At 45.2% G+C, this 288,358-nt stretch overlaps 1 protein-coding gene across 1 annotated transcript; it reads right to left on the minus strand.

Annotated features, from left to right (window-relative positions):
* Window positions 1-30,418: 30,418 nt before the first annotated feature.
* LOC143935912 (integrin alpha-IIb-like) lies at window positions 30,419-186,612 on the minus strand. The gene is made up of 30 exons (XM_077460102.1): window positions 186,395-186,612; window positions 155,193-155,326; window positions 154,310-154,404; window positions 147,500-147,674; window positions 146,463-146,512; window positions 138,427-138,472; window positions 137,057-137,170; window positions 127,948-127,992; window positions 115,530-115,570; window positions 114,468-114,518; window positions 105,161-105,213; window positions 99,812-100,020; window positions 89,899-90,081; window positions 89,708-89,753; window positions 86,671-86,772; window positions 73,372-73,427; window positions 66,491-66,642; window positions 64,683-64,808; window positions 64,485-64,552; window positions 61,932-62,079; window positions 61,567-61,653; window positions 60,487-60,566; window positions 55,424-55,504; window positions 49,644-49,749; window positions 48,820-48,966; window positions 46,882-47,049; window positions 46,504-46,617; window positions 44,077-44,178; window positions 30,715-30,837; window positions 30,419-30,623 (listed from the first exon to the last, which is right to left on the minus strand). The coding sequence occupies exons 1-30, from the start codon at window positions 186,610-186,612 to the stop codon at window positions 30,558-30,560; spliced, it is 3,186 nt and encodes a 1,061-aa protein (XP_077316228.1). The 3' UTR covers window positions 30,419-30,557.
* Between the last annotated feature and the right edge of the window lie 101,746 nt (window positions 186,613-288,358).

A 288,358-nucleotide genomic window follows, 5' to 3' on the forward strand; every position in this document is an offset into this window, starting at 1 on the left:
CAGACACCCCAAAGCAAAGTACATATTCATTTTTTTTTTATATTTCTAAACATGTCCCTTCTATTCTATTAACCAACATTTACTCAGAAATGGGCATCTAGAATGCAAGAAGCTTACAAAATCGCATCCAAGAATAGCAGAAAATCATCCGCACCTTAGAGGAAGAGAAAAAGTCAGATTGGAAAGAACATCTTCGACATATGGTTCATGCATACAATTGCACCAGGCATGAAGCCACAGGATACTCGCCATTCTTTCTATTGTATGGAAGATCTCCTCGTTTGCCAATTGACTTAATGCTCAACCTAAATTTGGAAAAGGAATCAGAAAGTCAACCAACATTTACTCAGAAATGGGCATCTAGAATGCAAGAAGCTTACAAAATCGCATCCGAGAATAGCAAAAAATCATCTGCTAAAGGGAAGAAGTACTATGGCAAAAAGATAAAAGGAGCACCTCTTCAACCGGGTGATCGGGTCTTAGTACGAAATCTCTCTGAAAGAGGAGGACCTGGTAAACTTCGTTCATACTGGGAAGAATCAGTACACAAATAGTAGAAAGAATCAAAGATGGGCCTGTGTACAAAATTCAGCCTGAAAGTGGTAAAAAGACTATTCGAGTACTGCACAGAAATCTTTTACTACCAGTAAATGACCTACCAATTGAAGGACACATTCCAAGAGTACCGATGAAACAAAGACAATCAAGTAACAGAAAGGATACCAGAATGGATCTGGACCAGGAGGAGGAATGTTCAGATGAAGAAAGATGGTATTATCCTTATATACCAGAGACTACAGAAAGTCATGATTGTGTTGTGTCTCAACCAAACTCTCAAAACGTACAGAAAATCCCATTAAGAGTTTCTGCTGAAGAGTTCTATCCTACAACTACCACACCCAATCTTGAACAAGAACAAAATGATGGAACAGTAGTTGGCGACCAAATCTGGGCTACAGATATGGTGGGACTAGACACTGCAGAATTACCCTCATTAAGTCAAGACTTACCTGTGAACCAAGATATGCAAATGGAGAATGATGTTGATGGAGAAGACTCAACTCCTGTCAGAAGATCTACCAGACAAGTTAAGCCTAAAGAGATCTTTACATATGACACACTAGGTCAGCCAAGATACATACCAAGTCAGATTCACACCATACAAACTCCTACAATGCTAGCTACTCCCATGACATGCCAGGTAGTTAACGTAGCTCCTTGGTGGCAACAAGTACCTATTTGGGTTACTTAAATCACTAAATAGTGTTCAGATACCAATTGAGTTTAATGTCGGGAGCCACAACTGAAGGAGGGGAGAGTGTGACGGACTGGGGTTTATATGGTCACAAAACAGACACCCCAAAGCAAAGTACATATTCATTTTTTTTTTATATTTCTAAACATGTCCCTTCTATTCTATTAATAACCAGTAGATGGCAGAGAAGGTACACAAACAGAGTCTATATAAGGCCACACACCATGTGACTGGAAATTAAACTACTTCCAGCCATAAAGTCAGTGGTCATATCTCATGCTGTTTGTGTGATTCTTTGCAGGTATGTACTCTAAATTGTTCCTAATCTGTATTAACCTGTGATAGAAAGATTCCTAAACATCTTGAGCAGATGCAGAAAAAGTCTCAGCAGATTTTATGCTATAGTTTTGCTGTAATTAGAAGTTTAGAACAGCATGTGTCAGAAACAAGTGAAAAGTGCATAAGAACATGAAAATACTGCATTAGTCAGAACAAATGTCTATGATAAACACTAAACCTTTCTAAATAGGTATATTTAAACCTGATTTATTGAAAATGGCATAGATTTATAGAAGCACATGTTTTCTGTTATTTAATATAGAAAAAACCTATTGTATGTAAAGCTTATGTATTGCATCATACAGACATGCAATGTGCACCATCTAGTGGTTAAAAAAGAGTACTACCATGAAAATATTTGTATTAAAGCAATGCATTGCTAGTATGATTATTGCACACTTAAAGTGTACCAGAGAGATAAAGATAATTATCTATAACACTGAATAACATGGATATATATGTTATTAAAATATAGTAATGTTCATTGTTATAACTACGTTTTAAAATACTTTAGTTAAAATCGGTATTATATATATTGTTAATGGTTATAAACATGTGACTATAAAAATGTAAAAGATGTATTGTTATGTAAAAATTAAACTACTTCCAGCCATAAAGTCAGTGGTCATATCTCATGCTGTTTGTGTGATTCTTTGCAGTCCACGCCAAGCTGATCACCTTATCTCATCGCGTCTACAATCATCGGCTCTCTTAATTCACATTTTGAGGCCGGTAACAACCGCGCAATTGTCTTTCAAAGTTCGACATCGTTGACAGGTAAAATTGGCCTGGGCAGGAAGGGGGTGACAGTGCCAAGGGGGTAAAATCGTTGTGTATGGATGTACACGGTGGCTAAGCTAGGCATTGTTCACCTGGGGCAAAGAATCAGTTTGCCCCCCCCCGTGCTCCTCTGGTCCCCCACATGCTCTTCTGGACCTCCCTCATGCCCCCTAGTTTTGGCTCTGGGTATAGATTGAATTCCAACAATATGTCAGCTCCTAATGCCTCAATGGTCAGTTACAATGTTCATGGCAACCAATCAGCTTTTATCTTTCACTGATAAAGTTTATCTATACAAGCTGAAGGTAGAATCTGATTGGATACCAGGCAGGAATTAAGGGAAAATCCTTTGGTAGGGGACACCTGTTCCGGAGATGACTGTCAATGGACCGATCAGACCACATTGTGGTGATCTGTATTAGGCAGTCTATAAATAATAAAGGCCCTCATCACATGGAGATACAGTGCAGACTGTCTGGTCAGACGGACTCTGATTTCAACCTTTATTAGTTCCCTGGTAGTTCTGATTATTATACAATCCTGTATGTCAGAGTTCTCCTCACACATAGTACTAGCATGACCACACCCCCCAGCTCTTCCCGCCAATTCCTGTCAGACGTGCATTTAGGGTTGCCACTTTTTCTTCAAGCCAAACCCGAACACTTTAGCGACGCACAGCAAAAATATATTTTTTTTAGCATACACTATACCAGGGATATGCAATTAGCGGACCTCCAGCTGTTGCAAAACTACAAGTCCCATCATGCCTCTGCCTCTGGGTGTCATGCTTGTGGCTGTCAGAGTCTTGCTATGCCTCATGGGACTTGTAGTTCTGCAACAACTGGAGGTCCGCTAATTGCATATCCCTGCACTATAGGATTGTAACAGATCCGGGACACCTTTGGGTGCTCCAAAGAGAATAGTAATGTGGCGTGCATAGTGCCCCCTCACCCTCCTATGGGGCCCTGTTCTGAGCCACATTCCTGTCTGAATATTGTGTCCGCGTTTCAGGTGGACTGAAACCCGAACACATGATTCAAAACCCGGCGCACGGTGTCCTGTTGAGAAATGTGCTCCATTGGATAGCGTCAGTCCTATACTACTCTTGCGCAGTACATAGGACAAAGGAGGCGCCGAAAGTCTCCGAAGATGAATGCCGCCTGCGCACTTAATAGTACATTTTGCTCTGAGTCCAGGTTCAAGCCCACCATCCAAGTGGACATAGAATCAGAATAAAAGTATGCCGAGCGAAGCGAGGCCACGCCTGAAGTGTGGCGCATGAAGCGAGACAGCGAGGGGCCCTGTTACAAAGTGCTATTTTACAACATCTGCAGCGTGTCACAGAATGTACTATTAAGTGCGCAGGTGCCATTCATCTTCAGAGGCTTTCGGAGTCTCCTTGTCCTCTGTGCAACGCAAGTGCTGCGCCTGCGCAGTATAGGGCATAAACTATCCAATGGGGGGACACTTCTTGTCAGAAAACCGGCCCCTCCTCCTGACTCCAACCACCACAGAGCAAGACCCTGCCCCTCCTCCTGGTCCCGCCCACCATGGAGCGGTTGCCTCCAGGTGACAAGAGGGGTCCGGTAAAGTCGTTGGTCCATGGCAATCTGAGGAGAGTGGAGGACCCCGAGGACGAGGAGTAGTGTGGCGGAGCCGGGTCCTCACCCTTCAGTCTATGAACACTGAGGACATGAGCGGGCAGTGGAGTAATCTGTGAGGGGCCATTATCACCAAAGCCAGGGAGAGGGTGAGTGACTACAACCCCCAGCATGACCATACTGATAGGGAGACTACAACCCCCAGCATGACCATACTGATAGGGGGACTACAACCCCCAGCATGAACATACTGATAGGAGGACTACAACCCCCAGCATGACCATACTGATAGGGGGACTACAACCCCCAGCATGACCATACTGATAGGAGGACTACAAACCCCAGCATGACCATACTGATAGGGGGACTACAACCCCCAGCATGACCATACTGATAGGGGGACTACAAACCCCAGCATGACCATACTGATAGGGGGACTCCAACCCCCAGCATGACCATACTGATAGGGGGACTACAACCCCCAGCATGACCATACTGATAGGGAGACTACAAACCCCAGCATGACCATACTGATAGGGGGACTACAACCCCCAGCATGACCATACTGATAGGAGGACTACAACCCCCAGCATGACCATACTGATAGGAGGACTACAACCCCCAGCATGACCATACTGATAGGAGGACTACAACCCCCAGCATGACCATACTGATAGGAGGACTACAACCCCCAGCATGACCATACTGATAGGGGGACTACAACCCCCAGCGTGACCATACTGATAGGAGGACTACAACCCCCAGCATGACCATACTGATAGGAGGACTACAGCTCCTTCCTCTTCCTGAACTGTCACATTGGATAAAAAGTTAGCCTAGGAGAAGAGCCAGGGGACCCAGTTGCCCAGCACAGCTCCATATCCATATCATGTAGGAGGAGGAGAGCCTGACACCAGCAAAGGAATGCGTCTATGACTAGTGCACAGGGAGTTTGTCTTTGACCAGTTGGATGAGCAGTTGGATCAGCGGTCCCCACCCCAGAAGTCATGGCATTAGAGGTTATGTGTGGGCTCAACTTTCCATTCCTACCCCAGTCATAGTTTGTCTTCTTCTGGGGGCCTCCTCTCCCCTCCCCTCAATCTCTTCAGTTCTCTCCCCCCTCTGTTTATCACTTTCCACTCTTCCTCTCTGCTCTCTCTCCAATGATGGGACTTGTTTTATTCCCAATGACACAACAATGGGACTTATCCCACTGACACCAATGGTGGGCCTCACTTTATTTCAACTGACCCTAATGGTGGTATTTATTATTGTGCAAGGATGGGATGTACTTTATCCCACTGGCATCAATTATTGAATATATTTTAATATTACTAACACCAATGGCACCGATTTTATTCTCAGTGACACCAATGATAGGACTTATTTTCTTATACTAATACCAGTGATAGGACTTGGTTTATCCCACTGACACGAATGATGGGGTTTGTTTTATTCTCACTGACACCAATGATGTACCCCCATGCCCTCTTGACAGCACACTTCACACACCTCATTTTTTATCTCAAACCTTTTGAGGTGTCCCTCTTAACCACTTCCCGCCCGCCATATAGCAATATGAGGGCTGCAAAGTTGTTTCATTATCCTGACTTGATGTCATATGACGTCCAGCAGGATAAGCCGCTAGCGCGTGCCCAGGAGGGTGGAGAAGGACCTGGGGGTTCTAGTAGATGATAGGCTCACCAATGCCAAGCTGCCGCTACCAAAGCAAATAGAATATTGGCATGCATTAAGAAGGGGATAAACTCCAGGGATAAAGCAATAATTCTCCCAATTCTCCCACTTCTGGGCACCAGTCCTCGGGAAGGATGTACTGGAACTGGAGAGAGTCCAGAGAAGGGCAACAAAATGAATAAAGGGACTGGAGGATATTAGTTATGAGGAAGATTACAAGCACTGAACTAATTCTCTCTTGAGAAGAGACACTTGAGGGGATATGATTTCAATGTACAAATACCGTACTGGTGACCCCACAATAGGGATATAACTTTTCAGTGCAACGGAACTTAAAAAGGTGAGCGCCCATTTACTAAAATTAGAAGAAAAGAGGTTTAACCTTAAACTGCGTAGAGGGTTCTTTACTGTAAGAGTGGCAAGGATGTGGAATTCTCTTCCACAGGCAGTGGTTTCAGTGCAGGGCATCGATAGTTTAAAATAAATACAGGGATATACAATGTAATACTGACATATAATCACACACATAGGGTGGACTTGATGGACTTGTGTCTTTTTTCAACCTCATCTACTATGTAACTATGTAATAAAGAAGTAACACTTTTTTTCTGTATTTTTAATTTGTTTAGCAAAAAATAAAAACCCCAGTGGTGATCAAATACTACCAAAAGAAAGCTCTATGTGTGGGGGAAAAAATTATAAAATAGATTTTGGGTACAGTGTTGCATGACCACGCAATTGTCATTTAAAATGCGGCAGCACTGAAAGCTGAAAATTGGCCTGGGCAGGAAGGGGGGAAGTGCCATGTATTGAAGTGGTTAATTATCTTCAATTGCTTGAGACTGTACTAAGTGTCTGTTCACACTGGGCTGATCTGATATATCAAATCGCATGCCAAATCGGAGCCTATTGCAGGCTTATGGCACTGTCCAAATCAGTGCGATTCTGACTTTGCAGCGCAGCACCGATTCCTAAAAGTAGTTCTTTGCAACTTCAGGGGCAATTTCAATAGACATCCATGCATGAACCCCCACAGATGTCTTTCAAATCACCCCCGAACTCACACTGAAATGTGGGTCTGAAACTCGCACAATATCAAACATGTCCTCAGTGTGAACGGGGGTTAAAGCAGGGGTCAAGTCCTGGGGAAAAAAGTGTGGGAACTCCCACCCAAGATCCACTCCCCCACCAAAAAATAAATAAAAAAATAGGACATCAGGGCACATCAAGGCACGGGGCATATCAGGGCATGGGGCACATGAGGCCACATGGCACATCAGGGCATGGGGCACATGGCACATAGGGGCACATTATGGCACATCAGGGCACATTATGGGGCACATAGCACATCAGGGTCACGAGGCACATCAGGGCATGGGGCACATCAGGGAACAGGGCACATAGCACATCAGGGCATGGGGCACATCAGGGCACATCGGGGGAACATTATGGTACATTATGTGGCACATCAGGGTACATTATGTGGCACATTGGGGCATATAGCATATCAGGGCACATTATGGGGCACATAGCACATCAGGGCACATAAGGGCACAGGGGAAAACATCAGGGCATGGGACACATCAGCCACATGGCACTTTAGGGCATGGGAGAAACGTTGGCACATTATGGCACATCAGGGCACATTATGGGGCACATAGCACACCAGGGCACATAGCACATAAGGGTGCGGGGCACATCAGGCCACATGGCACATCAGGGCACAGGGCACATAGCACATCAGAGCACATGGCACATCAGGGCATGGGGCACATCAGAGCACATTATGGCACATTATGGGGCACATAGCACATCAGGACACATTATGGGGCACATAGCACATCAGGGCATGGGGCACATCAGGCCACATGGCACATCAGGGCATGGGGCACATCAGGGCATGGGGCACATAGCACATCAGGGCATGGGGCACATCAGGGCACATTATGGCACATTATGTGGCACATTGGGGCACATAGCACATCAGGGCACATTATGGGGCACATAGCACATCAGGGCACATAGCACATAAGGGCACGGGCACATCAGGGCATGGGACACGTTGGCACATTATGGCACATCAGGGCACATTATAGGGCACATAGCACATCAGGGCACATAGCACATAAGGGTGCAGGACACATCAGGGCACATGGCATATCAGGGCATGGGGCACATCAGGGCTCGGGGCACATTATGGCACATTATGGGGCACATAGCACATCAGGACACATAGCACATAAGCGCACGGGGCACATCGGGGCATGGGGCACATCAGGCCACATGGCACATCAGGGCATGATGAAACACTGGCACATGGGGGCACATTATGGCACATCAGGGCACATTATGGGTCACATAGCACATCAGGACACATTATGGCACATCAGGGCATGGGGTACATCAGGGCTCGGGGCACATCAGGGCACATTATGGGGCACATAGAACATAAGGAGACGGGGCACATCAGGCCACATGGCACATCAGGTCACATGGCACATCAGGGCACATTATGGGGCACAGTGGGGCACATAGGACATCAGGGCATGGGGCACATAGCACATCAGGGGGCACATTATAGGGCACATCTTACTAGCCAGTATGCAGAGTAGCACAGGAAGCGTTTGGCTGTAGTAAGTTCTCCCTCACTTCACGCAGTGCTGTTCGCTCCCCGGCGGCCCCTCCTCTCTTCTCGTCTATCCCTATTGGCTTGTGACATCATCTGGGATAGACGAGAAGAGAGGAGGGGTTGCCGGGGAGCGAACAGCACTGCGTGAAGTGAGGAAGAACTTACTACAGCCAAACGCTTCCTGCGCTACTCTGCATACATCTCATTCGGGCGGCTCGAGTCCTGCAAAGGCAACGGCGTTCCTGCTGTGAAAATAGTGCAGGGACGCCGTTCCTACGCGTTCCCGCAGGACTCGAGCCCTGGGTTAAAGAATATATCTTTAATGAGAGGCTCACATTAAATCTGAATAAAATGGCATTGCTCCTAGTAAACAATCTTCTGCTTGATCCATCTTGTTCCAGAATTCTTTCCAAATCTGCACAACAGAATGTGCAGTGCACCGCAACAAGCGACTTTGCGTTGTGGTGCGCTGTGTTGGGGGAAAAGAACCTATAAATCAATGCTCTGCACATTGCTATACACCCTTTCCATTTCAAACAAACTTTGCATAAAAAGGGATTTTTGGTTCACATGTATCGCAATACATGTTTAAGCTGGCCAACTGCGTCAAAGTAATCCCTCTCTGGCCAGTTTTTTTTTTTTTTCCTATACATACAGAGCAAAGCGTAGCGGTTCCAGTATAAAAACACTGCAGCTACAGGGAAAAAGTTCTTGGTGGTGTCATCTTGTCTTTTGACACAGGGCACAAAGCTTGATGGTTTCTATCAAGAGAGACGCTGTAGGTGCAGGACACAAGTCCTTGGTGGTCTCTTCTGTATGTATAGGAATTGATGATGGCATGTTTTGCAGGTGAATTCCATAACTCCCAGTTGATCGCATTATTATGTGGATCAACCATCTGTGGTGCGCTGTCAGTGGGCACATTGCCTGTGTAGTAGCTTTGAAATCCGGACGGAGAAGGGCAAGGATTTCAAATCCCCGGACCACTACACAGGCTCTGTGGGCACTAACAGTTCATCACCCTGGGAGGTAAGTACAGCTGATGGTACAGTATGGAACTCACCTATTGATCCAGAGGAAGGCAAAAAACCCTTATGAAGCCCTTATGGTATAATTTGCTCCAATAGGGAAAAAATTCCTTCCTGACCCCCGAAGGCGATCGGATTACTCCCTGGATCAGCCATCTGTGGTGAAAAGAATGGTGGTAAAAATTCTCTGATGTTACGAAGTTGTCAAACACGCGTAGAATTGTTATTTCCGAATCTTCTCAGGACGATGTCATTGTCTAATGCAGATTCACATGCGTGCCCACATGCTGTTGATGTATGTGAACTGGGGTAAGTATATCTCCTCTCCTGGATTCTTTGATGTTTCTGGCATTATAGCCGATGGAGAAAGTCGGTCGTCCATTTCCATGTCCAGGGGCTGTAAAAAAAAAAACACAATGCGTCATATTCAATGCTTATAGATCTCTGGACTAATTGTTTAATAATTATCAGCTCTCCCAATACAGACTAGAGCCGATCTCTTCTTCCTCATTTCCCTGTAGTGAGAGAACAGATAGGACATAAATCTAGAAGCAGACTATGGGGTTGATTTACTATAATTGAGAGTGCAAAATCTGGTGCAGCTGTGCATGGTAGCCAATCAGCTACTAACTTTATCTTGTCCAATTAATCTTTGACAATAAAACCTGGAAGCTGATTAGTTTCTATGTAGAGCTGCACCAGATTTTGCACTCTCCAGTTTTAGTAAATCAACCCCTATGTGTCTATGACCATCACTTCCACCACATGGTGATGGGTGACGTCACATCTCATAGACCTCATAGAGATTGTATCATGTACCATTGTACCATCTCTCTTCCACTCACAACTGTGCACCATTGTGTCTGGTGCCTAGAAAGTTATGTTCTTATCTTCTCCTCTCATGGAAAAGGGAACTATTGACTGGTTAGTCTGTAGGGTTTTCCTGCAGGGTGGATTATGTTTGTGTTCCCTACATTATCTGTAAGGACACAGCATTGCTCCAATCTATCAGATATATAGTAATATCACCGATTAGGATTTGGGTACTTACCTTGTCCACTTGGAACGGGGGCAATGCTTTCCCTTCCTCTAGTTCTTCCCAGTTGATGGAGTCCATGAAGATGTGGGATCGGATGTCTTCACTGATCCCCAGTCTCTCCTCCGGATATTTGCAAAGCAGCTATAAAATAATGAACAGTTATCAATGAGGACTTGTATACATGAGTAATAAAAGTTACATCACTTGGCTCTGTATAGATTAGGAAAGAACTCTGAGCTCTGACTACTGTGCGTCTCCTCCTGGGCAGTTCTTTTCAACCCAATAGAGCATCTTAGCGTGTGAAGACACACATATAGACTAGTATAGGTGCTGGATGCAAAAATAAATGTGTTTCTGATTTGATAGAATTATGAAATGTGCATATCAGTGATTTACCCCATGTGGCATCTTCTGCCCCCTCAATCCCATGATAAAGTCTTTCCATGAATGTATAACTGAACCTTTACCGGGGGACAAAGAAGCCAAACTACCCAACAGTCAAGCCAATGACCAGTCTTGTCAGCAAATCTACATTAAACCCCTAGAGCAGCACCAGTAGTAGCCAGAAGTCGTTCCTGTTGCTATTTAGAGTTAAAAAAGGTTCTTCTCCTACTTACTCCTTTTATGAAATCCGCCAGGTCCGGGTCCATGTCAGGGGGGTAATAGGGGTGGCTGAAGTTCACCGCACTTCTGTACTCATCGAAGTTCATGCTCCTAAATGGCATACGCTTTGTAGCCAAGATGTAGGTGATGACTCCCAGTGAAAACCAGTCAGGTTCAAACTGGTAAAAGTCATTGTTAACAACCTGCCAATCCAAAGAAAAGACATCAATAAGTACATTGGTCAGAACAGAAAACCAGAATACATCAAAGAAGCCCAAAAAGCTGAGTTCATTTTTAAAAGGGCCGCATAGGCTGACCCCATTATCTTATAGGAAGGACAAGCCCCCCCAACTTAGTCTTTTATATATAATCCCTTTTATAATGTATATTCATCAAACACATATTCACATAAGGGAAGTATTTATAAAGCTGTTGTGTGTCCTTTAAATGGCCATACTGCTGCTTTACAGAAATAAATCTTTATAAAGCAGAGTGGAGTGTGTTACAAAGGTATATGGCACTCCGCTGACTTCTCAGGAGTTTGAACATTAATAAAAGGAATGGGTGTAAAGAAAAATCCGAGTGGTATTTGATGAATTGGGATATACTGAATAGGTAAGTTATGAGTATGGAGAAATATACAAACCTCTGGAGCCATGAATCCTCTGGTTCCAGCCACACCGGTGGTCCTTTCATCGTCCCATAGACCTCCTACTGCCAGTCCATAATCAGCAACGCGGACATGTCCTTCTCCATCCATTAAGATATTATCAGGCTTGAGGTCCCTGCAAAGAGTAAGACTGTAAGTGTCATTTTCTGGCACGGGTCATCTAAAACAGATTTGGAAGATCACTTTACCGCCAACTGATATTTCAATTATAGGTGGCAGCTAGTGACAGAAGTTTTCCATTAGCTTCTTATATCAGTTGGTTGGGAAAGTGGGAAGACATTAGGTACCCATGTATATATGTGTGCCTCTCCTCAATCTCACCTCTGCACACATTATATTACATTATAGGTATATGGTATACAATGGAATAGAAATAGTTACCTATGGAGGATGCCATTACTGTGAAGGAACTCCAGTCCACACGCTATTTCTGCTGCAATGAATCTGTAAAAGAGAAAAAATGTTTAGATTGAAACAAAATTACATATAAAAGAATTAAATTCAGATAGAAGCAGAACCCATGGGCAGAGGGAGGAAGGAAGGGGCTGGTCCAGTGTGATTAACAGTGCCACCTGAGACAGGTGCAATTCCTGGTGCAGTTTTTACCAAAATCCCAAAAACATCTACTGGGCGATCCCACCTATAGGATCCAATCTGCCCCATTTTAAAGAATAGGCACCTCCAACACTGCCCTATGCCTGTGTCTCAATGCACATGTACACTGCAACTCATTACTAGGCAACTATGTACTGTCTCCATCTCCTTTCACATGTGCAATCATTGCCCGCTATGGGAAAAGCTGTGTGTGAGAGCAGTGGTCAGGCTTTCCAAAGTGCTGCCAGCATGGGGTATTTATGGGAAATTGTGTGAAGTGTTCTTGCCTCCACCTACTGGAGTGGGTGGAATAACTGGGTGGAGTGGCTTCAGTAACTGTTGTGTGGTTGGAGTGGCTGGAGTAACTGTGAAAAGTGTTAAAAAGCTTAATATTTTAAAAAGTATAAATAGTAAAAAGGTCGAAGTCCCATCATTAGCTGAAAGAGCAGAACATTTTTTTCAAAACTGATTTTATTTTCAAAAAAGATGTTTTTTTTTTTTAGACGATTTTTTTTTCAAAATGATTTTTTTCCCCCCAAAAAATTTTTCCTAAAAAAATTTTTCAAATTTTTTTTTCACTCAAAAATTATTATTGTTTTTTAATTATTATTCTTTTTAACCACTTTAGCCCCGGACCAATTTTCAGCCTAAGGACCAGAGGTCTTTTTGCAATTTCGCACTGCACTGCTATAACTGGTAATTGCGCGGTCATGCAATGTTGTACCCAAACGAAATTTGCGTCCTTTTCTTCCCACAAATAGAGCTTTCTTTTGATGGTATTTGATTGCCTCTGCGATTTTTATTTTTTGCGATATAAATGGAAAAAGACTGAAAATTTTGAGAAAAAAATATATTTTCGAGTTTTTGTTATAAGAAAAATCGAATAAACTCAATTTTAGTCATACATTTAGGGCAAAATGTATTCAGCCACATGTCTTTAGTAAAAAAAATGTCAATAAGCGTATATTTATTGGTTTGTGCAAAAGTTATGGCGTCTACAAACTAGAGTACATTTTCTGGAATTTACACAGCTTTTAATTTTTTGACTGCCTATCTCATTTCTTGAGGTGCTAAAATGGCAGGGCAGTACAACCCCCCCACCCCAAATGACCCCATTTTGGAAAGTAGACACCCCAAGGAAATTGCTGAGGGGTATGTTGAGCCCACTGAATATTTTTTTTTTTTGTCCCAAGTGATTGAATAATGACACAAAAAAAAAAAGTTTACAAAAAGTTGTCACTAAATGATATATTGCTCACACATGCCATAGTTATATGTGGAATTGCAGCCCAAAATATATTCTGCTGCTTCTCCTGAGTATGGGGATACCATATATGTGGGACTTTTTGGGAGCCTAGCTGCGTACGGTACCCCGAAAACCAATCACTGCCTTCAGGGTTTCTAAGGGTGCAAATTTTTGATTTCACTCCTCACTACCTATCACAGTTTCGAAGGCCATAAAATGCCAAAATAGCACAAACCCCCCCCAAATGACCCCATTTTGGAAAGTAGACACCCAAAGCTATTTACTGAGAGGCATGTTGAGTCCATGAAATATTTTATATTTTGCCACAAGTTGCAGGAATATTACAATTTTTTTTTTTTTGCACAGTTGTCATTAAATGATATATTGCTCACACATGCTATGGACATAAGTCAAATTACACCCCAAAATAAATTCTGCTGCTTCTCCCGAGTACGGGGATACCACATGTGGCGGACTTCTTGGGAGCCTAGCCACGTACGGGACCCCGAAAACCAAGCATTGCCTTCCGGATTTAAATATAAAACGCTACCAAAAAAAACTGTTAGCAATCGCAGGGATCAGGCCTGACTCTGCGATCGCTGCAGTTATGTGTTTAGTGTTTTGTAAGTGACAGTGATCAATCGATACTGCACTTGGGTGGGCTGGGCAGAGGGGCAAAACGCAGGTGCTAGCAGGTATCTGGGCTGATCCTGCTAACAATACGTTTTTTTGGAACCTTAAATTGCTGGGGACGCTAGTATAGATCTGATCAGATGAGATATTGATCTGTTCAGATTCTATACCACTACGGGAGGTGTATGATTTGTGCGTGGGTGTTAGCGGTACTGGCACTAACCTAGCGCTGCCTGGGGCGACGCAGACCCTGACCCTAAAACCTAATTGATATCACCCGCCGGGTGATCAGGGGGTTAAACCTTTATTGGATAATAAATGGTGGGTGCCCTGATGCTATAAAAAGCAAACTAACCAGAGTCACCCGTGACACTTATACTGTGATCGCTGGTGAAAGGGTTAACTAGGGGCAATCAGGGGGTTAAAACCATTATTGGGTAGTATATGGGGGTACCTAGCGCTATAAAATCTGGAGGTGAACCTAAAAAAAAACTAGCTACCTATCGGCACCAGTGACACTAATGCAGCGATCAGAAAAATGATCGCTTAGTGACACTGGCAAAAGGGGGTGAAAGGGTTAACTAGGGGCAATCAGGGGGTTAAAATCATTATTGGGTAGTATATCGGGGTACCAAGCGCTATAAAAACCTGGCGGTGAACCTAAAAAAATAACTAGCTACCTAGCGGCATCAGTGACACTAATGCAGCGATCAGAAAAACGATCGCTTAGTGATACTGGCAAAAGGGGGTGAAAGGGTTGACTAGGGGCAATCAGGGGGTTAAAACCATTATTGGGTAGTATATCGGGGTACCTAGCGCTATAAAAACCTGGCGGTGAACCTAAAAAAATAACTAGCTACCTAGCGGCATCAGTGACACTAATGCAGCGATCAGAAAAACGATCGCTTAGTGACACTGGCAAAAGGGGGTGAAAGGGTTAACTAGGGGCAATCAGGGGATTAAAACCATTATTGGGTAGTATATCGGGGTACCTAGCGCTATAAAAACCTGGCGGTGAACCTAAAAAAATAACTAGCTACCTAGCGACACTAGCGACACTAATGCAGCGATCAGAAAAATGATCGCTTAGTGATACTGGCAAAAGGGGGTGAAAGGGTTAACTAGGGGCAATCAGGGGGTTAAAACCATTATTGGGTAGTATATCGGGGTACCTAGCGCTATAAAAACCTGGTGGTGAACCTAAAAAAATAACTAGCTACTTAGCGGCACTAGTGACACTAATGCAGCAAACAGAAAAATGATCGCTTAGTGATACTGGCAAAAGGGGGTGAAAGGGTTAACTAGGGGCAATCAGGGGGTTAAAACCATTATTGGGTAGTATATCGGGTACCTAGCGCTATAAAAACCTGGTGGTGAACCTAAAAAAATAACTAGCTACTTAGCGGCACTAGTGACACTAATGCAGCGATCAGAAAAATGATCGCTTAGTGATACTGGCAAAAGGGAGTGAAAGGGTTAACTAGGGGCAATCAGGGGATTAAAACCATTATTGGGTAGTATATCGGGGTACCTAGCGCTATAAAAACCTGGCAGGGAACCTAAAAAAATAACTAGCTACCTAGCGACACTAGCGACACTAATGCAGCGATCAGAAAAACGATCGCTTAGTGACACTGGCAAAAGGGGGTGAAAGGGTTAACTCTAGGGGCAATCAGGGGGTTAAACCTTTATTGGGGGGTGATAGGGGGCTACCCTGGACCTAACACTAACTGCCCTGACACTTTTTACTGTCACAACTGACAGTAAATAAATGATCACTGCAATCAGTGACACTGTGACTGGGAGGGGGGGGCGAAGGGGGGTGATCGGGGGGGGGGGGGTTTGTGTGCCTATGTGTGCCTACATGTTAGTGTAGTGTTTGGTGCACTTACTTTCAGTGTTCTCCTCGTAGTCCGGTCAAAAAGACCGCCCGAGGAGAATGACATCACTTCCTCCCTGCCTGTGTTTACTATACACAGCGGGAGGAAGCTTCTCATTCGCCAGGAGCGATCAAGAGCGGGTGGCCATCCCCTCATCCTGGATCGCTCCTGAAGCGAAACGGACCGCCGCATCCAGCGGGAGGGGGTGCTTGTGCCTGTACATGCCATTCTGATGACGTACATTGGCATGCGGCGGTCCTTAAGTGGTTAACTTCTTTTTTTTTCCCCAAAAATATTTTTTTAATTTTTTAAACATTATTATTATTATTTTTTTTAAAAATGTTTCAAAATTTTTTTTTTCCACATTTTTTTTTCTAAATTATTATCTTTTATGGGGGGTCATAATGTTTTGGCTGGTCATGGGGCGGTCATAATGATTTGGCTGATCATGGGGTTGTCAGCTTTTGTCACCTTCCACTCTAGTTTTGAACATTTCGTCATTCATTCCTATGGGACTAATTTCGCCACAAAAACGACGATATTTCGTGAACCATTTGGCGAAAAGTTCCACAAAGTAATAGCACACCAATCGGGAACAATCCGCACCTTTCGGTATATTACTGTCTATGTGGTGTAAAAGCTGTGTGAGGATTTAGGGTGGTACATTTGGCAATAGTAAGAATAATAATATATGTGAGATAACAGTAAGTGGTCTTGCTATGCAAGAACACTTAAATAGAAGAGCACGCTGGCCAGGTGGAGCTGGGAACTGCCTGGGGAGACATCGAGGCGGATGGATGGCCGAACGTCCCCCCCTCCCCCTCCCCCGGCCTGAGTGCCGGGAAGAGCGGGCGGGCCGCACGGAGCTATTGCAATAACATGTAAGGCGGATGGATGGCCGGACGAAACCCCCCGCTCCCCCGGCATGAGCGCCGGGAACAACGGGCAGGCTGCGCGCCAGCCCCACGGAGCTGTGGGGAGATTTGGAAAGGAGGACGGGTGGCCAGATGAACGCCCCCCCCCCCGCATGAGAGCCGGGAAAGCAGGCGGGGAGCACGCTGGCCACACGGCGCTGAGGGGGGACTGAGAAAGCAATCAGGCAGGCGGACGCCCCCCCCCCTCCCCAGCATGAGTGCCACGGGAACCGGGTGGGCTGCACTTGATGTAGCAGAGGGGAGAAAGGGAGGACTACTAAGTAGGCCCTGACGCACCCCCCACCCCCCAGAAATGGCACCTAGAAATCCCCAACCCAGGCCCCGACAGAGGAGGAGGGTTAAATAGTCCATCAGACTCCTCCCACAAATGCGGCCAGCCTTCCCACATATATATATATATATGCCATATATATATATATATATATATATATATCCTGACTGCATTCAAGTAATAAATACAACGGCTTTAATTGACTTAAATATCCTATAAGGCTTGCTTTCTTTTCTATTTGAAACTTACTTGATGGTCTCACTGTCGAGTGGTGAATGGTTCCAGATAAATTCACTTAAACTCCCTCCGCTGACATACTCCATCACAAAACAGGCGGTGAAGGGCGTTTGGAAGGCGGCATATAGCTGAATAAGAAAGGGGCATCCTTCTGACTTCTCCATGGTGTAGCGTTCTATATCGAGGTCGTATGTATTTCTAGTCTTAATGACTGACTTGATGGCCACCTTCTGCTGGCTCTTTTGGTGGGTAGCCAGAACAACCTGAATAAGAGAGAAGATAACAATTAGGGGGGTCTGAAAGGGTGTTTTGTGGGTGGGGCTTGTCATTTAAGTAACGGGGAGGAAATGAGTACTTACCTTTCCAAAACTTCCTTCTCCAAGCTCATAGTGCAATATGAAGCTTGACAGAGTTATTGCCATGTCCTTGATTGGTGCGGTGGAGTCGTATCCGGTGGTTTCAGTCTCTGAGTTGAAACATCCTGAAGGTCCTGGAAAGACACTCACCATGCTTGGGGCAGTGTCAGGGGTTCCAGCCTCAGCCGAGGCAGGATGGGAAGGGTTGCAAGGTCCTAAAATGACACACTCTTTGCCTAAGTTGTTGTTGGGGGTTCCATCTTCATCTGGACATGCAGGGCTGCAATGTGATGAAGGTTGCAAATGGACCTCCATGATGCTGGAGGTGCTGATGTGGGTCCCAACCTTAGCCAAGGTGGGACTGGCAGGGCTATGACACCCTGAGGGTTCTGGAGATGACTGGTAGTGGTCCTCATCTCCAGACATGGAATTGGTGGTTGCAGTCACCTCAGCCGAGGTGAGGCAGAAAGGGCTACCAGACCCTGAAATTACACCGATGGTCAGGTTGGTGTCATTGGTTCCAGTCTCAGCTGGATGTGCAGGGCTTGAATGCCCTGAAGGTGTTGAAGAAACCTCCATCAGGTTGGAGGTACTGATGTTAATGGTCCAAGCCTTAGCCAAGGAAGGACAGGCAGGGCTGTGACACCCTGAGGGTTCTGGAGATGACTGGTAGTGGTCCTCATCTCCAGACATGGAATTGGTGGCTGCAGTCACCTCAGCCGAGGTGAGGCAGAAAGGGCTACCAGACCCTGAAATTACACCGATGGTCAGGTTGGTGTCATTGGTTCCAGTCTCAGCTGGATATGCAGGGCTTGAATGCCCTGAAGGTGTTGAAGAAACCTCCATCAGGTTGGAGGTGCTGATGTTACTGGTCTCAGCCTTAGCCAAGGCAGGACAGGCAGGGCTGTGACACCCTGAGGGTTCTGGAGATGACTGGTAGTGGTCCTCATCTCCAGACATGGAATTGGTGGCTGCAGTCACCTCAGCCGAGGTGAGGCAGAAAGGGCTACCAGACCCTGAAACGACACCGATGGTCAGGTTGGTGTCATTGGTTCCAGTCTCAGCTGGATGTGCAGGGCTTGAATGCCCTGAAGGTGTTGAAGAAACCTCCATCAGGTTGGAGGTGCTGATGTTACTGGTCTCAGCCTTAGCCAAGGCAGGACAGGCAGGGCTATGACACCCTGAGGATTTTGGAGATGACTGATGGTAAAAGTCATCATCCTTATTTTTGCACAAGCAAAGTCTGAAGCAATTCCCCATAGTGGAAAATTTCAGAAATTCAAGCAAAACAAGGAGCAGAAAAAAACGATGCTTCCTCTACACCTCTCACTGCTTGAGTGATCTGAGCAAACTGCTCTCAGCTATTTATACCCCTGAGCTCTGATGTCATAGAGGTGCAGTGTCCAATGAGATTTGAGGATTGAAGTCACATGATCAAAGCGGCCGTTTTTTTTTTCAAAAACATTTGAAGTCACATGATCAAACTGACCGGTTTTTTTTTTCAAAAACATTTGAAGTCACATGATCAAACTGACCGTTTTTTTTTTCAAAAACATTTGAAGTCACATGGCTAAACATGTGACTAGTTTCAAAAACATTTGAAGTCATAGGACTTTTTTAGGGTTGACTTTTTTTGATGACTTTTTTCACCGGGCAATTTTTTTTCATATATTCAGCACTGTGCTACTAAAAAATGTTTGAAGTCACATGACTAAAATAATTTTTTATTTATTTACTTATTTAATAAAAAACAAAACAAAAAATAAACCTTTGTGATTTGAACCTTCTAACATTATGTAATCTTTCTGTAATCACTGCACAGGCTGGAAGAGTTGGCTCTGTTGACTTGCACAGAACTTTCCTCTTAACACTGAATATTCTTACAGGCGGGGAAAACACAGGAATGACCAATCAGCAGGCTGGAGGTGTGCCCTCCCCTGGCTGTGTCCTGTAACTGCCATGGACATCCGGGAGCTGATGGTGCCATCTATGGTGGTGTCTGGATCAGAGAACTGGCTGAACCGAATTCCCCATCTTTTGGCAGGCAAGATAGTTCTGACAAATATATTTCAATGGGCTCTTTATTTCTACGGAGTTCTGCTTTATATAATTGGTGCTGGTGGGGGAGGGGCAGTACGGTGTCTGGGGAACTGCTTGTCTTGCTGGTTACATGGAATTACTTCAACCTCTTCCCTCAATAAAGCTCTGTTCTGCTCTATAATTAATCTGATGTCAGTTCAATCTCTTCTACTTAATGGGCTTGTCACTTAATTTCTGTTAATGGCACAATTGTGTGTTGCCCATAGCAACCACTGAGCCTCCAGCTGTCTGTTTTATAGCCAGGATTGAAATGACATAAGGAAGCTGATTGGTTTCCATAGTCATCAGGGCTGTTGTATCATTATCAGACATTTCATATTATCAGGCCCTATGTTCCCTTCCAAGTGTAAAGGACAATTGTACAAACATGTCGCCAATAGCAACCAATCAGAGGGTCATTTTACTAAAATACAGCGTGAAAAAAATGGCGGTGTTTGGAGAGGTTTGAATTATTTGACTTTATAGGCTTGTTACATGAAGTGTGTTATTGGTAAAGGAAAAAGATTGGTAAATGCTTGTTGCCCATAGTGACCACAGCTAAAGAGGTAAACAACCTGGTTGTCATAGCAACCAGTTTGTTTCCTTGTTTAAAAACCTGAGCTGTAATATAATATATATAAAGTCATATAGACAGCGGGGGGCTCTTTTTTTTTTTTTTTTTTTACAGTTCAGGTTTTTAAACAGGGAAACAAAATGGTTGCTATGGCAACAAGGTTGTTTACCTTTTTAACTGACACCTCATGTATATCACCCTATGTTCTCTAGAACAAGTATACATACATGTTGCCAATAGCAACCAATCAGAGGTTCAGGTTTTTTTTTTACATATGGAGTGTGAAGAAAGGACGGAGTTTGTTTTCTATGAGGGTAGTGGGGACATCTTGTAAAGTAGGGTTGCCACCTTTTCATCAAGCCAAACCCGAACACTTTAGCGGTGCATGGTAAATTCTTTTGTAATATACATTGTAAATGTATATTGTAAAGACCTGGAACACCTTTGGGTGCACTAAGACCCCTTTCACACCAGGGCGTTTTGCAGGCGCTACAGCGTTAGAAATAGCGCATGCAATCCGCCCTAAAGAAGCTGCACCATTGTGTGTAGTGTGAAAGCCCCGAGGGTATTCACACTACAGTGGTGCGCTGGCAGAAAAAAGTCCTGCCAGCAGCTTCTTTGGAGCGGTGAAGGAGCGGTGTGTTTACCGCTCCCCAACCGCTGCTCCCCATTGAAATCAATGGGGCAGCGCTGTAATGCCGCCGGCAAAACGCCGCTATTGCGGCGTATTACCGGCGGTTTTAACCCTTTCGCGCCCGCTAGCGGGGAGTAAAAGCGCCCCGCTAGCGGCCGAAATGCGCCGCAAATCGCAGCTAAAAATAGCGGCGTTTTACCACCAACGCAAAGGGCGGTGTGGTGTGAAAGGGGTCTAAGGAGAGCAATAATGTGTCACGCTTTATTGGACAGTGTTACCTCCTATAACACAGGGGTCATTGTCACCCCCCTTCATAAAATATGGGTCAACGTTACCCCCTCCAAAATTTAGGGGTCCCCCATAGAGGACACCCCATTAGGTCCCCTTATATCAGCCCCCCTAGACCCCTATTAGCACCCCAATTAGAGACCTCTATTAGATCAGGGAACCCCCCCATCAGTGTCCCTTGCCCCTAAATACCCACATTAGACTGCCTTACCGAGAGCTGTTTTGAGCCAGGAAGTGTGAGAGCGGAGCAAAGCTGCTCTACTGTAGTGCTATTGTCCTTCTTTGGTTCCATTGTGTGGGGGGGCTTGGAGAAAAGGCAAAGTAGATGCAGGTGCTGCATCGCTGTGCCCAGTGCGTCGGCAGGACACAGGAATCAAAATACATCCAAACTTGTGCACTCACTCACAGGGCCGCTGTTAGGAATAATGGGGACCTCGCCCCCTGATGGGGAGAAGAGGTGGGAGAGGGAAGTGAGAAAGGGTGAGAGGAGGAGGTAAGGGGGAGAGGAGGCAGAAGAGAGTGTTGGGGGTGTGGGGTGAGAGAGAGAGAGAAGAGGGTGGGAGAGAAAAGGGGGCTGAGAGGGAGGAGGGGTGAGAGAGAAAGGTGGTAAAAAGATGTGGGTAGCTGACAAAGAGGGGGAGTAGATGACAGAGAGGGGAGTAGCTGACAGAGGGGGGTATCTGACAGGGCAGGGGAGCAGCTGACAGAGGAGGGGTAGTTGACTGGGGAGGGTAGCTGACAGAGGGGAGGTAACAGAGAGGGGGTAACTGACAGGGGGTAACTGACAGGGGGGTAACTGACAGAGGGGGGTAACTGACAGGGGGGTTGCTGACAGGGGAGGGGAGCTATTAGAGGGGGGTAACTGACAGAGGGGGGTAAGTGACAGGGGGAGGGGAGCTGACGGGGGAGGGGAGCTGACAGATGGGGAGTGGCTTACAGAGGGGGGTGAGAGGGCAGATTAGAAAGATACCTCACTCAGTGAGGTCTTGAGGAGACACAGCACAGCACACGCTAGGTAAGGTGTCGGGACTTCGGGCAGCCGCAATCACCCACAATGCAGCCCCGCCTCCATAAGTGACCAGGTCTACCGGTCCAATCAGAGATCCTCATTTCCGCCGCCCGCACGTGACCTATTCAGCCAATCACAGGCTGAATAGGTACGCCTGCTGCCCAACGCTGAGCTCAGCTCGGAGGCAGAGCGCACAGGCAGTAATAAATGTGTAACACTGATGGCGGGCTCGGGAATCGGGATGCGCCAATCAAGTTCGAACTGATGCTATATGTGCCCGGGTTTCAGGCGGCTTGAAAACCGGGCACATGTGTCCAAACCCGGACTGTCCGGGTCAAAACCGGACAGGTGGCAACCCTATTGTAAAGTCCCTGGATTGTTTATTATGGGAAACCTGTCCTGGGAGAATACAGAGACTGGGACTGCCGACGTCTCCTTCTGAATATACTAGTTGCCTGGCTGTTATCCTGATCCATTGGTTTCTGTTCATTCTCCATCACTGATTGGGATCACGTGAGAACAGAAGTTCTGAATGAACATGCGGTGATGAAGAAAGCTTGGAAGCCAGAGCTAGCATTTTCAGCGGATGGTCAGAAATGGACACCTTCATATTTCTCTCAGGATGGGTTCCCTTCTAACCATTTGGGGGATCCTAGTAGTTCCCTAAAGCATTCACCCCTGGAAAGAGACTCTGCAATTCACATCGGGCGCCCTGTGTACAGTATATGCTCCTTATCCCCTTATTTATTGCTGTCTGGGTAGCTATGTGAGAAATTCTGCTCACTTCCTGTCCTTTTGACCCCGGAGGAAGTGAGGGGTAAATCTCCACAATGGGGACCCAGACAGTGATAAAGACTTGTCAGAGGGATCTAAACCCCTCCCACTCTATTGTGACCAATCAGATTATGGGATTACATGATGGCTGTCATACACAATATATTCCACTAGATGGCACCCTTGTATAAATACTAAACCTCTTAGAAGTCTTTTTAATGAAAAGTATGGGAACCAAGAGTACTGGCATCCTTATGAAAAATACTAATTGCCTGGCTGTGTCTGGCTATAACACCTTTTTTGGTTTACAGAACACTCATGCTATGAATGTGCATAAAAAAATGTTATAATTTGTTATCACAGCTCTGAAACTTTAGCATCAACTTGACAGCCAGAGAAGTGAGATTCCCAGAAGGAGAGGTCAGCAATGGCAGTCTCCATTCATCTCTAATGGTGTACAGTAAAGTAAAGCATTATATATCCCCCATCTATCAATAGCGGTATCAAAGCAGAACTCTAGCTCAGTGTTTCTTAACCGGGGGGGGGGGGGGGGGGTTCTGGCTTCCCATGGGGTGCCGCGAGCATGGGACTCAGTTTGCCTTGAATCTGCATTATGAGTTGGCGCAGTGCAGGCGGGCCGGCTTCCAGCACCATAACAACCAGTAACAATCTAATTCTAGGACACATGAGCGGTACAGTGGTGTAGTGGGTAGCACTCTCACCTAGCAGTAAGGGCCGCTGGTTCAAAAACCCAACCATGACACTACCTGTCTGGAGTTTGCATGTTTTGGCTGTGTGGGTTTCCTCTGGGTACTCCGGTTTCCTTCTACACGCCAAAGACATGCTGGTTGGTTAACTGGCTTCTGTCCAAAATTGGCTCTAGTATATGAATGTGAGTTGGGGACCTTGGAATGTGGGCTCCTTGAGGGTAGGGACCAATGTGAGTGTGTGATGTATGTGTGGAGAGCTGTGTAAATTGACCTTAAATAAATGATAATATAATAGGTGAGCATCTTAATTAAACACAATGTACAGGGATAGGGACAATTGTAGACACGCACCAACGCTCACTCAGGTTGAACTAGATGGACTGGTGTCTTAATTCAACCTTACCATGTAACATGGCATCATTCATTTCTATGGTGATGGCGAGCAGCTCACCTGCACCATGACAATGCATGATTCTGATTTAGGGCAGGCGACATACCCAGCTGCCCCTAACATTCAGGGGATGATGGAAGTCTGCCTCATGCAGACCTCCTCCTCTCTCTCCCCCAAACACTACTGGAGGCAAAAGGTAGGGCTCTGATGTAAAGAGGGGACCATGTGAATGGGGGGAGGCTGTGGGATGGGGGCTCTTTGATTGGGGAGCTCTGTGATGGGAGGACACTTACAGTGGTGTGAAAAAGTGTTTGCCCCCTTCCTCATTTCCTGTTCCTTTGCATGTTTGTCACACTTAAGTGTTTCGGAACATCAAACCAATTTAAACAATAGTCAAGGACAACACAAGTAAACACAAAATGCAATTTGTAAATGAAGGTGTTTATTATTAAAGGTGAAAAAAATCCAAACCATCATGGCCCTGTGTGAAAAAGTGATTGCCCCCCTTGTTAAAACATACTATAACTGTGGTTGTCCACACCTGAGTTCAATTTATCTAGCCACACCCAGGCCTGATTATTGCCACACCTGTTCACAATCAAGGCATCACTTAAATAGGAGCTGCTTGACACAGTAAGGTCCACCAGAAGATCCTTAAAAGCTACACATCATGCCGAGACCCAAAGAAATTCAGGAACAATTGAGAAAGAAAGTAATTGAGATCTATCAGTCTGGAAAGGGTTATAAAGCCATTTCCAAAGCTTTGGGAATCCAGCGAACCACAGTGAGAGCCATTATCCACAAATGGCGAAGACATGGAACAGTGGTGAACCTTCCCAGGAGTGGCCGGCCGCCCAAAATTACCCCAAGAGCGCAGCGACGACTCATCCAAGAGGTCACAAAAGACCCCACAACAACGCCCAAGGAACTGCAGGCCTCACTTGCCTCAGTTAAGGTCAGCGTTCATGCCTCCACCATCAGGAAAAGACTGGGCAAAAATGGCCTGCATGGCAGAGTTCCAAGGAGAAAACCACTGCTGAGCAAAAAGAACATCAAAGCTCGTCTCAATTTCTCCACAACACATCTTGATGATCCCCAAGACTTTTGGGACAACATTCTGTGGACCGATGAGACAAAAGTGGAACTCTTTGGAAGGTGTGTGTCCAAGTATATCTGGCGTAGAAGGAACACTGCATTTCAGAAAAAGAACATTATACCAACAGTAAAATATGGTGGTGGTAGTGTGATGGTCTGGGGCTGTTTTGCTGCTTCAGGACCTGGAAGACTTGCCGTGATAAAAGGAACTATGAATTCTGCTGTCTACCAAGAGATCCTGAAGGAGAATGTCCGACCATCTGTTCGTGTACTCAAGCTGAAACGAACTTGGGTTCTGCAGCAGGAAAATGATCCTAAACACACCAGCAAGTCCACCACCGAATGGCTGAAGAAAAACAAAATGAAGACTTTGGAGTGGCCTAGCCAAAGTCCTGACCTGAATCCTATTGACATGTTGTGGTATGACCTTAAAAAGGCCGTTCATGCTCGAAAACCCTCTAATGTAACTGAATTAGGACAATTCTGCAAAGCTGAGTGGGCCAAAATTCCTCCAGGACGCTGTAAAAGCCTCATTGCACGTTATCGCAAACGCTTGGTTGCAGTTGTTGCTGCTAAGGGTGGCCCAACCAGTTATTAGGTTTAGGGGGCAATCACTTTTTCACACAGGGCCATGATGGTTTGGATTTTTTTCACCTTTAATAATAAACACCTTCATTTACAAATTGCATTTTGTGTTTACTTGTGTTGTCCTTGACTACTGTTTAAATTGGTTTGATGTTCCGAAACACTTAAGTGTGACAAACATGCAAAGGAACAGGAAATGAGGAAGGGCGCAAACACTTTTTCACACCACTGTATATGATTGAAGGAATCATATATAGCCAGCCCATGTAAAGGGTGACTGTGATGTAATGGTGGACCTCTGATGTGATGGGGGAACTTCTGATGTGATGGGGGAAACTCTGATGTGAATGGAGGACTCGTGTTTAGCCATGTATAAGGTTGACTGTGATGGGTGAACTTTTGATGCGATGGCGAGACCTCTGTAGTAATGGGGGGACCTCTGATGTGATGGTAGGGCCTATAATGTGAAGTGCAGCTTCTGATGTAATGGGAGGACCGCTGATGTGGTGGTGGAACCTGTCATGTGATGGGGAACTTCTAATGTAATAAGGGAACCTCTGATTGTAAAGGTAGGGACCACTGATGTGAAGGGAGGGACCACTGATGTGAAGGGAGGGACCTCTGATGGGATGGAGGACCTCTAATGTGAGGTTCATTTCACAAAGGAGGTTGTGTACATCATCCCAGAGACTTTTTATTAAGCGGGCGGCAACAGAGTATGGACTTGATTTCTTCGGAGTTGGGTGAAGTCATGGACATTACAAAGGGGACATAAGGAAAATGTCGGGACCGGTTGAAGGTCTCATAGTCCCCGTAAGAGATGTTGCCATATGAGAAATGCTAAATGGATTAGGGGACTGTTTGTTACACTGGAGCTACGGTCGGCACATCTACAGTGACAAAATTATAAAATGCCGCCCGGAAAAAGAAAGCGCTATCTACTTCATCACTACAGTTGATGCCAATGGGAAAGATCTGACTCAACCTGACCCAAGGTTCTATTGGTGACCTGTTTCTGGAGCAAAGTTTTGAGAAAGTTTGCAGCAAGAAAAGGAGGAGTTTCCTTGTGTCTTTAAATTTTTCAGTGTTTCTGCAATTCACAAAGACTCTGGGGTAGTTAGACAGGTGGTTCCACAACAGAATGCATGTCAAGTTCTTCAGGCTTTTGGGCCCAACGTGTTCACTTGTTAAAGGACTTGTAGTTACAGCGGCTCTGACCACTAGGTGGCGTGAGTCGGCAGGAAAAATAGTGATAGTGCGCAGAGACTTTTTCTTTCACTAATGATTAGAAGGTGTTAGAGTGGACATTTCATATGCTGTTGAAGGAGGAAATTCCGATGTATACACGCCGGAATTTTGCCCTTCAAACTTTAGGGTGTATAGTGTACAGTGTTGCCTTTTGCATTATGTTTTCTTTTTCAGGATACATGGAGATCAGCTATCAAGATCATCGGAGGAGTGGGTGGGCTGGATAGCTAGTTGGGTGGTGAGCATACAGCATTGATGTGACATTGTGATAAATGTTAAATGTTTGAACATGTTTCTTTTTCTTTCCCTTCCCCAACACTAAAAGCAAGAACTCAGACGCTGTTAGTTTTTGTTACTGAATAAGATTTTTAACCCGGTTGTTACCCAGGCGATGGGGACATTGTCTAAATGGCTGGGGGGATGTGTAGCGGATGACATTTGGGATCAAATGTCACACGCATTGTAAATTTAGTTTTTGACCTCAGGACAATAAAGGTTCTGAGGGTTAATTATTGTAGGTAGGCCTAACGCCAGTCTGGCCAGGCTGTGTTTAGAAGTTCTGCCTGGTCATGCGAACGGTGAGGAGCACATGACAGACCAGAACCAAGTCTGGTTGGATGTTTTGGTATCGGCCTTCTCTGAGCCAATCAGTGGGAGTGCCGAGGCCTACTGAGGAGTCTGGGAGGGGGTACTTAAACAGGTGTGGGTCACGTTTTCAGGGTTCTGGAGTTGTTCGTGAGACCCGTGTGGTCTATTCTGGTTCCAGGACCGGGGTAGCCCTGTGAGGGGTCCCGGTCACGGGGTGTTCGACATCCTGCAACATGTTCCTGTCAGTGGCCCCTGATAGACCAGTCTGGTCTGGGGTAGGGATCCATCCGTTCCCGAGTCTCGGAACTGGCTGGTCCGAGGCGCTGTAACTGAGGGAGGATTCAAAGTGTCCGGGTGTACTCTCGGCTTGGAGGGACACCACAGCTTGTGGAAGTGACCGGGGGAGGACTCTTCAGAGGAGGACGGGCAAGTGGCATCCTGAGAAGTGCCTGGGTACTGAGTTGGGAAGGACATTTACGAATTCACACTTTTCCAGTCCCACAAAGGAAGTGGGAAACGTTCCAGGTATGGTTGGAAAAAGGTTCCTGTATGCTTTCAGTTTATTGTTCAAGTTTTGAGTCAACGTGCTGACTGCCATGATCTCTGGCTAGAGATCTGTTCAGCCTTGAAGTGCCCAGCTGCAAGTGGCTACTCTCTGGGTGGAAATAGAGACTATGTTAAACCTGCAGTTCAAGGTGCCTGAGTTCTTCAACCATGCCTTCTGTTCCCTAAGAGACTGTGTTGCGAAAGTTCTACTGCAAAATAAACCTTTTTGAAAGGACTTTGTCTGTATCAGTGTACAAGTCGTTGGGTATCAACCCTGGGAACCCCTAGAAGCGGAGGAGCAGGCCAGGAGAAGGTAAATGGCAAGCCCAACAAATCATGGCCGCACAGCAAAGGTTGTGGCCGCTACACATAATACATATGTAGCGCCCGCTCCTGAAGAGCACGCGCTATGTTTTATGAAAGTTAATGTTACACCTAAACTGCAGTTTGGTTTGGGTACAATTGTTCCAAATTTGGACCTCAGCATCAGTCTGACTGGACTATAGGATGTTCAGCCTGGCCACAGGGAGCACTGTCTCTTCTGGCAGGCACGGAAACCACAATCTGGTTGGGTGCTTTAAGGTTACCTTTCTCTCGGGGGCCCGCCCAGTGGGAGTGGCACTCTTGCTGTGCTTCCTGGGAGAGGGTGCTTAAGATGCGGATGTCACGTGGGTCGGGGTTCTGGTCCAGAAGGATGTTCTAACTCCATGGTCCTGGTCCTCCTGACCAGCCCCCAGGAAGGCTATGGCCTGGGGTGCGGATCCACCCAATTTATTATCTCAGAGCTGGCTAGCCCGAGGCAAGGAAACTAAAGAAGGATTCCGAGGTGGTCCGGGGCCATCTCCGGTAGTTGGAGAGGCCCAGTAACTTCATAGCTATCCAGGGGAGGACTCTTCAGAAGAAGGCCATGCACGGTTTCTTAGCAAGATCCTGGTGGGGATGAAGTACCTAAGTGAATCCAGTCTCGTGGGTATCGCCAAGCTGGCTGAAAGATCCAGGTATCACACGAGTGTTTCACAAGTTCTAGTTTCCTGTATGTTCTACAGCAACGTCTGTGGCAGAGACTTGTTCCCTAGTAAAGCACCTTGTTGGCTGCTAGGCCTTGTGAGAGAGGGACTATCCAACTTGAGTGAACATCTAGTTGTGAATGGCTATTCTCTGGATTTAGTCAAAGTAAGCAAGTCCTTCATTATTGACTTTGACCCTAATGCCGCCTGATTTTTAACCCCTTCACACATGATCGGAATTCTCATCGGAAAAAGCTCTGATGGTTTTCCCGACGGAATTCCGACGGAATTCTGCTCAAGCTGTCTTGCCTACACACAGTCACATCAAATTCCGATAACGCGGTGATGTACAACACATACGACGTGACTAGAACACGTGACGACGTGACTAGAAAAAGGAAGTTCAATAGCCAGTAGCCAATAGCTTCTGTCTTGTAGTTGAATCTGAGCATGCGTGATTTTTGGCGTGTCGGAATTGCATACACACAATCAGAATTACCAATAGAAAGTTTTTCCGTCTGGAAAATTGAGAACATGCTATCAATTTTTGGCTGGCGGAAATTCTGACAGCTAAATTCCAATGGAGCATACACACGGTCGCATTTTCCGACGAAAAGCTTTCATCTGTCTTTTTCTGGCCGGAATTCCGATCGTGTGTACGCAGCATTCGAGTACATGAACTTCCTTCCTAACCCTCTGATCCTATTTTAAGAGACTGTTCGTTGTCTACGTTTTGCAAATAAAAATCCCTTTATGCAGATCTGTCGTCAGTCTCTCAAGTTACTGGGCCATCTACCACGGGAAACCCCTAGACACAAATCGAGGAGAAGAAGGTAACGGTAAGCCCAATCAAACCAGCAGTTCCTTTGGGGGTCAGTGCTACACATAAAAATATCTTAGCCTATGTTTGATCTGCAGTTGCCATTTTGCTGCACATTTAAACTGGTATCCATGCACAAGCAACTGTGATGGTTATCATTTCTGGCATGCCTTGAATGCAATGTTTTGGGAAACCGTTAGTTAAATCAATGGGTTTAGTTCCATTTTAACTATAGAGAATCTACAAGTATAACACATACAACATGAAGGCTACAAAGGCTAACACTTCAGTACTTTAATATCAAGTTGGCAATGGTAAACAGTTACCGAGTGTTCACAATACTGTACAAAACTGTAATGCATTTGTGTTTAATTTCTTTTTTTTTTAAAAGCACAGGCAATAAAATGTAAATTGTCCATTATTTGTCTGCCGTTAAATCTTCCTGATCTTCTGATGGAGGTCGTGTCCTTCTGAAGAATCCCAGCTACAAAATAAAATGATAAAACATCAAAAATGTCTTAGATTGACTTTCATGGGAAAGCAGTTGACATGACAGCGGCCATTTTGCAGCTCACCTTCCACATGACAAATACAAACAATGCCAAGATAAGCAGCCCCCCAAGAACTCCTAGGATTATCCACCACGTAGGAATCTCTTTCTGTCCATCTGGAGTCACCCACTGAACCACCGTGACTGCCTGAGGTAACAGGAAGGGATATCAAAGAGGAAAAATACTGTAAGAAATCATAGCTTAAGTTTTTTATATGTCTAAAATTTTAAATCATTACATTGATTTCCACGTTGTTTTTCAATGACCCATAACCTCTCCCTGTTAATTTGAACAATCTTGAAGTTTGTAAACTTTGTATTTACTTCCTTGTATTCCGGTAGTAGGCATTGCTGTGTCATACATTTCACAGAGCCTGTCTTATAAACTAATAAACTACAGATGTGCAATCCCTGGGAAGCTTTGACACATAAGCCAATCTCTGACCTTTGCAGTTGCGGAAAGAAATGAGCGTCTTTCATATTTCTTGTTGCAAGGTGGCCAAATCTTGGAAGCAACTGACCCTTAACTTTGTGGAGGTGAAACAGTCACTATGGTACACAATACATTTACTGCCATTCTTAATTAGTGATGGCCGAACGGTTCGCCCGGCGGTCGTTTCGCGGCGAATTTCCGACTTTCGCCGTCCGCGGGTTCGAACGCCTTTTTCCGTCGTTCGCCCCGGCGGACTTACGTGTTTAATGTATACAAGAACTTTAACCTTTCGTGACACGTTTATCATGTGTTACAGGACAACCAATTGAGACATGACAGCTCATGGACACTTGGACATTCCCCCTAACCTATAAATACACCCGATCCGGTGGCCATTTTACATTCTTTCTTCTGTCACTGTAGGGAAAGGATCCTGTGTGGAGTAGGGACAGAGAAAACGCTAGCTATTTGGTACACAAAAGTTCTTTTCAGGACTGGTATAGGTGTTAGGTCAGCAGCCTGAGTTTCTTTTGTCAGTTTAGATAAAGGGACAGAGCGCTGTATGCTGCTATTTTAGGGACAGCTCAGCCAGATTAGTCTTTCTTCATCATCATCATCATCATCATCATTAGCTGTTACTATCAGGTCCACAAAAGAGCTGTTCCAGCTAATCGTTCCAGCCTACTCTTTTTTGCCAATTTGTATAGGGACAGGCAGGAAGCAGTGTGTCAGGCAGTGAGGATAATTTTAAAGACTTGCTGTTACTATTAGTTCCACAAAGGTTCTTTTCAGGACTGGTATCAGTGGTACGGTAATAGGCTTGTACACGTATAATATTCTTTCTTCCAAATATAGAAAGAATATTATACTTGACTGCTGCCCTTCTGCTGCAGTCTGCTAATCATTCACAACTCACTTGTTCCACAAAGCTCTTTATCAGGACTGGTAACTTGGTCTGTCTAGGGTGCTACGGTACATAGGCTTGGGTGCGGTACAGTCTGCTGTTCTGTAAGGACCGCTATCGGTCCACAATACATAGGGTTGCCGTGCACTACTGCTGACCGCTGCCCTATACTGCAGCAGTCCTTCATTGGTATAGGGACTGACGTACAGTCTGCTAATCACTAACACACAACCTGCTTGGTCCACAAAAGTTCTTATAAGGACTGGTAACTTGGTATAGGGTGCTACGGTACATAGGCCTGAGTGCGTTACAGTCTGCTGTTCTGTAAGGACCGCTATCGGTCCACAATACATAGGGTTGCCGTGCACTACTGCTGACCGCTGCCCTATACTGCAGCAGTCCTTCAGCGGTATAGGGACTGACGCACAGTCTGCTAAACACTAACACACAACCTGCTTGGTCCACAAAAGTTTTTATAAGGACTGGTAACTTGGTATAGGGTGCTACGGTACATAGGCCTGAGTGCAGTACAGTCTGCTGTTCTGTAAGGACCGCTATCGGTCCACAATACATAGGGTTGCCGTGCACTACTGCTGACCGCTGCCCTATACTGCAGCAGTCCTTCATTGGTATAGGGACTGACGTACAGTCTGCTAATCACTAACACACAACCTGCTTGGTCCACAAAAGTTCTTATAAGGACTGGTAACTTGGTATAGGGTGCTACGGTACATAGGCCTGAGTGCGTTACAGTCTGCTGTTCTGTAAGGACCGCTATCGGTCCACAATACATAGGGTTGACGTGCACCACTGCTGACCGCTGCCCTATACTGCAGCAGTCCTTCAGCGGTATAGGGACTGACGTACAGTCTGCTAAACACTAATACACAACCTGCTTGGTCCACAAAAGTTCTTATAAGGACTGGTAACTTGGTATAGGGTGCTACGGTACATAGGCTTGAGTGCGGTACAGTCTGCTGTTCTGTAAGGACCGCTATCGGTCCACAATAGATAGGGTTGACGTGCACCACTGCTGACCGCTGCCCTATACTGCAGCAGTCCTTCAGCGGTATAGGGACTGACGCACAGTCTGCTAAACACTAACACACAACCTGCTTGGTCCACAAAAGTTTTTATAAGGACTGGTAACTTGGTATAGGGTGCTACGGTACATAGGCCTGAGTGCGTTACAGTCTGCTGTTCTGTAAGGACCGCTATCGGTCCACAATACATAGGGTTGCCGTGCACTACTGCTGACCGCTGCCCTATACTGCAGCAGTCCTTCATTGGTATAGGGACTGACGTACAGTCTGCTAATCACTAACACACAACCTGCTTGGTCCACAAAAGTTCTTATAAGGACTGGTAACTTGGTATAGGGTGCTACGGTACATAGGCCTGAGTGCGTTACAGTCTGCTGTTCTGTAAGGACCGCTATCGGTCCACAATACATAGGGTTGCCGTGCACTACTGCTGACCGCTGCCCTATACTGCAGCAGTCCTTCAGCGGTATAGGGACTGACGCACAGTCTGCTAAACACTAACACACAACCTGCTTGGTCCACAAAAGTTCTTATAAGGACTGGTAACTTGGTATAGGGTGCTACGGTACATAGGCCTGAGTGCAGTACAGTCTGCTGTTCTGTAAGGACCGCTATCGGTCCACAATACATAGGGTTGCCGTGCACTACTGCTGACCGCTGCCCTATACTGCAGCAGTCCTTCATTGGTATAGGGACTGACGTACAGTCTGCTAATCACTAACACACAACCTGCTTGTTCCACAAAAGTTCTTATAAGGACTGGTAACTTGGTATAGGGTGCTACGGTACATAGGCTTGAGTGCGGTACAGTCTGCTGTTCTGTAAGGACCGCTATCGGTCCACAATAGATAGGGTTGACGTGCACCACTGCTGACCGCTGCCCTATACTGCAGCAGTCCTTCAGCGGTATAGGGACTGACGTACAGTCTGCTAAACACTAATACACAACCTGCTTGGTCCACAAAAGTTCTTATAAGGACTGGTAACTTGGTATAGGGTGCTACGGTACATAGGCTTGAGTGCGGTACAGTCTGCTGTTCTGTAAGGACCGCTATCGGTCCACAATAGATAGGGTTGACGTGCACCACTGCTGACCGCTGCCCTATACTGCAGCAGTCCTTCAGCGGTATAGGGACTGACGTACAGTCTGCTAAACACTAATACACAACCTGCTTGGTCCACAAAAGTTCTTATAAGGACTGGTAACTTGGTATAGGGTGCTACGGTACATAGGCTTGAGTGCGGTACAGTCTGCTGTTCTGTAAGGACCGCTATAGGTCCACAATAGATAGGGTTGACGTGCACCACTGCTGACCGCTCACCTATACTGCAGCAGTCCTTCAGCGGTATAGGGACTAAGAGTTTTGTCACAGGGTCATTTAAAAAATGACATGCAGAGGAAGAGGCAGGCCCTTCCGCAGGGGTGGTAGGGGTAGGGCAGGAGCAACAGGCTTGAGCCAAAGTGGGAAGTTGCAGAAGGTGCGTTCAATTACTTTAAAGGATGCACCAGACTTGGTTGAGTGGCTCGCTCAGCCTTACTCTTCTGCACCCTCCTCATCCTCTCGATCTGCACCCTCTTCTTCACTCTCTGCTATGTGCACCCCCAAAGACACTACCACCAACAACACGACCACCACCACCACCACCACATACCTTCCGCTTGAGTCACTGGAATTATTTTCCGATCCATATCAAGAGGACATTTCTGATGCGCAGCCACTCTTGGTATTGGATCAGGAAGAGGAGGTAGCAACAAGCGCTACTCAGCAGTCTGACGCCAGTACCCAGATCAGCCCAAGGAGGAGGTTGGTCCCCGGTGTTGCTGCCTACTCTACTTATAGCGGTGGGGAAGGTGACGTTGATGATGACGTGTCTAGTGATGTCACGTGGGTGCCCACAAGAGAGGAAGAGGAGGGGAGTTCAGAGGGAGATATGGACCAGCAGATAGGGAGGAGAAGCAGCAATGACTTACATTGCACAGCAGGGACAAAGCAGACTGCAAATGTATCAGGAGCGAGTCATCGACCATGTACGGTCACATCTGGCGCTCCCAGGACACCGGCACATGGCTCCGCAGTGTGGGCTTTTTTTAACGTGTCCGCTGCTGACAATAGCGTTGCCATCTGCAATCTTTGCAGTCAACGCGTTAGTCGCGGTAAGCCCAATACTCACCTAGGGACGACCGCCTTAAGAAGGCACATGAGCAGCCATCACCGAGCCCAGTGGGAGCAACGGAACACACAAAGCCACACTGCAGGCTCTCACCGTCCAGCCTCGTCTTCTACTTCTCCTTCTCCTCTCTCCTCACAATTGTCCTCCACTCCACCTTCCATCACGCCAAGCTCACATTTTTCTGCAAAAAGGCAGGCTTCCGTGGGCCTAATGTTTGAGCGTAAAAAAATGATGACGCCGGATAACCCTCTTGCCCAACGGTTGGCGGCTGGCTTGTCAGAACTCATAGCCCGCCAACTACTGCCATATAAACTGGTGGACTCGGAGGCCTTTCGCAAATTTGTGGCCATTGGAACACCACAATGGAAGGTCCCAGGAAGGAAGTATTTCTCAGAGAAGGGCATCCCAGAGCTATATGGCCATGTTCAGCGGCAAGTGAATGTATCTCTGGCACACAGTGTCGGTGCCAAGATACATCTGACCACAGACACGTGGTCTAGCAAACACGGGCAGGGAAGGTATATCAGTTTTACTGCCCACTGGGTGAACCTTCTGACGGCCGTCAAGCATGTAACCCGTGGCACCCGTGTAGATTTGGTTTTACCGCCACGGATTGCATGCAGGCCTGACTCTTCTTCTCCTCCTCCTACTCCATCCTCCTCCCTCTCCTCCTCAGCTGCCTCCTCCTTTTCCGCTGCTAGCGTCTCTTCCACTGCACCGCCCAAGCTCCCCAGAACCTATTCCACATGCCAGGTGAGACGTTGCCATGCCGTGCTGCGTCTGTTGTGCCTGGAAGCAAAGAGCCACACTGGCCCGGCACTCCTTTCAGCTTTGCGTTCACAGGCAGATGAGTGGCTAACACCGCTCAATTTGACAGTTGGTAAAGTGGTGTGTGACAACGGTGCCAATCTGCTTAGCGCATTGAAACAGGGCAAAATCACGCACGTGCCGTGCATGGCACACGTCTTAAACTTGGTCGTGCAGCGATTCCTTGTCAAATACCCTGGGGTCCAGGACATCTTGCGGCAGGCAAGGAAAATCTCGGCCCATTTCAGAAGATCTTACACGGCCATGGCTCGCCTTGCTGACATTCAGCGGCGACACCATCTGCCGGTCAGACGTCTTATTTGCGATTGCCCGACGCGATGGAACTCAACCTTCTATATGCTTGATAGGCTGCTCCAGCAGAAACGTGCAGTTAACGTCTACCTGTATGAACTCTGCGAAAGAAACGGTTCTGGGGAGCTGGGTTTTTTTTCACCGCGCCAGTGGCTGCTCATGCGCGACACATGCAGACTTCTGCGGCCATTTGAGGAGATCACCAAACTGGTCAGTCGCAGCCATGGCGCCATCAGTGACATGGTACCTTATGCCTTCTTTCTGGAGCGTGCATTGCGTCGTGTCATTGATCAGGCTGTGGAGGAGCAGGAGCGGGAAGATGAGGAAGTCGCAATGCTGGATGAATTCCCAGGGGGGGCTACTCTATCTGAGACAAGTCAACAACAGGAGTCTGATGAGGAGTCAGAGGAGGATGGTGCCGGGGCGGATGAGCAGGAGCAAGAAGAGCATGCTTTAAACCTTTCTGGGATCCCTGTTGTGCGAGGATGGGGAGAGGAGAATGAAGAGGACGACATTATCCTGGATGATGAGCAGGAGCCAGGCCACCACACCGCTTCCACTTTAGTGCAAATGGGGGCCTTCATGCTCCAGTGTTTTAATAGGGACCCCCGTATAAAAAGCATGAGGGTCAAGGACCAGTACTGGGTGGCAACGTACTTAGACCCCCGGTACAAACACAAAATGGCGGAAATGTTACCGCCGTCGCAGAGGGCTGTCAGAATGCAGCACTTCCAGGCCTTGCTTCGAGAAATGCTGCATTCTGCTTTTGCGTGCGCTGGCAGAGGAGCAATTCCCACTCCCAGAGAAGGATTTGCGGGTACCAATCCAACAGCGCCTGCAAGAAGAGGCCGGTTTGAAGATGTGTTGGTGACTTCGGATATGAGGTCATTCTTTCAGCCGACCCATCGACAGGTGTCATCCGGATCCAGCATCAGGGAACGCCTAGACCGTCAGGTGTCCGACTACATTGGGTTAACGGCCGATGTGGACGCTCTGAGGAGTGATGAACCCCTAGACTACTGGGTGGGCAGGCTTGACCTCTGGCCAGAGCTTGCCCAATTTGCAATCGAACTGTTGGCTTGCCCCTCATCCAGTGTCCTGTCCGAAAGGACGTTCAGCGCAGCAGGGGGGATTGTGACCGATAAGCGTACTCGCCTAGCTCACCACAGTGTTAACTACCTCACATTTCTAAAAATGAATGAGGCATGGATCTCGGAGGAATTCAACACATGTGATCAGTAGACCATGTATATGTCTATAAACAATTTTTGGAATCAAGCACACAGACCTTCTTAATTCATTTGGCTCACTTCCCTGACCCAAAAAAGCACACCGTACTATATGCCCCTACCCTCCTCTTTGAAGAGGTTGAGCGGTGTCATATTTCTACTGGGGCTGCTTATTATGAGGGGTTCCCACCATCCCTGTGCTGTGCTGACTTCCTCCTGGGTGTTCTTATTATGAGGGGCTCCCACCATCCCTGTGCTGTGCTGACTTCCTCCTGGGGGTTCTTATTATGAGGGGATCACACCATCCCTGTGCTGTGCTGACTTCCTCCTGGGGCTGCTTACGGTGCTGCTGTCAGCGCTGTATGTCACGGAGCTGCTGTCAGCGCTGTATGTCACGGAGCTGCTGTCAGCGCTGTATGTCACGGAGCTGCTGTCAGCGCTGTATGTCACGGAGCTGCTGTCAGCGCTGTATGTCACGGAGCTGCTGTCAGCGCTGTATGTCACGGAGCTGCTGTCAGCGCTGTATGTCACGGAGCTGCTGTCAGCGCTGTATGTCACGGAGCTGCTGTCAGCGCTGTATGTCACGGAGCTGCTGTCAGCGCTGTATGTCACGGAGCTGCTGTCAGCGCTGTATGTCACGGTGCTGCTGTCAGCGCTGTATGTCACGGAGCTGCTGTCAGCGCTGTATGTCACGGAGCTGCTGTCAGTGCTGTATGTCACGGAGCTGCTGTCAGCGCTGTATGTCACGGAGCTGCTGTCAGCGCTGTATGTCACGGAGCTGCTGTCAGCGCTGTATGTCACGGTGCTGCTGTCAGCGCTGTATGTCACGGAGCTGCTGTCAGCGCTGTATGTCACGGAGCTGCTGTCAGCGCTGTATGTCACGGAGCTGCTGTCAGCGCTGTATGTCACGGAGCTGCTGTCAGCGCTGTATGTCACGGAGCTGCTGTCAGCGCTGTATGTCACGGAGCTGCTGTCAGCGCTGTATGTCACGGAGCTGCTGTCAGCGCTGTATGTCACGGAGCTGCTGTCAGCGCTGTATGTCACGGAGCTGCTGTCAGCGCTGTATGTCACGGAGCTGCTGTCAGCGCTGTATGTCACGGAGCTGCTGTCAGCGCTGTATGTCACGGAGCTGCTGTCAGCGCTGTATGTCACGGTGCTGCTGTCAGCGCTGTATGTCACGGAGCTGCTGTCAGCGCTGTATGTCACGGAGCTGCTGTCAGTGCTGTATGTCACGGAGCTGCTGTCAGCGCTGTATGTCACGGAGCTGCTGTCAGCGCTGTATGTCACGGAGCTGCTGTCAGCGCTGTATGTCACGGTGCTGCTGTCAGCGCTGTATGTCACGGAGCTGCTGTCAGCGCTGTATGTCACGGAGCTGCTGTCAGCGCTGTATGTCACGGAGCTGCTGTCAGCGCTGTATGTCACGGAGCTGCTGTCAGCGCTGTATGTCACGGAGCTGCTGTCAGCGCTGTATGTCACGGTGCTGATGTCAGTGCTCTGTATTACGGTGCTGCTGTCAGTGCTCTGTATCTCCTGCACCCTCTTGTTTGCCTACCCTGGTCCCTGACCTTCCCTCTCCTCCATTGCCTTCATTAGCTCCATAGTCCTGAATTGTCAGAACAATTTCCCAAATAAAAAAAAAATGCTTGTAGTTATCGATCCCAAATTCACCTCATACATGTATTATGCTATTGTCCAGGTGGTGGGACTACGTGCTACCCCCTAATAATTACCCCGTGGCCGCAAATTCGACCTAAAGGTTTGCGAAATTCGCCTCCCATTGAAGTCAATGGAGCCCGCGGCGAACGGTCGTTTTCGCGAACGTTTGTGTCCGTTCGCGTTTCGCGTTCGCGAAACGTCCCGTCGGAAGTTCGTCCATCACTATTCTTAATGACACCTATCCTGAATACAATCACTGTATAAACCTAGATCATTCCTTTCTCTCGCTCTGAGACCACCTCACCCTCCACAAAACCAAGGCTGCCATATGCCTGGCTAGACCCGGCTGGTTTACAACTCCTGTCCCTTAATTTCTCATTCTTAATTCTTTCCCTCCCGCTAAACCCCATCCCTCCTCTTATTCTTCCACTCTTCTTTTCTTTTCCACTACTCTTTCTTTTCTCCATCCTTCAGCTGGATTCTTTTTGACCTATGCTTTTATCCTATTCTTCCTGCTCTTTCTACTAGCAATAGCGATAAATGCCATATGATGTACAATCCTGCAACATAACAATCACCACCATCACTACGACCTTCAACACACATAAACCTAGCATACTGTACCACTTTAATCTAAACCACACTTGCCAGTTGTCCTCTTAACCAACCAGGCCAATACATACTGTAATATGTTCTGCTTATCTTGATGCTCTGTAACCCCATTATTGTCTATCTGTACCCTTGTGGTGTTTTTTTTTATAAGATCTTTTTTATTGAGTTTTTCATAAACATACAGATTGCCCCATGCGGGCCAAACATTACCCACACAGGGGCACATTCCTGCTGCGGCAACAGGCCACAGCAAGGCACATCTTATAACAAACAACAATCTACCTCTGAGGCAGCAACATGCCTCAACATATCAGAGCAACACAACTTAACCATACCTATCTAAACCCCAATATGGGGAGAGGTTAGCTCAGGAGATTCTGTGCACAAAGGTAAAATTACAGGATAATATGACATAGGAGTATTTGGGTCAGTCTATCCGCATACTAACATCACATTGTTAACCTAGGAATTGTCTACTGCAGCAGTTGCCGTAGTGTCATCGTCTAACCAGCAGGACCACACCTTCTCAAATTTTTGTGGGCAACCTCTGCCTGAGTAGGTGGCTTTATAAAGGGGCAAACTGGCGTTCACCAGGTTTTTCCAGAACTTGAGGGAGGGGGGGGGGGGGGGTCGATTGTTTCCAGTGCATAGCGATGGCCTTACGCGCATAATACAATAACAGGGACAGGAGTATCTTCCTAGCTCTAAGGATCGGCAGTTGGTCCACAAGCCCCAGCAGACAATATTTAGGATCATAAGGGATACTAGTCTTAGTAGTCTGAACTATCACCCGGAGCACCTCCTTCCAATAATGTACAATCGCCGGGCAGGCCCAGAAAATGTTAAAGAAGTCTCCTGGCTGATAGGAGCAGCGTTAGCACGCCGGGGAATGCGCCGACGACATCTGGTGCAGTCTGTGGGGTGTGTAGTGAGCTCTGTGTATAATTTTGTATTGGACCAGTTTGTCTCTGGCTGAGATCAGAGGGGAGAATGGAAAATCCCAAATCTCCCTCCAGTTGTCCTCATCCAGCCCCGGTATGTCCTCCACCCATTTCCTGCGGAGGGAGGACAGCTCAGGAAGAGCACCCTTGTGGTGTTTTAAGAATAATTCAAGTTATTGTTATAATATACAGTTACTTTGGTTCAGATTGGATCAATGTATCTCACAAAAGTGAGTACACCCCTCACATTTTTGTAAATATTTCATTTTATCTTTTCATGTGACAACACTGAAGAAATGAAACTTTGCTACAATGTAAAGTAGTGAGTGTACAGCTTGTACAACAGTGTAAATTTTCTGCCCCCCTAACTGAAAATGTCCAAATTGGGCCCAATTAGCCATTTTCCCTCCCCGGTGTCATGTGACCCATTAGTGTTACAAGGTCTCAGGTGTGAATGGGGAGCAGGGGTGTTAAATTTGGTGTTACCGCTCTCACTCTCTCATACTGGTCACTGGAAGTTCAACATGGCACCTCATGGCAAAGAACTCTCTGAGAATCTGAAAAAAAGAAGTGTTGCTCTACATAAAGATGGCTTAAGCTATAAGAAAATTGCCAAGACCCTGAAACTGAGCCGCAGCACGTTGGCCAAGACCATACAGCGGTTTAACAGGATGGGTTCCCCTCAGAACAGGCCTCACCATGGTCAACCAAAGAAGATGTGTGCATGTGCTCAGCGTCATATCCAGAGGTTGTCTTTGGGAAATAGACATATGAGTGCTGCCAGCATTGCTGCAGAGGTTAAAGGGGTGGGGCGTCAGCCTGTCAGTGCTCAGACCATACTCCGCACACTGCATCAAATTGGTCTGCATGGCTGTCATCCCAGAAGGAAGCTGCTTCTAAAGATGATGCACAAGAAAGCCAACAAACGGTTTGCTGAAGACAAACAGACTAAAGATATGGATTACTGGAACCGTGTCCTGTGGTCTGATGAGACCAAGATAAACTTATTTGGTTCAGATGGTGTCAAGCGTGTGTGGCGGCAACTAGGTGAGAAGTACAAAGACAAGTGTGTCTTGCCTACAGTCAAGCATGGTGGTGGGAGTGTCATGGTCTGGCTCTACATGAGTGCTGCCGCCACTGGGGAGCTAGTTCATTAAGGGGAACCATGAATGGCAACATGTACTGTGACATACTGAAGCAATGCATGATCCCCTCCCTTTGGAGACTGGGCCGCAGGGCAGTATTCCAACATGATAACAACCCCAAACACACCTCCAAGAAGACCACTGCCTTGCTAAAGCTGAGGGTAAAGGTGATGGACTGGCCAAGCATATCTCCTGACCTAAACCCTATTGAACATCTGTGGGACATCCTCAAAGGGAAGGTGGAGGAGCGCAAGGTCTCTAACTTCCACCATCTCATTGATGTCGTCATGGAGTAGTGGAACAGGACTCCAGTGGCAACCTGTGAAGTTCTGGTGAACTCCATGCCCAAGAGGGTTAAGGCAGTGCTGGAAAATAATGGTGGCCACACAAAATATTGATACTTTGGGCCCAATTTGGACATTTTCACTTTTGTTGCCAGCAGTTTAGACATTAATGGCTGTCTGTTGAGTTATTTTAAGGGGACAGCAAATTTACACTGTTATACAAGCTGCACACTCACTACTTTACATTGTAGTAACGTATCATTTGTTCAGTGTTGTCACATGAAAAGATGTAATAAAATATTATGTGTATAAAATAAATGTGAGGGGTGTACTCACTTTTGTGAGATACTGCACCTATGTACAGTATATGACATACCTGGCTGATGCTGCCGGAAAGTGGAAATCACTGAAGTAGACACCACTACTCCAGTCATCTCCACTGGGCCCAGTGTTGAGCAATGGTGAATTTTGAAGACGGTAGGTCAGCCATTCAGCATAGGCACTATTTAGAGAATGCTTTGCATTTTCTGAATGAATGCAAAACGTTCCCTGACTGAACGAGGTGGAAAGTGTAACATCACCACCCCAGCTCTTCACCTTGTCCAATCAGAGAATGCTTTGCATTCATTCAGTAAAATACAAAGCATTCTCTGAATGGCGCCTGTGCTGAGCAGCCAGCCTACTGTGCTCACAATGCATCAGACCAGATGCTCGGAATGGGTCCCAGAAGCAAGTGAAGATCACTGGAGTACCGAAGTCTACTTCAGTGATTTCCAACTTGAAGCAGCATTGGCCAGATATGTATTATTATGTATTCCAAGCTGGACCAATGTAACTATGTATAACATACCAATACCTGGAAATATTCTTTAACCCTTCTCGTCCATGCTATAACCAAAAGATGGCTACAATGCAGGCTTACTTTGCCAGTGGGGTGTCCTTCCAACTCAGCTGATCACAGATCGGGGTAAAGGGCCAAACACGGCAGCCATAACCGGCTTGTGTTTACATCCATGATCAGCTGTCATTGCACACAGCAGATCACGGATGTAAACACAAGCTGGTTATCAGCTATTCTTTCCTCATGCTGACAGTGTGAGGAAGAGAGAAGTGAGCCGATAAACGAATTGTGTTAAAGGCACATCTGCACTGATAATCAGGGCACTGATTATCAGTGTTCTGATTATTAGTGCAGTCCTAATAGTGCCCACCAGTGCTGTCAATCAATGCCCATCATTGCTGCCAATCAGTGCCCACCAGTGCTGCCAATCAGTGCCTCCTCATCAGTGTCACCTATCAGTGCCTATCAGTGTCACTTATCAGTGCAGCCTCATCAGTCCCGCTTCATCAGTGTACATCACTGCCACCTAATCAGTGCCACATATCAGTGACCATTAGTGCCATCAGTGCCACTTTATCATGAAAATTTTGGCCTGAGCAGGAAGGGGGTGAAAGTAAATTGAAAGTGGTTAATTATTTTACTTTCTATATGCCATTTAAAAGCTTAAAAAAAAACGAATTAAACACTGTGAAAGTCAATTTGTCTAAATTACTCCCTCTTGTTCGCCATCACAAATATTTACTGTATATTGAAGTGGAACTAAAGGCTTAATACTCACCTGTTCAACGGTCCTGCACCAGCTCCGACATCTTCTTCAGAGTGCTGGTCTTTGTGCCTCTTCATTGGCGAGCGGGGATGATGTCAATCCTGCGCATGTGCAGAATGCCATCATCCCAGCACTCAGAGACTGTCCCAACACTGTAAGCTGAGCTGCATAAGCAATTTATTGACAATTGTGTTTAATGGACCTCCAAAAGTGCTCACAAATAGGGACCCCACGGAACGTACTTGCTTTTCTGTGTCCTTAACAGTGGTAGGTTTTATCCTGTAGGGGACACCGGTCACCTGGAAGTAACCTCGGGAAGTCAGGTTGAACGGCTGCTGAGGTCTCTGTTGAAGAAAAATAATATTTAGGAGGAAATATAAATTATATGAAAAACCCAATCATCAAAATTCACATATTAGCTTTGATATGTTAGTGTCATTTCAAAAGTAATATTATATTTTTTTTAAATCTGAGGCCGAATCCAATTCATGAATTCGTCTATAGGCCCCCCAATGTGGCAAAGTCGGCCTGTACCTTTAGCAAAGTCCCAGAGAATAATGTTTCCACCTCCGTGCTTGACTGTAGGGATGGTGTTCTTAGAGTCAAAGTCAGCATTTTTCTTCCTCCAAACACAGCAAGTCAAGTTAATGCCAAAGCGCTCAATTTTGGTCTCATCTGACCACTTTCTCCCATTCCTTCTTTGAATCATTTGGATGCTCATTGGCAGACTTCAGACGGACCTGTACATGTGCCTTTCTTGTGGAGGGGAACCTTGCAGGTGCTGCAGGATTTCAATACATGGCAGCATATTGTGTTACCAATGGTTTGTTTGGTGACTGTGGTCCCAACTTTGTCATGATCACCACAAAGGTTGACTGACTGATGGTTATTCTGTGTTTCTTTCTTTTGCGAATAATCGAATAATCGCTCTTATGCCCCATACACATGGTCGGAAATTCAGACGGAAAAAGACGGAAAAAGTCTGATCGGATTAGTTTTTCGAAATATCTGATCGTGTGTGGGCTCCGACAGAAAAAGTTTGAGAACTGGATCTAAAATTTTCGACAACAAAATCCAATCTGACTTTTTCCGATTGTGTGTAGAGAATTCTGACTCACAAAGTGCCACACATGCTCAGAAAAAAATTGGAGAAAAAATTGGAGATGACAGCTATTGGCTACTGACCTCTATGTAGTCCCATCGTACGTGTATAATGTCACCTCGTTCCGAACAATCGGATTTTCCGACAACTTTGTGTGACTGTGTGTATGCAAGACAAGTTTCGGCCAAAATCCATCAGAAAAAATCAGACAGATTTTGTGGTTGGAATGTCCGACCGTGTGTATGGGGCAAAAGAGTTGTCTTCTTCTCACCAAGCTTCTTGCTGATGGTCTTGTAGCCCATTCCAGCCTTGTGCAGGTCTACAATCTTGTCCCTGTTGTTCTTTCACAGCTCTTTGGTCTTGCCCATGATGGTGAGGTTTGAATGGAAGAAAGAGATTCTGTGGACAGGTGTCTTTTATACACATAAGGGGTTGTCATTAGGAGCACCTTCTTAAATTGACCGGACTAATCTGTGTACCACGTGAGTACATACTGTAGCTAGTCTGTGGGAGCCAAAATCATTGCTGGTTGGTAGGGGATCAAATACTTATTTTAATCACTGAACTGCAACTCAATTTATAACATTTGTATCATGTGTTTTTTTCAGGATCTTTGGTTGGTATTCTGTCTCTATATCATTTAAAATACACCTATGATAAAAATTATAGACCCTTCATTTCTTTTTGAGTGGACAAACTTACGAAAATCTGCAGGGGGTCAAATATTTATTTTCCCCACTGTATATAGACCTCTACTTTACAAATGGAACCTCTTAGCCCTTGTACACACGGTCAGACATTCCGATGGACAATGTCCGATAGGACCGCGTTGTCGGATAATCCGACAGTGTGTGGGCTCCATCGGACTGTTTTCCAGCTGGGCTATAAAATCTTCCGACAACATGATCCGATCGGACTTTGTCCGATCATGTGTAGAGAATTCCGATCGGACAAAGTACCACGCATGCTCAGATCAAATTCCTAGACCAAAGCTATTGGCTACTAGCCTGAACGTAGTCCCGTCCTAATGAAATAACGTCATCACGTTAAGTACGATCGGATTTTCTGACAACTTTGTCCTACTGTGTGTATGCAACTGTTTCGGACAAAATCCGTCGGACAAAATCCAACGAATTTGGTTGTCAGAATGTCCGACCGTGTGTACAAGGGCTAACGCACGAAAGGCTGAGCCCACACGGAGGGCCCAGTATGATTTACTACCTTGCATGGTCAAAGCACAGGTTCATTTTAAGGCTTTCCATATGGCTTCTAGCTCCTCCAGTAGATCACAATTTATTAAATATAAATCGGAAACCTAGTGTGATAACTTTGCCACTGATCGTGATCTCCTGACCTGCATACTTTGTTCCTGAGCAGTGCCTCAGCAGTTATTGAAGAGAGAGGATTAAAATGACAAACAGGTGACTGGTATAGATCAGCAGATGTTGTATTTTTCTTAGTACAAGTTTCCTTTAACAAATATATTTTACTTACAAGCCCCTGAGAAACATGGGGACTATTTTAAGCAGACCCTGGTTGGTAATCACCAATAAATGTTTACACTTACCTTCATGAAGCTGGAAATCCATAGTACGGACTCAAGTGCTACCGTCACCCTCTTTCCCTTATCCAGATTCTCAATGACACACTCAGCCTTCCAGCAAGCTGAGCCACTGCAGCCCTGTAAAATATATAAATATATATATAATCACGGCTAATTTTTTATGCATAGACCCCTAAGTCCACATATGTGCAGATCCAGATGTCTGAAATGACATGGAGGATGTGTAGGGATCAGCTACATCTGCTGTAGACTGATGCATACAATTAGCAGGTTACAATTACATTGGTACAGATTTTTCCTTGCTGGTTCTATGTGGTTTGCTGTCCTACCGAACCAAACAGTGTAGATATGGGTCATGGAAGATACAGTAATGATTGTTACCAGCGTAATAGGCTGTTTGTGCTTGGGTCCATCTTTGGTGCTTGTACTGTTTTCGGTCCCTGTAGTCCCACCATCTTGATCCATGCCTGACACCTCTCTCTTCCTCACGTTATGATCACCTCCCTTAGTGAAGTTTGAAGGTGTTTTAGTTGGTTCTGCAACGTCCAGCTGAGAAGCACAAATAATAAGTAAAATTTTAGCCAATGCCAGTTGGCTACATTCAAATTCAAATTTATAACATTATCAAAACTATCACTATGGGGGTTATTTACTAAAGGAAAATCCACTTTGCATTGCAAGTGCACTTGGAAGTGCAGTCGCTGTAGATCAGAGGGGGACATGCAAGGAAAATAAAAAACAGCATTTTAGCTTGCACATGATTGGATGATAAAATCAGCAGAGCTTCCACTATGAACGAATCGGCTGTGCTTTCTCAATAAGCTGGCTTCGGGGGGGGGGGGGATTGGGGGTGGGGGTGAATGTCCATCTCACTTTGCCACGGTGAACTGAGCCCAAACTCGCTTATCCATGTCTTTATGGACCTAGGTTTTGCACTGGTGCGCAGTCATGTTGGAACAGGAAGGGGCCATCACCAAACTGTTCCCACAAAGTTGGGAGCATGAAATTGTCCAAAATGTCTTGGTATGCTGATGCCTTAAGAGTTCCCTTGACTGGAAATAAGGGGCCAACCCCAACCCCTGAAAAACAACCCCACACCATAATCCCCTCTCCACCAAATGATTTGGACCAGTGCATAAAGGAAGGTCCATAAAGACATGGTTAAGCGAATTTGGGGTGGAGGAACTTGACTGGCCTGCACAGAGTCCTGACCTCAACCCAATAGAACAAGGGATGTATTAGAGCAGAGACTGCAAGGCAGGCCTTCTAATCCAACATCAGTGCCTGACCTCACAAATGCACTTCTGGAAGAATGGTCATACATTCGCATAGACATACTCCTAAACCTTGTGGACGGCCTTCCCAGAAGAGTTGAAGCTGTTATAGCTGCAAAGGGTGAGCCAACTCAATATTGAACTCTACAGACTAGGACTGGGATGCCATTAAAGATCATGTGCGTGTAAAGGCAGGCATCTCAATACTTTTGGCAATATAGTGTATGTATGTATATATATATATATATATATATTTAAAGGATATGCAAATCCAATCATTAAAATTCCATAAAATCTTTAGCATGTTGAGGTAACTTCAAAAGTAATTTTCTAATCTGTACCTCTCATTAAAATAATTGGTGGTGATCCAGCCATGAAGGTTCTTGTTTAAGCACTTCATGTTAAAGAGTGGCAACGTTCTGTCCCTGTCATGCAAGACTTTTGGACTTTGTTTTTATTTTTGTATCTCTTCCTTCAGTTTTTTTCTTTACAGCTTCCTCTCATTTCCCACTTTCTTCCTTAAGTAAACAACTAAAGCCTTTTTTTACTGTGTCCTAATTTCCCTCTAGCATAATTATGGTAAGTCTGCGTTTTACCCACGACTATAAAGTCGATAACACCACCCTTTAGGCTACTTTCACACTGAAGAGTTGCGGGCGCTGGCAGTAAAGCGGCAGTAAAGCGGTCGCTAGCGGGGCGGCTTTAACCCCCCACTGGCATCCTAAAAAGGGTTAAAACTGCCTGCAAAGTGCCGCTGCAGCGGAGGTTTGCAGCGCTGCCCCGTTGTTTTCAATGGAAAGGGGCGCTTTAGGAGCGGTAAATACACCGCTCCTACAGCGCTCCAAAGATGTGGCTTGCAGGACTTTTAGGACCATCCTGTAAGCACACCATTCCAGTGTGAAAGCCCTCGGGCTTTCATATTGGAGACACAGCAGCGGCTGTTTCAGGGCACTTTGCAGGCGCTATTTTTAGCGTTGTATCGCCTGCAAAGCGTCCCAGTGTGAAAGGGGCCTAAGTCTTATGATTTGAGCATTACGCTCCTGACCTGCAAAAGGTTGAGATTGGCAGAGGTGCAATTCAGTTGTTCATCAGGCTTCAGACGCAGTGGATATAGGAAAACGTCCTCTTCATAGCGTTCAGGACTCTCAATAACCAACTTGACGTGGACAGTGCCTGGACCAGCATTGTGCAACTAATGGTAAGGATAAAAATAGAGTTATTGTTGGGGTGCTACACTTTTATTTGACACCATCATACCAATTCCCTTGCAAATTCAAAATCCTAACTAATCCCAAACCCCCAGCCAATCTTTAACAATCTCAGTTTTGCCAAGAACACAAATGTCATATATTGCCACTTACTCTGGTGGTTATATTAGTTCTCATTCAGGTTTATTTTCCTTTATTTTCACCTGGTGATCCTGCCAGTATCACACTTCCTATCCTAGGGTAGCGACACTCACTCATTGTATTGTATTTATGGAGGAGCAGCATTGCCACCTTAGGACAGGATTACAGAAAACATCCCCCTTCATCATCTTTTATAACATAAAGGGAGGTGTTCTGTAGTCCTGACCTAGGGTGTCAACAAACGCTCCTTGCAGAGTGCACAGAAATACATAAGATCGCTCGCTTTTAGTGGTATAATTAACAGACCAAAAGAAAGCACACAAGATGTTTATTGTTGGGATTTACATACACTTTAAATTATATATTTTTATTAAGGTCTATGCATCAGATCAAATAAAAGGACAACTGAGGAAAGAAGAGAACAAATGGATTTGGTTCCAGTAGGGAAACAGTCTTTCTAAATGAGCGACGATTGGGAGGTATGGGTTATAAAATATGGAAAAACCCTTTAACTGATTACCTCGTAGACATGGGTCACTATCTCCCCTTTATCCAGTGGTTTATCAGATTCTTCTTTAGGGTTCCAGTTGGGTAAGGGGAGTACAACATCAGAAGGGTGCGAATTCCTGGGGAATGATATTATTATTATTGATTTATATAGCGCCAACAGTTTACGCAGCGCTTTACAATGTATAGGGGGGAACAACACAATTACAGTACAATACAAAAGGTACAGGAGGGCCCGGCTCGTAGAGCTTACATTCTAAAGGGAGGGGGTGGTGGTACAAAGGGTAATAGCATAATAATAGCGATGATATGGAGTATTACTTTTTTCAGCGTTATTCCTCTAAATGCATGCAATAAATGCATAGCTTTAACAGCTAAGTGATTGCTTTGTGTTTTTTTGAATTAGCTTAAAATGTTATCAAACAATTTTATAGTACATTCAATGTTAAAGTGGTCAGCTTGACGTAAATAATCTGATTAGTGTGTGTTAATATGTTACAAAACTTGTTTCTTTTTATCATTTGTAATTATATATGTACACGGGGGGGGGGCAGCCATGATTGCTCGTTGCATACCCAGGTTTTGCTTCGTGCTTTACAGTGCTACACAATGGCTGTGCCTAAGGCTCGGTTCACACAGGGGCGACTCCGATCCGACTTCAGGTCGGCCCTAGTCGCCTCAGGTCGGACAACATTTAAAAATCAATGTAAGTGAATGAGAGCCGTCTTAATGCACGCTACTGAAGTCGCTCCGACTTCAAAAGAAGTTCCTGTACTACTTGAATCCGACTTGTAGGCGACTTGTACCCATTGATTTCAATGGAGGTCGCCTCCAAGTCGGATCTCTGTATATACGGAGGTGACTTTGACAGAATTATTAGCTCTGAAGGGGGAACTCCACGCCAAATTTATAAAAAAAAATTGGCGTGGGTTCCCCCTCCGAGAGCATACCAGGCCCTTAGGTCTGGTATGGATTCCAAGGAGAACCCCCTATGCCGAAAAAACAGCGTGGGGGTCCTCCCCAGATCCATACCAGACCCTTATACGAGCACGCTACCCGGCCAGCCAGGAAAGGGGGTGGGGACGAGCGGGCGCCCCCCCCTCCTGAGCCGAGTGCCCTCAACATGGGGGGGTGCCACCCCAAAGCACCTTGTCCCCATGTTGATGAGGACAAGGGCCTCTTCCCGACAACCCTGGCCGTTGGTTGTCGGGGTCTGCGGGCGGGGGGCTTATCGGAATCCGGGAGCCCCCTTTAATAAGGGGGCCCCCGGATACCGGCCCCCCACCCTATGTGAATGAGTATGGGGTACAATGTACCCCTACCCATTCACCTGTAAAATAAAGTACAAAAAAAAAACAACACACAAGATAAAATAGTTTATTGCACAGCTCCGGGGGTCTTCCGTCTTCGGGGGTCTTCTCCCCGGACTCCTCCGCTATTATTATCTTCTATTAGCTCTTTTACTAGCGGAGGAGCCCGGCTTTCTTCCTCGCCGCTGCCCTCTTCTTCCGACTTCGGGGGTCTTGTCCCCCACTTCGGTTCTTCTGTCGCCGCCGCCTTCCGTTCTTCTTCTTCTTCTTCTTCTTCTTCTTCTCCTGGAGATGTTGACTCGACGTTCTCTCCGGCCACAATGCCAGGGACGCGCTGCGTGGCGACTTATATAAGGACAAGGGGCGGGGTCATCGGTTGATGTCACATGGGTTGATGTCACATGGCGACAGTCCCAGCATCCTCCAGGACTGTGACATCGTAAGGGGGCGGAGTCACCATGTGACATCAACCCATGTGACATCAACCGATGACCCCGCCCCTTGTCCTTATATAAGTCGCCGCGCATCACGTCCCTGGCATTGCGGCCGCAGAGAACGTCGAGTCAACATCTCCAGGAGAAGAAGAAGAAGAAGAAGAAGAAGAACGGAAGGCGGCGGCGACAGAAGACCGGGCTACCGCCTGTAAAAGAGCTATAAGAAGGCGCGGTGGCCCGGCAGAAGAACCGAAGAGGGGGACAAGACCCCCGAAGTTGGAAGAAGAGGGCGGCAGCGAGGAAGAAAGCCGGGCTCCTCCGCTAGTAAAAGAGCTAGAAGAAGATAGCGGAGGAGTCTGACGAGAAGACCCCCGAAGACGGAAGACCCCCGGAGCTGTGCAATAAACTATTTTATCTTGTGTGTTGTGTTTTTTTTGTACTTTATTTTACAGGTGAATGGGTAGGGGTATATTGTACCCCATACTCATTCACATAGGGTGGGGGGCCGGTATCCGGGAGCCCCCTTATTAAAGGGGCTCCTGGATTCCAATAAGCCCCCCGCCCGCAGACCCCGACAACCAACGGCCAGGGTTGTCGGGAAGAGGCTCTTGTCCTCATCAACATGGGGACAAGGTGCTTTGGGGTGGGGGGGCCGCGCGCCCCCTCCCCAAGGCACCCCCCATGTTGAGGGCACGCGGCCTGGTATGGCTCAGGAGAGGGGGGCCGCCCGCTTGTCCCCACCCCCTTTCCTGGCCGGCCGGGTAGCGTGCTCGGATAAGGGTCTGGTATGGATCTGGGGGGGACCCCCACGCCGTTTTTTCAGCATAGGGGGTCCCCCTTGGAATCCATACCAGACCTAAGGACCTGGTATGCTCTTGGAGGGGGAACCCATGCCAAATTTTTTAAATAAATTTGGCGTGGAGTTCCCCCTTCAGAGCTCATTCTCTGATTGGCCACGGCAAAAGTCGCCTGGCCTGGGGTGACTTCTAAGTCACCCCAGGTCATGTCTAAAAGTCGTGTTCAAGTCGTCTCCAAGTTGCCTCACAAAGTCGTCCTGAAGTCGTGTCGCCCCTGTGTGAACCGAGCCTCACTGCTCCCTCTTACATTTTACTGTATGTCCGACATTTGACAATCCCCTCCTGTGTGGCTGGTATCTTATCAGAACAACTGTTAAAGCGACTCTTTATATATATTAAAAAACAATCAAATGTCATAGAGTGGGAGACTGACTTGGGCATCAGTCTTTCAGGACACCATAAGAAAAGTATAGTGCCTTACCCATGCCTCATCTCTTTCTGTTACATTCAAGAAACGTACTTTACATTTTTTGAGATGCTGGCACAGGAACCCATTAACCCTTGAAAAAAAATGTTACCGCAGGTGCTCTCTCAGTGTTGGCGTTGTCTCCAACAAGAGGACACCTACAGCCGTGGCCAAAAGTTTTGAGAATGACACAAATATTAATTTTTACAAAGTCTGCTGCCTCAGGTTTTGTGATAGCAATTTGCATATCCTCCAGAACGTTATGAAGAGTGATCAGATGAATTGCAATTAATTGCAAATTCCCTCTTTGCCATGAAAATTAATTTAATCCCCAAAAAACATTTCCACTGCAATTGTGAAGAAGGCTTCAGGGAGCCCAAGAAAGTCCAGCAAGTGTCAGGACCGTCTCCAACAGTTGATCCAGCTGTGGGATCTGGGGAACCACCAGTGCAGAGCTTACTCAAGAATGGTGGCTGGCAGGTGTGAGTGCTTCTGAGGCCTGGTGTCAAGAAGGGCAAAGAAGCCACTTCTCTCCAGGAAAAACATCAGGGACAGACTGATATTCTGCAAAAAGTACAGTGATTGGACTGCTGAGGACTGGGGTAAAGTAATTTTCTTAGCTGAATCCCCTACGATTGTTTGGGGCATCCGGAAAAATCATTGTCCGGAGAAGAAAAGTTGAAGTGCTACCATTAGTCCTGTGTCGTACCAACAATAAAGCATCCTGAGACCATTCATGTGTGGTGTTGCTTCTCAGCCAAGGGAGTGGGCTCACTCACCATGTTGCCTAAGAACACAGCCATGAATAAAGTTTAGTACAAAAATATCATCCAAGAGCAACTTCTCCCAACCATCTAAGAACAGTTTGGTGACAAACAATGCCTTTTCCAGCATGATGGAGCATCTTGCCATAAGGCAAAAGTGATAACTAAGTGGCTCCCCAGACCTTAATGCCATTCAGAACTTGTGGTCAATCCTCAAGAGGCAGGTGAACAAAAAAAAACGAAAAACACAAATTCTGTCGAACTCCAACCATTGATTATGCAAGAATGGGTTGCCATCAGTCAGGATGTAGTCCAAAAGTTGATTGACAGCATGCCAGGGCAAATTACAGAGGTCTTAAAAAAGAGTCAACACTGCAAATATTGACTCAGCATAAACTTAATGTAATTATCAATAAAAGCCTTTGACACTTATGAAATGCTTGTAATTATACTTCAGTATACCATAGTAGCATCTGACAAAAAGATCTAAAAACACTGAAGCAGCAGAGTTTGTGAAAATTAATATTTGTTTAATTCTCAAAAACTTTGGCCCGGCTGTACTTGCATATATTTTGGAGTTGTCCAATTCTGAGACCTTTCTGGTCTGGAGTACCTGATCTGGAGTTCAAACTTATTGATGACCAGTTGGGGGATGACCCAGAGGCATACTTACTTCATCTGACTCCTATGTCATCAAAACGCTATAAAAGATTGCTTATGTCACAACTGTTAAAATGCGACAAAGGCTTGCATCCCCCTCTATTGAAAACAGTCAATATCTCTACCAATGAATGTTTAATAACATATAATCAGAGAACTATATCAGATGGAGGACATTTTTGTCTCTGCAAACCACACGGAAGAGCAAATTTGAAAAACATGGTTTTATTAGATTGACCCTTTCCTTCACCTATTTAACAGACCTCACCTCCTAAACAATGTACCAGTTTTTTTGTTTCATCTGGACACAGTCTTTGTTTTAAGCAGCCAAGGTAGACCTGTGGGTCCAAGTACGTGCCTACCCTTAAAATACTGACATTTCCTTAATCAACCACCTCCTGATGGCAAGAGTGGCAAAGTTTAGACTGTGGGAAGTCTTCTTCCCCTCTTCCCCAATTCCCTACCCCTATACACCCAGCCCCTTTTTTTTCACGCTGTGGTTCCTTTTGCTTGACCCTGCTCCCATACTGTGTCCTGTGAACTACTTAACTCCCCCATCCCAATCTCCACAACATAGACACTATTCTATAGTCCAAAGCAGTGGTCTCCGAACTGCATCCCCTTGCTTGCTTTGCCTTGGGGCTCTATTCCTCCCACTGATACTATTCTGCCATTCGAGACCAACAATGGGGCACCATTTCTCCCTCTGACACAATTAATGGGAAATTCCTCCTTATGACACCAAAATGGGGCACTATTCCTCCCTATGACACCAATAATGGGGAACTATTCATTCCCTATGATACCAATGCTGGGGCACTATTGTTCCCCCTAATACCAAATGTTTACTCCCACTAATGTCAGGAAAATTTCCACTCTTGCTGGCCATAGCCGGGCCCCCCTAAAGTCTGAAGGACAATAAACCGGCCATTGGTTTAGAAAGTTTGCAGACCCCTGGTCCAAAGAAAATAACTGAGAGAGCTAACTATACTCCAGGAAGAGTGCACAGGACACAATGGACCTAACATGGTGAACCATGTATTTTTATTTGCACTTAGGAAACCGATATAACAAAACACTTTCAGTGGCAAATTTAACAGACCCAAAAGGTAGAAACTACGAGAAGATCATTGTTTTGCTCTGCACATAGTTTGATCAACCAATCAGCTCCTCACTTTTCTGTTGCCAGGGTGTGTTAGATCAAGAAACAATGAAGAAGAATGCAAAGAATGCCAAAGTGGTCCTTTTCCACTTGTAACCTAAAGCAACTGCATTACCTGTACTTCAGCCATGTATTGTTGCAATGTAGCCTCAGCAGTTCAACAGTAAAGTAGTTCAGCAGTAAAGTCTTAATACACTTACCCCCGAAGATCTAGAAATATTTTAACTGTCACAATTAAATGCACCCATACAACCGAACTGCTTGAATTCTGACTGTTGCGGCTGAAACAAACAAGAAAAAACATTTAACCACCACATGAAAATTGGGCAACCACTAACTCATTTACAGTACCAAGTTAAAACAAATGTACAGTGGGTATAGAAAAGAATCACCCCTTTAAAATAATCACATTTTGTTGCTTTGTAGACGGAAATGGTGACATACACCGTTTCTGTTTTATCCAGCTGTATTTGCAACATATAACATCCAAGTGAAGGATAGAACACAAACATGTCAGAAAAAAATAATCAAAATCAGTTGGAAAAAGGATCACCCCCTTGTGTCAGTATTTTGTTGAACCGCATTTTGCTTTAATTATCTTTTAGCTTGTTGGGATATGTCTTGCACATCTAGACTTTTCTTTGTAGAACTGCAAAGTTCAGTTAATGTTGGTGGACAGTAGTCTTCAAGTCATGCCACAGATTTTCAATGTGGTTTAAGGCTGGGCTCTGACTAGGCAATGAAGTACATTCACCTTTTTCTCCTTCAGCCACTGTGTGGTCATTTTTGCTGTGTGCTTTGGGTAAACCTTCTTCCCAATGACAACTTTCTGGCAGAAGACAAGAGATTTCCTTAAGAATTTGACAATATTTTGCCCCATCCATTTTTCTTCTATTGTGACAATTAGGGATGAGCCGAACACCCCCCTGTTCAGTTCGCACCAGAACCTGCGAACAGACCTAAACTTTGTGTGAACTTTAGAACCCTATTAAAGTCTATGGGACTCGAACGTTCACAATCTAAAGTGCTAATTTTAAAGGGGTAATATGCAGGTTACTGTCCTAAAAAGTGTTTGGGGACCCGGGTCCTGCCCCAGGGGACATGGATCAATGCAAAAAAAAAGTTTTAAAAACTGCAGTTTTTTCAGGAGCAGTGATTTTAATAATGATTAAAGTGAAACAATAAAAGTGTAATATTCCTTTAAATGTTGTACCTGGGGGGTGTCTATAGTATGCCTGTGAAGGGGCGCATGTTTCCTGTGCTTAGAACTGTCCCTGCATAAAGTGTCATTTGTGCAGGAAAAAAAGTATTTTAAAATCACTTGTGGCTATATTGTCGGCTCCCATAATACAGAGAACACTCAATGAGTGTTCTCTGTATTAGCCGACAATTCATTCATTCGTTGATTAAAAAATTATATAAATAAAAAGCGTGGGGGTTCCCCTAAGATTCAATTACCAGGCCCTTCAGGTCTGGTATGGATATTAAGGGGAACCCCCGTGTCAAATTATAAAAAAATTGACGTGGGGGTCCCCCTAAATATCCATACCAGACCCTTCAGGTCTGGTATGGATATTAAGGGGAACCCCGCATCAAATTTAAAAAAAATTTGACGTGGGGTCCCCCTAAAAATCCATACCAGACCCTTTATCCGAGCACGCAACCTGGCAGGCCGCAGGAAAAGAGGGGGGGACGAGAGAGCACCCCCCTCCTGAACCGTACCAGGCCACATGCCCTCAACATTGGGAGGATGCTTTGGGGGTCTGTGACCCCTCAAAGCACCTTGTCCCCATGTTGATGTAGACAAGGGCCTCATCCCCACAACCCTGAGCGGTGGTTGTGGGGGTCTGCGGGCGGGGGGCTTATCAGAATCTGGAAGCCCCCTTTAACAAGGGGACCCCCAGATCCCTGCCCCCCCTGTTTGAAATGGTAAGGGGGTACAAAAGTACTCCTACCATTTCACAAAGAAAGTATAAAAATGGTTAAATAAGACACACACATAAAATACCTGTATTAAAAATAAAATAAACTGCGGAGACACTGCGGAGATTTTTTTTTTTTTTTAATAAAGTTTTTCAAAAGTGTGTTTGTCTTATTTAACCATTTTTACACTTTCTTTGTGAAATGGTAGGGGTACTTTTGTACCCCCTTACCATTTCAAACAGGGGGGGCCGGGATCTGGGGGTCCCCTTGTTAAAGGGGGCTTCCAGATTCTGATAAGCCCTCTGCCCGCAGACCGCCACAAACACCGCTCAATGTTGTGGGGATGAGGCCCTTGTCCACATCAACATGGGGACAAGGTGCTTTGAGGAGTCACAGACCCCCAAAGCATCCTCCCAATGTTGAGGGCATGTGGCCTGGTACGGTTCAGGAGGGGGGGGCGCTCTTTTGTCCCCCCTCTTTTCCTGCGGCCTGCCAGGTTGCGTGCTCGGATAAAGGGTCTAGTATGGATTTTTAGGGGGACCCCACGTCAATTTTTTTTTTTAATTTGATGCGGGGTTCCCCTTAATATCCATACCAGACCTGAAGGGTCTGGTAAGGATATTTAGAGGGACCCCCACGTCAATTTTTTTTTAATTTGACACGGGGTTCCCCTTAATATTCATACTAGACCTGAAGGGCCTGGTAATTGAATTTAAGGGGAACCCCCACGCTTTTTTTTTTTTTTTTAATCAATGAATGAATGAATTGTCGGCTAATACAGAGAACACTCATTGAGTGTTCTCTGTATTACGGGAGCCGACAATATAGCCTCAAGTGATTTTAAAATACTTTTTTTCCTGCACAAATGACACTTTGTGCAGGGACAGTTCTAAGCACGGGAAACATGCGCCCCTTCACAGGCATACTATAGACACCCCCCAGGTACCACATTTTAAGGAATATTACACTTTTATTGTTTCACTTTAATCATTATTAAAATCACTGCTCCTGAAAAAACTGCTGTTTTTAAAACTTTTTTTTGCATTGATCCATGTCCCCTGGGGCAGGACCCAGGTCCCCAAACACTTTTTAGGACAGTAACTTGCATATTAGCCTTTAAAATTAGCACTTTAGATTTCTCCCATAGACTTGTATAGGGTGTTCCGGCTTTTCGAATTTGCTGGGAACAGCCCAACAGCCCAACAGAGAACAGCCCAAATTGTTCACTGTTCACTGAACAGGCGAACAGGCAAACTCGAAGCTCATCCTTAGTGACAACTGGTCCAGTCCCTGCTTCAGAGAAACATCCCCATAACAGTATATTACCACCTACATGCTTTACGGTAGGAATGTTGTTATTTGTATGGTGAGCTGTATTGGATTTCCGCCAGACATTTCATTTTATGTGGAGGCCAAATAATAAAATTTTACTCTCATGCCACCATAACACATTTTCCCATGTGGCCTCAGAGTTTTAAAGGGTCCTTCTGGCAAAGCTCACTTTTTAGCTGCAGCCTTTTTTGAGGAGTGGCTTTTTTTGTACCTTCCACTTCCTAATAATAGACTTCACTGTGCTTCCAGGCATTGATAAAGCCTTTGACATTTTTTTGTTTGTATTAATCTCCTGACTTGTGCCTGTCTACAACTTTATCCCGTAGATCCCGGTGACAGTGCCCTGCCACTCGTAGTCGATTGCTTCAGTTGCACTACCAGGGACTGAAATGCTCCAGAAAAGCTCTTTTCATGCTGAGTTAATCAAAATGACCACAGCTGATCATAGCTGAAAGTCAAATGGTTTTGTGTGCCATTAAGAAGGTGACTAGCTATACCTAATTGAGTTTACAAGTCATTTTTTGGAGGGGAGTGATATTTTTTACAACTCAGTGATTCTGTTTTTGAAGGTTTTTAATTTTTTTCTGACATGTTGGTGTTATATCTTTCATTTGGTTGTTATAAGTTGCACTAGTAAATACAGCTAGATAAAACAAAAACTGTGTCTTTCTTAATTTCGGGCTGAAAAGCAACAAAATGTGATTTTAAGGGGGGAGGGGGCGTGATTCTTATCTATACCCACTGCATGCTTGTGAATATACCTTGTAATGTTTTACTGCACACTCATTAATGTGCGTTATTTCACGAGTTGATGTGCATTATGTTAAGGCAAACCATTAATTTTGATAATTTAGGATCATTTAGGATAAATTGTTAAGATCACAAATCTGATGTTTAGAACTTGTAGTTCTATTGAGTGAGAGTGTTTGGCACAACACAGGGGACTCTATTTATTGATTTAATTAATTAATTTTTTTCTTTGTTGTTGCTGGTCTGCGTGAGAGGCAGATTCACCATATATTTCACATATTGATTTATATTTTTTCGTATATTTTATGAGTGGTATAAGTATTTTTTATCACTGATTAACTGATTATTGATCTTTTTGGAGTAGTTTGGGCTTGGAAATTTGTGAGCACTTGTTTGATTAATTTATTCAGGTTGCGCGATTGAAGTTTTTTCATTTTTTTTTTTCATTAAAAGCCATATGACAGATTGTAGGTCTCAAATTTAAAACAACACAAAAGGAAACAAAACCAGGAAAAAGGGGAGAAAACCTACACACAGAAAAAAACCTCAAAAAAAAGTGTTGGTTGTATTGGACTTTTTAGACATAATATTGTGTTTGAATATACAATAGGGAAAAACAAGAAAATAAAAAAAATAATTATTTATTTATAAAAAATAAATAAAATATAAATTATAAAAAAAAAACATATCAAGTGCTGCTTTATATCCTGTCTATGTTAATACATATCCATATCTATTGGTTGTATATATCCAAAGGATGAAAAGGTATACATTAGTATTCAATATAAGCAAAGGTTACACTAGACAGGGTATTAATTACAGAACTGATCTTAAATATATTCTGGCGCTCTACATGTTTCGCGTTTTTGGTCAACGCTTCCTCAGGAGCTTTATCACATTTCTTCATGGGGGTACCCCAAAAGAAATTTTGCAAGAAGGAAAAGGAGAGCAACAAGTAAATATTTCTCGGGCTGGATAAAACGATTTTCACATCAACATCAGCCTTTTAACTGTATGGGAGCCTGCGGTTAGCATACAGGCTTCAGATATTTGTGGTGCAAGGCAGCAATATGAGGTGATTTTGCACCATACTCTCTTTAGATTCAAATCACCCGTTCTTGTGTCTTCTCCAATGAAGTAAAATGTAGGCAAGCCTATCTCAGCAGTTTCAAGGTTCAAGAGAGGGGACCTTAGAGCCCCTAAAGTGTCTTCCTTTGGCAAAAGATAGGCCCGCTGTGTGCTAGATTGTAGGTCTCACCTTTTGATTTGCATTGGGAAGGAGAAGTTGCCTTCACTGTCTTCCAGGGCACTGATGCTAAGTAGAAGCTCTGCATTGATCTATACATGGAAAAGAAGAGGACAAGCAGCACATGGTTAAGGTGGCTTGCAAACCGCAGCCAAAATGTAATTCCATGTCCACACAGGTTTAAATTATTTTTTTTTTTTATATTGAATGTAAGGAACTGGTTTATTATTCTGATGCTTTAATGAGGAAATCTGCAGTGTCTGCATCCATTTAGATGTAATTCTTATTTAAACTGTGGGGAGTATCTCACCAAAACTTACATTTCTATTGCAGGGAATACTTAAAATTTGACATTGTAGTGCAGATTTCTGAGAAAACCAGTCAGCCAATCATACAAGCAGGATGTTTAAATAATTTTAATGCTTTAACTTATCTGTAAACCATGGGGCAGAGGAAGAATATCTTAACACAAAACTAAAGCTAATCTGGTCTCTGGAAAGCCAATTTGTCAAAAAAACTCAATGTTCAGTTCTATACTGTCAAGAGTTTGACTGTATGACTACTTTATTTGGGTACTTGTTTGGTTGGAAATCAAAATGAATGGTCTCATAAGTTAAGCTCAATATAAGCACACGTATTTAAGTTCCTAATGGAGTCTCAAAAATGGTTCCTTGAAGTATTAATCTTCTGATTCTTTAAAGCCTCTACTCCGCTAGGGCCCCATCTGCAGACCCTTGGCCACATGCGGCCCCTTTGTACTTGTTGTGCGGCTCCTAGACCCTACCAGTCCTTAGTGGGAGTGGGGACATTCGATTGTAAAGGGCTTGTAATGGAAGTGATCTCTAACAGTCTTGTGTGACCGTGTTTCCAATCTCCCCTGTAACATGTCCACAGATATTGACCATCTCCTGTTGTATGTGCTCAGTCCCTATCAGTCTTCTGTAGAATTACATATACTGAATAGTATATGTGGCCACTTAAGTTGGTGTTAAGGGCTGCAGTTGAGGCCCCTATAACATGTAAATTAACCACCACTGCTCTACCCTGTAGTGGTACATCTCCTTGTTCCATCCACACTCTTGTATGTCTCACCTGTGCTCCATTCTTCATGGGGTTACCCAGCTCACACACCACAAGTTCTGTGTCATTCGCTTTTCTTGGAGTGCACAAAATCTTCTCCTAGAAATCCATAGTAACATAAAATGTTAAAAGAGACAGAAGTTCATTGTCATCATATATGGAACTATGATTACAGATGTAGGCATAACACCATTCAAATAGCCAACAGGTTATTGAGTAATGGAAGATGTTGGCAAAAGGAATGTTGAGTTAGAGGGTTAGGCCCACTCTGCCATTTTCACTACTCTACTCGAGGCCAGTGTTTTGTGAGATATCACCATCAAGGGTATGTCCCAGGTTCTCCAAGTGATCAGGCCTATTTTTATAAATATACACACCTCAGCATTTCCCAAAATCTGCATATAATGAGCCCCAGGGGGAAGTGTAGCATGCAATTCTGCTTCGTAAGCCCCTTCTCCAAGGTTTCCTGCATCAAAGTGGATTCGTACAAGATTGTCCGCTCCAATAACAAGGGGATCTTTACTCCTATAAAAGAAGACAAACAAATAGAAAAGTACTTTGGATGCAATATGACAAAATATCTAGAAAATGTCCACATGTAGCTCTTATCCCCGAAGGGAGCACATGATGTAAGAAACTGGGCAATAATGAATCGGTCAGTGGGAAAAGTTATTACCCTAAGTTGAGTAACAGTTAAAAAGCATCAGGTTATAGCAATTCACAATTGGCAGTTATACATACGAATACATCAACAACAACAAAAAAATACAGCAGCAATAAATAGTGTCAAATAATGATAAGACAGTGGCTAAACAGTTGACCTGTCTGTCAGCAATCAGTAATTGTTCCAGTGGTGCACTTTCTGTATATAACCTGCAAAGGGTGTCCTTAGCTAGGGAAAGACCTATGGGCAAACACTGTGATAGCAGTCAGTAGTTAGTAGACTCTCCCCTCTCAACCTTCTGTTGGCTATTTGGTGGGGCCCAAATTTTGTGTTGGTGCACTTAAAATACTATCCCTTTAAGAATTCAGCATGCAGTGTTACAATGTCCTTGCTTGTTAGCAGCGGTAATGTAGAGCCAACCAGCAGCTGCTCACCAGTCCTGGTACATGTTAAAAGCTTGTATGCTAAGTAATTTGAAATTGTAACACCTTGAGGTGCTGCATATCTCAAATTGAGATCACAGTACTTTCCCTGACAGCTGTGTTTCTTTCCAGAAGAACTGATCCATCTGTGTTCAAGCCTCATCCAGGGTCAACATTTACTTCCTGGGCTGAGCTGCTTGTGCAGTTGTTGGCTGTGTGTCTGACACAGATCAGCCCCTACTGCAACCCCTCACTTTGTGACTTGCTACAAAAGATATAATGAACAGTCTGATCAGTAGGAGAGTAGAGACTGAAGAAGTGCACCCAAGCTCCTGGAACTTGGTTTCAGTTCCGATATGATGGCAGCCCTGTTTGCCCCCCCCCCCCCCCCCCCATCACCCTGCACATGGACTTAAATAGACTGCGTATTTAATACAGATTTATTGGTTTTAGGTAACTTATGGTTAGGGTTGCCACCTTTTCTTCAAGTCAAACCCGAACACTTTATCGGCGCACAGCAATTTTTTTTATAGTATAAACGATATAGATATATCTTGCTATTAAATAACATTTCTAATCATATGACATTAACAACAATAGTTCCCCTTTACATCAGAGTCCACAGAGTTCCCCTTTTACATCTGAACTTGCAGAGTTCCCTTTCACTGTAAGGGAAGACTCTGCAGACTCTGATGTAAGGGAGAACTCTGGGGACTCTAACATAAGGGATGCTCTGGGAACCCCGAGTTAAGGGGGAACATTAAGAACTCTGATGTACGGAGAGGACTTTGATGTAAGAAGGAACAGTGTGCCCTTTGGTAGAAAGGGGAACTCTGATGTAAAGGGTGCTCTGAGAACCCTGATTTACCTAAGTGTACTCTCTCAGAGGCAGTAGAGAGAAGGGGGGAGACTTCAGTCACAGACAGGGATGGATGGTGAGCTCACTCACCCCTTGGCAGTCAGCACCTCTCACCCAGATGTATCTGAGGCTGCTGGACTTCTAATTAAGAGAGTAAGAGATACAGATCAAGCCCTCTCTCCTTTCCTGTCTGTGTGTTTGGGGGGGGGGGGGGGGGGAGTGCTGGCTTTAGGCAGTGTGAAAGAAGGTGTAACAGACACTCTCAGCTTAGATAACTGCAGCCAGTAACCCTGCTGGGAAGCCATGGTCCAGTCTGAATAATGTGTCCGGGTTTCAGGCAGTCTGAAACCTGGACGCATGGTTCCAAACCTGAACTGTCCGGGTGAATCCTGGACAGTTGGCAACCCTACTTATGGTTCCAAGTTTTTGCGCCTCCACTTGTATTTGAAGAAGTGCACCCTCCTGCCTTCAGCAGACTGATGGCATCTTTGCATCCTAGATAAAGTCAATAGACCGGAACTCTTTTTAATGATGAAGGTGGCATATTCTTATTTCTGTATATTATGACATACCAAGAATGTATTTATGGAGAACCAGGGCTTTTTTTTCTCAAACAATAGGTGCTGGAACTTAACCACGGCCCCACAAAACCCCTCCCCCTGCACACACCCTCCAAATCACATCAAATGGTAGGTGTGTTCAGTCAGATTTCACAAAAACAGTAGGAGAGTCTTAAAGAGGCATTCAATATTAGGATTGCATTACATACAGAGTGCAGAGCTGTCACTTGTAAACAGAGAAACCAGACTTCTGTGTTTACAAGTGATTGTGGTGAGCAGGCACCAAAGGGTCTGAGCCAGAGGTGGTGGAACTGAGTTCCCCCAAGTTCCCCCAGAAAAAAAGCCCTGTGCAGAACTGTAAAGCTACTGGAAGGTCTAATTTAAGGCAAGGGAACTCAAGGATGATATGTTGGAGGAGAACTCACCAGCTGGCCTTTAGCTGTAGGTCAGGAATGCACATATTGTCTTCTCCACAATCCAGTAATATATGTATCTAAAACACAAGGCCAGGGAAATACATTTTTCACAAAATGGATTTGATTAATTACACCATGAGACTTCTCGCAAGTACTTATATTAGTATCAGTGTACCTGGCTCTGGGTCTACATTATCCATAGCTCACCTGCTCTTGTAGGAAGGTGTTCCCGTGTATTATAGGTGGTAAGACGCTAGAAGATGGCGCAGTGTTCAAACTGAAGTTCACACTGACAACTATTGGGCTCAGCTTATCCTTAAACTCACTTTCACCCTGAAATAAACACAGGATAGAATTTATATAGGCTCAGGTTAGTTTTAGGCTCTGTACATTGGATTGAGACATATGGTGGGGCAGAAATCCCTCTTGAAATTCCATATGCAAATAGAGCACCCCTAGATCTTCTTGTTGTCGGGTTAATTAACTTGTGTTCACATACATATATACAGTATATTGCTATGAAATGATCACAGTGCTAAGATTCAGTGGGACCCAGGCTGTCTGCTTTAGGTTAAGCTGACCATGGACAGATTGAAATTTGTTCAGCAGGTACTGGCCAAATTTTGATTAATCTATGGTCAGGCTGGTTGTACTGAAGTTGTTGTTTTTGGGGGGCTATAGCAGGCAGAAGTGATCATTGTATTCTGACAGCAGAGAAACCTCCTGCTGTCAGAATACAATTGTGCAGCAGGAGAGATTCCCCTATGAAGACTGACTGTGTTGATGAAGGAATCAAGCGTGTAGGTAGTGGTTATTGCTGCCAGAGTGGGAAGTTAGGGGTTAACTTTACTCTCGGATTGACTTGGGTCCGATCTTCTTGTCCTGTGTGCTATAAAAGGAGGGGGGACGGGCCTTACACACACTCAGAGAGCAATGCTCTGCCTGGTGACGTTGCTGGAGTCTGAATGACCCATGTCCTGCGGAAGCTGGAGCTAAATTCCAGACATAGACTTTGCCAACATTGGACTTTACTTGCACAGGTATGCTGGGGCAGCCATAAACCTGTAGTTACTGGGACTAGGGATGTTAGGGAATGTTTGCACTTTATCTTGTCAGTCACTTGTCATTGCCATCATGTTAATTTATACTTTAGGGAAAGCTTTTGAAACTTTGCTTTTGCCTGGTCCGAAGATACTAAAGGGGTGGAATGTATGTAACCGCAACATAAAGCCTACAGCTCGGGTCACTAAAACATTGGGATATGAAGTCATCAGTACAATTGGGAAGACACAAATGGTTACCAAGGCTAACAAAGGTTTCTCTAGCAGTCTGTCATTAAGTGAATACGTGTGGCAGGTGAGATAGCCTCTTTCAACGAGGGAGATATTGTGCGCACTTCTTTGGCCGTGATCCATCTCCCATAGCAAAAGGAGCAGATCTGCATGACCAGGGCTCTCATCCTGTACACAGGTACGAAAGAGGAAGAGTTTAGTGCATTGAGTCTGCACTAGGTGCACGGCAGGACCCGTTACTGGGAGTGAGGTAGTGATGATACAGGTGGACAGGTGAAGAGGGCATTGGCTCTGTGTGTCTCTCCTAAATGCACAAGTAACCAAGGTGATAATTAGTACATCAAGTGAGAGCTTATTATAGTTCGTTCATGTCTGTCATCTACCTTGTCATGAGCGTGGCTCAAGTAAAGGTACCCTATCTGCACGTCAGTGACCCTGTACAAAGTGCTTAGCTTAGCCCAGAAGAATCCACCCCGGGGTAGGCCTCTCATGTGACCTTCACTTGGTGCCCAACAAGGAGGGGAACATAGAGGACCTGACAACCACCACACAACACCTACCTCCCCTACAAGCTATTACATAATATATGGCCAGAATTATTAAAGGAAGCAACTGTTCACAACAAGAAAAGGGTACTTCTTTACTCAAAATAACATCATGATTTGGTAATGCTAACAAGTGCTAAGCTGATTAAGGTTGTGAAATTTGATGACAGACACACACCCGCAGATAGGCCTGGATATTGGTGCAGGTCCGCTGTGAATTGCTCTGGCTCTCCATAGTGATTTTTTTGCTGGGCTGCAATGAATCGGTGAAGAGGGTTCTGCGGAAAAATCGGCTCTTCTGACTGTCAAGCTGGATGTCAGCAGACAGGCCTTGATAAAGAGACAAGGTGACATAACGGGTGTTCAGTTAGGCAAGAATGATACCCAACATCTCTGCATTAAACAAACAAAATGTATTAAACCTTACTAACAAACTTTTACCCATGTTTACCATTGCCTCCAATCACCCCAGCCACCAATTAGATTCAAACCATTACCAACTCCTATCTCTAGCTGGAAGCTGATTTATTGCAATGCGGCATTGCCCCAGGTCAGCAAATGAATGAATGTGAAAATATATCTCAGGATAATGAAGATTGTACAATCACATCGTAATGTGTATAGCCAGCTACAGAAAGATCTTTCCTACAACTGATCTTTCCAGAATATATATACCATATATATATATATATATATATATATATATATATATATATATATATATATATATATATATATATATATATATATATATATTTTTTTTTTTTTAGAATATTCTAAAGATGAACATTATCATTGGAATTATTTTGTATAATCTCTCATTTAGATTTATCAGCCACTATATACTGCAGGTGCCTTTCAACACTGCAGTCCTTGGTTAGAATTTCAGCCAGGACATTACCTGCATCAAGTTTGCATGTAATCCCAGTACTTGCATGAGTTTCTTTCCCACACTACAAATACGTGCTGGTAGCTTAAAGCGGTTGTATATCCCCAGGACAAAAGAAAAAAATGACAAAAAAAAAAAACACGTAAGGAAAAGGCATAATGAGCTAGTATTCAGCGCATACTAACTCACTATGAAATACTTACCTTAGAACGAGGCATCGGTATCTCACCCGGTCCACAAAAAGGGAGCTGAAATTTAGCCCATGGAGTGTCTTCCACTCACAGCACCGGAGCCGCGATGACGTCACTCCCACGCATGCGCATGGGAGTTTTCTTCCCGGCAAGGTCTGGCAGCGTTTGCCAGACCTTCAGCCGGGCATTCACAGCGCATGCGCCGCTGAGGCCAGCGGGTGCATGCAAAGTGAATATCTCCTAAACTGTACAGGTTTTAGAGATATTCATTTTACCTACAGGTAAGCCTATAATAAGTAAGTAGGTAAAAGTTCATAATTTGGGTATACAACCACTTTACGGTGATATTAAAGTCTTGTTTTTTCTGTTTGAAAATAATAAACATGTTATAATTAACTGCTTTGTACAGTGGTTTTGCACAGAGCAGTTCAGATCCTCCTCTTCTCTGGTCCCTCGCCGATGCTCCTGGCCCCTCCCTCCTGCCGAGTGCCCCATACAGCAAGCAACTTGTTATGGGGGCATCTGAGCCAAGTCACTGCTCTGTGTGTCCATTTAGATACTGAGCCGTGGTTAAGCTCTGCCCCCTCTGTTTCCTGGTTGGCTCACTGACTTTGTGTCAGTGTATTTCTCATTTGGTTCCTGTCTAAATTGACCCTAATATATACAATGCGAGGCCCTAGTGGTACAATTTGGCTTTTCACATGTGTTATCACAGTCTACATGCCGTTCCCAAGCCTGAGCAATTGGGATGGGTTGAGGAAAGACCTGGTGATCTACCTCATAAAAAAATTGTCAAGAAAAGGCATTCAAGTGTACCAGTCCAGGTCCCTAGAGCTTACACAAGGAGTCAACGAACAAGCTTACCCAAGGAATCGACAAACAGTCAGGTACAACTGTACAAATATATATATATATATATATACACACACACACACACACACACACACACTATATTGTGAAAAGTATTGGGACGCCTGCCTTTGCACGCACATGAAGTTTAATGGCATCCCAGTCTTAGTCAGGGCCGTCTTTAATATTGATTGGACCCTGGGCAAACATTTTCTTAGGGCCCCCCTCCCCCCATGCAATTTCGCTCTCCACCTTCTCTGAGACATACAATAAATAGCAGCTAGACTTAAAATCAGTTTACTGTATCAGATCAGGCAGCGATTGCGACTGGTTGCCAGAGGTTACAGCATATCATTACTGCTTACTGACTGGTTGCTAGAGGTTACAGCACTCCTTAAGGCTGACTGATTAGTTGCTAGAGGTTACAGCACATTTCTGCTTGTTGATTGACTGCTAGAGATTGCTGTACAGTAATGCTGCTTACTGGTTGCTATAGGTTACAGCACATCTTCTCCTCACTGCAAGGGGGCATGATAAACCTATGAATGCTGCCTTTATTTACATATCAATGCAGTTGGCCTCATCTATTTACATATGCATGTCACTGCTATTTACATATGAATGCCAGTATTTACTTGTAAACACAGGTCTGCAGGTGAGTCATCTGTACACAACAATAGGGCAGAACTGGGCAGCATTAGTAGCATCACAGGACTAAAACTTCAAAGGACAAGGGAATGTAAACTGGGATAGCTGGCAAGTATGAGGCAGCTGCTTTGGGCCCCACAACAATGACAGGTCCCAGGGCAGCTGCCCCTTTTGCCCTGCCTTAAAGACGGCCCTGGTCTTAGTCTGTAATGTTCAATATTGAGTTGGCCCACCCTTTGCAGCTATAACAGCTTCAACTCTTCTGGGAAGGCCGTCCACAAGGCATAAGAGTGTGTCTATGGGAATGTTTGCCCATTCTTCCAGAAGCGCATTTGTGAGGTCAAGCACTGATGTTGGGATTATTCATCCCAAAGGTGTTCTATTGGGTTGAGGTCAGGACTTTGTACAGGACAGTCAAGTGCCTCCATCCCACCCCAACATCAGTGCCTGACCTTACAAATGCTCTTCTTGAAGAACGGTCAAACATTCCTATAGACACACTCCTAGGCCTTGTGGACGGCCTTCACAGAAGAGTTGAAGCTGTTACAGCTGCGAAGGGTGATCCAACTCAATATTGAACCCTACAGACGAAGACTGGGATGCCACTAAAGTTCATGTGGGTGTAAAGGCAGGTGTCCAGGGGAGGGCTGGGCCAGGGGGCAGGGATGCAATTGCCCCCTGGGCTGCTCTGATATGCGGTGACAAAGGCTGCTGTGTCCTCAGCTCAAAACCGCAACATGCACAGTTCTTGAGCTGGCCGAGTCCAGTACTGTGAGCCAGCGATGTCTTCATGTCAGGGCTGACAGTCTGTGTTACACAGCACAGCCCCGCCCAGCCCCTCCCTACTCCACACCATTGGCTGGCAGAGGCTGGACCTGCTCTCTGCTCAATCTGGCAGGAATCCAGTGAGGCTCCTGGGAGGCTGGGACCATCCAAATAAGTGAGCTCCTCCTCTCTCCTCCTCTCTGCAGCCAAAGAGTTTTTTTCTAGCAGCCTGTGCCAGTACCTTGCCCTCCTAGGGCTAGGTGGTATGATGTGGGCTCTCACTGACATGCTGCAGTTTGGCTGCAGTGCTGGTGTACTGGCAGTCATCATGCATGTTGCCCCTGGGACATGGATGCACATTTTTACTGCATGTTCTGAAAGTGCACAAAACGTCCTGCATGCTGCATGTTTGGTGCACTTTCAGAACATGCAGCAACAATGAGTAACCTAAAAGAAGTCTGAGGGGGTGTGACACCCGCCAGTACACCCGCACTGCAGCCAAACCGCAGCACACCAGTGTGAGCCTGAATGCTTGTATTCACTTGCAGCAGCCACTGCCACTCCTCTGAAAAGTGATCCATGCTCAGGTCACTTTTCATAGGCATTTGACAGGCAGTGAATAGTTGATATCACATTTCATCCCTGCCTGCTTTAACCTTTCTAAATGCCAATCCCTGCAGGTAATGACACAGTTCACTTTGAACTCCACCTTATTTCCATTACTCTCTGTAGGTATTAGATGTGGTCTCACCTTTTTGTTTGCACATCTAATACCAAAGGGTACTTTCACACTGGGGAGATGTGGGCGGTAGTGGTACAGCGCTGCTTGTTTTAGTAGCGCTTTATCATTGTTTTAGTGGCGCTAGCGGGGCACTTTTAACCCCCACTAGTGGCCAAAGAAAGTGTTAAAAATGGCTGTGTTGCATTCATTTTAATGGGCTGGGCACCTCTCCCAAACCGCCCCAATAATGCTGCTTGCTGGACTTTTCAGAATGTCCTTCAAGCGCACCGCCCCAGTGGGAAAACTGGGGTGGCATAAGAAGTGCTTTACAGGTGCTATTTTTTAGCACTAAAACACCTGAACAGCGCCTTCAGTGTTAAAGGACCCCAACGAGAGTTCTGGAAATAAGGTGGAGTTCAAAGTGAATTTCTACACCTAAGTGGAGCCCCCCTTTCAGAAGATTTGAGGATATTATTAAACCCAGAGACTGGTGGACTTAGGCCACAATAGACAAATTCTGCCGGTTCAGCAGACATTTCAATCTATCTCTGTGCAGACTGGTTGTACAGAATTTGACTCCATCAATTGACAGTACAACCAGCGTGTCTTTATGTTTTTTAGCGATCAGTGCTGGCTGCTATAGCTGCCAGCAGTGATCACTGTATTCTGATGGCTTGGAAACTTTCACCTCAGAGCACACACCGACACAAGGCTCTTACGGAAGCTTGGTAATTCAAGTTCTGGGCTTCCCTAACATTACAGCCCTGTGGGGCTGTGACCAAGTCTGGGCAGGAGCTGGGATATGACATTACTTACCTCATATCCCTGCCACTCCTAAACCTGCTCCACTGCAGCACCAGGCCCACAATGCCTTTAATCTGTCCGGTGCTCCAGCATGCGTCTGCATGTGCATTTCTTACTATCCGCAATTGAGACAGGAGGAACCTGCACCCTGGCGAATCTGGTGTTCATGCCGGGGAGACAGCAGGACTTGCGTGTTTAGCCTGCTGCGCTCACTGTGACTCTCAGCTACTCTGCTTGCTTGGCTTGCCCAGTGGTGTGGTGCCCACTCACCAGAGAAGCTCCGGACTCCACAGGTAGTGCTTAGTGTGGTGGCAGTGACAGCACAGTCTTTAGTCTTCATCTTCCTGCAGTCTCATTGGTCTGTGTACTGGGTGTGGGGAAGGGGCAAGCTCTTTTTCTCAGTCTCTCTGGGGGCAATCATGCAGTCTCTTTCTGAGAGACTGCTCCATTCTCTGAGAGACTGCTCCACTTCACACTGCCTGTACAGAGACTGACTGCTTCACAGTGCCTGCACAGAAAGTGACTGCTCTCTCTGTGCAGGCAGTGTGAAGCAGGGTCTTTGCAGGCAGTGTGAAGTGGGGTCTCTCTCTGTGCAGGCAGTGTGAAGCGGTCTCTCTCTGTGGAGGCAGTGTGAAGCGGTCTCTCTCTGTGGAGGCAGTGTGAAGCGGTCTCTCTCTGTGGAGGCAGTGTGAAGCGGTCTCTCTCTGTGGAGGCAGTGTGAAGCGGTCTCTCTCTGTGGAGGCAGTGTGAAGCGGGGGTCTCTCTGTGCAGGCAGTGTGAAGCGGGGGTCTCTCTGTGCAGGCAGTGTGAAGCGGGGGTCTCTCTGTGCAGGCAGTGTGAAGCGGTCTCTCTCTGTGGAGGCAGTGTGAAGCGGTCTCTCTCTGTGGAGGCAGTGTGAAGCGGTCTCTCTCTGTGGAGGCAGTGTGAAGCGGTCTCTCTATCTGTGCAGGCAGTGCCAAGCAGTCTCTCTCTCTTTGGGGCAATGTGGAGCAGTCTCCCTCTCTCTCTGTACGGGGAATGTGGTGTAGATGGGTGGTGAGCTGATTCAGTGGTTCAATGGGCCACTTGACTGGACTTGCCCCGAAGGCCTAAGGCTGCCAGCCCTCCCCTGCAGGTGTCGCAATACTTTTGACAATATAGTGTACATACAGATAGTGCAGGGGCCTACCATCACCAGACAAGGCCTAAACCATCTATTCAATTTGTACCCAGTCAGGTAAGATACTGCACAGCCGTTGTATCTAAAGAAGATTTCCAAATATTGTACAATTTGATTGTAATGTTTGTAATTTTGTGTGTAGCCAGCTTTAGATAAATGAGCAATCAACTGGATTTCTGATATTTTATTACACTGCTATTATTTATGAGCCTCAAGCTGAGCATATACAACACAACTGGATTGTACAATCTTCATTAGATCTACAAATAACTGTGTAGAGTGAGAGCGAGTCTGACTGAATATAAATTAAATTGAATGTGTGAAGTGGTTCAAACTTATATTTTACTTTAACACATTCCCTGCATTAAGGTAAAAAATGCTCCACTATCTGTCCTAGCCTCCCCTGCCCCTAAACACTTACCTGGCTCCTCTCATTGATCCAGCACTGTCCCCGCTTCAGCACCGTTCTCCTCACTTCCTGGTCTCACAGGAGACACTGAGGGCAGAGCAGAGGGAGCCATAGGCTTCTGCTGCAGGCAAACTCTTGTTAGGAAGGTGCAGGGGTGTGGCCTACCGTCGTGTGTGGACGTACACAGCTTGGATCGGGAGCGTGTCTGCACAGGTGCCCCCATAGTACACGGCGTGCTAAGGGGGCATCCGGAGGAATGAGGAGTGGACAGTCCCAGTGTGGGACTAAAAAAGACGAGCTGAGGGACTGAATTGTACAGAGCAGGTAACATCTTTTTTTATTTTAATTTAAAAAAAATATCCTTTATTATAAATTTAAAGGCAAATCCTCATGCTACATAGCTTTGATACTTTTTGATACTTCTAAAAATGTTATACAATCAGGTTCTAAAGTGTATGGGTAGCGTTAAATTCTAGCAAGGGGTGACTTACATGCTACACCAGTCTAATTTGGTGCACAGTAAGTTAAGTACAGTGGAACATGGGTAAGGAAAATTGGCAGTATATAAAAGCCCTATAAGAGTAGGTACATGCTATGTAAAAAAGGTATATGAATTATTCTTACTCAAGGTGCTGGGTAGACTTTTCCCAGAGGTCTGGACACAAACGCTCACTGTAAAACTAAAGAAATCACAGACATATCAATCACTTTAATGAACACACAGGAATGTTATATATCTACAAATTTTACTAATGTAGTAATCTGGGAGGCCACTGGCACTTCCCAATAGGGGTTTTCACTTTACTTGTAGATTCAACCGATGCCCCTTGAACCTCATAATAAGAAAAGCTGAAGGTGCTAATTCCTGCAGAATTCAGGTTTTCCTGTTATTACTTTTTCCCTTCTCTTGTGTCCCAAAGCACAGTGGGGGTCAAGAAACCTGAGCCCATCATAGATCAGTGGTCTCCAAACTGCGGCCCGGGGACCAGATTCGGCCCTTTTCTTGCTTTTACCTGGCCCTTGGGGAATTATTCCCCCCACTGTCAGCAACCAATGATGGGACTATTCCTCCAATCAATACCAATGATGGGGCATTATTCCTCCCACTGACACCAACGATGGGGCAAAATTAATATCACTGACATCAATGATGGAGCACTATTCCTCCCACTGATTCCAATAATTGTGCACTATACCGCCCATTGATACCAACAATGGGGCACTATTAATCCTATTGATACCAATGATGGGGCATTATTATTAGCACTGACACCAATGACAGGGCACTATTCTTCCCATTGATATTTTTTTCAATTATTACCTCTTGTCATTTTTTAATATACAGCGTGTTTTTGCTTGCCTCTCTTGAACGGAACGGGAGGTTCGCTGTTTCAAAGTCCTGTGTGTGGACCGCACAGGTTATACATATTCCACTAGTACGGGAGGAATGTCCCCTCTTCTTTCTGTTAGTGGAACGCAATTACTTCCACCCCTGGTGTCTTATATATAAAGCACGATATTGTGTGCTGACCACGCCCCTGACGACGTCATTGATGACTAAACGTGCAGGGAGGAGTTGTGACATGTGATGTCATCGTGTTTACCGGTATGTGGCGGTCATTTTGATGGTTAGAAGCTTTTGTTTCTTTTGCACTGATGCCTGATTTGATCTTTTACCAAGTAAGTGTAATACTTTTTAAACAATACATTTTAATGAACATACTATAGTCTGATATGCTCCTTTTATCCCTTGTAATGTTGGGGTGATTAAGCACAATTGGTAGATGCACGTTTTAGTCTACATCAGGCAGGCGTTTTATGGTTAAGGGCCTGGTAGCCCACGTTTATTATAAGAAAACAAAAATATTTAGTTCATCCAGTAATCCCACGCAGGGGTTTAAATTCATTCAGCACACAAATGAACATACCAAGCCACCTGGCTCTCAATTGTCAACAGTTCCTCTGCTTGCTCCCAACAGATTTGTCAACTCTTTCCAGCCCCCTGGACTCACCGACTTCCTTAGTCTTCCTGACTCTCAAGGTTGTCAGCCTTTCCCAGTCCCTTACACGGACTACAGTCTCCCACAGGGCAAACCACTCTTCAGCCAGCAGCAAGCTGTTCACACTCCTCCACCTTCCACACCAACAGCCCTTCATTTATATGGCTTATATGCAGCTGGGCACACACCCTGCTCGTTAACATCAAGACCCAGACACAGGGCTGGAGATACGCAGACACAGAGTTTGCATCTCGTTTTCCTCCAATTTCATAGGGACAGAGCCTCGCTCTGTCACATATCCCCCCCCTTTGTTTCGATCCGGAGGGAGGAACACCAGCACCCATCATGATGGTTGGGACACCTCTGTGCTGGCTGTCAGCCACGTAGGCTCAACCTTTTTTCCGGGTGCGCTTCCAGGAACATTCCCCCTGGATCTTAACAGGTTCCTATACTCAGCCTTCCTCTTCTTTTGGGGTCCCTGGGCTTATTCACTTTTCTTGGGGGAACTCTGCCTTCCTTGAGCCCTCCTTTCACCTTACAAATACCCATTTTACCCTTCACCATCGGTATTTCAGGTTTAAAACAGTTTCTCTTGGTACCCACTGCAACCAAATCATTGTTTACAGAACGAACTCTTAACAGATCACAGCTTTCCAATTCAGTGTTTGTTAGAAGAAGACCTGAGGAGGGACTACATCCGACGGGACCATAGCACAGCTCCATCTCACCCGTTGTCCAACACTCCATGGGTACCTGTTCTAATAAACTACCCTGACCTAAGCATAAACCATTTTTTTCAGGTATACACATTACATTGTTATGGCAACCAATATTAACACTTTCTTCCACAGTGTCTCCAGGCACCTTAACTTGTACCTCTGGGCCAGTGACAGAAAGCATCTCTGCTACTGCCGAGTCCATTCTGGGCCGTTCTTTCTCATGAGGCCTAGCGGGTAAGGCAGTGTCTGCGCCCTCTACTGACAACTGCTCCGCCACACCTCGGACCACACCAGCAGAGATGTTTCTAGTCACCGCATCAGACGGAGAGACCTCTGATATCTCAAGCAGTTCTCTCGCGTGCCTTCCATACCAATCAATAACTAGAAGTACGCTCACAGAGAATCTGGAGATCCTGTGCCAAATGGGTAACCATTGGTCCCACCAATTCCACTGTTGGTCAAGGTTTCCCAGCACTGCCTGTACCACTTGGCTCCACCCATTGGTGCTACGCAGCACCACCTGGTCCAACTGCGGTGGAGATACCCAAGTATACAGCAAGTTCATTTTTACCAACTCTAGCATTTCCAGTAAGGTTTCTGTCATCTCTAAACATCCCATGTCTAAACACCAGAACTTTCTAGGGTCTTCTACCCTGTCCAAGACATGGAGGGGCTCAGCGACTGCAGGTTGAGAGGGTGAGACATTTGAAGAGACCTCATCCTCCTTGGAGGTACTCATCATCACAGCTTGTTTCTCCCCTGGAGAGCTGTCAGACACATGTCTCACACTTATCCCTTCTGCACCAGTGTTGGTGAGCCTCTGCAGGTCATTACAAGTCACACTATCACTTTGATACTCCATATCATTTAGCTGTGGGGCTGTGGACAACACATCTGCGATGCCAGTGCCCTGAACTGTTTCCTCAGAGTGGAGGGCAGCAACCTTTGCAGGGACCAAGACGCCCTCAACCACCTGCGGGTCGGCGATCCCCCTGTCTGGCATAGCAGTTGTGTCCACACCCTTGTTACTTAAGCTAGCCTTATCCAGCATGGCTAGCAATTGTTTGGCCCAGCTGTCCCAGTCCATTGTGGTTCCACCATGGGCGTTCCACAGTGTTGCATCACCTGCTGTAGAAAGCCGCACAGAAACCTGGGATTCATTAGCTTTAACTGCACATTCCTCACTTCTATATACATAATTTTGTAACACCATACTTTTATCAACGTTGCATTGGGGTGATGCTTCATCACCTAAAGCTTGGTGCAGCACACCATTTTGAACACCTTTTTCTGGTGGCATTACAGACACATTCAGCTTTGTACACTCAACTTTTGCAGGCTGAATTAACCCCTTGCCCACTGGGCTACATGTAGGGTTGTGGGGCTGCGCCCACACGCTCTCACTGTGTGAATTAGTCCCCCCTTGTTCCACCAGCATAGCACCAGAGCCATCCTGGGCAGCCTCTGACTCCAACACATGGAAACCCCATGAGACTTCCATGGACAATCCTGTGCCTCTGCCTGTCATGGGAGATCTCCTACTCTCATCACTGGTAGTGGACACATTACCAACCTCACTCTCAGATATGACATTACAAGAAATACATGCTTCAATGTCATTACACTCATCACGTTTAGCAATAGTATCACTTTTGTTAGTACGATCATTAGCATTCTCATTACATGTAGACACAACTGCTGTTTTTGTGGTTTGTTTATGAGCCACCATAACCTCTGAGCGACTCTTCACAGCACCTGCTCTCTGTAAAGGGGCACTTTTGCCTATTTGGGCAGCTCCATAGCTGACCTGGGAAACTCTCTGCTCTAACACTGCAAGCTCCTTGGAAGTTTCCCTGGGCAACCCTGCAGCAGCTGTCACTAGGGAACATGGTACCAGCACTGTTTTGGTCACCCCTAGCTCAATTTTCCCAGCCATCTGCTGGATCATAGCAGGCATATGCAGAGTCCCCATGTCCTTTTCAGTCTTTAGCCCTGCGTCTAGTTGGGCTTTACGCTGCGCCTCCCCACTGCTCTGGGTAGCACAATGCAGAAAGTCTATGTCCATTTGTACTGCGGATCTCCCCACTGGACATACTCCCACTTCACTGGATTCAGCATCATAAACTGAAACAGTCTTACCAGTTCCTGCAGCTGATGTCATAGCCTTCACTTGAGTGCGTTGTCTCACTGGTGTGGTGTCTCCACAGGCTGACTCCCCCATGTGGCCAGGGAGCAAAACTGCAGCCTTTCTGGACCCACTGACGCCCCCTGTAGGTAACACAAGATCCTTGTTGCTAGGGGTAACTGCAGACTTGCGCTCCAAAGCTGGTTGGCTATACCTTGTAAGGATTAAGGGGTGTCTAAACAAAATGGTTGACCTTATGTCTTACTAAATACTTGTATTTTTCTATCCTTCTCTGTAAAATAAGGATTCGTCATCTATTGTCACGTACGCATAAGGAGAGGCCGCATCAGCCCTAAAAAGCAGTCTACGCCCAGAAGATTGTCTTATCAGCTGATAACACCCGGAGAATTGTCTTTCCTTTGCAAAAATGTTGTTTTTTTTACATTTGCTGATGTTTGCTCTTTTCTGTCTATAAAAGATGTAATAAAGAAGCCTCAGAGCCACAGTCAGTCAGAGACAGTCAGAGTTAACGACGGACTTCTGAGCAGAAATACTGAATAATATCTCTGTGTCTCTTTGCTTGGATAAGAACTCTAACTAACAATTGGGAAACGGTAACATAACCTGACAAATAGGTGACTTGTTGAGGTCACACCTAACATTTCTGGCGCCGCGAACACGGACTCGCTGAAGAAACTACAAGAGGCGAACGAACATAAGGACGGAACGAAATGGTCGGGCACATCAAAGAACCACAGACAAATCCTGCGCAGGTAAGAAAAGCTTTATTTTCTTATAAACTCTGTGCTTCTTAGATTTGTGCCCACCTGATCTGTCTGAATTGTTCTTCAGGTAAAAACCAACCTCTGTAGTAAGTGGGTCTTGAACTTAATATTTTGGCTTATGTTACCGTTGTTTCTTGTCTGTCTACTTGTCATCTGTCTGTTGTGAATGAGATAAGCCCTGTTTGTATGGTGTGAATTGAAACATATATCATCCCAATGGGTAACGGAATGCGCCCTTAACTCGTAAGAGTACTTTGGGGGTCCGACACTTAAGTTTGATATACGCTTTTTGATTCATGAGCCTAAAAACGGGTTGAAAGTATAAGTCCTGACTGCCTCGATAAAGCAGGAATAAGAAACGAATGCTGAGAGATTCCATGGTAATGGGAAGGGAAATAAGGTCTCCACAAAGTCCCGGAGACCTAGTCATATGTGTTTGGCCACCAAAAGGGAATGCTTGTATATGTTGTAGCTGTCAGTCTGGTCATAATATTTGTCAGTTGGCTAGCATATAAGGTAATTCGATTTCAGAAATCTCATCTAGGAGAGGTTTTTAGTATTTTGGCACCCTAGGAGGAGAAGGCAACGAGACACTTAGTAAGTGATCCAAACGCCACCTAGGCAGGACTGTCAAAATGGGCCAGACACATGGTAAACCCCAGGAGGAATCTCAGAAATGTTATGCTGTTAAAGACATAATTACAATGTTGTATGGGAAGGATAAGGCACAGGGCACAAATAGGATTCTCAAGAAATTGGGGATGGATGGAGAAAATGGATTAAGTGTAGAAGGTTGGGAAGAAATAAAGAAAGACAGACAGGGAGAGATATTGCAGAACAGATGGGTATCACAAATACAATGTTTAATTAAGGTTTCCAACAGGGCTGAAGAGGAGGGATGGAAGTATTGTCAGGAAAAGGGTGGATGGGATATGAAGGTCCGACACAAAAGTCTTCCTTCTGCTCCCGGCGATAGGGTTAATACGGGAGGTACTCCACCTCCTTATAACACTACCACACCAGGTAATGAAAGACCAAAACTTTATCCTTCCTTAAGAGGAAGAGGGTGGGTATGCCGAGTATGCGGTATCCAGAACCCAGACTGGGCACAGGAATGTGTGCATTGCGGCGCTCAAAGACCAGAGCCCGTAGCTCCAGTCCATAGTCGGACTAGGGTAATACAAGTAAATAATCCAAATGCGGGTCAAGCAGGACAGCCACCTACAGTGACCCGACAAGTCGTTCTGAGGACATGGACACCTTGGTCGGCTGACACTCTTATGGCATTAATACAGAATGCTCCTGATCCCGTAGCAAAACCTGCCGCATTCTGTAGATTCGTGACACAATTACTAGACACACATGAAGCAACTTGGCAAGATGGGGAAGATATATGTAGACATAAAATGACACTAACGATGTTTAATCAATTCATGACTAAACTTACCCCACATAGACCACAAGGGGATCCTACCACGGACCCACCAGGAGTACACCCTCGTCATATAGACTCTAGACCCCTGTTTATTGCTCAGTTACGAGAATTTTGCCAAGGGAAACAGCAGGAAAGGGGTTCGACAGCGCCCATAAAACAGGCCCCAGGTCAGACTGTTACAGAATTTTACCTCAACATGGAAAGCATGATGGCTGACGAAGGTCTAGATTTAGCCTTACCCGTCACCATTAGGGCTTTCAATCGACAGTTTATGGAAGGACTAGTACCCCAAATAGGTGACAAACTGAAGGTATGTACTCCCGAATGGAGAGCCATACGGGACAGAGGAACATTGTTGCAGAAAGCACAAGGCATAGAGGCTGATTTAGCAGAAACTAAACCCAGAAGGACACCGGGAGTTAACACTGTTGCCCGGGTCAATGAAGGAGGGAATTCCTCCCGTAAACCTCTTACCTGTTATTACTGCAACAAGGTGGGACATATAAAAAGAGACTGTAGGAAAAGGATAAAAGACGAACAGGAAGGAAACACGGACAGAGACACGAGGGACTACAGACAGAGGCGTACCAATGATAGGGACGATCCGACCGCATGACTTGCCCCAGTCCTAGCTGAATCAGAGAACAAAATGCTCCACATGTTGATGAAGGTGGAAGGTAAACATATTCCTTGTTTGGTTGACACAGGAGCGTCACGCAGTCTGTTGTCTGATTCAGTAGTCCCTCCACACATGACGTCCCGTGACACCATACCCATAAGTGGTTATGACGGTCTTTTGTCCGATGCCCCACTGACTAAACCTTAAAAGGTAAAAATAGGAGAATGGCTACCGCCTGACACTTGTGTATTGTTGCAATATGTAGATGACCTATTGTTATGTTGTCCAGATAACGATACTTGTTTAAAAGCCACTCTCTCATTGTTACAATTCCTGGCTGAAAAAGGGTGCAAGGTGAATAGAACTAAGTTACAGGTATGTCAGAAAAAGGTTGTCTTTTTGGGCCACTGTATATCCCAGGGTACTCGACATCTCACTGAAGACCGAGTCCAGGCCATAAGACAAATGAATATCCCACGCAACTTTAAGCAACTTCGTATGTTTCTGGGAATGGTATCATATTGTAGACAATGGATACCACATGCCAGTTCTCTGATGCAGCCATTATATGATTGCTTGAAAATAGTACCCTATGTACTCACAGAAGCAGGTCATGAATCTTTTAGCACCTTAAAAAGGTTACTAATTTCAGCACCTGCGATCGGGATCCCTGATTATACCAAAACATTTCATTTGTACATTGCTGAAATCACGGGACACGCAACAGGGGTGTTGACACAACAACACATCAAACAAAGGCCGGTAGCATACTTCTCGGCGGCTCTCGATCCTGTCTCTAGAGGATCACCGTCCTGTGTACGAGCAGTTGCAGCAGTGTCAATTATCATTGACAAATCCTCAGAAATTGTCTTAGACAATCCTGTAGTGGTACATACCACACATGACATACACGCCATCTTGTCACAGGTCCAACCAAAACACATATCAATGGCAAGGCAGCTGCGTCTACAATGCACTTTGCTCCTACCCCCCAATGTTACCTTTCAGCGATGCACTTCTTTTAACTTAGCACAGCTTTTACCATTACAGACAGATTTGACAGGGGGGAGTAATGATGATAATGGTGTAGACACAGCACAAGATACTCAGGATTCTGACACACTTTTGTTTCAGGACATAACATCTGATGAACACGATTGTTTCCAACTTATGGAACAAGAAACCACGGGGTTCCCACATGTCACAGACATACCCATTGCAAATGCAGAACACACACTGTACATAGATGGTAGTAGATTTGCCGATGACAAAGGTAAATATCACACAGGTTATGCTGTGGTAACGGACACACAGGTAATTGAGGCAAAGTCACTACCAGCACACATGTCGGCACAAGAAGCGGAACTAACCGCTCTAGAGAAAGCCCTAGAACACTTGGAGGGACAAGAAGGGAACATTTACACTGATTCCGCATACGCCTACGGTGTTGCACATGATTATGGCCACATATGGAAAGCTAGAGGTTACCTTACAGCAGCAGGCACACCTGTTAAACATGGTGAAGGAATCAAAAGAGTCCTGAACAATCTTCAAAAGGTTATAAGAGTAGCCATCATGAAGATAGCGGCACACACGAGCGCAAAAACAACTGAGGCAAAAGGAAACGCATTTGCAGATTTAACTGCAAAGAAGGCAGCTCTAGGGGAAGTAAGCCCTGAGACCTTAGCCACGGTACAGGTGAGTATGCCCGAAACCACATGGCAGCAGCTAATGGAACTACAGGAACAAGCAGGGGCTATTGAGAAGGACCGTTGGGTTAAGGAGGGAGCTGCACCAGGCCTTGACAATGTATGGAGAGAAGGAGACAAAATATGTCTACCCGCTTCTCTATACCCCGCAATGGCAGCGGCTGTTCACTTACCCACTCATGTCAGCTCCAATTCTATGTATAGGATTGTAAGCCAAGGATGGCTAGCCCCTGGATTCAGTAGTACTGCAAGGAACTACTGTGCTGCATGCCAAATCTGTCTGATTAATAACCCAGGACAGAGAGTGAAAACCCCACGTAAACATCAGGTCCGGGCCCAATATCCTTTTCAGAGACTGCAGATTGACTACATACAAATGCCTAAGAGCGGCCCCTTTGAATTTGTTCTCGTGTGCATCTGCCTATTTTCAGGCTGGCCCGAAAGTTATCCTGTGAAATCAGCTACGGCAAAAGCCACCGCCAAGAAACTGATTACTGAGCTGATACCTAGGTTTGGTCTCCCAGAAACAATAGAATCAGATAGGGGGACACATTTCACGGGAGAAATAATGCAAAATGTGATGGCAATGTTAGGGGTTCAACAAAGTTTTCATACTCCTTACCACCCACAGAGTTCAGGATCAGTAGAAAGAGTAAATGGTACAATCAAGCTGAAAATACAAAAAGCTATGCAAGAGTTAAATAAACCATGGCCTGAGTGCCTACCCTTAGCTTTGTTCTCTATTAGGTACACCCCAACAGGAAAAACAGGGTTATCCCCATATGAAATACTGTTTGGAAGTGCACCTAGATTAGGTTTATATTTTCCTCAAAGTATGCAATTACAATGTGATAGTTTAACTACGTATGTAATACAGTTGCAACAGCGTCTGACTAAAATCCACAAGAGTGTGTATTCTTCTCTTCCAGACCCTAATTCTGTCACAGGTACACACGATCTACAACCAGGAGACTATGTGTATGTAAAGAAACATACCAGAAAGACACTGGAACCAAGGTTTGAAGGTCCTTTCCAGGTGCTATTGATTACAGCAACCTCAGTGAAATTGGAAGGGAAACCTACCTGGATCCACGCTTCTCATTGTAAAAAGGAGCCAGTTGGCAAATGACAACATGTATCTTTTTATTGTTTCAGTAATTCTGGCTAATAGTTTGGTTACCTCACAGAATAAAATACACAAGGATGAAGGATTTTCTAAAAAAATGTTATTACTGAAGTTTAAATATGCTTATGCCCAGAAGTCAGGATATGAGAAATGTTGGATTTGTAGCAAATTACACCCCAGCACAGCAAGTATACCACTGATGGCAGTTCCTATAAACTATACTGATCTTGCTAACAGTAGCATTAACATAATTAGAACAAATACCAATGAGACAGTAATGTTTAAGTCAAATGGTCTCGCCTTTTCCCCTGATTGGTGTTTCAACTTAGGGAACACAACGGGAGGAAATGGAGAATGCCAAGACAGCAAGTTTAATTTGTCCATTGTCGTATTAAATGGAAGATTCTATCCCAGTAATTCCAGCACACACCAGACATTATCTGACTTCCTCACTAACATTGTGGATAATAATGTTAGGTGGTTAGTATCCAACTTATCCCTCTATGGATACACCTCTCGTTATAGAAATGATATCAGTTCAAGATCAGTAGCTCTAGGAAACAATATATACATCTGTTGTGAGGATAAATGTTGTACTTGGATACATAACACCAGCATTGAGGTACCTGATTATTATGACATCATTGCACAACACCGTACGGAAGTAAAGAATTTACAAGAGAAGGCCCGAAATATTGGTCGCGACTGGGATCCGTTTGGTGGAACTTTTAGTTTCTCAGGGTTATTCTCTTGGGTTAAGAAGGCAGCAATGACGATTATAGTGGTGCTCTTATTCGTATTTTTCTTTTATGCATGCTTTAAACTGCTCATGTGCTTTTGCAAGAAAGCCAAGGTAAATGATGCGGAAAAGATGGAACTTTTGTGAAGATAGGTAGATTTAGTTTCTTGACATCACCCATCTGTCAGAAAAGCCACTCTTCCTGAATTTTAGATGTTGGTACTGTCCAGGGGGATGGGTGTATACCCCTCTGACAACTCGCGGTCAGGGAGAGTACTCTGGATATAGGCTGACTAGAACTTGTTCAGGTGGACCCAGGGCAAGAGGGAGGGGTGATGTCAAAGGGGGAAATGTAAGGATTAAGGGGTGTCTAAACAAAATGGTTGACCTTATGTCTTACTAAATACTTGTATTTTTCTATCCTTCTCTGTAAAATAAGGATTCGTCATCTATTGTCACGTACGCATAAGGAGAGGCCGCATCAGCCCTAAAAAGCAGTCTACGCCCAGAAGATTGTCTTATCAGCTGATAACACCCGGAGAATTGTCTTTCCTTTGCAAAAATGTTGTTTTTTTTACATTTGCTGATGTTTGCTCTTTTCTGTCTATAAAAGATGTAATAAAGAAGCCTCAGAGCCACAGTCAGTCAGAGACAGTCAGAGTTAACGACGGACTTCTGAGCAGAAATACTGAATAATATCTCTGTGTCTCTTTGCTTGGATAAGAACTCTAACTAACAATTGGGAAACGGTAACATAACCTGACAAATAGGTGACTTGTTGAGGTCACACCTAACAACCTCATGCAGGATTCAGGCTGATATACTCTCCTTTCTGGACTGACCCCTTTGCCTAAGTGGCCATGACAGAAAACCTTACGTTTCTCTGGATTTCCAATTCCTAGGACTTCCGGCGACACTTCTCCCATCCTGGAGCATTGCTGGCGGCCCATGATACGATGGAACTCTCCTCTAAGAAGGATTTCCTCTTTAAACTTGCGATAGTCATCCTGGCCCCCATCCATCAAATGGTAAACCGACCGGAACTCTATCCGCAATAAGGTTTGCAGCAGTTTTGGCCACCGGTCCCTATGCCATTTTCTCTTTACAGCAACTTTTTCAAATCTTACAAGGAAGTCTCCCACCTCCTCTGTAGGCAGCATGGGTTGCATATAGTCAGAGGCCAAGATCTCAGCCCCTTGCAGTGCACCCGACTCTTTGCGATTCCGCTTGAACCATTCATTCGCTGTCTCACATGTCACTGGCCCCTTTTTACTGGTCCTACAAGGTGGAGACATCTTCTCAGACCATGCTGAGCTCACTTCTTGGCATCTCCTCCATGACTGGCTCTCACTCGTTGCCATTGGATACCACTTCTGAGGACACAGCTGATCACAATCATTAGTAGATGAGCTCCAGAATTCATCAACCTCCCATCCAGCTTGGTTATTCCACAAACATTCCTGTGACAAGGGGCAATGGGCAACAGCATGTCCCCACTCACTACAACGGATGCAGCGCAGAGGCCTCCTTGCGTCATGCTGTGGCACCTTTGGGCTCAGGCTGCCAGGAACAACATCCTCTTTAACTTGATTAAACATGAACTTCTTGCTTTTTGACTGCCTCATCCTTGCAATCACATGCACACAGCAGCTTGTAACAGTTCTCAGCAGAGAAAGGAAAAAAAAAAATCTGATGTTTAATTCTTCCTTCACAGGTACACAACCTGCATGCAACACAGTCCATCAAATAAACGTATACGCAATGCTGTTCGCCTGGCTGCCACACACAGCTAGCAGTAGTTCCTGATGCGACTCACCATGGAGCAAGGACCCGGATTCCACCGTCTACATGCCCGCATTCGAACACCACTTGTAATGTTGGGGTGATTAAGCACAATTGGTAGATGCACGTTTTAGTCTACATCAGGCAGGCGTTTTATGGTTAAGGGCCTGGTAGCCCACGTTTATTATAAGAAAACAAAAATATTTAGTTCATCCAGTAATCCCACGCAGGGGTTTAAATTCATTCAGCACACAAATGAACATACCAAGCCACCTGGCTCTCAATTGTCAACAGTTCCTCTGCTTGCTCCCAACAGATTTGTCAACTCTTTCCAGCCCCCTGGACTCACCGACTTCCTTAGTCTTCCTGACTCTCAAGGTTGTCAGCCTTTCCCAGTCCCTTACACGGACTACAGTCTCCCACAGGGCAAACCACTCTTCAGCCAGCAGCAAGCTGTTCACACTCCTCCACCTTCCACACCAACAGCCCTTCATTTATATGGCTTATATGCAGCTGGGCACACACCCTGCTCGTTAACATCAAGACCCAGACACAGGGCTGGAGATATGCAAACTCTGTGTCTGCGTCTCGTTTTCCTCCAATTTCATAGGGACAGAGCCTCGCTCTGTCACACCCTCCATACCTTTATGTGAGTATTAAGCATATCGTGGGCAGTGGAGGAACATCTTAAGAGGATCTGGGTGATTCAACTCTAGTGACACCATCCCAAGATCCCTTTGAGCTGGCTTTCTAAATACACAATCCCGCCCCATTATTTGACCTGGTGGAACACCATTTTATTTTATTTATATATTTTCCTAATCCATATGATAAAGATCACAGAAAATGTCAGAAAAATTAAGCTGCTCTAACAGCTGCCTCACCAGCTGACATCACTACCGGAATGTTTACAGTTCTTCAGGTCTGGGTTCAAGGAATCTGGAGTGAACATCAAGGAAGTATGGAGCAGAACTACAGGTTGGGCTCTGGAACAAAGAATACAAAAAAATTTGGATCAAAGAAGGAGACTATAGCATCAAAATCATTTTTCCTTTGTACAACGTATAAAGTTCTCTTTAAAATAACATATATACTGTATATAATGTATGGTATATATACAGTGCTGTGCAAAAGTTTTAGGCAGGTGCAAAGAAATGCTTTAAAGTAAGAATACTTTCCAATATATATATATATATATATATATATATATATATATATATATATATATATATATATTATTTATTTTTTATTTTTATTAATTTACAAAATTCAAAGTAAGAAGCACAGAAGAAAAATCTAAACCAAATAAATATTTGGTGTGACTTCCCTTTGGTTTAAACCAGCATCAATTCTTCTAGTCGGTAGGTCATCTTGGAGAACTACAGTGCCTTAAAAAATGTATGCATACCCCTTGACATTTTCCTCATTTTGTCATGTTATAACCAAAAACGTAAATGTAGTTTATTGGGACTTTATGTGATAGACCAACACAAAGCGGCACATAATTGTGAAGTGGAAGGAAAATGATAAATGGTTTTCAATTTTTTTTACAAATAAATATCTGAAAAATGCAGCATTCATTTGTATTCAGCCCTTTTTACTTTGATACCCCTAACTAAAATCTAGTGGAACCAATTGCCTTCAGAAGTCACCCAATTAGTAAATAGAGTCCACCTGTGTGTAATTTAATCTCAGTATCATTACAGCTGTTCCGTTAAGCCCTCAGAGAACCTTAGTAAACAAACAACATCATGAAGGCCAAGGAACACACCAGACAGGTCAGGTATAACGATTTGGAGAAGTTTAAAGCAGGGTTAGGTTATAAAAAAAATATCCCAAGCTTTGGACATCTCATGGAGCACTGTTCAATCCATCATCTGAAAATGGAAAGAGTATGGCACAACTGCAAACTTACCATCCACCTAAACTGACAGGTTGGGCAAGGAGAGCATTAATCAGAGAAGCAGCCAAGCATCCCATGGTAACTCTGGAGGAGCTGCAGAGATCCACATCTCAGGTGGGAGAATCTGTCCACATGACAAATATTAGTTGTGCACTCCACAAATTTGGCATTTATGGAAGAGTGCCAAGAAGAAAGCCATTGTTGAAAGAAAGCCATAAGAAGTCCCATTTGCAGTTTGCAAGAAGTCATGTGGGGGACACAGCAAACATGTGGAAGAAGGTGCTCTGGTCAGAAGAGACCAAAATTAAACTTTTTGGCCTAAAAGTAAAACGCTATGTATGGCGGAAAACGTATGCCGCTTACACACGGTCGGATTTTCCAACGGGAAATGTTTGATGGGAGCTTGTTGTTGGAAATTCTGACCATGTGTAGGCTCCATCGGACATTTTCCATCGGATTTTCCGACAAACAAAATTTGAGAGCTGGATCTCAAATTTTCTGACAACAAAATCTGTTGTCGTAAAGTCTGGTCGTGTGTACACAATTCCAACGCACAAAGTTCCATGCATGCTCGGAAACAAACAGAAGAGCCGCACTGGCTATTCTAACTTAATTTTTTTTGGCTCGATGTACGTGTACGTCACCACGTTCTTGCCAATCGGAATTTCTGACAAGATTTGTGTTGCCGTGTGTATGCAAGACAAGTTTGAGCCAACATCAGTTGGAAAAAAACATTAATTTTGTTGTCAGAAAATCTGATCGTGTGTATGGGGCATAACACTGCACATTACCCTGAACACATCATCCCCACCGTGAAACATGGTGGTGGCAGCAGCATGTTGTTGGGATGTTTTTCTTCAGCAGGGAAAGGGAAGATGGTCAGAGTTGATGGAAAGAAAGCCAAATACAGGGCAATCTTAGAAGAAAACATGTTAGAGTCTGCCAAAGACTTGAGACTGGGGTGGAGAATCACCTTCCAGCAGGACAATGACCTTAAACATACAGCCAGAGCTACAATGGAATGGCTGAGATTAAAGCATATTCATGTGTTAGAATAGCCCACTAAAAAGCCCAGACCTAAATCCAATTGAGAATCTGTGGCAAGACTTGCTGTTCTCCATCTAACCTGATGGAGCTTGAGATTTTTAGCGAAGAAGAATGGGCAAAAATTGAACTTTCTAGATGTGCGAAGCTGGTAGAGACATCCCCAAAAAGACTTGCAGCTGTAATTGCAGCGAAAGGTGGCTCTACAAAGTATTGACTCAGGGGGGCTGAATACAAATACACACCACACTTTTCACATATATATTTGTAAAGTTTGAAAACCATTTATCATTTTCCTTCTACTTCACAATTGCCACTTTGTGTTGGTCTATCACATAAAATCCCAATAAAATACATTTACGTTTTTGGTTGTAACATGACAAAATATTTAAAAATAAATAGATAAATACTTTTTCTAGGCACTGTAAACACAGACATACTCGATGATGGTGAGATCACGGCTCTGTGGGGGCCAAACCATCACTTCCAGGACTCTGTGTTCTTCCTTACTTTGAAGATAGTTTTTAATGACATTGGCTGCATGTTTGGGGTCATTGTCCTGCTGAAGAATAAATTTGGGGCCAATTAGATGCCCCCCTAATGGTATGGCATGGTGGATAATTATCTGCCTGTATTTCTCAGCTTTGAGGACACCATTGATCCTGACCAAATCTCCAACTCCATTGGCAGAAACAAAGCCCCATGCTTGCAAGGAACCTCCAACATGCAGACACTCCATCTCTGTTCATAAATTGAAAAAAAAATATGGCGACCTCAGTGTACCATCATCACAAATTATACATAAAAAACATTTCTCTAGAACATCTATAACAACAAGATATATTTTTTTTGAAGAATGCACAGGGAGTGGGGGTCACTTCCAGGTATGCAAAAAATCCCTAAATTGCTCACAATATAGCCTATGAAAATCCCATGTAATGTTTTTACAAGGAAATCAATGTAAAATATCTTACCTGAAGACATAGACTGTGTCGGCTTCAAAAGCTCCAACTACCAAATCTACAAGACAAAGAGTTCAGTTTTTAGTGGTGCTGAAGAAAGAAGGGTGAGCACAGTACTTGGATGCATGATACTGAATAGTAAAAAGGCTGGTAGGTTCTCTGAAATTCCATTGGGGGTTATATGGTTGCATTTTGTTCATTACCTGGATATCCATTGTGATCAATGTCTTTCCCTCCTCTCAATGAAAAGCCAAAACTGGATGGTGCCACTTGGGGGCTCTCCAAGATCTGCGATGGATGTGTCGACAACCCTGACTTTTCACCCTTGTAAATGTAAACACAGCCAGCTCCAGATTGACCTCCAAAAGGAGAGCCTACAGCCACATCTAGAGAAGAAAAATAATTGCAAAGGACAGAACCAAATGTAATATTTCAGGATTGAGGAAATGACAGTGACATACTGAACCACCTGAGTATTCTTATGCCGTGTACACACGGCCAGACTTTTTGACAGCAAAGGTCTGACGGAACAAATCTGTCAGACAATTTGACCGTGTGGGGGCTTCATCGGACCTTTGCTGTCGAAAAATCAGACAGACTTTAGATTTAGAACATGTTGAGTCCGGTCAAAAAATCAGTTCGTCTGTATGCTAGTCTGACAGACCAAAAGCTGCTAGGGCAGCTATTGGATACTGGCTGTGAACTTCCTTATTCTAGTTTGGTGATACGTCATCACGGTCAAATCTGTCAGACTTTAGTGTGATTGTGTGTAGAGGATCGCGGCGGGGGGCACTGGCAATACATTTCTGGGACAGCATAGCTGTCCACACTAGCCCTCCTCATTTTTTACTCGCCAAATGTGAGCAGGCGAGCACAAATTTCGAAGGCTAAGATGGGGTCAGCGCCACCCCCAGGCAGCGTCAGATTAGTGCCAGTAGCGCTAACACCCATAGACACACCATACACCTCTCTTAGTAGTATAGTGTCTGAACAGATCAATATCTTTGATTTGATCCGATCTATACTAGCATCCACAGTAGTTTAGGGTTCCCAAAAATGCAGTGTTAGTGGGATCAGCCCAGATACATGCTAGCACCTGCATATAGCCCCTCTGCCCAGCCAAGCCCACCCAAATGCAGTATCAATTGATCACTGTCACTTACAAAGCACAACACACATAACTGCAGCGTTCGCAAAGTCAGGACTGATCCCTGCGAACGCTAACAGTTTTTTTGGTAGAGATTGAAGCAGTAGCTGACAACCAGTTGCTCTTTTTGCCTGTAAGTCTCACTAGTTGTACCTGTAAATTTAGAGGTCAACGGGTACAGCTGTTCCAACTTTAAGGGGCCCCGGGCCAGAAGAAGGCAGGCTGGGTGAAGGGGAGCTGTGCTGTGCATTACAGAAATTACCTCACAGCGTGTGCTCTCTGTGTCATTGAGCTCTGACATTGAGCTCTTTACTGCTACCTCTGGATACTATGTGCATGTGCACCCCTCGTGTACTGGGCTTTTCTGTGCAAGCAAAATGTCAGCTTTGTGAAAACGAGCTCGGACCAGGTAGGAAGAAATTCTTTACAAGTATGGGCTGTGAGGGAAATGGAGGGGGGGGGCTGTTTGTGTACAGGGAGGGGCCAGAGCCTTGTGTGTTTACAGATTTGTATATTTGGAGGGCTGCCATATATACATGTGTGTGTGGGGGGGGCTGTCATATATACACAGTGGTGGTGTGGGCACACAGCAGCTTTCCCCTCTCTCCACCCACCTCTATGTATCATGGATAGATTCATGCATTGCATTGAATTGCATGAATCTATTCATGGCCACCCCCTATTCAGGCGTCTGGCCCCTTTTTGGATGCCAGGTGCCTGAATTACAAGGCTGCAAACTGTTGGTTAAAGTGGTTTACGAGGGGCTTAATTTTTTGGAGCAGATCGTATTCAGGGTCACCCCAAGGACGACAGAGTTCATTGTCATTAAAATGCATGAACTGCAAGATCTGCTCGTATCTAGCCCTGGTCATGGATGCAGAGAACACAGGCATATGGTGAATTGGGTCAGTGGACCTTTCTGGGCCTATCCCTCCTCATGGGCATAACTAAAAAAAGTGAGTTATGCCAATGAGGAGGGATAGGCCCAGAAAGGTCCTAAATTCAGAAACCGTAGTAGGTTTCCAATCTCTGGCATGGGTCAACTGGGAATTAGCGGTGATGAATTGACATACAAATTGCTTTGGTCCACAATAGATCTATAGAAATCTTCCGTGAAAAACAGCGAATAAAAATCAAGTGATGTAAAATCAACAGTTTCTACCTGAATTCTGTGTTGGCCAGTGAATGGGGGGAGTACGGGTGCTGCAGAAGTGGTGGGCTCCCATGGACGTCCACAGGCAGGGGCAAGGGGGGTCAAGTGCCCCCCCCCCCCCGGAATCAGGAATTGGATCTTAAATTCAGCAGAGTTGCGTTGCTATCGGGGTGCGGGCAGCCACCGTTAAAGGGGTTGTAAAGGTAAATGTTTTTTCACCTTAATGCATTCTATGTATATATGCCAACCCCCCTACACACCTGTATATATGTCAGCCCCCCACACACCTGTATATATGCTAGCCCCCCTACACTCACCTATTTATATGTCAGCCCCCTCACACCTGTATATATGTCAGTCCCCCCACACACCTGTATATATGTCAGCCCCCTCATCCCTGTATATATGTCAGCCCTCCACACACCTGTATAAATAAATACATTTTTTTATAAATAAAATCAGCCACTGTGCCATCAAAAGCAGCCACTGTGCCATTTAAAAGTTAACACTGTAACACTTCCCCCCTCCTCTCCTCCTCCTGATAGGCATCCAGTCATAGCACTTGTCATTTTAGCCAATCAGGTGATGGGTAACACACCCGTGCTTCCTGATTGGTGGAGAGGCAGTTCAGTGTTAGAAAGCAAATATTCATTCGCTTGTTACAAAATTCAGCCCCTTGTAAACTACTTCAACCAACAGTTTGCAGCCTTGTTTACTCCTGATCAATTTATCTGCATGGATGAGTCCCTGATTCAATTTTCTGGCCGCTTGTCTTTCAAACAGTATATCCCCAGCAAGCCTGCCAGATATGGGGTCAAGATGTATAAGCTCTGTGAAAAGGTAACAGGCTATACATATAGTACTATGTTTTATGAGGGGAAAATATAGTCACGTGGAGCCCAAGAACTGCCCAGACTACATAGGGAGCGACTCCAGTGCTGTAGGAGGTGATTTCACCAAAAAGGAGCGTATATGCCGAAGCATGGGGGCAGGGGTGGAGGGGCAATTTGCTCCTAACATTAGGGGTGGATTGCCTCCAAACTTCAGCATATATTTTTTACTCTTTTTTTGGCACAGATTGTTGTTTTATTGAGTTAATGTTTTATTGTTACTATTGTTTGCTTTTCAGGTACACCATTCAGCTGCAGCACCAATTTATTTATCTTGACAGCAACAGCGTTTGCTCTCACGATACCTAAACCAGCGACTCCAGTGCTGTAGGAGCTGATTTCACTGCCATAGTTAAAAAACTGCAAGTGCATGTATGCCCATCTCTAGAAGTAGGTGGATGCAGGGCGGTATTCTAATGGTGGGCATACCCACTGAATAATCTATTTTTTCATTCAGCCCACACATGTGGCTGAATACATTTTGGTCTAAATGTATGACTAAAATTGAATTTATTGTATTTTTTTATAACAAAAAGTAGAAAATATCTTTTCTTTTTTCAAAATTTTCAGTTTTTTTTTTCGTTTATATCACAAAAAATTAAAACCGCAGAGTTGATCAAATGCCACCAAAGGAAAGCTCTATTTGTGGGAAAATGTTTCTTTGGGTACAGCATTGCATTCATGTGCAATTACCAGTTAAAGTGATGCAGTGCCAAATTGTCAAATGTGCTCTGGTCAGGAAGAGGGTGAAATCTTCCGGGGCTGAAGTAGTTCAATATCTAGACATTTAACATCAAGGGTGGTGCTTCAGTCTTAGATTGACTCAAGTTACATACCAAAGAAACAATGGAAGCCCCTCTGGTGTGGAGAAGCTGCCAGCCCAGAATCTAGATACTTTGTCCAACTACTACTATAACTCCTTTAGCAAAAGGATAACCCACAATCCATTTCTTCCAAACTGAACTAACTGTAGCTTCTTATATCACTATGCAACTATGAAGTGGCGATTTCAAGCTCCAGCCACCATCATGGCCTTCACAAGGTGTCCTGCTCTTCTTCTGCGTATTTATTTGACCTTTAAATAATTATGGAGAATGAAGTAGAGATTATCATTGATTTAGATATAAGACGACTGAGGTTAGTCAACTAAACACTAGATTTCTAAATATTCCAAAAATTTTTGGTATGGACCAACCTTTAAAAGGATGTCAAGCTCCTTTAAAGGAATATAAAGGTTTTTTTATTTTTACTTCTTCTGGATTAACTAATGGTTAGGGATTAGGATGCAAGCTTTTATTTTTTATCTAAAGATTTATATTTTGTTATGGTTGGATTTAATGGACATTTGTCTCTTTCCAATCTAGATTTATTGTTATCTTTAGAATAAAGTGTTTTTTTTTTTGAGAATACACACTGTGGCAGCAGGCAGGTGAAGTCACCTGGTTGTATCCAGGATGGTAAATATGTGTGTCCTAGATTCAGGCTTTATGCAGACTTTTACAATTAGAGGGGAAGAGTTAATGAGCCCAGCTGAAGCAAGTGGGCTCATTAAGGCCTCTACAAAAAACCCCAGCATGCATAGGGAGATGCTCCATCCTGGAACCAGTTTTGTGTTGTATAGACTGGGGAGTGTGTCACCTGTACTGTGCGGTGAGTTAACGCCTGTGTGGCAAAACCTTTACAACAAAGGCAGGGACTGGTACAGCACAAGGCTGTACCCAGTTGTTAGACAGGGAGTCTATGTGTGTAGTTAGAGGTCAAGCTGACCAGGATTTATTTTCTTGTTTTATTTTGTTTGGCTGTTATATGTATCACTGCATGGAGCATAAATAAACCGGATCTTTTGTTTTTTGAACCTACACCGCTGTCTGCTGTGCCTGACTTTGTGTTGTGAACCCATCCAGGGGGTCACACACACCCGCTGCCGAGCTAACCCCTCACAGTTGGTGGAGAATTTTGGCACTTTTTTTTTTTTTTGTTAAGGCCAGCATGGAGGAGATACTGAGACAGCTGGCTCTAGCAAATGCAAACCAGCAATAAGCAAATGCAAATCAGCAGCAAACAAATGCAGGTTTACAAAAGAGCCTTGCAGCTCAACAACAGAGCCTTGCAGCCCAGCAGCAGATAAATGCAACTTTGCAGCAGAGTTTGGAAAATCAGCAGAAGGCTCACCAGCAGAGTTTGGAAGCTCAGCAACAAGCCCAGCAGCGATCTGAAGCCCGCTTCATAGACCTGTTGCAGAAGCAAGAGCAGAATTTTCAACAGAAAATAGAGACATTAATACAGCAACGTCCGCAGACCAATGAAGCAAGTGGTTACAATAATACCGCATCCTTTGGTGTGAGCCGTTTACTGACAAAAATGACTGGAGAGGATGATCCGGAGGTGTTTTTGACCACATTTGAAAGGACTGCTGAAAGGGAAAAGTGGCCTAAGGAGCAATGGGCTGGACTGGTGGCCCCTCTGTTAACTGGGGAATCGCAGAAAGCTTATTATGACCTAGAGCCTGACCAAGCAAAAGACTATGTGGTGCTAAAAGCAGAAATATTGGCACGGCTGGGTGTCACCCTGGCCGTCCGGGCTCAGCGTGTGCATAACTGGACTTTTCAGGTTGGAAAACCTCCCAGGTCTCAAATGTATGATCTCATTCACCTGAGCAGGAAGTGGCTGCAGCCAGAGACTTTGACTGCACCAAACATTGTGGAACGTGTGGTTATGGATCGTTTCCTGAGAGCTCTTCCTACTGCCATCCAAAAATGGGTAAGCCATGGAGACCCAGAAAATGCAGATAAACTTGTGGATCTGGTTGAGAGGTACTTGGCTACAGAGAACCTGACCACCTCTTCCAGGGACTCACGGACTTTCCCCCCTAAGACCAGATCATCCCCAGTGGCGGGTAAGATGACTCCAAGGGGTGAGGGTGGAGAGAGTGAGAGGGTGGGAGTTCTACCTAAGGTCTGGCGGGAGCAGCCCAGGAAGCCCATGCTGCAAGAGGCAGCGAAAAAGATTATTTGCTACCGCTGCCGGCAAGAGGGACATATTGCAGCCAATTGCCCAGTTGTGGATGAGCCTATGCAATGTGACTTTATAAGGGAGAGACGTCAGTCGCTGTTTGCGACAGTTGCATGCACTGCCATTCGGGGACCTGAGAAACATTTATGTAAAATGTGTATTAATGGTAGACATGTTGATGTGTTGCTAGATTCAGGTAGCCTGGTAACATTGATAAAAGCTGAATTAGTTACTACAGAGGTCTCTGGGAAGAACAGAGTGACTGTTATTTGTGTGCATGGGGACACCCGAGAGTATCCTGTAACTTCAGTGTTTTTTGAGACCCCCAAAGGTAACCTCTCTCATCAGGTGGGGTTAGTGGCTCACTTACCACATGATGCTATTGTGGGAAGGGATTTTCCAAAATTCTGGGAACTCTGGGATTGTCCTGAGGCCCCCATTGGTGCCCCTATAAACCAGGAAGATGACCAGAATTCCTCTGGGAGTGGTGAGGACTCTCCTGAATTTCCCTTGTCGGTATTGGCGGGGGAAACTCGAGAAACTGGGGAGGAGCCAACATCCTCAGATGAAAACATGCCGTCTGTGGAGTTTTCGGATCTTGAGGTTCACAGGGAAAATTTTGCCACAGAACAGTTAAAAGACCCCACCCTAATAAAGGCACGGGAAAATGTGGTGAAAATAGATGGCGAGTTAGTGAACCCAGATAAGACTTGCCCTTATCCTTACTTCACTATGGAAAGGGACCTGCTATATCGAGTGGCTCAAAGGGCAGAAGAAACCATTGAGCAACTTGTAGTGCCCAAACCTTACAGGAAGTTGGTGTTAGAATTGGCTCATGGACACATTCTGGGAGGTCATCTGGGGACAGAGAAAACCAGAGAGAGGGTACTGCAGAGATTCTATTGGCCTGGGGTCATGAAGGAAATAGAAAATTATTGTTCCTCCTGCCCTGTGTGTCAGAAGTCGGCACCTATGCCACATTTCCGTAACCCGCTGGTACCTCTTCCTATCATTGAGGTCCCCTTTGAGAGGATCGCAATGAATTTGGTAGGTCCGATAATGAAGTCTGCTAGGGGGCATCAGTACATTTTGGTTATTTTGGACTATGCCACCCGTTATCCGGAAGCAATTCCTCTCCGAAATACCTCGGCCAAAACCATAGCCAAAGAGCTATCTCTTGTTTTTAGCCGCGTGGGTATTTGTAAGGAACTGCTTACGGACCAAGGTACACCCTTTATGTCCCGGGTTATGAAAGAATTATGCAAGTTGTACAAAGTGAAGCAATTGCGTACATCTGTGTATCACCCCCAAACAGATGGGTTGGTTGAAAGATTCAACAAAACCCTAAAACAAATGTTAAAGAAGGTGGTGGATAGAGATGGAAAGAATTGGGATTGTCTAATACCCTATCTGATGTTTGCCATTAGGGAGGTACCCCAATCCTCTACGGGTTTCTCACCCTTCGAGTTGCTCTATGGGAGACACCCAAGAGGGCTGCTGGATATCGCCAAGGAAACTTGGGAAAATGAGAGTTCTCCTCACAGGAGTGTGATTGAGCATGTCGCCCTGATGCAAGATAGAATTGCACAGGTAATGCCAATTGTAAAGGAACATTTAACCCAAGCGCAGTTAGCACAGCAGAGAGTGTACAACCGTGGGGCCAAGACCCGTACTTTTTCCCCGGGGGATAGGGTCTTGGTGCTAGTCCCTACGGTTGAAAGCAAATTTCTGGCCAAATGGCAAGGTCCATATGAAGTAATTGAAAAAATGAGTGAGGTGAACTACAGGGTTAGACAGCCAGGAAGGCGAAAGCCGGAGCAGATCTATCACGTCAATCTGCTGAAAGCCTGGAGGGATAGGGAATCCCTAGTCGCAGAGACTTTGTCACAAGTACAGCCTGATTGCTTAGTTCCTGAGGTTGGAATAGCAGACACCTTATCGAAACCCCAACAACAGGAGGTTAAAGAGTTTGTACTTCGTAACAAAGAGATTTTCTCTGAGCTTCCGGGACAAACATCTGGCGTAGAGCATGACATTATCACCCCGCCAGGAGAAAGGGTAAAACTAAAACCTTATAGAATACCAGAGGCCCGACGGGAGGCAATACGTGGGGAGGTTCAAAGGATGCTGGAATTGGGTGTGATAGAGGAGTCCCAGAGTGACTGGTCCAGTCCTATCGTACTAGTGCCCAAACCTGATGGGAGCTGGCGGTTTTGTAACGATTTTAGACAATTAAATAAAGTTACAAAATTTGACACCTACCCCATGCCACGTATAGATGAGTTGATTGACCGGCTGGGAACAGCCCGATATATGACAACTCTTGATCTCACCAAAGGGTATTGGCAAATTCCCCTGGCCGAGTCGGCCAAGGAGAAAACTGCGTTTGTAACCCCAGATGGGGCATTCCAATATAAGAGAATGCCGTTTGGGTTACAGAATGCACCGGCAACATTCCAGCGGAAAATGGATAAGATTCTGAGGCCCCATCAGAAATATGCTGCAGCTTACCTGGATGATGTGATTATCCATAGCACAGACTGGGTCTCACATTTGCCAAAAGTACAAGCAGTCCTAGACTCTATCCGGGAAGCTGGGTTTACGGCCAATCCAAAGAAGTGTACCATTGGACAGGAGGAGGCCAAATATCTTGGGTACACTATTGGGAGGGGGGTGATAAAACCCCAAGTCAATAAAGTCGAGGCCATACAGAGTTGGCCACGTCCCAACAGCAAGAAACAGGTACGAGCCTTTCTGGGAATCGCTGGCTATTATCGACGATTCATTCCCCATTTTGCTTCTCAGGCTGTGCCCCTCACCAACCTGACAAAAGGGAAAGAGTCGGTTATGGTTAAATGGTCCCCAGAGGCTGAGGAAGCATTTCAGTCCTTAAAAACAGCCTTATGTAGCCAGCCAGTGTTGTACTCACCAGACTTCTCTAAGGACTTCGTGGTACAAACTGATGCATCAGACGTTGGGTTAGGAGCAGTGTTATCCCAGGTCTGGAACGGGGAAGAGCACCCAGTCATTTACCTCAGCAGGAAGTTAAAGTCCCATGAGGTAAATTACTCCACGATTGAGAAGGAATGTTTAGCAGTGAAGTGGGCTCTAGATTCCCTTCGGTACTATCTGCTAGGTAGGCACTTTGACCTGGTGACTGATCACGCTCCTTTAAAGTGGATGGCTCAGAACAAGGAGACCAATAGAAGAGTAAATAGGTGGTTCCTAGCCCTACAGGAATTTAACTTTACAGTTAAGCATCGCCCTGGTGTTAAAATGGGGAATGTGGATGCTTTGTCTCGGATACATGCGTGTCTGACTGCTGGTGTTACAACCCCAAGGTTGAAACAAGAGGGGGGGTATGTGGCAGCAGGCAGGTGAAGTCACCTGGTTGTATCCAGGATGGTAAATATGTGTGTCCTAGATTCAAGCTTTATGCAGACTTTTACAATTAGAGGGGAAGAGTTAATGAGCCCAGCTGAAGCAAGTGGGCTCATTAAGGCCTCTACAAAAAACCCCAGCATGCATAGGGAGATGCTCCATCCTGGAACCAGTTTTGTGTTGTATAGACTGGGGAGTGTGTCACCTGTACTGTGCGGTGAGTTAACGCCTGTGTGGCAAAACCTTTACAACAAAGGCAGGGACTGGTACAGCACAAGGCTGTACCCAGTTGTTAGACAGGGAGTCTATGTGTGTAGTTAGAGGTCAAGCTGACCAGGATTTATTTTCTTGTTTTATTTTGTTTGGCTGTTATATGTATCACTGCATGGAGCATAAATAAACCGGATCTTTTGTTTTTTGAACCTACACCGCTGTCTGCTGTGCCTGACTTTGTGTTGTGAACCCATCCAGGGGGTCACACACACCCGCTGCCGAGCTAACCCCTCACAACACAAATAAGTGTCGCCTGATACCATTGTATCCATCTTGATCCAGGTCTCCTAGAGGAGCAATGGATGCACCAAAACGTCCATACACACGATTCCCCATGAGGATCTGAGAGCTCCTGTCCAGAATCCTGGCCCTCTTCTGCAGATATATGTAGACTTGCCCAACTTCCAGGAACTTTCCACCTGACTTGCGCTCCATAAAAAGGGGAGCTCCCACCAGTAGATCATCAAGCCTGCAAATAAACATATAGAATCAATGTCAACAAGTGAGAGATTTTGTACAGTAGCTGTCATTCTGATTGGACAGCAAAGATCAGCTATACACTATATTACCAAAAGTATTGGGTCACCTGCTTTTACACACACATGAACTTTAATGGCATCCCAGTCTTAGTCCATAGGGTTCAATATTGGGTTGGCCCACCCTTTGCTGTTATAACAGCTTCAACTCTTCTGAGAAGGCTGTCTATAAGGTTTAGGAGTGTGTCCATGGGAATGTTTGACCATTCTTGCAGAAGTGCATTTGTGAGGTCAGGCACTGATGTTGGAGAGAAGGCCTGGCTCGCAGTCTGCACTCAAATACATCCCAAAGGTTGAGGTCAGGACTCTGTGCAGGCCAGTCAAGTTCCTCCACCCCAAACTTGCTCATCCTGTCTTTATGCACCTTGCTTTATGCACTGGTCCAAAACATTTGGTGGAGGGGGGATTATGGTGTGGGGTTGTCTTTCAGGGGTTGGGCTTGGCCCCTTATTTCCAGTCAAGGAGACTCTTAAGGCATCAGCATACCAAGACACTTTGGACAATTACATGCTCCCAACTTTCTGGGAACAGTTTGGGGTTGGCCTTTCCTGTTTCAACATGACTGCGCACCAGTGCACAAAGCAAGGACCATAAAGACACGGATGAGCGAGTTTGGGGTGGAGAAACTTGACCTGACCTCAACCTGATAGAACACCTTTGGGATGAGCTTAAATGGAGACTACAAGCCAGGCCTTCTCGTCCACACCAGTATCTGACCTCACAAATGTGCTTCTGGAAGAATGGTCAAACATTCTCATAGACACACACATAAACCTTATGGACAATCTTCCCAGAAGAGTTGAAGCTGTTATAGCTGCAAACGATGGGCCAACTCAATATTGAACCCATTCAAGTTCATGTGCGTGTAAAGGCAGGCATCCCAATACTTTTGGTAATATAGTGTATAAACATATTCTTACTCCGCTATCATTCAAGTTCAAACTCTTACTCAGCTACCTTTAACCACTTGCCGACCGCCGCACGACGATATACGTCGGCAGAATGGCACGGGCAGGCATATTGGCGTATATATAAGTCCATGCCTGCCCGCGGGTGGGGGGCCCGATCGGGCCCCCCCCCGGTGCCTGCGGCGGTCGGCATTCGTTCGGGAGAGATCAGGGATGAGGGGACGGCCATTCATTCATGGCCACCCCCTCGCGATCTCTCTCGACGAATGGAAATCCCCCGTGACATCACTTCCTCTCCTGTAATGTAAACACAGGAGAGGAAGTGATGTATTCTCTCCTCCGTGTCGGTATTTTCCGTTCCGACACGGAGGAGAGCGGATCGGTGAGTTGCACCAACACTCTACACACACAGTAGAACATGCCAGGCACACTCACACCCCCCCTTTACCCCCCGATCACCCCCCCAATTACCCCTGCCCCCCAGTCACAGTGACACCAATGTCATTTTTTTTTTTTTTTTTTTTTTTTTTTTGCATTGGTGTCATTTGTGACTGTAATAACTGTTAGGGCAGTTAGAGTTAGCCCCCTTTAGTTCTAATGTACCCCCCTAACCCCCCCAATAAAGGTTTAACCCCGTGATCACCCCCCGTCGCCAGTGTCACTAAGGCTGGGTTCACATTGCAGCGGTTTATGAGAACGAATGTGATTCGCACCGCACTGCAGTGCAAATCACATCCGATCTCTGTGCGATTCGAGTTCAGCCATTCGCCGCACCCGCCGCACCCGCCACACCCGCCGCACCCGCCGCAAATTCGCACGGGACCCTTTTTTTGGCCCGCAGCAGAATCGGATCGCATGGGTGTTCACACCATGCGATCCGAGTTTGCAGATCGCACTGCGATATGCGAACTGATCTGGGGGTGTCAGTAACATTTCACTGACACTCCCAGCAGTTCGCATAGGGCAGTGTGAACTGCCGCCGGGAGGCATGCGATGCGGGAACCCGCCGCGGATTCGCGGCGTTTCCGCATCGCTCCAGTGTGAACCCAGCCTAATAAGCGATCATTTTTCTGATCGCCGTATTAGTGTCACAGGTGACGCTAGTTAGGCAGGTAGGTATTTAGGTTCGCCGCAGCTTTTTATAGCGCCAGGGACCCCCATATACTACCGCATAAAGCCCCCTGATTGCCCCCTAGTTAACCCTTTCACCAGTGATCACCATATAACTGTTACAGGTGACGCTGGTTGGTTAGTTATTTTTTTATAGTTTCAGGGCACCCGCCATTTATTACCTAATAAAGGTTTAACCCCCTGATCACCCGGCGGGTGTCATTTGTGACTAATAACTGTTAGGGCAGTTAGGGTTAGCCCCCTTTAGTTCTAAGGTACCCCCCTAACCCCCCCAATAAAGGTTTAACCCCGTGATCACCCCCCGTCGCCAGTGTCACTAAGGCTGGGTTCAGATTGCAGCGGTTTGAGAACGGATGTGATTCGCACCGCACTGCAGTGCAAATCACATCCGATCTCTGTGCGATTCGAGTTCAGCCATTCGCCGCACCCGCCACACCCGCCGCACCCGCCGCAAATTCGCACGGGACCCTTTTTTTGGCCCGCAGCAGAATCGGATCGCATGGGTGTTCACACCATGCGATCCGAGTTTTCAGATCGCACTGCGATATGCGAACTGATCTGGGGGTGTCAGTAACATTTCACTGACACTCCCAGCAGTTCGCATAGGGCAGTGTGAACTGCCGCCGGGAGGCATGCGATGCGGGAACCCGCCGCGCATTCGTGGCGTTCCCGCATCGCTCCAGTGTGAACCCAGCCTAATAAGCGATCGTTTTTCTGATCGCTGTATTAGTGTCACAGGTGACGCTAGTTAGGCAAGTAGGTATTTAGGTTCGCCGCAGCTTTTTATAGCGCCAGGGACCCCCATATACTACCGCATAAAGCCCCCTGATTGCCCCCTAGTTAACCCTTTCACCAGTGATCACCATATAACTGTTACAGGTGACGCTGGTTGGTTAGTTATTTTTTTATAGTTTCAGGGCACCCGCCATTTATTACCTAGTCTCACTAGTGTACCCCTAAATTTAGGGGTGTCTACTTTCCAAAATGGGGTCATTTGGGGGGGGTTTGTGCCATCTTGGCATTTTATGGCCTTCAAAACTGTAACGCCCTTAGAAAGCCTGAAGGCGGTGCTTGGTTTTCGGGGCCCCGTACGCGGCTAGGCTCCCAAAAAGTCCCACATATGTGGTATCCCCGTACTCAGGAGAAGCAGCAGAATTTATTTTGGGGTGTCATTTCACATATGCCCATGGCATGCGTGAGCAATATATCATTTAGTGACAACTTTGTGAAAAAAAAAAAAAAAAAAAAAAAAGTTTGTAATTTTCCCGCAACTTGTGGCAAAATATAAAATATTCCATGGACTCAACATGCCTCTCAGCAAATAGCTTGGGGTGTCTACTTTCTAAAATGGGGTCATTTGTGGGGGTTTTGTGCCATCTTGGCATTTTATGGCCTTCAAAACTGTAATAGGTAGTGAGGAGTGAAGTCAAATATTTACGCCCTTAGAAAGCCTGAAGGCGGTGCTTGGTTTTCGGGGCCCCGTACGCGGCTAGGCTCCCAAAAAGTCCCACATATGTGGTATCCCCGTACTCAGGAGAAGCAGCAGAATTTATTTTGGGGTGTCATTTCACATATGCCCATGGCATGTGTGAGCAATATATCATTTAGTGACAACTTTGTGAAAAAAAAAAAAAAAAAAAAAAAGTTTGTAATTTTCCCGCAACTTGTGGCAAAATATAAAATATTCCATGAACTCAACATGCCTCTCAGCAAATAGCTTGGGGTGTCTACTTTCTAAAATGGGGTCATTTGTGGGGGTTTTGTGCCATCTTGGCATTTTATGGCCTTCAAAACTGTAATAGGTAGTGAGAAGTGAACTCAAAAATTTACGCCCTTAGAAAGCCTGAAGGCGGTGCTTGGTTTTCGGGGCCCCGTACGCGGCTAGGCTCCCAAAAAGTCCCACATATGTGGTATCCCCGTACTCAGGAGAAGCAGCAGAATTTATTTTGGGGTGTCATTTCACATACGCCCATAGCATGTGTGAGCAATATATCATTTAGTGACAACTTTGTGTAAAAAAAAAAAAAAAATTTTTTTTTTGTCATTATTCAATCGCTTGAGGCAAAAAAATAAAATATTCAATGGGCTCAACATGCCTCTTATCAATTTCCTTAGGGTGTCTACTTTCCAAAATGGGGTCATTTGGGGGGGTTTTGTACTGCCCTGCCATTTTAGCACCTCAAGAAATGAGATAGGCAGTCGTAAACTAAAAGCTGCGTAAATTCCAGAAAACGTACCTTAGTTTGTAGATGTGACAACTTTTGCGCAAACCAATAAATATACAATTATTGACTTTTTTTTTACCAAAGACATGTGGCTGAATACATTTTGGCCTAAATGTATGACTAAAATTGAGTTTATTGGATTTTTCTAATAACAAAAAGTAGAAAATATCATTTTTTTTCAAAATTTGCGGTCTTTTTACGTTTATATCGCAAAAAATAAAAATCGCAGAGGCAATCAAATACCATCAAAAGAAAGCTCTATTTGTGGGAAGAAAAGGACGCAAATTTTGTTTGGGTACAACATTGCATGACCGCGCAATTACCAGTTAAAGCAGCGCAGTGCCAAAGTGTAAAAAGACCTCTGGTCATTTACCAGCAAAATGGTCCGGTCTTAAAGTGGTTAAATTAACATTAAACCTGTTTGTTGTCTGAATTCCAAACACAGAAAATACTGATATATCAGGATCAAAAGCTTGATTCGGCATCCATATGAATAAAGTTTATTCTCTAATAAAGTAATCCTCACCCAACGGCTCAGGGCCCAAATGTACCCAGCGATTACTTTGAGTTTGGATCCCTGTTCTCACAAATGTCAAATAAAATAGGGCTTGTCTAACAAATCCTTTCATACAATTACCATAATAAAATTCAAAACACATTATTTTCTCAAAGCTACTGAAAGCCTATTTCTTAAACTATGTAATATAACAGAGAGGTTTTCTTTATACTGAATCTGTAGACAATCAGATTGTAACACTAGATGGCTCTACATTCAAGTGAAATTATATTTTGCAACAAATGAGACTCACCCATCTCCATTGATATCTGTAACAGCTACTGAATGGCCAAAATAGGAGGCAATCTACAGAAAACAAAATGTAAATACGGTACTGAACAACACGTTATATGTTGGATGTGCCATTAAAAGAGGGAGTTTCCAAAAATGTTAAAGAACCCCCTGATTTCCCTGTTTTTTTTATTGTAGCACTGACCCCCGAAGGAGCTGCTGGTTTTATTGGGGTTACCGTTACCTTCTTGACCTCGTGCGTGTCTAGGGGTTTCCCAAGGTAGATGGCCCAAAGAATTGTAGAAACTGACACTGGATCCTCTTTTGGAATATTTATTAGAAAAAATAGGTAAAACTACTTCTCGATGAAGGGTAGAGGGTTAGGAAGGAAGTTCAGGTACTTTTGGAACTGCAAAAGATAGAAAGTCTCTCACTATAGAAATCCAGAGAATTACCGTTCACAACTGGATTCTCACAGCTACCGGATAGACCTCCTCTCACTAGGCCTAGTAGCCGATAGAATGTTTAAGTAAAGCAAAGTCTCTGCCACAGACTTGGATGAAGAACACTTGAATAAAGTCTCTGCCACAGACTTGAATGTAACTGAGGGATATAGACAAACTTAGAGAACTATCATACAGCACCAGTATCTTGCAGCCGATCCGGCGATACAGAATGAGTGTAGATCCATTTAGTGCCCTTCAATTGAGCCTCCAGGCTCTTTCTGAGAAGCCAGCCTTATGCATGGCCTTCTCCCGAAGAGTCCACCCCCAGTTGCTGGGCCTCTCCACAGATGAGACGGCACCAGACCACCTTTGAATCCTCCTCTCAGTTACTTCGCCTCAGGCTATCCAGCCCCGAGACTCGGAATTGGATGGATCCGCACCCCAGGCCATGAGGGCCATGGAGGCCAGGAGGACCAGGACCAAACAGACATAAAGATCTTCTGGACCGGAACCCAGAAGCACGTGATCTCAGTACCTTAAATACCCTTTCCCAGAATGCACAGCAGGATGACACACCCACTGGGCTGGTTCCGAGAAAGAATGGCACACAATACACCTAGCTAAACTGCATTCTCACACTTTCCAGGAGTGACAGCGACACCTGTGGCCAAGGAGAACCCAGTGCAATCCAGCTAGACTGGTACTGAAACCATAATTTGACATAATTAACCCTAAAACCCAACTGTAGTTTTAGGAACATTAAATTGAAAAAAACACAGAGCACATGATCGTCAGGAGCCGGCACTACCTTATAATCCACCACCAGCATTTTTTTTTTATTGTTTCAGTTTTTAGTGGATGAGAATCTCTAAGGTGATATTTAACATTCTGTGAGCCCATTGATAAGATTCTCTTCACTTGGTTTTTGTTTTTTTGGTGGGTTTGCCACTAAAGAGGCAAGGAGAGCAGAATAGGTGGACTACACAGCAACCACGTAGGGACCGACAAAAAAACAAAAAAGTCCCCTTTTAAACAGCTGCGACAACCAAATAAGAACAAGTAAGAACACGCAGAACAGAAATCTGGTTGGTTATATATTCCTGGTCTCACTTATTGTTTATAACAGAGTTTAGGGAGAAAAGCCAGACTGTCTGTGACTAAAATCAGCACACAAACACTTGTTAGGCACACAGTTAACTCCTTGATTGCCCCCCTGATCACCCCTGTCACCCAGTGTCATTAGTACAGTGACAGTGTACAGTGCCTTGAAAAAGTTTTCATACTTCTTGAACGTTCCACACTGTCATGTTACAACCAAGAACGTAAATGTATTTCTACTGGGATTTTATGTGATATACCAACACAAAGTGTTAGGCCGCGTACACACGGGCGGACTGTTCGCCCAACTTTGTCCGCTGAACAGTGTTTGGGCGGACAGTCCGCTCGTGTGTGGGCTTTCAGCGGACAGTTTCAGCGGACAGTTTGACGAACAAGGTTTTACGGAATTTCCGAAAAACTGTCCGCTGAAACCTTGTTTCAGCGAACAGTCCGCTCGTGTGTAGGCTTGTTCGTCAAACTAAGTTCCACGCATGCTCAGAAAGGATTTACACGCCGAAAGTTATAATGCAGTGTATAGGACGTCGTATTTTTCGTCCCGTCGTACGTGCCGTTCACGTCATCGCGCACGGTTTCAGCAAACTGTTCGTCCGTCGTGTGTGGCCATGTCCGTCCATGCTAATTTTGAGCGGACTGTTTGCCGAAACTGTTTGACGGACAAAGTTGGGCGAACAGTCCGCGCGTGTGTACGCGGCCTTACAGAATTGTGAAGGAGAAGGAAAACGATAAATGTTTTTACATTTTTTTTACAAATAAATATCTGAAAAGCGTGTATTTGCATTCCTAATTGGATTTAGGTCTGGACTTTGACTGGGCCATTATAACACATGAATATGTTTTGATATAAACCATTCCATTGTAGCTCTGTCTGTATATTTAGGGTCGTTGTCCTGCTGGAAGGTGAACCTCCACCCCAGTCTCAAGTCTTTTGCAGACTCTAACAGGTTTTCTTCTAATGCCTCATACACGCGATCAGACTTTCCGACAACAAAACCATGGATTTTTGTTTGAAGGGTGTTGGCTCCAACTTGTCTTGCATACACTTGGTCACACAAATGTTGGCCAACAATTACGAACGTAGTGACATACAAGACGTATGTGATATCTCCATTACGAATGCTAGTTTCACAAGACCGAGTGCTTCTGGCTCGTACTTGATTCTGAGCATGCATGGACTTTTGTGCGACAGACTTGAGATTAAATTACACACAGGTGGACTATATTTACTAATTAGGTGACTTCTGAAGGTAATTGGTTCCACTAAATTTTAGTTAGGGGTATCAGGGTAAAGGGGGCTGAATACAAATGCACGGCACACTTTTCAGATATTGATTTATAAACAAGATTTGAAAACCATTTATCATTTTCCTTCCACTTCACAATTATGTGCCATTTTGTGTTGTTACATTTTTGGTTGTAACATGACAAAATGTGGAAAATTTAAAAGGGTATGAATACTTTTTCAAGGCACTGTACAGTATTATCAATGATCACTGTATTGGTGTCACTAGTGATGTCAGAGTCAGTTAATGTTCTTGCCAGCTAGGGTCAGTTAGTGCTAGTCCCTGATTGCCCGTCACATTATCATAGTCACACTAGAAATGTGATAGGCATTAAGAAAGAGAGGACTGCTTACATTTCCATATATATATATATATATATATATATATATATATATATATATATATATATATTATAGTTTGTAGATGCTTCACCTTTCACACAAATCAATTATTATACATTAGGGATGGGCCGAACTCCCCCCGGTTTGGTTCGCATCCAGAATATGCGAACGGACCGAAAGTCAGTTCGCATTCGAACACCGTTAAAGTCTATGGGACTCGAACGTGAGAAATCAAAAGTGCACATTTTAAAGGCTAATATGCAAGTTATTGTCCTAAAAAGGGTTTGGAAACCCGGGTGTTGCCCTAGGGGACATGTATCAATGGAAAAAATACGTTTTAAAAAAAGAAGTTTTTTCGTGAGCAGTGATTTTAATGATGCTTAAAGTGAAATAATAAAAGTTAAATATTCCTTTAAATATCGTACCTGGGGGGTGTCAATGCTATGCCTTTAAAGTGGCGTGTGCTTCCCGTGCAGTCCCTGCACAAAATTACATTTTTAAAGGAATAAAAGTCATTTAAAATGTCTTGAGGCTTTAATGTAATGTCTGGTCCTGGCAATATGGATGTAAATCAGTGAGACAACCGAAAACGGAAACAAGGATTAATGATAAATCAGTGGAGGAGACATCTTTTTCCCATATTAACCCTTACAGGAGAGAATTTCCCTTCCTAAGGGTAGATTTCCTCTCACTTCCTGTTGTCTCCCTCCGTTTGTAAGTAGGAGTAGTTTGTAAGTCGGAATTTTGAAAATAGGGGACCGTCTGTATATACTATACGGCCTGCTCTATACACTCTGTGGAAAATTGGGCCTTAGGTATTAGTGGTACCAGTACACTGTAAGCCCTCACAGTTCCTCTTGGTGGGTGCTGGAACGGACCCTGCTGTGAAATATTATATCAAGAATTGTAATTACATGCCCCTGTTAAACAGGGGCAGACAAATTGGGCGTTAGGCGGTGGTAGTGGTGGAGGCACAACACTGTAAAGCCTCACAGATACTTTTGTTGAGCGCAGGAACAGGCCCTGCTGTGAAACATTAGATCAAAAATTGTAATTGCACACCCTTATAAAACATGGGCAGAAAAATTGGGCCTTAGGCAGTGGTGGTGCCACAACACTGCAACCCCTCACAGATACTCTTGTTGAGCGCAGGAACGAGCACTGCTGCAAAATATTACAGTAAAAATCTTAATTACACTCCCCTGTTAAACAGGGGCAGAAAAATTGGGCCTTAGCCACTGGTGGTGGTGCCCAGAACCAAAAATGGTCTTAGAAGCTATCAACATGAACATTGAGGAGGAATAGGATCACTCAGTCACTCAGCATAAAAGGATAGTCACTCAGCATCAGCATAGGCAGTCTTGAAGGGATCTCACATTCATAAAAAAATTAATTGATTACATCAGCATCAGGTGCTTGGTAGCAGGCGTACCCTGTGATCGGTTACAAAGCCTCCAGCAGCACTGAAAGTGCGTTCCGAAAGAACACTGGATGCAGGACAGGCCAGTAGCTCAATCGCATACTGTGCAAGCTCTGGCCAGTGATCCATCCTCAAGACCCAGTAACCCAGTAAATTTTCAGTTGAAAAGGTCTCCAAGTCTGATCTTGCCCCTGAGTATTCCTGCACCATGTACAACAGATGCTGGTGATGGTTGCTGGAACCGATCAGACCTTGGGGCTGCAGACTTAAAAATTGTCTGAACGCATCGGTCAGATGGCCACCTTCTCCACCGCTCCTTCTGTGACTGACTGAAGCCTCAGCAACACGTTGTCCAGGAGGAACAGGAAATTGTAACCTCCCAGGCTCTGAAAACGCATTGCACAAACCTTTCTGTAGGGCCTCCCGAAGATGTTTCATCTTCTGCTCCCTCTGCTATGACTGGATAAGTTCCGCCACCATAGCCCTTGTAACGTGGATCAAGAAGGTTTGCCAGCCAGTACTGATTCCTCTCCTTGATCCCACAAATCCAAGGGTCCTTTCACAGGCTTTGCAGGATCAGGGAGGCCATGCAGCGTAGGTTTGCTGAGGCATTTGGTCCGGAGTCCTCCAGGTCACTAAGGACCACCTGATCCGTAGCCTCCTCCTACCAGCCACGTGCAAGTCTATGGGTTTCTGGGGACTGAAAACGATCCCTTGAATACTGTTGGTGATGCTGAGTGCTAGGCTCCACCTCCTTGATAATAAAATCCTCATCCTCCTCCTCCTCTTCTTCCTGTGAGATCGGCTGGGCCGTAGGAATACTGTCTGGATAAAGGGGGGCCTTGAGAGGTAAGAAAGTCCTCCTCTTCCTCCCTCTGTTTTGCCTCAAGTGCCCTGTCCATTATTCCACGCAGCGTGTGCTCCAACAGGTAGACAAGAGGAACAGTATCACTGATGCATGCACTGTCACTGCTCACCATCCTCGTGGCCTTCTCAAATGGTGACAGGACAGTGCATGCATCCTTGAATATAAACCATGGCCCTCTGCTGCATATGCAGCTGCTGCAGCATTGCCAACATTGAGTTCCACCTGGTGGGCATATCACAGAGGAGGCGTTTCTTGGGCAGGTTGCATTCCTTTTGGAGGTCAGCCAGCCGAGCACTGGCATTATATGACCGGAAATACTTATAGACTTTCCTGGCCTGCCTCAGGAGATCCTGTAAGCCCGGGTATCTGCACAAGAAGCACTGCACCACCAAATTAAGGATGTGAGCCAAACAGGGAACATGGGTGAAGTGTCTCTGTCAGAGGGCGGAGAGGAGGTTGGTGCCATTGCCGCAAACCACCATTCCTGGCTGAAGCTGGCATGGCGTCAACCACATCTGAGCCTGCCCCTGCATAGCTGCCAGAATCTCTGCCCCAGTGTGGCTCCTGTCCCCTAAGCAGACCAACGCAAGCACCGCAATGGCATCTTTTTTCCTGAGTGCATACATAGCCCCTAGAATGCCTACGGAGCACCGCTGATTCCGAGGACAAATCTGGCCATAGAGGAAGAAGAAGAGGAGGGGTGGAGGAGAGACGTGTGGCAGAATCACCACTACCAGCATTTTGGAGGCGTGGTGGCGGAACAAGCTCCAACAATTCTGCACCCTGTCCTGCATCCTTCCCAGCTGCCAGCAGGGTTACCCAGTGCGCCGTGAAAGAAAGTTAACGTTCCTGTCTATGCCTGCTGGACCATGAGTCAGCGGTAATATGCACCTTACCGCTGACCGCCCTGTCCGAGGCCAAGATATTGCCTTCCACATGTCGGTAGGGAGCCGGAATGGCCTTCCGAGAAAAAAATTGGCGTTTGGGAACCTGCCACTGAGGTACCGCACATTCCACAAATTCTCGAAATGGGGCAGAGTCTACTAGCTGAAAAGGCAGCAGTTGGAGTGCTAGCAATTTAGCCAAACTAGCATTTAGCCAAATTAGCATTCAGCCGCTGAGTATGTGGATGGCTGGGAACGAATTTCTTTCGCCAGTTTAGCAACTGGGGTAGGGAAATTTGCCTGCTACAATCGGATGTTGGTGTACCGCTAGCAGATTGCCCGAAAGTGCTTGGAACACCTAATTCTACACCTTCATTCCTCTCAGTGCACATCTCTGAGAGGACTGAAGTTATAGTGGGGTTGGACATCCTGCCGCAAGCTCCGTGACCGTGCTTGTGGGTCCCGTGCACTCGATCACCGTGGGGATACCCGTGATCGTGTCATGGAGCTCAAGAACAGGGAGATGCCGATGTAAACAGCATCTCCCCGTTATGCCTAATGACAGCACACTGATCGTCTGCTCCCTGTCATCGGGAGCAGCGATCAGTATGGTGTCACACACAGCCACGCCCCCAGACAGTTAGAAACATGCCCCTACAATACACTTAACCCCTCCCCGCCCCCTAGTGGTTAACCCCTTCACTACCAGTGACATTTTTACAGTAATCAATGCAATTTTATAGCATTGATCGCTGTATTAATGCCAATGTCCAACAAATGTGTCAAAATTGTCCGATGTGTCCGCCATAATGTCGCAGTCCATGATAAAAAAACACTGATCACCAGCATTACTAGTAAAAAAAATTATTAATAAAAATGCTATAAAACTATCCCATATTTTGTAGACGCTATAACTTTTGCGCAAACCAATCAATAAACGTTTATTGCGATTTTTTTAACCAAATATATGTAGAAGAATATGTATCAGCCTAAACGGTGGAAAAAAATTTTTTTAAAATATTTTTGGGGGATATATATTATATCAAAAAGTAAAAAATAATGTGTTTTTTTCAAAATTGGCACTCTTTTTTTGTTTATAGCACAAAAAATAAAAACCGCAGAGGTCAGCAAATACCACTAAAAGAAAGCTCTATTTGTGGGAAAAAAAGGACGTCAATTTTGTTTGGGAGCCACGTCGCACGACTGCGCAATTGTCAGTTAAAGCGACGTGTGCCGAATCACAAAAAACGCTCTGGTCAGGAAGGGGGTAAATCATTCCGGGGATGAAGTGGTTAAGACCCCTTTAACACTGGGGCAGTTTTCAGGCACTTTAGCGCTATAAATAGCCTCTGCAAAGCGCCTGAAACCGCCTCCCATTCATTGCAGTGTGTCTGTTCACACGGGCAGTGCGCTTGCGGGAAGTTATGAAAAGTCCTGCAAGCAGCATCTTGCAGAACATTGCATATTGAAATTAATGGGCAGCGCTTCCAAAGCGCCTGAAAAGCGATTTGAAAATGATGCAAAACTGTAGTTTTAACTTTTTTTTGTGGGATAAAAAACGCTCTGCGAACAGCCTAAAAGCGGCATAAAAGTGCCACTTAAACAGTACTAATGAGCCACAACGGCCGGGCGGCTCAGTGTGAAAGTAATCTAAAGGTCCACTGTTTTATGTCAGTCAATAAATCTCACCATAATCTAAGTAACCTTTCTGCTTGAGGCTATGTTCACACTATTCATACATGGAAGTTGCACGACTTCTGATCCGACTTTGCCCTGTAACTTCCTGTTTCGACTTTCATGCAACTTCAGCGAATGGGTTTCGACATCTGGAGACCCTGCCCCCTTATGACATCACTGCCCCATCATACTTTGGGTGGTAACTTCATAAGGGGCGGGTCACCCGGATGACATCACTGAATGGCCACACTCCACGTCTATAAAAGAACCATCGGAGAGTGGAGTTGGCACAACTGTGGGAGCTTGTGTCGGGAGAAGAACAAGCAGAAGAGCCGAAGAAGACATCAGCAGCAGAGGGAGAAGAACCAGAGGAAGCAGACATTGGAAGCGGAGGGAGAAGAACCGGAGGAAGAAGACATTGGAAGCGGAGAGAGAAAACCTGGAGGAAGGAGACATTGGCAGTGGAGGGAGAAGAACCAGAGGAGGGAGAAGACATGGGCAACGGAGGGAGAAGAATCGAAGGAGGGAGAAGACATCACTAGAGAAAGAAGGCATGTTGGAGCTAGTTTTAATAAAGGATTGTGTACTGTTTTTATTAATTTTTTTAATTTTTTTGGTGAATGGGTAGGGGTACGATGTACCCCATACTTATTCACATGGGGGGATCTGGGGGCCCCCTTGTTAAAGGGGGCTTCCAGATTACCATAAGCCCCCCGCCCGCAGAACCCCACAACCACCACCCAGGTATGTTGGGAAGAGGCCCTTGTCCCCATCAACATGGGGACAAGGTGCTTTGTGGTGGGGGGGTGCATTTTGCTTGGTATAGTCCGGGGCGGGAGCTCACTCGTCGTCCTTTCTTGACCTGCCAGGCTGCATGCTCGGATAAGGGTCTGGAATAGATTCTGGGGAAAACCCCACTCCATTTTTTTTTATTTTGGCATGGGGTTCCCCTTCAAGATCCTCAGAGCACAAGTCGCATGCCACAAGTCGGATCAGTTAAGACGATGATCGGACTTGCATGCAACTTACTTTCAAATCAGTGGTCTGAAATCGTACCCAAGCCAGACCAAAGTAGTGCAGGAAGCATTTTCAAAGTCGGACTGATACAAGTCGGGCAAGTTAAAATGGTGCTCACAGGGAACCATTAATTTTGACATGTAATGCGACTTGTGCTATGGAAGTCAGTCATGGCGGACCAGTGTGAACCAGCCCTGAACCAATTTTGTCTAAAGCAGCTGATGGTTTACAAATAAGATCCTCCTAGGACCACAAACTTACTTGTCATTATGCTCACCTGTTCTCCTCTGAAGCTAATCATTTTGTTCCTGTTTGAATAGATTTCAACCTGTGACCGATAAGACATTGATATTAGTCTACAAACAAACTATTCAATATTTCATACTGGATGTAAAAGGCAAGAGGCTTGGCATTTATTGTAAAAAATGTGCATCTCTCAGCATTAATGAAAGTGATTTTCAAAAGCTTAGGCACCAACAAATCATTTGGAAATGACTCCCTGGCAGTGCAGTCACAAATTCGGAACTACAGTATATATTGGATAAAATAATGTTCTTATGATCAAAGATTGTAAAATACTGTAGATCAGGGGTCTCAACTTTCTAAACAAAGGGTCAGTTTACTGTCCTTCAGACTTTAGGGGGGAGCTGGACTGTGGCCAGTGGGAGTAGAAAGTGTCCTGCATCAGTGATATTAACAATGCCCCATCTTTTGTATTAGGGTGAGGAATAGTGCCTCATTGGTTATGTCAATAGGAGGAATAGTATGCCATCGATGGTGTCAGTGGCCAGAATTATGCCCTATTGTTGGGATCAGTGGGAGGAATATTGCCTCAAATCAGTAGGAGAAATAGTAGGGCTGGATGAGGGAAATCAAAGGGCCACATCCAGAATCCAAGGCCGCAGTTTGGAGACCATTGCAGTAGACCACAGCAACCCCTCAAATGTCCAGAAAACTAAAATCTAATTGGTTACTTTGAGTCATTTTGTTGATTTTCAATACTCCTTGTTTTACTAATTTCTGTAGCACTGGCTATTGTTTGATGAATCAATTGTTTCAATATTTTGACAGAAAATTTATTATTATGTGAAGCAACCAAATTATTCTAAAACGTCTAGTTTGGAAAGTGACTGGTCTGGTTGCAAGTGACCTAACAGATATCCAAAGGACTAAATAAAACCAACTGAATGATCAATCATATGAAAAATAGATGCATGTCTGGTCAACATAAATGTACACAAACTGCCCAGCTCCACACATTGAATTGTAGGTCAGTGGATTGTACTGGACATCATATTATAAGACTTCTCAACAGATACATTCCACATTCAGCACTTACCAGGCCCCTGCTTGAGTTGGTTGGGCTTCCAAGAACAATTTCTACAAAAAAGGAAATAGTCACCTGTGTTAAAGTGAAACTGTTGTTCTTTTGAAAATAATTTGTAAGGGTAAGGAAGGAAGGTTCTGTTTCTCAGAAAATTCGCACAGGAACTCAACCACACCCCAATTGCACCACCCATCATTAACATCCCCCCCCTCATGCTTCATCAAATGATAGGTGTGGCCAAATTGCACTAACAGTGGGTGGGACTTAATGGGGCAATGTTAAATACCAGAGTGTAGGGTTCAGGAGTGCGCTACATACAGACATACAGAGTGCAGAGTTTGGCAGTGCATTACATACAGTAGAGAGTGCACTCTTGGCAAACTCCGGGCAAACTGCTAAATATCCATATGAAATACATAAAAGGGTTGTTGCTTATCCTACCCTCTCTAAACTCTGCCCAGCTGTACAGTAATCTTCAAAAGACTGACACATCAAATACATGTACAATTCATGCATGAATAAAAAATAAATTCAATTGTGTATTAATAATTACAGAACTACATTAATGTGTACCTTTTATAGCTGCTTGGAATTCAAATGAAAGTTTTGAATGGAAGGGTGATGTAATCCATTATCCCATTATCCCCTTATGAAGCCTCCAACTCAGACCAGTGAAGCCACATAAACATACTACTTGGACATTACCAAGGCAGCCCCAGAACTAGGCTGTGGGAAAGTCATACACAGGTGTTGGAAGGCAACATGTTTTATTTCTTAAATAAAAAAAAAAGAGGTGTTTGAAATATGAACTATGGCTATACCAAACTTTCGCATTCCTGGGGGCTTTCTGAAATGTAACAAGTTGCACATCAAAGCTTTGTAGCATATCACAATATTGATCTTAAAGAAGCACGGCTGAACAAAAGCTTGGCTCCTCACTGGCTGGTGTAATAACGCTGTGCAAGCAAGCTTCAAAAAGGACCATGGCTGACAAAATGATTGATGAATGCCCTGCTACAGAAGATCAAGGGGCATGCTAAGAACTGCCCCTGGAGGCCAATACAGCAGGACGGACAGAAAGATATATATTAAAAGGACTACCTCTTGGCAATATCTCATTGGACAGGAGGGTAGTGGGGTGTGGTTACGAGTGGGTCTAAATGAATGTGTAAAAAGTGCGCACAGAAGAAAAATGGTCCCTTTTCACTCTTGGTTCGTGCCTGGTGGCTCTCTCAGCCTCATGGCTCTCTCTGTTACCATCATCTTGAGCCCAGCTGATGAGACCATGTCTAGGGGGACAGCCTTGCGATAAGTATCTTTGATGTTCTTGTGTTATATGCTTTTTAGTATTTTCATGTTAGTATCTTCCTATTTTCTTGGGAAATAAATAAGACATTGTTTTATTAAGCAGTGCGTTTGTTTTCACATCTAACCTTATATTATTGTGCTATCAACAGTAACTTTTGACTAGCTAACTACAGGAATAGACAAATTAATGCATATATGGAATAAATAGAGGGAATCTGTAACCACCCTTGAATAATATTTATTTTAGCATTTATTTCAACAGGTAACAAGCACTGCTTAAATCGGCCTTCAATCGCCAATGCAGAAAGGGAAGGAAGTAGTGAGCAACTTGGTTCCTCTATGACTTCTTGTGGTCAGCCGGGCTATAGCTGTCTGATTGGATGCTGGTGCCCCACGTGACCTCAGTGGCCATCTTGGGTCAGGTTAGTGTATATTTAAGATTCTGGCTCCTGGGTGTGTCTAGTGTAGAGATAGGTATCCCCTCTGTCAGGGACAGCACATAGTGGCAGGTTCCAGAGGAGTAGGGAAAGTGCAGGGGCTAGGCTATCTCCACTTAGGAAGCCTCCCATTTGGGTGTGGCAACATCTCAGGATACGTTCATCTGATTCAGTTTCACAAGTGGCTCTGGTCGGCTGTGCCTGCCCACCAGGCCTAGTTGTGTTGTGCATTGTTGGGATATTCTTAATACTCTGTTGTCATTCATCTCAGCCTCTGTGTGATCTCTGCTCACCGACACACCATGCTGCACCGAGCTCACACATGGTTACACTACTCTAGTATAGAGAGTAAACTTGTATCACACAACTGCCACTCAATAAAAATTCTTTCAATCTTCCTTTCAGGACAAAAAAAGGCGTTCCCTATCAGCCAGTTCATGACCAGATATTAATAGGACTGGGATGAATAAAACAAAGTAAAGTTAGATGCCACTTGCTGTGTAATTTCCCAAGATAGTAAAAAGTGAAAAACATAGGACTACTGGGTGAAACCAGACCTGACATCATATAAGAAGATAAATCATTCTCTCCAGTCTCATTTTGCAGGCCCTGTCCCTCTCACTTCCAAGATACTGCATGTGCAACTGAGAATTAAAGCTGGACATAAGCTAGTAGAATTTCCTTCAAATTTTTATTTTTAAATTATTTTCATTCTCTAATGTTAGGTGGGCTCAAATCTACTATTGTGTATGACCTTTGATTATTATTAAGTAACATCAACTCAAGTCAGAGTCCTAGTAACTTGATGAATGAGAGCTCTAAAAAATAAGTTGGCTTTGTGCTAGTCTGACTAGATCCTCCAGTATCATCCCCACAGCTGTAGTCAATGTGTCCAACCACCAAGTAGTCAGTTTCCCTCTTCGTCTTGTTCCTTCGATCTTCTCAAACATTATCTTTCTCTAGTGATCTCTCTTCTTCTGACAGTGTGATCAAAATATGTTAGTCGTAACGTCATAATTTGGGCTTCTTGTGACATAGTCGGTTTGATCTCTTCCAAAATCAATGTATTAGTTCTAAATGCTGTCCACGGCACACATAAAATCCTTCCTAAGCACCAAAGCTCAAATGATTTGATCTTCCTTCTATCCTATTTCAGTCATGTCCAGCTTTCACAACCGTAACTGCCAGGTAAGAAAATTAGTGCATAGACAAGTCTGATCTTCGTTTAGAGTCTAATTTCTTTGCATTTTAATACTTTGTCGAGAGTCTTCATTGTGTAGCTACAAAGTGTAAGACCTTAGCGACAAGAAAAGTCAAAGGAGCAGAATGGAAAATTTTCCTGAATAAACAAAATTCTTACTGTGAATGTAATCTTTGTTCAAGAAAAATTGTACATATTGTAATGCTCACGTTCAATAAGTCTAGGATTCCATACAAGTACTAGATGTGGACAAAAATTTAAGGGATTTTCAACAAAATTAGTTGGCTCTGACAAGTGATTTTTCAGAATTTCTGTGTGAATGTTCGAACAAATTCCTGCTGGTGTATGGCCAGCTTAAATCTCCAATAGCCTGACTTCCTAATGATGCCATGATATTGAGGCACACATGCTCACGATAGGCTTTAAACATGACATTTATAAGACATTGAAACCAGCATCAAATGAATAACCACAATATGAAGGGGGTTCTAATGATATAAAATTCCCAGTGTGCCACATCCCATAGAGACAGGAAAAAGAAGAAACCCCATAGGAGTGGGACTTTAAGGGCATTACCAAAGAAATCAATTAAATAAAATAAAAAACAATTTATTGAAAAAGTATGTCATAGACAAAAATACTGAGCATGGTCATGAATACCAGAAGAGGATCATATACAACAACTGTAGATACAATATCCTGTATCTGACGTGTTTCAGAGCTGATTGTTGTCTCTTTCATCATAGGTTAACAGGATGTATATAATCTATAAAATTCAAATACAGTCAACAGTAAGTTAATTTCTCTAGTCACATACAAATATGAGAGAAACATATGTTCAGAAACTCACATTTGGTTCAGTTGTATATGTATGAAAAATTCATATTCACATTTAAAACACTGTCACATGAAGTCTCCAGCGACTCTGCCCGCTTTGTGCCTGTTTTAAAGTGGTTGTATACTAATTTTTTTTACTTTTACCTACAGGAAAGCCTAAAATAAGGCTTACCTGTAGGTAAAAAAAATATCTCCTAAACCCAAAAACTCTTGAAGTGATGGAGGCCCTTCCGTTTTCTTTTATCATTGTGACGGCTGTCACCCTCCGAAACTTTTTGTCGCCCCGTAGGCGGGATCAAGAGCTGGAACTTTTCAGTGGTTTTCGTTATAATGCCTGAGATTTTATAGTTAGAATTTTTTTTTTTTTAGTTTAGTTTGATGGGAGGCTAACTTACCGGGAAGACCCCAAGAAAGTACTTTTATCCTACTTATGCAAGCAATAAGTTGACCTTTTTTATGCAGCACTGATAGCTTACTACTTTGATGTTGGGGTCTCCCTTCCTTTACCATTACCACATGTTATGTTCATTTGTGTGATAGTTTTGTAGGGATTGGCGGAGGCCAGTAGTGGCGGTCATTCGCCCAGTTTGCTTTCGGCCCTCTCACAGTGTGACGGGACCGAAATCAGACGGAGTGCAGTGTACCATTTCCGAAAGGAATTGGGGTAATTATCCCCTTTGATTTATGATGTTTTTTCTGGTAGAACTGGTACAGTTTTACACAAACCTTTTGTTTTTGTTAGGTGGCTCTCCCTTGGGCCACTTAATCTTCACTATCTGCTTTTTTAACCTCTTTACTGACCCTTTTGTGTTTGTTCCCCACTATGCTATGGCTCCACGGCTCTGGGCTCTGGCCCCCCCATGGACTCCTCCTCGCGGGAAATGCTGCCCCTTACTCCTTGGGGATCAAGTAAGTGACAGGTTTTTTTTCCCTTGTGCACCATGGTGACCGCTAATAGAAGTCAACCTTATGGATTCGTCTCCCACAATGTCCAGGGTATAAATGCCCCGGTTAAACGCAGAATGGCCTTCCAATATTACAAATCGTTAAAGGCTGATGTGCTGTTTCTTCAAGAGACGCACTTTTCACCAACATATAATCCCACCTTTTTGCACCACTATTACCCTCAATTTTATTTAGCAAATGGCCCGGGAAAGACGGGAGGGGTGGCCATTTGTTTTTCTAAACGGGTGACCTTTTCGTTGGAAAAGCTTGTGACCGATCCGGAAGGTCGCTACCTGATGGTGGTGGGTAGATTAGATGGTAGCTTGGTTTCATTACTATCATACTATGCCCCGAACAAGGGACAACTGCCCTTTTTCCGGAAACTCTTACACAAGGTGACCCCAGACCTACAGGGTGCTGTTCTGTTTGGAGGGGATTCTAACGTAGCCCTAGACTCTATGCTGGATAGAACGGGACGACCCTCGGCCCCCCGGAGACACTTTCCAAAAATCGGTTGTAAATTGGCTAAAATGTTGCACTATCATAACCTGATTGACCTGTGGCGAGAGCTTAACCCATCCAGGAAAGACTATACATTTTATTCCCACGTCCATAAGACCTATTCTAGAATAGACCACTTTTTCACGGTCCCAGCGTCAACTTCTCTGTTTCAAGCAAGTAAGATTATAGATGTGACTTGGTCCGACCATTCAGCCGTTTGGGCAGTTGGTGACTCTTTACAACGCTATTCAGGCCCGGCCCCTTGGAGATTAAATGACTCACTACTTAGCAACCCCTCGATTTGCAGTGAAATTGAACAAAAGCTCACGGAGTATTTTGCTCAGAATGATCCTACGGATACTTCTGTGGCGAATACTTGGGCGGCACATAAAGCGACTATCCGGGGCTATTTCATTCAGATCGCATCGTGGTTGAAAAAGACCTCTGAGTCTCTGATCAACCAAAAGGGTCGCGAGCTGTCCAACCTGCTAGCCCAACATAAAGACAATCCTGATCTAGACCTGCGGGCTCAGATTGATTCGGTGAGACTGGAACTAAACCTTTGTCTTACAACCAAGGCGGAGAAAAATGTCAGATGGACACAAGCAAAAATGTACACACAAGTAGACAGACCGGGAACACTGTTGGCACGTAAGCTGACCCCCAGACCCCGCTGTAGGATGGTCCCGAAGATTAGACAGCCTGACGGGTCTCTTACGCAGAACCCACAAAAGATATTAAAACTCTTCCACTCCTATTTTACCTCCTTGTACAGAGAGCCGGAGACTCTATCACCTGGTGTCATAAATGACTTTATTAGAGACTTGCCTCTACCGTCCCTTGCGGATCACCATAAGGAAATACTAGATGGGGCTATCACCATGGAAGAGGTTTTGTCTGCAATAAAGCAAGCCCACGCCGCTAAAACACCGGGTCCTGACGGTTTCTCCGCCTCTTATTATAAGAAGTTCGCCCAAATCCTAGCGCCTCACCTATTGGAATTTTTCATGGCCTTAAGAGAAGGGGATCATCTGGGGGAAGATCTAAATAGAGCTAATATATGTTTAATACCAAAGCCTGCCAAAGACCATAGTGACATAACAAATTATCGCCCTATATCACTTATTAATGTGGATTTGAAATTGTTAACCAAAATTTATGCTAATAGACTCAACACCTTCCTAGCACAATACATCCATGTGGACCAAGTGGGATTTGTCCCGGGTCGTCAGGCAGCGGATCAAATCCGTAGGGCAGTGGACATAATATCTTTGCTCCACTCTAATTGGGATGGCCTGGGCACAAGAAGAGGCATGCTGTTGTCATTGGACCTCCACAAGGCCTTCGATTCCCTTTCTTGGCCCTTTCTATTCCACATTCTGAGACAATGTAATTTTGGGCCTAACTTTCTCTCATTATTATCTAAATTATATTCTACCCCATCGGCTAATATTGTCGCCTTTGGACACAAATCAGATTTAATACAAATAAGAACGGGAACCAGACAAGGCTGTCCCTTGTCGCCTCTTCTGTTTATAATTGCTATAGAGACGTTGGCAATTGCTATCAGAGCCAATCCCAACATACATGGGGTGACTAGCGGAGGCAGAGATCATAAATGCGCATTATTTGCAGACGATCTTCTGCTGTTCGTTACGGACCCCATCACCACATTACCTAATTTGGCATCGCTTCTCTCAGAGTTTGGAGCAGTATCGGGCCTGAAGGTTAATCAGTCCAAATCGGAGGCCATGAACATTAATCTAGCAGCTTCAACCCAGACCACTGTACAGGCCTCTTTCCCATTTCGATGGAGCAAACAGGCTCTCCCCTATCTTGGCATTAAGCTCACTTCAAATGTGTCCACCTTGTACGAGGCCAATTACGCCCCCCTTCTCTCCTCTACATCAGAGGATTTACAGAATTGGCAGAACCATGGTCTTTCCTGGATAGGCACTGTTAAAATGATGACCCTTCCCAGGATTCTTTACTATTTTAGATCCCTCCCGGTCCTAGTCCCTGCAACATTTTTTAAACAACTTCAATCATTAATCTTTCAATTTATCTGAAGCAAAGGGGGCTGCAGGGTGTCCCGATCTTCCTTGTATGCCGCAAAGGGGCAGGGAGGATTGGGGGTTCCACACTTTTTACACTACTATAGAGCGGCTCAACTGACACAGCTTCATCACATCTACTCTACCACCTACCGACCGGACTGGGTTAATTTAGAGGCTCAGGCGTGTTCTCCCCTCCCCATGGATCTTTTAATGTGGTTACCCCCTAGAGAGCGTAGGGCCATCCTGAGCCCTTCCCTCTCCCACTCTTTGGACTTATGGGATAGGGTGTGCAAAATATACCCTTTACGGTCACCACATATCCCAGTGGCTCCGATTTTTGGTAACCCGCACTTTCCCCCAGGGCAGCACCCGCAACAGTTTTCTTGGTGGACCAATAAAGGCCTGTTCAGGATAGCACATTTTATAGACCATAGAGGCATCAAAAAACTTTCTTATTTTCGGGACACCCTTGAAATGCCTTTGACGGAGACATTTCGATTCTCTCAAATTATTCACTATATTCAATCACTTGGCCAAAGTCAGGGAGATATCACCGCTAGAACACTTTATGAAAATAAATGCCTCAAAGCGCCTGGGGCACGGGGAAGCATCTCAGAGTTGTACGCCTTGCTAACAGTCCGAAACTCTAAGCTCCCTTATCAAACAGCTTGGGAAGTGGACTTGGGGGAGACGATTGACGGGGATGTTTGGTCCAAGTGGTCGGCCGGGGTGCACAGGGGAATCTTGAACACCTCCCTTGTGGAGGCTGGTTATAAAGTACTGTCGCGTTGGTATCTGGTGCCAGCGCGGATAGCCAAAATATACCCAGAGGCTTCGCCCCTCTGCTTCAGAGGGTGCGGTCAAGAGGGAACAATGTTCCACATATGGTGGTCCTGTCCAAAAGTCAATAGATTCTGGATAAGAATTTTTAATTTGGTGTACTCGGTGACTGGAGTGAATATACCTAAAAATGTTAAAACAGCGCTATTTTCTGACCTCTCAAGTAACCTATCTAAACACCTCAGATCCCTTATTTCTTACATTTTTTTGGCAGCTAGGATTGCCATAGCGCGAGCATGGAAAACCCCTCAAGTAAACCTGGCGCTTGTCAAAAATAAAATTTCCTGGATCATGATTAATGAAAAATTGACTAGTATTCTCCGAGACCAACAAAACCGATTTGAAAAGACATGGAGTCCCTGGGTTAGATATCTTCAGTCACCGTGAGGGGGGGGGTTAGTGGGCTGGAGCGTGGGGATCGTCTATATACTCTCTCTCTTTTTTACTCCTTTTTCTTTTCCCTTCTTCTTCTGCTCTACTTTTTTTTTTTTCTTTTCTTTTCTCCTTTGTTTCTTTTCTTCTTATACTCTACCTTTTGTGAACAGGGCCACTTTGTTCCCATAGTTTGGATTTAGAATGGGTGAAAGTGGACTTTAGGGAGCGTCTAAAACAGCAAGCGCTCACTATTACATGACTCTTACCACTCAGATCTAGCTTACAGATCTCCAACTCACGACAATTTTTTATGGTAAACCACAAAGGCTTTTGTTAATATTGTTTGATATTTATTGAATAGTCCTGGCAGGTAAAGGTTGGTTGATATATAATTTACCTGTTTGTTGATGTGTGTTATAATATGAATACCTATGGCATTGTGCGCATGGATCTGAGATTCACGACTGTACTATGAAAGTGATCTAAATATGTATAGAAGTGAACCCTTGTTATTGATGGAAAAAAGATAACTTTAATAAAAATTATTGGAACATAAAAAAATATCTCCTAAACCTGTACGGTTTAGGAGATATTCCCCTCGGTATGCGCCGCTGACTGCAGCGGCGCATGCGCACAAGGGGATTCTCGGCTGAAAGCCCCGGCAGTCGCCGGACCTGGCCGGGATGAAATCTCCCGCGTGCATGCGCGGGAGTGACGATATCGCGGCTCCGGCCACTCACATCGCCGGAGCCGCGATACCCGGAAGAAACGCAGAGGGAGCATGTCAGCTCCCTCGGCGTGGATCGGGCCAGATGTCGGGGCCTCGTTCTAAGGTAAGTATTTCATAATGAGCTAGTATACGGTGCATACTAGCTCATTATGCCTTTTCCTTTGCAGGTGGTTACCGCTTTAAGATAAATTTTTCCAATGAAAATGCTCCATTGTAAAAAACAGTTGTTTCTGAAAAAATATGATTGTGAAAAAATGAGGGGTTTCTGCCCAACCCAAACAAAGAATTGGAAAAAGGGTCTAGAGGAGTCCTTATAGAAAAACCCCAAAAACACTGGGGCCTGAGAGCGGGAAGACCTGGGAAAGAAGCAGATGGACAAATAGATGTATATACAGATGTGTATATGTATATAAGTACAACAAAGTACAAAAAAATGCTAAGTGAACAATAGAAAAATGCTGGTGATACCATACCTAGCATATAGGGTCACTATCGGACCTGGGAAGGTTGAAAATCAGCAACTGCTGAAAAGGAACCCAAAATTCTGAAGTAAGTATTGCTGCTGTGGAAAGACAGACAGTACACATCCCTGAGTTTATATATATCTAATGCTCAAAAAAGGACATTAACCTTTTGAAACAGGGAATAAAACAGGGAATAACACTAGATAAATAACACTCAGGAGAGGAACGTCATGTTCCATCAGTCAACAAAATGGTAACAGAGGATGAAAAAAAAAGTTTACTTACTGATGTTAAACTCCAGACCTGAAAAGACATGACCGGCCTGTCAGTGGCCATATTGCCATTGAGCATGGCCAGGCTATATAAAGGCCAGCTGATTTTCTTTTATATATCCTGGCCTTGGCAGCACTCATGCAGCCCCAGACCATGACACTCCCACCACCATGCCTGACTGTAGGTAAGACACACACGTGACATCATCTGAACCAAATAAGTTTATCTTGGTCTCATCAGACCACAGGACACGGTTCCAGTAGTCCATGTCCTTAGTCTGCTTGTCTTCAGCAAACTGTTTGCGTGCTTTTTTGAGCATAATCTTTAGAAGAGGCTTCCTTCTGGGACAACAGCCACACAGACCAATTTGATGCAGTGTGCGGTGTATTGTCTGCGCACTTACAGGCTGACCCCCCACCCCTTCAACCTCTGCAGCAATGCTGGCAGCACTTATACGTCTATTTCCCAAAGACATTCTCTGCATATGACGCTGAGCACGTGCACTCAACTTCTTTGGTTAACCATGGCGAGGCCTGTTATGAGCGGAACCCGCTCTGTTAAACCGCTGTATGGTCTTGGCCACCGTGCTGCAACTCAGTTTCAGGGTTTTGGCAATTTTCTTATAGCCTATGTCAACTCTACGTAGAGCAACAATTCTTTTTTTCAGATCCTCAGAGAGTTCTTTACCATGAGGTGCCATGTTGAACGTATGAGAGAGTGAGAGCGATTACACCAAATTTAACACACCGGCTCCTCATTCACACCTGAGACCTTGTTACACTAATGAGGCACATGACACTAGGGAGGGAAATGGCTAATTGGGCCCAATTTGGACATTTTCACTTAGGGGTGTACTCACTTTTGTTGCCAGCAGTTTAGACATTAATGGCTGTGTGTTGAGTTATTTTGAGGGGACAGCAAATTTACACTGTTATACAAGCTGTACACTCACTACTTTACATTGTAGCAAATTTCTTCAGTGTTGTCACATGAAAAGATATAATAAAATATTTACAAAAATGTGAGGGGTGTACTCACTTTTGTGAGATACTGTATATACATCTATTTGTCTATCTGCTTCTTTCCCAGGTCTCCCCTCTCTCAGGCCCCCGTGTTCGGGGGGTGTTTTCTATAAGGACTTGTCCAGACCCTTTTTCCAATTCTTTCTTTCGGTTGGGCATAGTCCCATCCTTTTATCATTTTCTATTGCAAATATTTATCTTAAAGCAGGCACAAAGTGGGCAGAGTCGCTGGAGATTTCACGTGACAGTGTTTTTAATGTGAACATGGATTTTTCATGCCTATACAACTGAACCAGATGTGAGTTGTTGAACATAGGTTTCTCTCATATTTGTATGTGACTAGAGAAATATTTAAACTAAGGCTCTGTTCACACAGGGGCAACCCGACTTACAGCGCGACTTTGCAAGGCGATTTAGAGGCGACTTCAGCGCGACTTAATGTTGCCTCCAGGACAGGCGACTTTGGCTGTAATCATCTCTCTGGGGTTTGCCTGTAAAGTCGCTTCAATATAGCTGGAGATCCGACTTGGAGGCAACTTCCATTGAATTCTATGGGTACAAGTCGCCTAGAAGTTGCCTTGAAGTAGTACAGGAACCTTTTCTGAAGTCGGAGCGACTTCAGTAGTGTACATTAAGACAGTTCTCATTCACTTCAATGGATTTTCTTATGTCCAGTGACTTGAGGTGTGACAAGTCAGATGCCAAGTCGCTGTAGTATGAACCGACACATACTGTTGACTGTATTTGAATTTCATTGATTATATACACCCTGTTAATCCCTGATGAAAGAGACGACAATCAGCTCTGAAAAGCATCGGATACAGGATATTGCATCTCCAGTTGTTGTATATTATCCTTTTCTAGTATTCATGACCATGTTCAGTATTTTTGTCTATGACATACTTTTTCAATAAATGTTTTATTTTATATCATTGATTTCTTTGGTAGTGCCCTTAAAGTCCCACCCTAGGGGGTTTCTTCTTTTTCCAACCACATACAATATTTACCTCTTCACAGACTTATGTTAATTTAAAGCAAACCTGTCCCACAGTAAAACCCATGAAGCCAACATAGCCAGAATAAACACAGTCACTCAGAGGTGCCTACACATGCCTTTTTTTTTGTATAGTGTCTTCCTCTCTATGGATTTGGCAACCTCCGGTTCAAAAATCAGAGCCAACGTCTTTCCATTCAATTAATGACTTCTAGAAAGAAATAATTTTAGGGGGGCAGTGTTATAGTTACTGAGTTGTAGGTCAATAGTGTCATATTATGTGCACCAGGTTTAGGGACTCCTGATTTGCATAGAAGGTCATGTATCACTAGGTCTACTGCCTTGATAGGCTTTATTGTGGGACAGATATGGCGTGGACTGTGGAAGATTCTAGTTTTCAAAATATTCTGTTAACATCAATACAGCATCTCTATCCTTTACCCTACCTGGAGAGTCATCCCCTGTAAATTCACCATAAGCAACTGCAAAACCTGAAAGAAATAAATTAATCCAAATTATAAAAAAAAAAATATCACATTTTCAGCATTTAAATTGTTCTTAAAAAGGTTCTCTCCCCATTCCGTCTATCTAAAATCTGTATAAAAGGAGAAGATGTGTGAATGTACTGATTTTTGATCTGCTCCAGTCCAGTCATGTGAACCCGCAGCTCTGGCTCCTCTGTGTCAGCGAATAGCTGCTGAAGGTAGAGTGTAGGGAGCACCAACAACAGCTGGGCCATGGGAGCCTGCTGGTAATGTGATGGCTCCTGAAATTCTATACCGTTGTCAAGAAACCCCAGAGCTGGACCTGCAGGATCACAGGACTGGACCAGAGCATTTTAAAAATAGTTAAGGACGCACCTTTTTATATACAAGTTAGGTAGGATAGGTATCAGGAAGGGGACAAAATATTTTTATAGTTAGACTAATGCCGCGTACACGCGATCAGACTCACCGGCAGACTAGGTCCGGCAGACCGGAATCCGGCAGACTTTTCGATTGTGTGTCTTTTTTTCCCCAAAAGTCAGACGGATCTAGAAATAAAATATGTTTCAAATCTTTCTGACGGACTCGAGTCCGGTCGAAAAATCTGTTTGTCTGTATGCTAGTCCAACGGACGAAAATCGGTGCTAAGGCAGCTATTGGCTACTGGCTATGAACTTGCTTATTCTAGTCCGGTCGTACGTCATCACGGTCGAATCTGTTGGACTTTGGTGTGCTTGCGTGTGGCCAAGTCCGCTCGTTTGGAAAGTCCAGTCCTCAGGCGAATGTCCATCGGGAAGACCGTCGGACCTAGTCCGTCGAAAAGTCCGGTCGTGTGTACATGGCATTAGGCTTTTCTTCCACTAAATGTAAGTACAGTCTTTTTTCAGTTTTTGAATAGGTAAGTGCTGAAATCCCCGTCAGTTTACTTTCTGCTGTCTATATCAGTTGTGGAGATTTCCCTTCACCTTCTATTCAAGGGATACAACAGGAAGTAAGATGAAATCTCTGCAAAGTGGGGGCAATTTGCTTTAAGGCAGCAATCAACGTAACTGGGCCCCATTGGAGGATTTGTCTTCACCTCTTGTCTGGTGAAAAATATTGTGTTCTCCATTACTTTCTGTCTTGGTGATAATGGTCACCAGGACAAACCGAGAGGGTGAATCTCACCAGCAGGGACACAGATGACAATACAAACTTGTCCACATATAAGAAAGAAATCCTGTGTAAAAAGGGGGGGAATGCAGTCCTCCTCGTTAGCTCGTATGTCTTGAATCCCAGTCACCTGTGGCTATCCCCAAGATGGATTCCCCAGGTGGAATCCATCTTAAAAAGAAGCAGAAACATGTGGTCCTCTAATAGTACCTGCAGAATGGTATACAGTAAATTAGATTTACATAGAATAAAGGTTAACATTCTATAATGGTTTTATTCTGTAAATTGGTTTGGTCCTATTTCTGATTGGAGTCCCAATATGCATTCATCGCATGGGCAGACCAGTAACTATCATAACAATGAGGATGTCAGTGACGGGATTAATTACCATGTGTGTTAATTAATTTAGTGTGAATGTACTGATTGCATGTGAATTTATCTGTATACTAGTCTATGACCTAGTATACTAGTATACTAGTCTCAACCCCCTCTAAAGAGGGGGTTGAGGTTTACTAACATGACCTGTTCCAATATTCTATTGAGCAGTGTGGGCAATAAACACACTTAGCTCTACTGTCATTGATTGTCAAATTGGCAACAACTTCAGTTGAGTCTCTTCATGCTGGTGTACACTCCCTAACGGATACACTTAGAGGAGATCTCTTAAGCCCCATACACACTATCAGATTATCTGCTGAGTTTTTCCTTCAGATTTACCAAAACCATATAATATGAGGACAAACCTTAGGAGTTTCAATGTGTATGCAATCAGGCAGGCCCTTCTACTACATGGTTTTGGTAAATCTGAAGGAAAAACTCAGCAGATAATCTGATAGTGTGTATGGGGCTTTAGCTTTTGAAAACAGGAATTATCATCTCCTATATGTTGGACAAATCCAATACAGAGCAAGTAGCTGGACAAGATACTATAAAAGCAATCTATACACTGATGGCAACTGCATAACCTGTTTCCCATGGTGTGCTTTTAATGTTATTCTGGCTATTAGCTAGTCCGTTGAACTTAAAGTGTTACTAAATCCATAACACCAATATCAATCTGTATATGCAGTAAAGCATGCTTGTTATGCTCACTGTGGAACCTAGGGGGTTAATCCGTGAATTGTGTAAAAAGGCTGTTTGATCTTGTCTTCTCTGATCCTCCCCTTATTCCACAGTCCCCAATCCCTCTCCTGATGGTACAGAGCCTTGGGGGGACTCTGTACATGCTCAGCTTGGTGTGTATTGCTAGAGAGTTATTTTTGAGGGGGAGGGTGCATGTGATCGGCACAGGACCAATCAGCACTGTCCAGACCGAGCAGGTCTGCTGTTAGAAATCACAAGGCCACATACAGCCTACCTGATAGAGTCCCTTCTGAAAATATAAAATTATATTTTTACTAAAATGGCCCAGCTGCGATGCTATGCTTTACAGCCATGGCAGAACCTGTTGTTCAGAGTATTGAAATAAGTAGCTGGAAGCTTCTTGGATACAGCAATATTCTTTACTTTCATGGAGGAATGTCAGAACATGTCTTTTCAATGGAACAGGAACAAGGAGCATACAAGTACACATTATTTCAATACTCTGCACAGCAGGTTATGAGCCCAGCAAACCCAGCTGCATCCAGGCACTGGAAAGAGAACTCTGCAACAGTGAGTACTGTATATAAGCTACTGAAAGATAGCAAGCGGTTCAGATGTGAAGTTTGCAATTGCAAAGCTGAACAATGGCAATTACCAGTTTAAGATTAAGCTAGAGATACTTCTGAACAAGGATGACTTATGACAAGTGCTGAATAAAGACAGACCCACAAATGTAGAGATGGAGGAATGGGACAGGAAGGATAGACAGTGGCTATAAGCTTATTAGTGCAAGATGACCAGCTTATCCACATAAGAACAGAGAAAATGGCCAAAGGTATATGGACTTCATTACAGAAACTGCATGAGTGTTTAAGCCTAAACAGCCAGCTATTTATACTAAAAAAGTTGTACAAGATGAGACTAGAAGAAGGCCAGCATATGTGTGACCACGTGAAAGCTATGCTAGAAATTATAAAGCAGATACGCGCCATCAGAGAGGACATCAACGTCAACATATTAACTCTTTAGAAACCAGACCTGAACAGGAGCTGACCCTGTAATATGTCAAAGGCAAATTAATCAATGAATATGACAGAAGGGAAGAAAATACCTAACACTCTGTTACCCATCACCTGGCTGAAACAACAGGCGCTGTGATTGGACGCCTATCTAGCATCCAATCATAGGAGAGGACGGGAGAAGACATCGAGGACATGGAGGAAATCACTCACTGCAGTCACCCGCTGCCCCACTGAGACAGGGTAAGTGCCGGGCAGATGGTGGGCAGAGGGGCACAGTGGCGGCATTCAATGGGCACAGTGGGAGCATTTGGTGCCACAGTGGCAGCGTTTGATAGCACAGTGGGAGCATCTGATGGGCACAGTGGCTGAGTTTAATGTGCACAGTGGCGGAACTTGATGGGCACAGTGGCTGTGTCTGATGGTACAGTGGCTGCATTTGATGGGTACAGTGGGGATAATTGATGGGCACAGTGGCGGCATTTGATGGCACAGTGGCTGCGTTTGATGGTACAGTGACTGCATTTGATGGACACAGTGAGGCTACAATTGTTTTTTTTTCAGCTTGTTTGCGCCCCCCCAAAAAAAATTTTGACCACCAGCCGCCACTGGTGTTGATCACTATCACCTGCCACTGGGTTTATTTCTTCATACTGTTTAGTGCTACTATTTACTTTCGTTTTTACTGTAAATGCTTATTTATATTTATTTTATTTAAAGTAGCAGCTGTTGTACATTTAGGTTACTTTTGGCGGCGTGGTGGTACTTTTGAACAAGTTTTTGTTTTAAAGTAAAAGAATTGTCAAAGGATCTGCGGGAAAAGGTAGTTGAACTGTATAAAACAGGAAAGGGATATAAAAAAGATATCCAAGGAATTGAGAATGCCAATTAGCAGTGTTCAAATTATTTAAGAAGTGGAAAATTAGGGTTCTGTTGAAACCAAACAACAGTCAGGTAGACCAACTAAAATTTCAGCCACAACTGCCAGAAAATTGTTCTGGATGCAAAGAAAAACCCAAATAACTTCAGGTGAAATACAGGACAGAAAACATGTGGTGTTTCAAGATGCACAATAAGGAGGCACTTGAAGAAAGATGGGCTGCATGGTCGAGTTGCCAGAAGAAAGCCATTACTATGCAAATGCCACAAAGTATCCCGATTACTAGGTTTGCACTGATACCGATACTAGTATCGGTATTGGTGCCGATACTGAGTATTTGCCCAGGTATGTGCTCCCAATGCCTGAGCCGATACCTTTGCATGCATGAAGAGGCGGCTCCCGGAAGTCAGTGGGCAGAGCGCATAGCGAGTCCTGGCAGGCTGGCAGTAGCAGAAGGTAAGCTGGCCAGGGGAGGGGGTGTGGATCGCTGCATTGGTGATCCGAGCCATCATATTCGTTAACGGAATTGACATCCCCCGGTCTCCATCACAGATTGAACAGCGCAACGCCCATCTTAGTACACCCTGCAGTCAGCCTCAGTAAGCAGCAGTCACAAGGCGGCAGTGGACATCTTGTTACACCCAGCCCATATAGTTCACTAGCTATATAGGCTGGGTGTAACAAGATGTCCGCTGCTGCCTTCTGACTAATTCTTACTGAGGCCGAATGCAGGGTGTACCAAGATGGGCATCGCAGCACTTGTATACTGCAGAAAGTTTAAACTGGTATTGATTGTCTCTCATCATTCATTTATCATGCCAGGCTGCCAGCAATTGCCAATGCAATCAGTGCTGCATTTCATTGCCACTGCCTGCCCATCAGTTCCACCTATCATTGCCCATAAGTTCCACCTATCAGTGCCCATAAATGCCATCTATCAGAGCCAGCATATTAGTGGCAGTGCCCATCAGTCAGTGCCACCTATCAGTGCTAGCCATCAGTGCTGTATATCAGTGCCCATCAGTCAGTGCCAGCTATCATTGCTGCAAAGATATCATCAGTCTGTATTTTGCTTTGAAAACTATCACATGACATAAAAATAAAAAGCATTGGTAATCGGTATCGGCGAGTACTTGAAATAAAGTATTGGTACTTGTACTCGGCCTTAAAAAAGTGGTATCGGTGCAACCCTACCGCTTACAATACACCAAACAGCACAGAGACAAGCCTCAAACCTTCTGGCACAAAGTAATTTGGAGTGATAAGACCAAAATTTTGCTTTTTTGGCCACAACCATAAACGCTACATTTGGAACGGAGTCAACAAGGCCTATGATGAAAGGTGCACCGTTCCTACTGTGAGACATGGCGGTGGATCGCGGATGTTTTGGGAATGTGTGTGCTACAAAGGTACAGGAAATTTGGTCAAAATTGATGGCAAGATGAATGCAGTATGTTATCAAAAAATACTGGAGGAACATTTGCATTCATTAGCCAGGAAGCTGCACATAGGAAGTACTTGGACATTCCAACATGACAATAAACAAAAAAACAAGGCCAAGTCGATCTGTCATTGAATACAGCAGAATAAAGTGAAGGTTCTGGAGTGGCCATCTCAGTCTCCTGACCTCAATATCATTGAGCCACTCTGGGGAGATCTCAAACGTGCAATTCATGCAAGACAACCCAAGAATTTACAGGAAAGATAAAAAGGGAGAACGCCGGAAGCACCACCTAAGTGCAGTATTAAAATCAGGGCTTTGATGGCAAGGTACACATACACGCTTACAAGAAGCAAGAAGGACATAAGCTCATCTGTTTTGGTGGTCCGGAGGGCTCCTAGTGTCCAGAAAAGATTCCTGTGTTGATGGTTGGTCAGCAAGAATTGTTACCAAGAATTTACAGGAACTGGAGGCTTTTTGCCAAGAGGAATGGGCAGCTTTACCATCTGAGAAGATAAAGAGCCTCATCCACAAATACCACAAAAGACTTCAAGCTGTCATTGATCTTAAAGGGGACAATAAACGGTATTAAGAACTGGGGTATGTAAACTTTTGATCAGGGTCATTTGGGTAGTTTCTGTTGCCATGATTTAAAAAGAGTAAACACAGTTGATTGATAATAAATGGCTTCAGCCAAACACTAACCATGAGTAAAAGAAAAGTTTTTGTGTTATCATTCATATTCTCTGAAAAATGGCAAAGAAATCATAAATTCTGCCAGGGTATGTAAACTTATGAGCACAACTGTATACCGTATGCATTATACCTATCTATCCAGCAAGTAGCACTGTAGTGTGTATCTATGGTAATGTAATCAGAGGAAGTGTTATCTTTCTTAGTGTTTGTGTTCTCTTATATTCCTGCTTTCTGTTCCATGAAAAGACATGTTCTGCGATTTCTTTCCATGAAAGTAAAGCGTATTGCTGTATACAAGAAGTGTCCAATGCATTATTTCAATACTCTGCACGACAAAATTGACCCATTCACGTAAATTGTGCTGCTCTACAAGTGCCCTGCAAGTGCCCTGCAACCACGTGGGGTTAAATCAGATGGTGAGGTGGCATATTGCCTCCGTCAGCCAGAGGGAGAAAGCCATCAGGCAGTGCTGCAGGGGGATTCATAAGAGTCCCAAGGCAATACAGCTGGCCTTCCTGATCGGCAGGTACCCGGACCCACCTTTTGAACCGATTGGGCTTGGTCCCTGTACAGGAGGGTCAACTGTACTGCCTTATCACCGGCCCTGAGACAGGGGTTCAGGTGCCATGCAGCCTCATAGGACAGTCAGAGGAGAATGAAAACTCCTCCTACAAGCTTTAACCAGTGCTCGGCCAAACACTGAAATGCCGCGTACACACGTTCGGTCTGTCCGACAACAAATGTTTGATGTGAGCTTGTTGTAATTCCGACCATGTATAGGCTCCATCGGACATTTGCTGTCGGAAATTTCCAACAACAAAAATTTGAGAGCTGGATCTCAAATTTTCTGACAACAAAATCCGTTCTCGGAAATTACGATCGTGTGTACACAATTCCGACACACAAAATTCCATGCATGCTCGGAATCAAGCAGAAGAGCTGCACTGGCTATTGAACTTCCGTTGAAAATCCGTTGGAAATAAATCCAGGATTTTGTTGTCGGAATATCCGATCGTGTGTACGCGGCATTAGAAGTCACTAGACTTCTATATATTGTTGATGAGAAAAGGTATGTGGCAGTTCATATTTACTAAAATAATTGTATTTCCATGTTCTGTGTACTGTGGTAGACCAGATATAGTGAATGCAGGGTCCTGGGTTTAGTAGCACTTTAACTGTTAACCTACTGTTACTCTAAGGCCGCGTACACACGCGCGGACTGTTCGCCCAACTTTGTCCGTCCAACAGTTTCGGCAAACAGTCCGCTCAAACTTAGCATGGACGGACATGGCCACACACGACGGACGAACAGTTTGCTGAAACCGTGCGCGATGACGTGAACGGCACGTACGACGGGACGAAAAATACGACGTCCTATACACTGCATTATAGCTTTCGGCGTGAAAATCCTTTCTGAGCATGCGCGCAACTTTGTTTGACGAACAAGCCTACACACGAGCGGACTGTTCGCTGAAACAAGGTTTCAGCGGACAGTTTTACGGAATTTCCGAAAAACCTTGTCCGTCCAACTGTCCGCTGAAACTGTCTGCTGAAAGCCCACACACGAGCGGACTGTCCGCCCAAACACTGTTCAGCGGACAAAGTTGGGCGAACAGTCCGCGCGTGTGTACGCGGCCTTAGAGCCTCCCGTTTCTGTTTCTTTCTAACAATATAAACTTGACAGAGGTTAAAGGGGCGTTTCGGCCGCGTTTTTTTTTTTTTTTTTTTAAGTCAGCAGCTACAAACACTGTAGCTGCTGACTTTTAAAAAGAACACTTACCTGTCCAGCGAGCCCGCGATGTCGACCTCCCGGAGGCTGATCCGTCCATCAGATCGGCTGTTGGCGCCGCCATCTTAATGAAGATAAACAGGCAGTGGAGCCTTGCGGCTTCACTGCCCGTTTCCCACTGCACATGCGCGAGTCACGCGGCACTTTGTGAATGGCCCTATTGTTTTCTGGGACACACACATGTCCCAGAAGGTAACGGGGCCGATCGCCGAAGAGGAGGCAGCACCGTGGAATAGGAAGAGGCAGATTAGGAAGTAACAGGGGTTTCTGGTAAGTTAAAAAAATATATATTTTTTATTTTTTTTAAGAATATCATTTTTTTAATATTTTTTTTATTTTAGGGTGGCCCTCCACTTTAAACCCTTCCCGATTCTGAAAAAGGTTTGGTTATATGTAGACTACCAGGCTCATTTGCTATAATATGCTATAATAAACTATTATCCAGTGTAATGATACTAGTGCTAATTTACATCTACAGCAGCGATAAAACCAAACACTTGGTTAGTCTCATCAATACTGTAGCTTGGCTGAGATGTCTAAGCCCCCGTACACACGGTCGGACATTCCGACGGATTTTGTCCGAAACTGGTGTTGCATACACACGGTCGGACAAAGTTGTCGTAAAATCCGATCGTTCGGAACGTGATGACGTTACTTCGTTATGACGGGACTACATTCAGGCTAGTAGCCAATAGCTTTGGTCTCGTAATTTGATCTGAGCATGCTTGGCACTTTGTCCGATTGGAATTCTCTACAAACAATTGGACAAAGTCCGATTGGATCATGTTGTCAGAAAATTTTACATCCAGCTCTCAAATTTTGTTGGTCGGACATACCGACGGAAAAAGTCTGATGTAGCCCACACACGGTCGGATTATCTGACCACACGGTCCGATTGGACATTTTCTGTCGGAATGTCCGACCGTGTGTACAAGAGCTAAGAGATATATTGCTATAAATGCTGCATAAAACTCTTTATATACCCTATGAACCCGCTCAAGTTTTTATACCTTTATAGGCGTTAGATGAATACGAAACTTCCTCTGACATGTAGAGGTCAGAAAATTCTCTTATGGCTGCAGAATTTCCCAGGATACTAGAAAGAGGGATTGTAACGTAGAGTCCTGGATGACAGAAAAAACAATGAGGCACGGACACCAGAATATAATGAAAATGCTCATTGATTGGGTAAACATTTAACTCACTAATTGGGGTTTCTACTTAAACACCACTATGTCAAAGTTTAAAGCATTAGAGATGCAACTTAAATGTGCTATAAAATATCTTAGAATGTAACTAAATATAGTCATTGCTGCAAAGCCAGATTTACAGGAAACACCAAAACCAAAAATAATGTTGCCATCTGCTTCAATCAACTTTTACATTTTTATTCGGTTTTTGATAAGATCTTTAGTTTCACACAGTGTCTTTTGCTGGAGGCCAAGAAAAATGTAATAAGTCAAAGAGTGAGGCTGTCTGGCAGCATCCATCAGACACCAAAAACATCAATTTTGGCTGAACATAGCCTTTATTAGACATAAGATGGCCATTGCATGAGAACTTCACAAGCAAGGAGTAGTGGGAAGGTTTTCCTGGTAAAGCAAGTCTAGCCGATGAGCCTTTATTACCCTAATGCATTACAGGCAGTGAATGTTGTCACCTTAGGCCAGGAAGTGGGTTACTGGCAGGATGACAAGGTGAAACTAAGGGAAAAAAGTCTGAAAACAAAGTAGGCACCACATCTAAAGAATGGAAAGGTGCAATATGGTACGTTTATGGATTTAGATATGTGCAGTGGGGAAAATAATAATTTGATCCCCTACAGATTTTGTAAGTTTGCCCACTTGCAAAGAAATGAAGGGTCTATCATTTTTATTATATGTGTATTTTAAATGATAGAGACAGACTATAAACCAAAATTCCAGAAAAAATACATGATACAAATGTTATAAATTGAGTTGCAGTTCAGGTGATAAAATAAGTATTTGATCCCCAAGCAAAACATGACTTAGTACTTGGTGGAGAAACCCTTGTTGGCAAGCACATTCATATTCTGTCTTTACCATTTAGAATACACCTATGATAAAAACTATAGACCCTTCATTTCTTTGTAAGTGGACAAACTTAAAAAATCTGCAGGGGATCAAATAATTATTTTCCCCACAGTATATAGAAAAGCACTAGGGTCACAGTTCAAGGTCCTCATGGAACAGAGGCTTGCATATCTATACTATCAGGGGAAAAGCGTATTGTTTTGGTTGCATTATTTATAAAGGTCATTGGCTTATTCTGCACATTGGCCATTTTATTTTGAGTATGTGGACACTGATAGAAATAAAGAAACCTAAAATGTGCTTTTTATAAAGCTACTGCTACTTACCATCAAAATAATACCCGCCAGGTCCTCCAGCTAGCAAAACACCTTCCTATAAAAAAAAAAGAAGAAAAAGAGAACTTTGTACAGTTGCTTAATCAACAGTACCTGAAAAAGCTTGAAGTAAACATCCTTTATATGGTTGTGCATAGCTGCCCAAGGGCTTGTGTTGAGAGGTAAATGCAGCATGTTTTCAAAGGCATTCACTTTGAAATACCTCTAAGCCCTTGTACACACGGTTGGACATTCTGACAACAAAATCCGTCGGATTTTGTCAGACGGATTTTGTCCGAAACTTGTGTTGCATACACACGGTCGGACAAAGTTGTCGGAAAATCCGATCGTACGTAACGTGATGACGTTATTTTGTTAGTAATTTGATCTGAGCATGCATGGCACTTTGTCTGTTTGGAATTCTCTACACACAATCGGACAAAGTCCGATCGGATCATGTTGTCGGAAAGTTTTATAGCCCAGCTCTAAAACTTTGTCCATCGGATATTCCAACGGAAACAGTCCGATGGAGCCCACACACAGTCGGATTATCCAACAACACGGTCCGATTGGACATTTTCCGTCGGAATGTCCGACCGTGTGTACAAGGGCTTAAGCTGGCCACACAACGATCATTTTTTTCATCTTATGGGCTGATCAAAAAATGAACAGATTCCTCTATCCATGCTACACAGTGACAATGGATGGATCTTCTACTGGGGCTATGTATTTTCACAGCTGGCCCTGTAGGCTGTCAAAATGCTCTAATGGATGCAGCTGCTGACTGCCTGGAAATTTACCAGAAAAAAGTTGATTAAATGATTAACTTTTGTTGAATGATGCAAAAAACCTACCTCCATTATCCAAGTGCTTCATTTTAAAGTCCCAAACTTCCCCTATTACGTACCGATTACCGGGATGGAGGCACATACTTGTGCTTCATTTAAAGTCCCAAAATTCCCCTCCTTTTTTTTTTTTTTACTTCTAAAATAACAGTGCAGCCAGAATATAGTCATATATACTTTTCTCAGTTAATGTGTAACCTTTCAAGTCCAGACACTCCTATGTCAGATCATATGGAGAACCACTGCCATCCCTTATCCCTCCAAAGTAAAGTAGACATCTGAAACCTGCCATATTTATATTTCAAAGCAAATTTCACACTGGACAATAATCTGCTGGTTAGAAAACTGCAAACTGTAGATATTCAGAGGTATGACTACTTATAGAAAACTGTATCCTGGAAGTGGTCGTAAACGTGGTGACATCCCAGCCACCACCCCTTAGACCAGATGATTGGTCAGATGGTCTCTGTCAACACCCCCCTTGATGTGAAGAAAAGTGGAATGCGTCCACATTTGGACAGCGCTCATGCCCCATCAACCAAGGAACATCTGTCAAGTTATGAAAGCCAATAACACCTTGCACTGAACTTGAACTCTGCTAAAATCAAAGACACTGCAAGTATTCTTCTTTTCCAACCCTTTTTTATTTCTCTGTTGTTTTATTGTCTCTTCATTGCTTGTAACACCCCTTTTCTGTAAGTTATTTTTTTTTTGCACCTTTTCACCTTTTCATTATTAAACCTTATTTTGAAAAGTGTTAACCTTGTCCCTAAGCTTTTAATGCAAACTAAATTAATCCCTGTCTCTTGAAGAGCGCTACTCTATACAGTAGATCTCTGAATATACCTGTCTATGGTGACAGTGTGTGTACAGACATTTATTTTTCACAATTGTGCTTGCTAATATTGTGAAGGGTTTATAGGCCCAAAAGTGATCTGGTGGCAGTTTGGAGTTTAAAGGGTTATGTCAGGTCACCTGAGACCAGGTGACAGATGCACTCTGTAGGAATCGGAAGTGCACTGCTAAGATAGTGGACCCTGGGACTGACTGCTGCGGATAGTACCCAGGGAGGTTTAGGAAGCAGGTCTACTGGATCATAACACAGATCCCAGTGGGAGCTCGAGCATAGATTCCCCAGGGCGCGGAGTCTAAGAGCCAGCAGGTGTTCACCAGAGCCTCTAGTGGTGAGGATGGACTGCGCTGCAGTCTGGCTCCAGGTCGCAGCCCCTAGGATCTCACAGCTCACGCTCACGGTAGACTACAGGAGAAGGAAACAGCAGGCTGGAACAACAAGGATAGTAAAGGGATAAGGCAGAGGTCAGGACAACTAGCAGACAGGAACAACAGAGTACACGCCAAAGATTCAGGGTCACAGGCAGACAGGGATAGTCAAGGACATGCCAAAAGGTCAGGGTCACGAGCAGACAGGAATAGTCGAGAACACGCCAAGGTCGGTAACAGAGACAAACGTAGAACACATGGCAAGCAGGAAACAGGAAGCCAAACACACAGTGAATACACAATGGTTGATCAGCACCGCTGGCTTGCAGTGCACAGGTTAAAATAGGGTTCCCTGATAGGGCCTGGGGTTGAGCCATGCTTAGAGGAGAGGTTATAAAAACCACCAGGTGGAAGTGGCTGGCTTCTTAGTCTGAACACATGAGGAGAGGTAAGCAGACAGAGGAAGATTACTGCATAACCATGACAGGTTAACTGATTAATTTAATCCAGTGATGATCACTCTCAGGCTGCTGGCACCTAGATTGTGGTCCCACAAGCTCAAAAATCTTTGTGCAGGGTGCAGATGAGAGTGGCATTTTTGCATAAGTGACAGCGTGGTGTGAAATTGGCTAGTCCTTTGTCACAAGTTGGTGATGAGGGCAGGGATCTGATGCCCCCATTTACCATTGGTACTGGGATAAATTATCATTCATAAAACAGCTATCACTATTAATTGTGTAATGCTATTAAATACGTTTTTGTGACAGGGTCATCTTGTATTCAGAAAAATACATTAGGAAAGAATGTGTAATTTGCTGTCTGGTTCTAAAACCATTTTCACCTTCAGTTTTCACCCTGGAGCTTTCCTTTAAAAATGGTTGACATGCCTAACTCATCTCCAACCTAACTGCTAAAAACTTCTGTAGTAGCATACATATACTTTATTAAGAGGGTGAGCCTTGTTGGTGGGAGGTGTCATTCGTTTAAATTGCACTAAAACCTTCATAGTGAAAAGAATCATGGATACTAATATCTTTTACGTTGTGTGCTACAAAACCATAGGTACACTTTAACCACTTCCCGACCAGCGCACGACGATGTACGTCGACAGAATGGCACGGGCAGGCATATTGGCGTACATGTACGTCCAATATTCGTTGCCGCCGTGCCATCGGGAGCGCGCTGGTCGGGACCCCCGTGAGTCCGGTCGCGGGACCCGCGGACTCGATCGCCGCGGGCATCCCCGCGATCGTCTCACGGAGCGGCCGAATGGAGGAAATGCTGTATAAACAACATTTTTCCATTCTGCCTAGCAACTAGTGACGCTGATCTCTGCTCCATGTGATTGGAGCAGAGATCAGTGTACACTAAATGAAAGCCCAACCCCCCCACAGTTAGTAACACACCCCTAGGAACACTTAACCCCTACACTGCCACCCACTGGTTAACCCTTTCACTGCCAGTGTCATTTACACAGGAATCACTGCATTTATATAGCAGTGATTACTGTATAAATGACAATGGTCCCAAAAATGTGTCAAAAATGTCCGATGGGTCCCCCACAATGTCGCAGTCACAATAAAAATCACAGATCGCCGCCATTACTAGTAAAAAAAAAAATAATAAAAAATTATTAATAAAAATGCTATAAAACTATCCCTATTTTGTAAACGCTATAACTTTTGCGCAAACCAATCAATAATCGCTTATTGCGATTTTTTTTACCAAAAATATGTAGAAGAATACGTATCGGCCTAAACTGAGGGAAAAAAATGTTTTTTTATATATTTTTGGGGGATATTTATTATTACAAAAAGTAAAAAATAATGTGTTTTTTTCAAAATGATCGCTCTATTTTTGTTTATAGCGCAAAAAATAAAAACCGCAGGGGTGATCAAATACCACCAAAAGAAAGCTCTATTTGTGGGAAAAAAAGGACGTTAATTTTGTTTGGGAGCCACGTCGCACGACCGCGCAATTGTCAGTTAAAGCGACGCAGTGCCGAATCGCAAAAAGTGGTCTGGTCTTTGACCAGCAAATTGGTCCGGTCTGAAAGTGGTTAAACCTATTCTCCAGCGATTGCTGACTAGGAAGATGACATTTACTGTCTGTAGCCGTCTTCAGTAGGATTACTGACAGAGTTCAAGATTCTCATTTTTTATCTTAAAACTAAACTCCAGGCAAGCAAATATGAAATATTCATACCGTGCCTTGAATAAGTATTCATACCCCCTGAAATTTTCCACATTTTGTCATGTAACGAAAAATGTAAATGTGTTTTATTGGGATTTTATGTGATAGACCAACACAAAGTGGCAAAATGTTTTACAAATAATTATCTAAAAAGTGTTGTGGGGATTTGTATTCAGCCCCCCCAAGTCAGAACTTTCTAGAACTACCTTTCACTGTAATTACAGCTGCAAATCTTTTTGGGTATGTCTCTACCACATGCAGAGAGTGAAATATTTGCCCATTCTTCTTTGCAAACTACCTCAAGCTCTGTCAGTGTCATGGCTGGGCTTTTAACAGCTCTCTTCTCGGTGCTCAGGCTGTTTAGCTGTCAGATAATTACCAGCCACTTATTGTTTCCTCAGTGACTCACCTGGTTACCATTACCTGCCTCATTAGTCCAGCCTACAGCCAGTACCTTTTGGTTATTTAAGCTACCTTGCACATTCCAACAGGGCCTTCACCTGGTCAACATATCCAGTGTGTTTCTCTGCTGTATTCTTGTTTGACTTTTGCCTGGCTGACTTTTCTTCAGGTTCCTGATCCCGATCTTTGGCTTCTGACAACACTGATTCCTAACCCCGAACACCGACACGTCTGACTACCCATTTTGGCTTCCTTAACCTGGCTTTTGTTTTTTACTACAGTCATGATTTGTATTGTGTTTCATACTATTACATTAAGTGCTCATGCACACGGACGTTTTAAAAAACTGGCTGCAAAGCTAGCTCTGACACCTGGAAAAATCTGCGTTAAAAACGCGATTTTTTACCGTGTTTTGCATTGGCGTTTTTGCGTGTTTTTGCGCGTTAAGTAGCGTTTTTTAAAGAAACACATCTCTTGGGTATAGCACTCAGAAAACAAAGAAAATATGTTATGCGTTTATGCGCGTTTGTGCGCGTTTTACCGCGATTCGCGTTTTTACAGCTCTAGCTCCGCGCCACGGAACGCCCTGGTCCTGGGTTTTTTTTTACAGCTTAAAAACGCCTATGCCATTTGCAGCTCAAAAACGCCTAGGTGGGCATGAAGCCATAGACTAACATGGACAGGCGTTTTTAAGCTGCAAAAAACGCTCAAAAAAGGGGCTGTAAAAACGTCCGTGTGCATGAGGCCTTAAAGTGTGATTTGTTGCATTTTCTGTCTCTACCTGGTTCATGGTCTCTGACATTAGGCAAAGGCCATGAATTCAGAAGATGCAGGCAATCCACCTCCTAAATGCAATATTTTTTCCAGATTGGATTAATCAATTTGCCATAGCGTTACAGATGCTTCTGAGTCAAACTTCTCACCTGGATCCTCCCACCCTGACTGTTCCAGTACAGCCAGCGTTGCAGGTCGTCGCTGCTGCTGCTCCCATCTCTGTGCAGGCACCTGCCTCTAATATTACCTCTGTGAGAGGTATGACTGGTTCTACTCTGCTTTTTGGGGCGATCCAGTTCACTGCAGAAGGTTTCTCAACCAGTTTGGAATATATTTTGAGATGCTGCCCCAGACGTTCCCTAGACAGAAGCAAAATAGGCATCATTCTTTCTTTGCTTTCTGATAGAGCCTTGGCCAGGGCAAACCCTCTATGAGAGATGCAAAATTCCGTTGTCCAGAGGAGTTTGTGGCCTCCTTTAAAAGGGTATTTGATATTCCGTCTAGCTTCACTTCTGCTGCCAAAAGCCTCATGTCCATCAGAGTACGAGAACTGTTGCCAACTACGCCATTGAATTCTGTACTCTGGCAGCAGAACTTGGTTGGAACAATGAGGCCCTCATGGCTGCTTTTTCTCATGGTCTCTTGGATAATATTAAAGATGAGATTGCAGCCGTAGACATATCTAGGAATCTTGAGACATATCTAGGAATCTTGAGTTGATCTCGTTTCCCATTTTTATTGATACCAGACTCCGAAAGAGACCTTCCATTAACGGGTGATTGCGGAAGCCACCTGTATGTTTTTCTCCGAGCTTTGCATTCCCACAAATGTTTCCTTCACCTCCCATACCTAATGAAATGAACTAACCGCTCCAGGTGTAACTAATGCGCTCACTGGAACACACTCCGGAGTGCTAGCCCCAGCTCGCCTCTGTGGTAAATTGTCAAAATAAGAAACGGATGCACCTCACCTGGGCTCCAAGTAAAGTTTATTGGAATATGAAAATATCCAAAATGACACCAGAGGACACCAGCAGTGGTCAAGATACACACATTTCACATAACAGAAATGTGCTTAATGATTAACATTAAGCACATTTCTTGCCTCTCAGATCCATTCTCCTCCTGAAAAACCTCATGACCACTGCCTTGTCCCTGAGAATCTCTGCACTGCTTTGCTCCAGATCTATCATTCTCCCAAGGCATCTGGTTACCCAGGGAAGAATCAACTCATATGGTCTACGTCCCAACAATTATGGTTGCCTAGACTCAGCGCTGATGTAACCGCCTTTGTAGCCGCTTGTCCCATGTGTGCTCACCATGGCACCGACACCTTCCACTGGACCTCCTACAACACATACCCAGTGGAGAGAGACCTTGGACCCACTTGTCTATTGATTTTATTGTGGATTTACCCAACTACCAAAGCAACACAGTTATTCTTATGGTGGTTGACTGGTTTTCGAAAATGTCTCATTGTATTCCTCTAAAGAAGATGCCTACGTCCAAAGAACTGCCATCAATTTTCACTCGAGAGGTCTTTCGGTTACATGGTCACCTAAGGTTATCATCTCGGACAGGGGCAGCCAGTTTGTGTCTAGGTTTTGGTGAGCTTTTTGTGCACAGTTGGGAATTCAACTTTCCTTCTCCTTGGCATATCACCCGCAGTTCAATGGGGCCGCAGAACGGACCAAACAAGCCTTGGAGCAGTTCCTACATTGCTATATTTCTGACCACCATAACAACTGGTCAGACCTGTTACCTTGGATGAAGTTTGCTCACAATAGTGCCATCAATGGCACTTCCCGATTGTATCCATTTATGGCAAATTATGGGTTCCAGCCATCCATGTTGCCTGACACATTTGTTCCACAAGAAATCCCTGCATTAGAGGAACATCTTCGTGAACTCCGTTCCACTTGGGTGTAGATCCAAGAATCCTTACAATGTGCCAGTGTAATTTGGGGTCAGATTTGTCCGCCGAAATATCACAGTCCCGCAAAAAATTGCAGATCGTTTGCCATTACCAGTAAAAACAATAAAAAAAAAAAAGTCCAGAAATCTATCCCGTAGTTTGTAGAAGCGATAACATTTGCGCAAACCAATCAATATACGCCTATTGCGATTTTTTTTTTACCAAAAATATGTAGACGAATATTTTCAGCCTAAACTGATGAATACATTTTTATATATTTTTTTGGATATGTAATATAGCAGAAATTAAAAAAAAAAGTGTTTTTTTTTTTTAAATGGTCTGTCTTTTTTTGTTTATAGCACAAAAAATAAAAACCACAGATGTGATCAAATAACATCAAAATAAAGCTCTATTTTTGGGTAAAAAAGGACATCATTTTGTTTGGGTACAATGTCGCACAACCGCGCAATTGTTATTTAAAGCGACGCAGTGCCGTATCGCAAAAAAATGGCCTGATCATTAAGGGGGAAAATCCTTCCGGGGCTGAAGTGGTTAAATAGAGTTGCATTCATTTTTTTTATACCTGGAGATTTGCTTTAAATATATTTCGTTATGGAGAGGTGCAGAAAGAAGCAGGTATACAGTATGTTGTTAATTGGCATTCTTTTTTTTTTTTATAACTATAGGAATTGAACTTACCTTGCTTATTTCTGTGCTAAATCCAATCTCACAGTAGCGGTTATCTTTTGCTGTATAATAGAAGACACAAAGACATTTCCACATTTCAGTTATTCTTTTGTACAGGGCAGTGCAAAGTAAAAAGGACATGCATAGAAGCCATTTAGAATGCCTTTATCTTATCAGTCATCGGTAAGCTAAAATCTAATTATCATAGGTGGAAGTTATATTGCTTATAGAGTTTTTTTTTTTTTTTTAAAAGAGTATTTTAAGAAAAAAGTGAATGCACTTTCCCCTTGAGAGGACATCACCATGGTGTCCTGCACTCAGTGTTGTGACGCAGAGAGTTCTGCAGAGAAAATCCGCAGAGGTCCCTGCTCGTCATTTCATTGGCTTGAAAAAGCAAAGTATTAAAAAAAGCAAATATATATTTGGGGTGGGGCTTTAGGAGGGATACACTGAGGGCCGCTGATAAGGCAGTACAGCCAGCCCTCCTGTACTGGGCCCAGGCCTCAGCGATTCAAAAGTGGGGCCTGGGCACCTGCTGAGCAGGAGGGTAAGTATGACATGTTTGTTTAAAAAAAAAAACACCTTTAGATATTTTTTAAGAAATTTTTTTTTTTTTAAATAAAAATTTTGGATTAAGTAGATTCAGCTAGCTGAGATGTAAACACAGAGGGACTCTGTCCCCAGTGGACTAGGTAGAAAGCACCTGGGTGATCTTGCATGGATGATCGCGCACAGCTCTACTATTGTGCCTCGCACCCTCATCCCACAGCACAGATCAAAGGCAGAGGATAGGAGGAGAGGGGGTACGTGACACCATGGGGAGCTTGGTGTCACTGGACACAATTGGCACTCCAAAAGCATAGGAACAAAAACATGGACAGCAAACAGGAATGCATTTGGTAAGGAACTAGTGTTTCCTTGCTGTTGGTAACTCAATTAACATGCACAGGGTGAACTTCCTCTTTAGGGTTATGTGAGTCAAGAACCATTTCTGCGGACACTTTTTCTTGCATCTATTAAGATATAGCCAGTTGCTAAATGTCACACACCATAGCGATCCCATCTGAAAAGTCTCTCCGTCTTTGTTTGTCGACAAGGAGCAAACTCATAGAAATTTTCCAGGTCCTCAGTAAAGTAGCATGCCCCTGATGGAGTCGTCCCCGAATCCCCTGTTGTGATAGGACTTCTGTCCTCAAAGTTATAATGCTGAAGGGGAGCGCAGGCCTGGAAGAACAGGACAACAAGGTCAAATGGATTCTGAACTCCTCAACTCCGGCTCTACATTTATTCATGCCCTTCAAATGGCATAAAGGTTACAAAATGGTAACTAGTTTTATATTGTTTGAAAGCAGCACGATATACATAAAAATTCTCTTTTAGAGGAATTGTACACTTTCAAGTGTTTTTTTGTTGTTTTAACAAGTTATTAGTGTTGTTATATTCCTTGTGTTTTTTTAGATTTTGCCTTATCTTTTAACCTCTTCCCGTCTTCTCTATAGCTAAAAGACGGCAACAGGGTGGACCTACTTTGCCAGGAGGGCGTCCATAGAAGTCCTCTCCTGCTTGAGCGCCCTGCGCACCCTATGAGTCTATGAGACTCGGCTGATCACAGATTGGAGTAAAGGGTCGATTCTGACCCCTTACAACATGATCAACTGTCAGCCAATGACAGCTGAGCATGTGATATAAAAAGAGCTGGTAATAGGCTATTTTTTCCAGCGGCTTTGAGAGGGACCACAGTCCCGATCGTGGAGAGCCTCTGCAGAGGCTTCTGTGCCCACCTGTGCCACCTACTAGTGGCCACCAGTGCCATCTACCAGTGCACACAGTACCACCCATCAGTGCCCACAGTGCCACCTATAAATGTCACCAATCAGTGCCTCATCACCAGTGCTGCCTATCAATACCACCTACCAGTGCCCATGAGTGCCACCTACCAGTGCCCATCAGTGCTACCCATCAGTACCACCCATAATTGCGACTCATCAGTGCCACCCATCAGTGCCCCCCATCAGGGCCCAATAGTGCCGTCTTATCAGTGCCCATCAGTGCTGTCTTATCAGTGCCCATCAGTGCCGCCTTATCAGTGCCTATCAGTGTTGCCTTATCTGTGCCCATGAGTGTCGCCTTATCTGTGCCCATCAGTGCAGCCCATCAGTGCCCATCAGTGCAGCCTCATCAGCAAATATCAATGAAATTACCCGTTTGCAAAAACTATGAAACATGTTTTTTGTTTTTCAAAAAGTTCTGTCTTTTTTTGTTGGTTTAGCAAAAAATAAAAACCCAAGTGGTGATTAAATACCACCAAAAGAACGTTCAATTTGTGTGAAAAAAAATTATAAAAATTTAATTTGAGCACAGCGTAGCATTGACCACGCAATTGTCATTCAAAGTTTGACAGCGCTGAAAGCTAAAAATTGGTCTGAGCAGGAGGGGGGTTTAAATGCCCAGTAAGCAAGTAGTTAATGATGGGCTCACATGTTGTGTCTGCAGTTTGTAGTGCACAAGAACAATTTTTTTTTGTTACAAAGAACATGTATAATACATGTCAGAGAATTCCCAGAGCACTAAACCAAATAGGGTAGCTATAGAGGCAACACAGCAGACAAAGTAATCTCCCTTAGTCCGATTACTGAGAATGATACATTGCTTTGCTTTAACCACTTAAGGACCGCCGTATTGCCATTATACGTCATGAGAATGGCAAAGGCAGGCACAAGCACGTAGATGTACGTGCCTGCCTTCCAGCGGGTGGGGGGTCCGATCGGACCCCCTCCCGCTGGATACGGCGGTCCGTTTCCCTCCAGCAGCGATCCGTGATGAGGGGATGGCCGTTGGTTTCTGGCCACTCCCTCTGGATCGCTCCTGGCCAATGACGAACTTCCTCCCACTGTGTATTGTTTACACAGGAAGGAGGAAGTGATGTCATTCTCCTCGGGGCGGTCTTTTTGACCGGACTACGAGGAGAAGACTAATAGTAAGTGTGCACCAACACTACACTGACATGTAGGTACACACAGGTACACAAACCCCCCCCCCCCCCCCGAATTTTTTGATCGCTGCATCAGTGTCGCTAGTGTCGCTAGGTAGCTAGTTATTTTTTTAGGTTCACCGCCAGGTTTTTATATCGCTAGGTACCCCGATATACTACCCAATAATGGTTTTAACATCCTGATTGCCCCTAGTTAACCCTTTCACCCCCTTTTGCCACTGTCACTAAGCGATAATTTTTCTGATCGCTGCATCAGTGTCGCTACTGTTGCTAGGTAGCTAGTTATTTTTTTAGGTTCACCGCCAGGTTTTTATAGCGCTAGGTACCCCGATATACTACCAAATAATGGTTTTAACATCCTGATTGCCCCTAGTTAACCCTTTCACCCCCTTTTGCCACTGTCACTAAACGATAATTTTTCTGATCGCTGCATTGGTGTCGCTACTGTCGCTAGGTAGCTAGTTATTTTTTTAGGTTTACCGCCAGGTTTTTATATCGCTAGGTACCCCGATATACTACCCAATAATGGTTTTAACATCCTGATTGCCCCTAGTTAACCCTTTCACCCCCTTTTGCCAGTGTCACTAAGTGATCATTTTTCTGATCGCTGCATCAGTGTCGCTACTGTCGCTAGGTAGCTAGTTATTTTTTTAGGTTCACCGCCAGGTTTTTATAGCGCTAGGTACCCCGATATACTACCCAATAATGGTTTTAACATCCTGATTGCCCCTAGTTAACCCTTTCACCCCCTTTTGCCAGTGTCACTAAGCGATCATTTTTCTGATCGCTGCATCAGTGTCGCTACTGTCGCTAGGTAGCTAGTTATTTTTTTAGGTTCACCGCAAGGTTTTTATAGCGCTAGGTACCCCGATATACTACCCAATAATGGTTTTAACATCCTGATTGCCCCTAGTTAACCCTTTCACCCCCTTTTGCCACTGTCACTAAGCGATCATTTTTCTGATCGCTGCATCAGTGTCGCTACTGTCGCTAGGTAGCTAGTTATTTTTTTAGGTTCACCGCCAGGTTTTTATAGCGCTAGGTACCCCGATATACTACCCAATAATGGTTTTAACATCCTGATTGCCCCTAGTTAACCCTTTCACCCCCTTTTGCCACTGTCACTAAACGATCATTTTTCTGATCGCTGCATTAGTGTCGCTACTGTTGCTAGGTAGCTAGTTATTTTTTTAGGTTCACCGCCAGGTTTTTATATCGCTAGGTACCCCGATATACTACCCAATAATGGTTTTAACATCCTGATTGCCCCTAGTTAACCCTTTCACCCCCTTTTGCCAGTGTCACTAAGCGATCATTTTTCTGATCGCTGCATCAGTGTCGCTACTGTCGCTAGGTAGCTAGTTATTTTTTTAGGTTCACCGCCAGGTTTTTATAGCGCTAGGTACCCCGATATACTACCCAATAATGGTTTTAACATCCTGATTGCCCCTAGTTAACCCTTTCACCCCTTTTGCCAGTGTCACTAAGCGATCATTTTTCTGATCGCTGCATCAGTGTCGCTACTGTCGCTAGGTAGCTAGTTATTTTTTTAGGTTCACCGCAAGGTTTTTATAGCGCTAGGTACCCCGATATACTACCCAATAATGGTTTTAACCCCCTGATTGCCCCTAGTTAACCCTTTCACCCCCTTTTGCCAGTGTCACTAAGCGATCATTTTTCTGATCGCTGCATCAGTGTCGCTACTGTCGCTAGGTAGCTAGTTATTTTTTTAGGTTCACCGCCAGGTTTTTATATCGCTAGGTACCCCGATATACTACCCAATAATGGTTTTAACATCCTGATTGCCCCTAGTTAACCCTTTCACCCCCTTTTGCCAGTGTCACTAAGCGATAATTTTTCTGATCGCTGCATCAGTGTCGCTACTGTCGCTAGGTAGCTAGTTATTTTTTTAGGTTCACCGCCAGGTTTTTATAGCGCTAGGTACCCCGATATACTACCCAATAATGGTTTTAACCCCCTGATTGCCCCTAGTTAACCCTTTCACCAGCGATCACAGTATAAGTGTCACTGGTGACGCTGGTTAGCCAGTTAGTTATTTAGGTTCCCCGTCAGGTTTTTATATAGCGCCAGGGACCCCCATATACTACCTAATAAAAATTTGAACCCCCTGATTGCCCCTAGTTAACCCTTTCACCACTGATCACCGTATAAGTGTTACGGGTGACTCTGGTTAGTTTGCTTTTTATAGCATCAGGGCACCCACCATTTATTACCCAATAAAGGTTTAATTCCCTGATCACCCGGCGGGTGATATCAATTAGGTTTTAGGGTCAGGGTCTGCGTCGCCCCAGGCAGCGCTAGGTTAGTGCCAGTACCGCTAACACCCATGCGCAAAGCATACACCTCCCGTAGTGGTATAGAATCTGAACAGATCAATATCTGATCAGATCTATACTAGCGTCCCCAGCAGTTCAGGGTTCCAAAAAAACGCATTGTTAGCGGGATCAGCCCAGATACCTGCTAGCACCTGCGTTTTGCCCCTCTGCCCAGCCCACCCAAGTGCAGTATCGATCGATCACTGTCACTTACAAAACACTAAACACATAACTGCAGCGATCGCAGAGTCAGGCCTGATCCCTGCGATCGCTAACAGTTTTTTTTGGTAGCATTTTATATTTAAATCCGGAAGGCGGTGCTTGGATTTCGGGGTCCCGTACGCGGCTAGGCTCCCAAAAAGTCCCACACATGTGGTATCCCCGTTCTCAGGAGAAGCAGCAGAATGTATTATGGGGTGTCATTTCACATATGCCCATAGCATGTGTGAGCAATATATCATTTAGTGACAACTTTGTGCAAAAAAAAAAAAGTTTGTAATATTCCCGCAACTTGTGGCAAAATATAAAATATTCCATGGACTCAACATGCCTCTCAGTAAATAGCTTGGGGTGTCTTTTTTCCAAAATGGGGTCATTTTGGGGGGTTTTGTGCTATTTTGGCATTTTATGGCCTTCGAAACTGTGATAGGTAGTGAGGAGTTAAATCAAAAATTTGCACCCTTAGAAATCCTGAAGGTGGTGATTGGTTTTCGGGGTGCCGTGCGCGACTAGACTCCCAAAAAGTCCCACACATGTGGTATCCCCATACTCGGGAGAAGTAGCGGAATATATTTTGGGGTGCAATTCCACATATAACCATGGCATGTGTGAGCAATATATCATTTAGTGACAACTTTTTGTAAAAAAAAAATTTTTTTTTATTTTTTGTCATTATTCAATCCATTGGGACAAAAAAAAAAATATTCAATGGTCTCAACATGGCCCTCAGGAAATAGCTTGGGGTGTCTACTTTCCAAAATGGGGTCATTTGGGGGGGGTTTTGTGCCATCTTGGCATTTTATGGCCTTCAAAACTGTGATAGGTAGTGATAGGTAGTGAGGAGTAAAATAAAAAATGTATGCCCTTAGAAATCCTGAAGGCGGTGCTTGGATTTCGGGGTCCCGTACGCGGCTAGGCTCCCAAAAAGTCCCACACATGTGGTATCCCCGTACTCAGGAGAAGCAGCAGAATGTATTTTGGGGTGTCATTTCACATATGCCCATAGCATGTGTGAGCAATATATCATTTAGTGACAACTTTGTGCAAAAAAAAAAAAGTTTGTAATATTCCCGCAACTTGTGGCAAAATATAAAATATTCCATGGACTCAACATGCCTCTCAGTAAATAGCTTGGGGTGTCTTCTTTCCAAAATGGGGTCATTTTGGGGGGTTTTGTGCTATTTTGGCATTTTATGGCCTTCGAAACTGTGATAGGTAAGGAGTTAAATCAAAAATGTGCACCCTTAGAAATCCTGAAGGTGGTGATTGGTTTTCGGGGTGCCGTGCGCGACTAGACTCCCAAAAAGTCCCACACATGTGGTATCCACATACTCGGGAGAAGTAGCGGAATATATTTTGGGGTGCAATTCCACATATAACCATGGCATGTGTGAGCAATATATCATTTAGTGACAACTTTTTGTAAAAAAAATTTTTTTATTTTTTTTGTCATTATTCAATCCCTTAGGACAAAAAAAATAAATATTCAATGGGCTCAACATACCCATCAGCAATTTCCTTGGGGTGTCTACTTTCCAAAATGGGGTCATTTGGGGGGGGGGGTTGTACTGCCCTACCATTTTAGCACCTCAAGAAATGAGATAGGCAGTCATAAATTAAAAGCTGTGTAAATTCCAGAAAATGTACTCTAGTTTGTAGACGCTATAACTTTTGCGCAAACCAAAAAATATACGCTTATTGACATTTTTTTTACTAAAGACATGTGGCTGAATAAATTTTGCCCTCAATGTATGACTAAAATTTAGTTTATTCGATTTTTCTTATAACAAAAAGAAGAAAATATCTTTTTTTTTCAAAATTTTCGCTCTTTTTCCATTTATATCGCAAAAAAAAAAATCGCAGAGGCAATCAAATACCATCAAAAGAAAGTTCTATTTGTGGAAAGAAAAGGACGCAAATTTCGTTTGGGTGCAATATTGCATGACCGCGCAATTACCAGTTAAAGCAGCGCAGTGCGAAATTGGAAAAAGACCTCTGGTCCTTAAGGTGTTTATTGGTCCGGAGCTGAAGTGGTTAAAAAATTAGACTTGGCTCAGTAGAACACTATATAATATTACTACGCAATATTCTATAGTTACCTAACCTAAAAGCATGTATAACATTTTTGTTTTTTGAGTCCTGATCATGATAAAATAAAGAAAATTTGTACAAAACCACTATACAGTTACTTTAAAATAATCATGCCCAATTTTTAACTTTGGTTCCCTGTGATAGGTGTGTTACTTATACACGCATCTGGGTGATGCCACGTCTATATATATTATAACAGAGTAAAAGAAATAGAATCATACCACTATGCTGGACTCCCAAGTTTTGACAGTTGCTCCAAGCCACTGATCGGACTTATAAATGGTTATTCTCCCTTCGCCGATATGAAATGTGTCTCCTGTGAATGGCAGAAGGAACAAATACCAGATTTAGAATATAGTATCAGTGTCTCAGTGGTTGAGAGCATAAGGACAGACAGGGGTGCCCAGAATGGAAAAATCTGAAAAAACTGGTAAAACAAACTGCAGGTATCTAAAGTAGACAGGAGCACATTTTTTTAAACAATTACAATTTCAAGATTATCTCTGTTTGTGCATACTGCTGCCCAGAGCCAGATCATGCACAAGGCAACCTTGGTGGACATCCAGGGGGCCCCAGCTACAATGTAATTATTGCAATCCTTGCCGTACACACCAATCAGAAAATTGTGTGAAAAATGAAGCGATTGTACGATAAACTGATCGTTAGTACATGGCTTTCAAGAACCGATCGCGACCGGTCATGCAAAAATATCCAATGAGACAAGCATGAAAAATGTTCTACTATACCAGATCATATGTTTTCTGTTTAATCAGTACAGTTTTCATCCAAAACAATACAAATACAATACATTACATAGTTTTCTCATTTTTATTCTGTCGTACAAGAATTTTTGTAACTTTAGTAACCTCTTAATTTTCTATATGGCGACTAGCATGCGAAAAGAAAAAAAAAACAGATGATCATGTGTACTAGGCTTTATCTATGTCAATTGGTGGGTTAGAGAAGGGATTAGAAATGTTGCCAAGGGGGAAACTCTGCTGCCCATAGATGTTCATTCTTATAAAGAACTTAAAGAATGTACTAGTGATATATAGAGAATAATTATATTATTATACACTTTATTCAACTCATGTTCAACTTTACCTGATTTATCGTCAAAAGGTATAAGGGAGCAGCTGCTGGTCTGTGACCCCCATGGACATAAGAACACACCTCCGCCACTACTGACATTCGCAACCAATGTGTTCAGTTTGGGAGCCCCCACAACTATGTTCATTCTATGAGAAGAAAGCAGGAAGATTTATGTGTCACGCAGACATGTATCATGTACTTAAAAAGCTAGGAAATCGAACAACAAACATTTTTTCAAGCTGTATAATTTTACCTTTTCCAATGATTTTTATTGTTTTGAATTAGCAAATAGTAAAATAAATTTTAACAATAGACGATGTATATTTCCATATACAGTGCCTTGTAAAAGTATTCACCCCCTTGGCATTTTTCATGTTTTGTTGTCTCACAACCTGGAATTAACATGGATTGTTTGAGGATTTTAATTTAATTTACAGAACATGCCCACAACTTTGAAGACGTATTTTTTTTATTGTGAAGCAACAGATAGGACAAAATAACAGAAAAAGTAAATGTGCATAACTATTCACCCCCCTAAAGGCAATACTTTGTAGAGCCACCTTTGCGGCTATCACAGCTCCAAGTCACTTTAGATAAGTCTTTATGAGCTTGCCACATCTTACCACTGGGATTTTTGCCCATTCTTCCTTGCAAAGCTGCTCCAGCTCCTTCAAGTTGGATGGTTTGCGCTTGTCAACAGCAATCTTTAAGTCTGACCACAGATTTTTTATTGGATTGAGGTCTGGGCTTTGACTAGGTCATTCCAACACATTTACATGTTTCCCCTTAAACCACTCAAGTGTTGCTTTACCACAGTGTTTGGGGTCATTGTCCTGCTGCAAGGTGAACCTCCGTCCTAGCCTCAAATCACACACTTTGTAGACGGGGGCCTGCAGAATCCCTTTGTAGTAGCAACTGATTTACTTGAGAAGAATATATGTAGATGTACTACTGATCCCAGCAAGTCCAACGTGCAAATTCCGCCTGCCCTCCTGGCTGCAGCGACTTGACACAAACTCCCTCAATCTCTCCCTCTGGCTCTACATCCAGCTCCCCTGGCATGTCTCTTCCAGATTATTCCACTGTGCTTTCCACTCACGACACCTGTCCTGGATCCTTCCTGAATGACTTTACGCCGGACCAACTGTGCTCCAGCTCCTGTTCAAGGACACCTCTCCATGACCCTCTAAGGAGAGGCTCCCTACTAGCTCCATAGCTCACAGCCTTAGGTACACCCCCCCCCCCCCAGTTCACCCAGCTGACAACTCCCCCCCTGAATAGGCTGACCATGGGTATGTAGGAGGCCTACCCCCTGCCAGTCCTAGTTGGGGATTGGTCAGAGCTCCTCACATGCACCCCATGTCACTCCAGCTCTCTGCCCTACCCCTTTTCCAGAACATTCTCCCTGGAAACAGAGGAGGCACCCAAGAGCTGAAGTACATGTCAGACACCTACTGCTATACTAAACCACTCCCCTGCCCCCAGATGAAAACAAACAGGCCTAGCTCGTAGCATAGGCGTGCTTAAATTTACCTGCACTGGCAACTTACACAAAAACCTACACTAGCACCTACCTGTCCAAGGTAGAGGGTGCTACAGTTACAAGATTCAATTGTGGAAGGATGCAGATTGCATGTTAATATGTTTCAAACAGATATTTGTTGCTAAAAAACAAGGCCATGCCTTCCATATATGAAGTGACTGTGTTAATTTTACAGTAATTTTACATATTATTATGAACATACAGTATACATTTTACATGTACATGTTCATAATCGATTAAAGCTATAAGAGTAAAAAGTTTTTTACACACCAAGGACACTTATTATTATGTCTGTAACTTTCATCGACCTTTTCCAACAAGAGACACACGGGGTGAATTGTATGCTGACACCTAGGCCGCGTACACACGCGCGGATTGTCTGTCCAACTTAGTCCGCTGAACAGTGTTTCAGCGGACAATCCGCTCGTGTGTGGGCTTCAGCGGACTTTTTCAGCGGACAGTCTGACGAACAAAGTCTTACGGAATTTCCGTAAGACAGTCCGTTCAAACTTGGTTTTGTCCGTCCAAACTTGGTTTCAGCGGACAGTCCGCTCGTGCGTAGGCAAGTTGGACGGACTAAGTATGGCGCATGCTCAGAAAGGGTTTACACGGGCGAAGGTTGCATTGCAGTGTATAGGACGTCGTTTTTCTAGTCCCGTCGTACGTGCTGTACACGTCATCACGCACGCTTTCAGCGGACTGTCTGCTCATCGTGTGTGGTCAAGTCCGTTCATGCTAATTTTAAACGGACTGTCTGTCGAATTGTCTGCCGAACTTAGTTGGGCAGACAATCCGCCCGTGTGTACGCGGCCCTACACTGCATTTTTTCTCTTTCAATAGTTTTTATTGAAAATTTTACAAAATAGATGAAAAATAAACAGGTTGCAATATATCAATCCAAAGACAGTAGAATTGACAAGTAAGCACATTCTCCATTGTAAAAAAATATATGTATAAAGAAAACACAAGGGCTATAACAAACATGACCTATTGAGGAGAGTATCTAGTTATAGTTAATGTTAGAAGCAAGAGAAGTATGCCAATAGTCTGGTTAGACTTAAAGGGGTTTTAAACCATCACTTTTTTTTTTTAAATAACAAAACATACTTGCCTCCACTGTTCAGTTTGTTTTGCACAGAGTAGTTCCGATCCTCAACTTCTGGGATCCCCGGTGGCGCTAGTAGCTCCTCCCCGCATCGAGTGCCCACGTTGGAGAAGAATCTCCTAAGGTGGACACCCGTGCTGGCGCCCTCCCGAGTCCTGCTTCTGTGTACATTCACACAGAATGCAGAAATCAGCCCCACCCTCCATCATTTGATTGATAGCAGCAGGAGCCAATGGCTGCACTGCTATAAATCTATCCAATGAGCAGTGAGGTAGAGCGTATCTCCGCCGAGGGAACGAATGGGCTCAGGTGAGTAAAATGGTTAATCCCTCAGTTTCCTTGTCAAATTCTCAATGATGATCAGCCTCCGTCACGGGGGGGCAATCTCATTATGTAAGCCACCAATAGTAGCCTATTCCCTTAGTTAACAATAGAAAGGAGTATAGTTACAAATGGAGAAAGGGGGCAAGATGAAGGGGAAAGGGGGTAAGGAACTCCATTCTCCAACCTTCACTGTCTAATAGACACTAATAGACAATCTAAGCGGGCAAAGTCCTGGGATCAGTAGTCGGATAGTTGATCCATGGATCCCACACCTTTTTTTTTTTCCTTGTCAAATTTGTTTATAGAATTTTAACAATTAGCATACATAAGTACATACTGTATGGTGGCAGCAAAAGAAAAGATCACATATATGGTAATAATATTGAGTTGTAGTTCCAACATAAACTAAAAGTAGCTTAACTAAAACAATTTTAGCATGGATCTAACTGCTTAAAAGATTATGTCATACGTTGTATAAGAAAGGATAAAACCAACTTAGACTAGGTTAATATAAGATGACCTCAGATTAAAAAAAAGGTCTTAATTATTATCAAGAATATAGTTAAAAAAAGAAAAGAAAAAAAAAAGAATTTATTATAGAATCTACAATCTTATACTAGGATCCCACACCTTTTAAAACAGCTTAATTTTGTCCTGTAAGGTAGCCGTTAACCTTTCATTTATCATAATCCAGGAGAGTACTTGGAAATTATAATTTTTGCAGACACAAATATAAAGGTGATGAGACTTCTCTGATGTCTCGGTGTCTCCTCCACCACACTACCTATTAACGTCTGTTTTGGAGATTTGATCAGGTTAATTTGTGTGAGGGAAGAATTTTATTATATACTCTTATCCAAAAACACCTCACTTCTGGGACACGGCCACCATATTTTATAATATTTAGTTTATAATTTATAATATAATTAGGGCTGTTACTGATTAAAATTTTTGTGTTCGATTAATCTATTTTTTTTTTTAATCGATTAATCGATTAATTTCGATTAATTATAAACGCACATACAGTTTTTTCAATTTTTTTTTTATTAAACTTAAAGAACAATGTAGAAAGTTAGTTTAACTTATAAAACGTATCTAGTATATCTAGGCATCACTTTAGCCAGTCACGAAGACATACCAGGGTGTTTACATTTTCTGGAAGCAGACAGGATCGCATTTTATTTACGATATACCCTGAAGAACTGAACAGTCTTTCACACGGAACAGATGTTGCCGGTACACAAAGAATTGTCTGCACAAAACTGCTTAGGACAGGAAAACGATGGTTATTAAGTTTCCACCACATGAGCGGATCCTCCGTTTCTGGAATGGGAGCTTCTACTTGGTACCGCGTCAGCTCGGCCTGTACACTGTGTACTGCATCTGATTCGTCAGCTGAGGATTGTGATTCAGAGTCGCTCAGCAACAGAGTAAGTTTTTGTTTCTTCGGCACAGGTACTTTTGTCTCATCATTGCTTTTTCCTTCTAAGTCTGTTGGACGTCCTGCTGGCTGTGTTCTATCGTGGAAGGCCCTGCATGCATTCGACAATGCTGTCCACACTGCTTCGCGTTTCTCTCTTCTTAAACAGGTGAGTTTCTTGTAACGTGGATCTAAAGCCACAGCCATTTGCAATATTGTCAAAGCATCAATGCCTTCAATTCTGTTTGTGAAGTCGTTCAATGTTGCAGTTTTGAATCGTCCAATATAACCTGGATCGTCATCATTAACTATTAACAGTCTACGCAAAAAGGCCTGTAATGGAAGAACGGCAGAACATGTCGCATATTGTTCCCCCCCAACATATTCCGTAGCATCTGCAAGTGAACCTAAGACTGATGTATATTTGGCCATTTTGTCCCAATCTGACTCTGTCAGTTTTGGTCCACTGTAGTTTTTTGGATGATCAATGTGATACTGCATTATGGCATCTTTGACTTCCAGCAATCTGGCTAACATCATGTAGGTACTGTTCCAACGAGTTGCCACATCCTGTTGCAATTTGTGGAACATGACATCTTTCGGCGAAGAGACACTGGAATGGCTGCTCTTCAGTTCAGATGTGTTGGCCGAGCTGTGCTTGAAATGTCCAACTAAGTGTCGACATTTTGCCACAAGAGGTGATGAGTCAGCTGCCTTCAAACCTGCTAATATGCTAAGTTGAAGACAATGTGCGATACATGGTATGTGACTGTAATCCGTTTGTCCGATAGCAGCAACCATGTTTCGTGCATTGTCCGTTATGATACAGCATATTTTATCGGTGATGTTCCATGTTGCAGCAAACTCTTTATAGAAACTGGCAACGTTTTCAGCAGTGTGTCGTTCATCCACAAGTAAGCAACCTAAAGCTACTGATCTCAGTTTCCAGTCGGAATCAATCCAGTGTCCTGTTATACCACAGTATGATTCATTGTTGTTTGAGGTCCAAAAGTCAGTAGCGAGAGCAATACTGTGAATACTTTCTATAGCTTTCTTATGCTGTGTTAGTTTCTCGTTGTACATCTGACCAATTACAGCGTCGATGGTACGGCGAGTGGGTAACTTATAAGTCTGGTTTTGAAGAGCTATACGTAGTACTGTTTGTAGTCCATCATCTTCCACAATTGCTGTTGGACGTCCTGAACTGGCAATCCACTGAGCAATAGCAATTTTCAAGTCCGCAGAAACTTTGTCACTTATAGGCTTGTTTGACTGAGACGACAAGAAATTAGATATTGATTGTACTGAAGAACTCTTCTGCCGGTCACTGTTGACAACGTGTTGATACTTAAGTGGATGTTTGTGCTGTAGGTGGTACGTCAGCGATGTATTTGAACCACGAAAAGCAAACTGTTTATTGCAGTGAATGCAGTAAACTTTGTTGCCATCGTCTACTTTGCCATCAGCAGTTAGTCTAAAAATGAAATGCTTGCTCAACTTTCCGCTTATATGCTTAACTGCAACGTTGCTTTCATTGCTCGCCATTGTTGTTTACTGTCTAAACATCTATGTAAATTAAAATTTTATATAGAACGCCAAGGATCTCTTTCCGTCACATTGTTAACAGTGGAGGTTTTCAAGTTCTCACAGAACGTTTCCCTTTTTGCCCCCTTCCCTTGATGGAGCCTGATGCATCCTCCTGCTCCACAGATAGGTATCGCAATCCAGTGGGTGCAGTTTGCACGCATTCAGCAGGGTAAGTCTCACTGTCCAGGCTATAAAAGCAGAAAGAAATATGCAATCAGTGCAAAAATTAATAAACCCCCCCCCCCCGTATGCAAGCTGAACACTAAGGAATTTCAATTTCCACAAAAAATATACACTGTCCAGGCTGTCCGGTGATGTCACGGACATTAAGGGTGCAACAGATCAAAAAACTCACAGTTTGGATCATTCCTCAGATCAGAGTCACGGATTGGATAATTTTTCGGAACACCACCATATATAGTCCCCACTGTAATATCCACATCTCCCCCCATACTGCAATACCCACATCTCCCGCCATACTGTAATATCCACATCTCCCCCCATACTGCAATACCCACATCTCCCGCCATACTGTAATATCCACATCTCCCGCCATACTGTAATATCCACATCTCCCGCCATACTGTAATATCCACATCTCCCGCCATACTGTAATATCCACATCTCCCGCCATACTGTAATATCCACATCTCCCCCCATACTGCAATACCCACATCTCCCGCCATACTGTAATATCCACATCTCCCCCCATACTGCAATACCCACATCTCCCGCCATACTGTAATATCCACATCTCCCGCCATACTGTAATATCCACATCTCCCGCCATACTGTAATATCCACATCTCCCCCCATACTGTAATATCCACATCTCCCGCCATACTGTAATATCCACATCTCCCGCCATACTGTAATATCCACATCTCCCGCCATACTGTACTGTCCACATCTCCCCCCATACTGTAATGTCCACATCTCCGCCATACTGTACTGCCCACATCTCTGCCATACTGTACTGCCCACATCTCTGCCATACTGTACTGCCCACATCTCCGCCATACTGTACTGCCCACATCTCTGCCATACTGTACTGCCCACATCTCTGCCATATTGTAATGTCCACATCTCTGCCATACTGTACTGCCCACATCTCCGCCATACTGTACTGCCCAAATCTCTGCCATACTGTACTGCCCACATTTCTGCCATATTGTAATGTCCACATCTACCCCATAATTTACTGCCCACATCTCCCCAATACCTTAATATTAACGATTGTCTGCTCTGTCCGGAATAGACAGCAGGCAGACCCATCCATCTTCAGAGTAGACGGAACAAACAGGCGGGCGATGATGACGTCAGCGCGCCACTACTAAGCCGCCGTCGGGTGGACCAAGATGGCCGCGGCTCCGGAGCTAGGCCGAAGCCGCGGCCTTTCCTATGGGCGTGACCGCGGAGCTCACTCCGCGGATCGTCCTCGATCAAAATAATTTTGATCGATCAAAGAAATTAACGATTAATCGAACAATTAATCGTTAATTTCCGCAGCCCTAAATATAATATATATATATTTATATATAATATATTGTGTTTTGCCTCTATAATGGAGGTGTTTATAAGAGACCTCGAGGCTGCTTGAGCTATTGAATGCCATTCATTAAGCTCGAGAGTCTTGTTGATCTCCTGCTCCCATTTTTCCATATAGCACAATTTAGTTGAGTTAGAAGTTAAGATACCATAAATCTCTGATATGTGACCTCAGATTTTGTAGTATTTGTGGCATAGATATTCCATTGATGTCATAGTAACTATATCAGATTTACAAGATATTGTACTCAAAAAATGTGCTATCTGAGCATATCTAAAATGTTTTGAATTCGGCAGCTGATATTTCTCCACTGTTTTGTTAAAATACCTTTATGATGAAAAAGATCAGCTATGCGTAGAAAACCTTTATTAGTCCACCAATCAAAAGTCTGTGGTGAGAGGCCCGGGTGAACTCTCTGTTCTAGAGCAACACAGGAGATTTTAGGCTATTAGGAGATTTTAAATTTATGAACTCTAGAGAGTCTGTCCCAGATTCCCAGTGAAAGTGAAAGGGAAGGGCAGGGTATAAAATTGTAGGCCATTCTTTTGTGGATAACCATGACATGGGAAATCGGTCCCGACTTGAAAGAGTAAGACTCCGCTCCTATTCACAGGGGGTAGGGCTAGTGAGAATTAAATGTGATCAGCTGAGCCAGCTGGGCTGCATAAAAGCATTTAAGTAGATCTGAAACCCCTAAACCTCCTGTATTTTGGGTGTAAATAAGGTGCGTATGTTTACCCTCGGTCTCTTGTCACCCTAGATAAACTAAATTACCGTTTTTGGAAAGCTGCAAAGTCAGATCGAACCAGCGCCACCGAGAGGGTACGGAACAAATATAATATCATTGGAAGGATATTCATCTTCAGAGAGTGCAGTCTGCCAAACCATGATGGAGGGTGAAGTTGCCATTTAGCCTTATCGGCAGTGAGGCATCTGTATAGGGTGGGATAATTTCTGGAATATAGAGTGTGCAAGGAGGGCGTAATGTTTATTCCTAAGCATGGGAGAGCCTCGGATTGCAAGTGGAAACTATAGGATTGCTTGAGGGTCACAACTATATTTTCTTGTAAAGATATATTCTTTGCCTGAGACTTATCATGGTTTGTTCTAAGATGAGATATTATTGAGAAAGGTTGGATTATAGCAAAAAGAGTATAACACACACAATTGTCATTGTGTGTGTTAAAAGATTCAATAAACAAACGACTTTCCAAACTACGAATCATTATCACGAATGTATATACATACACAAATATCGAATTTCAACGAATACGAACGAATTAAATCGACACTCTACGAATAATAACGAATTATCCGAAAATGTATTAACGTAACATAACGAATATAACAGAACGAAATGATGTATTTTACGAATGACAACGAACCGAAACTAAACGAAATTTTCCATTGTGCACAAGTCTAAATCCCCTTAATATCTATGCTGTTGCGTATTTTAATGCCAAGTGGTTCTAGCTCCAGGACAAATAACAGTGGGGACAGAGGTTGTCCTTGCCGAGTTCAAAGAGTAACCATTTACCAGTAATGATGTGGTTGGCGAACTGTATAAAACTCATAACAGCAACAAAAATCGCAGTCCAAAGCCAACCCAAGACAAGACATGGAACAGATAGTCCCAGGACAATGAATCAAAGGCTTTATGTATGTCTAAGGATAGCAACATGCCCCGTCAAATCCCCTGCTCCTCCCAGGCGGAATGAATTTCTGTGATTGCATCTATCACTCTCCTAGTTTGGTCAGATGCCTGGTGGTTGGGTAATATTTCTGCCTAATCAGGATGGATGTACTGGCTAAGGAACGAGTTTAGTCTTGCTGCTACTATTTTGGACATTATTTTAAGGTCAACATTTATCAGTGAAGTAGATAGTTTGCACAACCCCCATGGTCCTTATCCGGTTTTGGTGTCACATGTATATACACCATATTTTGTACGAAGGTGGGTTCCTTGCCTAAGTCCATTAAAAAATCAACAGAGGTGTCGAGCCAGGATCTCACGGTACTTCTTATAGTAAGTGCCTAAAAAACATCTGTGCCTCGGGGCCTTAGACATATGTACATTTTTTATTGCTAGATTAATTTCTGTCTCTGAGAATTCTTTATCCAAAAGCTCCATATGAGCCTGTGTCAGAGAAGGCAAGGCATGAAAAAATGCATCTGCCCTATTCTCTGGTTTAGCATATAAAGTGGAGTAGAAGTTGTAAAATTATTTTACAATCAGCTCAGGGTTTTGGGTTGGATGACCATTCTTCAATCTCAGTTTAGTTAAGGTCGGTGAGTATACACGCAGAGTCAGTTTTTTCACTAATAAGGTAATGGGTTTATCTCCCATTGTGTAAAAATTTATGACATTACTTAGCCATTGTACACACGGTCAGACATTCAGAGGAAAAATGTCCGATCGGACCGTGTTGTCTGATAATCCGACTGTGGGTGGGCTCCATCGGACTGTTTCCGTCAGAATATCCGACGGACAAAGTTTTAGAGCTGGGCTATAAAACTTTCCGACAACATGATCCGATCTGACTTTGTCCGATTGTGTGTAGAGAATTCCGATTGGACAAAGTGCCACGCATGCTCAGATCAAATTCCTAGACCAAAGCTATTGGCTACTAGCCTGAGCGTAGTCCCGTCCTAACGAAATGACGGCATCGCGTTATGTACTATCGGATTTTCCGACAACTTTGTACGACCGTGTGTATGCAACACAAGTTTCGGACAAAATCCGTCGGACAAAATCCGATGGATTTTGTTGTTGGAATGTCCGACCATGTGTACAAGGGCTAACAGATAACTTATTCCACATGGGTGGTAAGACTCAGGTTTAATACTGTTCTTGTCATATTAATTTCATGTCGGATGTCGACTTGAGGAGATTTGCGCTGTTCTTTTAAAAGAGTTTGAAGTTCCTCCTCCTTTTGCTTAATTATGATCTCGCGATTACGCTTGATTCATGCTGCTATTTGGAGAATTCTACCCCTAATAGTAACCTTGTGGGCTGTCCAATTCGTAGCCGTGGAGGTATCCGAGGGCCGATTTTCCTGTAAGAATGTGCGTAACTCAGATTAGATTTCCTTGAAAACTATCGGATCATTGAGCACACTGCATTTTTCAATTGACAGAATAGCAAGAGTTCTTTTTGGATTGTGTCTATGCTTTTTATGGCAAAACATTGGTTCTTCTCATAGTCTCATATGTTGTACCAAGGCAGAAATATGAAATAAGCTGTTGCTTGCCTCCTGAAAGTGCTAGTTGCCAGACTATGTCTGAATTCAATGCTGCCTATCCACAAACCCTGGAAAAGCACGTAGCAACATAAAAGGCAAATGTCAGATTCTATTACCTTTGTACTACAGATTCAAAATAAACAAATACACATGTCTGACAGCCAGGCAATTATCAGAAAGGCCATGCAACATGCCAGGACCCGGGTCTGAACCTGCGACCTCTGCTGTCAATGTTTTTATCTTGCTGAGCAACCTGAGATGCTGAGCAGCACCCTGTCTGATCCTTCGGACAATTCTGCCTTCTGCCTTGTTTCTGCTGAACCTTGAACTCCTTGCTCCTCCCATCACCTTCCTATTTAAGCCATGCTGTTGCATGTTCTGTTTGCAGGATTATTGTGCTCTCCCCAGCCAATAACTTGCACTTTTCACTCCTGCTGCTGTCCGTATCTCCCCTACCACTCATTACTGACTTTTGGCTTGTTCCTCATGTAGTCCTCTAGTGTGTGCTAGAGTTAGTGTAGGTTTTTCTGTTAGTGTAGGTAAATTTGGTTAGCTGAGCTATGGACTCTGGGTCAGGGTTCAGTGACTCAGGGCTGGATGACTCATCTGGCAGATCTCTCTGGCACTTCCCCCTGGCCCAGAAACGTCCAGAACTGGAGGGTAGGAGTGAGGAGGGGCTGCCATGCATATTTTTGAGTAGTGGCTTGGCGAGGGGCAGAGATGACTAAATAGACATGAGCCATGCCAGCAGGGGCAGTCAGGTGGAAAATGGAGATGCAGTGCTAAGGAGACTGCCGGTGGCCCTCAAGGGTGCCCCTAATCTTGAGGGGAGGTGACCTTGGGCCGGGGCTCAGGTGCTGGAGGATTTCTGCTAAAACAAAGGAGGAAGTCTTCCTGGAGGCATGGGAGCAAGAGAGGTCAGAGTGAACAGTACTGTAGGGACTACAAAGGGGGAGACCCTTGAAGGCAGCGGTGTTCGTAAGCCTTCAGCCTTTCCCTGGAGATCTCTTGAGTGTCAGTAAACTGGTGTAAAGGGGTAGATGCAGCCATGTGGGTCCAGTGATTTTGGCTGAAGCCTACTGATCAGCTGTGTCCAATAAGTTCTGTGTTTACAAAAGCACTGAATTCTGTGTACAGGGAACAGCGATCTGGCTGTTTCTTCTCCCTTAAAAGTAGGGATTAAAAAAAGGACCCAATGCACATTGTTAGTCACAGAGTTAACTCCTTAATTGCCCCTAAATGTTAACCCCTCGCCAGCCAGTGTCATTAGTGCAGTGTCAGAGTACAGTATTATCACTGTTCACTGTATTAGTGTCACTAGTGATGTCAGTTAAGCTGGCCATAGATGGTTCAAATCATCTATGAGCAGGCTGATTGTACCCAAGACAAGACAATCCACCAATTAACCAACCAGCGTGTTGGATTTTTGCATGTAATTATTGCCAGCAGCTATAGCCACTTGCAGTGATCACTGTGTTCTATGGGGGGCACTGAGAGCCACCCCTTCCGGGAGAACACAATAGCTACACAGGAGGGATATGACTGACTATGTTGATCAGGGAATACAACCCGTGGTTACAGAAAAAAAAATCATATCATCTATGGCCTGCCTTAGTCATTTAGTGTCCCTCCCAGCAAGTGTCTGTTAGTGCCAGATTTCTCGCCACCCTATCACAGTCACACTATAAGTCACTGATCACCCCCATTACAGATTGTGGCTTGCATGTGGATTTTCTGAACACAAGTGGATTTTTTGAACTAAAGTGGAGAGTTAACAACCAGGAGTTGTGCTTTGACTGCTTCTGCTTGACTGCTTCTGCTTGCAAGTGTTGTTTTTGGGGGTGTTTTATTTTCTCCCCTCCTTTATTTGATACATTTGCTAGCAGTTTTTAAAAGACCTTTTTTCTGACACTTTTTAAACAGCATTTTTTTCCCCCTCTTTCTTCCTGCCAAATTAGGGGAGGGGTTAATTGTTCACAGGTGTATAAAGGTAGTTATACAAACTCCCCCTTGAGCTTGCTCCCTGATTGTGGCTTTCATGTGGATTTTCTAAACACAAGTGGATTTTTTGAACTAAAGTGGAGAGTTAACAACCAGGAGTTGTGCTTTGACTGCTTCTGCTTGACTGCTTCTGCTTGCAAGTGTTGTTTTTGGGGGTGTTTTATTTTCTCCCCTCCTTTATTTGATACATTTGCTAGCAGTTTTTAAAAGACCTTTTTTCTGACACTTTTTAAACAGCATTTTTTTCCCCTCTTTCTTCCTGCCAAATTAGGGGAGGGATTAATTGTTCACAGGTGTATAAAGGTAGTTATACAAACTCCCCCTTGAGCTTGCTCCCTGATTGTGGCTTGCATGTGGATTTTCTGAACACAAGTGGATTTTTTGAACTAAAGTGGAGAGTTAACAACCAGGAGTTTTGCTTTGACTGCTTCTGCTTGACTGCTTCTGCTTGCAAGTGTTGTTTTTGGGGGTGTTTTATTTTCTCTCCTCCTTTATTTGATACATTTGCTAGCAGTTTTTAAAAGACCTTTTTTCTGACACTTTTTAAACAGCATTTTTTTACCCCTCTTTCTTCCTGCCAAATTAGGGGAGGGGTTTATTGTTCACAGGTGTATAAAGGTAGTTATACAAACTCCCCCTTGAGCTTGCTCCCTGATTGTGGCTTGCATGTGGATTTTCTGAACACAAGTGGAGAGTTAACAACCAGGAGTTGAAAACAGGAGTTAAGACAGGAGTCTCTAACCTCCATCCTCCCCTCCATTTTAAAGATCCCACTGCAAGGGGCAACCAGACAGCTTTCCAGAAATGTCAGGCTGACAGCAAGCCAGATTCACCGGAACCAGAGTGTTTAAAGGGGACAACCGCAGCCAGGTAAGCTCGCACCTCCACTCCCCCCCCCAGTGATTGTTCCAGGGACTCCGTCCGACCGCCTACGGGGGTCAGGAAGGAATTTTTGCCCCACTGGTGCATTTGGCTGCTACTGTCAGGGGGTTTTTCGCCTTCCTCTGGAACAACCATAGGTTAGCATACCCCTACCTCCGGCCTCCTTTCCATTTTTTACGCTATCCTAGGACGACTATTCCAGATCACAGCCAGACTTCTTTTCTAAGCGGAGACCTCCACCTTAAGTAAAGGCAGCTGGAACAGCCAGCAACCGAATACAACAACTCCTTCCGCATCCATATAGGCATCCCCTGATCAACTTGCGCGCTAATAGCCTCAAGCACGGCGGCAAGTCTGATACCTAGCCCCACCTCGGGATCAATACCCTGATCAGGATCATCATCTTAGGCCCATAGTACCATCAACAGCATCCACAAACCATGTGCTACTTCAAATACTCAGCTGAAGTTCTGCACAGACTAAGGAACATCAACACCACATTGCCATCTTCCATACAAAAAATACTTCAAAGAGAACAACTATTAAAAACCGGACGACAAGCAGCTCCCAACCACAGGAAGACATCTACTCGACCACTACAATTAGATTGCGCCTTGATTAACGCCAGGTCTGCAGTCAAACATAGACTGGAAGTACACGACTTCATCATCGAGAACAATGTAGACTGCCTCTTCATCACCGAAAGCTGGTTAACCTCTGACTGCAACACCATCTTCACCGAATTGGTGCCGGAAAACTACAGGATCCTAACCGAACACCGGATAGGGAAAAAAGGAGGAGGCCTAGCAGTGATCTTTAAAGGTCACCTGGATCTCACTAAACCATCATCTCAGAACCCAGTGTCTTTTATGGAAACCCTGACGCTACATTTTCAACCAACACCCCATGACACCACTCATATTCTACTGTGCTACAGACCACCGGGACCAAAGTCCAATCTTCTTTCACCCCTCACGGAATCCTTTGCAATGCACACCCTAAAATTCAAAAATTTCCTGGCACTCGGAGATTTTAACCTTTGGGCAAACGAGCCTAAAGACCCCATCGCAACTGCCTGCATCAATCAACTAGAAGAACTGGGTCTACAGCAACTGATAAAGACTCCCACGCATGGGTCAGGACACACCCTGGACCTCATTTTCAACAGAACATCGACGTCAACATACTCGACAACATAACTCTGCCATGGACGGATCACCACGCCATCAAATTCAAAATCACTACCAACATCACCAACGCAAAACGGAAACCTGTAACAACGCACTGGACCAGATCGCATAAAAAACTGTACTCCGAAGCCTTCAAAACCACTCTGTCCAAAAAAATATCTACAATAATGTTATATTCTTAATATCTAAATTTTAATTGGCTTTATTATACTTTATTCAGAATATAAGTTTTCCATATTGTGTGAAAGAGACTTTGAGACAGTAATTTCTATGTTATGACTTACGATAATTGAAGAAGTAAATATTTAAAACCTGTCAGGATTTTGATAAATGTTGTTTATGTTAATTTCTCCAGTTCATATATATATATATATGTTTTTCTATGTAAAGTGAGAACATATTTTTCTTAAGAGACTGAAATTATATCTTCTACATTTCCTGCCATATCATGTTTGTAATTAAGAAGTCTGTAGAACTATGTGAGCTGAAATTCTATCTTCTACATTTCCTGCCATGTCATCAGAAGCTAGAATTGTGTTAAGTGGTAACACATGTTACATTGATTATAACAACCACTCAGCCCACACCTTTGTAAAGGAGGAGTTATCTTTCGGGCGGGAGATTAGAGCCTGGTTAATATAATGGTAAGAGCTGGGAGTGAGGCTTGCTGTTGAATCCTACACACACAACTAGGCAGATGTGCTCTTGAAGACCAAGCAGGCAAGCAGACACATCTCTTATACACAGCATACAAAGGGTTATTCCGCCATTTTAGGCCACACAGCAATAATCTTACATTTTCATAAGACAATTTTTAAAGATACAAATGATTATTATTGTACTATTTTTGTAAGCATCCTTTTGTATTTAAATGTGTACAAATAAATACACATTTTTGAATTACGCTGACTCAGAACTAATTAAGGAAATTCGTCTCACAAGATTAATCGATTTCAACATATATACTTAAGACTTTGAAATATTTATACATTATAAGCTATTTTATTTCATTGGCGAACTTCAGCCAGTCAATCATAAGTCGGAAGTTTTTTTTTTCAACTTCCATCCTTTGATCAGAGGGGAAGTAATGAACAGAGATTAAACTTCGCAAAGATTGAAAAAGAACCTAGAAGGAAAATCGATCGATTGATTGTGAAAGACCGGAGAATTTTAGATATACAGAAGTCTTGACAGACGTGAATTTCGAGGACAGCGAAAAACTGACGAGTTTTTATTTGGTGAGTAGAAAAGTAATATGGAATTTGTAGATGTTTTAGCTGATGAAAGTACATTAGAATTTAAAGGTTTATCGAAACAGGTCTCTGATGCTGTTTTATGGAAATTAATGTATGATCAATGCTTTCAGGCAAATGCTGACATTGAGAAGGATAGATTCTCATTAGTTAAAACAAAGAAAAAAGTACGTAATGTAATGAAACTTGTTAAAAGTTATAATACTATGGTGTTTGATATGCCAGGAAAACAAAGTCAAAGTGTAACTGAAAATGTATTTTTTGAACCTAGTTGTTCAAGTTGTGAAACTTTTTGCACATATATTGAGCATTTAGAGAATGCAATAGAAATTGCAGCAAAACAGGAGAAGAAATATACTGAACAATTATTGACTGAAAAAATTGAATTGGAACATAAAATTGATGCATTATTGCAATCTCTTAAAGAAAATGAAAATCAAATAGTATTTTTGTCTCAGGATAAGGTTGTAGGTGAGAATATTTTAAATTTGCTTAAGACTCAATTAATGCAAGCTGAGATTCCTGCACATGCTCAGTGCTCAAAAATGGAGGATGGTGAACATGTGACTAAGGCAGATGTGAACGTCATATCCTGTAATGAGTCAAATGTTAATATTTCCTCAGACAATGAGAGTGGGAAGTCAGTTGACTTCAATAATACTGATATTAAGCAGAAATGTAGATTTTCATCGCCATATGCTCAGAGGAAAGTCTATAAAAAGTTGAATAATAATAATACACATTGTATTGTATTATCCGAAAATGTTGCCCAGGCGTCAAGAGGTTTATTCTGTACGTTGGCACAGTAATCTGAGGTATAGAGGTCATAATAAGCAAATTTATTTTTCTTCTAAGACCCAAAGACAAAGATTGCAAACTGAAAATAGTCCATTAAGACAGGAAAGGTTTAATTATGTAGCATATAACACTCTGAAAACAGTCAGCAGTCCTTAAATTAACTGCAGATATGGTAAGAATTTTATGGTTGATGTTTAATGGCTATGAATAAGGATTGATTTGAGTTTAAAATATTTGGTTTTGACGTTTGGAATATTATTGAGGACTTTGATATAATTTTAATATTTTCAAGGATAATCTATTGGATTATTATTTTTTATCAATGTTTCATTGTCATTAGTATTGAGTTTTTATTTTTGTTTTGTTCAAGCTGAACATTGAAAGGTTTAGTTCACTTGAAAAGAAGAGTAAGAATAATTTTGTTTTCAGTAACTGAAGACCATTTTCAGCATGGTACATAATTAGCAATTGAATGAATAGACAACAAAGAGAGACAGAGAAAATTGATGAGCTTGTATTTGTTGATGAAAACTGCATTGAGTATTGACAAGGAAGAGAAGAAAGGTTCACTAGTGATTTATAGTGATAGTTCATATGTTGTACGTTACCTATGTAGAGGTTTTGTGGATTCATCCAATAAGACTCTTGTGCAGAAAGAGACATTGGAAGTAGTTTTTGACCTTGCAGAGAGTAATCCTCTTGCATATGCTATTGTAAAAATTCCAGCACATAAAAAAAAATAGTGAGTTATCTGTAGGTAACAGAACAGCAGATTTATTGGCAAAGGAAGCAGCTTTTGCATGAAAAGTTAGTAGTTCAACCTGAAATGGTATCAATTAATGTTGTGAAGAAAATGTACACACATATTCCTTTAATTTCAGAGGAAAAAAAGGTCACAATCTTTTTTGTTCTCATAGGTTGTCACAAAGTTATTATTTGGGTCATTAGACCATAAGTTTGTGTCATGACGAAAAAGGATTTTTGTGTTTTTTATAGTTCACAGCACCTACAGGTGGGATTCACTAATGATGATGCTTTAACTATTGTTAAGATGTTGATTAATCATGTTTTTCTAGTTTGGGATATATCAGCAAACCTCAGTAGTGACAGAGGATGTGTAATATCAGGGAAGAGAACAGAGATTTCATGTATGATAGCATCCACAGTCTGCAGGTATTATTGTGAGGATGTATTGGATAATTAAATTTAGAATTGCATAAATGTTGTTGGACAAAGAAAATATTTGGGTTGATGTTGTTACAGTTATTTTTAATGGATGTAAGAAGCACAATTTCTGATGCTACAAAGTATTCTCCTTTTGAGTTTAAAAGAGAGAGGAAAATGGAGTTTGTGTTGCCTCGTGGAGTCAAAATTGGTTGAAGAAGGTATACAAAATGGTTCCTCCTCATATTTCTAAGTTTGAGAAAGGAAGTTAATTCATGATAAAAAGTGTCTTTGTTCTAGTTAAAAATATAAGTTTTTATATTACAATGTTTCTTGATTAAGAGATTAAGAAATAATTTGTATATATATTGATAAGGTAAAAAGGTTTGTGTATGTTTAAAATGGTTTAATACATGGCAGTTTTGCCATCCCAATAGAATGTTTTGATTAGAGACGGTTTTGTATTTCAACATCCTGTTGGATGAGGTGGGAGGGAATTTGCTCATTCAGAATTTGCGGGCTTTCCCTGTGGTACAACAGAGCTCAGTTAAACCATTCTTAGAAGGAAAATAAAGTTTGGGCTGTTTTTTTGTTTAGGAGTGGACACAGACAATGGAGTACACACATTACAGTGAAAGTTTTATTCCAGTACACATAAGACATATATTTATATATATCATGAAGGATTGTTATTAAATCCACGCACATATCGGATTTAATCTTCATTGTAAGAATAATCTATTTTTGATATTTTACAATTGATATTGTTTTTTGTAACATTTTGTTATTTTGTTGTTAAACCAAAAATTATCTTTTATACAAGATAAGCGGTCTATCAAGTAGATCAGGAACAGAAAGGTTTATTTAAAATAAAATTAGATATTGTTGACACAAGTCTAAGACAGAAAAGATAAAAGATGATTAAAGAATTGTTACATGTGAGGTCACACCCAGAGATGGTGAAATGCACGTCACAGAGTTTCAGGAGTTGAAACATGGAAAAGTAATTGGGAAGGTCCATGGACATTTTGGGATGTTCAAGGGGTACAAATACTTTCTCAGTTCAGTGAAACAAGTATGTAGAAAGAAAAATGTGGGTATAACAAATTTTATATTCCAAGATAATGATGCTGCCTTTATTTTTTCAGGAATTAAAAATAAAAATCGAACCTGAAGAAAGTGCGTATTCCAAAAGAAAAAAGATGTCAGCACAACAAATGAAAAGTGTAAAAGAGAGAAAATGTATCCTCATCACAGGATTCATCTTTTTCCTAATGACAATTTTATTTGTGATAAGATATATCAAGAACTGCTCAAGTTATGCAAAGACTAACAGGAATGAAGAATTACACAACAAAGATCATATGTTATTCAGAAATAAGAGAGATGTAGACATTGATATCAATGCAGATGAACTGAAAAATAAGAACATTGATATCATTACAAAGGACAAAAACGATAGAGTTATTGATATTAGTGCATATGATAAAAATCATAATTTTAGAGATGTTGATATTAATACAGCAGAAGATTTGTATGGATTTTTATGTATTGGAGATGGATATCATTGTTGTTTACAATTGTATTTCATTCACAGCAATGATATTGAAATCAAAGTTAAAATAGAATCCAAAACAAAGTTTGTTAAAATGCAGGGATCTTATAGACTAAATAACAAAACCGGAACTTTTGAGTGTAACATATTGTTGAGGAGTTTCTGGTCTATATATTTAAAAGGTAATGAGTCAACAATGTGGTCTGGAGATGTTACTAATATTATGACAAGATCTGGGAAAATACTTTATTCCTTTGATCAATTTTATTATCTTTTTCAAAGTTTTGTAAAGATATTAAATCCAAAATATTTAAACATCATTGAAAATGAAAAAGGAGACGTTGTAAGAACATGGGATTTTAAAGTAACAAGAAAATTTACTGAAATAAGGGTCAAAATTGATATCTTTATAGTTGATAAGATTGTTCCAGAAATTAATATTTTCCCACAATCTTTGAAAATTATGGAAGATAAAGATAATTTGCATTTGATATGTGATACAAAAATATCTTTACCTCAAAATTCATTGTTGACTTGGAAAAGGAATGATGAGTTTTTGGGTAGTTTTCTTTATAGTTCTACTATCATAATTCATAAAGGAATTTTTGGTAGTGTGAATTGGATCAATGATACATTTGTTTATCAACAAATGAGAGTATCTTTGAATGATACTGGCATATATGAATGTTGCATATCAATAGAAAATTATCCGGTGAAATGTGCAAAGGCAAGTGTTATTGTTATGTCTCCAAGGAAAACTCCATGTGTTAATAAGAAAAGTTTCTCTGCAAGCCCTTTTCAGATTAACTATTTCCAATCCAGAACTCTTTTGAGAGAAGGAAAGTTTGTCATTATTTTGTGGAACTTTAATGTTTCAGAATGGAAAATTTCTACAAGGTTTCCACAATGTCAAGGACATTTGGTTAATATGGAATTGGGTATTGAGAGATGGTTTGGAATTAATAATAGAAATCATAACAGAAATAAGCGTGGTATTGTTGAAGGTATTTTAGGAGGGATTGGCGCAATCGGGAGTATAACAAATAGTATGGATATTAATACTTTAAAGTCTGATCTAGAAACCGCTGGTTTAGTGGGAAGTAACGGTATTAAAATACAAAGACATTTAAATCAGATTTTAGAAAATATGGTAATTAAAACTGCTAATATAATGGGTCCATCTATTTTACATCTTCAAAATATTACTCTTGATTTGATGAGAAGTGAACAACATTCTCATATAGCCAGAGCATGCTTAGAGATTCAAACGGAATATTCCACTAATTTTGTGGAATAACTCCTCTTGGCATTTTACAGTATTTACCCAAAGAATATTTATATGCGATAAATCATACAGATTTATGGGTAAATAAATGGATAGGATGCAAGCAGGACATATGTTATAGTTCTTTTATGATTCCAATAGCTGGAAAAGAACAAATTTTGGTTCCAATTACTGTTTTGGGATTACCTGTCAGTAATACACAATTATTATATTATAAATTACAGTATACAGATTTTGTATTTAACAATGAAAATTCTGAATTAGAACAATTAGATTTGTCATCATGTTTACAATTCCAGTCTAAAATTATATGTTTACCTAATCAAGATAAAAGCATATTTCATTCTTGTTATCATAATCATACATTATGTTCAGCAAGAATTGAAAATAAAATTTATTCTGAATTAATTACTCGTGTAGATAAAAAGAAGGTTTGTTTTCAGATTATGTCAGATACAGAAAGGGTTAAAACTTTTTTCTCTTCTTGTACAAATACAGAAAACCTAAATCAAGGGTTGTATTGTATAGAAGGAAATATTGTTGCAATAAGTATTAATGGATTGAGAACAAATTTAACAAATATGTTTATGAAAAATATTAGCGCTCTTCCTACACAGTATAATATTTCCCAAAGAGATGAATTTCCATGGGAAAAATGGGCAAATATATATTCAAAAGGATCAAGGTTTATTAATAGCTTTGGCTAAGGAATTGCAGAATGCAGAAGTATTGTTTAAACATGAACAAGGTAATTTGCAAGAAATATTGCATCAATGGTCAGAATTTTCAGGAAGTAATTGGTGGAAAAAATTTAGTAATAATGTATCCATGTGGGGGAAAACTTCGATAACTTCAGCAGCAGGAAATATTTTATCACATCCTATTGTAATTATTTTTATTATTATCATGTTATTTCTTATATTCCTGTTATGTTAAATGTTTAGAATGAAAAAATTATATTATCGAATTAGAAGTGATATTAAGAAAGGAGATGATTGATTTACAAAATAAATTGAAGAGGAAAATGGGTTTTGAAGGGACGAATCAAATTGTGCATGACAAAACATTTGGAGTTATTGAATCAAAGTTTGTTTGAATGTGACATGAATGATGATGAATGAATTTTTAATCTGAAAAATATGATTAGTATTCATATTTCAGAGGGGAATGTTATATTCTTAATATCTAAATATTAATTGGCTTTATTATACTTTATTCAGAATATAAGTTTTCCATATTGTGTGAAAGAGACTTTGAGACAGTAATTTCTATGTTATGACTTGCGATAATTGAAGAAGTAAATATTTAAAACCTGTCAGGATTTTGATAAATGTTGTTTATGTTAAATTCTCCAGTTCATATATATATATATATGTTTTTCTATGTAAAGTGAGAACATATTTTTCTTAAGAGACTGAAATTATATCTTCTACATTTCCTGCCATATCATGTTTGTAATTAAGAAGTCTGTAGAACTATGTGAGCTTAAAATTCTATCTTCTACATTTCCTGCCATGTCATCAGAAGCTAGAATTGTGTTAAGTGGTAACACATGTTACATTGATTATAACAACCACTCAGCCCACACCTTTGTAAAGGAGGAGTTATCTTTCGGGCGGGAGATTAGAGCCTGGTTAATATAATGGTAAGAGCTGGGAGTGAGGCTTGCTGTTGAATCCTACACACACAACTAGGCAGATGTGCTCTTGAAGACCAAGCAGGCAAGCAGACCCATCTCTTATACACAGCATACAAAGGGTTATTCCGCCATTTTAGGCCACACAGCAATAATCTTACATTTTCATAAGACAATTTTTAAAGACACAAATGATTATTATTGTACTATTTTTGTAAGCATCCTTTTGTATTTAAATGTGTACAAATAAATACACATTTTTGAATTACGCTGACTTAGAACTAATTAAGGAAATTCGTCTCACAAGATTAATCGATTTCAACATATATACTTAAGACTTTGAAATATTTATACATTATAAGCTATTTTATTTCAAATAACCTTAAACCACTCTACGGAGGAAACACTCAACTCCCTGAACAAGGCATTACTGCAATCAGCAGACTCGGTAGCACCAAAATGCAGGGCTCTCATCAGGAAGAAAAATGCTGGATGGTTCAATAGCTCCCTCTCCGTACTAAAGCAAGAACGCAGAAGAGCGGAAAGAACATGGAGAAGAAATCCCACCGAGGAAAACCTATTTAACCACTTGCCGCCCGCCCTATTACAAATAGACAGCGGCAAAGTGGTTTCATAATCCTAACCGGACGTCATATGACGTGATCAGGATTATGAGCCGCTGCGCGCCCCCAGGGGCGCGCATCGCGGCGATCGTTGTTGCGGGGTGTCAGTCTGACACCCGGCAACTACGATCTCGGTAAAGAGTCTCCGACGGAGACCCTTTACCACGTGATCAGCCGTGTCCAATCACGGCTGATCACAGTGTAAATGGGAAGAGCCGGTGATCGGCTTTTCCTCACTCGCGTCTGTCAGACGCGAGTAGAGGAGAGCCGATCGGCTGCTCCTCTGACAGGGGGGGTCTGTGCTGATCGATTATCAGCACAGCCCCCCCGAGGATGCCCACACTGGACCACCAGGGACGCCACCAGACCACCAGGGATGCCCAGCAGAGGTAATCCTCCCTAGACCACCAGGGATGCCAGTCAGGCACAATGGATGCCAATCAGTGCCCATAATGGATGGCAATCAGTGCCCACAATGGGCATCACTGATTGGCATGCATTATTGTTTGGCACTGATTGGCATCCATTAGTACAGTATAACACCTGTGCCGCTAATGAGTGCCCACCTGTGCCGCTAATGAGTGCCCACCTGTGCCGCTAATGAGTGCCCACCTGTGCCGCCTATCAGTGCCCACCTGTGTCCCCTATCAGTGCCCACCCATGCCCATCTGTGCCGCCTACCAATGCCCATCTGTGCCGCCTACCCATGCCCATCTGTGCCGCCTACCCATGCCCATCTGTGCCGCTCATCCATGCCAATACGTGCCAGCTATCAGTGCCAATTTGTGCTACCTATCAGTGTCCATCCGTGTCGCCCATCCGTGTCGCCCATCAGTGTCGCCTATCAGTGTCGCCTATCAGTGTCGCCTATCAGTGCCGCCTATCAGTGTCCATCAATGCCACCTCATCAGTGCCACTTCATTGGTGCCCATCAGTGCCGCCTTATCAGTGCCCATCAGTGTAGCCCCATCAGTGCCCATCCGTGAAGGAGGAAACGTACTTATTTACAAAGTTTTGAAACTGAAACAAAAAAAAAACATTATTTTTTTCAAAATTTTCGGTATTTTTTTATTTGTAGCACAAAAAATAAAAACTGCTGAGGTGATCAAATACCACCAAAAGAAAGCTCTATTTGTGGGAAAAAAATGATACAAATTTCATTTGGGTACAGTGTAGCATGACCGCGCAATTGTCATTCAAAGTGCGACAGCGCTGAAAGCTCAAAATTGGTCTGGGCAGGAAGGTGTTTAAGTGCCCTGTATTGAAGTGGTTAACTACAAAGGTCTGACAGAGAATTATCGGAAAGCAATCTTCAAAGCCAAAAAGGACCACTTCTCATATACAATCTCAACGGTTGCAAACCAACCACGGGAACTGTTTAAACTGGTTAATCAATCAATGAATCCGGTGTGCCTAGAACCCCAGAAAGCGAATCCCAGGATTACTGTGACAAACTGTCGGATTTTTTCATCGATAAAGTCAAAACCATCAGGGAAACAATTTGTCAGAAGAAAACATCCAACCTCAGCCAGCAAATACATAAAGAGGATGTCCGCACCAACATACCGCAACCGCCAACATTTTCACTATCCCCAATTACCGTAGACACCGCAAAAAACATCATTAATAAACTGCGTGACAGTACCTCACCTATTGACATCATCCCCACAAAACTACTGAAAGAATGCTCCGACATCGTGGCTCCAACCATAACCCACCTCATAAACCGATCATTCCACGAAGGGATTGTTCCCAGCATCCTCAAACAAGGCATCGTCAAACCTCTACTCAAGAAACCAAACCTGGACCCTCAGGATCCAAACAACCGTAGGCCGATTACAAGCCTCAATACCATTTCTAAGATCATGGAGAAAGCCGTAGTACATCAGCTACAACTTCACCTGGATACTCACAAACTCCTGGACCCACTGCAATCAGGCTTCCGCCCGGGTCATGGAACAGAAACAGCTCTCCTCAAGATTTGGGATGACGCCCTCGAAGCAGCAGATGACGGAGAGCCGTGTCTCCTCGTACTGCTAGACCTAAGTGCAGCGTTTGATACAGTAGATCACAATACTCTACTCGTCCGCCTCACAGAAGTAGCCGGAGTCCAAGACATAGATCTCCATTGGTTCGCGTCCTTCCTAGGAAATCGGTCACAGACAGTGAAACTAGGAAAATTCCTCTCCGAAACTCGGGCAGTCACCTGCGGAATCCCTCAAGGCTCTCCGTTGTCACCCGTTCTCTTCAACATTTACATTCGCCCACTCCTTCAAATCATCAGATGCTCAGATCTCTGCTCCCACTCTTACGCTGATGACAAGCTACTTTATTTCCGGATCAATGGAAGAAAAGATCACCAACAACAACTTGAAAACTGCCTCAAATCAATAGAGGACTGGATGACCACCAACTCCCTCCAGCTGAACCAATCAAAGACAGAGCTTCTTATCTTACACCAAAATCATAAGCCCGCAACCAAAACCTCCTGGTCTCCACCAACCGTCTTTGGGCAGACTATCTCCCCAAAGACCAAAGAGAAGAGTCTCTGGGTTATTTTAGATGCACAAATGTCAATGGATGCGCAAATAGGATCTGTAGTCAGTCGATCTCACCATCTGCTGCGCATGCTTCGCAGACTCATCCCTTTTATCCCAAAGAATGACAAAGCAGTGGTAGTTGGAACAATCATTAATTCACGACTGGACTACGTAAACTCGCTTTACATAGGATTACCACAATATCAACTTGCGCGATTACAACTGATCCAAAACACGGCGGCAAGGCTGATAACAGGAAAAAAACCCTGGGAATCCATTTCTCCTTCACTGAGGAGCTTACATTGGCTAACCGTAAAAAATCGGATCACGTTCAAGACCCTTTGCCTCACCCACAAATGTGTGCATAGAGAAGCTCCGCAATACCTAATGGAGAAAATAAATCATTACACACCAAACCGCAGTCTTTGATCAGCCAACAAAAACCTCCTCCTCGTGCCCAAAGCCCGGTATAAATCCAAGGGTGATCGGAGATTCGCTGTCCAAGGGCCTCGGCTATGGAATGCTCTACCAATCAACATCCGCCTGGAAGAAAATCACCTGGCTTTTAGGAAAAAACTCAAGACCTTCCTCTTTTAGCAGATAATCAAAGCTCGCCACAGCGCCTAGAGGCGATTCAGTTCGCATTGTGCGCTATATAAGTATTTCATTCATTCATTCAGTACAGTATCTATATCTGCGTAAATTCCAGTCTGTACACCATAGTTTGTAGATGCTATAACTTTCACACAAACCAATTATACACTTTAAAACTGCCCTCCGCACATATACTGTGGCAGGGCAGCTCTATTTCGCAAAACAACGGATCTGCATGCTGTTTCATGCAAAAGACACTGTGAGCGCGCATGACATCGGAGCACGTGCGCGGGTCTTGTGGACTCTACGACTGCCGGCCACCCGCAAACAGAGGCAGAACAGGGATCAGCCTATGTAAACAAGGCAGATCCCTGTTCTGACAGGGGACAACATGGAGATCTGCTGTTCCTAGTGATTAGGAACAGCGATCTCTGTGTTGTTCCTGTGAGCCCAGCCCCCACACAATTAGAACACACCCAGGGAACACCGTTAACCCCTTGATCACCCCCTAGTGTTAACCCCTTCCCTGCTAGTGTCATTTATACATTGATTAGTGCATTTTTTTTAGCACTGATCACTGAATTGATGTCACTGGTCCCCAAAAAGTGTCACTTGGGGTCAGATTTGTACACCGCAATGTCGCAGTCCCGTTAAAAATCGCTGATCACCGTAATTACCAGTAAAGACATTAAACAAAAAAATAAAAGTCCATAAATGTATCCCCTATTTATTTATGTTTAATAACGGAAAGTAGAAAATATAGCTTTTTTTTCTTCAAAATGTTTGGCCTTTTTTCGTTTATTTAATAAAAAATGTCAAACCCAATGGTAATCAAATACCACTAAAAGAAAGTTCTATTTGTGCGGGAAAAAAAATTATATAAATTTCATATTTGTACAGTGTTGCATGACTGAGCAATTCCAGGTAAGGTAGCACAGGGCTGAATAGCAAAAAAAAAAAAAATGCCCTGGTCATGAAGGGAGTAAAACCTTCCAGAAGTGGTTAAATTAAATAAATAAAATAATTTAAAAAATGAAATCACCCCCAGCCCCCTATATTCACTATGTTGCACCGAAAGGGGAGGAGGCAGATAAGCGAAGCTTCCCTTTTTAAGTGGAGCTCTGCTTTAATGCATCACCTATGGAGATTTTAAAGTAGTTTGTTGCCGTCCCACGCAATTTTAAAGCAAGACATATTTGCTATCTAATTTACTTGATGTAATATAATCATTTATAATTTACCAAAAAATTGGGGTATTATATTGTGTCTATGTTCACTAAAATTCATTAAAGTTAATTTTTTCAAAAGAATGGGTGTTTGAAAAACAGCTGAGCAAATATTATGTGACAAATATTGCAAAACCCACCATTTTATTCTCCAGGATCTCTGCATAATGTTTGGGGGTCCCAACTTCTATGTAATTTTCTAGCAACAAAAATGCCATCTTTTAAATGGGCTGGGTGGTTAATGTCATCTGTATCCAGGGTGGATTTGATTTAAATCAAGTTGATTTAACCACTTCAGCCCCGGAAGGATTTGACCCCTTAATGACCAGGCCATTTATTGCGATACGGCACTACGTCGCTTTAACTGACAATTGCACGGTCGCGCGATGTTGTACCCAGACAAAATTGATGTCCTTTTTTGTACCCACAAATAGAGCTTTCTTTTGGTTGTGTTAGATTATCTCTGCGGTTTTTATATATATTCTTCTACCTATTTTTTGGTAAAAAATAAATCGCAATATTCGTATGTTGATTGGTTTACGCGTCTACAAACTACAGGATAGCTTTATGGCATTTTTTGTTTTACTAGTAATGGCGGTGATCAGCAATTTTTAGCGGGACTGCAACATTGCGGCAGACAGATCAAACACTTTTTTGGGACCATTGACATTTATACAGCGATCAGAGCTAATAATAGCCCCTGATTACTGTATAAATGTCACTGACAAGGAAGGGGTTAACACTAGGGGCGATCAAGGGGTTAACTGTGTTCACTGGGTGTGTTCTAATTGTGTGGGGGCTGGGCTCACTGGGACAACCAAGAGATCGCTGTTCCTCATCACTAAGAACAGCAGATCTCCATGTTGTCCCGTGACAGAACAGAGATCTGCCTTGTTTACAGATCCCCGTCCTGCCTCTGTGTGCGGGTGGCCGGCGGTCGTAGAGTCCACAAGACCCACGCGTGTGCTCCCATGGCATGCACACCCACAGTGTCTTTTGCATAAAACAACATGCAGGTTAAGCACCATATAGAAATATGGTGTGACCAAATCCCCATATTTTTTGATAATGTTTTTTGAAAATGTCTGGGTGTTTTAAATTGCCTTGCAGGAGGTAAATGCCGTTTTTTTGCATGTGTACGCTGTAATATTTTGTTCAAGGGGCTAAGTGCTCCCTAGGGAGGTGTTTCTAACTGTGGGGGCAGTGTAGTGACTGGGGGAAGAGACAGATTGCTGTTCCTAATCACTAGGAACAGACAATCTGTGTATCCTCCCCTGACAGAACAGGGATCTGTCTGTTTACATTGACAGATCTCTCTTCTGTCTCTCTCAGGAGCGGTCGCGGGTGGCCGGCGGTTTAAGCCCTTGTACACACGGTCGGACATTCCGACAGAAAATGTCCGATCGGACCGCGTTGTCGGGTAATCCGACCGTGTGTGGGCTCCATCGGACTGTTTCCGTCGGAATATCCGACTGACAAAGTTTTAGAGCTGGACTATAAAATTTTCCGACAACATGATCCGATCGGACTTTGTCTGATCATTTGTAGAGAATTCTGATTGGACAAAGTGCCACGCATGCTCAGATCAAATTCCTAGACCAAAGCTATTGGCTACTAGCCTGAACGTAGTCCCGTCGTAACTAAATAACGTCATCATTTTCTGAACGATCAGATTTTCCGACAACTTTGTCCGACCGCGTGTATGCAACACCAATTTCGGACAAAATCCGTCAGACAAAATCCGACGGATTTGGTTGTCGGAATGTCCGACCGTGTGTACAAGGGCTTAAAGAGGCAAACGTACCATGACAGCGATTCGACCATGAGAGCCAACCTGCCACAGTATAACTGCGGCGGCTGGTCTTTAAGTGGTTAAAGGGCAACTGTCATCTCTGTCCCGCAGCGGCTCCTCCTCTGACCCACTGTTGACTCACCAACAGTCCCATTCACTTTAATGGAATGCAGCAGTGACACAAGGTGAGGGACGTGGTGGCAGGTGACAGGTGCTCTTTAAATGTAAGGACTTATTGTTGCTGGTAGTTAGAATCTTTAATATTTGCAAACAAAATTTGTATAAAATTTGAATAAAATTAGAATAATAAGTTGTCAGGTTAGTAAAACAGCAATATCAGAACCAATTCAATCATACAGTTTGTAATGTACATAGATTTGCAAAACAATGGAATAAAGGAATATTCCTAAACTTTGTTTTATCTCATCGGTACTAAGAAATTGTGTGAATGCATCAATGCAATGCATGGTATCTCAGCCTGCAGAGCTTGGATTCATTGAATGAGTTTACCAAAAAATTAAAATATTGCAGAATATAATGCCTCATGCTACACAACTTAACTCCATTCCATGCTGAATAAACTAAATTATTAATGTATCTTAAATAGAAAACTATCTTTAGATAGATTTTTACTCCAAAAGCATTTTATTAAAATAAATTTGATAAAAATAAAAAAAATTTTTTTTTTTTTTAAAGCATCAATTTTTATCCACCCTGCATCCCATTTTGGGAGATTTCACCTTGCTGCATGTAAGGACAGTAGTTGTCAAGCAAAGCCTCCTTGCAACAGCTAATGCCATGGAGGGGCCTCAGTACATTGACATGTAAAGTATATGTGCTAGTGTGATTGATTTTGTACATCCTGGAGTATTGTTATTTGCTGCACAGATAAAAAAAAGCCTTTCAGTTTCCGAAGTTTTCAACGTGAATTCTTTATGACATCTTGGTCTACAAAAAAAGTAGGTTGATGGTGGGTTTCTCAGCCAATACCCACCTAAAGTATGACATCTTGGTCTACAAAAAAAGTAGGTTGATGGTTGGCTTCTCAGGCTCAGCCAATACCAACCCAAAGTATGACATCTCGGTTTACAAAAAAAAGTAGGTTGATGATGGGTTTCTCAGCCAATACCCACCTAAAGTGTGACATCTTCATCTACAAAAAAAGTAGGTTGATGGTGGGTTTCTCAGCCAATACCCACCTAAAGTATGACATCTTGGTCTACAAAAAAAGTAGGTTGATGGTTGGTTTCTCAGCCAATACCCTCTCAAAGTATGACATCTTGGTCTACAAAAAAAGTAGGTTGACCGTGGGTTTCTCCGCCAATACCCACCTAAAGTGTGACATCTTGGTACACAAAAAAAGTAGGTTGATGGTGGGTTTCTCCGCCAATACCCACCTAAAGTGTGACATCTTGGTCTACAAAAAAAGTAGGTTGATGGTGGGTTTCTCAGCCAATACCCACCTAAAGTATGACATCTTGGTTTACAAAAAAGTAGGTTGATGATGGGTTTCTCAGCCAATACCCACCCAAAATATGACATCTTGGTCTACAACAAAAGTAGGTTGATGGTGGGTTCCTTAGCCAATACCAACCCAAATTCAAAAAATCTGTTTTGGGTGGACTAACACTGTAAGCGCTAAAATAGTCAAATAAAACAGGGAAAATAAAAAAACAATATTATAGTAAAATTTTTTGAGTAAACAAACAGTAACTTAATACATCTGTCCCATTTATACAGACTGGGACAAGGTGTTCTCACCTGCAGCCTCCAGACTATAGATAAAATTTAAAGGGCCTCAAAAAAAGTTGAGTGTAACCTTCTATGACAGGTTTGTTTAATTCCCATCCAGCTCTCTCCTGTATTGTACACATTGTACAAGCCCAGCACATTCTGTGCACTTACTTGTTAGCTGCTGACTTGTAGAAATCAAAGGAGAATCCAAAGTAGCTTCCATGGGGTCCAGAAAAGTTTTGGGGGTTCAGCTTATCCAGATTCAAGGAGTGGGTATAGGGGGGAATGAGAAGCAGCAGACACAGCAGCATGATGCGATCAGTCCAGCTACAAATAAAGCAGAAACTGACTACTCTTCTTTTGCTATGTGTATTCCTTCTCTGTGACATCCTTTCACATATGACTCAGCCTGTGTCTTACTTGTAGAATACAGGCTCCACTGTTTCCTGAATCATTACAGCATCTTTCTTACTAGTGGTTACTAGGGATGAGCCGAACACCCCCCGGTTCGGTTCGCACCAGAACTTTCGAACGGACCCCAAATTCGTACGAAAGTTAAAACCCCATTGAAGTCTATGGGACTCGAACGTTCGAAATTAAAAGTGCTAATTTTAACGGCTAATATGCAAGATACTGTCCTAAAAAGGGTTTGGGGACCTGGCTCCTGCCCCAGGGGACATGGGTCAATGCAAAAAAAAGTTTTAAAAACTGCCATTTTGGCGGGAGCACTGATTTTAATGACGATTAAAGTGGAAAAAAAGTGAAATATTCCTTTAAATATGGTGCCTGGGGGGTGTTTGTAGTATGCCTGTGAAGTGCCACGTGTTTCCCGTGTTTAGAACAGTCCCTGCACAAAATGACATTTAACGGAAATAACGTCATTTAAAGCTGCTTGCGGTTTTAATGTTATATCTGGTTCCTGCAATATGGTTGAAAATCATTGAGAAAAATGGCATCGGTAGCCCTCCCTACCCATTACCAGCCCCTTTGGGTCTTGTATGCATATTAAGGGGAATCCCGTACCCAAAAAAAGGAAATGCGTGTGGCCCCCAGGCCCTATATACTCAGAACAGCAGTATACAGGCGGTGCAAACAAGACAGGGACTGTGTAGGTTTGTTGTGTTAAGTTGAATCTGTTTGTAATTTTCAACTGGTACATTTTTAAAGTGTAGCTCCAGTCAAAAAAAAAATTTTTAAGCTTTTTGGAAAACATAGGGAAGGGTTATCACCCCTGTATAATTTATTTTATCGTCCATCTTTTTTCATCTCACTTGCTGTTGTCTCCTTCCATTTGCAAGTAGGAGATGTTTGTAAGTTGGATGTTTGAAAGTAGGGGCCTGCCCTATATGCTCTGCAGAAATGGCGGAACAAGGTGTTGGTTTTGCCACAACATTGTAAGCCCTGAAAGTGACTCTTGGTGGGCGCTGGAGCGCCCTGCTGTGAACGATTATATCAAGAATTGTAATTACATGCCATTGTTGAACAGTGGTAGAAAAATTGACCTTTGGTGGTTGTGGTGCTGGTGCCACAACACTATAAGTCCTCACAGTTACTCTGGGTGGGCACAGGAACGGGCCCTCCTGTGAAATATTATATCAAGAATTGTAATTACATGTCCCTGTTAAACAGGGGCAGAAAAATTGGGCCTTAGGCACTGGTGCTGGTGCCACGACACTGCAACCTCTCCCATATACTCTAGTTTTATTGCAGGAATTAGCCCTGCTGCAAAGCATTGCATCAAAAATTGTAATTAAACGCCCCTGTTAAACAGGGGCAGAAAAATTGGGCTTTAGGCACTGGTGCTGGTGCCACGACACTGCAACCGCTCCCATATACTCTTGTTTTATTGCAGGAATTAGCCCTGCTGCAAAGCATTGCATCAAAAATTGTACTTAAACGCCCCTGTTAAACAGGGGCAGAAAAATTGGGCCTTAGGCACTGGTGCCACGACACTGCAACCTCTCCCATATACTCTTGTTTTATTGCAGGAATTAGCCCTGCTGCAAAGCATTGCATCAAAAATTGTACTTAAACGCCCCTGTTAAACAGGGGCAGAAAAATTGGGCTGATGGCATCACCCAGAAACAGAAATGTTCTTCCAACATATCATCGGAGGAGGAAGAGGATAGACAATCAACATAACAGGACAGTCACTCAGCATCAGCATAGGCAGTCTTGAAGGAATGTGATATTTCAAAAAAAATTATTCGGTTACATCAGCTTCAGGTGCTTGGTAGCTGTGGGTGATCCAAGACTGATTCATCTTGATGAAGGTCAGTCGATCAACTGTTTCGGTAGACAGCCGCATCCTGTGATTGGTAACAAAGCCACCAGCAGCACTGAAGGTGCGTTCCGAAAGAACGCTGGATGCAGGACAGGCCAGTAGCTCAATTGCATACTGTGCAAGCTCTGGCCAGTGATCCATCCTCAAGACCCAGTAAGCCAGAGGATTTTCGGTGGGAAAGGTGTCCAAGTCTGACCTTGCCCCTAGGTATTCCTGCACCATGTAAATCAGACGCTGGCGATGGGTGCTGGAACCGATCATACCTTGGGGCTGCGGACTAAAAAATTGTCTGAAAGCATTAGTCAGACGGCCACCGCTCCTTCTGACCGATGCCTCAGCAACACGTTGTCCAGGACCAGGAGTTTTCTAACCTCCCAGTCTCTGGGAACGCGTTGCACAGACCTTTCTGCAAGGCCTCCCGGAGATGTCTCATCCTCTGCTCCCTCTGCGATGGCAAGATAAGGTCGGCAACCTTACTCTTGTACCGTGGATCAAGGAGAGTGGCCAGCCAGTAATGGTCCCTCTCCTTGATCCGAAGAATACGAGGATCCTTCCACAGGCTTTGCAGGATCAGGGAGGCCATGCAGCGTAGGTTAGCTGAGGCATTCGGTCCGGAGTCCTCTGGGTCACTAAGGACAACATGATCCGCAGCTACCTCCTCCCAGCCATGTACAAGTCCACATGTTTCTTGGGACTGTAAATCATCCCTACAAGACTGCTGCTGCTGCTGCTGATGCTGAGTGCCAGCCTCCACCTCCATGCTGACACAATCATCCTCCTCCTCCTCCTCTTCCTCCTCCTCATCCTCTTCCTATGTGATGGGTGGCACAGCAGGAACACTGTCTGGATAAAGGGGGCCTTGAGAGGCAAGGAAGTCCTCCTCTTCCTGCCTCTGTTCTGCCTCAAGTGCCCTGTTCATTATTCCACGCAGTGTATGCTCCAAGAGGTGGACAAGAGGTACAGTGTCACTGATGCATGCACTGTCACTGCTCACCATCCTTGTGGCCTCCTCAAACGGTGACAGGACAGTGCATGCATCCCTGATCATGCCCCACTGGCGTGGTGAGAAAAAACCGAGCTCCCCTGATGGCCCTTTGCTGCGTGTGCAGCCGCTGCAGCATGGCCAACGTTGAGTTCCACCTGGTGGGCATGTCACATATAAGGCGGTTCTTGGGCAGGTTCAACTCCTTTTGGAGCTCAGCCAGCCGAGCACAGGCATTAAATGATCGGCGGAAATGCACACTGACTTTCCTGGCCTGCTTCAGGACATCCTGTAAGCCGGGGTACCTGCCCAAGAACCACTGCACCACCAGGTTAAGGACGTGAGCTACACAGGGCACATGGGTCAGTTGTCCCTGTCAGAGGGCGGAGAGGAGGTTGGTGCCATTGTCGCAAACCACCATTCCTGGCTTAAGCTGGCGTTTTGCGTCAACCACCTCTCGGCCTGCCCCTGCAGAGCTGACAAAACATCCGCCCCAGTGTGGCTCCTGTCCCCCAAACAAACCAGCGCAAGCACGACATGGCATCGTTTTGCCTGCGTACTTGCGTAGCCCCTGGAACGCCTACGGAGCACCGCTGGTTCTGAGGACAGAGCACTGGAAGAGGCCATAGAGGAAGAAGAAGAGGAGGGGGGTGGAGGACAGAGGTGTGTCACAACCAATAGTAGCATTTTGGAGGCGTGGTGGCGGAACAACCTCCAACACTACTGCACCTTGTCCTGCATCCTTCCCAGCTGCCAGAAGAGTGACCCAATGGGCCGTGAAAGACAGGTAACATCCCCGTCCATGCCTGCTGGACCATGAGTCAGCGGTAATATGCACCTTACCGCTGACCGCCCTGTCCAGCGAGGCAAGGACATTGCCTTCCACATGCCAGGAGACTCCTCAGGAGGACGTGGTGGGTCTAGGGAAGGAGTCACTGATGATGACATTGAGAGGAGGGAAGATGATGCGTTGGCAGCTGCTTTGCTAGTACCCTGAGACTGGGTGAGAGAGGATGAGAAGGATGAAGAGGGCTTGGTCATCCACTCTACCAAGTCGTTGGCATGTTGCGGCTCAACATGTCCAGCTGCCGAAAAGAAGGACAAGCGTGTCCCATGGCCATGTGCTGATGACAATGCACCTCGTCCACGACCAGCACTGTTGTCTCTAGACACAGAGCCTGCTTGCCCTCTTTTATCGGCTCGCGCCTGTCTGCCTCTCCTTGCTGGCCTTCCAGACATGGTAATGGCCTGAAGGGAGTTGGGTAAAAAAGCAGTTGGGTAGTGTATATTGTGCTAGAGGCACACAACACCCACTAACTCCTGCAGATGCCTTTATTATAGAACACCAGAGATAAAGGGTTATATACAGATGTATACTGTGCTGTGCTGGAGGCACACACAACTTCCAATAACTCCTGCAGATGGCAAGTGGGCTCAAATAGAGAAGAGCTATGTAGGTGGATATAGCGGTATGTACTGGGTACAGAGCACGCAGACAGCACGCACAAGCTCCTAACACTACTGACTGCAAGCTCTATTATAAAAGATAGATCACTAGCTATATATGTGAGGTGAATATAGCGGTGTATACTGTGGTCAGGGCACGCAGACAACAACCACTACACAACAGCAAGATCGAAAATCGGCCGAAAACGATCGGTGTGTACTGTGTTGAAGGTACACAGAACACCCACTAACTCCTGCAGATGCCTTTATTATAGAACACCAGAGATAAAGGGGTATATACAGATGTATACTGTGCTGTGCTGGAGGCACACACAACTTCCAATAACTCCTGCAGATGGCAAGTGGGCTCAAATAGAGAAGAGCTATGTAGGTGGATATAGCGGTATGTACTGGGTACAGAGCACGCAGACAGCACGCACAAGCTCCTAACACTACTGACTGCAAGCTCTATTATAAAAGATAGATCACTAGCTATATAGGTGAGGTGAATATAGCGGTGTATACTGCGGTCAGGGCACGCAGACAACAACCACTACACAACAGCAAGATCGAAAATCGTCCGAAAACGATCGGTGTGTACTGTGTTGAAGGTACACAGAACACCCACTGCTTCAGACGCCAACACACTACACAAGGCCGCCGCGCTGGCGGCCTTATATAGTGTGGGGCGTGCACTACACAGCCTGAGCTATGATTGGCCACAGGCATCCTGCCTGTGGCCAATCATGGCTCTCCTCGCTGCTGGCGCTGCGATTGGCCAAGCATGCGGGGTCACAGTGTATGCTTGGCCAATCACGAGCCAGCAATGCACTGCGCCATCGCAGTGCATTGTGGGCCGTGAGCGCCACACGAATTTGGCGCGAACGGACCAAAACGTTCGGACTTCGCCGAACGGGCAAACAGCTGATGCTCGAGTCGAACGTATGTTCGACTCGAACACGAAGCTCATCCCTAGTGGTTACTAAGTAAGTTAACCCTTCCCCACTACTAGATACCACCAACTTTATGTACCAATATATTCACTCACTACACCAAGTGTTGTCAATTAACACCTACCTACACCCAGCCATCTCTACAGTCATTATTACTACTGTCACTACCATCACTAACTACACCCAATTTCCACAACCCTTGTTACTAGCTGCACCCAGGTTTCTCTACAATTGTCCCTAGCTACACTCAGCCTTCTCCACAGCTCCTGCTGCTAACTACAAGCAGCCTTCTTCACAACTCTACCTCAGGGGCATCTATAATATTGATTGGACCCATGGCAAACATTCCCCCCCCCCTCCCCAAGCCAACACCACCGCCTCTTGGCGCCCACTATGCAATTTCTCTATCTCCACCTCCTCCGAGACATACAAAAAGTAGCAGGTAGACTCAAAATCAGTTTACTGCAGCAGATCAGACAGCAATTACAATTGGTTGCCAGAGGTTACAGCATATCATTACCACCTACTGACTGGTTGCTAGAAGTTACTGCACATTATTAATGCTCACTGATTGGTCACTAGAGGTTACTGCACATCCCTGCTGCACATTGGTTGCTAGAAGTTACTACACATCATTACCACACACTGATTGGTTTGCGAGAGGTTACTGCACATTATTACTGGTCATTGATTGGTTGTTAGAGATTACAGCACATCATTACTGTTCACTGGTTGGTCACTAGAGGTTACTGCACATCCTTGCTGCACATTGGTTGCTAGAGGTTACTGCAAATCATTACTGCTCACTGATTGGATGCTAGAGGTTACTGCACATTATTACTGCTCATTGATTGGTTGCTAGAGGTTACAGCACATTATTACTGCTCACTGATTGGTCTCTAGAGGTTACTGCACATCCTTGCTGCACATTGATTGGTTGCTAGAGGTTACTGCAACACTACTGCTAACTGATTGGTTGCTAGATTATCAATAGATTATGCTACACATGCAAAGCAGCCCCATTGCCAGATTAAACGTAGTGTTTTGCATTGAAGCAGAATTTTGGCAGAAAAGATGGGGTTAATGAAGCAGACCAGGATTATATTCAAAAACAGCACTGTCAATGATCATAGCAAGCAGAGATCAGTGATTGTTTAGCTGCTAAAGAAGTGAAAGTTCAACTCAGCAGGCTAGGGCAAATGAGCTAATTCAGACTGTAAACCACACAACATACCAGCTGCCTGCTCATTAGAGTTGCCACCTGTCCAGGATTCACCCGGACAGTTCGGGTTTGGGTTCATGTGTCCGGGTTTCAGACTGTCTGAAACCCGGACACATTATTTAGACTGGACTATGGGTTTTCAGCAGGATTGCTGGCAGTGGTTGTCTCAGCTGAGAGTGTCTGTTACATTCTTTCACAGCCCCTAAAGCCAGCACTAACAAACCACCCCCCCCCCCCTCCAAACACATACAGATGGGAGAGGAGAGAGGGCTTGATCTGCACCTCTTCCTCCCCCCTACCCCTTTGTGTCTGCCCACGCTCCAATCCCCGGCACTGTGCCTCAGAAAAGGGAAAGTGGGAGCTGGAAATTTGAAGTTCAGCAGCCTCAGATCCATCTGGTGCTGACTAAAGGGTGAGTGAGCTCACCATCCATCCCTGTCTGTGACTGAAGTCTCCCCCCTTCTCTCTCTTGCCTCTGAGTAAGTACAGTAAGGCAAATTACGGTTCTCAGAGCACCCTTACATAAGAGTTCCCCTTCACACCAGCGGCTATAGTGTTTCCCCTTACATTAGAGTAATCTTCGTACATCAGAGTTCTCAGTGTTCACCCTTAAATCAGGACTCCCAGAGCATCCCTTATATTAGAAGCCCCAGAGGTCTCCCATACATCAGAGTCTGCAGAGTCCTCCCTTACAGTGAAAGGGAACTCTGCAAGTTCAGATGTGAAAGGGGGAACTCTGTGGACTCTGATGTAAAGGGGGACTCTTGTTATTAACTTCATATAATTATAAATGTTATTTAGTAGCAAAATATATGTATAGTTTATACAAAAAATTGCTGTGCACCACAAAAGTGTTCGGGTTTGACTTGAAGAAAAGGTGGCAACCCTACTGCTCATCCATGCCGACCAGTGTTATATACAGGCAGTGCTGGTCATGTTGTGAAAAAGCAAAGAAGTAAAGAAGAGCGGTAACAGATTAACAGCTCAAACAGCCATGCACATCTTAGGACTGATTTCCTCCTCTCTCACTCCTGTGACCCCTTCCACTGCTCATTAGTGTGTCTCTCCACTTGGCCTGTTCTGCTGCCAGGCAAGGACACCACCACCACTTACTGTTTTACTTTCCCTGCAGCTGCACTATGTGACAAGGAACGATTAAGAGGATGTTGAGCCCCTCAAGAATAACAGGGTCCTGGGCAGGTGCCCCATTTGCCCTGCCTTAAAGACGACCCTGCACAACTTTTGCTGCTAGCTACAACCAGCCTTTACAACTCCTGCCACTAGCTACAATCAGTCTGCTCCCCAACTCTTGCCTAATCTTTCTCCAAACCCACTTCCACAACTACTAGCTATCTACAGCCTTCCTCATCACAATTACCAATAACTACACCCAGACTTTTTTTTACAAGTCAGTCTCTAGCTTTATCCAACTGTTTTCACATCTATTGCCATTAGCTTCAACAAGCCTGTTTCACAGCATCTTTCACTAGCTACACAAACAGTCTCCACAATGCCAGTCATTAGCTACATGGAACCTTCTGAACAACTACTGGCAAAAGGTGGATTCAGTCTTGTTTGCAAACCCTACTAGCTACATCCTACCTTATACACAATTCCTGTCACTAGCTAACCCAACCTTTTCCGAAACTACTGGGCTGACTACACCCAGGCTTTTCCACCAGTACTATTTACACCCCCCCCCCCCCAATTTTCTTTTTTTCCATTAAACAGGTAATGTTTATTGAACATTATTGCAGAGATTACAATCACAGTGGCATACAACGAACATTCAAAAGGTGTTGCGTCATAACCATAACAGTAGATAAGAGACATTTCTCCATTACAGTAGCCATTATGTATCACTGCCAAGGAAAGTCCTAACATTGACATGTTATTTACTGTAACATTACATCAAATTCCCTCATCACACGTGGCAGCCTCCTGCAGCCATTTATCCCATATTCTATGATATTTAGCTGGGCAACCCCTATTTTTATATAAGAATTTTTTGTATGGGAGCGTAAAATTAACTTCCCGTTTCCAGTCCTCAACCCGGGGTGGAAGGGGCCTCATCCACTGTCTAGCTATCACTTTTCGAACAGAAAACAAGGTTTCCTGCAGGAAAGTGTTAGTAATTTTATCTAATACGTCAGGAAATATCCCTAGTAGACAGGGTTTGGGGTCGAGAGCCAAGGGCGAGCCCATAACATCATGTAGAAATGATACTACTTGTTTCCAAAGTTCCTGCAGTTTGGGGCAAGACCAGATAAGATGGAAGAACGTCCCAGTCTCAAGAGTACACATCGGGCAGAGCACAGATTGATTCGTATTATATTTGGCGGTCCTGAGGGGGGTGAGGTATGCTTTATGCACTATGTAAATCTGAGAAAGCCTGTCCTGGAGCCTAGGGGACACCAACTTGCACGTCTCCAGAGCCTCCTCCCATTCCTCGTCTGTCAGTTCACCCACATCACCCTCCCAGCGGGACTTCAGAGCATACGCTAGTCTCGCCGAGACGGGGGCCGTAAGCATACCATAAAAGCACGAGATAAGCTTTTTGGGATCAGTATCCTTCACTATGGCGACAACAGGATTGGGAGCAGGCCGAGGCAATGACTGCGGAAATTGTGCTCTAAGTGCATGCTGAACCTGTAGGTACTGAAATAGCATAGTGTTTGGAATACCAAATTCCTCCTGCAGCGCCTGAAACGTTTTAATAGTACCATGGTGAATCAGGTGATGCAGGTAGTATATTCCCCTCGATACCCATAACTGAACACCCTGGATCTTTTGAAGTTCCGGCAATTGTTTGTTATGCCAAAGTGGGGTATAGTCATTTGGTGATGTAACATTCAGTTTAGTGGATGCCAGATCCCAAATCCTTCTGTAATGAAAAAGCATGGAGTGTTTACCTGGCTCCACGACAGAGCTCCCCGCCCCCGTCGAGATAGCAGCTATCGGATCATCTGCAATTTGTGCCCAAGTAGGGCAGAGAAGGGTAAGAAAACGTTGTTTATCAGTCTTGTCTACATGAAAAAGCTGAGACAGTTGTGAGGCAACATAGTAGTGATTTAGATCTGGAAGAGCCATGCCCCCCATATCAGTTGGGCTTTTCAAAGCCTGCCAAGCAAGCTTGTGTCTATTATTCCCCCATACAAAGGGCCTAAGGAGACTTTCAAGGGATTTAAAATATTTCAGCGGCAAATATACCGGGGCATGCCACAACACATACAGTATTTTAGGTAATAGGACCATTTTAATCAGATTAACGCGCCCCCAAACCCCAAGGGGGAGGCGAGACCAGGCCTGAATCTTGGTACGCACCAGGGAGAATAATGGTTCTACATTCAGCGCAATGTAATCTGCTGGATTCCTAGAGACATATACACCCAGATACTTAATAGTGCCAACTCGCTGAAGAGGCAGACTGGCCTGAGATTCTGACTGTGGAAAACTGTCAATAGGTAAAATTTGGGATTTTTCCCAGTTTATACGAAGACCGGAAAAGCTACCAAACCACTCTATCATGTGCAGGGCCTTTGCGAGGGAAGGGCCAGAGTCCGCCAGGTATAGCAGCGTGTCATCAGCGTATTGACTGATTTTTTCGGTTAGTCGACCCATCGTCAGTCCCCTGATCGCAGGGTCCGCACGAATCGACACCGCTAAAGGTTCAGCAGCCAAGGCATATAGTAGCGGGGACAGTGGGCACCCCTGTCTGGTACCCCTACTAAGGCCAAACGCCCGGGAGGACCACCCATTCGCCACCACCTTAGCCGTTGGGTGATGATACAGCAGCCTCACCCACCGGATAAAGTTCGGGCCAAAGCCGTATCCCGCTAGACACTTCCACAAATACTCCCATTCCACTGAGTCAAATGCCTTAGCCGTGTCAAGTGTCACTACCACACGCTCACCCACCGCCTCATGCGTTGCCTGTAGATTTATATAAAGCCTGCGTAGATTGAACGACGTATTCCGCCCTGGCATAAAGCCCGCCTGGTCAGCCTGAATCAGGCTAAGGATCACTCCGTTCAACCTAGTAGCGAGTAGTGATGGACGAACTTCCGACGGGACGTTTCGCGAACGCGAAACGCGAACGGACACAAACGTTCGCGAAAACGACCGTTCGCCGCGGGCTCCATTGACTTCAATGGGAGGCGAATTTCGCAAACCTTTAGGTCGAATTTGCGGCCACGGGGTAATTATTAGGGGGTAGCACGTAGTCCCACCACCTGGACAATAGCATAATACATGTATGAGGTGAATTTGGGATCGATAACTACAAGCATTTTTTTTTTATTTGGGAAATTGTTCTGACAATTCAGGACTATGGAGCTAATGAAGGCAATGGAGGAGAGGGAAGGTCAGGGACCAGGGTAGGCAAACAAGAGGGTGCAGGAGATACAGAGCACTGACAGCAGCACCGTAATACAGAGCACTGACATCAGCACCGTGACATACAGCGCTGACAGCAGCTCCGTGACATACAGCGCTGACAGCAGCTCCGTGACATACAGCGCTGACAGCAGCTCCGTGACATACAGCGCTGACAGCAGCTCCGTGACATACAGCGCTGACAGCAGCTCCGTGACATACAGCGCTGACAGCAGCACCGTGACATACAGCGCTGACAGCAGCTCCGTGACATACAGCGCTGACAGCAGCTCCGTGACATACAGCGCTGACAGCAGCTCCGTGACATACAGCACTGACAGCAGCTCCGTGACATACAGCGCTGACAGCAGCTCCGTGACATACAGCGCTGACAGCAGCACCGTGACATACAGCGCTGACAGCAGCTCCGTGACATACAGCGCTGACAGCAGCTCCGTGACATACAGCGCTGACAGCAGCTCCGTGACATACAGCGCTGACAGCAGCTCCGTGACATACAGCGCTGACAGCAGCTCCGTGACATACAGCGCTGACAGCAGCTCCGTGACATACAGCGCTGACAGCAGCTCCGTGACATACAGCGCTGACAGCAGCTCCGTGACATACAGCGCTGACAGCAGCTCCGTGACATACAGCGCTGACAGCAGCTCCGTGACATACAGCGCTGACAGCAGCACCGTAAGCAGCCCCAGGAGGAAGTCAGCACAGCACAGGGATGGTGTGATCCCCTCATAATAAGAACCCCCAGGAGGAAGTCAGCACAGCACAGGGATGGTGGGAGCCCCTCATAATAAGAACACCCAGGAGGAAGTCAGCACAGCACAGGGATGGTGGGAACCCCTCATAATAAGCAGCCCCAGTAGAAATATGACACCGCTCAACCTCTTCAAAGAGGAGGGTAGGGGCATATAGTACGGTGTGCTTTTTTGGGTCAGGGAAGTGAGCCAAATGAATTAAGAAGGTCTGTGTGCTTGATTCCAAAAATTGTTTATAGACATATACATGGTCTACTGATCACATGTGTTGAATTCCTCCGAGATCCATGCCTCATTCATTTTTAGAAATGTGAGGTAGTTAACACTGTGGTGAGCTAGGCGAGTACGCTTATCGGTCACAATCCCCCCTGCTGCGCTGAACGTCCTTTCGGACAGGACACTGGATGAGGGGCAAGCCAACAGTTCGATTGCAAATTGGGCAAGCTCTGGCCAGAGGTCAAGCCTGCCCACCCAGTAGTCTAGGGGTTCATCACTCCTCAGAGCGTCCACATCGGCCGTTAACCCAATGTAGTCGGACACCTGACGGTCTAGGCGTTCCCTGATGCTGGATCCGGATGACACCTGTCGATGGGTCGGCTGAAAGAATGACCTCATATCCGAAGTCACCAACACATCTTCAAACCGGCCTCTTCTTGCAGGCGCTGTTGGATTGGTACCCGCAAATCCTTCTCTGGGAGTGGGAATTGCTCCTCTGCCAGCGCACGCAAAAGCAGAATGCAGCATTTCTCGAAGCAAGGCCTGGAAGTGCTGCATTCTGACAGCCCTCTGCGACGGCGGTAACATTTCCGCCATTTTGTGTTTGTACCGGGGGTCTAAGTACGTTGCCACCCAGTACTGGTCCTTGACCCTCATGCTTTTTATACGGGGGTCCCTATTAAAACACTGGAGCATGAAGGCCCCCATTTGCACTAAAGTGGAAGCGGTGTGGTGGCCTGGCTCCTGCTCATCATCCAGGATAATGTCGTCCTCTTCATTCTCCTCTCCCCATCCTCGCACAACAGGGATCCCAGAAAGGTTTAAAGCATGCTCTTCTTGCTCCTGCTCATCCGCCCCGGCACCATCCTCCTCTGACTCCTCATCAGACTCCTGTTGTTGACTTGTCTCAGATAGAGTAGCCCCCCCTGGGAATTCATCCAGCATTGCGACTTCCTCATCTTCCCGCTCCTGCTCCTCCACAGCCTGATCAATGACACGACGCAATGCACGCTCCAGAAAGAAGGCATAAGGTACCATGTCACTGATGGCGCCATGGCTGCGACTGACCAGTTTGGTGATCTCCTCAAATGGCCGCAGAAGTCTGCATGTGTCGCGCATGAGCAGCCACTGGCGCGGTGAAAAAAAACCCAGCTCCCCAGAACCGTTTCTTTCGCAGAGTTCATACAGGTAGACGTTAACTGCACGTTTCTGCTGGAGCAGCCTATCAAGCATATAGAAGGTTGAGTTCCATCGCGTCGGGCAATCGCAAATAAGACGTCTGACCGGCAGATGGTGTCGCCGCTGAATGTCAGCAAGGCGAGCCATGGCCGTGTAAGATCTTCTGAAATGGGCCGAGATTTTCCTTGCCTGCCGCAAGATGTCCTGGACCCCAGGGTATTTGACAAGGAATCGCTGCACGACCAAGTTTAAGACGTGTGCCATGCACGGCACGTGCGTGATTTTGCCCTGTTTCAATGCGCTAAGCAGATTGGCACCGTTGTCACACACCACTTTACCAACTGTCAAATTGAGCGGTGTTAGCCACTCATCTGCCTGTGAACGCAAAGCTGAAAGGAGTGCCGGGCCAGTGTGGCTCTTTGCTTCCAGGCACAACAGACGCAGCACGGCATGGCAACGTCTCACCTGGCATGTGGAATAGGTTCTGGGGAGCTTGGGCGGTGCAGTGGAAGAGACGCTAGCAGCGGAAAAGGAGGAGGCAGCTGAGGAGGAGAGGGAGGAGGATGGAGTAGGAGGAGGAGAAGAAGAGTCAGGCCTGCATGCAATCCGTGGCGGTAAAACCAAATCTACACGGGTGCCACGGGTTACATGCTTGACGGCCGTCAGAAGGTTCACCCAGTGGGCAGTAAAACTGATATACCTTCCCTGCCCGTGTTTGCTAGACCACGTGTCTGTGGTCAGATGTATCTTGGCACCGACACTGTGTGCCAGAGATACATTCACTTGCCGCTGAACATGGCCATATAGCTCTGGGATGCCCTTCTCTGAGAAATACTTCCTTCCTGGGACCTTCCATTGTGGTGTTCCAATGGCCACAAATTTGCGAAAGGCCTCCGAGTCCACCAGTTTATATGGCAGTAGTTGGCGGGCTATGAGTTCTGACAAGCCAGCCGCCAACCGTTGGGCAAGAGGGTTATCCGGCGTCATCATTTTTTTACGCTCAAACATTAGGCCCACGGAAGCCTGCCTTTTTGCAGAAAAATGTGAGCTTGGCGTGATGGAAGGTGGAGTGGAGGACAATTGTGAGGAGAGAGGAGAAGGAGAAGTAGAAGACGAGGCTGGACGGTGAGAGCCTGCAGTGTGGCTTTGTGTGTTCCGTTGCTCCCACTGGGCTCGGTGATGGCTGCTCATGTGCCTTCTTAAGGCGGTCGTCCCTAGGTGAGTATTGGGCTTACCGCGACTAACGCGTTGACTGCAAAGATTGCAGATGGCAACGCTATTGTCAGCAGCGGACACGTTAAAAAAAGCCCACACTGCGGAGCCATGTGCCGGTGTCCTGGGAGTAGTGATGGCCGAACGGTTCGCCCGGCGGTCGTTTCGCGGCGAATTTCCGACTTTCGCCGTCCGCGGGTTCGAACGCCTTTTTCCGTCGTTCGCCCCGGCGGACTTACGTGTTTAATGTATACAAGAACTTTAACCTTTCGTGACACGTTTATCATGTGTTACAGGACAACCAATTGAGACATGACAGCTCATGGACACTTGGACATTCCCCCTAACCTATAAATACACCCGATCCGGTGGCCATTTTACATTCTTTCTTCTGTCACTGTAGGGAAAGGATCCTGTGTGGAGTAGGGACAGAGAAAACGCTAGCTATTTGGTACACAAAAGTTCTTTTCAGGACTGGTATAGGTGTTAGGTCAGCAGCCTGAGTTTCTTTTGTCAGTTTAGATAAAGGGACAGAGCGCTGTATGCTGCTATTTTAGGGACAGCTCAGCCAGATTAGTCTTTCTTCATCATCATCATCATCATCATCATTAGCTGTTACTATCAGGTCCACAAAAGAGCTGTTCCAGCTAATCGTTCCAGCCTACTCTTTTTTGCCAATTTGTATAGGGACAGGCAGGAAGCAGTGTGTCAGGCAGTGAGGATAATTTTAAAGACTTGCTGTTACTATTAGTTCCACAAAGGTTCTTTTCAGGACTGGTATCAGTGGTACGGTAATAGGCTTGTACACGTATAATATTCTTTCTTCCAAATATAGAAAGAATATTATACTTGACTGCTGCCCTTCTGCTGCAGTCTGCTAATCATTCACAACTCACTTGTTCCACAAAGCTCTTTATCAGGACTGGTAACTTGGTCTGTCTAGGGTGCTACGGTACATAGGCTTGGGTGCGGTACAGTCTGCTGTTCTGTAAGGACCGCTATCGGTCCACAATACATAGGGTTGCCGTGCACTACTGCTGACCGCTGCCCTATACTGCAGCAGTCCTTCATTGGTATAGGGACTGACGTACAGTCTGCTAATCACTAACACACAACCTGCTTGGTCCACAAAAGTTCTTATAAGGACTGGTAACTTGGTATAGGGTGCTACGGTACATAGGCCTGAGTGCGTTACAGTCTGCTGTTCTGTAAGGACCGCTATCGGTCCACAATACATAGGGTTGCCGTGCACTACTGCTGACCGCTGCCCTATACTGCAGCAGTCCTTCAGCGGTATAGGGACTGACGCACAGTCTGCTAAACACTAACACACAACCTGCTTGGTCCACAAAAGTTTTTATAAGGACTGGTAACTTGGTATAGGGTGCTACGGTACATAGGCCTGAGTGCAGTACAGTCTGCTGTTCTGTAAGGACCGCTATCGGTCCACAATACATAGGGTTGCCGTGCACTACTGCTGACCGCTGCCCTATACTGCAGCAGTCCTTCATTGGTATAGGGACTGACGTACAGTCTGCTAATCACTAACACACAACCTGCTTGGTCCACAAAAGTTCTTATAAGGACTGGTAACTTGGTATAGGGTGCTACGGTACATAGGCCTGAGTGCGTTACAGTCTGCTGTTCTGTAAGGACCGCTATCGGTCCACAATACATAGGGTTGACGTGCACCACTGCTGACCGCTGCCCTATACTGCAGCAGTCCTTCAGCGGTATAGGGACTGACGTACAGTCTGCTAAACACTAATACACAACCTGCTTGGTCCACAAAAGTTCTTATAAGGACTGGTAACTTGGTATAGGGTGCTACGGTACATAGGCTTGAGTGCGGTACAGTCTGCTGTTCTGTAAGGACCGCTATCGGTCCACAATAGATAGGGTTGACGTGCACCACTGCTGACCGCTGCCCTATACTGCAGCAGTCCTTCAGCGGTATAGGGACTGACGCACAGTCTGCTAAACACTAACACACAACCTGCTTGGTCCACAAAAGTTTTTATAAGGACTGGTAACTTGGTATAGGGTGCTACGGTACATAGGCCTGAGTGCGTTACAGTCTGCTGTTCTGTAAGGACCGCTATCGGTCCACAATACATAGGGTTGCCGTGCACTACTGCTGACCGCTGCCCTATACTGCAGCAGTCCTTCATTGGTATAGGGACTGACGTACAGTCTGCTAATCACTAACACACAACCTGCTTGGTCCACAAAAGTTCTTATAAGGACTGGTAACTTGGTATAGGGTGCTACGGTACATAGGCCTGAGTGCGTTACAGTCTGCTGTTCTGTAAGGACCGCTATCGGTCCACAATACATAGGGTTGACGTGCACCACTGCTGACCGCTGCCCTATACTGCAGCAGTCCTTCAGCGGTATAGGGACTGACGTACAGTCTGCTAAACACTAATACACAACCTGCTTGGTCCACAAAAGTTCTTATAAGGACTGGTAACTTGGTATAGGGTGCTACGGTACATAGGCTTGAGTGCGGTACAGTCTGCTGTTCTGTAAGGACCGCTATCGGTCCACAATACATAGGGTTGCCGTGCACTACTGCTGACCGCTGCCCTATACTGCAGCAGTCCTTCATTGGTATAGGGACTGACGTACAGTCTGCTAATCACTAACACACAACCTGCTTGTTCCACAAAAGTTCTTATAAGGACTGGTAACTTGGTATAGGGTGCTACGGTACATAGGCTTGAGTGCGGTACAGTCTGCTGTTCTGTAAGGACCGCTATCGGTCCACAATAGATAGGGTTGACGTGCACCACTGCTGACCGCTGCCCTATACTGCAGCAGTCCTTCAGCGGTATAGGGACTGACGTACAGTCTGCTAAACACTAATACACAACCTGCTTGGTCCACAAAAGTTCTTATAAGGACTGGTAACTTGGTATAGGGTGCTACGGTACATAGGCTTGAGTGCGGTACAGTCTGCTGTTCTGTAAGGACCGCTATCGGTCCACAATAGATAGGGTTGACGTGCACCACTGCTGACCGCTGCCCTATACTGCAGCAGTCCTTCAGCGGTATAGGGACTGACGTACAGTCTGCTAAACACTAATACACAACCTGCTTGGTCCACAAAAGTTCTTATAAGGACTGGTAACTTGGTATAGGGTGCTACGGTACATAGGCTTGAGTGCGGTACAGTCTGCTGTTCTGTAAGGACCGCTATCGGTCCACAATACATAGGGTTGCCGTGCACTACTGCTGACCGCTGCCCTATACTGCAGCAGTCCTTCATTGGTATAGGGACTGACGTACAGTCTGCTAATCACTAACACACAACCTGCTTGTTCCACAAAAGTTCTTATAAGGACTGGTAACTTGGTATAGGGTGCTACGGTACATAGGCTTGAGTGCGGTACAGTCTGCTGTTCTGTAAGGACCGCTATCGGTCCACAATAGATAGGGTTGACGTGCACCACTGCTGACCGCTGCCCTATACTGCAGCAGTCCTTCAGCGGTATAGGGACTGACGTACAGTCTGCTAAACACTAATACACAACCTGCTTGGTCCACAAAAGTTCTTATAAGGACTGGTAACTTGGTATAGGGTGCTACGGTACATAGGCTTGAGTGCGGTACAGTCTGCTGTTCTGTAAGGACCGCTATCGGTCCACAATAGATAGGGTTGACGTGCACCACTGCTGACCGCTGCCCTATACTGCAGCAGTCCTTCAGCGGTATAGGGACTGACGTACAGTCTGCTAAACACTAATACACAACCTGCTTGGTCCACAAAAGTTCTTATAAGGACTGGTAACTTGGTATAGGGTGCTACGGTACATAGGCTTGAGTGCGGTACAGTCTGCTGTTCTGTAAGGACCGCTATAGGTCCACAATAGATAGGGTTGACGTGCACCACTGCTGACCGCTCACCTATACTGCAGCAGTCCTTCAGCGGTATAGGGACTAAGAGTTTTGTCACAGGGTCATTTAAAAAATGACATGCAGAGGAAGAGGCAGGCCCTTCCGCAGGGGTGGTAGGGGTAGGGCAGGAGCAACAGGCTTGAGCCAAAGTGGGAAGTTGCAGAAGGTGCGTTCAATTACTTTAAAGGATGCACCAGACTTGGTTGAGTGGCTCGCTCAGCCTTACTCTTCTGCACCCTCCTCATCCTCTCGATCTGCACCCTCTTCTTCACTCTCTGCTATGTGCACCCCCAAAGACACTACCACCAACAACACGACCACCACCACCACCACCACATACCTTCCGCTTGAGTCACTGGAATTATTTTCCGATCCATATCAAGAGGACATTTCTGATGCGCAGCCACTCTTGGTATTGGATCAGGAAGAGGAGGTAGCAACAAGCGCTACTCAGCAGTCTGACGCCAGTACCCAGATCAGCCCAAGGAGGAGGTTGGTCCCCGGTGTTGCTGCCTACTCTACTTATAGCGGTGGGGAAGGTGACGTTGATGATGACGTGTCTAGTGATGTCACGTGGGTGCCCACAAGAGAGGAAGAGGAGGGGAGTTCAGAGGGAGATATGGACCAGCAGATAGGGAGGAGAAGCAGCAATGACTTACATTGCACAGCAGGGACAAAGCAGACTGCAAATGTATCAGGAGCGAGTCATCGACCATGTACGGTCACATCTGGCGCTCCCAGGACACCGGCACATGGCTCCGCAGTGTGGGCTTTTTTTAACGTGTCCGCTGCTGACAATAGCGTTGCCATCTGCAATCTTTGCAGTCAACGCGTTAGTCGCGGTAAGCCCAATACTCACCTAGGGACGACCGCCTTAAGAAGGCACATGAGCAGCCATCACCGAGCCCAGTGGGAGCAACGGAACACACAAAGCCACACTGCAGGCTCTCACCGTCCAGCCTCGTCTTCTACTTCTCCTTCTCCTCTCTCCTCACAATTGTCCTCCACTCCACCTTCCATCACGCCAAGCTCACATTTTTCTGCAAAAAGGCAGGCTTCCGTGGGCCTAATGTTTGAGCGTAAAAAAATGATGACGCCGGATAACCCTCTTGCCCAACGGTTGGCGGCTGGCTTGTCAGAACTCATAGCCCGCCAACTACTGCCATATAAACTGGTGGACTCGGAGGCCTTTCGCAAATTTGTGGCCATTGGAACACCACAATGGAAGGTCCCAGGAAGGAAGTATTTCTCAGAGAAGGGCATCCCAGAGCTATATGGCCATGTTCAGCGGCAAGTGAATGTATCTCTGGCACACAGTGTCGGTGCCAAGATACATCTGACCACAGACACGTGGTCTAGCAAACACGGGCAGGGAAGGTATATCAGTTTTACTGCCCACTGGGTGAACCTTCTGACGGCCGTCAAGCATGTAACCCGTGGCACCCGTGTAGATTTGGTTTTACCGCCACGGATTGCATGCAGGCCTGACTCTTCTTCTCCTCCTCCTACTCCATCCTCCTCCCTCTCCTCCTCAGCTGCCTCCTCCTTTTCCGCTGCTAGCGTCTCTTCCACTGCACCGCCCAAGCTCCCCAGAACCTATTCCACATGCCAGGTGAGACGTTGCCATGCCGTGCTGCGTCTGTTGTGCCTGGAAGCAAAGAGCCACACTGGCCCGGCACTCCTTTCAGCTTTGCGTTCACAGGCAGATGAGTGGCTAACACCGCTCAATTTGACAGTTGGTAAAGTGGTGTGTGACAACGGTGCCAATCTGCTTAGCGCATTGAAACAGGGCAAAATCACGCACGTGCCGTGCATGGCACACGTCTTAAACTTGGTCGTGCAGCGATTCCTTGTCAAATACCCTGGGGTCCAGGACATCTTGCGGCAGGCAAGGAAAATCTCGGCCCATTTCAGAAGATCTTACACGGCCATGGCTCGCCTTGCTGACATTCAGCGGCGACACCATCTGCCGGTCAGACGTCTTATTTGCGATTGCCCGACGCGATGGAACTCAACCTTCTATATGCTTGATAGGCTGCTCCAGCAGAAACGTGCAGTTAACGTCTACCTGTATGAACTCTGCGAAAGAAACGGTTCTGGGGAGCTGGGTTTTTTTTCACCGCGCCAGTGGCTGCTCATGCGCGACACATGCAGACTTCTGCGGCCATTTGAGGAGATCACCAAACTGGTCAGTCGCAGCCATGGCGCCATCAGTGACATGGTACCTTATGCCTTCTTTCTGGAGCGTGCATTGCGTCGTGTCATTGATCAGGCTGTGGAGGAGCAGGAGCGGGAAGATGAGGAAGTCGCAATGCTGGATGAATTCCCAGGGGGGGCTACTCTATCTGAGACAAGTCAACAACAGGAGTCTGATGAGGAGTCAGAGGAGGATGGTGCCGGGGCGGATGAGCAGGAGCAAGAAGAGCATGCTTTAAACCTTTCTGGGATCCCTGTTGTGCGAGGATGGGGAGAGGAGAATGAAGAGGACGACATTATCCTGGATGATGAGCAGGAGCCAGGCCACCACACCGCTTCCACTTTAGTGCAAATGGGGGCCTTCATGCTCCAGTGTTTTAATAGGGACCCCCGTATAAAAAGCATGAGGGTCAAGGACCAGTACTGGGTGGCAACGTACTTAGACCCCCGGTACAAACACAAAATGGCGGAAATGTTACCGCCGTCGCAGAGGGCTGTCAGAATGCAGCACTTCCAGGCCTTGCTTCGAGAAATGCTGCATTCTGCTTTTGCGTGCGCTGGCAGAGGAGCAATTCCCACTCCCAGAGAAGGATTTGCGGGTACCAATCCAACAGCGCCTGCAAGAAGAGGCCGGTTTGAAGATGTGTTGGTGACTTCGGATATGAGGTCATTCTTTCAGCCGACCCATCGACAGGTGTCATCCGGATCCAGCATCAGGGAACGCCTAGACCGTCAGGTGTCCGACTACATTGGGTTAACGGCCGATGTGGACGCTCTGAGGAGTGATGAACCCCTAGACTACTGGGTGGGCAGGCTTGACCTCTGGCCAGAGCTTGCCCAATTTGCAATCGAACTGTTGGCTTGCCCCTCATCCAGTGTCCTGTCCGAAAGGACGTTCAGCGCAGCAGGGGGGATTGTGACCGATAAGCGTACTCGCCTAGCTCACCACAGTGTTAACTACCTCACATTTCTAAAAATGAATGAGGCATGGATCTCGGAGGAATTCAACACATGTGATCAGTAGACCATGTATATGTCTATAAACAATTTTTGGAATCAAGCACACAGACCTTCTTAATTCATTTGGCTCACTTCCCTGACCCAAAAAAGCACACCGTACTATATGCCCCTACCCTCCTCTTTGAAGAGGTTGAGCGGTGTCATATTTCTACTGGGGCTGCTTATTATGAGGGGTTCCCACCATCCCTGTGCTGTGCTGACTTCCTCCTGGGTGTTCTTATTATGAGGGGCTCCCACCATCCCTGTGCTGTGCTGACTTCCTCCTGGGGGTTCTTATTATGAGGGGATCACACCATCCCTGTGCTGTGCTGACTTCCTCCTGGGGCTGCTTACGGTGCTGCTGTCAGCGCTGTATGTCACGGAGCTGCTGTCAGCGCTGTATGTCACGGAGCTGCTGTCAGCGCTGTATGTCACGGAGCTGCTGTCAGCGCTGTATGTCACGGAGCTGCTGTCAGCGCTGTATGTCACGGAGCTGCTGTCAGCGCTGTATGTCACGGAGCTGCTGTCAGCGCTGTATGTCACGGAGCTGCTGTCAGCGCTGTATGTCACGGAGCTGCTGTCAGCGCTGTATGTCACGGAGCTGCTGTCAGCGCTGTATGTCACGGAGCTGCTGTCAGCGCTGTATGTCACGGAGCTGCTGTCAGCGCTGTATGTCACGGAGCTGCTGTCAGCGCTGTATGTCACGGTGCTGCTGTCAGCGCTGTATGTCACGGAGCTGCTGTCAGCGCTGTATGTCACGGAGCTGCTGTCAGTGCTGTATGTCACGGAGCTGCTGTCAGCGCTGTATGTCACGGAGCTGCTGTCAGCGCTGTATGTCACGGAGCTGCTGTCAGCGCTGTATGTCACGGTGCTGCTGTCAGCGCTGTATGTCACGGAGCTGCTGTCAGCGCTGTATGTCACGGAGCTGCTGTCAGCGCTGTATGTCACGGAGCTGCTGTCAGCGCTGTATGTCACGGAGCTGCTGTCAGCGCTGTATGTCACGGAGCTGCTGTCAGCGCTGTATGTCACGGTGCTGCTGTCAGCGCTGTATGTCACGGAGCTGCTGTCAGCGCTGTATGTCACGGAGCTGCTGTCAGTGCTGTATGTCACGGAGCTGCTGTCAGCGCTGTATGTCACGGAGCTGCTGTCAGCGCTGTATGTCACGGAGCTGCTGTCAGCGCTGTATGTCACGGTGCTGCTGTCAGCGCTGTATGTCACGGAGCTGCTGTCAGCGCTGTATGTCACGGAGCTGCTGTCAGCGCTGTATGTCACGGAGCTGCTGTCAGCGCTGTATGTCACGGAGCTGCTGTCAGCGCTGTATGTCACGGAGCTGCTGTCAGCGCTGTATGTCACGGTGCTGATGTCAGTGCTCTGTATTACGGTGCTGCTGTCAGTGCTCTGTATCTCCTGCACCCTCTTGTTTGCCTACCCTGGTCCCTGACCTTCCCTCTCCTCCATTGCCTTCATTAGCTCCATAGTCCTGAATTGTCAGAACAATTTCCCAAATAAAAAAAAAATGCTTGTAGTTATCGATCCCAAATTCACCTCATACATGTATTATGCTATTGTCCAGGTGGTGGGACTACGTGCTACCCCCTAATAATTACCCCGTGGCCGCAAATTCGACCTAAAGGTTTGCGAAATTCGCCTCCCATTGAAGTCAATGGAGCCCGCGGCGAACGGTCGTTTTCGCGAACGTTTGTGTCCGTTCGCGTTTCGCGTTCGCGAAACGTCCCGTCGGAAGTTCGTCCATCACTACCTGGGAGCGCCAGATGTGACCGTACATGGTCGATGACTCGCTCCTGATACATTTGCAGTCTGCTTTGTCCCTGCTGTGCAATGTAAGTCATTGCTGCTTCTCCTCCCTATCTGCTGGTCCATATCTCCCTCTGAACTCCCCTCCTCTTCCTCTCTTGTGGGCACCCACGTGACATCACTAGACACGTCATCATCAACGTCACCTTCCCCACCGCTATAAGTAGAGTAGGCAGCAACACCGGGGACCAACCTCCTCCTTGGGCTGATCTGGGTACTGGCGTCAGACTGCTGAGTAGCGCTTGTTGCTACCTCCTCTTCCTGATCCAATACCAAGAGTGGCTGCGCATCAGAAATGTCCTCTTGATATGGATCGGAAAATAATTCCAGTGACTCAAGCGGAAGGTATGTGGTGGTGGTGGTGGTGGTCGTGTTGTTGGTGGTAGTGTCTTTGGGGGTGCACATAGCAGAGAGTGAAGAAGAGGGTGCAGATCGAGAGGATGAGGAGGGTGCAGAAGAGTAAGGCTGAGCGAGCCACTCAACCAAGTCTGGTGCATCCTTTAAAGTAATTGAACGCACCTTCTGCAACTTCCCACTTTGGCTCAAGCCTGTTGCTCCTGCCCTACCCCTACCACCCCTGCGGAAGGGCCTGCCTCTTCCTCTGCATGTCATTTTTTAAATGACCCTGTGACAAAACTCTTAGTCCCTATACCGCTGAAGGACTGCTGCAGTATAGGTGAGCGGTCAGCAGTGGTGCACGTCAACCCTATCTATTGTGGACCGATAGCGGTCCTTACAGAACAGCAGACTGTACCGCACTCAAGCCTATGTACCGTAGCACCCTATACCAAGTTACCAGTCCTTATAAGAACTTTTGTGGACCAAGCAGGTTGTGTATTAGTGTTTAGCAGACTGTACGTCAGTCCCTATACCGCTGAAGGACTGCTGCAGTATAGGGCAGCGGTCAGCAGTGGTGCACGTCAACCCTATCTATTGTGGACCGATAGCGGTCCTTACAGAACAGCAGACTGTACCGCACTCAAGCCTATGTACCGTAGCACCCTATACCAAGTTACCAGTCCTTATAAGAACTTTTGTGGACCAAGCAGGTTGTGTATTAGTGTTTAGCAGACTGTACGTCAGTCCCTATACCGCTGAAGGACTGCTGCAGTATAGGGCAGCGGTCAGCAGTGGTGCACGTCAACCCTATCTATTGTGGACCGATAGCGGTCCTTACAGAACAGCAGACTGTACCGCACTCAAGCCTATGTACCGTAGCACCCTATACCAAGTTACCAGTCCTTATAAGAACTTTTGTGGAACAAGCAGGTTGTGTGTTAGTGATTAGCAGACTGTACGTCAGTCCCTATACCGCTGAAGGACTGCTGCAGTATAGGTGAGCGGTCAGCAGTGGTGCACGTCAACCCTATCTATTGTGGACCGATAGCGGTCCTTACAGAACAGCAGACTGTACCGCACTCAAGCCTATGTACCGTAGCACCCTATACCAAGTTACCAGTCCTTATAAGAACTTTTGTGGACCAAGCAGGTTGTGTATTAGTGTTTAGCAGACTGTACGTCAGTCCCTATACCGCTGAAGGACTGCTGCAGTATAGGGCAGCGGTCAGCAGTGGTGCACGTCAACCCTATCTATTGTGGACCGATAGCGGTCCTTACAGAACAGCAGACTGTACCGCACTCAAGCCTATGTACCGTAGCACCCTATACCAAGTTACCAGTCCTTATAAGAACTTTTGTGGACCAAGCAGGTTGTGTATTAGTGTTTAGCAGACTGTACGTCAGTCCCTATACCGCTGAAGGACTGCTGCAGTATAGGGCAGCGGTCAGCAGTGGTGCACGTCAACCCTATCTATTGTGGACCGATAGCGGTCCTTACAGAACAGCAGACTGTACCGCACTCAAGCCTATGTACCGTAGCACCCTATACCAAGTTACCAGTCCTTATAAGAACTTTTGTGGAACAAGCAGGTTGTGTGTTAGTGATTAGCAGACTGTACGTCAGTCCCTATACCAATGAAGGACTGCTGCAGTATAGGGCAGCGGTCAGCAGTAGTGCACGGCAACCCTATGTATTGTGGACCGATAGCGGTCCTTACAGAACAGCAGACTGTAACGCACTCAGGCCTATGTACCGTAGCACCCTATACCAAGTTACCAGTCCTTATAAGAACTTTTGTGGACCAAGCAGGTTGTGTGTTAGTGATTAGCAGACTGTACGTCAGTCCCTATACCAATGAAGGACTGCTGCAGTATAGGGCAGCGGTCAGCAGTAGTGCACGGCAACCCTATGTATTGTGGACCGATAGCGGTCCTTACAGAACAGCAGACTGTACTGCACTCAGGCCTATGTACCGTAGCACCCTATACCAAGTTACCAGTCCTTATAAAAACTTTTGTGGACCAAGCAGGTTGTGTGTTAGTGTTTAGCAGACTGTGCGTCAGTCCCTATACCGCTGAAGGACTGCTGCAGTATAGGGCAGCGGTCAGCAGTAGTGCACGGCAACCCTATGTATTGTGGACCGATAGCGGTCCTTACAGAACAGCAGACTGTAACGCACTCAGGCCTATGTACCGTAGCACCCTATACCAAGTTACCAGTCCTTATAAGAACTTTTGTGGACCAAGCAGGTTGTGTGTTAGTGATTAGCAGACTGTACGTCAGTCCCTATACCAATGAAGGACTGCTGCAGTATAGGGCAGCGGTCAGCAGTAGTGCACGGCAACCCTATGTATTGTGGACCGATAGCGGTCCTTACAGAACAGCAGACTGTACTGCACTCAGGCCTATGTACCGTAGCACCCTATACCAAGTTACCAGTCCTTATAAGAACTTTTGTGGACCAAGCAGGTTGTGTGTTAGTGATTAGCAGACTGTACGTCAGTCCCTATACCAATGAAGGACTGCTGCAGTATAGGGCAGCGGTCAGCAGTAGTGCACGGCAACCCTATGTATTGTGGACCGATAGCGGTCCTTACAGAACAGCAGACTGTACTGCACTCAGGCCTATGTACCGTAGCACCCTATACCAAGTTACCAGTCCTTATAAGAACTTTTGTGGACCAAGCAGGTTGTGTATTAGTGTTTAGCAGACTGTGCGTCAGTCCCTATACCGCTGAAGGACTGCTGCAGTATAGGGCAGCGGTCAGCAGTAGTGCACGGCAACCCTATGTATTGTGGACCGATAGCGGTCCTTACAGAACAGCAGACTGTACCGCACCCAAGCCTATGTACCGTAGCACCCTAGACAGACCAAGTTACCAGTCCTGATAAAGAGCTTTGTGGAACAAGTGAGTTGTGAATGATTAGCAGACTGCAGCAGAAGGGCAGCAGTCAAGTATAATATTCTTTCTATATTTGGAAGAAAGAATATTATACGTGTACAAGCCTATTACCGTACCACTGATACCAGTCCTGAAAAGAACCTTTGTGGAACTAATAGTAACAGCAAGTCTTTAAAATTATCCTCACTGCCTGACACACTGCTTCCTGCCTGTCCCTATACAAATTGGCAAAAAAGAGTAGGCTGGAACGATTAGCTGGAACAGCTCTTTTGTGGACCTGATAGTAACAGCTAATGATGATGATGATGATGATGATGAAGAAAGACTAATCTGGCTGAGCTGTCCCTAAAATAGCAGCATACAGCGCTCTGTCCCTTTATCTAAACTGACAAAAGAAACTCAGGCTGCTGACCTAACACCTATACCAGTCCTGAAAAGAACTTTTGTGTACCAAATAGCTAGCGTTTTCTCTGTCCCTACTCCACACAGGATCCTTTCCCTACAGTGACAGAAGAAAGAATGTAAAATGGCCACCGGATCGGGTGTATTTATAGGTTAGGGGGAATGTCCAAGTGTCCATGAGCTGTCATGTCTCAATTGGTTGTCCTGTAACACATGATAAACGTGTCACGAAAGGTTAAAGTTCTTGTATACATTAAACACGTAAGTCCGCCGGGGCGAACGACGGAAAAAGGCGTTCGAACCCGCGGACGGCGAAAGTCGGAAATTCGCCGCGAAACGACCGCCGGGCGAACCGTTCGGCCATCACTAGTAGCGAGTATTTTAGCTAAAATCTTAATATCTACCTGCAATAGGGAGATTGGGCGGTATGATTCCGGGAAACCCGGATCTTTTCCAGGTTTGGGAATCAAAACTATCGTTGCCTCCCTCATGGACGGAGGCAATGTCAGTGTATCAAAAAGACTCCCGTAGAGGGCGAGAAGCCTAGGCGCCAGCACGTCTTGGTAACGGGAATAAAATTCAATGGGAAGACCATCTGACCCCGGCGACTTGGATTTTGCAAATTCCGCAATAGCACCCACTATTTCGTCGGTGGTCAGGGGAGCCTCCAGAGCCTGCACCTGTTCCTCCGTAACTTGGGGGAGGGAAACCTGAGCCAAAAAGCTATCCATCGGAGTGGTGTCGTCTGAGACTGTAGTGGTGTATAAGTCCGCAAAAAAGTCCCGAAATCTAGCTGTCACCTCAGAAGGGTCCGTGATCATTGTATCACCCTGACCCCGCAAAGAAATAACAACCGGGGGCCTGTCTTCCCTGTGCCCCCAATTTTCTTTTTACAAGAAAACACCCCCCCCATTTCTAAAGTCACTGTCAATATTTACATTAAGCTTTTTGTACCACTACTGTATCCAGCAACATTCAACCGTTCATAAAACTCATGTCACTTGCGACTCCTGATATTCTCCACAACCATCATCACTAGCTTCACCCAACCTTTGGATACAGCCAGCATTCTCCACTATCTCTACTGTTATTGGCTACACCCAGTCTTCTCCGCCACTGGTATAATTACTGACTACACCCAGTCTTTTCCACCACTGATATAATCACTGACTACACCGTCTTCTCCACCACTGGTATAATAACTGATGACACCTACTCTTCTTCCCTATTGCCACTATCAATAGCTACATTCAGTCTTCTCCTCCACTGGTAGTATCACTGATGACACCCAGTCTTCTCCCCTATTGCTACTATTAATGACTAAACCCAGTTTTCTCCACTACCACTACTATTACTGGTTACACCCAGTTTTCTCCACTACCATTACTACTACTGGCTACACCCAGTCTTCTTTATTACAACTGCTATCATTGGCTACATCCACCCTTCTCCCCTACTTCTACTATTAAAGGCTCCACCAAGTATTCTCCACCACCGCTGCTATCATTGGCTAGGTGTAGAATTCTCCATGAACGCAACTATCACTAGCTACTCCCTATCTTCTCCACTAGTACAATATACCCATAGCCTTTTTTATAACAGACTGTAGCCACTTAGGTCTCTTTACTACTACAATTTATAAGTGCTTCTAGTTTAACTCTTCAATATAGGCACTAGTTTCAGCTGCCTTTGAGCATCTGCTTTCTGCTATCAGCTTCGAGTTGGATATAAACTTATTGGGGGTTATTTACAAAAGGCAAATCCACTTTGCACTACGAGTGCAAACTACAAGTGCAAAGTGCACTTGAAATTGCACTTAAAGTGCACTTGGAAGTGCAGTCGCTGTAGATCCGAGGGGGTCATCCAAGGAAAATAAAAAGCAGCATTTTAGCTTGCACATGATTGGATGATAAAATCAGCAGAGCTTCCCCTAATTTCAGATCTACCCCTCAGATTTACAGCGACTGCACTTCCAAGTGCACTGTAAGAGGGCTGTCAGAATACATTCTGTGCGCACTGTTAGGGGCAACAGGAGCACACTTACGGGGCAAAAGGCGCACACTCATGGGCAACTGGCGCACACTCATGGGCAACAGCAGATCCTTGCGCACGCTTATGCGCGTGCACAGGAGCGCACCCCTAAACCCAGTTTGCGCCAAACTGCCTATTTAAAGGGTGCCCTGACTCCTGAGCGGTGCTGACTAGTCTTTCAGCTGTGTTCCTGATACCCTGAACTTGTGATTTCCTGTCTGAATACCCGTTGCTGACCTTGGTTCCTGTTTGACCCTGCTTCTGGATCCTGCTTATCTGATCTCTGGCTTTTGACCTCGGCTCTCCACTGACCTTGCTTCTGGACTGTGTTTACCTGATCCCTGGCTCCTTATACCGGCTTCTCATCTGACCTTACCTTTGCCTGATGTCCTGGTACCTCGCTGCCTGCCTATTAACGAACCCGGCTTCCTTTGTGACCTTGCTCCAGTTTCCTGTTGGGCTCACCACTTCTACAACTACAGTCCTGTGACTAGCTGCGACTTCCTGCAACAGGTTTCCAGATCTTCTCTTATGGGCACTCGTGTTCCCCCTTGCCCTTGGCTCCTTCTGTTCCACCCTCAGCAGGACCTGGGCTGGAGATACAAGAGAGGCCGACCTCATGAATTCAGTCTCCCTTCAGGTATGTGACATGCACTTTGCACTTGTAGTTTACACTTGTAGTGCAAAGTGGATTTGCCTTTTCGTAAATAACCCCCCATTGTATCATTGTTCAAATGCATCTTCTAAAGCCTTATAAAACCACAAGTTTTTAATTTCCCTTAATACCTGTTTGCACCAAATCTTAAAGAGGAGCTGCACCGAAAAAAAAAATATTAAAAGCCAGCAGCTACTAATATTGCAGCTGCTGACTTTTAATAATATCACACTTACCTGTCCCAGGTTCCAGCGATGTCGGCGGCAGATAACGAGCGATCGCTCGTCTCGCTGCAGCCACCGCCGCCATCCTCTGTCAGGGAATCGGGAAGTGAAGCATGAGGGCTTCACTGCCCGGTTCCCTACTGCGCATGCGCGAGTTGCGCTGCGCTTCTCTTATGGTCCCCCGCTGTGTCTCTGGGAACTGTGTGTTTCCCAGAACACAACGGGGGGCGGAGCCATGCGGGGGTGGGCAGAGCCATGCGGCGGTCTGGCCGGAAGTGGGTGCAGATACCTGGATTATCCAGGTAACTGCACCCCCCTCCCCCCCGAAAGGTGCCGATTGTGGCACCGGAGGGGGGGAGGGATAATACTAGCGGAACTTCCCCTTTAGGGTGAAGAACCGCTTTAACATAAAAATGGTACAAGTGTTAGGACTTTTCTATTCAGTGACCAAATCATGGAACCGGTGAACCTTGGCACTTATAGATATGGGCCAAATTGTTAGGATTTTGGTAATTGTGCTCTGTAGGGGTTAATTTAGTGTTTTTATTATTAAGAAAGTTAGGGTTAGGCCCCTTTCACACTGCCAAACTTGAGCGTGATTTTGCCACGATTTTACAGTGAATTTGCAGCCAAGATTTTACCGCAATTTCAGGGAATGCCTGTGTAAACTTGAGGTTTATGGACCTCAACTCGCATCAAAGTCGGACCAAAGTAGTACAGGGACTACTTTGAAGTCATTGCAACTTGAAGTCGCACAGGTATGAATGGTACTCATTGGAAATTATGGGGTACGACTTGTAATGCGACTTTGCAGTCCCAAGTCGCATGACAAGTTGCACAAGTGTGAAAGGGACCTTAGTTTTAAAAACAATCATAAGTGAACTGGCCTGGGTTTGGTTCAATGGACATTGCTAAATAAGTCTTTGTGAGGCAAATATTGTTATTATCTTAATCGTAGAATATAGGTCATATGCTTCATGTTCGCAGACCCAGGGTTATAGGCTGGCACCTTCAGGTGATTGGACACTGACAAAGCTTTGAGGACACGCCCTCTGAGCAAGCCCTTATAACCCCACCCCATTAAGTGAGTCCTCCGTTTTTTGCTAGTGTCCTAAGGGGAGGAAACTTTTCTCCCTTATGGCTTACCTAGTTTATTATTTGGTGAGGGGCAGGCCCTTTAAAAGGCTTAAAGGGCAACTTTTAAAAAAACATAATTCCTATAAATAACATGCTTGCTTAGAACAAAAAAAAGAGTCCTTATCCTGGATATTGATTTTAATGGGGACGCCATTAAAAAAGAAAAAAAAATGGACATTGGTTACCCCCCATCCCAAAATCCATACCAGACACTCCAAGCATGCAGCCTGGCTGGCAGAAAAGGGAGGGACAGCAAGTGGGTTACCCCAAACTACTATCAGGCAAAATACTTTCAACATGGAGAAGGTACCTTTCAAGGGGGGGGGGGGCAAAGCAACTTGTCCCAATGTAAATGGGCTTTGGCTCAGATGTGGAAGTCTGTGGGGAGGGGGCTTATTGGATAATGAACGCCCACTTTGAAGTAATGGGGCCCCCATATTTCTGCTCCCCAGAAAAACTGTGAAATAATAAATATACATCACAGACCCCGGTAGTTAAAGTCCTTTATTTAAAAAAAAACTGTCCTATGGTGTAAATCCAACATTGAACATGTTGCTGATGCCCCAACACCCCTACATGAACACCAGGATCACTGCAACAATGATTTTCTCCTGCCACATTGTAAATTGCTTTACCCCATCACTGATGAAATGTAAGCGGCGCCACCTTGCTAACGTCATTGTCCCAATTATATGTGAAATTTCCAATGGAGCACCTGTTCCAGGGACAATTGTCTAAAAGGGGAATTCCCTTTTAGGAGGTATATTTATAAAGCAGAGAATGTGACTTTATTCAAACTTTCACTGGTGATGAATAAATCACTGTCATTTAAAACACATGTACCAGGAAAACTTTAACAAAATGGCGGCCGTCTGCACATGATGGTAACTCAAGAATCTTTCATACAGAGACACAAGATGTTATTGTCAGACTTTTGGGAATTGAAGTTACTTTGCCAAGTTAGTCTAGGCAAAAATACACTACCAACCTTTTATCTCAAAGCAGGTTTGGCTGGTTTGTTTCACAAGTGACTTTATACTATTGTGACCAAATGGCTTCAAGTAAAATGGGGAAGACAAATTATTGGACTTTTTTTAGGAACCGGATTCATCAGAAATTGTAAGGATGCCTACCATCCCTTTTTTTTTTTTTTTTTTACATAAACATCTAAGGGCAGCTTTCCTCCCCTTTTCCATCTAAAACCACAGGAAGTACACTTTATTATCACACAACACCAGCATCTCTATGTGCTAGAAACAAGCCATTTGTAGTTATGAGTGGACAATATGGTATCTTATGTTTTGGAGTCAGTAAGCAAATAAAGCATGTTTGAATTTGGGACTCAAATAGTCCACTTTCAGGGGGAAAAAAATAAATTTCTTTGTCACACATTCAATATAAATTATATATGTGTAAGGAATGTTCCCCAAACTTTTTCTCAAGTTGTCCAACAAGTTCTGCTTCTCTGACACTTAAGAAGTAGCGGCTAGATTGCCAACTGAAGATATTTTATGGACATCCCACAAAAATAACAGAGACATTGTAGAATTGTACACGATCAGATTTTCCGACAACACGATCCGATCGCACATTTTCCATTGGAAAGTCCGACCGGGTGTACAGGGCATTAATTACAGAACTGCATGTGGAGTCAAATGTCCCACAAACGGCAATCAAATAAACCTGGTATAGATTTAGACCATTTCCTACTCTATTAAAAATAAAAAATATGTTGTAGAACTTACATATAATGTGCAATGACATATGAGAAAGAGCACAATGAATAAAAAGATTTAAGGATAGTCCCACTGTATGGTTGTGCAATATATCTTAGACCCGCACTTTCTCAGTTCCCAAAGCCTCTGAGTTTGTACAGTTCTTTAAAGTTCAGGTTTCGCCACAAGGAAGTATGGGAAAAATAGCCCCGTATACCCAGCAGCCTTTTAATATAGGACCATAGTGTTTTTAAAAGGAGTATAGTTTGAGCTCAAGGATCTAAATGTGGATAGCCCGCCTCCAGACATGTCAGTGCCACCGTACCATCGTCGGCTGTGATATGGAGGAGCATGCGGATCGGATCTGACGTATCTGTTAGTCCCCAGCCTCCCAGCTGTTGTAGCTGTGAAGCAAGGTAATAGGCTCTAGAGTGAGGTGCCGCCAGTCCCCCTTCATCTTTATTATATTGCAACCTCAATAAGCAAATTTTTTCAGTATTTTTATGCCACATACGTTCCCTAAACTGGGAGTCTATCCAATCAAATCAGCGCCGAGGAATCCTGGCCGGAGAGTTGTTAAAAATGTATAGTAATTGGGGTGCCCACACCATTTTTATAAGGTTAATTCTCCCTACTACAGATAGAGGCAGTTTACATCAGGCATTCGATTTATCCCGAAATTTACCAAGCAAGGGAAGTAGATTAAGGGATAAGTATTGAGAAACATCCGGAGATATTTGGATACCTAGATAACGAAAGGAGGACACTACCTGTAACATTGCTGCGCACAGGGGGGTTGTAATGGGGTCTATTGGCATCAGTACTGACTTGTTCCAATTAATGGAAAAGCCAGATAATGCACAGAAGGCCTTGATGAGAGTCATCACAGCTCTCAGTGAGTTCTGCGTGTCACCTAGATAGAGCAGAGTGTCGTCAGCATATAACAACACTACATCAGTACCTGTAGCATGCTGAAATAGTACTATGTTACTGTCCCCCCTTATTCGCGATACCCCGGAACAATGGAAAGGGCTCCGATAGTTCCCCATTTACCCTGATCCGGGCCGATGGTTGGGCATACAACAATTTAACCGAACTGATAAAATTGGCACCCAGGCTTAAATGGTCCAGCACTTTCCACAGGTAAGGCCACTCGACACTGTCGAATGCCTTAGCTGCGTCCAGTGAGAAAATCGCCCTACTTTCTGTATTGTTGACAGGGATCTGTAAGTTTAGAAAAAGTCTCCTGATATTTTGAGCCGTGGATCTAGTGGGTATGAATCCTGACTGGTTTCTGTGTATAAGCTTATGTATCACTTGTGCCAATCTAGTGGCCAACACCCGGGCCAGCAGCTTGACATCAGTCGTGAGGAGAGAAAGGAGCCTGTAGGAGTCTGGTAATGTGGCTTCCTATCCTGATTTTAATAGTAGAATGATAGCCTCATTCATAGAATTGGACAGTGTTCTCTCCTTCAGTGCCTTATTGTACACCTTTAATAACATGGGTAATAGTGTTCCTGAATATCTTTTGTAGACCTCGGATGGGAGACCATCAGCCCCCGGGGATTTTTTATTATGAGGTTGTGTTATTGCCCTGGCTAATTCTTCAGTGGGGCGAGTGTCTGAGGCCAACAAATGAGGTAATGTAAATTTTTTTTAAAAAGCTCTCTATTTCCCTTTCTGTAGGTTGCACATTAGAAAATTTTACATGGATATCTACTCATCTAAATTTGTATTACTGTGGCAGTCTGCATCTGAGTAACACCTTGTGCATCCCATATGGCTGAAATTGTAGAGGTGGAGCTCTGTGCACGCGCTAGAATAGCCAGCATGTGCCAAGTAGACTCCCCCTCTTCAAAATGGGTTTGTTGCAGGAATTTTTTTTTTGTTTTTGGCTAACTGCAATGCTAGTTCTCTGGACAGAGGCTGTGCCCCCAACCAAACTATTTTCGTGTCCACTGTAGTATTAGCAATATAATTTTCCTAAGATTTTTTAGGTGTCCTACAAACCTCGATTTCCCATGCTTTTGCATTAGTTTTGATCTGATTAATTGTGGTAATAAATTTCCCTCTCATATATGCCTTTGCTGCATCCCATACCACATTTAAGTGAGCTGAATGGATGTATCCAGGATAAAGAATTTTAATCGTTCTTGTATGGGATCTGGTCAGGAAATTGTGAGAGCCAGAAGGGGTACGTTTCCAGCGCTTACTTTGGCCACATTGGGCAGTGATATCATTACCCATAGAGAGGAATGGTCGGATATATGTCTATCATTGTATCCTGAGTCTACCATCAATGGGATTAGGAGACCATTGCCCAGACCTAAATCTATCGTTGATAAACTCCCTTAGGAGGCTAAACAGCAGGAGTAGTGTTTTGTCAAAGGATGTCCCAATCTCCATATATCAGTCAATCCGTGTTCCTCAAGTAGGCCAATGAAGGGTGTCTGTCCCTTTACTTGGGGGTATGTTAGGCGGAATGGGCAATTTGTCCATTTGATGGTTAATATAGTTATTATAATCACCCACTGTCAAGAGTGGTACATTGGGGAACTGGGCCATGAAGTCCGCAAGGCGCTTGAGGACCTCGGATGAATAGGGTGCGGCGGTATGTATATTGCAGCAATTATACAAGATAAACCTGAAACAGAACATAGCATAAACATATTGTGGCAGCACGCAGGTAAAGTCACCTGGTTGTATCCAGGATGGGAAATATGTGTGCCCTAGATTCAGGCTTTATGCAGACTTGTACAACTAGAGGGGAAGAGTTAATGAGCCCAGCTGAAGTAAGTGGGCTCATTAAGACCTCTACAAAAAACCCCAGCATGCTTAGGGAGATGCTCCATCCTGGAACCAGTTTTGTGTGTATAGACTGGGGAGTGTGACACCTGTTCTGTGCGGTGAGTTAACGCCTGTGTGGCAAACCTCTACAACAGAGACAGGGACTGGTGCAGCACAAGGCTGCACTCAGTTGTTAGACAGGGAAACTAAGTGTGTAATTAGAGGTCAAGCTGACCAGGATTTATTTTCATGTTTTTCTTTTGTTTTGGCTGTTATATTTTTTACTGCATGTAGCATAAATAAACCGCACCTTTTGTTTTTTCCACTTACAATGCTGTCTGCTGTGCCTGATTTTGTGTTGTGAACCCATCCAGGGGGTCACACACACCCGCTGCCGAGCTAACCCCTCACAGTTGGTGGAGAATTTTGGCAGTTTTTTTTTCTATTTTTTTTTTAAGGCCAGCATGGAGGAGATACTGAGACAGCTGGCTCTAGCAAATGCAAATCAGCAGCAAACAAATGCGGGATTACAAAGGAGCCTTGCAGCCCAGCAGCCCAGCAGCAGACAAATACAACTTTGCAGCAGAGTCTGGAAGCTCAGCAGAAGGCTCACCAGCAGAGTCTGGAAGCTCAGCAACAAGCCCAGCAGCAGACAAATGCAACTTTGCAGCAGAGTCTGGAAGCTCAGCAACAAGCCCAGCAGCAATCTGAAGCCCGCTTCATAGATCTGTTGCAGAAGCAAGAGCAGAGTTTTCAACAGCAAATAGAGACATTGATACAGCAACTTCCGCAGACCAATGAAGCAAGTGGTTACAATAATACTGCATCCTTTGGTGTGAGCCGTTTACTGACAAAAATGACTGGAGAGGATGATCCGGAGGTGTTTTTGACCACATTTGAAAGGACTGCTGAAAGGCAAAAGTGGCCTAAGGAGCAATGGGCTGGACTGGTGGCCCCTCTGTTAACTGGGGAATCGCAGAAAGCTTATTATGACCTAGAGCCTGACCAAGCAAAAGACTATGTGGTACTAAAAACAGAAATATTGCCACGGCTGGGAGTCACCCTGGCCGTCCGGGCTCAGCGTGTGCATAATTGGACTTTTCAGGTTGGAAAACCTCCCAGGTCTCAAATGTATGATCTCATTCACCTGAGCAGGAAGTGGCTGCAGCCAGAGACTTTGACCGCACCAAACATTGTGGAACGTGTTGTCATGGATTGTTTCCTGAGAGCTCTTCCTACTGCCATCCAAAAATGGGTAAGCCATGGAGACCCAGAAAATGCAGATAAACTTGTGGATCTGGTTGAGAGGTACTTGGCTACAGAGAACCTGACCACCTCTTCCAGGGACTCACGGACTTTCTACCCTAAGACCAGATCATCCCCAGTGGCGGGTAAGATGACTCCAAGGGGTGAGGGTGGAGAGAGTGAGAGAGTGGGAGTTCTACCTAAGGTCTGGCGGGAGCAGCCCAGGAAGCCCATGCTGCAAGAGGCAGCGAAAAAGATTATTTGCTACCGCTGCCGGCAAGAGGGACATATTGCAGCCAATTGCCCAGTTGTGGATGAGCCTATGCAATGTGACTTTATAAGGGAGAGACGTCAGTCGCTGTTTGCAACAGTTGTATGCACTGCCATTCGGGGACCTGAGAAACATTTATATAAAATGTGTATTAATGGTAGAAATGTTGATGTGTTGCTGGATTCAGGTAGCCTGGTAACATTGATAAAAGCTGAATTAGTTACTACAAAGGTCTCTGGGAAGAACAAGGTGGCTGTTATTTGTGTGCATGGGGACACCCGAGAGTATCCTGTAACTTCAGTGTTTTTTGAGACCCCCAAAGGTAACCTCTCTCATCAGGTGGGGTTAGTGTCTCACTTACCACATGATGCTATTGTGGGAAGGGATTTTCCAAAATTCTGGGAACTCTGGGAGTGTTCTGAGCCCCCCACTGGTGCCCATATAGACCAGGAAGATGACCAGAATTCCTCTGGGAGTGGTGAGGACTCTCCTGAATTTCCCTTGTCGGTATTGGCGGGGGAAACTCGAGAAACTGGGGAGGAGCCAACATCCTCAGATGAAAACATGCCGTCTGTGGAGTTTTCAGATCTTGAGGTTCACAGGGAAAATTTTGCCACAGAACAGTTAAAAGATCACACCCTAATAAAGGCAAGGGAAAATGTGGTGAAAATAGATGGAGAGTTAGTGAACCCAGATAAGACTTGCACTTATCCGTACTTCACTATGGAAAGGGACCTGCTGTCACTCGATACAGCAGGTCCCTTTCCATCTCCAGCTCAAAGGGCAGAAGAAACCATTGAGCAACTTATGGTGCCCAAACCTTACAGAAAGTTGGTGTTAGAATTGGCCCATGGGCACATTCTGGGAGGTCATCTGGGGACCGAGAAAACCAGAGAGAGGGTACTGCAGAGATTCTATTGGCCTGGGGTCATGAAGGAAACAGAAAGTTATTGTTCCTCCTGCCCTGTGTGTCAGAAGTCGGCACCTATGCCACATTTCCGAAACCCGCTGGTACCTCTTCCTATTATTGAGGTCCCCTTTGAGAGGATCGCAATGGATTTGGTAGGTCCGATAATGAAGTCTGCTAGGGGGCATCAGTACATTTTGGTTATATTGGACTATGCTACCCGTTATCCGGAAGCAATTCCTCTTCGAAATACCTCAGCCAAAACCATAGCCAAAGAGCTATCTCTTGTTTTTAGCCGCGTGGGTATTTGTAAGGAACTGCTCACGGACCAAGGTACACCCTTTATGTCCAGGGTTATGAAAGAACTATGCAAGTTGTACAAAGTGACACAATTGCGTACATCTGTGTATCACCCCCAAACAGATGGGTTGGTTGAAAGATTCAACAAAACCCTAAAACAAATGTTAAAGAAGGTGGTGGATAGAGATGGAAAGAATTGGGACTGTCTAATACCCTATCTGATGTTTGCCATTAGGGAGGTACCCCAATCCTCTACGGGTTTCTCACCCTTCGAGTTGCTCTATGGGAGACACCCAAGAGGGCTGCTGGATATCGCCAAGGAAACTTGGGAAAATGAGAGTTCTCCTCACAGGAGCGTGATTGAGCATGTCGCCCTGATGCAAGATAGAATTGCACAGGTAATGCCAATCGTAAAGGAACATTTGACCCAAGCGCAGTTAGCACAGCAGAGAGTGTACAACCGTGGGGCCAAGACCCGTACTTTTTCCCCGGGGGATAGGGTCTTGGTGCTAGTCTCTACGGTTGAAAGCAAATTTCTGGCCAAATGGCAAGGTCCATACGAAGTAATTGAAAAAATTAGTGAGGTGAACTACAGGGTTAGACAGCCAGGAAGGCGAAAGCCGGAGCAGATCTATCACGTCAATCTGCTGAAAGCCTGGAGGGATAGGGAATCCTTAGTCGCAGAGACTTTGTCACAAGCACAGCCTGATTGCTTAGTTCCTGAGGTTGGAATAGCAGACACCTTATCGAAAGCCCAACAACAGGAGGTTAAAGAGTTTGTACTTCGTAACAAAGAGATTTTCTCTGAGCTGCCGGGACAAACATCTGGCGTAGAGCATGACATTATCACCCCGCCAGGAGAAAGGGTAAAACTAAAACCTTATAGAATACCAGAGGCCCGACGGGAGGCAATACGTGGGGAGGTTCAAAGGATGCTGGAATTGGGTGTGATAGAGGAGTCCCAGAGTGACTGGTCCAGTCCTATCGTACTAGTGCTCAAACCTGATGGGAGCTGGCGGTTTTGTAACGATTTTCGACAATTGAATAAAGTTACAAAATTTGACACCTACCCCATGCCGCGTATAGATGAGTTGATTGACCGGCTGGGAACAGCCCGATATATGACAACTCTTGATCTCACCAAAGGGTATTAGCAAATTCCCCTGGCCGAGTCGGCCAAGGAGAAAACTGCGTTTGTAACCCCAGATGGGGCATTCCAATATAAGAGAATGCTGTTTGGGTTACAGAATGCACCGGCAACATTCCAGCGGAAAATGGATAAGATTCTGAGGCCCCATCAGAAATATGCTGCAGCTTACCTGGATGATGTGATTATCCATAGCACAGACTGGGTCTCACATTTGCCAAAAGTCCAAGCAGTCCTAGACTCTATCCGGGAAGCTGGGTTTTACGGCCAATCCAAAGAAGTGTACCATTGGACAGGAGGAGGCCAAATATCTTGGGTACACTATTGGGAGGGGGGTGATAAAACCCCAAGTCAATAAAGTCGAGGCCATACAGAGTTGGCCACGTCCCAACAGCAAGAAACAGGTACGAGCCTTTCTGGGAATCGCTGGCTATTATCGACGATTCATTCCCCATTTTGCTTCTCAGGCTGTGCCCCTCACCAACCTGACAAAAGGGAAAGAGTCGGTCATGGTTAAATGGTCCCCAGAGGCTGAAGAAGCATTTCAGTCCTTAAAAACAGCCTTATGTAGCCAGCCAGTGTTGTATTTACCAGACTTCTCTAAGGACTTCGTGGTACAAACTGATGCATCAGACGTTGGGTTAGGAGCAGTGTTATCCCAGGTCTGGAACGGGGAAGAGCACCCAGTCATTTACCTCAGCAGGAAGTTGAAGTCCCATGAGGTAAATTACTCCACGATTGAGAAGGAATGTTTAGCAGTGAAGTGGGCTCTAGATTCCCTTCGGTACTATCTGCTAGGTAGGCACTTTGACCTGGTGACTGATCACGCTCCTTTAAAGTGGATGGCTCAGAACAAGGAGACCAATAGGAGGGTAAATAGGTGGTTCCTGGCCCTACAGGAATTTAACTTTACAGTTAAGCATCGCCCTGGTGTTAAAATAGGGAATGTGGATGCTTTGTCTCGGATACATGCGTGTCTGACTGCTTGTGTTACAACCCCAAGGTTGAAACAAGAGGGGGGGGTATGTGGCAGCACGCAGGAGTCACCTGGTTGTATCCAGGATGGGAAATATGTGTGCCCTAGATTCAGGCTTTATGCAGACTTGTACAACTAGAGGGGAAGAGTTAATGAGCCCAGCTGAAGTAAGTGGGCTCATTAAGACCTCTACAAAAAACCCCAGCATGCTTAGGGAGATGCTCCATCCTGGAACCAGTTTTGTGTGTATAGACTGGGGAGTGTGACACCTGTTCTGTGCGGTGAGTTAACGCCTGTGTGGCAAACCTCTACAACAGAGACAGGGACTGGTGCAGCACAAGGCTGCACTCAGTTGTTAGACAGGGAAACTAAGTGTGTAATTAGAGGTCAAGCTGACCAGGATTTATTTTCATGTTTTTCTTTTGTTTTGGCTGTTATATTTTTTACTGTAGCATAAATAAACCGCACCTTTTGTTTTTTCCACTTACAACGCTGTCTGCTGTGCCTGATTTTGTGTTGTGAACCCATCCAGGGGGTCACACACACCCGCTGCCGAGCTAACCCCTCACAATATATATACCCTCCTGATCCACAAGTTTTTGGGTGCAGTGGAACTGAGTGTCCTGACGTATCAGGACACTCACTCCCCTGGAGTAAGCTGAGTAAGTAGAATGTAATTGGGTACAGTATACTCGAAGGCTAAAGCAAGGTGTATGGTCAGGCGGAAAGTGAGTCTCCTGTAGGCACACTATGTTAGCCGCCATGGATTTGAGGTGCCTAAGGACTGCCAGTCTTTTTTTATAGGGTTGCTCAGTCCTCTCACATTCCAGGACACTTTTTTCAGTTTTTCCGCCATTTAGGGTGGTAAAGAACAAAAATGTGGTCTTGCAAGACCTGATAGAGCAGTGTATTGGCACCCTTCATCTTAGCATGATAAAGTGCATATAGGACATACCTGTCAGGAATGTTACCTGTATCACTGGTGGCTGATTTGACATTGTCCGTGGGTATGGAAGTCCATGACTGGAGGCCTGGTGGGCCAGATGGTGAGCCAAGGTTGGAACATGTGCTTGAAAAAAGAAGAAACAAATAAGTCAATGGCATGTTAAAGAGTAGAGCCAACAGGGCTGAAGTCATTTTTTCCCCCTAGCATACTTTCCGGGGGGGGGGTATGCAATGGAAACACCCACAGAGAAATAAGTCTCTGGATGGTGGTTGGGGTTTCACAACTGCAGGGTACATAGTACACACCATGCTGTGGAAAATTCAAAGTTCTCCTTTTTTTTACCTGGAATAGGTAGAAATGAAGGGGTGGGGAGGGGACGGTTCCAAACCTCTACCCCCTCCAAGCTTCTCATATAGCAGGATTAGGGACCCTTATGTTGGAGCTGGGCGTTGCATTCTAGCAGCTTTGAGTGTTCTGTCCTCACGATCCAGCCATTGTGTGGCTGCAGTAGGTCAATCAAAGAAATTAACTTCTCCCAGTCCAACCACTCTAAGGCGTGCAGGGTACAGCATCACATATTGTAGGTTATATTCTCTGAGCCTTTTTTAACATTAATAAATTTTGCACGTTGTTTTTGCAGCTCTGCTGAAAAGTCTGGAAATAGGGACACTTTTGAGCCATGTCCCCACTCATGGTTCTGGCCTTAGATAGGATCGCATCTCTGTCTTTGTAATTTAACAACTTAAACAGGAAGGCGCGGGGATGGTTACCTGGTGGTGAAGGGCGTGATGGCACCCTATGTGCCCTTTCAACTGCAAACAATGGGGCGAAAGAGTCTTTGCCAAACGTGGAAAGGTGCCATTGCTCTATAAAAGCTAAAGCGTTTTTACTCTTTCGCCTTCTCAGGAATGCCCAGGGCGCGTACTTTGTTGTGCCTCATGCAATTTTCCACATCATCTAAATGTGCAGTGTGTTGAACAGTAAGGTGGCAGTTAAAGTTTAAGTCCCTTTGCATAGGAGCCATGTCATCCTCCATTGTGCTTATTCTGCCTTCTAAAGCAGATGTCCTTTCCCTCAGTTTTTGCATATCATGGTGCACATAGGAAATCTCTGCCTTCACCCCCATTAATCTCATCAGAGAGTGCTGTAATGGACATATTGCACAATGTTACAGCAGGCAAAATGTCCCTGAGAGTGGGCTCTGATTCCTCTATGTTGGGGGGGAGGATGCTTGTGGCCCAGTGAAAATGTCTCTAGGAGTACTCACTGTGTTCCATTCAGGAGACAGTCTGCCTGTGTTCTGCCTAATAGAGTCCGGCCATCAATATGTGTCCGCTCAGTACTGCGCATGCGCAGTACGGAGCAGACGAAGCTTCGGAAAATCTCCGAAGCTGAACGGCGCCTGCGCCATGAGTGGAGGTGGTAGCCCCACCATCCAAGCGGACATAGGGTTGTGAATTTTAGAGGGCCCATCGCTCGCCACGCTTCGGGCTCGGCCTCGCTGCGCTCGGCTCTTTTTTATTCTAACTCTATGTCCACTTGGATAGTGGGGATAGAACCTGGACTCACGGCGCAGGCGCCGTTCATCCTCGGCAATTTTCGGAATCTGTGTTCCTGTGTACTGCGCATGCGCAGTACGCAGGGGACAGCATCTGATGGAGGACCCTATTTGACAAGACACCTGCATCCTCCAAAGGGACATCCACTTCCGAATGGCCCCCAGATGCTTCTACTGTGTTAGATGTAGTGTGCAGGGTGTCTTTGTTGGATTTTCCCCCAAATAGGAGATTCTGAGCAGCCTCTTTGTATCTCTCCTTGGAGGAGCGATGCGGGCCAGAGCCATCTTGGCATGTATCGAGTCAATTGAAAACCTCCACGGAAACACAACTGCTTCAATTGAGTGCAAAGCCAAAAAACAGTGAATTGATCATAAAGTGCTAAGTGCGTCTTATAAATGTGCAAATAAGTAAACACTCTCCAGAGGTGATATAAGCGAACCACCCTAATATTAAACAAATGATATACAAGAAAGTAAGAAAGAGTATACCTAGACCAAAAAGAGGATACCCTGTCCTGATCACATGGAAATAAACTTTAGAATTAAACAAAAAATATATATAGTATTAAACGCACTACAGAGCCGGCTGTAACATACGTTATAACAGAATGAATCCGGTCTCTATAGATTAAATATACATATTGCAATCCATCAAAAAGAAGAAAAAGAAAAAGATATAAATATTCAAGTCCATAAATAAACAACAGTCTCCTTTAAGTGCAAGTGCTTTGTGCAAACTTGTGCAAATTCAACTGAGGTGTGGGTCTCCCAGTGCTTAATCCTGCTGTGATCACACTTTAGTGGGCAGTGACCCCTTACCTATAGCAAGGAGGGATTCGCATAAAGGTATATAGATTTCTTTATATGTCTTCTCTCCTGGTAAATTCGGTCACCTTCTCCTTTAAATTTTATTCTTATTGCTCCATAGGACCCAATAGATTAATAGAGAGGGAATACCATAGTGTAGTATTTCACAAATAGCATTTATTAAAAATTTTCATACACAGGGTACTCACACATTAATAGATAGAAAAACGGAAAATTTATATCAAATACTTACCGTAATTTTCCTTTCCTGATAGGCTCCATGGCAGCATACGTGTGGGTAGCCCCGCCTCCACGATTACCCAATAGGACCCAACTCCCATAAATCTTTGCTCCTGGCCACTATCAGTGTTCCGTAACTAGCCGACTCCAGACATTTGGGAGGGAACTCCTGCTGCCATGGAGCCTATCAGGAAAGGAAAATTACGGTAAGTATTTGATATAAATTTTCCGTTTTCCTGAAAGGCTCCATGGCAGCATACGTGTGGGAAATAACTCGCCAAACACACCCGGGTGGGCAAAATGTCGAGCAAAGAACAAAAGTTTATTTAGCATTGTCAACCGACAAAACTTGCAAACCAAAATTAACAGAAGACAGAGCCGCTGGCTCTACACAGTAATGAGAAACAAAGGTATTAATAGAAGACCAAGAGGCCGCTCTGCAAATAACTTCAGGCGCCACATGGCGAGAAGCTGCCCACGATGTTGAAATACTCCGTGTTGAATGAGCCGTTAATGCCTCAGGAGGAGCCAAGCCCTTTGCTCTGTACGCCCTCTGAATGATCTGAACGATCCAGGTAGAGATAGATCTAGCCGAAGCTCGCAATCCTTTATTCTTGCCATGAGGGAGAACAAAAAGAAATTTTGTTTGTCTAAAGGGAGCTGTGACTTCCAAATATTGTTTCAGCGCGTGGCCTACGTCCAGAGGATGAACATCCTGACTCTCTGAGTTTTTGAAAGTGGGAAGCACAACTTCTTGATTCTCATGGAAGACCGAGGTTACTTTGGGATGCGATCCCAACATGGGAATCAATACTGCCCTATCTGGAAAGAAAGTCAGAAAGGGTTCTTCCGAACCTAGATTCCTAATCTCAGAAACTCTCTTGGCTGAGGTTATAGCTACCAAGAAGATGGTCTTGAGAGTGAGATCTCTTATAGACAGAGGCTCCGTAGAATCCTTTCCAAGGTTTGAGAGAAAATCCAGCACTAAAGGGAGGTCCCATTTAGGAAACCTTGGTTTTCTTTGGGGTCTGAGCCTAGTAGCTCCCTTGAAGAATTGTTGTACCAGTGCATGGTTTGCCCAGGAAATACCCGTAAAGGCTGAAATAGCCGATACTTGGACTCTCAATGAACTGATAGCTAGAGGTAAATCAAGGCCTGTTTGAAGAAAGCTTAGTATGTCTTGTATTGTTGGAGAACTGCAAGAATTTTCTCTGGAGGACATATGGGCCGAAAACTTGGACCATATACGCTCATATACCCTATTAGTACTCCCGCGTCTGGAATTGAGAAGGGTTGGGATGACCTCTTCCGGACAACCAAGAGCTTCTAGCCTTTCCCTCTCAAAAACCATACCTTGAGGTTCAGACATGATGGGCATGGATGTAACCTTGTGCCTTGAGATAGCAAATCCGACCTGAGAGGCAGGGGAACTGGCTCTTGATAACTGAGGAGCAGCAGTAGAGGGAACCAAGGTCTGTTGGGCCAGAAAGGAATTACTGCGAGAATCTCCACCTTCTCTGACCTGAGTCTCCGAAGGAATTGCAGGATCACCGGAACTGGAGGGAAGGCGTAAGCTGTCTGAAACTTCCAATGTTCTGTGAGGGCATCTATCCCATATGCCTGGGGATCCCTGAACCTTGAGTAATATTTCGGAAGCTTCCGATTGCACGGGGAAGCGAACAAGTCGACTTCCAGGGACAATCCTAAGGTCAGGAGCCAATCGAATACTTCCCGGTGTAGAGACCACTCGTTGTTGTCCAACTCGACACGCGATATGAAGTCCGCCTGAACATTCTGCACCCCTGGGATATAGACTGCAGAAAGGTTGGACAAATTCTTCTGAGCCCAATTCATTATTGGCTCCGTCTCCTGTAACAGGGACCAGCTGCGAGTTCCCCCTTGCTTCTTTACGTAAGCCACCGCGGTTGTGTTGTCCAACCTTAGCATGACCGAGGCATTCGCTGTCAGATGATGGAATGACCGAAGCGCCTGGAAGGCCGCTCTTAGCTCCAGAACATTGGAGACGACTCTCTGTGATGGAAACGTCCACCTGCCCTGAGCGACCTCCGAAAGGCAGTGAGCGCCCCATCCTCGGTTGCTGGCATCTGAAGTTACCGTGACCCATGAGATGGGAATGATTGAATGGTGGTTGCGCAGGTTCTTCCCCTGTAGCCACCAAAGAAGAGACGTCCTCATGGCTGGAGTGAGGAATATGCGCTGTGTCTGGCTGGATAAGTCCCACTGTTGTAGAAACCCCTTCTGAAAGGGACGAGTGTGCCACTGGGCCCACTTTACCATGGGAATGGTGGCTGACATTGTGCCAATCACCCTCAGACATTGGAGAGCCGAGAGATGGGATGCTGCAAGGGCTGCATGAATCCTGTCTCGTATGACTCCAACCTTCTCTTCTGGAAGGGCGATAGTACCTTCTGCTGTGTTGAACTGCGCCCCTAGGAAAACAAGAGACTGAGTTGGATCTAGGTGACTCTTTTCTAAGTTCAGAAGCCACCCGAACTCCTGTAGAGTGGAGATGACTAGGTCTTTGTGCTCCAAGAGCTGATCTTTGTTCTGGGATAGCAGAAGAAGGTCGTCGAGATAGTGATGGAGACGAACACCCTTGACTCTGAGAAAGGCCACAACTGCCAAAAGAACTTTGGAGAAGACCCGTGGGGACGTTGTTAACCCAAAGGGAAGACATGTAAATTGAAGATGTTGAATGCCTACTGCAAAGCGGAGGTATTGTTGAAACTCCTTTGCCACGGGAACATGGAAGTAAGCGTCCTTCAAATCGACTGATATCATCCAGTCCCCCAGATACACGGACTGCTGGATGGTAAGCAGAGATTCCATCTTGAACTTCTCTTTGCGAATGAAGGAATTGAGATGGGTCAAATCTATTACCGGCCTCCATGTGCCGTTTTTCTTTTGAACCAGAAACAAAGGGGAATACATGCCCTCTCCACGTTCTTCTTCTGGAACGGGAACGGCTGCGCCTTGATCCAGTAAAGAGTTCACGTAGGTCAATAGGACTTGTTTCTTCTCTTTTGATTCTGGAAGATTTGTGGGAATAAATCTTAGCTTTGGGGTGCTGATAAAACCCCACTTGTGACCTGAGGAAATTGTTTTTACAGTCCAAAAATCCCGAATTGAGGCCGCCCAAACATGCCTGAAGTGGAGAAGACGAGCCCCCACCTGACAAGTTTGAGCGGGCCCAATTTCAAAAGGATTTCGCGGAATCCTGCTTGCCGGACGAACCCCCTTTTGAGGTATTTTTGAAAGAAGATTGCCTGGATCTCCATGACCTTGAGAATTCTCGACCAGGTCTATAGCTCCGCGCCTCCCTGGCACGATCAGGGCCTTGTCTTCTAGGAAATGGACGCCTTTGATTTTGAAGACGTCTGTCCTGGGGAAGAAACCCAGATTTCCCACCTGTAGCCCGGGATATGGCAGTATCCAGCTTGTTACCAAACAAAGATGACCCCTCAAAGGGAATACGGCACCAGGCCTGTTTGGATGCTGGATCCGCCAGCCATGGACGGAGCCATAACGCACGGCGAGCTGAGACTGCTGCTAACATATCCCGAGATATCAGGCGGATAACATCAATAGATGCCTCCCCCAAAAAGGCAGACGCCATCCTGATTTCTTGAATAGGGGAGTCTTTTGCTGATTCAATAGAAATACCCCTCAGGAATTCCTCTACAGAATCAGCCCATGATTCTATGGCCTTGGATACCGCTGCCATTGCAAGCACTGGTTTGCAAGCCATTCCAGAAGTCAGATATATCCTCTTAAGGTCTGAATCGATCCGCCTTTCCAAAGGATCTTTAAAGGATACCGTATCCTCTAAGGGTAGGGTTACATATCTCACCAAACGCATGAGCGCTGCATCCACCAGTGGTGCTGACTCCAGGTGCTTCACATCCTCTTCTTTAAAGGGATATAATTTCAGGATTTTTGACTGCATGGAACCCTTTTTATCCACCTTGCTCCATTCCTCGGTAATAATGTCACCCAACTCTGAAAGGAAGGGAAAAAATTGTCGCTCCTTATTGAGCTGTTTAAAGAACTTTCTCTGCTTTGGTGGGGAAGTAACAGGGTCTTCCCACTTCAGAGCCTCTCTCACTGCTTTGACCAATGAAGGCACCAGTCCATAGTCAAAACCTAAACCAGGATCCTCACAGTCAGATTCACTATCTGAGATGGGAGCAGATAGGCGGCTTGGCTGAGAGGATTCCCATGTCTCCTGCAATGGGTTCTCTCCAGGTGGAGGAGCCAATAATTCTGACGGGGATTCACACAGCTGTAGAGCGTCCCTCTCCTGCAGAGACTCCTTCACAACCCGTCTTACTATTGACTCCAAACGCTGGTCTGCACCATCCCTTTCATCTGCAGCTTTGGAGAAGCAGTGATCGCATAAGGATTTGTCTGATGGAACAGGCATCCTGCACCCCCAGCATGATTTTTCCGTACGCTTGCTGGAGTGAGCAGCAGGGGGGTGAGAATAATTCTTATTATGCTGTTCAGATCTTGACCTATGCTGGCTAGATCTTGAGGAGGATTTATGGCGGTGTGATCTTGATGATCCACTGCGTCTAGAAGTGTTAGGTTGTGGATCAGACCCAGAAGGGCTGTAAGGGTAAAACAGACAGAGAGAGAAAAGGATATACAGTCAATCCTACCTATGCCAAACACTCTCTCCAATATATAAAAAGCATAAATACTAAAAGACCTACCTAACATGAGCGGGCTGGCCACTAGGAGGCAGTAAGGCGTCCATATTCACAATAAACCCACAGTTTAAGAAACACTGCAACCAAAAAATAAAACACACATTTTTTTTTTTTTTTTTTTTTTTTTAAAAAGCATTTCCCCAGCCTAAGGGACACGCTCTTACCTTAAACCGCCGCGCTGACAGCCCCGGGAAGTCGCTGCGACCACTGCAAACATTCCCAGGGTTCTGACAGCTTCCAAAGCCTTTTAAATTTGGCGCCCGTGACGTCATCGCCGACGTCAGACGCGAGGCGCTCGCGCGCATGCGCGGGAACCAAGCCTCGGTCTCATACCGGGTTCGCACATGCGCAGAACGCCTGCATAACCCGGAAGTAGGAGAGAGGTTTGCTGGAACGCGGAAGCGAACGCAAACGGCATGGAGGAGACCGCAAGACAAACAAAAGAAATACACACAAATACAATGCTGCCATGGATAGATAAAAGGCTCACCACTCCACCAACGATCACCTGGCCGAACGGACTGGAACACACACGCCATACCTCCAGCAGATAATGGTCACCCATAACAACGGGACACAGACCGTGCGCACTCAGGTAGGAAATCCTTTCTTCAGCGCTACTCTGCAAATACTCTCCATACCCTGCTTAACAGTCAGGGCCTATCGGAGGAAAATTTCTCAGTCAATCAGCCAATCGATCGTCGTGAAGTTTTATTTCCAGGAAAGAAACCATCTGGTCCTACTGGGGAGGACAAAAAAGGAACACTGATAGTGGCCAGGAGCAAAGATTTATGGGAGTTGGGTCCTATTGGGTAATCGTGGAGGCGGGGCTACCCACACGTATGCTGCCATGGAGCCTTTCAGGAAAAAGCCTTTTTCTAGTAATCAGCAGAAAGTGCATCCACAGTTAGCTTCCTTCCCGTCCCTACGCGTGACATCACTTCACGTGACTTCATCCTAAGGCACCTCAAATCCATGGGGGCTAACATAGTGTGCCTACAGGAGACTCACTTTCCGCCTGAAGCAGTTGTGTTTCCGTGGAGGTTTTCAATTGACTCTGTAGTGCGTTTACTTTTCCTTTTTTTTTTTTTTTTTTTGCATTTTCTCTGCACTTTACCAAAATAGTAATTTTTTAAGAGACTGTTTTTAGTTGCTTACCTTTGTTCACTTGATTTTCATTTATTTGGATTCTACCACCTCTGTGGTGTGTTATATTTTATTTTATTTAATGTAGCACTTTGCACTTTTTGATATTATTCAGTAGACATTTATATATATATTTTTATATTACACTATTGATTTATGTAACTAGGCATTATACTTATCACCCTCGGAGGGTTATTTAATATAGAGGCAGCGCAATACCAACATATCTTTAGTTTCATATTAAGTGGATACGGTGTGATCCATTCCGGTAGTAGCAGCAGCCCCTGACATTTGATAGATCACCAGTGGTAGCGCAGGAATAAAACACTATCATTCATCTTGGCATGTATCATCCACTGCTCCTTTTCCTTCTTTGAGCTTTCTAGACATCTCAGCGACAGCCGAGGGGGAATCGATCATGCGGCGCTATTCTCAGGATACTGGTACTGTGTTTTGTGGGTCCGGTTCGGTCCGATAATGTGTTCTACAGGATAAATGCACGGATGTTCGGCGGAGAAGGAGACAAACACGTCCTTCTACATCCGTTGCTTAGCCACGCCCCCGAACCTACTGTTTAGTTGAAATAAATATTCACCCAAGAGGGTAACCTAAAGATCCCTGTCTTTAATTACACATTTATGAGGGTCCTTCTGTTACCCAGTGTCACTCAACCCAATAAGATCTTCTGTCTGCTCACACCACCCATGTATAATGACTGGGGTTTGCAATGGTTGAAAACCACTCTGGTGGGTCTTCTATAATGTCTAATGGTGGGCAGCTGGTGGCCATGGGAGAACAGCATCAAGTTATCCTCCTCCTGGAGCCCCCTTAATGCTGTGTCTTCAGGGCCATGTCTATAGGGCCACATGGGGGGCTATTTCCCTACCTGCCTGAATATGGCCAACCACAGGGCTAGACAAGTCGCAGGTACCTGATCACCATTGCGACTAGAAATTACATCCTGGCACCTGGACTTTTGTCAGCCCATTCACTGTTGCAGGGATGCACAACCTGTATCACCCGACGTCTGAGATATGCAATTCCAGGTTTTTCTACATTTAACCCTGCTGCGGGTAGGGATGAGCCGAACACCCCCCGGTTCGGTTCGCACCAGAACTTTCGAACGGACCCCAAATTCGTACGAACATTAGAACCCCATTGAAGTCTATGGGACTCGAACGTTCGAAATTAAAAGTGCTAATTTTAAGGCTAATATGCAAGATACTGTCCTAAAAAGGGTTTGGGGACCTGGCTCCTGCCCCAGGGGACATGGGTCAATACAAAAAAAAGTTTTAAAAACGGCCGTTTTGGCGGGAGCACTGATTTTAATGATGATTAAAGTGAAAAAAAAGTGAAATATTCCTAAAATATCGTGCCTGGGGGGTGTCTGTAGTATGCCTGTGAAGTGCCACGTGTTTCCCATGTTTAGAACAGTCCCTTCACAAAATGACATTTAACGGAAATAACGTCATTTAAAACTGCTTGCGGTTTTAATGTTATATCTGGTTCCTGCAATATGGTTGAAAATCATTGAGAAAAATGGCATGGGTAGCCCTCCCTGCCCATTACCAGCACCTTTGGGTCTTGTACGCATGTTAAGGGGAACCCCGTACCCATATTAAAAAAAGGAAATGTGTGTGGCCCCCAGGCCCTATATACTCAGAACAGCAGTATACAGGCGGTGCAAACAAGACAGGGACTGTGTAGATTTGTTTTGTTAAGTTGAATCTGTTTGTAATTTTCAACTGGTACATTTTTAAAGTGTAGCTCAATCTCCTAACACTGACTGAAAGCTCTATTTAAAACGAGCAAGATAGTTAGCTATATAGGTGGATATAGCGGTGTATACTGCGTTCAGAGCACGCAGACAGCACGCATAATCTCCTAACACTGACTGCAAGCTCTATTATAAAAGATAGATATATCGCTAGCTATATAGGTGAATATAGCGGTGTATACTGCGGTCAGGGCACACAGACAACAACCACTACAGAAGAGCAAGAACGAAAAATCGGCCGATAACGATCGGTGTATACTGTGTTGAAGGTACACAGAAAACCCACTAACTGCTACAGACGCCAACACACTACACAAGGCCACCGCGCTGGCGGCCTTATATAGTGTGGGGAGTGTACTACACAGCCTGAGCTATGATTGGCCACAGGCATCCTGCCTATAGCCAATCATGGCTCTCCTCGCTGCCGGCGCTGTGATTGGCCAAGCATGTGGGGTCACAGTGCATGCTTGGCCAATCATGAGCCAGCAATGCACTGCGCCATCGCAGTGCATTGTGGGCCGTGAGCGCCACACGAATTTGGCGCGAACGGCCCATAACGTTCGGAATTCGCCGAACGGGTGAACAGCCGATGTTCGAGTCGAACGTATGTTCGACTCGAACACGAAGCTCATCCCTAGCTGCGGGTAAGCAGCTGGGCACACTTGTCAGGTGGAAGCTTTCTCGGGGCGGCTCCACTACCACCCGACTGCTTCCACACACGCGGTTAAATTGCCCTCCCCCACTACGTATCCCAGCCTCTGTTTGCCCATCTGCGAGGAAAGAAGAAAGAAATTGCTGCACATCCAGACATCCCGATTATCTTTTATTGATCACAGGGATAACATCAAATACACCAAGAGATAGTCACGGGCCTCCTGGGCCGACATAGCAGGTGCTGGGTAGAGAGGATGGAAAAGCAAATGTTGGGGCGCCTACACATGAAAACGTTGATTGCGATACATGTTACATACCTCCATGTACGTGCACAAACTGGCTCCTAAATTTTTTAGCTGGCTCCTAAATTCAAAGCAAATTACAGTAATCATTCCCTGGCTTACCATTTGTGTTGCCTCCTCAAAGGGACACAAAATTAGGCAGGCATCCTGAATTGGCAGCTGCAGCCAGGGAGATAAAAAAACAAATCCCCCTAAAGCCAGTTTCGGTGTCCTTGTCATACAGGTAGCCATTTACATCTTGCTGGTCTTGTTATTGGTACTGGTACAGCCTCAGAATCATGTGCAATGTAGAATTTGCATTTACAGGTGTTCTCTTTTGCAGAGACTGTTACTGGAGGAGGAGAAGCAGAAGACTGATTAGTTATTCTCTGTGTTCTCTCCTCCCCTTTTACAATTTTATTAATGTGGTTAACTACTTGAAAATGTTTTGCTATTTGGCACTGCGCTAATTTAACTGGTAGTTGCCCGCATGAAATGTATTTCGTTTTGATAGTTTGATCACCACTGGGGTTTATTTATATAAACAAAAAAAGCCAAAAAATTTGGGAAAACACGCATTTTTTTTTCAATTTTCTGTTATAAAACATAGATTAAAAAAAAAAAGGTCTTCATAAATTTAGGCCAACATGTATTCTGCTACATGTCTTTGGTAAGAAACAGAGAGATCATTCCCTCTGTACAGTACAGAGCCCTGCATGGACATCTCCACCCCATCTACATATTGCAGCCACCTGGCTACGAAGTGCAGCGACAGCTAGACCTGGCGCATGCGCGCTGGCTTTGGCGTGCTGCAGACCGACTCCTGTTGTGATCCGCATACAGCAGCCTCCAGTGGTAAACATCTTACCCATATCTTACAGCGGCCTTTGAGGGAAACATTATAAGAAGACATGCCCATTACTTTCTGGAACCGTGTGAGTTTATTTTAACAAGTTTTAATTTTTGTCTAAAAATTGGATTTCACTAGGGCGGTTGCACGCTTTCTTCTTTTTTTTTTTTTTTTTTTAATTGTATTTTTTTTTTATTGAAAATAGAAAGATAACAAGAATACAGTATCTTACGCTTGTACAAGTGTTCATAGAAACAGTAAGTTTGACATATGAGACAAATCAAAAACAAGGGAAGGGGGGGAGAAGGGTGGAAGGGAGAAGAGAGGAAAAAAAAAAGAGAAGGAAAGGGGGGGGGGGGGGAGAAGGAGGGTGGGGCATAATAGTTCAGCATATTTATTATGTCTTCAAAAGATTATCAGTTATTTGCAGTACAGATCCGTAAATGCCACTTTCAAATAACCAAGTCTCAGTGAGCCGGGGGCGTGGGAATTTCTCCCTTTCAGAATTATATGACATGGTTTGGTCGATTAATTTGAGCATTTAAATTCATCGTAAGAGGGCGTGGAGTAGTAATCTGAATTACGCAGCAGTATTCAGTTTGGAGCGGTTCCACAGATCCCAAATCTTAGAGAACTGGGGCATAGTATTGTGGACTATGGCTGTAAGCTTTTCCATACGGCTGATATGTTCTAAGTTCTGCAAAACCTGGGTGAGATCGGGCGGAATATGAGATAACCACCGTGTAGGGATGGCTCTTTTAGCCGCTAGTAAAATGAAGGTGGCGAGCTTCTGAGCATGTTTAGAAAGTCCAGGAATCGGTAACCCTAATAGGAAGTACAGAGGATCTAGTGGGAGGGAAATCTCAAACAAGTCTTGGATGAAAGACTGTATTGTCAGCCAGAATGGGCTAATCAGTGGGCATTCCCAGAAAATATGAAAATGAGAACCTGTATCTCCTCGGCATCTCCAACAGACCGCAGGGGCCGTGGGGTCATATTTATGTAGAATTTCAGGCGTTCTATACCAGAAAAGCAATATCTTATAAGCTGTTTCCTTCTGTTCTACACAACGCGACGTCTGAGAGACAGCTGCCCATATTCTCTGCCACTGTGGGAGCAATATGGGATGTTTTAGCTTTTGCGACCACTTCCGCATATAGGAATGGGAAGATTCTGTAATGGGTACCGATTCCTGGAGTATTCGGTATATGTCAGAGATTAAATGGGCCTGGTACGGGCCTTGTGCGCATAAAAGTTCAAATGGGGTTGGCTTGTCGAGACTTAGGGTGGGGGATTTAGAAGCGAAATAATGTCTGATTTGGAGATAGGAGTGGAAAAGTTGTTTGGGAATCTGGTGCTGTTTCTGCAATTCCGCGAACGATAGAAGTTTCCTGGTGAGAGGATGTACTATGTTGCAGAGCTGAAAAATACCAGCTTGGGACCAAGGAATCATCCTATCATAAGCCAGGCTGTCCGGGATATCTGGGTTAAACAAAATGTTTATCAAAGGAGGGCATTGGGAGGCTAGAGAGAACAACTTTAAGCATTTCCTCCAGACATCCAGGGAGAATAACATCGGGGCTAGACAAATGCTGCGAAGTGGGCCCATGGAGGTTTTAAGGTCCGTCCAGAGCATGGCACAAATGTGTGCAGGTCTGGTGATGCTCATCTCAATTTCTGCCCACACTGCAGGGGCTTTCCTGGATGACCAGGTAATAATTGGTTTAAGGTGTGTAGCGTAATAATATTTAATCAGATCTGGGGCTCCCAGACCTCCGCGCCATCTTGGAGCTAACATCACCGGACCTGCAATCCTATGTGCTCGATAATGCCATATAAAATTAAGAAAAGTTCTCTGAACTGCTTTTAGTTGGGACATAGGGACTGGGATCGGGAGAGTGTCAAAAAGGTAGAGGAGCCTAGGCATCACCGACATCTTCAGGACATTAATACGGCCCAGAAGTGAGAGGGGAAGCGAATCCCATTGCTTCAATAGCCTATCAATGTCGCGAAACAGTGGAGGGTAATTAGCCAAGTATAAGGTTGAATAGGAGGGCGTGACATTAATCCCTAAGTATTTAATGGAATCTGTACACCAGTGAAAGGTATAATTATCTTGCAGTAAATTGAGAGCAGAAGAGTGAATATGTATGGGTAAAGCTTCAGTTTTACTTGTGTTAATCTTGTACCCTGATATGGAGCTAAAGTCTTTCAGCAGGGATAAGAGGTTTGGGAGTGAGATGTGGGGACTAGTCAGCGTCAAGAGGATGTCATCTGCGAACAGGGACAGTTTGTATTCCCTGTGGCGTAGACATACCCCTCTAATGTCTGGGTGTATGCGGATGGCCTCTGCTAGGGGTTCCAGGCATAGAATAAAAAGAAGAGGCGACAAGGGACAGCCCTGTCTGGTGCCGTTACTCAAAGGGAAGGAGGAGGATAAATAGGATGCCAATTTGACCTGAGAAGAGGGGCGGGAATAAAGGGCTTCAAGGGCTGCTACAAAAGGACCTGCGAAACCATATCTAGAAAGAGTGGCCAACATATATGGCCAACTAAGTCTGTCAAAGGCCTTTTGAGCATCTAAACTAAGGACCAGGGCTGGGCGGGAGGTTTTGTTCAGTAGATCAATCAGGTCTATCGTGCGTCTGGTATTATCTCCTGCGTGACGGGTTTGTACAAAGCCCACTTGGTCTCTATGGATGAGTGTAGGGATTATATGGGTCAGCCTGTTAGCCAGGATCTTCGTAAAAATTTTATAGTCTGAGTTTAACAACGCTATGGGCCTATAATTGTCCGGTAGGGAGGGGTCCTTACCAGGCTTTGGAATGACCGATATGTGGGCATGGAGGAATTGGGCGTGTGGAGTAGAACCTTTAAGTAGGGAGGCATAGAGTGAGATCATGTGGGGGCTCAGGATAGGAAGGAAGGTCTTGTAATAGGAATAGGGTAGCCCGTCTGGGCCTGGAGCTTTTTGGCTAGGGAGCTGCATGATTACTTCCTCAAGTTCATCGGGTGATATGGCTGAGTTCAGGGTAGCAAGATGATCAGGAAGAAGTTTAGGTAATTTCAAATGCTTAAAGAAGAGATCGAATCTCTCTTTTGTAAAGTCATAATTTGGGTCTGTCTGTAGGCAGTTATATAAGTTATGGTAGAAGTCTCCGAATATCCGTGACATAGTCAGGGGGCAATATGTAAGTGAGCCATCGGGTTGTCGTAGAAAGTCGGGAGATTTTTGAAAGGGGCGTGGCTTTAACCTATTTACCAGCAGCTTATGAGGTTTATTAGAGAATTCATAAAACTTCTGTTTGGACCACAGAAGAGACTTGTCTATCTTGCTCATGGCTAAGGATTTGAGCCGATTGCGCAGGGAGACGACCTTCCGGAGCCTGTCCACCGTGGGGGAGGCCAACAGCAATCTCTCTGCCCGGCGCAAGTCAGTCATAATGGCAGAACGCTGGGATGCCGCGTCTTTTTTAAGGCGGGGCCCCAGCGCTATACACTGTCCGCGGAAAACAGCCTTGTGGGCCTCCCACAGGGTGGAGGGCTCCGTGACCGAGTCAGTATTAAGTTGGAAATATTCCTTGAGACCATTTGTTAAAAGACTCTTAGTTTCTGGAGAATGGAGGAAAGTCTCATTCAGTCTCCAATGACATGTCTTAGGAAAGGTAGATGAAAGGTGGATATCCAGTTGGACTGAAGAGTGGTCGGACCATGTGATAGGGTTGATTTCAGAGGAGACCGCTGACGTTAATAGGGGCGAGGAGATAAAGAAATGATCTAATCTGGAATAAAGCTTGTGGGGATGTGAGAAAAAGGTGTACTGTTTATGAGTAGGATGTTTTATCCTCCAGATGTCTAACAAACGCCTAGATCTTATCAGCTTACGGAACGATTTGGATAGGCGAGTGGCTCGGGGTGGGGAAGCTGAGGGAAATAGAGTGCATCTATCTCTGTCTGACGACATCGTCATATTAAAGTCTCCTCCTAATATCATAAACGGCACGCTTTCTTCTTTATGTTCGCAACACAGGGCTCTGGGCTTTGATTGGACACAGCCGATTAGCAGAACCCGGCCATGAATCATTAGCTGGGAAATACTGAATAAAGCTGGATACACATTAGACAATTTTCTGTAGATTTTTTCCTTCAGATTCACCAAAACCATATAATATGAGGTCAAACCTTAAGAGTTTAATTTTATATGCAATCAGGCAGGCTCTTGTACTACATGGTTTTGGTAAATCTAAAGGAAATCAGACAACAAAAGTTGTATGGGGTCTAAGTCCCCCTGTTTTCAAACACAGAAGAGCCAGCGCGCTCCAAGAACCCATAAAGGTATGTTAGGATGCGTGTACGGCCCGCCCTGCCCCAGTATATGTACTGCGGATGGTCGGAAAGTGGTTACTAGCTAAAACATACCTACTCAAACCTACACTTTCAAGTAAAATGTATTTGTTGAAAGAAAAATTTCCTTAGATGAGATTGAATGTTCGAAGTTAGGTGACAAACACATCCCTGAGCTATGCTGAAGACAACCATAGTCTTAGCCCTTGTACACACGGTCGGACATTCCGACGGAAAATGTCCGATCGGACCTTGTTGTCGGATAATCCAACTGTGTGTGGGCTCCATCGGACTGTTTCCGTCGGAATATCCGACGGACAAAGTTTTCGAGCTGGGCTATAAAACTTTCCAACAACATGATCTGATCGGACTTTGTCCGATTGTGTGTAGAGAATTCCGATCGGACAAAATGCCACGCATGCTCAGATCAAATTCCTAGATAAAAAGCTATTGGCTACTAGCCTGAACGTAGTATCGTCTTAACGAAATAACGTCGTCACGTTCTGAACGATCGGATTTTCCAACAACTTTGTCCGACCGTGTGTATGCAACACAAGTTTCGGATAAAATCCGTCGGACAAAATCCTACGGATTTTGTTGTCGGAATGTCCGACCATGTGTACAAGGGCTTACTGTAAAAAAAAAAAAAACACAAAAACACTAGGAGTAAAAAGAAAACCACAGGAATTTTTTTACCCTGCTGCCTTTTCCAAAAAAACAGCTCTCCAAAAAATCTGTTGGGAGTGTAGTGATACTGTTAACTCAACACCCTATTAATCCCTCCAGTAAAATGTAGTCACCACAATGGTGGCCCAATGGACTTCTACTGAGGCAACTAATTTTGCAATAAAAAGGATAAGCAGAATAAGCAGGGGCCAGGAGCAAGGCCGTTGATAGGGCAGTACAGCCAGCCCTGTTGTACTGGGCCCGCCCCCATCAGCTCCACAGGGGGGCCCGGTCAGCTTTACAGTTAATTTCTGCAAATTAAAAACTAGAGCTTTCTAAACTAAGTTCCTCCCCACTAATACTTGCTTAGAGAAAGAGGGGGAGGTGGGATGTAATTACATTTTGCTGGGCCCCATCTGTTCTACAGAGGGGCCCAGAGGGTGAGCACAGCGCTTGGACTATTTCTCCTTTTTCGGGCGCATGTACATAAAGCTTCACCGCATATTGCTCTGCTAGTTAAATAGATCCGGCTGCCACTGCCCACTGCCTTCCCTGGCAGAGTGATAATACGGAGCCTCGTAACTTAGCTCCGCCTCCCATGCCGACTGCCGAGACTGAGGTGAGGCAACAGGCGGCTCAGTGGATGAGAGGGAGCAAGAACCTGGAGGACAGCGTGGCTGGACCTGCACTGCAGAGTGAGTGTAGAACAGCAGATAGAATCCTCACTGTCTCACGTAGGTAGGCTTACACACTGACACACAGCATAGCAGGTCATGATTATCAGCATTATGATCCTCACGCAGGCAGCACAGTCAGCATGTGCTCTGTCATGGATCTGTCAGTGTGTCATATTGCTGTTTGGTGCTTACTTTGTTATTGCTGTATGCTATTGCAGGGTTAAAGTTTGTAACACACAGTTAACAAAGTCAGCACCCAAAAGCCATGTGACACTGACAGATCCATGACAGAGCACATGCTGACTGTGCTACCTCTGTAATTTCCATAATTCTGATAATCATAAAATGCTGTGAGATGCTACTTTACACTTTCCTTGGGGGGGGGGGCAGTAAACATGTGCCTCCCAATCACCCCCCTTTAACCACTTTCTGTCCAGCAATGTACTGGTACATTGCTGGATTGGAAGGGTGATATCTTGGTCATGGCTGCAGCAATGATCAGGATATTATTTTTTAGCCCCAACAAGTCTACACAAAGTAAAATTAATCTTAGTGGCTAAGAAGCTCCTGGATTACTTTTGCAGGCAGTGGAAGGGGGTTTCACCACCGATGCTCTCCCGTTCAATCAGGGGTCCCATTAAGGATGTGGGCAGCAACATCCAGTTCCTGGGACACAGTGAGAGGAGCTGATGATGTTCTTCCTACTTACATGGTCTCATATAAGCAAGCCATTACTGGCTTAAACAAACATCTGATCAAATCGATCTTTGTTTGATCAACTGCTTTGGAGGCCAGAGGAGAGATTTGGGGTCTAATAGACCCCAGACCTCTCCAGAAGGATGACCTGTCACTGCCCTATGCTATCAGAAGGGATGTTGTTCATAAAAGAGATACAAAAGGAAATTAAAGATACAGTGTACATTTTTTTTTGTAATAAAATAAAATTGAAAACATTATTAAACTGCCTCTGTCCCCCTGTATTCATGCACAATAATGAACACGTGTGCATATGTAAACAGTGACAAATCTGCAGAGGCTGTGTCAGGTGAGGAGCCTAGAATAGGGTCGAGGGCGGGGTTAAAGGGGGCCCAGTCGGGTAGGCTGTACGGGGCCCCATGATTTCTAACAGCGGCCCTGGCCGGGAGCAGTGAGTCAACTGAACCAGTGCACTTCTAATAGAGTTTTCAGAGAGCTGTAAAGGACATCACAGAAGTAAATGTAATTAACATAGTACACTTGCATCCCACAAGCCATTTTTGAAGATAATTCCTGGAACAGTTGAGAAACTTAAAGGGTAACTCCACTTTCGTGGGGGGGGGGGGGGAATAGCAAATAAAGAAAAAATAATATAGAGCATATAATTGTGACACTAATCATTTTGTAATTGAATGTTTTTAAAAATTACCTTTCCTTTTCAATCTACAGCCATTTTAATTTTCTGAGCATACACTGCAATATGGCTACCTGGAGTTTTCTGTACACAGAATGTGTACTGACCACTCCCCAGAAACATCATTTCCTGCTTGTGTGATTGGCTCACCAATTTTCCCAGAAGTCTGCCTAAGATACAAATCAGATTTCAGGCATCCTCTGCAACATAAATGTAATGTAATTTTTTAAGAGATACTTTCAATAGGAACACGTCTAAAGGGATGCAGACCCAACAGATTTCCTCATTAGTGCCCAGTAGCTCCACACCTGACCGTTAATTATGAAACCACTCCCATTAGACCCACTCAGAACAGAGGCACAGAGAAACACACATGAATTTCTTCAGAATAACAAAAGGTACGAATCTGCAACAAAGTTTGTAATAATCCCTGCAATGTACATTGTTTACCCAGAGGGGAATTTTTTTTTTCTCAATAAAAGTGAAGTTAAGCTTTAAGCCTCTGAGGCTCTGACACAATCTTGACATCTGGGTGTGCCTGGTACCCCGCAATGGTTCCTTTCGCTGACTGCTACATCATTAACCAGGGACATCATAGCCTGACACAGCTGAAGGGATGCACTGCTCATTGGAGAAGTTAGTACTGAGAGTCTTTTTCTGCAGAAAGTTCCTTGTATTCATGTTATGTCATGCGTTAACATGTGTTGCATTAAGGCAGCTCAGTCATTTTGTATAGAACAAACAACAGACAAAACAAAAGTATATGTAGCACTAACCCCCAAAGGAGCTGCTGGTTTGATTGGGCTTACCTTCTTCTCCTCGATTTGCGTCTTGGGGTTTCCTGTGGTAGATGGCCCAGAAACTTTAGAGACTGGCGACAAATCCGCTTAAAGGGATTTTTATTTGCAAAAACATAGTTAACGAACAGTCTCTTAGTATAGGATCAGAGGGTTAGGAGGAAAGTTCAGGTACTCTTAGCCCTTGTACACACGGACGGAGAATCCATCAGAATGTGTCCTATCGGACCGTGTTGTCGGATAATCCAACTGTGTGTGGTATGCATCGGACTGATTCCATCTGAATATCCGTCGGACCCAATTTTCCAACATGTTGGAAATATTTCCCGACCAACTGGGCCGGTCGGACATACTCCGATCATGTGTAGCGAATTTTGATCGGACCAAGTGCCACGCATGCTCAGATCAAATTCCTACATCAAAGCTATTGGCTACTAGCCTGAATGTAGTCCCATCTATGTCATCACGTTATGAAAGATCGGATTTTTCGACAACTTAGTCCGACCGTGTGTATGCAACAGTTTCAGACAAGATCCGACGGACAAAATCTGACTGAGAAAATCCGACGGATTTGGTTGTCGAAATCTCCGACCGTGTGTACAGGGGCTTGGTGTCAAAGGCAATAATAAAGAACTTGCTTACTTTGACAAAATCCAGAGAATAGCCATTCACAGCTGGATGTTCACTCAAGTTGGATAGTCCCTCTCTCACAAGGCCTAGCAGCCAACAGGGTGCTTAAAGCGGAGGTCCACCCTAAAATGGACCTCCGCTCATCGGAATCCCCCCCCCCCCCTCCGGCGCCACAATTGGCACCTTTCAGGGGAGAGGGGGGTGCAGTTACCTGGATAATCCAGGTAACTGCACCCACTTCCGGGATAGCTGTCTGCAGAAAGGGGCGTAGATTACGCCCCTTTCCGCAACTGCCCGCCCCTTTGCGCAAGTGCCCCGCTGCCTGCTGGGAAACACACAGTTCCCAGAGGCAGCGGGGACCGTCCGGATTGCGCCGCGCGGCTCGCGCATGCGCAGTAGGGAACCGGGAAATGAAGCCGAAAGGCTCCATTTCCTGATTCCCATACCCAAGATGGCGGCGGCAGCACCCGAGTGTCGATCTAGAGATCGGCTTCGGGTGCCGACATCGCGGGTGCGCTGGACAGGTAAGTGTCACCATTTTAAAAGTCAGCAGCTGCAGTATTTGTAGCTGCTGACTTTAAAAAAAAAAAAAAAACGCGGAGTCCCGGCGGACTCCCGCTTTAAATCAGAAACAAGTCTCTGACACAGACGTTGTTGTAGAACATGTAGGAATAAGTCTCTGCCACAGACGTTGTTTGCAGAACATGTAGGAAACTAGAACTTGTAGAACACTCGTGTGGTACCAGTATCTTTCAGCCAGTTCGGCGATACCCATGAGATTGGATTCAGTTAGGTCCCTCAGCCTCACCAGGCTTTTGCTAAGAAGCCAACCCATACGTTGGCTTCTTCTGAAGAGTCCTCCCCTGGATAGCTACGAAGTTGCTGGGCCTCTCCACAACCGGAGACAGCACCGGACCACCTCAGAATCCTTTCTTTCATTTCCTTGCCTCGGGCTAGTCAGCCCCGAGACAAAAAGTCGGTTGGATCTGCACCCCAGGCCATAGCCTTTCTGGGGGCTGGTCAGGAGGACCAGGCCCATGGAGTCAGAACATACTTCTGGACCGGAACCCCGAACCACGTGACATCCGCATCTTAAGTACCCTCTCCCAGAAAGCACAGCAAGAGTGACCCTCCCACTGGGCTAGCTCTGAGAGAAAGTAACCTTAAAGCACCCAACCAGACTGTGGTTCCATGCCTGTCAGAAGAGACAGTGCCCCCTATGGCCAGGCTGAACACCCTTTAGTCCAGTCAGACTGATGCTGAGGTCCAAATTTGGAATAATTATACCCAAACCAAACTGCAGTTCAGGTGTAACATTAAATTTCAAAAACATAGTGCATGCTCTTCAGGAGCCGGCGACACATACAACACAAACACAGCATAGTACTGCAGTACCCTGAGTGATAGTACAGTACAACACATGTTGCGGTCTCAACAGCTGTTGTTGTCTCTGTCCATTGGGGTTCAAATGAAAATGAATGTAACCTATCAAGTCTGCATTCAAGACAGTTACCATCACGTGTAGCCCATCTTCAGCCTTCCCATACTGGCCTGTGCGTTTGGGGCTGCACAATGCCGGGCAAAGTTTTACATACCTGGTGGACTGTCCCATGCTCAAACTGTTTTGGAACAAGGTCTTAAAGCTCATACATTCTTTGTTCGCTCGCACTCTCCCCAAAGACCCTTGATATGTTTTATTACACCTTATAATCCCCCCCCCCCCCCCCGATTTTACTATAATACAATTCTAATTGGTGACCTACATTTTTTTTAGCAGCAAAACAAATTATCGACAAAGCCTGTAAGAAACTATTTGTTTCCATTGAGGAAGTTCGCAGGCTGATTGACTGGTTCTTTGTTAGCGAGAAACTGACCAGTATCCTGCTGGACACGCAAAATAAATCTCCCAGATTTGGACCCCATGCCAAACCCCTGAAAAACAACCCCACACCATAATCCTCCCTCCACAAAATTATTTTGGGCCAGTGCACAAAGCAAAGCAAGGTCCATAAAGACATGGATGAGTGAGTTTGGGCTGGTGGAACTTGACAAACCTCACAAATGTGCTTTCCAGAAGAATGGTCAAACATTCCCATAGACACACCCCTAAACCTTGTAGACAGTCTTCCCAGAAGAGTTGAAGCTGTTGTAGCTGCAAAGGGTGGACCCGCTCAATATTGAACCCTATGGACTAAGACTGGGATGTTGTTAAAGTTCATCTGCGTGTAAAGGCCAATACTTTTGACAACATAGTGTACCTATTCTGACTTGTAGACTACAAGTTTTGCTTACCCTGTTTCCCCGAAAATAAGACCTATCGTGATTGTCGGTGATGGCTGCAATATAAGCCCTTCCCCTCAAATACGCCCTACCCTGTTTCCCCCGAAAATAAGCCCTGCCCTGAAAATAAGACCTACAAGGACTTTAACTAGGGCTTATTTGGGGGGTAGGGCTTATATTGCAGCCATCACCGACAATCACGCTAGGTCTTATTTTCAGGGGAAACAGGGTATTAATGCTATGTATACTGTTGGATGTTATCACATCCTTGGAAGCTACGTTCCAGCTCTCCAACGTCTTCTTGGCAATTACTAATCTTTTTACGCTATGTTTTGTACTTTAAATTTCTCAATAAAAATCTATTAAAAGTGAAAATTAATGTAACTGCAATGTGCTAATGCATACCTTAACACACCATACCATAGCAGAGAAATGTAAATGAGCCCTGAAGTCTCCATGTGAGTTGTGACCTAGCTGCTTGGCTGTTGTTCAATACATTGAATTACTGACCTACAATAAGTACATAGATCAGGAAAGACGGTGAAAAGTCAAAAGACCTTATCTACATGGGCAGACACAAAGTTTTGAAGCAAGGGGGGAGTATGACAGCCAGGCACCTCCATTTTCAGATGCAGGGACCAGCAGTGGTACCCTACAGGTTTCCTTTATTAAAAAGTGCATATAGCCTATATAAACCTCTAGTTTGTGTTCTCATATAGGACTAAAGAAATACAAGCAAACACAGTGGGCCATGCTTTCTATTTTCTTTTCACAGAAGTCATAGCCATATCGCCTGGTAATCTTTAGGGTTTTTTTAGTTCAGTCACCAACAAGCTTTTTACAACAGTTTTAAAAAAAATAAAAGTCCTTTTATCCATTTCCTGTGCCTTGTTTTGTCACATGGCTGAAGGAGATATTAGTCTGTGGTTAATGTACGGGAAAGAAACTGACACAGAATGATAACTGTAAAACCTCAAGAAAGAAAATAAAAAGAATGTCTATAACGTGGGTAAAATAAGTATTGAACATGTCACAATTTTTCTAGATAAACAGATTTCTAAAAGGTGCTATTGACATGAAATTTCCACCACGTGTCGGTAACAACCTATGCAATCCATACAAACAAAGATGCCAAAACAAATACGTTCAGAAGTTAAGTTATGTGTAATAAAAGGGAATGACACAAGGAAAAAGTATTGAGAAAAAGCAGAGCAGTAATTTGAAAGAAGTCCTGCCACTTATCAGTACAAATTACTATTAGCTGGTTCAGTCTCAACTGATGACTAGTGATGTACTAACTTCCGACGGGAACGTTTCGCGAACGCGGACCGCGAACGTGGCCGATAGTTCGCGAACCATAACGTTCGCGGCGGGCCCCATTGACTTGAATGGGAGGCGAACTTTTCAAACCTACAGGTCAAATTTGCAGCCACAAAATAATTACTAGCTGTGCAAACATAAGTCCCACCACATGGCCAATGACATAACACATGTATGAGGTGAATCTGGGATCGACAACTACAAGCATTCTTTTTTTATATGTGAAATTGTTGTGACAATTCAGGACTGTGGAGCGCATTAAGGCAATGGAGGAGAGGGAAGGTCAGGGTAGGCAAAGAAGAGGGTGCAGGAGATGATCACCAGCAGCGTGACATACAGCAATGACACCTGCACCGTGATAGAGTGATCTGACACCAGCACCGTGTTAGAGAGCACTGACATCAGCAGCGTGACATAAAGCACTGACACCAGCACCGTGATATACAGCACTGACATCAGCAGCGTGACATACAGCAATGACACCTGCACTGTGATAGAGTGATCTGACACCAGCACCGTGATAGAGAGCACTGACATCAGCAGCGTGACATAAAGCACTGACACCAGCACAGTGATATACAGCACTGACACCAGCACCGTGATAGAGAGCACTGACATCAGCAGCGTGACATAAAGCACTGACACCAGCACCGTGATATACAGCACTGACACCAGCACCGTGATATACAGCACTGACACCTGCACCGTAAGCAGCCCCAGGAGGAAGTCAGCATAGCACAGGGATGGTGGGAACCCCTCATAATGAGCATAGCACAGGGATGGTGGGAGCCCCTCATAATATGCACAGCAGAGGTACAGCCCCAGGAGGAAGTCAGCACAGCACAGGGATGGTGGGAGCCCCTCATAATAAGCAGCCCCAGGAGGAAGTCAGCACAGCACAGGGATGGTGGGAGCCCCTCATAATAAGCAGCCCCAGGAGGAAGTCAGCACAGCAAAGGGATGGTGGGAGCCCCTCATAATGAGCATAGCACAGGGTTGGTGGGAGCCCCTCATAATATGCACAGCAGAGGTACTGCCCCAGGAGGAAGTCAGCACAGCACAGGGATGGTGGGAGCCCCTCATAATATGCACAGCAGAGGTACAGCCCCAGGAGGAAGTCAGCACAGCACAGGGATGGTGGGAGCCCCTCATAATGAGCATAGTAGGAGTAGGCAGCAACACCGGGGACCAACCTCCTCCTTGGGCTGATCTGGGTACTGTCGTCAGACTGCTGAGTAGCGGTTGTTGCTGCCTCCTCTTCCTGATCCAATACCAAGAGTGGCTGCGCATCAGAAATGTCTTGATATGGATCGGAAAATAATTCCTGTGACTCAAGCGGAAGGTATGTGGTGGTGGTGTTGTTGGTGGTAGTGTCTTTGGGGGTGCACATAGCAGAGAGTGAAGAAGAGGGTGCAGATCGAGAGGATGAGGAGGGTGCAGGAGAGTAAGGCTGAGTGAGCCACTCAACCAAGTCTGGTCAATCCTTTAAAGTAATTGAGCACACCTTCTGCAACTTCCCACTTTGGCTCAAGCCTGTTGCTCCTGCCCTACCCCTACCACCCCTGCGGAAGGGCCTGCCTCTTCCTCTGCCTGTCATTTTTTAAATGACCCTGTGACAAAAATCTCAGTCCCTATACTGATAAAGGACTGCTGCAGAATAGGGCAGCAGTCAGCAGTAGTGCACCTCAACCCTATATATTGTGGACCTATACCAGTCCTTAAGGAATAGCAGACTGTACCTCACTCAACCCTATGCACTGTAGTACCCTATACCTTACCAGTCCTTATAAGGACCTTTGTGGAACTAGTAGGTTGTGAATGATTAGCAGACTGTACCTCAGTCCCTATACTGATAAAGGACTACTGCAGCAAAAGGGCAGCAGTCAGCAGTAGTGCACCTCAACCCTATATATTGTGGACCTATACCAGTCCTTAAGGAATAGCAGACTGTACCTCACTCAACCCTATGTACTTTAGTACCCTATACTTTACCAGTCCTTATAAGGACCTTTGTGGAACTAGTAGGTTGTGAATGATTAGCAGACTGTACCTCAGTCCCTATACTGATAAAAGACTGCTGCAGCAGAAGGGCAGCAGTAGTGCACCTCAACCCTATATATTGTGGACCTATACCAGTCCTTAAGGAATAGCAGACTGTACCTCACTCAACCCTATGTACTGTAGTACCCTATACCTTACCAGTCCTTATAAGGACCTTTGTGGAACTAGTAGGTTGTGAATGATTAGCAGACTGTACCTCAGTCCCTATACTGATAAAGGACTACTGCAGCAGAAGGGCAGCAGTCAGCAGTAGTGCACCTCAACCCTATATATTGTGGACCTATACCAGTCCTTAAGGAATAGCAGACTGTACCTCACTCAACCCTATGTACTGTAGTACCCTATACCTTACCAGTCCTTATAAGGACCTTTGTGGAACTAGTAGGTTGTGAATGATTAGCAGACTGTACCTCAGTCCCTATACTGATAAAGGACTGCTGCAGCAGAAGGGCAACAGTCAGCAGTAGTGCACCTCAACCCTATATATTGTGGACCTATTCCAGTCCATAAGGAATAGCAGACTGTACCTCACTCAACCCTATGTACTGTAGTACCCTATACCTTACCAGTCCTTATAAGGACCTTTGTGGAACTAGTAGGTTGTGAATGATTAGCAGACTGTACCTCAGTCCCTATACTGATAAAGGACTACTGCAGCAGAAGGGCAGCAGTCAGCAGTAGTGCACCTCAACCCTATATATTGTGGACCTATACCAGTCCTTAAGGAAAAGCAGACTGTACCTCACTCAACCCTATGCACTGTAGTATCCTATACCTTACCAGTCCTTATAAGGACCTTTGTGGAACTAGTAGGTTGTGAATGATTAGCAGACTGTATCTCAGTCCCTATACTGATAAAGGGCTACTGCAGCAGAAGGGCAGCAGTCAGCAGTAGTGCACCTCAACCCTATATATTGTGGACCTATACCAGTCCATAAGGAATAGCAGACTGTACCTCACTCAACCCTATGTACTGTAGTACCCTATACCTTACCAGCCCTTATAAGGACCTTTGTGGAACTAGTAGGTTGTGAATGATTAGCAGACTGTACCTCAGTCCCTATACTGATAAAGGACTACTGCAGCAGAAGGGCAGCAGTCAGCAGTAGTGCACCTCAACCCTATATATTGTGGACCTATACCAGTCCTTAAGGAATAGCAGACTGTACCTCACTCAACCCTATGTCCTGTAGTACCCTATACCTTACCAGTCCTTATAAGGACCTTTGTGGAACTAGTAGGTTGTGAATGATTAGCAGACTGTACCTCAGTCCCTATACTGATAAAGGACTACTGCAGCAGAAGGGCAGCAGTCAGCAGTAGTGCACCTCAACCCTATATATTGTGGACCTATACCAGTCCTTAAGGAATAGCAGACTGTACCTCACTCAACCATATGTCCTGTAGTACCCTATACCTTACCAGTCCTTATAAGGACCTTTGTAGAACTAGTAGGTTGTGAATGATTAGCAGACTGTACCTCAGTCCCTATACTGATAAAGGACTACTGCAGCAGAAGGGCAGCAGCCAACAGTAGTGCACCTCAACCCTATATATTGTGGACCTATACCAGTCCTTAAGGAATAGCAGACTGTACCTCACTCAACCCTATGTACTGTAGTACCCTATACCTTACCAGTCCTTATAAGGACCTTTGTGGAACTAGTAGGTTGTGAATGATTAGCAGACTGTACCTCAGTCCCTATACTGATAAAGGACTACTGCAGCAGAAGGGCAGCAGTCAGCAGTAGTGCACCTCAACCCTATATATTTTGGACCTATACCAGTCCTTAAGGAATAGCAGACTGTACCTCACTCAACCCTATGCACTGTAGTACCCTATACCTTACCAGTCCTTATAAGGACCTTTGTGGAACCAGTAGGTTGTGAATGATTAGCAGACTGTACCTCAGTCCCTATACTGATAAAGGACTACTGCAACAGAAGGGCAGCAGTCAAGTATAATATTCTTTCTATATTTGGAAGAAAGAATATTATACGTGTACAAGCCTATTACCATACCAGTCCTGAAAAGAACCTTTGTGGACCTAATAGTAACAGCTACTGATTAAACTGACTGTCCCTCACTGCCACACACAGATTCCTGCCTGTCCCTATTTAACCACTTGAGACCCGCACTATGTCTATTGACGTCATGGGGTTTCGCTGGTTATATCTAAATGATGCCTGAGTCCACAGACATCATTCAGATATTGCCGTTTTCAGCCGGCGATTCCCTACACCATAAGAATGATCATAGCGGCTGTTCCGCCGCTTGATCGTTCTTACGGGCGGCAGGAGGGGACGCCCCCCCCCCTCCCGCCACCCTCCGGTGCTTCTCCCGACTCACCGTTTCCATCGGTGAGTCGGTCACAGGATCCGCCGGCCCCAGCATGTGATCATAGAGATTTCCGGCGGACTAGATTGTCCCCGGAGTCTCTATGATCGCTCGGAGGCCGGGCGCGATGTTATAACGTCACGCCCGGCCTCGGTATTCAAATTAACGGCACCGATCTGGCTAGGAAGCTATGATCGTTTTTTTTTTTTATTATTATTCCCAGCCTAGAGGTGAGATATGGGGTCTTATTGACCCCATATTTCACTGTAAATAGGTCCGATCGTGCCATATTCCTATTACAAGGGATGTTTACATTCCTTGTAATAGGAATAAAAGTCATCAATTTTCTCATCGCCTATGGGGATTTTTAAATACCAAAGTTTGGCGCCATTCCACGAGCGTGTGCAATTTTGAAGCGTGACATATTGGGTATCTATTTACTCGGCGTATCCTCCTCTTTCACATTATGCAAAAAAATTTAGCTAACTTTACTGTTTTTTTTTTTTTAAGCATGAAACTGTTTTTTTTCTGAAAAAAAACGCGTTCGAAAAATTGCTGCGCAAATACCGTGCGAGTTAAAAAGTTGCAATTACCGCCATTGTATTCTCTAGGGTCTTTGCTAAAAAAACATATATAATGTTTGGGGGTTCTATGTAATTTTCTAGCAAAAAAATTAGGAATTTTACATGTAGGAGAGAAATGTCAGAATTGGCCTGGGTCTGAAGTGGTTAAACTACAAAAAACAGGCTGCTGGAACAATAACTTGAATAGCACTCAAAACTATATCCTGTACAACTTTACCATACCAGTCCTGAAAAGGACTTTTGTGGACCTAATAGTAACAGCTAATGATTAAACTGACTGTCCCTGCTGCACACAGCGTCCTGTCCCTTTCTCTACACTGACAAAAGACAGGCTGCTGCAACAATCACTAGCACAGCAGTGCCTCAAACCTATATCCTGAACTACACCTAACACCTATACCATGATACCAGTCCTTAAAGCGTGAGTCCGCCGGGAGTTCCGCCGTTTTTTTTTTTTTTAAAAAGCCAGCAGCTACAAATATTGCAGCTGCTGACTTTTAAAATAGTGACACTTACCCGCCCAGCGCGCCCGCGATGTCGGCACCCGAAGCCGATCTCTCGATCGTCTCTCGGGTGCTGCCGCCGCCATCTTGGGTATGGCAATCAGGAAGTGGAGCCTTTCGGCTTCATTTCCCGGTTCCCTACTGCGCATGCGCGAGTCGCGCTGCTCAATAAGGATGGTCCCCGCTGTCTCTGGGATCCGTGTGTTTCCCAGCAGGCAGCGGGGGGACTTTCGGAAAGGGGCGTGGATTCTGCGGAAAGGGGCGTTCCTTTCTGCAGAATCTATGCCGGAAGTGGGTGCAGATACCTGTACTGTACAGGTACCTGCACCCCCTCCCCCCTGAAAGGTGCCAATTGTGGCGTTGGAGGGGGGGAGGGTTCCAATGAGCGGAAGGTCCCCTTTAGGGTGGACCTCCGCTTTAAAAGAACTTTTGTGGACCTAATAGCTAGCGATTTGGGTCACTGAAGTCTCTCCCTGCTCCACACAGCAACCTCTCCCTATAGTGACATACGAAAGAATGTAAAATGGCCGCCGGATCGGGTCTATTTATAAGTTAGGGGGAATGTCCAAGTGTCCATGTGCTGTAATGTCTCAATTGGCTGTCCTGTACCCCATGATGGATGTGTCATCATAGGTCAAAGTTCTTTTACACAGTAAACACGGAAGTCCGCCGGGCGAACGGCAGCAATAGTCCGCCGATCGGGCGGATGGCGAACAGCTGAAATTCGCCACGAAACGACCGCCGGGCGAACCGTTCGGCCATCCCTACTGATGACCAATAAAAAGGTGTCTTATTGCCATGGTGTCACACAACAAATATCTCATGATGGGTAAAAGCAAAGAGCTCTCTCAAGACCTTTGCAACTTTATTGTTGTAAAACATACTGATGTCATTGGTTGCAGAAGAATTTCTAAACATCTGAAAGTTCCAGTGAGCACTGCTGGGGCCATAATCCGGAAGTGGAAAGATCACCATCAATTCACCATAAACCGAAATGTGATAAGAATTATCAGAAGAGTTGTCTTATGCCGCGTACACACAACCAGACTTTCCAGCAGACTAGGTCCGACGGACTTCCCGATGGACCTCCGGCGGAGTTCCGACAGACTTTCCAAACAAGCGGACCTGCCCATACATGACCGGACATTCTGGCAGACTAGGTCCACCGATCTTCCCGACGGACTTTTGACGGAGTTACAAAGGACTTCCAAATGAACGGACTTGCCCACATAGGGACTAAAGTCTGTATATTTTGAGCGTGATGAGTTATGACGGGACTAGAAAAGGAAGTCAATCTCGCCATTTTTAATCGGCAAGATTGACACCTTGCGAGCCCCGTCGCCTGATATGGATTTTAAGGGGAACCCCCTACGCCGAGGAAACGGTGTGGGGGTCCTCTCAAGGTCCATACCAGATCCTTATCCGAGCACTCAGCCCGGCCAGTCAGGAAAGGGGGTGGGGACGAGCAAGCGCTCCCCTCCAAACTGTACCAGGCAGCATGCCCTCAACATGGGGGGTGGGTGCTTTGGGGGAGGGGGAGCCCTGCGGGACTCCCCACCCCAAATCACCTTGTCCCCATGTTAATGAGGACAAGGGCCTCTTCAAGGAAGAGAAGAGGGAAGAAGACGACGGAAGAGACCGGGCCACCGCTAGCAAAAGAGCAGAAGAAAGCGGAGGAGCCCAGGAGAAAAATCGGAGAGCAGGAGAAGAACTGGAGACCGGGAGAGAAGGCCGGAGAGTGGGAGAAGAGGCCGGAGAGAGCAGAGGAGTCGGAAGAGACCCCCGGAGCTGCCTAATAAACGGCTTTAAAAACCTGTCTAGTGTGTTTTTTTATTGACACTTTTTCCCCCAGGTGAATGGGTAGGGGTACGATGTACCCCATACTTATTCACATAGGGTGGGGGGCCGGGATCTGGGGGACCCCCTTATTAAAGGGGCTCCCAGATTCCGATAAGCCCCGCCTGAAGACCCTGACAACCAATGGCCAGGGTTGTCGGGAAGAGGCCCTTTTCCTCAACATAGGGACAAGGTGCTTTGGGGTGGGGGGGCATGCAGACCCAAGGGACATTGCCCCCTCTCTCTCTCGCTGCAATAGGAAAATGTTTTTTCCTATTGCAGTGAGTGTGAGATGTACAGTACCCTGCAGCCGAGAACCAGCGCGATAGGAACTCGCTGGAAACATTCTCATGGGCAGGTGCTGTAGCTGCCCTTGCGTCGTATTTGGTCCGTTTGACCAGCATACAGACGAACGGGTTTCCCACTAGAAACTGGGTCTGTCAGAGTTCCAGCAGGAAGATTTAAAACATGTTCTATTTCTAAAGTCCGTCAGATTTTTGGACAGCAAAGGTTCGATGAAGCCCACACACGATCGTATTGTCAGACGGATTCATTCCGTCGGACCTTTGCTGTCAAAAAGTCTGGTCATGTGTATGTGGCATAAGAGTCAAGGGCCACTTGTGGAGAGCGTGAGAAAGACCTGGAATTAGCAGGTACAATTGTTTCAAATAGAACAATAAGTAATGCACTCAACCGCCATGGTCTGTATGCACGCTCACCACGCTCGACTCCATTGCTGAAGAAAAAGGATGTCGATGCTTGTTTAAAGCTTGCTTCACAACATTTAGACATGCCTATGAAATACTGGGAGAATATAGTTTGGTCATATGAGACCATAATTAAACTCTTTGGATGCCATAATACACACCATGGGGGTTATTTACGAAAGGCAAATCTACTTTGCACTGCAAGTGCACTTGAAAGTGCACTTGGAAGTGCAGTCGCTCTAAATCTAATGCCGCGTACACACGGGCGGACTGTATGGCGTACTTAGTCCGTCGAAACACATTTTAGCGGACAGTCCGCTCGTGTGTGGGCTTCAGCGGACTTTTTCAGCGTGCAGTCTGGCGTACTAAGTATTTCGGATTTTTCGAAATTCTGTCCGTCGTACTTTGATTTCAGCAGACAATTCGCTCGTCAGTAGGCTAGTTCGACGGACTAAGAATGGCGCATGCCCAGAAAGGATTTACACGGCGGAAGGGTGCTTTGCTGTGTATTGGACTTCCTATTTCTAGTCCTGTCGTACGTGCTGTACACGTCATCGCGCAAGCTTTCGACGGACTGTTTGGGTATCCGTGTGTGGTCAAGTCCGTTCAGTCGAAAGTATGACGGACTGTCCGTCGGATTGTACGACGGACTAAGTACGCCATACAGTCCGCCCGTGTGTACGCGGCATTAGAGGTAGCTCTGAAATGAGTGGAAGCTCTGCTGATTTTATCATCCAATCATGTGCAAACTAAAATGCTGTTTTTTATTTTCCTTGCATGTCCCCCTCAGATCTACAGAGAGTTTACTTCCAAGTGCACTTTCAGTGTGCTTTCAAGTGCACTTGCAGTGCAAAGTGGATTTTCCTTTAGTAAATAACCCCCCATGTTTGGAGGTCAAATGGCACTGCACATCACCCCAAAAACACCCGATACCAACAGTGAAGTTTGGAGGTGGGAACATCATTGTGTGGGTCTGTTTTTCAGCAAACGGTACTGGCAAACTTCATGTTGTTGAAGGAAGGATGAATGGAACAATGTACCTAGACATTCTTGATAAAAATCTGCTGACATCTACCAAGATGTTGATGATGAAACGAGGGTGGACATTTCAGCAAGACTGATCCCAAACACAAAGCCAAGGAAACTCAATTGGTTTCAAAGAAAGAAAATAAAGCTTCTAGAATCGCCCAGCCAAACACCTGACTTGAATCCAATAGAACATCTATGGAAAGAACTAAAGATCAGAGTTCATAGAAGAGGCCCACAGAACCTTCAAAATTTGAAGACTACTTGTGTGGAAGAATGGGCCAAAATCACACCTGAGCAACGCATGCCACTAGTTTCTCCATACAGGAGACATCCTGAAACTGTCCTTACCAACAAAAGATTGTATAACAAGTAGGGATGAGCTTCGTGTTCGAGTCGAACATACGTTCAACTCGAACATCGGCTGTTCGCCCGTTCGGCGAATTCCGAACATTATGGGCCGTTCGCGCCAAATTCGTGTGGCGTTCACGGCCCACAATGCACTGCGATGGCGCAGTGCATTGCTGGCTCATGATTGGCCAAGCATGCACTGTGACCCCGCATGCTTGGCCAATCACAGCGCCAGCAGCGAGGAGAGCCATGATTGGCCACAGGCAGGATGGTAAGCCGGTGGGTCACAGGATCATTTCCAATCCTGGTTGGGGGGACTCCAGGTTCTGATTCACCGGTTTGCGGCCAGGGCCACGGGGGTCCACCCAGGGGCGGCTCCTTGGGTTGGGGGTCCGGGGGGACAACTGGGGCTGGGGTCGCAGGCGCAGGTGGGCAGCTTGGGGTGTCCCATGTCGAGTGGGGTGCTGGGGGCCCAGCAGGTTTCGGAGGCCCCGGTGGGGGCGGGTGCGCAACAGGAAGCGCAATGGACGGCGGGGACTCCGCGGGAGGAGGGCTCTGCATCTTTGGCAGCGGCTCCGCCGGTGGTCGTGCCCCTGGCGGTTTCGACAACGGGGGACGCTGGGGTAAGTACTCCGGGGGTGGAAAGGAAGGGGGAGGCGGCAGCGGCGCCCAGGGTGGATGTGGATAGGATAGCGGACGCCGCGAAGTGCGAGGTATATGTGTGCTATGAAGGGGCCGTTGGGCGCACATCTGAAACAGGAAGTGCGGGATAGGATCACCAAGGGTGAGTATGTGGAGATATTTTCCTTGCTGCCCCGGGACAAAATTTAATCTGGATAGGGTCAAGCCTGATGACTCCAAGAAGGACGACGAGGAGAAGAGGCGGTGTAGGCTTATACCGCGGACTTTCGCGAACTGGTTGCAGGCGTTCGTCATCATGGCCAGCGTGATCGGAGAGAAATCTCCAGAACACTGCTCGGCTCTCTTTTGCAATGTTTTGCGGTGGGTTTCCAAATTCCGTGTTCCATGGCTGAGGTTCCGCCGATGGCTTGGAACTTGCGATCCGCGCTGTTACATACGGGGGTGGTTTCGGAAAAATTGGCCAAAGAAGTTGCGTTGGGGAGGCTGAGTGGCCCTTTCTCGGATCTGCCGTTGCCGGATCTGGTGGTGTCCCCATTGGGGGTGGTGCCTAAGAAGGAACCTAACAAGTTTTCGGCTTATTCACCACCTTTCTTTTCTGAAAGGGGGTTCCGTGCATGACGCAATCAACCCGGCAGCCTGCCCGGTGTCTTACACTTCGTTTGACGCGACAGTGGGTTGGGGGCGTCATTTTGGGCGGGGAGCACTCATGGCGAAATCGGACATTGAGTCGGCGTTTCGGTCTCTGCCGGTACACCCGGAAGGTTTTCGTCTTCTGGGGTGCTGGTGGCGGGATCGCTTTTATGTGGACAGATGCTTGCCCATGGGCTGCTCCGTCTCCTGCGCCCTGTTTGAGCTCGTTAGCTCTTTCTTGGAGTGGGTAGTGCGCGATTTGTCCGGATGGGGTTCAGTCATCCACTATCTGGATGACTTCCTCGTAGTGGGCCCCCCAGCTTCTGATGTGTGTGCGATACTTTTGGCCACGTTGCAGCACATTGCTGAGAAGTTCGGGGTCCCTCTAGGGCCGGACAAAAACGGAAGGTCCGGTGGAGGTGCTGAGTTTTCTAGGCATTGAGCTGGACACGGTCGCCATGGAATGCCGGCCACCGCATGACAAGGTGAAGGGACTCCGGACGGAGATAAAAGAGATGGTGGGGCTGCGGAAGGTGCAGCTCAAGAAGCTGCAGTCGGTTTTGGGTAGGCTCAACTTCGCTTGCCGCATCATCCCCATGGGGAGGGTGTTTTGCCGACGGCTGTCGGCGGCCACGGCGGGAGTCTCAGTTTCGACTCATTTCGTTTGCTTGACAAAAGAACATAGGGCGGATGTGCGGGTTTGGCACACGTTTTTGGTGGATTACAACGGACATTCGGTGTGGATGGATGGGCCGGTGAGTAACTTCGACCTGGAGCTGGTGACGGATGGGACGGGGGTCGACAGGATACGGGGCGTATTTTCAGGGTCAGTGGAGTGCGGAGGCCTGGCCACGGACTTGGGTAGAGGAGGGGTTGACTAAGAACCTGGTGCTGCTGGAGCTATTTCCGGTGGTGGTGGCTGTGAATTGGGGGGTGCGTCCTGTCAGGCCTTAAGATTAGGTTGCATTGCGATAATATGGGAGTCGTGCAAGTGATTAACCGGATTTCGGGTTCTTCCCCTCCGGTGATCGGGCTGCTGCGCCACCTGGTGCTGAGGTGCCTGCAGATGAACATATTTTGTATGCCGTACACGTTCCAGCGGTGGAAAATAACCTGGCCGATGCCTTGTCTCGATTTCGGTGGCAGAGGTTTCGGGACTTGGGTCCAGGAGCGGCGAGGGGGGGGGATCCCCTGCCCGGAGTGGCTTTGGACTATTGCTTTGGGATCGCCGCGGGATGGATCAGGAGGTCGTTGAGCGAGTAGACTTGGTCGGCGTACAGTAGAGTTTGGAAGGAGTGGCTGGAGTTTTCACGGCTGGCGGATGCCGAGCTGGGGGTAGGGGGGCGGACAGTAGTTTGTTGGTTTTGTATTTTGTGGTGAGACAGATGGAAGGGCTAGGGTCAGTTTCAGGGATCGAACGGAAGCTGGCGGCACTGGCATTTTGGTTTAAGTTGCGGGGCGGAATGAATGCGACGAAAGGTTTCTGGGTACGGCAGGCGTTGAAGGGGTACCGGAAAGGTAATCAGAGGAAGGACGGGAGGAGGCCGGTGACTTTTGATATTTTGCAGGCGATTTGCCGGCAGTTGGGGGGTTTGTGTGCGTCAGGTTATGAAGCGCAGCTGTTTCGAACTGTTTTTTCCTTGGCTTTTTTCGGGGCTTTCCGGGTGGGTGAGCTGGTCAGTCCGGCGAAGAACGTTGGGGGGGTTTGTTGGGTCAGGATGTGGCATTGGGGGAGGGTTGCGTGTGTTTGAAACTGTGTAGGTCTAAAACGGACCAAAAGGGGAAGGGTGTGGATGTTTGGTTGTATGCATTACCGGGTTCGGAGATCTGTCCGGTGATGGCGGTGACGGAGTTCATGAGGCTTCGACCACAAGGGGAGGGTCCACTGCTGGTGCATCGGGACGGGAGTTTCCTGTCCAAATTCCAATTTATAGCAGTGTTTAGAAAATGTTTGACGCTGGGGCAGTTTGCTTCGCACTCCTTCCGCGTCGGGGTGGCCACAGAGGCTGCCAGATGCGGGTTGGACGAGGCTGCGGTGAAAACGGATTGGGCGGTGGGAGTCCAGGCGTTTCAGATCCTATGTTCGGCCGCACTTGGGGTAGGCTGTTTTCTGTGTCGGGGGTGCTTGGGGCTTGTGTAAGGGGGTTGTTGATTTTTGTCTGTGTCATTTCAGATGGAGGTTTACCACGCCTCGTCTGGATTCTTGGACACTCATATGTTTTTTGGGGTGCCAGGAGAGCAGATGTCAGGCCGGAAGGACGACAGCGGGGGATCCCACGTAGAGAGGCTTGCATCAGGTGGTTGGGTATCCCGGGGATGAAGTGGGGTAGGGTCATACCGGAAATACTCCGGTACGCCAGACTGGATAGGCCCCCTGATGGGCTGGTTCTCCATGTTGGGGGGAATGACCTTGGGATTAGGTCTACTCGGGATATAATTGCAGACGTGAAGTGCGATTTTCTGATGCTTCGGAGGGACTTCCCGGATTTGGTCATAGTCTGGTCGGACATTGTAGCACGCACGGCCTGGCGGATGGCACGGTCTGTAGTCAGACTTAACAAAGCCCGAATTAAAGTTAACAAGGTTTTGGGGAGGTTTATAAAACGTAATGGAGGTTTTAGTGGCGCGCCACTTGGAGTTGGAGGTTAACGTGGGCATGTACCTTCGGGCGGATGGGGTACTTCTGTCGGCAGTGGGCATTGACCTTTGGGCGTTGGGGTTGCAAGATGGGATTGAACGGGCCCTGCGGGTGTGGAGGGGCCCTTAAGGATAAGGGGGTCATCCTTGCGGGCTGTGGCGGTGTCTTTTGGTCTTTGATGGGGCAAAAGGAAACAGATGATGGAAATGTGGGGGGGAGCTCATAGGGATATGGGCCCTCCCTTTTGGTGTATCCCAGCGGAAGGGTAGGCTGGAATACGGGATTTGGTGGCATTGCGGGAAGGTGGTTGTCTCCAGGCTTATAAACGGCCGGAGGCCTGGTATGGTAAAGGTGGTCCCGCAGTGGAATAGTGGAAAAAGGTTATGTTTAAAAGGTGGAACGTGGTACCGTCAAAGACCAACTGACTGGGAGTTCTTTTAAAATTACCTTTACCAAACAGTTGATATATATATATATATATATATATATATATATATATATATATATATATATATATATTTAATAAAGTTATTTAAGTTATTGGTTTGAAGAGTGTTAATAAAAGGCTGCTATGGCCATTTATACTCCAACTCCTGTGTGGCCTGATTATTGGGTAGAGGGTAAAATTTAGTGTTTAATGGTAATAGGAATTATTAGACGGGAAAGAAGGGGTAATTACAAGGGGTAAAAGTACGGAGAGGTATGTCCCTAATGCATGGGTCAAGTGATAAACAGAGGGGGGAGAGAACTGAAGAGATTGGGGGGAGGGGAGAGGAGGCCCCCAGAAGAAGACAAACTATGACTGGGGTAGGAATGGAAAGTTGAGCCCACACATAACCTCTAATGCCATGACTTCTGGGGTGGGGACCGCTGATCCAACTGCTCATCCAACTGGTCAAAGACAAACTCCCTGTGCACTAGTCATAGACGCATTGCTTTGCTGGTGTCAGGCTCTCCTCCTCCTACATGATATGGATATGGAGCTGTGCTGGGCAACTGGGTCCACTGGCTCTTCTCCTAGGCTAACTTTTTATCCAATGTGACAGTTCAGGAAGAGGAAGGAGGTGTAGTCCTATCAGTATGGTCATGCTGGGGGTTGTAGTCCTCCTATCAGTATGGTCATGCTGGGGTTTGTAGTCCCCCTATCAGTATGGTCATGCTGGGGGTTGTAGTCCTCATATCAGTATGGTCATGCTGGGGGTTGTAGTCCCCCTATCAGTATGGTCATGCTGGGGTTTCTAGTCCCCCTATCAGTATGGTCATGCTGGGGTTTGTAGTCCACCTATCAGTATGGTCATGCTGGGGGCTGTAGTCCTCCTATCAGTATGGTCATGCTGGGGGTTGTAGTCCCCCTATCAGTATGGTCATGCTGGGGGTTGTAGTCCTCCTATCAGTATGGTCATGCTGGGGGTTGTAGTCCCCCTATCAGTATGGTCATGCTGGGGGTTGTAGTAACTCACCCTCTCCCTGGCTTTGGTGATAATGGCCCCTCACAGATTACTCCACTGCCCGCTCCTGTCCTCAGGGTTCATAGACTGAAGGGTGAGGACCCGGCTCCGCCACACTACTCCTCGTCCTCGGGGTCGTCCACTCTCCTCAGATTGCCATGGACCAACGACTTTACTGGACCCCTCTTGTCACCTGGAGGCAACCGCTCCATGGTGGGCGGGACCAGAAGGAGGGGCAGGGTGGCGCTCTGTGGTGGGCGGGGTCAGGAGGAGGGGCAGGGTCTTGCTCTATGGTGGTTGGAGAAAGGAGGAGGGGCAGGGCGCTCTGTTGTGGTTGGAGTCAGGAGGAGGGGCCGTTTTCCTGACAAGAAGTGTTCCCCCATTGGATAGTGTACGCCCTATACTGTGCAGGCGTAGCACTTGCGTTGTACAGAGGACAAGAAGACTCCGAAAGCCTCTGAAGATGAATGGCACCTGCGCACTTAATAGTACATTCTGTGACACGCTGCAGATGTTGTAAAATAGCACTTTGTAACAGGGCCCCTCTCTGTCTCGCTTTGTGCGCCACACTTCAGGCGTGGCCTTGCTTCGCTCGGCATACTTTTATTGTGACTCTATGTCCACTTGGATGGTGGGGCTTGAACCTGGACTCAGGGCAAAATATACTATTAAGTGCGCAGGCGGCATTCATCTTCGGAGACTTTCGGCGCCTCCTTTGTCCTATGTACTGTGCAAGAGTAGTATAGGACTGACACTATCCAATGGGGCACATTTCTCAACAGGACACCGTGCGCCGGTCTATGGTGGGCAGAGTCAGAAGAATGGTCCAGGCTCTGGTCTATGGGGGGGTGGAGTCAGGAGGAGGGAGTGCGCAGGGACCACAGTAAATTAAACCAAGAGTGTGAGGAACCCCCGGAATGCAATGCACGTAGGGTTGCCACCCGTCCGGGATTCACCCGGACAGTTCGGGTTTTGAATCATGTGTTCGGGTTTCAGTCCACCTGAAACGCGGACACAATATTCAGACAGGAATGTGGCTCAGAACAGGGCCCCATAGGAGGGTGAGGGGGCACTATGCACGCCACATTACTATTCTCTTTGGAGCACCCAAAGGTGTCCCGGGTCTGTTACAATCCTATAGTGCAGGGATATGCAATTAGCGGACCTCCAGTTGTTGTAGAACTACAAGTCCCATGAGGCATAGCAAGACTCTGACAGCCACAAGCCTGACACCCAGAGGCAGAGGCATGATGGGACTTGTAGTTTTGCCACAGCTGGAGGTCCGCTAATTGCATATCCCTGGTATAGTGTATGCTAAAAAAAATATATTTTTGCTGTGCGTCGCTAAAGTGTTCGGGTTTGGCTTGAAGAAAAAGTGGCAACCCTAAATGCACGTCTGACAGGAATTGGCGGGAAGAGCTGGGGGGTGTGGTCATGCTAGTACTATGTGTGAGGAGAACTCTGACATACAGGATTGTATAATAATCAGAACTACCAGGGAACTAATAAAGGTTGAAATCAGAGTCCGTCTGACCAGACAGTCTGCACTGTATCTCCATGTGATGAGGGACTTCATTATTTATAGACTGCCTAATACAGATCACCACAATGTGGTCCGATCGGTCCATTGACAGTCATCTCCAGAACAGGTGTCCCCTACCAAAGGATTTCCCCTTAATTCCTGCCTGGTATCCAATCAGATTCTACCTTCAGCTTGTATAGATAAACTTTATAAATGAAAGATAAAAGCTGATTGGTTGCCATGAACATTGTAACTGCCATTGAGGCATTAGGAGCTGACATATTGTTGGAATTCAATCTATACCCAGAGCCAAAACTAGGGGGCATGAGGGAGGTCCAGAAGAGCATGTGGGGGACCAGAGGAGCACGGGGGGGGGTGCTTTGTCCCAGGTGAAGAATGCCTAGCTTAGCCACCGTGTACATCCATACACAACGATTTTACCCCCTTGGCACTGTCACCCCCTTCCTGCCAAGGCCAATTTTACCTGTCAACGATATCGAACTTTGAAAGATAATTGCGCGGTCATGCAGCACTGTACTCGTATGACATTTTTATAATTTCCTTTACCACGGATAGAGCTTTTTTTTGGTGGTATTTAAAGCGGAGTTCCCCCCAGAAGTGGAACCTCCGTTTATTTGCTTCCTCCCTCCGGTGCCACACTTGGCACCTTTCGGGGGGAACTGTTTTTGACAGGTCCCCACTTCTGTGAGATGGCGCTCTGGTGTCGTCCCTCAGAAGTTCAGCCCCCCTCCTCCTTCCCCCCGCTGCTGAGCCAATTAGAAAGCGCACCGCGGTTCATGCATGCACATTAGGGAATCAGCTGTGAAGCCAAAAGCCTTCACTGATAGTTTTCCTTAGTGGAGATGGCGGCAGCAGCAGCCGGGAGCCTATCCAAAAATCAGCTGGGGTGCGGACATTGCGGGCTCCATGAACAGGTAAGAGTCCATATATTAAAAGTCAGCAGCTACAATATTTGTAGTTGCTGACTTTTCATTTTTTTCCCCAGGCAGAACTCCTCTTTAAAGCGGAGTTCCACCCAAAAGTGGAACTTCTGCTCATTTGTCTCCTCTCCCCTTCCGGTGCCCAAAATTGGCACCTTTTCGGGGGGGGGGGGGGGGGAAGGGGAACAGGATACCTGTCTTTGACATCCCACTTGTTCCCACCTCATAAAGTCCCTAGACATCGCCATGAGGCTCCCTCCTCCTCACCCTGTCACCGGCCAGTAGGAGAGAGGAGCAGGGCCTCGCGCATGCGCAGTAGGGTTCCCAGCATGAAGCCGTTACCTGCAATGGCGGCTGCAGCACCCGACAGCTGATGCAAACATCAGCTGCGGTGCCAACATCGCTGTTTTCCAGAACAGATAAGTGCCCTATTATTAAAAGCCAGCAGCTGCAGTATTTATTCACCACTGAATTTTTTATTTTTTGCTAAAAAAACAAAAAAAATTTTTTAAGAAAAATAGTTTTCGTTTCCATTATGCAATTTTGTAAATAAGTAATTTTTCTCCTTCACTTATGGACACTGATGAGCCGGAACTGACAGGCACTGATGTGCCGCCACTGACGAGCACTGATGAGACGGCACTAATATGCAGCACTGATGGGCACTGATGAGGCGGCACTGATGGTGAGGCATTAATATGCAGCACTGATGAGGTGGCACCGATATGCAGCACTGATGAGGTGGCACTGATATGCAGCACTGATGGGCACTGATGAGGCAGCACTGACAATGAGGCACTAATATGTGGCACTGATATGCGGCATTAATATGCAGCACTGATGGGCACTGATGGGTGGCACTGATGAGGAGGCACTGACAGGCATTACTGATGGGCACTGATTGGCATCCCCAGTGGGCACCGATTGGCATGCCTATGGCATACTCTAGGTGGGCACCACTGATTATTAGGGCAGACCCCCCCTGTCAGGAGAGCCGCTGATTGGCTCTCCTCTACTCGCACCCTGTCAGAACAAATAGAGGAAAATCTGATAACTAGCACTTACTGGTTACCATGTGATCATCTGTGATTGGACATAGCTGATCACATTATGGTAAAGAGCCTACATCATAGGCTCTTTACCGATATCAGGGATACGGTGTGTCAGAGCTACATACTGCACTAACGATCACTGCGCTGCTTGCCCTCGGGTGCTGCTGGATGTCACATGACACCCAGTCAGGAAAATAAAACCGCCGCCCGGCCATTATTCTGCTATAGGCCAGATATTATGTGGTTAACATGGTCTGTTGCAAAGTGAAAAACTGTTCTGTAGTCAGACGTATCAAAATATTACATTTTTTTTGGGCAGCCATGAGCGCCGCATCCTCTGGACTAAAGAGGAGAGGGACCTTCCGGGTTTTTAGCAGTGCAAAATTCAAAATCCTGCATCTCTGATGTTATGGGGTGCATTAGTGTGTATGGAATGGGCACCATCAATGCTGAGAGATATATCTAGGTTTTAGAGCAGCCTATGTTCCCATCCATACGATGTCTATTTCAGGAAGAGCCTTGCATATTTCAGCAGGACAAAGATGAACAACAGAGTGTTGTAAAAGAAGAGGGGGTGCCACATTGTGGTAAACATGGCCCTGTCCCAGTTTTTTTTAATTGGGCCCAATTAGCCATTTTACCTCCCCGGTGTCATGTGACTCGTTACGGTTACAAGGTCTCAGGTGTGAATGGAGAGCAGAGGTGTTAAATTTGGTGTTACCGCTCTCACTCTCTCATACTGGTCACGGGAAGTTCAACATGGAAGCTCATAGCAAAGAACTCTCTGAGGATCTGAAAAAAAGAATTGTTGCTCTACATAAAGATGGCTTAGGCTATAAAAAGATTTCCAAGACCCTGAAACAGCTGCAGCATGATGGACAAGACCATGCAGCGGTTTAACAGAAGGGGTTCCAATCAGAACTGGCCTCTTCATGGTCGACCAAAGAAGTTTAGTGCATATGCTCCTTGTCATATCCAGAGGTTGTCTTTGAGAAATAGGCGTATGGGTGCTGCCAACATTTCTGCAGAGGTTGAAGGGGTTGGGGGGGGGGCAGTCTGTCAGTGCTCAGACCATACTCTGCACACTGCAAAAAAAAATTGGTCTGCATGGCTGTCATCCCAGAAGAAAGCCTCTTCTAAAGATGATGCACAAGAAAGCCCGCAAACAGTTTGCTGAAGACAAGCAGACTATGGACATGGATTACTGGAACCATGTCCTGTGGTCTGATGAGACTAAGATAAACTTATTTGGTTCAGATGGTGTCAAGCATGGTGAGGAGTACAAAGACAAGTGTGTCTTGCCTACAGTCAAGCATGGTGGTGGGAGTGTCGTGGTCTGGGGCTTCATGAGTGCTGCTGGAAATGGGGAGCTACAGTTCACTGAAGGAACCATCAATGCCAACATGTGATATACTGAAGCAGAGCATAATCCCATCCCTTCAGAGACTGGGTCGCAGGGCTGAATTCCAACATAACAACCCCAAACACACCTCCAAAATGACTGCTGCCTTGCTAAGGAAGCTGAGGTGATGGACTGGCCAAGCATGTCTCCAGACCTAAACACTATTGAGCATCTGTGGGGCATCCTCAAATGGAAGGTGGAGGAACGCAAGGTCTCTAACATCCACCAACTCCGTGATATCGTCATGGAGGAGTGGAAGAGGACTCCAGTGGCAACCTGTGAAGCTCTGGTGAACTCCATGCCCAAGAGGGTTAAGGCAGTGCTGGGAAATAATGGTGACCACACAACATATTGACACTTTGGGCCCAATTTAGACATTTTCACTTAGGGGGGTACTCACTTTTGTTGCTAGTGGTTTAGACATTAATGGTTGTGTGCTGAGTTATTTTGAGGGGACAGCAAATTGACACTGTTATACAAACTGTACACTCACTACTTTACATTGTAGCAAAGTGTAATTTCTTCAGTGTTGTCACATGAAAAGTTAGAATAAAATATTTACAAAAATGTGAGGGGTGTACTCACTTTTGTGAGATACTGTATTCTACTCCTATTGATTTCATTGAGATTTGAATTTGGCATTTGAAGTTCTTCAAACACCTGCCGTACCAAACCTGTGGCAGTTCGGCTCATCACTACTAATAATTATCTTTATTCTTTTCCTAAATGTAATTATGGCAGGGGTTCTAAACCTTCCCTATTATATCCAAATAATGAGTCAACAGTAATATGCACCTTACTGCTGACCGCCCTGTTCAACAAGGCCAAAACATTGCCCTCCACATGCCGGTAGAGAGCCGAAATGGCCTTCTGTGAAAAGAAATTGCATTTTTGAACCTGCCACTGAGGTACAGCACATTCCACAAATTCACAAAAGGGGGCAGAGTCTACCAGCTAAAAAGGCAGCAGTTGCAGTGCTAGCAATTTGGCCAAGCTAGCATTCAGACGCTAAGCATGTGGATGGCTGGGATCGAATTTCTTTTTACGGTTCAGCAACTGGGGTAGGGAAATTTGCCTGCTAAAATCAGATGGTGGTGTACTGCTAGAAGACTGGCTGCAAGTACTTGGGACACCTATTGCTATACCTTCATTCCCTTCAGTGCAGGTTTTTGAGAGGACTGGAGGTATAGTGGGGTTGGAGATCCCAGATGAGGAGCAAGGAGAAGTCCACCTTTTTCTTTGATGTGGGTCTTTCAAGTGCTGTTGCCAACGGACTGCATGGCAGGTCGTCATATGTCTGGTCAAGCATGTGGTGCCCAAACGGCTGCTGTTCTGGCCATGCTTGATCTACTTCAGACGCAGGTTGCAAACAGCAAGATGTGATCTGCTGCACACGTGTCGAAAAAGGCCCACACCAAGGAACTTTTAAAAGTCAGCAGTGTCCTGCATCTGTGGTGTGATGCAATAGGGTGGCTGCCTCCTAGAGGACATCCTGCCTCATTGGAGCTGTGCCTCCTCCTCCTCCTCTCTTCTCTCAGGCATCCAGGTAGAGTCAGTGACCTCATCATCCCTTCCCTCCTCATCACTGGAGCAAACTTGGCAGTATGCTGCAGCTGGGGGAACATGACTGCCATTTTATTGTCCTTCTTGGGCACCCCCTCTCTCTATGCTCACGTTACTCCCTTCCTCAACCTGGGAACCAACATCGGAGCCTTCAAATCGCTGCGCATCCTCCAGCAGCATGTACCCGACACTGTGGTCGAATAGATCTGGGGACTCCTTCGTGCATGATGGTGGGGCTACGGAAGGAGTGAATGTGGACAAGGAACCGGTGGAATAGGCCACTTTGGCACCTGCACTGGAAGGCAAACTACTCTGAAGCCGCGTACACACGGGCGGACTGTATGGCCAACTTAGTCCGTCAGACAATCCGACGGACAGTCCGTCCTACTTTCGAATGAACGGACTTGACCACACACGGATGCACAAACAGTCCGTCGAAAGCTTGCGCGATGATGTGTACAGCACGTACGACGGGACTAGAAATAGGAAGTCCAATACACAGCAATGCAACCTTTCACCGTGTAAATCCTTTCTGAGCATGCGCCATACTTAGTCCGTCGAACTAGCCTACTCACGAGCGGATTGTCCGCTGAAACCAAAGTATGACGGACAGTATTACGGAAATTCCGAAATACTTAGTCCGCCAGACTGCACGCTGAAAAAGTCAGCTGAAGCCCACACACGAGCGGACTGTCCGCTGAAATGTGTTTCGACGGACTAAGTTGGCCAGACAGTCCGCCCGTGTGTACGCGGCTTGAACCTGGGTGACAGAGGATGAGGATGGCTTTGTTATCCACTCTACCAACCCTTCTGCATCTTCTGGCTCAATAACACGGCCAGCAGCAGAAAAAAAGGACAAACGTGCCCCACGGCCACCTGCAGAGGATGCACTATATCCACAACCAGAACCGTTGACTGTAGATACAGAGGCTGCTTTCCCTCTTTTAGTTCTCCTTGGTGGCCTTCCAGACATGATGTATATTTTGTGTACACCACCAGAAGTGTAGTAGAAACTGTACTAGGGCTGCACTGTATTGTGTACACCACCAGAAGTATAGTAGAAACTATACGCACTGTATTAGATACTGTGTACACCGCCTGCATTGTATTAGCAACTATACTACGGCTGCACTGTATTTTATACTGTGTACACCACCAGAAGTGTAGTAGACACTATACACACTGTACTAGATACTGTGTACACCGCCTGCACTGTATTAGCAACTATACTACGGCTGCACTGTATTTTATACTGTGTACACCACCAGAAGTGTAGTAGACACTGTACACACTGTACTAGATACTGTGTACACCGCCTGAAGTGTATTAGAAACAATACAACACCACAGAATGCATGTAGATATAGGCTACACTGGATGCAGAGTATATATATATATATATATATATATATTAGACTGACTGTATATATACGGTATATCAAATACACTGCCACTAACTGAATAACCTGTCTGCTTAATCTAAATCAAGCTATCTCAAAGGTCAGTAGTATGTAGGGCAGTGTACAGAGGTCAGTAGTATGAAGGGCAGAATACAGTATACAGAGTATACAGAGGTCAGAAGTATGCAGGGTAGTGTACAGAGGTCAGTAAAAGGTAGATGAGTGTACAGGGGTTAGTAGTATGCATGGCAGTGTACAGAGGTCAGTAGGATGTGGCGCAGTGTACAGAGGTCAATAGTATGTAGATCAGTATACAGACATCAGTAGTAAGTATGTCAGTGTACAGAGGTCAGTAGTATGTAGGGCAGTGTACAGAGGTCAGTAGTATGTAGGGCAGTGTACAGAGGTCACTAGTAGGTAGGTCAGTGTACAGAGGTCAGTAGTAGGTAAGTCAGTGTACAGAGTTCAGTAGTAAGTAGGTCAGTGTACAGAGGTCAGTAGGAGGTAGGGCAGTGTACAGAGCTCTGTAGTATGTAGGGCTGTGTACAGAGTTCAGTAGTATGTAGGTAGGTCAGTGCACAGAGTTTAGTAGTAGGAAGGTCAATAGTAAGTAGGTTAGTGTACAGAGACAATAGTATGTGGATCAATGTACATTCGTCAGTAGTAGGTAGGTCAGTGTAGGTAGGGCAGTGTTCAGAGGTCAGTAGGATGTGGGGCAGTGTACAGAGGTCAGTAGGTCATAGGGCAGTGTAGAGAGGCCAGTAGGTTGTAGGGCAGTGTACAGAGGTCAGTGTACAGAGGTCTGTAGGATGTAGGTCAATGTACAGAGGTCAGTAGGTTGTAGGGCAGTATACAGAGGTCAGAAGTATGTAGAGCGGTGCACAGAGGTCAGTAGGATGTAGGACAGTTTACAGAGGTCAGTAGGATGTAGGACAGTTTACAGAGGTCAGTAGGATGTAGGACAGTGTACAGAGTTCGCTTGGTTTTTTATGGCAGTGTACAGAGGTCAGTAGTATGGCTTTGTATTACCCGATGAAAGTCATTTTTAACCCGGGGGGCCATAGTTTGACAAGCGGCATCTTGCCGTACTTGTCAATTGAGTTTAGCGGGGACACGATTGTGACATGGTAGTGCAGTATATTAGGGTTAAATTGGTAACGAGGAGGTGACATACCCACTGTCAAATGCCCTAGGAAAAGTGATGCAAATGTGGATCTCTCTTCAGGGCTCATTCACACATGTGGCTGGGGGATAGTAACACCAGGTAGTTGAGCTGTCGTTTTACTGCCTGCCTTAAAATTAATACACAGCTGCACACAGTGTGACATGAAGAGTATGCTGCTTTTGGTGGACAGTGCTGCCATTGCCTAATGTGGCTAGTCCTATTCTATGGGGACATTCTCTAACCACCTGCAATGCATGTGATTTTGGAGTGGTAGTGCAAGATTTAAAGGGTTAAATCAGGCTGGTTGTTTTTGTCTATATCATATAGCAATATGCAATTCAATTCTAGATGTGGTATCCAGGGTGTATACCCATTGCCATTTTTTCGGTCAGAAAGGATTTTTCTTTCCTGTTTCAGACACAGTTGGCTACAAATGTCTCCAGGAGGTCTTCTTCGCCTTTCTCTGGATCTGCAGACCAGTGAATCCTCAACTAGGAGTCACTGTGATAATGTGGTCCTCAAACTGGTCCATGGAGAATGAGAGGGCTGCAGGTGGGTAAAGGAGGTCTGCTGAGTTACAGCTTTATTTGTCTGCAGGACAGGAGCACTCTACTGTCACAGGAACCATCCTGTTCCTGTCCTGAGGACAAGCAATGTTAAGAAATAGTTTACCTGTGTCTATAGAGTTGCTCCCTTATAAGCCGGGCCACTAGTGAGGGAGATTCAGCCGTATTCCAAGCCAAGGCAGAAGAGATTCCATTGAGGCAAGTGAAAGGCTCTCCTTGGTAATTCTGCTGTAGGTGATGATCAACCCTCTGTCCCAACAAGTGCCAGCACCAGCAACCCAATGCACCATAATCTCCTGATCTATTTCCATGGCCCTCAGAATCTGGTGAGCTTTAAACTGTCCCATGTTGTCTACATATACTAGACTCCTACAAGAGATTAGCTACCCAATTTTTTGAGCCAAGAAAAACAAGATATAAATGAAAAGTTTAGGTTCACACTGATACGATGCGGAAACCAGCGCGATTACATCACTGGTTCCCGCATCACATCTCTCCCGCAGACAGGTCACACTGCCTTCTACGAACCATAGATACATTGTTAATGACACCCACAGATCGGTTCACAGATCACAGTGCGAACTGTGAACTCGCACAGGAATCGGATCGCATAGGTGAGAACACCCATGTGATCTGATTTCAGTGCGGGGGAAAAAAAAAAGTCCCTGCACTATTTTTCCTGCAAATTTATTGCGAGTTCAGCCATACAACACTCGCATCTCACAGACTTTGCATGTGATTGGCACCTGTAGTGCGGGTGCGGATCACATGCCATGTCTAAGATCGCGCTAGTGTGAACTTAGAGATAAAAGAACTAGTCACTGCTTAAATGTTCCCCTTCAGAGATTTGCCCTGCAGGACTTTTTTTCTGCCGCTAGATGTCCTCAGATTAATGATCAGTATCATTCAACCTACTTCCTCTAAGGCCCCATTCACACCTGAGCGTTTTGTATCTTGAAGTCTGAAGCTACAAAACACTTGAGGGGAACAAAAATCCATTATTCTCTATGGAGATGGTTCACATCTCCACTCCAAGTCACCTGAAGCCCTACACCTGAAGCTCAAACAAGTTCTGGATCCTTTTTTGTCGCTCGAATCTGGCAGATTTGGGCATTTTTGGAGCAGGAAGCAGATGGCAAAATCTAAAAACATAAAAACAAATGATGAAAGAGATGATCTTTTTTCCTTTTGGCTAAAAAAAAACCTGCCAAAGCTCAAAAACGCCAGAAAATGCTGTATGCAAACTGCAAATAGGCATGACAAAACACTGGAAAAAACGCTCAAAAAAGCTACGTTCAGGTGTGACTGGGGCCTAAATCCAGATCCTGGACCCACCTCAAACTGTGACTGGGTAGTGAAAGAGTCAGCACACTAATGAGCTCGTCTCCGTTTTCTCATCCTATCAGCATGCTTCTTGTTAGCAAATGAACTGATTGGCTCCCTTTGCTGCTGCTTCCTCTCACACCCTATCCCTACTATACATGGAATGCAAGAGACCAATACAAGGTCACATTCAGGTGCCTAAACCGCTTCCATAAAAAAAAAAAACGTATTAAAGTAAAATTAAGAATGGCCTCACAAAGTAATAAATTAGAAATCAAACTTATATCATGCACCATCATCCCAATTGTATATGGAATAAATATTTGAAAATTCTGGTCTCCAGCCAGAAACATCAAGAGAGAATGCGAGCAGGGGGACTATTGTGGTGCACATTAAACGTTTGTATAAATTGAAAAAACAAAAAAGGGAAAATACATAAAAAAGGTTTTATCGTTTATTAAATATAAAAACATTTTGCAATGCAACATATCAATAACTCATGGGGAAGGTGTAGTATTTCGACTAGTTTCGCTTTTCAGCTTCTTCAGGAAATACATGCATCTAGAGATATATACATAAATCACAGTTAGATCAATAAAAACTGTATGAAGTAACCTTCAGTAACAACACAGAAAAATGGAGAAAAAGACAATTGTACAATACATATCAAAATTTAGCAGAGTCTTACCCAAACGCCTTAGCCCCAGGGTAGTTCAGACATACCGGGGGAAGCCTCTCCCGGCAACTGGGAGGGGTATTAACCCCGACACAAGCCGATATCTAAATGTATGGAGACATTGGTATTAAGCTCACTAATTTAAACTTTACAACCCCGAAACCTTTCACAAGTAGTGACCCTGTGTGAGATACAGGTGTATTATCACAGTTGGGTGATTGTGGAAGATATTCATAACGGTGATAGTGACCATACATAAGAATACCCAGTGAGAATAAAAACACAGAGTGAGAGATATTTGGAAAAGTGAAGAGGGAAAAGAAGATGAAACAAAATCAAGATGAAAAAAAAGGGAAAAAACAAAGTGAGGGTAAATGAAAGAAATTTTTTAAAATTGATAAGTAAAGATAATATCCACCGTAAACTCGTGAGTGGTGAGTCTACTGACATGTGTATTCAAAAACGTGCATGGGTGTAAAGTTAAAAATAGCGAAAGGTGCACAACGATGAAGAGTGAAGTGGACAAGATAAACCTATTAAGAAAAGGACACGAAAAAAGTGAATGTTGGTGAAAAACTGCAAGGCAGGGGCCAAGTATAAATAAAATCATAATTACCCATATAAGGCTACGAATATTTTTCTATAGGGTCCGGAAAAGAGAATGGGGCTGACCACCACTGAATGGGTGGAAAATTCAGCCTCCTTGGTGTGATCGGCGTGTGGAATGAAGAGACTCAAGTGTAACAAGACACTGGAGAATGAGTGGTTATCTGCATAAACAATGGTAATAGATTAATCCCATTAAGGACATCCAATAACGGGTAACATGTTAAATAGAGGTCCCAAAGGTACCCCATCTCAACTATATCCACTCACCGATCATTATATCACCATCTAAATTCTCCGGATCCGTTCGGCGTGTCAAGATAGCGGTAAGTACCGCCATTTTATACCCCTCAACCCCGCTAATAGACGCCAGCGCCGTATCACCGGCACATAGCGTCAAGGGGTCAGGGACTCTACAACGCGTGCGCGGCGAAGCTCACCGCGCACGTGCACCCCACACCAAGGAGCATAGCGCCGGCCACGCACAGCAATGTCGTGCGTGAGCCCGCATCGCGCCAGGTCTGGGTAGCGCACGCGCGGCAGCACTGCGCGCACGTGTGCACTCGCGCCCACTATGGCCTGACAGTGTCGGCCAGGGCGCGTGCAAGGGGAAAAGACAATACGGCCTCCACCATGGTGAACCGCTGATCCACCCCCCAGAGTCCCACCAGCCGCCGGGAGGAGCGAACCCGGGTCCAAACCCACCAGGGGGAGCCAGCGAGAGGGAAAAAGTCTGCCAACAGTGAAACAGTTAGAATTAACAAGCATGATTAGGCACGTATAATACATTTATAATTTGTATGAAATAACAGGACCGCTGAGTGTCCCAAACAATGAAAAATATTAATCAATAAAGCCATTAGACAGGTACAGTCCATGTTCAATAAGGCCCGTCTACGGGGTACCAAGGATATTTATATTAACACGCTGTTTCGCTGCCACCACAAATTAAAGTGAACTGTAACCCTGTTTTGAAAATAAAGCAAATAGTAACATCTGATAAGATAATAGAAACACCTACAAAAGGGTAAAGAGGCCCTTTCCTATACGTGCTACAATAGGGAAGCTGGAGTGTGCTCAGGGGTTAATATCATGCAGGAAGCCAGGATGCGAGGGGAGCAGGCATAACCCCTACAATACTCGCACACCGGCCACCAACATAAAAGCCCCAGGTGTGTTATCCACCTAAAATATTAAGAAAATTAAGAATGGCCTCACGAAGTAATAAATTAGAAATCAAACTTACATCATGCACCATCATCCCAATTGTATATGGAATAAATATTTGAAAATTCTGGTCTCCAGCCAGAAACATCAAGAGAGAATGCGAGCAGGGGGACTATTGCGGTGCACATTAAACTTTTGTATAAATTAAAAAAACAAAAAAGGGAAAATACATAAAAAAGGTGAAATGGATATTATGATGATAGGCAACTCCTATCCTCATATTGATTAGTGGTTCCAAATTAATAACTACTGCAGTAGGGAACAGACACAAAAGATACGCTCAGCATCTTTCCAAATAACCGTTCTCCTTTATTATGACGCATTTGAAGGCTTTTATACACATGATTACGTAGGTATCACATTAATATTACAATTGTACATTTATGGTAACAAGGGGCGTTACATAGGCAGGCTAATTCTAATCAAGACTTGAAAGAATGCAAAACATGTACTGAAAACATTGTTAGTGCCGTGTGCACAGTGAGGGCATTGTGCAATACATATAAAATAGAATACAATTATATACAGAACCTACAAATTTACATTACAGTACCCTTTGTTATTCTGAAGAAATTCATGTGTGTTTCTCTGTGCCTCTGTTCTGAGTAGGTCTAATGGGAGTGGTTTCATAATTAATGGTCAGGTGTGGAGCTACTGGGCACTAATGAGGAAATCTGCTGGGTCTGCATCCCTTTAGACGTGTTCCTATTGAAAGTATCTCTCAAAAAATGACATTTATGTTGCAGAGGATGCCTGAAATCTGATTTGTATCTTAGGCAGACTTCTGGGAAAATTGGTGAGCCAATCACACAAGCAGGAAATGATGTTTCTGGGGAGTGGTCAGTACACATTCTGTGTACAGAAAACTCCAGGTAGCCATATTGCAATGTATGCTCAGAAAATTAAAATGGCTGTAATTTTTAATAACATTCAAATACAAAATGATTAGTGTCGCAATTATATACTCTATACTATTTTTTCTTTATTTGCTATCCTCCCCGAACGAAAGTGGAGTTACCCTTTAAGTTTCTCAACTGTTCCAGGAATTATCTTCAAAAATGGCTTGTGGGATGCAAGTGTACTATGTTAATTACATATACTTCTGTGATGTCCTTTACAGCTCCCTGAAAACTCTATTAGAATTGCACTGGTTCAGTTGACTCACTGCTCCCGGCCCCTGCTTATTCTGCTTCCAGTCCTTTTTATTTCAAAATGAGTTGCCTCAGTAGAAATCCATTGGGCCACCATTGTGGTGACTAAAGACTTAGACCCCATACAACTTTTGTTGTCTAATTTTCTTTAGATTTACCAAAACCATGTAGTATAAGAGCCTGCCTGATTGCATACAAAATGAAACTCTTAAGGTTTGACCTGATATTATATGATTTTGGTGAATCTGAAGGAAAAAAATCTACAGAAAATTGTCTAATGTGTATCCAGCTTTAATCAGTATTTCCCAGCTAATGATTCATGGCCGGGTTCTGCTAATCGGCTGTGTCCAATCAAAGCCCAGAGCCCTGTGTTGTGAACATAAAGAAGAAAGCGTGCAACCGCCCTAGTGAAATCCAATTTTTTGACACAAATTAAAACTTGTTAAAATAAACTCACACGGTTCCAGAAAGTAATGGGCATGTCTTCTTATAATGTTCCCCTCAAAGGCCGCTGTAAGATCCGGGTGAGATGTTTACCACTGGAGGCTGCTGTATGCGGATCGCAACAGGAGTCGGTCTACAACACGCCAAAGCCAGCGCGCATGCGCCAGGTCTAGCCGTCACTGCACTTCATAGCCAGGTGGCTGCAATATGTAGATGGGGTGGAGATGTCCATGCAGGGCTCTGTACTGTACAGAGGGAATGATCTCTCTGTTTCTTACCAAAGACATGTAGCAGAATAAATGTTGGCCTAAATTTATGAAAACGTTTTTTTCTTTATCTATGTTTTATAACAGAAAATTGAAAAAAAATTGTGTGTTTTCCCAAATTTTTGGCCTTTTTTGTTTATAAAAAAAAAACTGTGGTGATCGAACTATCAAAACTAAATAAATTTCATGTGGGCAATTACCAGTTAAAGTAGTGCAGTGCCAAATAGCAAAAAATTCTCAAGTAGTTAACCACATTAATAAAATTGTAAAAAGGGAGGAGAGAGCACAGAGATTAACTAATCAGACTTCTGCTTCTCCTTTCACTATACAGTAACAGTCTCTGCAAAAGAGAACATCTGTAAATGCAAATTCTACATTGCACATGATTCTGAGGCTGTACCAGTACCAATAACAAGACCAGCAAGATGTAAATGGCTACCTGTATGACAATGACACCGAAACTGGCTTTAGGGAGATTTGTTTTTTTATCTCCCTGGCTGCAGCTGCCAATTCAGGGTGTCTGCCTAATTTTGTGTCCCTTTGAGGAGACAACACAAATGGTAAGCCAATTACTGTAATTTCCTTTTACTTAGGAGCCAGCTAAAAATTTAGGAGCCAGTTTGTGCATGTACATGGAGGTATGTAACATGTATCACAATCAAAGTTTTCATGTGTAGGCGCCACAACATGTGCTTTTCCTTCCTCTCTACCCAGCACCTGCTATGTCGGCCCAGGGGGCCCGTGACTATCTGTTGGTGTATTTGATGTTATCCGTGTGATCAATAAAAGGCAATCGGGATGTCTGGATGTGCAGCCATTTCTTTCTTCTTTCCCCGCAGATGGGCAAACAGAGGCCGGGATACGTAGTGGGGGGTGGCAATTTAACCGCGTGTGTGGAAGCAATCGGGTGGTAGTGGAGCCGTCTGAAAGCTTCTACCTGACAAGTGAGCCCTGCTGCTTGCACGCAGCAGGGTTAAATGTAGAAAACCTGCCCGGCACCTGGAATTGCATATCTCAGACGTCGGGTGATACAGATTTTGCATCCCTGCAACAGTGAATGGGCTGACAAAAGCCCAGGCGCCAGGATGTAATTTCTAGTTGCAATGGCGACCAAGCACCTTGTCTAGCCCTGTGGTAGGCCATATTCAGGCAGGTAGAGAGATAGCCCCCCATGTGGCCCTATAGACATGGCCCTGAAGACACAGCATTAAGGGGGCTCCAGGGGGAGGATAACTTGATGCTGTTCTCCCATGGCCACCAGCTGCCCACCATTAGACAACATAGAAGAGTGCCAGGCCACAAAAATGGAGTAGTAGGTAGGGTAAGTTACTATTTTGTCCACTAGTTCCACTTCTGGGACAAAGCAGCTGTAGGGGGCTAAGGAAGAGGAGCAGGAATGGATTTTGGGGAATTTTTCAACCATTGCAAACCCCAACCATTATACATGGGTGGTGTGAGCAGACAGAAGATCTTATTGGGTTGAGTGACACTGGGTAACAGAAGGACCCTCATAAATGTGTAATTAAAGACAGGGATCTTTAGGTTACCCTCTTGGGTGAATATTTATTCCAACAAAACAGTAGGTTCGGGGGCGTGGCTAAGCAACGAATGTAGAAGGACGCGTTTGTCTCCCTCTTCGCCGAACATCCGCGCATTTATCCTGTAGAACACATTATCGGACTGAACCGGACCCACAAAACACAGTACCAGTATCCTGAGAATAGCGCCGCACGATCGATCCCCCTCGGCTGTTGCTGAGATGTCTAGAAAGCTCAAAGAAGGAAAAAGAGCAGTGGATGATACATGCCAAGATGGCTCCGGCCCGCATTGCTCCTCCAAGGAGAGATACAAAGAGGCTGCTCAGAATCTCCTATTTGGGGGAAAATCCAACAAAGACACCCTGCACACTGCATCTAACACAGGAGAAGCATCTGGCGGCCATTCGGAAGTGGATGTCCCTTTGGAGGATGCAGGCAGACAGTTTCCTGAATGGAACACAGTGAGTACTCCTAGAAACATTTTCACTGGGCCACAAGCATCCTCCCCCCCAACATAGAGGAATCAGAGCCCACTCTCAGGGAAATTTTGTCTGCTGTAACATCGTGCAATATGTCCATTACAGCACTCTCTGATGAGATTAACGGGGTGAAGGCAGAGATTTCCTATGTGCACCATGATATGCAAAAACTGAGGGAAAGGACATCTGCTTTAGAAGGCTGAATAAGGGCAATGGAGGATGACATGGCTCCTATGCAAAGGGACTTAAACTTTAACTGCCACCTTATTGCTCAACACACTGCACGTTTAGATGCTGTGAAAAATTGCATGAGGCGCAACAAAGTACGCGCCCTGGGCATTCCTGAGAGGGCGAAAGGGTAAAAACGCTGTAGCTTTTGTAGAGCAATGGCACCTTTCCACGTTTGGCAAAGACTCCTTCTCCCCATTGTTTGCAGTTGAAAGGGCACACGGTGTCATCACGCCCTTTACCACCAGGTAATCATCCCCGCGCCTTCCTGTTTAGGTTGTTAAATTACAAAAGACAGAGATGCGATCCTATCTAAGGCCAGAACCATGAGTGGGGACATGGCGATCGATAACTCAAAAGTGTCCCTATTTTCAGACTTTTCAGCAGAGCTGCAAAAACAACATGCAAAATGTATTGATGTTAAAAAAGGCTCAGAGAATATAACCTACAATATGCAATGTTGTACCCTGCACGCCTTACAGTTGTCGTACTGGGAGAAGTTAATTTCTTTGATTGACCTACTGCAGCCACACAATGGCTGGATCGTGAGGACAGAACACTCAAAGCTGCTAGAATGCAACGCCCAGCTCCAACATAAGGGTCCCTAATCCTGCTATATGAGAAGCTTGGAGGGGGGTAGAGGGTTGGAACTGTCCCTTCTCCACCCCTTCCTTTCTACCAACCGATTCTTCTATTCCAGGCAAAAAAAAGGAGAACTTTGAATTTTCCACAGCATGGTGTGTACTATGTACCCTGCAGTTGTGAAACCCCAACCACCATCCAGAGACTTATTTCTCTGCGGGTGTTTCCATTGCATAACCCCCCCCCCCCCCCCCCCGGAAAGTATGCTAGGGGGAAAAACGCACTTCAGCCCTGTTGGCTCTACTCTTTAACATGCCATTGACTTATTTGTTTCTTTTTTTTTCAAGCACATGTTCCAACCTTTGCTCACCATCTGGCCCACCAGGCCTCCAGCCATGGACTTCCATACCCACAGACAATGTCAAATCAGCCATGAGTGATACAGGTAACATTTCTGACAGATATGTCCCACATGCACTTTATGATGCTAAGAGGAAGGGTGCCAATACACTGCTCTATCAGGTCTTGCAAGACCACATTTTTGTTCTTTACCACCCTAAATGGCGGAAAAACTGGAAAAAAGTGTCCTGGAATGTGAGAGGACTGAGCAACCCTATAAAAAAGACTGGCAGTCCTTAGGCACCTCAAATGCATGGGGGCTAAAATAGTGTGCCTACAGGAGGCTCGCTTTCCGCCTGACCCTACACCTTGCTTTAGCCCTCGAGTATACTGTACCCAATTCCACTCTACATACTCAGCTTACTCCAGGGGAGTGAGTGTCCTGATACATCAGGACATTCACTTCCACTGTGCCCAAAAACTTGTGGATCAGGAGGGTAGATATATTTTTATGCTATGTTCTGTTTCAGGTTTATCTTGTATAATTGCTGCAATATACATACCGCCGCACCCTATTCATCCGAGGTCCTCAGGCGCCTTGTGGACTTCATGGCCCAGTTCCCCAATGTACCACTCTTGACAGTTGGTGATTATAATAACTATATAAACCATCAAATGGACAAATTGCCCGTTCCACCTAACATACCCCCCAAGCATGGGCGTCCGCAGCAGGGGGCAAGGGGGGTCAAGTGCCCCCCCCTGGAATCCCCAAGGTGTTGCAGCTGCCGCCATGCTGCATTTTTTTTACTGAGTCCGCCGGCGGCTGCATCCTCCGCTCTCTCCTCTGGATCACAGAGCGGGCTGCCTCTGTGTTCGGCAGCAGCTCTGTAACATGGCCCCGCCCCCCAGACCTGCTTGTGTGATAGTAGAGAGAATCAACGTTCCGCCTATCACATGAGTCGGTCGGGGGGCGGGGCCATGTTACAGAACAGCCGCCGTACACAGCCAGCCAGTGCTTTTAGCCATAGGAGGAGATGCTGCAGGTACAGCCTGCCCTGTGTGCCACAGTGCCTGGATAGGAGGATCAGGGGGGGCTGCAGGGGGCCCCCCTGCCAATTCTCCTATCCAACTTATTTTACTGTCCCCAGTTCACCTTGTGCTCCCTGCCCCCCCCCCAGTGCTCTCCTCCACCACACTCTCCTGCCTCCCCCCCCCAGTGCTCTACTCCACCACCACACTCTCCTGCCCCCCCCCCCCCCCAGTGCTCTCTCCTCCATCACCACACTCTCCTGCCCCCCCGTGCTCTCCTCCACCACCACACTCTCCTGCCCCCCCAGTGCTCTCCTCCACAACCACACTCTCCTGCCCTCCCCTCAGTGCTCTCCTCCACCACCACACTCTCCTGCCCTCCCCTCAGTGCTCTCCTCCACCACCACACTCTCCTGCCCTCCCCCCCCCAGTTCTCTCCTCCACCACCACACTCTCCTGCCCCCCCCAGTGCTCTCCTCCACCACCACACTCTCCTGCCCCCCCAGTGCTCTCCTCCACCACCACACTCTCCTACCCCCCACAGTGCTCTCCACTCCCCCCAGTGCTCTCCCCCTTGCCCCCCCCAGTGCTCTCCTCCACCACACTCTCCTGCCCCCCCCCACAGTTTTCTCCTCCCCTGTTCTTGATGCCCCCCCTGCTCTCCAGCTCTCCCCATCCTTCTCTAGCCACCATCCCAGTGCTCTCCCCTCCTGTCCCCCCCCAGTGCTCCCCCCCCTGTCCCCCCCAGTGCTCTCCCCCCTGTCCCCCCCAGTGCTCTCCCCCCTGTCCCCCCCCCCCAGTGCTCTCCACTCCGCCCAGTGCTCCCCCCATCCCCCCCCACAGTGCTCTCCTCTCCCCCCAGTCCTCTCCCCTCCGTGATCTCCCCCTGTTCTCCTCCCCAGTGCTCTCCCCCCCTGTTATTTCCCCCCAGTGCTCTCCACTCCCTCCAGTGCTCTCCCCCCCTCCGCTGCTCTCCCCCCTGTTCTCCCCCCCAGTGCCCTCCAATTCCCCCACTTCTCTCCCCCAGTGCTCTCCCCCCCCCCCCAGTGCTCTCCTCTACCCTCCAGTGCTCTCCCCCTGTTCTTCCCCCCCAGTGCTCTCCACCCAGTGCTCTCCACTCCCCCCAGTGCTCTCCCCCCTGTTCTTCAGCTCTCCCCATCACTCTCCAGCCCCCACCCCAGTGCTCTCCAGCCCCCCATTCTCCCCACCCCTGTTCTTTCTGCCCCCCTGGTGTTCTCCAGCCCCCCCCCAGTGCTCTCTACCCTTCGTGCTCCCCACCCCTGTACTCTCCACTCCCCCTACATTTTGCCCCCACCCATGTGCTCTCCAACCCTACCAGTGCTCTCCACCCCCCATGGTGCTCTCCAGTCCCCCGTGCTTTCCACCCCTGTTCTTTCTGGCCCCCACTGGTGCTCTCAAGCTCCCCCCCATTGCTGTCCACTCCCCCCTGCTCTTTGTACCCCCCCCAGTCCTCTCCAGCCCCCGTGCTCTCCACCCCTGTTTTTCTGCCCCCCCGTGCTCTTCACCACCCTACACTCTTAGCCCCCCCAGTGCTCTCAGCCTACCGTGCTCTCTACCCCTGTTCTTATTGCCCCCCCCAGTGTTCTCAAGTTCCCCCCAGCACTCTCTGCTCCCCACCCCTGTGATCTCCACTCCCCCTCGCTCTTTGCCCCCACCCATGTGTTTTCCAACCTCGCCAGTACTCTTTGCTCCCCCTTCTCTCCAACTCCCACCCAGTGCTCTCCACTTCCCCAGAACCAGAGGACAGGCTGACTGGGGCTGGAAAATGAGGACAGCTGAAGGTCCAGGTGGCCAGGGACCACGCCATCTCACAGCAGACAGATCCTCTGGAAGGAGCACTGTCCCCATCCAAAACGAGAACAGACCCTGCCTGCTGCTGGCCATCATGGATATCCTGCTGGCATGCAAGGTACCGTACCAAGCATCAACAACACACCTTCCCACAGACAGGGACTGCAGACTGGGACATGGGGCACAGGAGGGGCTGCAATGATGGACACAGTGAGGCTGAATTCACGGCACAGTAAAGCTGCATTTGATGGACACAGTGAGGCTGCATTTGATGGACACAGTAAAGCTGCATTTGATGGACACAGTGAGGCTGCATTTGATGGACACAGTGAGGCTGCATTTGATGGACACAGTGAGGCTGCATTTGATGG

The sequence above is a fragment of the Lithobates pipiens genome, unplaced genomic scaffold, assembly GCF_037356315.1.
Source record: "Lithobates pipiens isolate NorthernLeopardFrog02 unplaced genomic scaffold, aLitPip1_a1.2 Scaffold_28, whole genome shotgun sequence".
Classification (NCBI taxonomy): domain Eukaryota; kingdom Metazoa; phylum Chordata; class Amphibia; order Anura; family Ranidae; genus Lithobates; species Lithobates pipiens.

Coding starts and splice junctions, on each gene's coding strand:
- LOC143935912 (XM_077460102.1), bottom strand. CDS start 186,612: ATGTCACAGAGAAGGAATACACATAGCAAAAGAAGAGTAGTCAGTTTC. Junction 137,171..138,426: donor TGGCGGGTATTATTTTGATG/GTAAGTAGCAGT, acceptor TCTGTCATCCAG/GACTCTACGTTACAATCCCT. Junction 64,809..66,490: donor ATATCCAGGCCTATCTGCGG/GTGTGTGTCTGT, acceptor TGTTTATTTCAG/GGTGAAAGTGAGTTTAAGGA.